We start from the raw sequence: 286795 nt of genomic DNA on the forward strand, positions 1-286795 counted from the left end.
TTCACAGGACTCATCTTGGAATTTCTCTCTCCCTTGCTGTGTACTCTATCCACTTTCCCTTCTGATGTAGCAGTGAACACTGTCTTTGCCCAGCCACTTGTAGCTTAATCAAAGGCGGAAGAAAGGGAAGGACTAAAAAACAAGCTGTTTTTTTGCCTGGGGCCTAGTCCTACATGAGCAACCCCTAAGACTTATGCAGAGGATGCCTGAAATATCCATATTCTATAAAAAGTGACAGATTTCCAGCCATGAGAAGGAAAGGAAGCAATCCAAGGAAGCAATGAGGCAAGGGTGCCAGCATAGGCAGCTATATCCAGATTGAAGGAAAGGGGATAAAGCCTCCCAAAGAGCCAGTCTTGTTTTCCCAGAAGATACTAATAGTAGGGGTCCAGGTTGGAGAACAGTAGTTTCCAACTTGAGGTTGAGGCAGCCCAGCATTTGAGGATGCCCACCAAGAAAAAGGGTGGAACCAAGAAACGAGTGACGAGAATTTTTTTTTAAAGGTTGAAATACCAGTGATGTCAAGAGAAAAATCCTTAATAAAAGTTCAGAGCACAAGTAGATAAATCATCAGAGACCAAAAGACTGAGTTTTAAATTCTCAAAGAGAATACAAAGCTTGTCAATAATTAGCATAAAAGAAATAAAAGTGAACCAATGCTTAATGAATTACAGAATACTGTAGATTCCCAAGAAAGCAGAGAATAACAAGAAACCAAGAATGATTATTTTAAAAAAGGAAATAAATCCAAAAAGAAAAATTAAGAATTTAGGTAATACCTTTGAACTTAAAATGTATAAGTTTTGAGTTACGTGGAAGTTTAGAAAAATTTGCATCTATGATAGAGTATTTCTAAAGAAATAAAGATTAACAGATTTAGAACACAAAAATATGGAAGTGGAGAAAAAACTAGCAAAATAGAAGCAGAAGTCAACAGTGTTAAACATGTAAATTTCATTCAGGCAAAAATTATTAATCTTCAAAACAGGATGCAAAGAACAGCTTATGATCATAGGCCTCTCAGAAGAATATGAAAAAACAAAACCCCTGAATATCATAGTGCAGGAACTGCCCAGAATTCTAAATATAGACACCAAAGCTCTAGTTGAAAGAATTTACAGATTGCCCTGAGGGAAAACAACACTATACCTTGTGCTTCAGGAGCCTCATAACATCTCCAGCTAATGAAATATTCCATAATTGTATTCCATGTGTATTTGATGATCTTTTGGTAAGAAGCTACTTTAATTTCCATGAAACCTTTTATAAACGTCAACTTTCTTCTTATGTGTGCCTTTTAGAAAAAAATCTGTATTATCACTCTTACAAATACCACTTGGTGTTAACTCATCAAGTAAACATAGTTATATTTATAGAATTCTGATGTTGGGAGAAAATAGATTTAAATGTTAGTGGCTTGGAAGAGAATTGTGGTACATTTGGTTTGAAGTAGTTGATAAGAAAGTGGTGACAAGTTCATTTCATTGATGTTATGAAAAACATCTAATTAATGTTTGAGAACTTCTAAATGTTTAATTAATTTTTTTTTTAACCCTTACCTTCCGTCTTGGAATCAATACTGTGTATTGGTTCCAAGGCAGAAGAGTGGTAAGGGCTAGGCAATGGGGGTCAAATGACTTGTCCAGGGTCACACAACTGGGAAGTATCTGAGGCCAGATTTGAACCTAGGACCTCCTGTCTCTAGGCCTGGCTCTCAATCCACTGAGCTACCCAGCTGCCCCTCTAAGTATTGTGATGATTAAAAATTCTGAGAATCAGGTTCTAGGTAAGAAAATCGGTTTATTGATCAGGCTAGCACTAACCAATAAATTAATTGGTAATAATAAATTAAACCAATAAATTAAATCAATAATTTAACTGATCTAAGACAAAAACATTTGGCTTCTTAAGTCATTAAATATAATTTTGGAAGCTTTCCCCTAGATGCCTCTAATTGGTAAATACCTAATGAGGAATAATTTTTTACTGTCTCTCCCCAAATCCTTCATGGTGGAGTAGGGAGTTATGGCTGGTCATAAGATTCTACTAGCTTTTGGTTATCTAGATGGGAAGATTGAGTTGGGTCTTAGTTTTGACCTCCATACCTCATTTCAGTGGGGAACCCAATGATGCTATCCTGCTGCCCACAGATATACTTGGCTTATAACTGTTTACCAAAGATGGAGTTTATAATCTCACTTTTCAATCACCCTAATTCAGAAGTTGTTTTGGGGGTGGGGGGCATTCCTTAGATTGTTAGGAACAAAGGATGGAGAAGAGATTTGAAAAACAGCCTGAACTACAAAATTATATCAAGATTTAGAAATTGAAATAATATAATATAGAACTAAACTTTCTCAGTATTCTCAATGAAAATGAATATAAACTTTTTTTCCTATATTGTTGATAAGGAGGAATATTTTATAGGCTTTGATTATATGCTTGTTAGCCTTTATCTTTACATGCAAAGTGTCCTATTGTTGTCTGTTTTTACATTGAAGATCTTCTTTTGGACATTTTAGTTGCCCTTCTCTGCCCTGGTTCATATTCTGGCTCTGTTACTTTCTACATTGCCTTATGCCTTTGTTTTCCTCATGTGCCAGATGATAGCATTTCTTCTACCTACCTCACAGAATTACAGGTATAAAATGAAAATATTTTGAAAACATTATTACACAAGGTATTAGCATTGTATAGCTTCAAGCAATTATCTATCTTAGAAATTAAACTTACCAATTATCCTGTGAGATCTTTAAGAATGGAAGTGACAGTGGAAGTCTAGGGTTGTTTTGGTATATAGTGCAGTGACTGTATGTAATAACAGGTTACAGATTTCAGCCAGACACTTCATGGATACTCTTTGGCATGCTGAGTTATATATAACTAGTCTGTCAAATTCTGATATTTTGCTCATTTTTCTTCTTGCAACTATTGTATTTTTGACTTATAGGCTTGTCATGAAAATGCTTTAACTTTTAAAATTTTCTGATAGCAGTTTATCTGTTCTTTATCTATTCTTCTCCATTTTGAATTTCCTTCTTGGTCATCCAAAAGCCTGTTATATCTTTAACTGTAATAACATTTTCCATTCTACCCAGAAAAGAAGGAAATGGTTCATCAGTTACTACTTATTGAGGATTCTGTAGAATTGTTATATGTTAATGTGAAGTTAATTCTTTAGGTATTAAACACAACATAGGTATTTTTAGAACCATATTTATACATGTAATACCTTATACAATTTTAAATTTATTTTGCCTTTTGTTTAGAGATTAAAAAATCTGAAAATGAACAGGATAAAATTCTTTCTACTTCATTATTTTCCTTGAGTCACTTATATGTAGAAGGATGTTTTACAAACAAATGAGATCAAAAAAAACATTTTGAAGCTCTTTTGAAGAATGTAAATCCAAGAAATGGCTTAAAGACATATCCAGTCTCATTTCTTTTATTATATTTGTTTTCTTTATTGATTTTGAATAGCTTATCTTTAAGAGGCAATTGCTTCTTACAAATTTCCATAGGGGTGGTATGAGAAACAAAGATCTGTCATTCGGGTAAGAAGACAATTAATTACCTTCATAACCTGGCCTATTCATTTAAAGTATCTTTAACCTTGTCCAAATAGTTTTGTTACATGAATGACTTTTAGCTCTAATTTAAAATGCACATTTTTCCGAAACAAAAATTTCCCCTACATACAAATTCTATTTTCAGAGAGTGTGCTGAAAATTTGGAAAGTCAATGACTCTGCCCCTATCAAGAGCAGTGTTCAGATAATGATTCTGAAACATTCCAGTCAGTCTAAGATGACTTGTAAATGTGCCATTCTTTGGAAAATAGCCACAGGGAAGAAATGGTGCTGCAGGTGTCATTTCACCATAGTTCTCTGAAGTTGTTTTATACATGATCATATGAGGTTTTGACAATGTATTAGATGTCTGGAGGGAAGATGGATCCAACATACAGGAAAATACAGGATTGCCTGGATTTACACAGGGAGGATGGTCTATAGGTTTTGGTTGTTTCATTGGAGGCAATTTCTTCTTAATGGAAGTAATTTTCTTTTCCTAAAAGAGAAATACGTTATTCTCAGAAAGTTTGATAAATAGGGTTACTCTGTTTAACAAAGTCCAACTTACCAAGTTTAAGTGTCTACCATGTATGAGGCATTTTGGTAGATTCTGGGGCTAAAAAAATGCAGTAGTTCCTGCCTTCAAAGAGCTTACATCTTACTTAATGTAACATGAATATATATATATATATACATAAGGTAGGACAGGGAAAGAAGGGGGAAAAGGTGATTTTTGGAATATTTAAGGGGTAGAGATAGAGAAGATGTGTGTGTGTGTGTGTGTGTGTGTGTGTGTGTGTGTGTGTGTGTGTGTATAGGGAACATTAAGGAAAACTACATAATGCAGGGATCACCTAAGCTGAAACTAAAAGGAAGATAAGGATTCAGAAGGTGAAGGTGAGAGAAAAGTGCATTTTTAAGCTTGGAATGGTTTGTATATATAAACAAACTAAATTCAGATGAGGTAGTAATCTGTTTGGAATATAATGAAAATGCATGATGGGAAGTAATATGAAATTGGTTTGCCTGAAACCTGATTGAAAGGAGATTTAAATATCAGTCTTGAAAATTATTTTTCTCAGAAGTAGTAGGGATCCACTGATGGTTTTATAGCAAGACAGTAAATAGCTTTTTTAGACTTGTGAATTAGGAAGACTGATTTGACACCTGTGTGTGAAGTGGGGTTAGCTAAGATGGAAGAGACTGAGGGCAGGTGGCACAATTTTAAGACCTGTAGTAGTCCAGGTGAGAGCTAATGAGGTTCAGAACTATGTGTGATAGGCATGTGAATGAAGAGAAAGAGGTTATTCTAGAGATATCACAGGAATAAAATTGACAGGATGTGGCAACTGACTGAATGCATTTTAAAATTTTTATTTTTGTCCATTAACAAAACTATTTCCTCTATCTTCCATACCCCACACTGGAAAACTATAACCTTGTGACAAATATAATAAACCTTGTGACAAAAATAATCAAGCAAAAGGACTTCCTGCATTGGATATTTATTTCTATGTATTGGAGTGTGTGTGTATACATAAATATGTGTGTATCTTCATAATCATCCTGCACTCTGAATCTGTTTTCTTTGTTAGAGTGGGATGAATGTTTCATCACAGTCCTCTGGTCACTGCTTGATTAGAATTCTTGAGGCTTTCAAAATTATTTGTTTTTATAGAACTGTTGTTATTATACAAGTTATTCTCCTAATGTTGTAGTCACATGAATGCAGAAAAGAGAATGGTTGCAAGTAAGGTTGATAAGGCTGAAATAGGAAAATTTGGTAATAGACTGAATGCATAAGTGAGTGACAGCGAGTACTCCAGGCTAGTTACTACAATGAATTGAACCTATGACTGAGATCAGGAAGATCTGAATTCAAATCCAGCCTTAGACACAAGTTGTGTGATACTGGGCAAGTCACTTAACCCATTTGCCCTAGTTCCTCACTTGTAAAATGGGGACACCCTGGAGAAGGAAATGGCAAACTACTCTAGTATCTTTGCTAAGAAAACCACATAGATTTTATCCATGGTTCAAGTGGAGTAGGACACAGCTAACAACAAATGAACCTTGTTAACTAGTGGTACTCTTGACAGAAATAAGAGAAGTTCACAAAAGATTGATTTTGGGGAAAAGAGAATGATTTCTATTTTAGACAGGTTAAGTTTGAGCTGTCTATGGAATACTCAGCATGAAATATCCAATAGGCAGTGGAGTTGGAGCTCAGGAAAGAGACTAGGGGAGTATACATACAGCTGGGAGTCACCGGTTACAAAGAGATAAGTGAATCCATGGGAGTTGATGAAGTCACAGAGTGAGAAAATGTAGAGAAGAGAAGAATCCAGGACAAAGTCTCACTGTACACTATAGGTATCAAACATATAGTCTGTAGGTACTCCAAGGAGGACCTGTATCAGATAAAAATATAATTAGGAAATATTTAGCAAAATAAATGAAAATACAATTAAACAAAAATGTTAGTTTGTGGTTTTCTAAGTCAATATGCAGCTCACAGGAATCTTGACTTAAGGATGATGATCTTGCAAAGGAGACCAAGAAGAGTTCAAAATGGTAAAAAGAACCAAGAAAGAAGTTCAATAAAAACTCAGAAAAGAGAATATATACAAGATAATGGTAGTTAATAATGCTGAATTTAGCAGAGAGGTAAAGAAAGATGAGAATGGGTACATAAGGTTGGTAACTTTAGAGAGCAACTTCATTTGAATTGTTAAATGGTTGCAAAAGTTTGAGTGACAGTGAAGTAAAGGAAGGGTTGAAGGCAGTGGTTTTCTAGGAATTTGGCTAGAGAAGAGAAAGGAAATATGAGAAGATAGCTTGAGATTTACTGAGGATTTTAAAGACTAGGGAGATATGGGTGTGTGGGCTGGGAGGAGAGAGAGGTAGGAAGAGGGAGGGAAAGAGATATGACTCTCATTCTTTTCATTCTATCTAAAAAGATAGAATGACTATTGGTCATTATGAAGGCAATTGGCTGGGACAAAGAGTTCATACAAAGGGGTTGACCTTGGTGAGAAGGGCCACTACTTCATTAGAGACTGAAGTAAAAGAGGGGAGAATGGGATAATATAGAGGAGTTCTGAGCAGTAGAAGAAGAAATTTATGTCAGTAAGAATACTGTAGGGCCTCAATGGCTGAAGAACAAAAGGTCAAAGATGTCAAACTAGGTCAAGGGTGATGGTCTGGTGGGGAAAAGCAAAAGACATAAGAACATAAGTTTTTGATGAGGATATTTCTCAGTATCTTCTCAAGTATAAGACAAGACTCAAACATTTTGCTGTGTATATATGTGTATAAAAATATATATAAAATTTCCCTGATCTACTTGCCTAAGAAAGCATTAAAAAAAAAAAAAGATTAGAATGACCTATTCTTGGAAACATACTGACTTTGCAATAATTTTTTTCCTCTTTTGACAGTCACTCATGATCCTTTTAAATATATCATAAAATTTTGCTAGGAATTCAGGGCAAATTTATTGATCTATAATGTAGATTCTGTTCTTTACTTCTTAAAAAGAAACAAGACATTTGTCATTCCCCAAACCTGTTCTCCATGATTTTGTTAAAAACAACTGGCAATGGTTCAGTTCATATTCACTAGTTCTTTCAAAACTGTGGAATGGGGTAGTTAGGTGGTGAAGTGGATTGAGAGCCAGGCCTAGAGATGGGAGATTTGGGTTCAAATATGACCCTGAGTAAGTCACTTAACCCCACTGTCTAGCCCTTACTGCTCTTATGCCTTGGAGCCAATGCACAGAATTGATTCTAAGACGGAAGGTAAGGGTTTAAAAAACAAACAAAAAACAACTGTGGAATAGATTAGAATAGATTAGAGAGAATAGAAGAGTTGAGAGCTCTTTCTTTTGTTATTATTATTCTATGCCTTTTGACCAGTGGTCTTATTTGATTTTCCCCCTTTCTCCTATTTTTGTCATCTTTAGGATGTCAGCCTTAGTTCATTGAGCACTAACATTCTTAACACTCTTCTTAAAGAATAGTACTTTGCTTTGTATTCATATTCTACTATGTGCTCATTTCTTCTCTTTTGTGCATGTCATGAATTCTTTAGAAAACTCCTCTTTAATTTGAAATTTCTTTCCTCATTTTTGGAAGTTTATTCTTTATACTTTCCTATCTTTTCTAGGCCGATTTATACTTCAGAATCTTCTAAAATATATTTGTTTCTTCCCTAAATCTTTTGAAATTTATCATAAACTCTAAGTTGGAAGGTTGTATCCTCCCAAGGTTGCTATCATTTTTGCTTGAAGAACCAACCAGTTATTCCTTGGTGGTAAAAATCAGGTGCAGAATTGCAGTTCCACTTTGCTGGTATATATACCTTTTGAAAAGATGTAATTATTAAGATGAGTGAAGAATTATTAACTACACTGCTTTAGACAGAGAAACCTCAAGTTGGTATTTGGATAACTACAGTTCATTACTACTATGTATATCATGTCTTCATGACAGGTTTGTGATCTTTTTTAAAGTAAATTTATTTCTTGCTTCTATGAAGGTGTGTTGTAGTATACACCTAAGACAGTGATGGCGAATCTTTTGGAGACCAAGTGCCCAAACTAAAACCCTCATGGCTGTATGTGAGCCCTACCCCAGACAGGGAAGGGAGTAAACAGTCCCATTGGGTGGGTTATGGGAGAAATGTCCTCAGGTGCATGTGGAGAGGGGGAAGGGAACACATGTGCCATAACTTTGCCAACATGGACCTAGGATGTTAATGCAATTTCTCCCTTTATTATCCCTTTTTTCTATTATACTTCCTTACTCATATGCTTGATCTTCCTCATATAAATATATTTTCTAAATTTACATTGCTACCATACACTCTTTGATCCGTCCCACTAAGTTTCAGGTTAAATGAAGTTCAATCTGTCATCTTGAGTTAGCCTCCAAAGAGTCAAACTCATTTTGCTTGTAAAGATTCGCTGTGGTACCTACTTTGGTAGATAGACTATTTTCTTCTTCTTTCTCCTTTTTTCCATTTAAATCTTTTTAAAATTAAATTTGCAGGCTTCTAGGCAAATTCATTTTTTACCAGTCCTCATTAGATATGTCATTTCCATCTTTTAAGTTTTTAAAAAGCATTTATTGTCTGCTATGCACTACGCGCTGTGCTAAACCCTTTACAAATACCTCATTTGATCCTCAATCTCCAAAGTCTTGTTTCAAACAGTGAAAATCTGCAACAAGGATGTGCAGCTAGATCATAGGGTTGAGAGTATAATAATAATATAATATATATATAATATATTAATATAATATAATAATACAGCTACATATAATAATACAGCTACATCAACTGTCTGGCTGATAGAACTAAATCATATTCCATTCCAATGAATACTGAAACTATTAAACAGATGAAATAAGTAGTGTTAGCAGATCCTTAGTACAATCCAATAAGCATGGAGGTTATAGTCCCATATTTACTCTGAAGGAAGTAAACAAACCACAACCTAAAATAGCTGGAGGCATGACCCATCTCGGAAATGCTTCACTATATTCTAACATGACAAAAGCTTATACTTACAGATGTTTAACTTTTACAAAGCATTTTCATTTCGACTACTTGAAAACCATGTGATACAGAAGTATAATTATATTCATTTTACAATGGGAGGGAATTGATTTATGGAACAATTATATTATTTGCCTAAAGTCACACAGCTGGCTAGCAGTTGAATCCAACGAAGATTGGGAAAGTCCAGGTCTCTCAGGTCTGAGACTTCTGATTTTTCTCTAGACCATTTTGAGTTATCTTCCTATTTAATCTTCCTGAATAGCTGGTTCCACTAGAGAGGACAATTTATTTTTTTAAACCCTTACTTTTTGTCTTAGAATCTATACTAATATTGGTCCCAAGGCTGAAGAGTGGTAATGCTAGGCAATTGGAGTTAAGTGGCTTGCCCAGGGTCACACAGCTAGGAAGTGTCTAATGAGGTCACATTTGAACCCAGGACTTCCCCTTTCCAAGCCTAGCTCTCTATCCACTGAGCCATCTGGCTGCCCCAACAATAACAATTTAAATCACATTTTAACTATAACTTTTGGAACTGCCTTGAAAGTGAATATGTTTTGAAATTTGCCTAGTAAATTTAAGGTGTGTTTACATTTTAAGCTAACAACTTATTTTCCATCATATTTCATCTTTTCTTTGCCTTGACTCTAAAAAAGGGGGCCATCCAAGCACTTTGTTAACCTTCTACTCCATTGTCACTTAGTTCAGATAAGCGACAAAATTTATTTTTCTGTGTGCACTGTTTTCACACTGTTCTTGGGGTGGGTTAAAGATTGGTGGCTCTCCAACAACACAAGTTGGTCTTTTAGGGCAAATTACTTCCTCCCCCCGCAGTCTTCCCCCCTTTATCACCAAGGTAGCAAGAGAATTTAAACTTGATTGTCCCCCTTCCCAATAATTCTTAAGTATCATCAACCTTTAAAAATAGTTCCCCACCAACTCTCCATCACTTATTCCCTTCCACCTGTCCTGTCCAGTAAGTACTCTTCAGTCCTTTCTGGAGGAATATCTCACCATTTTCTTCAGCCTTTTCAGCAAAGGCTGTTTCCGCTACATTAAACCAAAACAGCTGTGGGCGGGTGAGGAGGCGGCCAGGAGAGTCCCACCCGTTATAGTGTTAGATGCCCAGCCACTCCCTCAGGAAGCGGAATAGAGCGGAAGAGTTAAGACAAACTGGGTCCCGCCCTCGAGATCAATCAGAGTAAAGTGATCAACGCGGGGGAAGTCCCGGAACCCGTTTCCATAACAACGAGCTCGTGCACCCCTTTTAGCGCTAAGGCCCGGATGTTGTGATCGCACAGCTGACACCCTGGGCGAGCCGCTGCTTCCTGATGTTGCCAACGGCGGAGCCGCATTGCTCTATGGGAATTGTAGTTCCTAGACCACCTTTCTTCAAAGACAGGTCGAAGGAAGGACTGCGTGTCCCAGCATGCCTTTCGGCGCCTCCGCCGGTCTCATCCGTCGTCTCACCCGCAGGAGCCTGTGAAGCAGGTTGTTGTTTTTATGAGAGGCGTCACTGGGGACCTGAGCCTCGGATCGCCGCCAGGACGAGTGCTAGCGCTGGCTTCAGGAGGTGGCTCTGGCCACTTTCAGGTATGACTCGCGTTACGTTTGGGTTCTCGCAGAGACTCCTGGTACTGCCTTTGCCTGGGCCGGGCACTCTCTCTGACTCCCGGGGTCGGCTCCGATTAGGGGTGCAGCCTCAGTCCACTCAGCAGCTCCGGGGAGAAGCTCCAAGGCTTCTCCGGGCTGCGCGCACCAACTCTTCGGGTGTCTGTAGACCCCACTTGGGGCGTGTGACTTGAATTTATGGAAAGAGGGAAGGGGTTTTAGATATGAGATTCCTTTCCCCAGACTTGGATGAAGCCTACAGGGTCCATATGGCGTGGAGTCTAACGCTCTACCAACACCACGGATCCTGCTTAGTGGAATTTGCTTTGTGAAGCTTATTTTTTCCTTTTCTCTGCACCGTCTGATAACGACCGAATCCAGTTTGGAATGGGAGCTGCCACTTCCATCCTGACGTTGGAACTAGGGTGGGGAGATGTAGGGGATCGCCAGTTTCCCTAGTTTCGAGTCAATCCAGACAATATTTATTTATTACCCAAGAGAAGAGCTGGAGGATGTTCAGGTCCCCAGGGATAGGGAACTCTCCTTGGGCAGCACTCCCATCCCCTTTGACTATTCACCTCTTTGCCCTTGTACCAGCCTGCACATCCCCCCGGGTTGGATTTCTTCCAAGAGGCAATCAAAATTCACAAGCATTTAAGCCCCTACTACGTGCCCTTCACTGTGCTAGGCTCTGGGGATACAAATACGATAGTGAAAGACAATCTTTGTCCTCAAAGAGCATATTTTCTCCTGGGAGAATACCAGGACTGTGATAAGTAATAACAGTATTTTCAACATAAATACAAAGCGAGTGGGGGAGGGGGAGTAACGACTTGGAGAAGCCAAGAAAGGCCTCTTGAGGGAGACAGCCCTTGAGCTGTGCTGAGTCTGGGGAGGGAGCTAGGGTGTCTACAGTCGGAGATGAGGAGGGAGAGCGTTCTAGGTATGGGAGTGGGGGTAGAATTTAGCCTGTACCAAACCGCAAAGGCCGGAAATGTGGTATACAGCAAATTGCAAGTGAACTGGTTGGGCTGAAAGAGCATAAATGTGTTATCAGCCCAGAAAAATAGGCTGGATCCAGATTGTGAAGGGGTATTTCACAGGTATTTCACAGTCTGGCCCCAGTCTTACTTTCCAGGCAGTCAAATCAACAAGCATTTATTGGAGATTATTATGTGCCCGGCACTATGCATAGGAGATAAAAAGAAAAATGAAGTGATAAAAAGAAAGGTGAAAACAGACCCTGCTCTCAAGAATCTAATGGGATACAAACAGATGACTTTGTATCCTAAAGGTAATGAGTAGTCACAGATACTTCTTGAACTGTGGAAAGGACATGAAATAATCAGGCCTGTACTTTAGGATTATAAATTTGGCAGCTCTGTGATTGATGGGTTGAAGGGGATAGAGCCATGAGACAAGGATACCACCAATTAGGAGGCTATTGCAATAGTTCAGGGAGATGGCCTTTTAATTAAGGTGGTGTGGTATGTAAGTAGATAGGGAGAGAAATGTGAAGGATGTTGTAAAGTAAAAATGACAAGATTTAACAACTGATTGGATATTGGGATGTGAGAATGAGAAATTTTGAATGCTACTGAAATTGTATACCTGGGTAGTGGGAAGAAGGGTGGGTCATTCAACAGAAATAAGGAAGTTGGAAGCCCTAATAAGTGGAGAAAATACCAAGTTATGTTTTGTACAAGTCTAGTTTGAAAAGTCAGTGGGACATCTGGGTATGTTACTACGTTTGTCAAAACCATTAAATTTAGTAATTTAGGGATCATTGTTGAACTTGGAGAGCCATATCCTTGTCTATCTAGTGGGGAGGTAAACCAGATTGTAAGGGAAAAGGGAAAAAGTGGAGGCACTGAGTATAGGCAATTTTTTCTTGAAGTTTAGTTATGAAAGGAAAGAAGATAGTGGAGGATGCTTACTACCTATGTGACCTTGGGCAAGTCATTTTAACCTTAGGCCTCCAGATCTACATCTATTATAATTTTATGTCCATAAGCCTTTTCTGAGTTCCCCTAACCAGAACTAATTGCTTTTCTGCATCCTGGCTTCAAATCTTTCCCAACCCTTGTCATTCTGGTGTTTTTTGTTAATTATTTCCTGTTAATTATATACTGTATATAGCTTGTTTGTACATATTAGTTTGCTTGTTGTCTCCTCCTTTAGATTATGACCTCTTTAAGGACTGTTTTTCTATCTTTTTCTATCTAGCACAGTGCCTAACTCATATAGTAGGTGCTTAATAAATGTTTTTTGACCGACTGACTTTATTTTAGATCTAGAGCTGGGAAGGGTTTTCAGAGGCCATCTAGGAACATCCCTCTCTTTTTACACACGAGGAAACTTAATAGCCCAAAGAGTCTAAGTGACTTGTGCTAAGAAAGTAGACTGGAATTTAAACTCTGGTTTGAATGTGGCCATCTGTCACTTTAATTTGTATAACTCCCCTCTTGCACTTAAAAAACCTCAAAACCTTACCTTCTATCTTAGAATCAACATTGAGTATCAGTTCCAAGGCAGAAGAGTAGTAAGTTAGAGTTAAGTGACTTGTCCTAGAGTCACACAGCTAGGACTCTGTCACTTTTACAAAATATCTTTTTATCAGAGATAATGTCCTCATCATATTTTCTCCACTAAACTTTAGAGTTCTTTGAGATAGGGGACTATCTTTTTTTTATTTTCTATTCACCTTTTCTACTGGAAGCACTGAATATTTGTTGGATGAAAAGATATGTTTTATTAAATAGGGGAAACTTATGATGGACAGACTAGTAGGAACCAGACAAAATAGTATTTTAGCCAGAGTAGGCAACTATCTAGATATAGTACAAATTTCAGGGCTCTGGGTAAACCTCACCTGGCCTTCAAAAGCTTCTTGCATGTTTGTAAGGAAAACTTTTAATGTAAATGTTATCTTTTATGAGAGTTTAATTCAAGTTTCCTACAAAAGACCCTGAGAGTGACAAATGTTACTTTAAGCTTCAAATCTTTCATACTTTCTTACTTTTGGCCTTGCATCCACAGCACCTCTCTGTCTCTGTCTCTGTCTGTCTGTCTCTTTTCCCACATTCAGTCTGTTGCTTTGTCCTGTCAATTCTACCTTCACAACATCTCTCACAAATGTCCCCTTTCCTTATACAGTGCCACCAATTGAATACAAGTTCTCAACTTATTTCCAGTCTATTTCAATAGCCTTCTCTTTGACCAACCTATCAGTCCTACTCTAGCATATCAAAATGATCTTTCTAAATTTCAGATCTGATCATGTCACTGATGTATTCAATAAATTCCTTTGGTTCCCTGTTGTGTCTAGGATCAAATGTAAAACCCATTGTATGGCCTTCAAAGCTCTTTCTTTCTTGTTTTCTTGTACTTTATTTTTCTCCTTACACTGTGTAAGCCAATGATACTGGCTAGTGAAATTCCTCCAAACTTCATTCATTTTCATTGGCTGTCTCATGTTGGGAATTCTCTCTCTTCTCCTTATCTTCTGGCTTCCTCAGCTCCTAATTTCAGTGAAAATTTTACCTTTTGCCTGAAACCTTTCCTGATTCCCTCCGAGTTCACCCCTAATTTTTCCTGGCCATACCTTATTTGTACATAATTGTTTGCATATTGTCTCTCTTTTTAGAAAATGAAAATTGAGTACAGAGACTTTTTTACCTTTTTTTATTTTAATGTATCCTAGAACCTAGCACACAAATGTTTATTGGATGATTGATTTTTCTTGTCTATTGGGGTAGGATAGAAGACTAGATGGATTGAAGACTGGGTCATCACCTAGATGTTTTTCTTCAAAATTTACTTAAGGCTAATCTCATCTTTAGCTACAAATTGTTAGAACCTCCTAAACAATTATAAATACTTCTGTCTCCTCTCCTCCTGGCACTTTGCCTATATCACTTGGAGATACAAAGACAAGACAAAGTCCCTGCTCTCTAGGACTTTACTTTCTTTTGTAGCTACAAAGTAAATTTAAGGTACTTTTGGTAGGTGGTAGGATGGGAGGTACTAGCAGCTGAGATTGGGGGAGGGAGGCATCTCTGTAGAATTAAAAAAAAATTTCTAGTAAGTGATATTTAACTGAGCTCTGAAGTTAGGTAAGGATTGTAAAAGGCTGAAGTTAGGTAAAAATGCATTTCTGTCCTTTGGGATGATCTGTGCAAAAGCATGGTAATGGAGTTTGGAATGGCATGTATGACAAATAATAGCAAGCAGTCCATTTTGGGTGGACTATGGTGTGCAGAAAGGGGAGTGTACACACCATAAATATGAGTCTTCAAAGTCTGGATAGCATATATCTGAACCTAAGGGTACTGGGGAACCACTGGAATGACATGAGCAGAGCTTTACTTTGTGAATGTTGCTTTGACAGCTGATGGTTGTCCTCTCCCCTTCCATTTGTCCGTTGATCCCCTCCCCTCTTTGATCTCTTTCCATTGAGCATTCTTCCATATCTCTCCTCTCTCGTTCTCAGCCTTATCCAGCCTCTCTCCCCCAAAAAGCCTTCATATTTTGATTTTTTTCCCCCACAAAAGCCTAACATCTCCATCCTGGCCTTTGGTAGTTAACGATTGTGTGCCTAATACTCTGACCAAACATAAATGATAAAGCTTTGGCTTATGGGATGGGTTGATTATGAAAACTGAAGAGCGAAAGGAGGGGATCCTAATTGCCTAGTCCAACTTCATTTCACAAATGAGGAAACTAGGACTCAGAGAAGTTGTATAGGGTCACAATTGGCAATTGGCAAAGCTGGGGATTTGAACCCAGGTTGTTTACTGTTCTTTCCACTAGTGATAGTCTAGGAAAGAGGCAATGAGGGTAAATTCTGTGTTAGTGGAGAGAAGGGAATGAATTAGGAGATTTGAGTAAATAGAGAGGGATAGGCTTCCTGGAATGGTGAAAAGAACGACTAAAGCCAGAAGATCTTTGTTCAGATCCTGCTCCTAATATAGCTTCCTCTCATTCTCCAGATATGTGTGTACCCTAAGGCTTTGTTCTGGGTCCTTTTCTCTCATCTTTCTATATAATCTCTTGGCAATCATATATTATATATATCCTTAATTTTCCCCTTGGGCTCCAATTTTCCATTTTCAGCTACTTGTTCAACATCTCCATATAGACCAGTGGTTCTCAACCTTTCTAATGCCGTGACCCTGTAATACAGTTCCTAATGTTGCGGTGACCCCAAACCAAAAAATTATTTTGGTGGCTACTTCAAAACTGTAATTTTGCTACAGTTATGATTCAGAATGTAAATACCTGATATGCATTATGTATTCTCATTGCTACAAATTGAGAGGTTGAGAACCGCTGATATAGACGATCCACTAGTAGTACCTCAAACTCAGCTTGTTCAAATTAAACTAATCATTTTACTAACCCCTCTCCCCAACTTCCTTAGTATTATGGATAATACTCCTATCCTGCCAGGGATTTGAGTACAAATCCTCTTCTTCATCCTTACTTTAGTTCTATTTAGTAATAATTGTCAATACTTTTTAAATCTACCTGTACATCTCTTCCTATGTCATCTTCTTTTTCTCCTAATTTAGATTTAGAAATAACTTTAGAAATCATCTAGTCAAACCCCTCCTATCTTTATATATTTATTTATTTTAGGGCCCTTATCTTCTGTTTTAGAATCAATACTGTCAGGCCTAGAGACAAGAGGTCCTGGGTTCAAATGTGGCCTCAGGCACTTTCTAGCTATGTGACCCTGGGCAAGACCACTCTTCTGCCTTAGAACCAATAAGACAGAAGGTAAGGGTTAAAAAACAAACAAAAACCCTAAACCAACCAATACTGTGTATTAATTCCAAGGCAGAAGAGTAGTGAGTAATAGGCATTGGTGATATAAGTAACTTGCCCAAGCTCACACAATTAGGAAGTGGTTGAGGTCAGATTTGAACTTGAGTACCTCCTATTACACTAAGCCACCTAACTGCCCTCCCACTTTATATTGAGGAAATATAACCTCGTGGAGGTGAAATGTTTTATAAGTATACCTAGCTAATAAGGAATGAGATATCCTGTTTCCAAATCTGGAATCAAATCTCATTCAGAACTAACTTCTTAATTTAGGATCCCATTGATTCTTCTTTCTAGTGCATCTCATCTATTTACTTGATAGTTGTCAAAGTAATCTTCCTTAGCATATTGGGTTATTCCTTGTTCTGAACTCCTTAGTGGCACCCCATTTATAGAGTAGAACACCTTACCCTGGCATTTAATATGGCCTTTACTTTTCCAGACTTGTTTTATTATATCCCCATATACACACTATAGCAGGGGTTCTTAACATTTTTTTTTAATGTCATGTACCTCTCTGGCAGTCTAGTAAAGCTTGAAGAGCTCTTCTCGGAGCAAATTTTTCAAAAAATTCATAAAACAAAATACCTAGGATTACAAAGGTAACCACTTATATTGAAATGCAGTTATCCTAGCATCATCTGGACTCATTAAGGGAGTGGCTCTGTTATGTCTCAATAATCTTAAAAGAAGGATGGGGGGAGGGGAGAATGAAGAGGGAGCAGGAAAAGGAAGGTATGGGGAAATTATCTCATACAAGGATACAGACAGAGGTAGTTGACACTTGAACCTCACTCTCAAATGAAGTGGTCAAAATACACACAGTTGGGTACAGAAATATGTTTCACTCAATAGGGAAATGAGAGAAATGGGAGACAGGAGAAGGGAAATAGAAAGAGGGTAGATTAAAGGAAGGTTTATTCCCAAGCAAAACAAACTCTTTAAAAAAAAAAAGTTATGAGTGGCCTCATTCGAATTAGTTGGCAGTATTTATTGTTACTGTCAGAAATATTTTACTATATCTATGGAATGCCTTTTGGGGCGTCATTAATCATGGATACCCCTGGAGCACCCAAAAATAAAGTCCAGGAGGCTAAGAGAAATATTCAAGGAAAACTAGTGGCTTTATTAGCTGCTGTGCAGTAGTGGAGCAAGCCTCAGGCTAGAAAAGTTTTAGGCTATGCTCAAGTACCAAGGCCATATTTGAACCCAGGACCTCAGGTCTCTAAGCCTGGCTCTCAATCCACTGTGCTATCCAGCTGCCCCCTTAGACTACAATTTTATTTTATTTTATTAAAAAAACCCCCAACAACAACCTTCTGTTGTAGAATCAATATTGTATATATAACCAACACTAACCCTAACCAATACTGTGTGGTTCTAAGGCAGAAGAAATTGTAATGGCTAGGCAATGGGGTCAAGTGACTTGTCCAGGGTCACACAGCTAGGAAGTGTCTGAGGTCAAATTTGAACTCGGGACCTTCTCTGTCTCTGGGCCTGGCTCTCAATCCATGGAGCCACCCAACTGCCCCCTAAACAACAATTTTAAAGGAAAAGCACTTAAAAAAACATGCCCTAAAACACTTCTTATGAGGGAAATATAGGTTTTTTTGTTTTTTTTTCTCCCTCTTCTTGCTCAAGCCTAAGGGGCCAAAAGGCTTTTGTGTTGGAGATAGGGGTAGGGCAGTTCTGTCCTGCCAGGAAATACTGGCTTGTAGTGTAGCCTTGAAAATTTAGGGTTACTAGCCAAATATCACTGAGAATTGCACATTTAATCTCATCCCATGCACTATAGTAAAAAGATCAATCATAATAATTTATCTTTAGTATTAAAAAATAATTTAACTTTATACAGCACTTTGGTTTTCTTTTGAAAATTTTATTTTTCCCCCCTCAATTATATGCAAATACTTTTTTACATTCATTTTTCAATATTTTTGAGTTCCAAATTCTCTCCCTCCCATTTTTTCTTCTTCCCTTCCTTAGATGGTAGGTAATCTGATATAGGTTATCATATTTACATAGTAGTCATTTTTGGGAAGAAACCTCAGACCAAAAAGATGAAGAAAGTGAAAGATACATATATTAGCTTACATTCACACTCCATAAGATTTTTTCCTCTGGAGGCAGATGACATTTTTCATCATGAGTTCTTTGGATTGCTGAGAATAGGTAAGTCATTCACAGTTGTTTGTTGTACAATATTGCTGTTACCATGTACAATGTTCTCTTGCGTTCACTTCACTCTGTGTCAGTTCATGTGAATCTTTCCAGGTTAGCAAACAAACTCTCAAAGCTGTTAAAAAATACAGCCTTTATTTATTTATTTTTTTGGGGGGGGCAAGGTAAAGAATTGGAATCTGAGGGGTGCCTATCAGTTGATCAATGAATGGTCCAACAAGTTATGATGTATACATGTGATAGAATGCTGTTGTGTTATTTGAAATGATGGTTTCAGAGAAATCTAGAAGGCTTGAATGAACTGATGCATAGTAAAGTGAATAGAACCAAGAGAATCATTTATAAAATGACAAAAATATTGTAAAGACAAACATTTTTGAGAGACATAGAAAATCTGATAAGCATAAGGACTAGCTACTAATGATGAAACATCCTTTCCCCATCCTGATGGAGTCAGTTCAGAATGAAACATATAGTAATACATATGCATATCATATATATTATATACATGCATGTGCATGTATTAAAATGGCCAGTTGTAAAAATTCATTTTGCTTGACTACTATACATATCTGGTTGGGAGGGAAATAAGGCAGTTTTTCAATGATTAAAAAAGTAAAATTTGATTTAGAAAAATGCAGCAATAAAAATATTCTTAAAACAAGTTCATGGTCCTCAGGTTAAGAATCAATGCTTTATGATACAACTACTATCCCAGTCTATGCCCTCTGCCTTCACATTTTAAGACAGGCTTTTCCCTTTGCCTGTAATCCAGCCATTATTCCTTTTGAATTCTTGGTACTTAAAATCCTAACCCAAATACCACTTCCTCCAGAAGCTTCTACCTTGTCTACCTCAGCCAGATGTATTCTCTCACTCACATTTTCTTTTTAAAAATAGTTTTATTATTCTCATTTTTCAAATAAAGAAGAATGTTTTTAATCACTCTCCCTTTACATACCACAATGAGCAGCCTTAAAAACAATCATTCAATACATATGGTGGAATAAATTCCCTTATTAGCCTTCTCTAAAAATGTAGGCTGCCTTCTGTATTTTAAATTCATTGCCTCTCTGTCAGTTTTTGGGTGGCGAGTTTCTTCTTGATTCTTTTAGATTCATGGTTTGTCATTTCATTCCCTCACATTTTCTTTGAATGTTTTGTCTTGCCTTTGTTTTTATCACAATCTACTTCATTCATATTCTGCTCATTTGTGTATATGTCTTGTGGGAAGTGATGGTTCTTTTTCACTTTTGTATCCTTGTACATAGCAGCATATAGTTTTATTAATAATTTAATGATTATAATAATAATAATTGATATATACAGAGATCGTTTATAACATTGTAAGGTAGGCACTTTGTAACCTTAAAAGAACTCTTGAGTTTGCTCTATAGTAGTTCTCCTTCTGGCTTGTCTGGCAGATCTCATTCCATCCCCTCTTCAAGCTCATTATACTTGTTTCCACTTTGAGGATGAAGGAGTAAGTTTAGAGACTTGTCCAACATTACATATCTAGTAAATGTTAGAATGGGAACCTGAACCTGTCTTCTGTCTTTTAGTTCAGTGTTATCTCTTCAATTAAATTCAACAAAGAGATCCTGAGAAACCCAGACTGGAAGCAGTCATACTATATTAGTATACACTCTTCATCCTGTTTTGCCTTGTGTTCATTATCTTAGCAAATAGAAACTGTTCAAATGAACTCAATTGGCTGCTAAATTTTACCAGTGTTTTGGGAATAAGGAATGAGTTTTTGACCTTGAGACATAAAACAAGAGGTAAATATAATATCTAATAACCTGTAGAAATTGATCTTATTTTGATTGTCTCCTCTCATTTTAACTGGTATATTGAGATAAACCTTATGTGTTTGGCTTTTCTTACTTAAAAGATACCTCATTCTCAATTGGTCAGTTTATGAATTGATTGTCAAAAGGTAAACCTTCTAATCTTTCAGAAGAGATTATCTGGATTTGGTGAGGCATTGGATTTGTAGATGTTGAGATTTAGTGCATTTTGTTAGTATTTGTAGTTAGCTTATAAGTAGGGATAAGGTTTAATGGACTAGTGAGTCCAGCATAGACTGACTTTTGGCTAATGAAAGGAAATATTATCCTCTCATTTCTGTTTTGTTGCTTTAAGCCATTATTTATAATTTAAAACCATTTCTGTTATGAGTTTTGTTTCTAAGAATTACATGGTTTAAGTGTGCTATACTTCTAAGTTTTGATTTTTGTAATTTGAAAGGAAAATAAGCAGTAATAGATGGATCCACTGGATATTACAGAAGATGTACTTGATAAATTATAGCATATAATTTATATTTGAAAGAAGAGGTTCCTGCAATGTTAGATAAATTTCAGTTTAAGCTAGCATTTGGTGTATTCAAGTAGATTGATGCTTGTAACCTTGGACAATGGACTTCTTCATCATCTGCCCAAAAAAATCTCATCACCAGGAAATTTATCATTCTGCAAGATTGCATCAATTTTGATACCCACATTTTATCAGCCTACCCAGTGTGCTGGAGGTATTCTTTGGTTCTTTGCCATAGGAACACTAATTGTCCATCTATTTTTTATCTCTTGTTCTTGTCATGTGACCCCTTCATACTTTCCATGTTATATGATTCTGTGAAGAGTGAATGAAACTTTGTCTATCAATCAGCAGTTTTAAAATTAATCACTCAAAAACTTAAGCACCCCTACTTAATACTAAGTAAGAGAGTTCACAAGTCACTTGCTAAAGTGGGTGACAATTCCAGAGGCTGCTGCCCGCCCCTCAGCAGTGTTAAATAAATTGAAAGACTTCAATTGGTTCCCATAAAGTGGAGGAAGGGACAGGAAGTGATGTGGAAAAAGGACTATAAAAAGTCCTGACCTTCCTGTCTGGGGATCTTTTCCTTCGGGACTTTGTCTTGGGACTTTGGTCTTTGACTTCACTTCGAATGGGGACTTTGGCTCTTGAACTACTTCTTGGAGGACGGTTCCTGGATCTTCTCCTTTGAACTTTGGTATTGGAGGGCTTCACCTTGGTGAATAGCTGTCCTTCCTTTCCTGGCTTCTGGAAAAATTGGTTCCAGAGAGACTTTCCTTTCCAGCAGGAGGCTGCGTTGGTAGAACCCTTGCTGTGGACACCACCAGATTTCTGGCTGAGAATTACTGAAAATCCACATGGGGGCAAGGGGTAGGGACAAGGGGAAATAGTGAAGCCTTACTGGAGCTGAGCCCCATACTGGAACAGCACTTAGGGTGATAGGCTAGATTATTATCTACCTTCTTCTTATATTTTCTCACTTTCACTCTTTCCACCTCTTTGTAAATAAAGATTCTAAAGGTCATTTTGACTTTAATTATAATATCTTTAAATTGGCAACCATATTACTATAGAATTCTCATATTAACATAAAATCTAAATTTTAAATTCTTATATTTTCTTGAGAAAATTCTCTACTCTTCTTTTGCTTAAGAGTTCCTAGTTGGTTATATTGGAGAAGGAAATAGCAAACCACTCCAAGTATCTTTGCCAAAAAAATCCCAAATGGGGTTTTGAAGAATTGGACATGACTGAAATGACTGAACAACAACAACAACAGGTTGGTTATATGTTGCAGTTTGTTTATTCTCACTAAGTGCATTTCCATTGTGTGAAGCTCATATTTAGTTCTTTGGAGATAGTGTAATTCCCTGTGGTGCTACCATATAGCAATACTTAAAATGTAAGTTTTAAATAGAAGGGCTATCAAAATGCTTTTCAGCTGCCCCAAAGCAATCCAGGGTGCTCTTCTTTTTCACTCTGAGACCTGATACTTGTCTATTTTTTCCAGTTTCAGTTAAGCATACTGTTGGACAAACTCTATAGGATATCCTTTCAAATGAATCTGGATAATAGGCATTTTTTCATCTGCTGCTTGTTCTTTCTAGTATGGTTGTGCGAAATTATGCAGATATTCTTTGTGGATATGGGTGTTTTAAGGCCTGCTAGTCTTGGTTCACTTAAAACAAAGTGCAGACTCATTTCCTATGAACTGTTAGGAGGAGGTTCTATTGTGGAAAAAGTGTTTGTTGCATTATAAAGTAGAAATTGTTACTTTTTTGAGTTGTCTTCCTGGGAACTTTCCATCAATTGTAATTAAATTGAAAAGGTGGCACAATTGTTATTTTAAATATAGATTTCAATTTGATAAACTCTTTTCTCACTTGAAAGGAAAGCAACAATGAACCTTTTAAATATCTTTTAAAATTAATTGTATTAATTACCTTATTAACTAATTAATTTTATTCATTGTAATTCTCATTTAAATTTTGAATGTAGTTTTCTAGAAGAGTTAGAGATGCAGTAGTATAATGACTTTAGTTTAAATCAGAGCATTTGACTGGAGGTGGGGGTGGGGGTGGGGCAGGGCTGTGCAATTATCCTAAAATGCAAGATTTAAAATTTTTGGAGAAATTTCAGGGAAAAAAAATTGCCAACACCCTGAATCAAGAAAGTGGATCCTTTTGAAGAAGGTGCTGAAAAGATGCCTGAAGAAGCTACACATTGCATTAAAAGATCCAGAATGTTCTGAATGTAAACTCTTATGCCAAAGGGGACTGCACCCTAATTGGCATTTTGTCAATGCATCTATCAATCAGTTTTTGTATTTTTCCTCTCATATTTCCCTCTCATCTCTTAACTATTGTAACCGCCTCTTAGAAAAATACAATATTGTATGTATTTTTAGCTAGAAGGTATTTAGAGTTCTAAGATGGTTATGTTTAAATGATCCATTGCGGATACTGATCTCCCAAAGGATCACATGGGGATTGTGTCAAGGAAGTTCATTCCCTCCCCCTCCTGAGTAGCCTGACCTGTCCGCCAACATTCCTCACATAACACAGTTACACCAGGTTTGCCATTATGTACGTCAATAATAGGGAGGGGGCAGGCCTTTTCAGGGCTTTTTTGCCTTTTTGAACAAATGCGGGGAGAGCAGGCAAGTAAGGAGGGAGAGGAAGAACTTAATGAAGGATAGGCACATATGGTTTGAGATCTTAGAGAAAGGCAGTGAGATTTTACTTTAGTCTTATCTACCCTTTCTATTAATAAACTTTATATAATTAATAACTGGGTAGGGATATTAATTTAATTCTAACAGGGTACAATCCTCCTTAAGTCACAAAACTTTCTGAAACTTAGATTCTGATTTTTTTTACATAGGACCTGAGATCATAGATTTAAAAGTAATTTAGTCCAATCATCTCATAATATTAACTAAAACTTTTAGTATTTTAAGGTTTACAAAACTCTTTGCACATATTTTCTCATTCCTTACTACAACCTTTACAGGTGATTGAATTAAAAAGAGGCTAACTGACTAACCTAGTCAAACAGATAACAAGAGGTAGAGCCTAGTTTGGAATCCAGATTCTCTAATCCAGTACCTTTGCCATTTCTCTCATCATGTAAAAGCTTTTGGCCAGGAAGTTTATTTGATTTCTTGAAACAGCTTAGGCTTGTGTTTCCTCCTCTTAAATAGAAAGAAATATAGCCTTATCTTGACTAGCTCACTTGATTTTCATCTTACTAAATAGAAAGGTCCTGAAACTGTTCATGGGTTTATTTTTCTCTCTCAAGTCTGAAGAGCTCAGACAATGTAGTTGGTAAGAATAGGGTATTATTTTTTAAAAAATATTTTTGAAATGAGATTTTTGTGTTAATTACATGAACAATTGACATTTGGATATGCTTCCACTATATCTGAAAAATCAATAATGTGGATAAGCATAAGATTTTGAACCAAAGAATAGGCAGGTTTTAGACTTTGGCCCTCTTGGAAGACATTTTAGCCTTTGGCTAATCTTAGTGACTCTTATTTCAGAATTTGACCCTTTACTAAAATAATTGCAAAATAGATATAAAACAAAAATTAGGAAGATTAAATTTTATTAAAATATAGTAAATTTGGTTTTTTTGTAGTTCTGTAGTGATCAGGTTTACATGATTAGATGCTAAAGAGGTTTTTATATGAAAGATCATCTCATTCCTTTTGCAAAGTGAAGTTAATTCTAGTAAGAATGGCTAAAACTTTTTATTTTATTTTATGTGAGGACATAAGCTTACAAAACTTTTCTTTCACAGTTCTTTGACTCCTTCATACTTGGCATTGGGGGATATGCAAAAATTAAATAAAACACTGAACCTATCCTCCAGATTTTAAGTTTGGTATATTGGGTTCATTTTGTCAGTGTGAGTAAACATTTCCTGTAAATTGTTGCCTTTTTTAGAACAAGAAAACCAGAAAAGGATTACTTTATCTTCAAATACAGCAATAACTGCTTTCGTTTCTCAATGAAGGATATTACACCATAGAAGAAAACAAACTCACAGTGCCCTTCTTCACTGCCTCAAACCTCTATGGAGCAATTCTGTATTGACTCAGCTCTCTTTTGAAGAAAAAAAAATCTGAATCCAAAATAGTTAATCTACTGAATGTTATTGTTGCCATCTCTTTTTCTCTACATCACTAAAATTTGTCCTTGGATTCTAGTTTACTTGAGGGCACATATTAATATTTTAAGTATAATTCTAGTTAATGTTATAACTGGTATCCCTTCCCATTCCATTTCTGATAGCAATAAGCTTTCTGTGAAACCATTTTCATGACATGTATTTGTAAGGAAAAGGGCAGGGTAATATCATGATCCTGTATAGCATCTATAAAACAAAATTCCTTAAATCTCTGTTATTCCATCATTATTTCCTTCATTTAAACTTTACTTCTCTTGAGGGAATTACCATTTTAAAAATTTAATTCCTTATTACCAGGATGAACTATTATTGTTTTATAAAAATATAGTCATTATAAAATGCCTAAGTTGCTTATCCATTCTTTGTGCAAGATGATTTCATTGTTTCTGTTACAAGTACAGCTGTTTTTCCTTTTGGGATTTCTTTTTAGAAACTAGGCTGTCTTGTTAAAAGTCATATATTTGGGTTTAAGAAAACTTTAACATTAAGAGAATGTTCAAATGGAATAGGGGACACTACTTGATGCTGAACTTCAGACCACTCTATGAAATGTTCTCTTATGGGCTCACATCCTTCTCAGAAGGCAAAGTAATTTTCTTTTCTCCTTTTTTAAAATTTGTTTTTGGTAGCCCTCTAGCACCTTTAAAAAATTAAAAGCTTAGTTATGCATTTTGATTTTTAGCACATTTATTTCTGGATATACTGTTCCCCTAACCTAACTAGCTTTCTCTTGTAACTAGGAATTAAAAAAAAGTTCAGCAAAACCTATCAACAAATTGTTCTGAACTGAAGGAAAATGTTACATTGCCTGCCATTAGTCTTCCACTTTGTAAAGGCTGGAGGTTCAGTTGCTAACTCTTTGAACCCAGCTGTCATAATTACAGAAGTCCCTGTTTATTTCCATGTTCTTTCTAGTTACAATACATTGTTGAAGTCTTTGTGTAGACTCTCCATTTTACTGCTATCATTGACTTTTCAGTCTCTCAGCTCTTAATCTCAGACTCAAAATGGAGATATAGTAGGATGAAAAAAACAAGCATAGGAACAGTAACCTTCTATTCCTGGTTACAGAAAAGAAGGTTAAAAAGTTCAAGATGTAATAGGCTATTCTACTTATTAGTTGTGTGAGTTTGGGACAAGTCATCCAACTTCAAGGCCTTGGTTTCTTCAACTGCAAAATGAATGAGTTGGATTCATTGATTTCTAAGACCTCTTGCAGCTTTAACATTTGATGAGATTTTGCATATTCTTTTGGAGTGAAGTTTAGATGGGGATGAGTGAGTCACTAGGTAAGTAGAATTACTAAACATTAAATGACTACTATGTTCCTGGTACTGAATTGAAACTCTCCATTCTCAATAGGTCAAGTTAAGAAACATGTATTAAAACTCTACTGTGTGCCAGGTACTATGTGCTGATAGACCTATAGCTCAATCACTTCAGGTGGTGGGGAAGGCAGTGTGATTTTAACCAGACTTGAGTAGGATGGGAAACACTGTCTCAAGTCTCTAAGGCTTTTAGACTAGAGAAATATTTATTGTTAAGATTTCTAAGAACTAAAAACAAAAATATGCTTTTATAATCTGTTGGGGAGATCTTTAAACATAAGTAATCTGCTATTTATAACAAAAATGTTGCTTTTGATGTATACTGTGAAGATTGGATTTAGCTATCTCCTGATTATAACAATGAAGATACTTAGTCTAACAAAATCAGAAATGTCTTGCAAACTTTAAATTACTCCACCCTACTTAGATCTTATTTATGGTGAAGATGAAATTGTAATCTGATTGAACAATGAAGGTACTTAATTCTTACTTTATAGTGAAGTTAGAATTTTAAGTTAAATCTAGTTTTAGATCTTAATACAAAAAGGTGTTAAGTAACTATAAAGGTTAAATTAATCGCAAAAAGGTTAAGTAACTCACAAAAGGTGAATTTAACAAAGAAGTGTTAAGTAACTTTAAAGATATAATCTAGTCAAAAAAGATGAGAACTAAAGAATGGGCATTTAAAGGAGGGGTCACAAGGGTAAAAGATCTATATATTTGACTCACTTCCTCTCTCTGGGACCTTTTGGCAGTGAAGATTTGGCTGGTGGCAGCTTGCTGGGCCTTTTGGCATTTTAATTTGGCTACAAGCTATTGTCCGGTTCGGTGGTGAGTTTCTGGCTGAGTTTTTCTCCTTTACTTACCAAACTTATCCTCTTAGAAGCCTCTAATCTCCTTCAGAGACCTACTGGTGGAAATCTTGAACTCCCCCTGGCACAGGCCAGGCAAGAGAAAACCTATACCCTCTTCCCTCTTTCTCCTTAAATCCTTCCCTCTATATTAATTAAAATTACCATAAATTTCCAGAATGACTTGGGTATTTTATTTGGGATTTTTTCCTTGATGACCAATTAATTTAGATTTTAAGTCACAATTCTAAAATTATCTTTACAATACCACTGTTCTTTATTAGAATAGGCAGAATTATTAATTCATTTAAAATTATATGATATTACTTATAGGTGTGAGAGCCAGTATTTTCAATTCAATTAATTCAATAAATTAATTCAATGAATTAACATTGAATCTGTTAACTATGTTATGTTGGTGTCTTTTAAGCAGTTTTGAAATTCTATCCCAGTTACTGACTAGTCTTTAAAAAAATAAATTAATATTATACTTTATTTTTACATTACTTACATTTCCCAATGTATCTCCTCTCTCCCCTTTCTAAAGATCCACTTCTTATAACAGTCTAAGGTAGGGTGGGGAAATAGTTCATCAAAACTATCAAACATACTGAAAATGTTTGGCATTATGTATAGTGTTGCATACCTAGTAGCTTGCCCTATCATCCTCCCACACTTTTACAAAGAAGCAGGGTAATTCTTAGACCTCCTTGTGGTGGCCGAGTTCAGTAATTATGACTTTGTAATATTCGATTTCAAATCAACAAGCATTTATTAAGTTTCTGCTATGCACCAGATACTGCTAAACTCTAGGGATACAAAGAAAGGCAAAAGACAGTCCCTCTTTTCAAGGAGCCTACAATCTAATGGAGAATATAGCATGTGACCAGTTATGTACAAACAATATCCATACAGGATAAATTGGAGTTAATTTCAGGAAAGGCATTAAGATTAAGGAGGATCAGGAAAGGTGTCTTGCAGAAAGTAATAGTATTTTAGCTGGGACTCAGAGAAAGCCAGGGATTACAAGAAGCAGAGATGAGGAGGGAAAGATTTCCAGGAATGGGAAGAGTCATTGAAAATATTTTGTTGAGTTGAGAGATGGAATGTGAACAGTAAGGAGGCCAGAGTCACTGTATTAGAATATGTGGAAGATTTTATATTTGATCCTGGAAATAAAACAAAGAATTTATTGAATAAGAAAATGAAATACAAACAGACCTGCATTTAAGAAGATCACTTTGCTAGCTGAATGAAGGATGGTCTGGAGTGGAGAGAGGAGCCTAACCAGAAGGCTATTTGAATAGTCCAGGCATGAGATGAGAGATATACCAAGGTGGTGGTTAGAGGAGAAAGGCGGATGTATGAGAGATTGTGAAGGAAGACTCAATAGGACTTGGCAACTGACTGAATATAGAGGGAGTGAGAGTGATGAGTCAAAGATGTATCTTTGACAGTATTAAGGAAGTTAAGAAGAGGAGAGTTTAGGGGAAAGAATGAGTTCAGTTATCACATGTTGAATTTAAGTCATCTATGAGGCCTCCCATTTGTGATATCTAATCAGCATTTGAAGATGTGAAACAGGGTCAGGAAAAAAGTTAGGGCTGGATGAATAGATATGAGAATCGTCACATACAGATGATAATTGAATCCATGGGAGCTGATGACATCATTAAGTAAAATAGCACAGAGAGAAAAGAAAAGAAGCCCAGGTCTGAGTCTTAGGTGAAACCTATTCTAAGTGGGCATGACTTGAATGAAGATCCATTAAAGGGGGCTGAGAAGTGGTTAGATAGGAAGGGAAGAAAAGGAAGAGAGAGCATTATCAAGAAAACCTAAAGAGAAGAGAGTATTAGTGAGAAGAAGATACCAAGAAATGCCAATTTATGAGGAATACTGTACTGTAAAAATGTCAGCTTTTTAAGATATATCTCTTTAAGGATGGATTGTTCTTAAGACTAGACTTCTGCTTGTTTAGTTAACTTCAATGTAGATATTTCAAATAATTTTTTTATTCAAAGATATTTTCTCAATTACATGTAATAAAAATTTTCAACATATGTTTACCAAATTTACAAGATGCAAATTGTCTCCCTTCCTCCCTTCTCTCCTCCTATTTTGCTATTTGACTGCTTAGTATATTGATGCTAAGCAGTCAAATAACATTTATATAACAATTTATGGTTTAAATTTATGCTGTAAATTTCTTATTCTCCTTATAAAGCTGGATTTTAAACTGTTTTCTGATAATAAAAGTTCTTTCCTTTTCATACTATCAATACTAAGTATTGGTTCCAAGGCAGAAGAGCAGTAAGGGCTAGGCAATTGGGGTTGAGTGATTTGCCTAGGGTCACTGGGCTATGAAGCATCCCCCTAGTTAGTTGCCTCTTAGTTTCTCACTTATATAGTCTGTTCTTTTCATTATAAATCCCTTTCTATTTCAGCTTTCTAACTACTTAGCAGAGATAGAGCCCCTTCATATCTCATGATTCACTCCATAGATAATGTTTTTATTCCAAAACCAGAATACATAGGCCAATTTAGATAATTTATAATAGACTATACTTATTTATGTGTAATGTATTACTATTTTGCAAGACTGAGAAATCCTCTTCTCTTTCTCACAGGAAGTTTTCCCCCTCTCCCCCAAGGAAACATTTTAATTCTATTTTTAAATAATCTCTGAAAGTCATTTTTAAAAAAATGAAGTTTAGATAAAATGCTATGAGTAGGGAAGTTTAAAGATTGAAAAATATCAAATAGTAATGTTCATTGCATCACATGATGGAATGTTATGTATCCATTTTCCTTCTGAGTACTTCTCTGGGGCCTCTGCTGACAACCCATTGTTTACTTTAGAACAGAATTTTAGCCATGTAGGAGAATAATGCTCCTATTCTTCTCCATCATGCCTGTGATTCTAGAAGATGAGGTTATGGAAATCTGTTCTTTTTCATAGTAAAATGTAGTTATTCAGGAATGATGAAGGTACCAGCATATCAGGTAACAATCTATCTCTAATTTATTGAGATTAGAATAATTACTTTGTATAGGGAAAAGCAAGGAAGAAAACAGGTATATTTGTGTTTGTTTTTAGTGATAGTAATTTTTAGACTCTTTAATTCACTCATTTGCTAGACATTGGTTTCTGAATTCTTCTGTCCTTTTTTTTTTACATTAAAATAAGGTTTAGTTCAGGGAGAAACATTTCTAGAAACATTGAATATCATGGATTTTCCTGTGTATTAGGGGATAATCTAGAAGTCTTGATTATGAGGGTACAGAGAAAAATAATAAAAAAAAACTCCTTTTATATACAGTTAATTTAGAAGAATTTGTGTTCTTATTCTTGAAAAAAATTGCATTAAATATAACAGGCATATAAAATTTGACTCAGTGGTTGAAAGGGACCTCTGAGCAAAAATTTAGTATATTTCATCTGTTGCAGGAGTACATTTTTAAGGTATACAGTAGAGGAGTAGCCATTTAGTCTATCTTTAACACTTCTAATGACTTCTGGATTTCTTACTAATTCACCAGACAACTTGATTCATTTTGAAAAGCTTTAATTGTTAGAGAAATAAACTGAAATTTCTTTCTCTGTAACTTCTACCCTTGGTGGAATGAGATTTTATCCTTCTTCCATTCATTTCCTTATTTTTCCTTTTCTTAAACTCCTTAAGTCCCAAGACCCACTTCTTCACTATTATTCTACTTTAACCACCTATATAGGAATGGTTATGTGTGAGATGCAATCAGGGTTACATTTGGCTGGTAACCAGGACCCCAACCAAGAGTTAGTCCCTTCAAAATAGAGATCACCCTATCCCTGTCCCTAACACAAAAGCCTTTTTTGGACTCTTTGGCCCAAGTGGAACAGAAAAAGCAGTATTGACACCTTTCTCCTTTTCCCTTAACAAACAGTTTTACCAGCCTCTTGTCCCTTTTCTTGCCTAATTTAAATGCTTGCTTTGAATTTCAAAATTTCAAAAGGATTCTGGAGGGAGTTTCTCTCCCAAGGGAAAGTTTACAACTTAAAATCCCCTTATCTGCCTTGGTACTAAAAGTGACAAAGGATGTTCCTGTAAATAGATACATTTTAACACTTTCTGACCCAACTGAATGTTCTTTAAACTATCAGCTTGGAAGTCAGGGTTCCAAATAACTGGAATCTGATAGGATGAATGTGGTGGGGGGGAGGGGTTTGCATTTGGAAACTATAAATTCAGGGTCTCAAGTGATGCTTGGTCATTGCCTTGAGGTCTTCCAGCTTGAAGTGTCCTGCTCTCTTGTGCCATAGCTTATAAAGCTGTCCTTTTGTATCTTATCTCTGCCACCTGGTTTTGTATTTTGGGGTGCTCTGGGGAGTCCATTATTAGTGGTACCTCTATTCCACACAGTTATATAGTAAATCTTGACATTACCCATAAGGGTTCCCCTTTCCTTAATTAGAAACTGATGTTCTCTTATATGACCACAACTCCTCATTTTTCCACTTCTCTCTATTCCTTATCTTTCATGTTAATTTTTTTTTATCCTCATGAAGACCTCCTGCCTTGGTACTTTCTCAGGTCATTATTACTCTGACTGACTTTACTTTTTCTCCCTCTCCAATTTCAGCAAGAGTTGACCATTTCAGTTCTACATTGCCTTGACCTCCTCTTGTATCTATGCTCACCTCTTGCCAGACCTCAGCCCTGCGTTATTTTTGCCATCTTTATCCTCCATTTCAACTAACATGCTACTTAACATAGCCAAGGTAACAACTAGGTTGCCTGAACACATTACAATTCATGTTATGATCAATAAACATTTAAGAAGTCAGTAAACATTTGCTAAGCACCTGCTGTATTCCAGGAACTGTGTGCTAAGTATTGGGCATACAAGAAGAGGCAATAGACAGTCCTGGCCCCCAGGGACTTCAAAATCTCATGGGAGAGACAACAAGCAAATATGCACAAATAAGCTATATATGTAATAAATAGAAAATAATGAAAAGACAGAAGGTACCATAATATTAAGAAAGTTTGGGAAAGGCTTCCTGTAGAAGATGGATTTTAGTTGGGCTTTAAAGGAAGACAGGGAAAGCAATTGGTGGAAATGAGGAGAGAAAGTTTTCCAGGCAGGGCTAATAGATGACAGAGAAGATGACTAGAGCTGTGTTGGCAAAAGCCTGACACTTCTGCCCCTGAGAAAGTGCCTGAGGACATATTTTTGCATGTCCAGCTCAGCTGCCTAATTCGAGCACTTCCTCCTTCTGCTGTTTAAGGTAATGGGGGGAGGGGGGGTTGCCTCACAGGTGGCTTAAAAGTACAGTTTGGTTATATGATCTCTAAACCTTTGCCAATGCTGAACTAGAGCATAGAGATGGAGTGGCTTGTTTGTGGAACTGCAGGGAAGCCAATTGTTTATTTGTTTCATCTGTGTTGCACTCTTTGCAATTCCATTTGAGATTTATTTTTGGCAAAGTTGCTGAAGTGGTTTGCCATTTCCTTCTCTAGCTAACATTATAGATAAGGAGATTGAGGCAAACAGTTAAGTGACTTGCCCAGGGTCACAGAGCTAGTGTTTGAGGCCACCTTTGAACTCAGGAAGATGTCTTCCTGACTCTAGGATTGGCACTCTCCACTTTGATGCTTAGCTCTGCCAAGGAAGTCAGAAACACTGGTTTAAACAGTATGTTCAGTGTAAAGTGTAAGATGACTTGAGAAGGTAGGAGGAGATTATATTTTGAAGGGCTTTGAATACCAAAATGATTTTGATCCTAAAGGTATTAGGGAACTGCTGGATTTTATTGAGTAGGGGATTGGCATGGTTGTGCCTTTATTTTAGGAAAATTACTTTGGTAGCTTAATGGAGGATGTTTGGAAATGGGAAGAGATATAAAGCTGGCAGTCCCACTAGCAGGGTATTGCAGTAGTTCAAGTTGAGGTGATATGAGAGCCTATACTATAGTAGTAATAGTGTCAGAGGACAGAATAGGGGTCAAGATGAAATGGACAAGCCTTGGTAATAGTTTGGATAATAGGGGGTGTGAGATAGTGAGGAAAATGGGGTGTCAACCTAAGAAACTTAAAGGATGATATTGCCCTTTATAGTAATAGTAATAGGGAAAGTAAGAGGTAGCAAGGGAGAGTTTAGTGGGAAAGATATTTAGTTCAGTTATGAACATATTGATTTTAAAATTAAGATGCCTAAAAGGCAATTGGAGATGTGAGATTGGAGTTCATCATAGAGGTTAGGGCAGGATAGATAGATTTGAATGTTAGCACAGATTTGTTAATTAAATCTATGAGAGCTGATGAAATCACCAAGTGAAGTTCATAGGAAAAGAAGGCTCAAGACCGGGATGTGTTGGACAATTAAGTATTAAAGTTCAGTTTAATAAATTCAGCAAACATTTAAGTGCCTACTAGGTGCCAGGTACTGTGCTAACTTCTGGGGGTGCAATTGATAAAAAGAAAATATCTGCCCCTAAGGAGCCTATAATTAAATGGGGGAAGATATCACATAAAGGGAAGCTGGAAAGCAGGTTAGGGAGGAAAGATCAGGGGGTACTTGACATATATGAGGTGGTGATAGGGCATCATGTTCCTTGGAGTACAAACCAAGCAGAACTATGGATGGAAAGTGGAGAGGTAGCTAGTTAGAAGGTGTGATCTAGATAAAGATTCAGTAAAAGAGACTAAGAAAGAGTAGTTAGATAGGAAGAGAATCAGGAGAAAGTTGTATCCTAAAGACCTTGAGAGAAGAGAGTATTAAGAAAGAGAGGGTGATGGACAGTGCCAAAGGCCACAAAGAGGTTGAGGACAATGAGGATTGAGAAAAGGCCATTGGATTTAGCAATTAAGAGATCTGTAGTAATTTTGGAGTAAGCCATTTTGGTTATTAAGGTTGGAAACTGGATTGTAAGGAGTTAAAAAGAGAATAAGAGAGGAGACACTAAGGAATTACTTAGGGTGGATGACTTCTTCAAGGAGATTCCCTACAAAGGGCAGAAGTGTTATAGACCTATAGTTAGCATAGAAGGATCAAGTGAGAGGTGTTTTTTTTTTTTAAGGATAAAGAAGACTTGGGCATTTATTTTTTTAGGAATTAAGGAATGATCCAGTAGATGGGAGAAATTGAAAATAAGTGATCAAGTTCAAACATCAGAGGGGGCAGCCTGATGGAGAAGACCAGGTGAAATGAGATGTATTGAGCAGGTAGAAGGAATAGTCTTGTTAATGAGTAAGGTCACTTTCTCATGTGAAACTGTGGTAAAGGAGGAGATAAGTGGCAAAAGGTCCATGAGTGATGTGACTTGAGGAAGAGGGAAGAATAGGGAGCTCACCATGAATAGCCTCAATTTTTCTACTGTAAAATGAGACAAGGTTCCCTGTTGAGAACTTCAACTGAGCCCCATACTACAGCTCTGCAGTTCTCTTATTAAGGGAGGGAAGCCCTCCTCTTCCCAGCTGAGGATCTTACCTGTCACTTTACTAAGAAACTTGAGACCATTCAGTAGGCAGTTCCAACACTCCCATTCAAAACTGACATTTTCTCTTCTGTTCTTTCCCATTTTCCTCAAGGACAAATCCCTTAGATGCATCTTTGATCTACTTCTCGCTGACTTAAGTAGAATGCATCTTCCCTCATTTTCCACTCTCTCTAATCTTCAACCTCTTCTTATGAACAGGTTCCTTCACTACTGCCTCCAAAATGTGCCCATGTCTCCCAAACCCTTAAAAAAAAATCCTACCATGCCCCAAGTTATCATTCTCTCTCTCTCTCTCTCTCTCTCTCTCTCTCTCTCTCTCTCTCTCTCTCTCTCTCTCTCTCTCTCTCTCTCTCATGAAAAAGTTGTCTAATCTCTTTGCATTCATTCTCTTATTACTAAACCCTTTATAATCTGACTATCTACCAACTCACCCAACTAGAAAACTGCTCTTTCCAAATTTTCCCATGACATTTTAATTGCCAGGTCTGATAGTCATTCCATAGTCTTAATTTTGGACATGTTGACTACCTTCTTTTCTTTCTGGGTTTTCATGCTCATCAGATTCTAATAGCTTCCTTTTGCTTCTAGAATAAAATATAAACCTTTATGTGTATTTCTATCTTTCTTGGCTCATTGGCTCTCAATACCTTTTCTGCAGCTCTTTAATCCACTGGCCACCTCTCTGTGCATCATTCATGACATTTCATCTTGTACATTTTTGCCTTTGCACAGGATATTTTCCATGCCTGGAATCAACTCCTTCCTTACTTTCACCTCATAGAAACCCTTTAAGATTCAGCTCAGGTATCATCTTTTTGCATAAATCCTTTATCGAGCCCCCCAAATGCTAGTGTCCTCCTTAAACTGCCTTAACTATTTAACTGCATTAATGGATGCTCTACCATTGTGTCCTATGTGTTTCCTGTTTGATCTCCAGTGTCCAACGGAAGAGGAGAAGCAACATTCCACCGTACCAGTCTCCTGCCACTAAGATGAGAAGAGGTGCCATTTCATCAGATTTCTAACCTGGTTTCCTGCTTTAAAGAATGGAGAGTATCAATCACCACTCTTCTACTCCAAGTTCTTCCTCCCTTGTTTGAACTGCCCAAGATTTTGAATGGATTCTTCCTCATGCTGTCCCTACCCCCCAGATCATAATACTATTGATTTTGAAAAATCTCTCTCAATTTTTTACTTATTGATGAACAAACTCCCCTCCCTAGTTATACCTTCCCCATCCCAGGATCCTGAAACCCCACCAGGTAATCATCCAGACCTCATTCCTCATCCCCTCACTGCCTGATGTCTTATTCCCAATTGCCTCAGCCCCCACCCAATTCCTAAGAACTACCCACCCCTTTCACTGTGCCTTTGGGAATGCTTGCTCTATGGGCAACAAATTTCCTTTCATCTTAAATCTTTTCCTTTTCCTCTCCATTCATTTTCTGACTCTCAAGACCTTTCTGATGACATAGCTTCTTCCCAGGCTATCCTTTCCAACATAGACTGCACTTTCACTCCTTCCCACATATTTACTGGTTAAAGTAGGAAAGTTGGAATTATAATTTCTCTCCAACAGAAGTCTCTTACTTTGCCCCCACTTCATTTTAGGCACATTGGTTAGGATATGAGAAATGTTTCCAATTATTTATGATGTTCAAGTTTTTTTGACTTGTCATATTCTTTTGGGAGAGTTATAAACCTTAAATAATCTTTATGCTTTCCTGTTTTTGATATTTTACTTTAGATGCAGATAATGTTTTCTTTTCATTTTATTGCTTTTTTTCTTTCCTTCCAAAATTCCCTTCACTTTTGTGTATTGTCTTTACTAAGCTGCTCTTTTCTCTTTTGTTTGTTTTGTGAGGTTTACCTTCATGGATTTTTCTATCACTATTTCTGTTGTGCAAGCTTTCACTTCTAGCTTTACAATTCTTATTTCTGACTTAAGTCATTGAAGAACACCCTGCTGTGATTCATATTCTCTTGAGAATTCTCAGAATCTTCTGCTTCATTATTTGTCAATTTTATTTTCCTTTGCCTTAATTATTCATTGATATTTGGACTAATTTATATGATCTAGAAACTATTTTCACATCTGTTAATAATGTTACCTGTTGACTTATGAGTTTGTAACCAAAATCTTTAACTGAATTTTTTTCCTTCTGAGATCTTTGGTAATTTCATCCTTTCTCCCCTTATGTTCTATTGTTTACTTCCTGACTACTTCCCTTTTGATGACAGTTCTCTGAGACTTAGATGACAAAACTTTCTCAGTCTTGTAAAGGGTGAAATTATGGCTTAGACTGAATGTATCATTATTTTTGGTCAGCAAGGATTTTATTTATAAAATCCTAATGAAAAGCCCAAGTCAGCTTGAAATTTTATGTTGATTTTAATTGATAGTGGAAGAGATTAAGGAGGAGGAAGAAGAAAAGGAGTAGATTTCCCCCCTCCCCCCCATGCTAGGGAGGAGATTAGGAGATAACGGTTTGGAGTATGAAGGAGGAAGGAGTCAGGCTTGAACTACAAAAAGGGAAAAGGCTAAGCCAAGATGCCAGAACCTGAAATCAGCTCCAGGGAAAAATTCGCCACCAACCCAGATACAGACAATAGCTGCCACTACGCCAAGATGTTGCACACTGCCAGCTAGAGTCGTCTCTCCGGGGAAAGAGGAAGAGACAGGAAGTGACGTGCCTTATATAGACGTTTTTACATCACTTTTCTGTGTCTCATCTGTACCAGTGATAGCTTAGCTTGACTTAGGACAGCCCACGAGTCTGTCAGCTGTTTTCTGCACATGTCTGTTGCCTTTTTCCCCAGATACTTAATCTTGAGTATGGTGCAGGCATCCTGACCTTGTTAAACTGAGTAGGGTAGAGAAATGTGGACTTCCCAAGATCTGATTCTGTTATTCCAAGTATTTCTATTGTTACTGATCAGGAAATAGCTAAATCAAATCTTCTAAAGAATGGTCTGATTAGAGTGGAATAGTTTTAAAATTCAGTCTTCTCTTAGGCTAGGGACTTCATATCTCACCTAACTTGTTCTTTGTTCACAAGTGCCTTCTGGAGGGGCAGAATTGGCCCCAACTGTATGCCTTTTTAATTTGTTTCAGGCTTAGTAGATTGATATAAATGGTGGAATCCTGCTCCATTTTGTTCTGTTCTTCAGTTCTCTGAGTATTGTAGCAACACAGAGCATTGCCATAAAGCAGTCCCATTCAGAGCAAGCTTCAGTCTTTTGGTTTTCCTATTGGCAGTTGGTGGGGAGTGGGGGTTCATGCTGATTGAGAGTGTTAAGGATTAGGGATTAACTTCTGCTATTAGTCCTCAGTTCCTGGTGTATTGGACCATAGAGAACAGTTGAAATTTCATTATCTCGTGTGCATAATTTTTATTTTGGAGAGGTTCAAAAGGTCCTGAATATTTAGGGAAAATGTCTAGTCCAACGTATTACTTTAGCAGAGACCCTATGATAGTGACACTTCAGCTGTTTTATTTCAGCTCTGATTAGTTCAAATCCCTGCCTAGAATGTCCATTTCAAGATAAAATAAAGTTTCATTTAAAGGCTTTTCTGATTTTCCTTTAGTTGTTAGTGCTTTTATTTATTATTCTTAAACTATCTTTCCTTAGCCTGTTTTTTAGGTCACTTGTTTTTCCAGTGAGATATTTCACATTTTCTTCTATTTTTTCATTCTTTTGATTTTGTTCTGTTGTTTCTTAATGTCTTATGGAATCATTAGCTTCCATTTGACAAATTCTGATTTTTAAGTAATTATTTTCTTCATTGAGCTTTTGTACCTTCTTTTCTATTTGGCCAGTTCTACTTTTTATGAAGATTTTTTTCTTTAGTAAATTTTTGTATAGCTTTTCCCATGTGGCTTATTCTCTGCTTTTTAAAATCTCTCTCACTCGCTCTCTTTTTTGGTTCTTTCTTGATTTTTTTTTCATGATTTTCTTGCATCAGACATTTCTTTTCATTTTCTCTACCTCTCTTATTTGATTTTTAAAATCATTCTTGAGTTCTTCCAGGAATTCATCTTGGCCCTGAGATCAATTCACCTTTTGATTTGAGGCTTTGAATGTAGCTGTTTGACTTTGTTGTCTTCTAACTTGGTGTTTTGACCTTCTCTGTCACCATAATAACCGTTTATATTTGGGTTCTTTTTTATTATTGTTATCATTTGCCCATTTTTTTTAGCTTCTTTTTTACTTCTAGCTTAATATTCAAGTTGGGTTCTGTTCTTGGGATGAAGGGAGCACTGTCTTAAGCTTCAGATTTTCATGTTTCTGTTTTGAGAGGTTGTTCTGAGAGTTTGTTAGTTTCAGTACTTCCAAAAATGATATAATCCAAGGAGAGATATGGTCATTGTACTCAGTCTTGCACTGTGTTCTGGTCTGTGAATGACCACAAACATCATCATCTTTTCTTCTCCAGAACTGTGACCAGGGTCTCTGCTCCCCTGTATCTGTATGCTCTAGTGCTTCTTATCACCCTTAGATGGGAACCAAGTATAGGCAATGCAGCAGAGATCCCTGCACCCAGTACCAACAAAGAGACCCTTGTAATCTCCTTCTGACCAGTTGTCATCCTTCCTTAAAAATTTGTGGGCTGAGAGCTCCAGAAGCTACTGATGCCTATTAAGTTCATCCCTAGGCCTACTACTGGCTTGCCCAGAGCTCAGTCTGCATTGGATTTCATTCTGTTCTCACCTCAGTGAGATATCTTTATTGCTGACCTTTTAAATTGTCTTCAGTTGGAAGATTGTTTCATTTCATCCTTTGGTTGATTCAGCTGCTCCAAGATTTGTTTTGAGGCATTATTTTAAAGTTCCTTGGAGGGGAATTTGGGAGAGCTTAGGCAAGTCCCTGCTTTTACCCTGCCATTTTGGCTCTGCTTTTAATGCTTTTATTAATTGTTTACTATGTGCCAAGTTCTCTAAGGCTTGGGTGAAAGAATGAAAAAATGGCTGACAATTGCTCCCAAAACATTACTTAACCCATTAGGTTCTTAGTTTTTTTGTCCTTTAAATAAGCAAGACAAGATGGGTGTGGGCTCAATGTTATTTATAAGGTTCTTTCCATCTCTAAACCTATGTTCTTTTAAATTGCCTTTTAAATGTTCTCATTGAAACAGTGACTATAAGGAATGTCTTGAGATTAATATTTAAAGTACATATTTTAAAGGGCTAAATAAATGTTGGTTCTTATTAGTAATTTTTTTGGTAATACTAGGTATATTTTATATTCATTTCATTTTATTTCACATCATATTCAGAACAGCCTGTAAAGTATACTACTTCTAGCACTTGACTTTCCTCTCTTACATGGTTTGAAATTTATTTTTTATATTCCATTTTTTTTTCATATTGTTTGGTCTGAGGTAAAGTTCATTAAGATAGCTGTTTTATAAATATGTATGTCCTGATTGTAGTGGTCAGAAGAATAGTGAAGAAGACTTCAGTTTAAGTTATATCTTAGACATTTCTCACCCTTCTCTGAACTCTTAGGTTTCTTCATCATGATCCCCCAAACCTCATCCTTGTGAAACCTTATCCTGTGATCTTATCCTGTGATCCTAAGATCCACTTAGCTTTGGCACTCATACCTCATCAATACACTCTGTCCCTCTTATTGGAGAGTAGGGCCATGAACTCGAAGCCTCCATTTAAAGAGGGGACTCAAGATAGATATCTTCTAATTTCCCATTCAACTTTCTTTTGGACTCAACTCATTGCTCTTCTCTATCATGCATATTCTCCTACACTTTCCCCTCCATTTTAGCTTCTTTTTGTGGGTTGTTCTCACATTAGATTGTAAGTTCCTTAAAAGCAGGGACTCTCTTTTTTCTGTATTTGTATTCCCAGTGCTTAGCATAGTGCCTGGCACACAGTAGGCACATAATAAATGTTTATTGACTTATTATTGGCTTACTGTGTTTTAGATACTTTGCTAAGCATTGGAGATACAAATAAAGAAAAAAAGGTATTTTTGCCTTCAAGGAGTTTACAATCTCATGAAGAAAGATAACCCAAGAAAGCTGAAATGGGGAAAAGGGGAAGAACTACCTGTGCTGGAGAAGTTAGAGAAATACCAAAATAGTGCAATCAGGTAGAAAATAAGATATCTGTTTTCACGAATGGAGGATTGGAATTCATGATTCCACTCTCCAAAGGACAGGGAATAATAATGAGTTATGAGTACCAAATGGGATTAGATCTTTCAGGATGGTGAGGTTTTTCCTGTGATGAGCTTTTTGAGGCATGGTAGAGAAGTCCCAAAGTAGTGCAGGCAGGTGAGAAATAAGGAGCATTTAATAAATGCTTATTGACTGACTGATATACTGGCTATGTTATTATAGGTAAATCTTTTTACCCTCAGAACCCCAAGTTCTCTTAGACTATAAATAGCCTGTGGAAGAACTACAGGTTCAATCTCAATTCACTCTCCCCTCCATCTCCCCCAAAATTGATTATAAAGGAAAGGAGACGACTACTGGCTCAAATACTTTGTCCAGCAAATTTTCTCCTTGAATACTTCAGCAGCCTTGCCCTTTCTATGGGCTAGGGAAAACTTAGTATCTGCAAATTCTTGGGTTTTAGGACATGTCAAATAAGAAAGCATTTGACCTTTTGTGACTTAAGGACAAATTTGACTTGCTTTTTAGTTTTTTACTTATTGTACTTTGTACTTTATTTTTAAAAATTGATTTATTTAGTCAATTTAGAACATTATTCCTTGGCTATAAGAATCACATTATTTTTCTCCCTCCCCTCCCCCCATCCTTCCTGCAGCCTACACTCAATTTCACTGGGTATTACATGTGTCCTTGATCAGAACCTATTTCTATGTTGTTGGTATTTGCATTAGGATGCTCATTTATATTCTACATCCCTAGCTGTATCCCTTCAACCCATGTATTCCAGCAGTTGTTTTTCTTCTGTGATCCTACTCCCACAGTTTTTCCTCTGCATGTGGACAGTGTTCTTTCTCGTAGATCCCTCCAAGTTGTTCAGGATCACTGCATTGTCACTAATGGAGAAGTCCAATACATTCAATTGTACCACAGTGTATTGGTCTCTGTGTACAATGTTTTTCTGGTTCTGTTCCTCTCACTCTGCATCAATTCCTGGAGGTTGTTCCAGTTCACATGGAATTCTTCCACTTTATTATTCCTTTGAGCACAATAGTATTCTATCACCAACATATACCACAATTTGTTCAGCCATTCCCCAATCGATTTTGCCACCACAAAGAACACAGCTATGAACATTTTTGTACATGTCTTTTTTCCTTTTCTCTTTGGGGTACAAACCCAACATGTACTTTGTACTTTAAATAAATAAAGATGCTCATTTTTAAAAGATCTATTTAGACCTGTTGAAATACAAGGTACATTGTTTCTAAAGTATGTTGTTCAGTTATTTCAGTTGTGTCCAACTCTAATTGGGGTTTTCTTACCTTTTTACTTTCTGTTGTAGAATCAATACTGTGTATTGGTTCTAAGGCAGAAAAGTGATTAGGGATAGGGAGTTGGGATTAAGTGACTTGGCTCAGCTCACCCATTTAGAACGTGTCTGAGACCAATTTGAACCCAGAACGTCCCATCTTTAGACCTGGATTTTTATCCACTGAGACATTTAGCTGCTCCATCTTATTAACTTTTAATTAAGCACCCATATGATGACTTGATGGCAAAAGTCATGTACGACTCTTTGTGACTCTTTTTCTTGGTAAAGATATTGAAGGGTTTGACATTTCTTTCTCTAGCTCATTTTACAGTTGAGGAAACTGTGGTCAAGAGGGTTAAATAACTTGCAAAGGGTCACATAGCTTGTGTGTGAGGCCAGAGGAAGATGAATTTTCCTATCTTCAGGACTTGCATTCTATCATACCACCTACCTGCTCTTTCAAAGTGTATCTACCAATAGTTAAAATAATTGATTCATTTTGCCATTTCCATAATTTTCTGTTAATATATAAAACCAAGAAGAATCAATTAGATTATAGCTAATTATTCATTCTGGCTTTTCCATGCTATTCTATGTTATTGTTTGTTTTTTTAAAAGGGCAGAACTGATGTTATTTATGGGCTTAATTCTATTTGCTTTTTATAACTCAAAATGTTGGTACAAAAAGTACATGTTTTATAGGAAACCTTAGATAAAAAACAATGAATAGCTAGATGATGCAATAGATAAAGCATCTAGAGTTAGGAAGACCTGAATTCAAATGTGACTTCAGATATTCACTAGCTGTGTAACTCTGGTAAGTCATTTAACTTCTGTTTGCTTCAGTATCCTCATCTATAAAATGGGGATTCTCTCAGATTTGTTGTGAGGATCAAATGAGATAAAATTTGTAAAGCCTTTTTTAGCATAGAGTCTGGTGTAAAGTAAGTGCTGTATAAATTTTAGCTATTATGATTATGATGACTGTTAATTAAGAAGTTTAAATACAGAATACTTCATACAGGTCACGGAGTTAATAATTCAGGTTGAAAAACCAAGATTATTGAAGTGAAAATATTTTCTCCAATAATCTTTTGAAAATGCTCTCATAAAATTAGGGTTTTGGTGAGTTAGAAGGTTACATTCAGACGGAGATCTCCAGGGATCTCCTTACTGTTTTTGTGTTCTCTTTTTTTCTTAATTTCCTACCTTTTGACATTGATGGAATTCATTCAATCTGTGATTTTCAGTGTAGTATACTTCACTCTTTTTTGGTCTTTTCTCTATCAGTTTATTTATGCATCTTCTTTGTTTGCTAGGTTCTCATTTTTTTCTTCCTAAACATAAGAATTACTCAAGGAATATCTTCAGGGTTCTCCATATTTTTACTGTACTTCTCCTCTTGGAGAACTGGATTGTTCTTATTTATGATTTCCTAATCTATATGACAATCCCAAGATTTTACTTTATTATATGACCATAGCTATATGGGCCCTCAAAAGTTATATAATCCATTCTCTGTGTTTTATAAGGCTGAGGTAGCTAATCAATCAATAAATATTTGTTAAATGTTAACTATGTGCCAGGCCTTGGATATACAAAGTCAAAATATGAAATGGTCTTTGTTCTCAAGAAGTTTATATTCTAGCTGGAGGAACTACATGTACATTTATTACTACATATGAAATAAATGTTTTCATAATCAACAAAGCATTAAGCCAGGCATTGTGCAAGCACAGGATATACAAGAATGGTAAAATAATTGTCCTGGACCTCAAGAAGTTCACATTTTAATGGGAGAGACATATATAAACTATTATGTATGTATTTCAGACAGATTAAATGGGAGATAATCACAGAGGTGAGATATCAGCAATAGAGGTGGCTGGGAAAGCCCTTGTGCAGAATCTGAGATTTGACCTGAATTTTGAAGGGAAGTGAAGGAGGTAGAAATGAAAAGGGAGAGCATTCTAGGCATGTTGACTAGCCATCTAAAAAGCATAAAGTCAGGAGATAGGGAGTTATTTGGGGGAATGGGGGGGGTAGCAGGAAGGCCAGTTTGGCTGGTTTATAAAATATGTAGAGGGGAATAAAGTGTAAGAAGATTAGTTGCCACGACCCTTAATAGCCAGACAAAAGATTTTGTGTTTGATTCTGGAGATAATATGGAACCATTGGAATTTATTAAGTAGGAGGTCAGTTGCTTGAGGAAAATCACTTTGACAGCCAAGTGGAGTGAGAAAAGGTAAGGCAGGAGATTGACAAGAATGGATGAGGCAATCAGATCCTGCACCAGGATGATGACTTTATGAGTGGATAGATGTTAATCAAAGATGTGAAGGTAGAAATAATGACTTGACAATAATTTGGATATGTGTGGTTCAGATGAGGAGTCAAGGATGACACTGTGATTTGTGAGCCTGGGTTCTCTGAACATTAATGAGGAAGTGGAGAAGAGGAGAGGGTTTTGGGGGAAGATAATGAATTCTGTCCTGGATATAGTATATTTGAGATGTTGGTGGCTTGTTTCATCCATTATGAGATGCCAATTTAGCAACTAGTGATGTCATTTGAGTAGAGAGTATGGGGATGATTAGGAGTGGCTTTATGTAGCAGTTGATAACTGAGCTGAATTTTAAAGGAAACAAATTGTAAGGGTACAGAGATGGAGTACATTAGAAATATGGGGAATGGTCAGTTCAAAGGCATGGCTAGTTTTGCTAGACCACAGATTGGGTGCCTGAGAGTAATGAATAATGAGGTTGGTTTTACAGCAAAATAGAAGGGTTTATATTTGTTCCTAATTGTAATAGGGACCCATTTGAATTCATTTAAGAGAGTGAATTGGACTGTTTCAGCGGTCTAGAGAGAAGTGATGAAGATGTGAGAAACTATTAGATTTGAGAGGGAATAGATGCAAGAAATGTGGTGAGAGAAATAAGATTTGACAGTTAACTGGATTATATTGCATGAGTGAGAAAGGATTTAAGGAGGACAACAAAGTTGTTAACCTGGATGACTATAAGGTTTCTAGAAGAATGGTGGTATGCTTCATAGTAATAAGGAAATTTAGAATAGAAGATCAATATTGGGGAGAATATAAATTCTGGTTTTTTACATATAGTATTTGTAATATTTATAGGATGACAATTTGAAATGTTTAATAAGCAACTATCAGCAGGACTGGAACTGAAGAGAGACTAAGACTGGCCTTATAGATATATTGACCATCTCCATGGACATGATAATAAAATATCTGGGAGCTGATAAGGTTACTAAATGAATGAGAGAATATAGAGAAAGAAGAGAGACCAGCATAGAACCTTGGAGGATGACCACATTTAAGGGGCATAATATGGTTGATTATCCAAGAAAGACTGACAAGTAATTTTCAGACAGATAGAAGGATCAAGAGAGAAGAGCTTCACCAAAACCCAGAGAGGAGAGAAGATTGTCAACAAGTGGTATTAAATGCTGAAGAGAGCATCTAAGAGAGCATCTGTAGCATGAAAATTGAGAAAAGGGCACAAGACCACATAAGAGTGTTGGAAGGGGTGAGAGGAAGGGAGAAAATTTGGAACTCAAATTTTAAAAAGAATATTCAAAGTAATAAAAACTTTAAAAAGCATTAAAAAACTTTAAACTTATTTGACAGTTATGAGTTACTATTTTATTTTTATTATATCCATCACGCTATAGAAATGTGATTTGGTGGCAGGAAAACAAGTTGTAAAGGGATATAACTATTATTAGAGCTTGGTTTATCCTCTGTCATATTTCTCTTGCCACTTGACTTTTAAGAGATATGATTATCCAACCGTTCCAGATTTCCTGAAGCTCTACTTTAAGGCATCTGACAACTTCTCCATTTCTATCCCTATCTTTCTTGGTAGACTGGTCCCAGAGGTTAAGTTACTTGCTCAAGGTCACAGGTAATAAGTTTCAGAGTTCCTCTGACCATAAGTCCAATATACTCTTTCCTTCTTTACCCTGTCAATCTTCTATATTACCTTCAATTGAAACTTATCCCTAACCTACCCTACTTTTTTCCAATCTGAATTGATTATGTACCTCCTGGCTTCCTTATATTAAACACCCATTCTCTCAGTTACACATATTTAAGATCTCAGGAATCCTTTTGGATTCATTACCCTCCATTTATAGTCACCAGTTTTGGTACTTACAAAATTTGTTTAAAAAATGCTAGGATCTTGAGATTCTTTTTTGTTCCTCTCCCCTCCATTTCCTGGCTTGAGTTTGAGATGAGGGAAGATTAGCTACTACTCCTGACCAGGAAGCAGAAGAGCAATGGACAGAGTAGGGTTGGGGAGAAAGGGAGAAGGAAGAAGGTTGAGGGTGTTGGGACTGGCTAATGGTGAGATTCTCAACTTGTTAAGACTGGGGGAAAAAAATTAATTCCTGACAGTCAGGATTTGTGGCAGTTTTCCATCCACTTAAGCTTTTTTTTTTAACACAATGCGTTTCCAGTCAGAGACTATGTGTCTGGCAAGTCAGTTGTGGAATCAGTAATTGCTAGAAGTTCTTACCCAACGCATAGTTATCTTTGCACACAAGACATTAAAATGCTAAATTTACCTGTTCCTTTGGATGGCTTATATGATGATGGTATCCAGACCATTAGCACTTTTTTTGTGTAGGTTATTTGATTTGACTATAAAACACTCCTTCCCATCCCCAGCCCCAGGTTTGATATTGTTAGAGGTGCATCAGTTCCATTGACCAACTGCTAAATAAATCTATCTAAAGTTGGGTTGTCTTCATGCTTGCCTGCTGTACTTGGGTCTTGTCCAGACGAGACTTGTAATCTCTCATCTGCCTGTTCTCTTAGGCCTTACTGTCCTAAGCTTGCACCTCAACAACACAAGTGATAATTCAAATTTGTCAAAAATCTCAAAGGCAAGCTGACCCAAAGCCCTGAAGCAAGGTGAATTAATGCTGATCCACATTCTTAAATAGTTATTTTTTCTGACTCATAGGACCTATAGAAGAATTGAAAAGATTTTCATTATTTTTGGTCACTTATGGAAGCTCTTCAATAAAATCAGACTCACACCTTGGATAGAATCTGGCAGCCTCTGGGAGAACTCTTACTCTTCTCATTCCCATTCTGTAGCCTTAAAGAGTTTATATACAAAACGGAGGAATGTGTATTTTATCCTATAAGCAAGAGGGAATCATTTAGTTTCTTGAGCTGGTGGGGGTTGGTGTGGTGTTCATATTTGTACTTTATGATTATCACTGTGTCATTTATGTGTAGGAAAAATTAGGGTGGGGAGTGACTGAAAGTAGGAAGTTGCAATTTATATTCAGGTGAGAATTGATGAAGACCTGAAATCAGGTAGTGACCATTTAGTAGTAGAGAAAAGGAAAAGAATTGGAGAGATGTCGTAAGTAGTATAATGAACCAACTGATTGGAATAGAGAATGTAAAGGAGGCTGAGAATCCAGGATGACCCCTAGATTTTGAATCTGAGTAACTGGAAATTTAGTGATACCTGCAACAAAAATAGGAATGTTTAGAGGAGGGGCAAGTTTTTTTAAAGTAGGGAAAAGGGATTAGGAAGGGTTGGAAGATACTGAATTTGATTTTGGATTGTTGAGTTTGTGATGCCTACAAATATTCAGGTAAAGATGTTCACAGGCAGTTATTGATACTCTGCTAAAGCATGGGAGAGAATTTTGGATTGGATTTCTAAATTTGGGAATCTTATCTGTATAATTGATACACATTGAACATTGATTTTGATGAGTTGATGACTTGATATATACAAGAGATGGTATATAGAGAGATCAGAAGAAAAGTCAGGACAGAGTCTTATATTCCTAGGGACTAGCATTATGCCTCATATATAGCCTTTAATATTTGTTAGAATTGATTGCCCAAAATGTCAAGTACAATTTTTTTTTGAGTAACATCTGAATAACATTGGAGTCTGAATCTGTTATGCCTGATGTCCCCAAAATCTTAGTGCAATTTTAAGCTTTAACAGCTGCCCAAACTTTCTGCCACTATTCTCCCAAAAGAAATTTCCACATTAGCTTGATTTTTCATTTCATAATCTATTCATTTCATAATCTATTCTAATCTATTTCATTTCATAATCTGCTAGGGTAATAACTGTCAGTATTATTAAATACATTTTACAAAGGACTTTACTCAGAGTTGTGTAAAGGAAAAAGTGTTGAATTTGTAGCCAGAGAAACTGAGTTAAAATTCTGATTTTATTATTTACCATATGTGTTGCACTTAACTAAGTTTTGGGGACTTAGCTCTTCTGTTAAATAATGAGAGTGGTCTGTATTATTAATTCTGTTTTCCTATGATTTTATGAGTGAGGTAATGTATTATAATCCCCATTTTGCAGATGTAGAAACTGAAGTTGAGAAGTCAAGTGGGTTTATGTGTGTTATAAGTATTCTTAGAAGTGTCAAGAGTGGAGTCTTAAAACTGGGGCCTAGACAAATGACTTTTATGATGATAAGTTGCTTAATTTATCCTTTGGGGCTCAATACATGACCAACCTCTCTTAGGAAAACTTCCTAAGGTATTACAGTTCACTATGACTGTCCCATCTTCTGCATTTATTTTGTACTTCTTGCCTAAAACACTCAATATTTGCTTAACTATTTAGTTACAACAGTAAATTTATTCAAAGACAATAATTAGGTGTTAGCACATAGTAGGCACTTGAATGATCATCAATTTTTTTTTCTGTTTCTTACGAGTAAATGTACTCTATTTCTAGATACCTGAAAAATGTCTGAAAACTCCAGTGACAGTGATTCATCTTGTGGTTGGACTGTCATCAATCATGAGGTAGGTTCTTAAATCTTAAATATTATAGTTAAATTACATTGATGACAGTTATAGATTCAGTTTGTTTTATTAAAACTTCAGAATTATCCAGAACTATCCAGAATTAAGGTTATATGGCCTAATAAGGGAGGTTTCCCCCTTCATCTGATTTGGCTACCACATGGAACAGCATTGAGACTTTCCCAGGGAGCCTCATCTGTCACTACTCATACATCTTTTAGACACTTGGGCCTATGGACTTAACCAAGGATGATTTTGATTTACTAAGTCCAAAGCCCGATATCTTATTTCCAACTTTAAACATTCCTTTCTCCTTGATTCACTGTTAACTTTAACCATTTTTTCTACTTTACTTCATTACTATATGTTATGCCAACAGATGAATGAATAAAAATAGGGCATAGCAAATGTTCTCTATGAGCTACTTCAGGTATTTAAGAGTAACAATTCAAGCATTAAATGTATAATAAAGTAAAAATTTATTATCCATGAGTCAGTGATGAATTGTTATTAAGAACTAGTAGAATAAGATCATACAGTTCATATAGTTTGTTAAGGAACCTTAGAGATCCAACAGTTCTCAAAATATGATCCTTTCAAGGAGTCTTTGAACTGAAAACAATTTTCATAATTCTAAAGGATTTTCATTTTTAACATGGCAAATGTCAGTAGATAATCTACATACACATAAACTCTTTAGAGGGGGTCAATTTTTAAGAATACAAAGGATTACTGAGGTCAGAAAGCTTGAGGACTGCTGATGCAGCCCAGCCCTTCTCCTTTCTTCACTTTTATTTTTATAGATGAAAAAGTTCAGGCCCTTTGAGGTAGAGTAATTTGTCTGATGCTACATGTCAATTATTGGCAGAACCTGGCCTGGCGTCCAGGTGTTTGAAGTTCTAGATACCCATAACCCAATCTTGTATTAATTTAATCCTATGGTGTTAATCAAGGGTCCCCAAACTACTGTTCTTGGGCCACATGCGGCCCCCTGAGGCCATGTATCCAGTCCCCACTACACTTCCAGAAGGGGCATCTCATCTCTTTCATTGATGGTCAGTGAGAGGAGCACTGTATGTAGCAGCACCACAAAGTGCGACATTGCCCACGTACAGTACTACTTCCGGTGACATCCTTTGCATGGCACTTTAGAACGAGGCACCATGCAAAGGATTATGTGGCTACACAATGGAAGACATCAGCATGGTGAGTGGTGATCTGGGGGAGGGGATTCCGCACTGTGTATATTGCTGCCCGGTTAGGGTTAGGTTTTTATAGTCTGGCCCTCCAACAGTCTGAGGGACAGTGGCCTGGCTCCCTGTGTAAAAAGTTTGAGGACCCCTGGTGTTAATATATAGTGAATCTCTTTGAAGAGAGATAAGTAAAGGGCAGAAACTGTACAAATTGGCCTTTTTATGGGTCTGTATGTCCCTAGTGCATAGTGCCAAAACCCTAGTACTGTGATGGTGAACCTATGGAATGGGTGCCAAAGATGGGGCACAGAGACCTTTCTGTGGACATGTGCATTCATCTTGTGGTTGGACTATCATCCCACCAGAGTTAGTTACTAGAAAGGCAGAGGGACTTGGGCAGAGCTGCTCCCTTCCCTCTCCACATGTACTACCTTTTTCACCTGCCTCTGTCCAGTAGCCCAATGGGAGTGCTTGAGCCACTCCCCTCCCTTTCTTCCTCCTCTGTCTGGAGTAAGGTGTGGGACATGGCACATGGTCTCTAAAAGGTTTGCCATCACTGCCTTAGTAGTTATTTATTTGGTGCTTGTTTCTTATTCTAAGATGGTTGAAGACTAGCATATGCAGAAACAGTCATGTTTATAGAGTTGCTAAGCTGATCTTTATACTTATATCTAGTCAAGGCATTCTTTTCTACTCAAAAATCTTTGGGGTTCTTTATCTACAGTGGCATTCAAGGTCTCCATAATCTGATATCAACCTAACCTTTCCAGCTTTATGTTCTCCTATTCCTCTTTAAGTCATATTTGAACATTCCATGTTCTTTGTGCTCCAAAACTTTATACTACTTCTGTCTGTTGAGTTTTTCTCTATCTTTAAAGCCTAAATCCAACACCATCTCTTTCATAAACTTTTCCTGAATATCCCATTTAGCTCTTTTTTGCTTGGTTTCTAACAGGCTTAGGCATTTAAAATTTTATTTTTTCTAATTACATGTAAGAAACAGTTCCCAACATTTAAAAAATAATCTTGTGTCTTGAATTCCCCCTCTGCAGATAATAATCAATCTGATACAGATTTTATATGTGTTATAATGTAGAACATTTTTCCATATTAATCATCTTGTGGAAGTAAATTCAAGCAAAAAAAAACTTAAAGTGAAAAAAATTTGCTTTGGTCTCGATTCAGACTCCATCGGTTCATTCTCTGGAAGTATAAGGCTTTTTTTTTTTTATCATGAGTCCTTTGGAATTGTTTTGGATCATTGTATTGCTGAGAATAGCTAAGTTATTTAGGGTTGTTCATCATATATTATTGCTGTGACTGTATAATGTTCTCCTGGTTCTGCTTACTTCACTCTTTTTTAGTTCACGTAAGCCTTTCCAAGTTTTTCTAAGCTCCTACTGCTCATAATTTCTTTCTTTTTTTAAATTAAATTTAAATTTTTTAAAACATTATTTCATTTGGTTATTTTCAATGCTCATAATTTCTTGCAGCACAATAGTATTCAATTACCATCATATACTAGAAACTTACTCATCCATTCCTCAAATGATGGGTATTTCTTCACTTTCCAATTCTTTGTACCCACAAAAAATGCTGCTTTAAGTATTTTCAATATATAGGTCTTTTCCCTTTTTGTTTTTTTATCTTTTTGGGATACAAACCTAGTTAATAGTATTGCTAAGTCAAAGGGTATGTACTGTTTTTTAGCCCTTTGGGCATAGGTCCAGATTGCTCTCCTTAATGGTTGAAGTGTCTCAATTTTCCTACATCCCCTTCAAGTTTTGTCATTAGGTGTGGGGTGGTATGTCAGTTGCTTAAATTTTCATTTCTCTAATGGATAGTGATTTAAAGCATTATTTCATATGACTATAGAGAACTTTAATTACTTTTGTCTGAGAATTTCCTGTTCATGTCCTTTGACCATTTTATCAATTGGGCAATGACTTGTATTCTTATACATTTGACTCATTTGTTTTTGTATTTGAGAAATGATCTTTATTAGACGTGTTAATTTTTTTTCATTATTTTGATTACTCCTATTTTTCCCTTCCCCCAATTATCCTTTTCTTTCTCCTTTTATTCTGTCTATCCTCAGTAGTGTTCAGCTTCTGACACTACCCCCCAATTTGCCTTCCTTTCTACTGGCCTCCCCCCTTCTGTTATTTTTTCCCCTCCTATTTTCTGTAGGATAAGATAGATTTCTATATCCAATTGATTGTATATATTATTTTCTCTTTGAGCCAATTCTGAGAGTAAGGTTTAAGTGCTCCCTCTTTACCTCCCTTCATCTTCCCCTCCATTTAAAAGCTCTTTCATGCCTTTTTTCATTTGAGATCATTTGCCCTATTCTATTTCTTCTCTCTTCTCCCAATGCATTCACACTTAGGTATTTTATGCTATTGGTCTATGCCATTGGGATCAAAATCAAATAGAAATAGTGGCCACTAAACCGTACCTAAAGACTACATTTTGATTGAGTTTTAATAAGTAATATCTATATTTTATTATATTTTTATTTTGATTATTTTATTTTGTTAATTATTTCCCAATTATATTTTAATCTAGTTCAGACTGCCCTCAGCATGTGACCCAAATGTATTTGATACTTTGGTCTATGTCATATGAGTACTGTGAACTCTGTAGGAAGGAAGGAATTAATTTTATCTAAATCTCTTTGGATAGGTGTTTAAAAATGATTACTCAATTGAAATATCTAAGAAGGAATTGGGCAGTCTTGCCACTGAGAAAAGAACCTCAATCTGTGTATGCTACCCCTCTCAGGAATATATGAGAATAAAAGGAATTGATTGGTGGGAGAATATATTAGTTGATATTATATTATACACACACACACACACACACACACACATACTTGACCCCCATTGCCTAGTCCATACCACTCTTCTGCCTTTGAACCAAAACACAGTATTGATTTTAAGATGGAAGGTAAGGGTTTAAAAATGTCTAAATATGATTTAATTAACACATTTTCACTTTTATCAAGAATGAGTCTGATTATATACCCATCTGCTTTTGTGGGTTTTATAATTATCTCCACCAAGATGACTCACAGATCTAGATATTTATCTCTTACTGTGGATCTCAAACTCAACAAATCCAAATCAGAACTCTTCTTTTTAAGTAATTTTTGGCTATTCTGTATTTAACAAACTAACAATGACATTTCTGTTTGAAAAGAACAGAAAGAGCCTCTCTCTCTCTCTCTCTCTCTCTCTCTCTCTCTCTCTCTCTCTCTCTCTCTCTCTCTCTCTCTCTCTCTCTCTCTCTCTCTATATATATATATATATATATATATATATATATATATATACACACACACATAACATTCATACATTAAAATATATACACATATATGATACTATGAATTTTTTATTATAGCTTGCTGTATATATGACATGTTGAATTTTAGTTAAATGTTAGCTTTAATGCTGTTCTGCTTGTCTGTTTCTCTCTGAACTTCCTATTCTGTCTTTTTTTTTTTTTTAGCCCTTGCCTTCTGTCTTGGAATCAATACTATGTATTCATTCCAGGGCAGAAGAGTAGTAAGGTAGGCAATGGGGGTGACTTGCCTAGGGTTACACAGCTGGGAAGTGCCTGAGGCCAGATTTGAACTTAGGACCTCCCATCTCTAGACCTGGCTCTACATCCACTGAACTTCCAGCTGCCCTCCCCCCCAATTCTGACTGAAAAGAGGCTTCATTGTTACTCTTTTTTTTTCATTTCTATTATTTTACTCCTCTCCTCCCCTCAACCACCAATTAAAACAAAATTAAACAAGTCCATCTCCCTTGAGATAAAAATATATTCAAACAAAACAAATCTACACATTGACTGCTGGAAAACATATTAATGTCCATAACCTTTCTGTCAGGAGGTGAGTAGCATGCTTTATTCGTCATTCTTCTGGAGTTATTATTGGACTGATCTAAAGAACTTTATTTCCCTAATAAACTCTCTTGCCTTTATATAACTTTCCTATTTTTTGTTGAATGAACTATCATTCTTCTAGGCTTTCAGGTTCATATCCTTGGCTTTATCCTCAAATCATCATTATCCTTCACCCCACATTATCCAATTACCAAATCCTGCTATTTCTATCTCTGCAGCTTTTGCATTGAATCTCTTTTTTCTACTCACACTGTTGCCACTACCTTAGTTCAGGTTCTCATCATGTTCTACCTAGATTATTGCAGTAACCTCCTTCTTGGCCTCCCTTACTTAAATCTCTCTTCACTCTAGTCTATTCTACCCATTCCTACCAAAGAGCTGACCTTTTCATTTTCTATACTCTTTCAATTTCAGTGGCTCTCAGTTGCCTCTAGGTTAGAGAGTCTTTAACCCAAGGACTAAAAACTTAATTTTTAGAATTTTGATAACTATTTCAACATAATTAGTTTCCTTTGTAATCATATGTTTAAACTTATGCCTAAAATTTATATACTTAAAAACATTATTCTGAGAGGGAGCTCACAGGGCTAAAGGAGTCTATATAATGCACAGAAAAAACTCTTAAGAACTCAAGCCCTAGGATTAAATACAAATTCTTCCAGTTATCTTTTAAAACCCTCAACAATTTATCCTTTGAAGCCCCAAACTGTATTCTTACCTTCACTGAACATTACTCTTCCTCCTGTTCTCTCTTCTTCAGATATGACCCTCTACCTCCCATCTCTGCTTTTGCAATGTCCTTGGAATGCTGTTTTCTGTCATCTCATCCTGATAGAATTTTTCTCTTTTCAATACTCATCTCACACACCACTGTCTAATAGAAGACTTTTCTGAAAGTACTGCTCCCTCCATACTCCCCAACTGCTAGTGACTTTTCTCCTAAACTTTTTCATGTTAGACTACTTTTTTATTTGTATTTATTTTCTTTATATTTATTTTGGATATACTTTTATATATCTACTTGCCTTCTTCAATTAGATTATATAATATTTGAGAAAGGGAGGTTGGATTGCAAAGCAGTTAGATTCAGTTTTAAAGTAATAAGCAACTATTAACATTTCATTGTCATTTTTTTCTTAGGGGTCTGATATAGAGACAGTGAATTCTGAAAATGGTGTAGCAAATGAAAGTCCTGAGTTTGCAGCAGAAGGGTACACAGCTTTAGTGCAAGAGGAACATCAGCATCAGCTTTTAGATCAAGAAGGTAACGTGTAAGAAAAAAATTTCAAAGAAAACTAAAGTGAGTAGGCTTAAGCCTTGTCCTGTGATAATTGGTATCTAGTATCTTTGAAATACACTCAGAAACTAACCCTATGCTCTCAGAACTTGGATCACTGGGGATAATATCACAGGTTAAGTATTTCAGATGCAGAATCTACAAGCAAGGGGTAAGAGGTGTGATGGATCTGATACTATATCATTAGAACTTTCTGGCACCTTTGCATGTCCCCAAATGTCCCATGTACAACAAACAAATTTGTTTTAGCTATTGAATCTATTTCCTATGAATGATTTAGAAGCTAGGGATATATAACATTACTCTTTTCTAACTACCATTTGCTATTCTCTAGACTGATAGGAAGTAGGAAAATATGACTCACTTATTTAAAAATAACTTTTATTAAAATTTTTTGGTTTTATGTCACTTAAATTTTCTCCTGTATCCCTTCTCTTACTTGCTCCTAGAGAATCATCCCATATATCAATTTCATTTATTTATTTATTTATTCATTTGTTTGTTTGTTTATTTATTTATTTATTCATTCATTCATTTATTTATTTATTTATTCACTCATTTATTTACCTATTTATTTATTCATTCATTCATTCATTCATTCATTCGTTTATTTTTTAAAACCTTTACCTTCCGTCTTGGAGTCAATACTGTGTATTGGCTCCAAGTCAGAAGAGTGGTGAAGGGCTAGGCAATGGGGGTCAAGTGACTTGCCCAGGGTCACACAGCTGGGAAGTGTCTGAGGCCAGATTTGAACCTAGGACGTCCCATCTCTAGGGCTGGTTCTCAATCCACTGAGCTACCCAGCTGCCCCTAACAATTTTTTTATAAGAAAAAAGAGGAAGATAAAAATAATAGGCAAAGCAGTGGTAATTTAAAAGAAAATTTAAACCATATTTTTCCTACCTGAAAAAATAGATATATTAACAGCTTGTTTCCAAATATTAATTTAGTTGTAAATTGTGTTATATATTTTTTTATCTTTAAATATAAGGGCTTATTCAGGTTAAGACTATTATCTTAATAGAGGATTGTTAGGGAGGGAAAGATTGTTCCAAAACGGAACAATGGGATTTTGAGATAAAAACCAGAAACAGCACAATTCAGCCCTTTGTCTAACTATGCCAGAATCAAATAGAAAAATATGAAATTGAAATATTTTTACAGAAGGCCTTTATGATGAACTCCACATCTACCGTTGAAGAAATTGAGATCTTTAAATCCCTTAGTCTTGTTACTCTAACACTTTATTTTATTTGAAATTAATGTTTTAAAAATTCATAGTAACATTTTAAAGTATGTAATTTGGAGTAATTACACTGTTTATACACACATTTTTCCTTTTAAAGATAATTCATTTTGTGTTACATGGTCTATATTTATGGTTGGCTTAAATTAAAACCTGCCATTATTGAAAACATTTGTGTGGTACTTATTGGAAACTGAACAATGTGCTTAAAAATAAAGGAATAATGTAATTTTTCTTTGTTCCATATCAGGAAATAGTAAAGATGGCACAGTGTTAGTGGGAGAAACTACTTATTTAGCTTTGGAAGAAACCAACTCAGTTCTCGAGGTAAATTTTAATGACTCTATCTTTGTGGTTATATGCTGAAAAAGATTTCTGAGATATAGAATTGAAAAGTCAGGTTTTTTTTTTGTTTCACTTTGAAGTTTATTCAAGAAGTTTTATTATATATTTTGAAGATTTATTATGCATTTTGTTTTAGGAGATCAATTATAGCTTCTATTTTGACTATACATTAAAATATTGAAGATGTTTTAGTTTAGAACAAACAGATGTATTAAAGAAAACCTAATTTAGTAATTCTTCCCTTACCTGTAATGTAATTTTGCCAGAAATAGTCAGGTTTTTAAAAATTAGATTTAAATGACTTAATAGTAATTTAACTTTTTAGCTTTTATGATCTACATACATAAATGAGAGGTACTTTATCTATTGGATGAAAGAGCTGGCCACGGAGTCAGAAAGCCTTGGTTTAAGTTCCATGTCTAACATCTACCAGCAGTGTGACCCTAGGCATTTAATTGAATATTGTTCCAGTTCTCCAAGCAAACTCTAACCATGATGTGTCACAGGTTTTGTTAAAAAAAAATCAGAAAAGAATTTAAAACTAAAATGTAAGACAAAATGAAATTCAGTCTTTTAAGGGTATCCTAACTTCATAAGTAAAATGAAAGGAATTTTCTACCAAAGATTATTATGAATAAGAAGCTTTATTTGGACACATTTTATTGTAGGTCTTCTAAATTATGGGCTCGGTACATTTAATAAACCTAGAAGGAAAAAACATACTCCCCCCATCTATTACTTTTATTTATCATAAAATAAATATCTCTCCTGCTGCTGCTAAGTCCTGAAATATATATATATGTATATATATATATATACATATATATATATATGTTATATGAATACAGGGTGCTGTATGAAGTGTTATATTAATTTACAATACTTGTGATCCTTCCTCAGACAGAGAAAGAAAAGTCACCTGATGACAATGTCTATTTTGGGGCTATCAGTGATGATTCTGACATCGTTACCCTTGAACCACCTAAGCTGGAAGAAATTGGAGCACAAGAAGAAGTTATAATTGTTAAAGACATCCAGGGTTCTGAAGATTTTAACTTAGGGTCTTCCTCTAGTAGCCAGTATACATTCTGTCAGCCAGATACTGGTAAGAACTTTACAAAGCTATTGAATCTGAAAAGATGTACTTTTAGGTCTCTTCTGTACAAACTTCACTTAACTTTCTGTTCCAAATTCTCAGGTACTAGAATGTCAAAGGAACACTGTTAACTCAATAAAAAAGTATATTCCTTAAAGTCTTGTCTTTGACACATCCTGGCTGTGATTCTAATCAAGTCACTTAACCTCTCAGTGTCCTGAGCAACTCTTAAGACCATATGAACTAGGTGCCAATCTGCATTAGAGAGGGAGCTTCTTCACTGAGAGTTCCATATGCCAATGTAGTATATGGTGTATTCTAAAAAAAAAAAAGTAGAACCCCATGGAGTTCTATTTTACTATAAGATGTTAGGAAGTATGAACACTTCACATAAAAAGAATGTGCCATTTTTCAGATTTAATTCTGGAAGGTTAGAAGACCTAGTTATTCACTTATACTATTGGCTCTGGGAAAAGATAGGTAATTTGTTAAGATTATTTTTGTCATCAGGGATCCATGATTATACTGTAATATCCCATGGTTTATAAGCCACAGCTCTCAGACTTGCTAATTCATAATGCTCTGAACATAGTAGGATGACATCATGTGAGGGTTTATTTATATGGTTAACACAAAACAGCCAAGCATAATTAGAAACAAGAAAAATGAATATATATGAAATGGTAAGCTTAATTTGCAGATCTGAAAATATCTGTTATCTTTAACAAGATAATAACAATATTATCCTCTGTTTTGAAAAAAATTTTATACTTCTTTTATTCCTTTTGTTATTGATTATATAATTTATCAACCTGTGAATTGTTTGGTGCTTTTTTTTTTAACTTTGCACCTCTTCCTTAGTTTTTCATATTTAAAATTATATATACTTAACATTTCCTGTAACATACTATTCATATATATGTTTCATGTTATTTGATTTTTATAACAAAGAAGAACAATATAAGTCTTTCCCTCATTTTACATTTGAGAAAATTGAGGCCTTCAGAATTTAAGGGAATTTTACTTGTGGTCAAAAATGGCTAAGAGATACTAGATGCTGGATTTGAACCCTAGTCTTTTCCTGATTCCAAATCTAGTGTTCTTTCTACTACTTAATGTAGATATGATAGTGATCAGCTTTTCCCAATTGCTGGATACATGGATTTTCTATTTTTTGGTCATAATGAATTGTGCTGCTGTAATTTTGTAGAGAGAAGCCTTTTTTCTGGCAGTAATATCCCATTGGCATCAGGAATAATAAACATCTTTTTCAGTTACACATTGACAGAATGTCATAATTTCTATATAGAAAATGCCATGGTGCCAATCAATAACATTTTCTCCACTCTCCAATTTTTGGATAAATTTTTGTAGAAGTTGGTAAAGGCTAACCCAAAACACAGTAGAATAAGGTAAAAAAATAGTGATGTTAAAAAAAGAAATAGTGATGTTTTAGCATCTGTGAAAGAGTTATAGAAAACAGTTATCTTGTGTCTGCAGTGGTGATGATTTATTTTTTGATCTCCATTAGTATTTTCCCTACCCTTTATATTATTTTTTTTAATTTCAGTATTCCCTATTGTTATACACTATCATATCACAGAGCTTTATTTTTCTTACTTGTCAAACATCATTTCTTCAAGATTTAGTTTTTTATGTCTTTGTCACTTTTTCTTGGTTAGATATAGGGAAGTTTAATATTCATATTTATAATAAAGAAGCAAAAGAATGAATAATGACCTACTTGAATGTTATGGTACAAATTGATTAAATTTTAATTGGTGACACTTTTCTAAAGTAAGTTAAAAATCTTTCCTTTTTATTTTTTATAACAAAGGTTTAAAAGTATCTTTTTCCTGTTTATTCACAAAAGAAAGGTGGTGGGAGAAGCTGTGGAAGATTCCAGAGTGCATAAGGGGATGGGATGACCAACTGAAACACCATGTTCCCAGCCAACTCTTTCAAGGTGGTGTGACTAAATCTGATCAGCTTCCTTAGAGCTGAATGTAACCAGTCACATTTGTTTAGTGCTTTAAAGATCCAGTTGTGCTATGTGATACTAAAATAAATGTTCAAAATTATATTTTTTTTAAAAATGGACTTCACAGTATTGCTGAGCTTCTTGCATGCCATTGAGCTGTTTTAAATTTTAAGAATTGGACCAAATTAAAATTCAGAATTCATTTTATCAGCTGATTGCTTTAGCTTTCAATTTGCTTGCACTGTAAAGCAAAGCAATATGAGATGAAATAGATTTTGAATGAGGAAGTGTGTGACCTGTGCTGTTTGATATAGTTTAGACTGGCCTTTTAGCTATTTGTACAAACACTGATGTACAACAGAAAATTATTTTTAAAATTATTATGATCTGTTCAATCATAATTAGAAAATGATTCTTTAATATTGTTTTGAGTACTCTATCAACTCTAAGTACAGAGGTCTGATTTTACATAATCCTGTCAAGCTATGACCATGAGAGCTTTAAAGGAAGAATTTGTTTTAAAAATTTATCTTTTCTGAAGAAAATGGGAACTCATGCCTGAGGAACATTTTCATGGAGAGTATATATTTAAAAGTTGCCATTGAAAAACTGACGACCTTATTTATGTCTTTATTTCATTCTTAATTTTCCTTGGTCATGGAAAGTTAGGAATGTTTATTATCTGTGCCTTTTATTTCTGCATTTTGTTTTCATAGTTTTGAGAGTTAACTGAATTCATCCAATTTTCCTTGGAAAAGCATTGCCTAAAAATCTTACCATCTTGGCTGTGGCATGACCATTACTCTTACTTGCATAGACATCTTAAATATGTAATGCATGAATATTTTTTTTGGAGCTCATGATCTCAAATTTAAGTTCATGATTTCTTCTTCCTCCAAGAGATCTTTCTCTTTATTAGATTGTGGAAATTATTTTTCATGTAGTTTAACTTTTTGTTTATATCTTTCTGCTGCTACTGATCACAATAAAGTGTTGATTCAATAAATTGGAATTTGACAAGAAAAAGGGAGTGTAGCAATCTACTGGGGAAATGTCAGGAAAAGAAAAGCAAAACTCACTTGGGTAGAGATCATTTAGTTCAGGTGGCTTTCCTTTGGAAATCTAGATCAGTTTATAAGCAGAAGAGCTATTTCTAACATTAAAATACTGCTTTCCCCCTCTTTTTTGTTGATATCTGCTAATTGGTAAAATTATATCTGTCCTATAAGAGTAGGAAATTAAGGGAAGGACTTTACTAGTTTTTGTCAAATTTAAATATTCTGGCCTTGATGATGTATTGATGGAAATGAAGTATGCATTCTCTGTATGTTGTAAATTAGTTGGGTAGGTATCTGGTTGTACATTTTTTCCTGCATTTTATTGTCTCTAAAGTTTGTCCCTTCTTGAGAGCACATTGACAAGCTGGTTTCATTTTCTTTTGAATTAACACAATTTATAAACCTTTTTCCTATTTGAGTGCTAAGAGTAGACTAGAATGGAATAATAACTTTTCCACAGGTGAAAAATGGAATGAAGAATGTACCTGGGTTTAATGAACTTATCTATAGAAATGCCTTTTCCTCCCAATCCCGAACACCTCCCTCCTAGCGATACATGTGGAATAAAAGTCCAGCATCATATAGCACTTTTCAGCAATACATGTTGCTGGAAAATTTTTGAACTGTTTTTCACATCTTTTACATTTTTTTTTAATTTTAATAGTATTTCCATCCCGGCCTAGTGATGATGAGTCAAGTAGTGATGAAACAAGTCATCAGCCCAGCCCCACACTGAGAAGACGACGTGCTCGAAAGAAGACAATTTCTTGTTCAGAATCTGAGGATAGACCACCTATTGAACATGAATCTGATTCTCCCAAGGAAAAGGTGCACCAGCGCCACTTCAATAGTAGCCTCAACAAGTGTATTATACTAGCTTTGGTGATTGCAGTCAGCATGGGATTTGGACATTTCTATGGTAAGAATTAAGAATTAGATTGTTGTTATGATTAGACTGATGAATAGAGAGGTCAGTATACTAAGGTCAGGCCCATGTCCTGCATAGTAGAGATTCTGTGATTAATTAGATCAGTTAATGTCAAAATACTTAAGGTCCTTGGGTTTTTTTTCTCCCATAAAATGGGATAATTCCTGCCTCTTTTGCACACACATGCACACACACACACACTCAAATATACACGCAAAATATATAAATAAATAAAATCCCTGCCTTTCAGAGTTAATATGATAGAATGGTTCAAATAAAAGTATAGATTTTTACTGTAATGTTGACTATAATATGGGCAAAATAGTAATTATTTGTAATTACATTAGTCATTATCATCAGGATCTTAGAACTGGTGGGAAGATCATGAACTTTTTATGTAATGTTTTTGAGATATTTAAGAGAAATTTACATTTTGAAATCTCTATTACTAATTTCCTCCTGTTTATGTGTGTTATATTTTGATTCTTACTGTTGCTATAAGTTAGTAAAATTTAAAATGTTTCCTCATGACTTCCCCACATTTTATATATTTCATCAGTGTTTCCATGCCTTGAATTGTTCATTGTGCATAGCATCTAAAGCTTAAGTGAAAAGTTGTGGGAAACTTCTTGATCACTTACCCTTTCACTTAGGATATCATTGTTGGTATAATTCGTTCTGCTTATCATTCTCTGTATGTTGTAACAATAGTTTGTATGACATTTTAAAATATACAAGTGCTTCCCTCACTTGTCTTATGAGATACAGATAGTACACATATTAACCTCATTTTACAGCCAAAGGATATTGAGTTTTTAGAGAAGGTAAGTGACTGTTCCCAAGGTTATATATTCAATAGCTGAGAGATAAGATTAAAACAGTTATTTTAATATTATAGCATTGTGTTGCCTCTCCCAAATAAGGAACAGAAAGATGCAAACTTTATACCGTCTAATCTAGCATTTGGAGTCTTTAGCAAAAAATTAAGAAAGGTGGGGAAATTTCAGGAAAGGATAGTATTGGTAGAAGGGGGTTGAAATGCCAAGAAGAGCTCTTTTGGAAAGGATACAGCCATTAACTTTACTGATGTTTATATCCAATCTGTACTTAATTCTGAATATTTTCAGTTTACCAGGTAATCTTAAATTTTTGCTTCTGTATCAGATCTTAAGTGCCTTTTCTTTGGGGGCTGTGGTTGGTTTCCTGCCTTTGTGATTGGTTTAACTTTATTTGTATTCTTATCCTGCCAGCACAACAAAAATATATGACTGCTAACAAGATATAAAAAAGACATTTTTGGCATGTCCAGTTGCAATGATCTGAAATCTTTGCATTTCATTTTATCTCCTGATTTCTAAGAACTGTAGCTTGAAGATGCCATAATCTTCACAATAAGAGATGATCAGATAGGGTAGCAGTTTAATTCTATTTCTATACAAAGAATGAACAAATTCCAGAGTGATGTCTCTTATTAAAACATGCCTATTAGATAAAATTAAGATAATACTTCCTGCCTTCTCCAATGGCAGCTAAAGTAATTTGCAGTTCTATTAAGTTAGGAAATCACTTGATAGTATTTGGATTGACAGAAAAACTTTGTGTAGTGCTAATAGGAGAAATGATGTACTCCTAATTCCTCACTGTATTGACAGATTGCTACACATCTTCAAGGTTTAATTTCTTATAGATGCCTCTCAGTACATTGATGTCATCACGTCTAACTATTGTGAATTTCAAAGGGACATATAGAAATAGGCTTCCAGATGGTTACTCATATAGCACTCTTCTGCAGGGAGGGGAAAGGTATGTAGTCCAATCATTTATTTCTGGATATTTTATATACTGTATACTCAACACAGTACTAGCACTACTTATATAACCAAATATTTGTATACATCTTGCTATAAAATTGCAGTCAATATTCTCATCCTTTACTTCCAATAGTTTAAAAATCAATCCTCCTGTTAAAAATTATTGTATAACAAATATTTCCAAACCCAACAGACGGCTCATTTGAGCAGTCATGCTATTAAAACTTAGAACAATGATATTATAATGTGGATACTCAATTGTAACATTTTATAATGGGTCAGATTAATAATAGCTAATATTTTCATAGTGCTTTGAAGTTTGCAAAGCACTTTATATTAATATTTTATATGTATATATATATATATGATGGCCTGGAATAGTGTATGTTGGAAGACTTGGGTTCACTTCTTACACAAGATTTATGCCTCATCTCTATTCCACTCCATCCCATAATTTAACCTTTATGTGCCTCAGGTGGCTCCCTAGGAATTACAAATCACATAGCTTGATTGGGATCTGTGTTGAGGAAGGAGTTTTCACACTGGAAGTCTTCCCATTAGGATTCTTGTTCCTTTGATCTCATGCCTGATATGCCTCTTTCCCTTCTTTAATTCCTATATGTCCTTTAAAGTCCAGAACACATAATTCTTCTTCCAGATAACCTTCCTTAGATTCTCCTTTCTCCTCCCTCCTCAAATCATTACTGACAGTGCCCATATCTGAAGGGTATCCCTTCTTCAGATAGTTCGCATATTTTCATGTGCATGCATATTTGTGTATCTAAAATTGTTTTAATATATAACCAATGGATTTACTGATTTTTATTTGAATATACTGTTATCTTTCCACAGGTAAACCTTCAGGTAATAAAAAATATCTTCTATTCTCTTAATGAAAAATTTAATACCAGAAAATGTTGAATTTTTACTGATAAACCCAAGTGGCACAAACACCTACATATTTATTGCATGGCCTTTGAGCATTTGGTAAAAAAAAAAATTAAAAATACTTAGAAACAAAAGGTACTTATTCATTGACAACTATTTTCCTATTAAAATATTATAAAAAGTATTTCAGTGATTAGAAGCAATAAAGCATTCACATTTATCTGTGTATTTGCTACACTAATTTATTTAGAATAACTATAATTACATGTGGCAGCTTATTTTTCTGTAATTGTGTCCTATTTTTTTTTGGTGATGAGATTATGAAGACAATTATAATGTAATTTAATGTAATATAATAATTGTAATGTAAGGTAACAAGTGCCTTTAAAAAAATAAGCCGAAACTTATATAGCTAAATAAGTATTGCTCTTTAAAGTAATTACTCCTGGGAGACTATACATGTATTCCAGTGCTGTTGCCATTGTTCTTTGAAGTTCTCTTTAGAGACAATTTAAGCATTCAGAAAATAAGTAGATAAATACATTCAATGATTTTGGGCCCAAATAGTGTATGGCTTAGATATATTATCCATGAGACTTGACTTTTTAAAAAATCAAGTTCACTCTTAAAAGAGCAAACATTTGAATATCTGCTGAAAATGTTCTAAATAACATTTCTATAGTCTCTGCAGTCAGTTCCAAAAATATTTTAGGCCAGTGGCAATATCATTGGAACAAATAATGTACCCTCTCAAGAATTACTTTGAAGGAAACTCATATTTGGATATACAAAGTTCTGATGTATTTAGGTACACATAAGCACAAACCAACCCACCTAAACTCCCTAATATGATCTTACTGGTTTGAATGTAGGATACATCCCCAAAATAAAGTCTTTGAAATGAAAAGGTGCAGATGTATACGAAAAACTAATGCCATGTATAGGCCACATTTGAATTGTACACAAGCCATATTGGTGGGAAGAATGTTCCTAGCCTGTATTTTACTCATATATTTTATATTTAACATGATCATGGCTGCAATTAGTTTTTCAGTATTTAAATCTTTCCCCTCAGTTCTCATAGCCCCCACAAGGCTACTAATTTACCCTCTAATTCAGTGGCTTCAGCCTTATCTGCCTTGACCATGTATTTTTAGAAGTATTTGATATTACCTTCTACTTTTTGATCATCTATCTTCCCATGGTTTGTCTTCAGTGTCCTTACTATTCCATCCTTTGCCCTCATCTTTTTCTGACACTCTCACCCTTGTTGATGATACCTACTCTGACCTAATGTTAGTCATTACCTTTCAAATCTCTGTAGCTCTTTCCAACCTATTACCAGAGCCAAGTTCCATATTTCTAACTCTTTACTGGATAGCTCCATCTGGATGCCTAATCATCCCAAATTCAGCATGTCCCACCAGAGCAAAACTTCACAAATTCCATAAATGGTATTGTATATAGAACATTGTTCTGTGTTCAAGCAAAGATAATTATAGATAGGAAGTAGTCTCTGTTGTCTTAGAACCTATAGTCTCATGCATAAAGACAAGGTTACATGATTGTATCAGTTTGGATGGTCTTTCCTACGATGCACTTTTATACCCCCATTCTTGCCTGTCCATATTGTATGACTTTTGTTTGTTTTGTCCCATAAATGTAGTTTACCCAGTGAACCCAGTGAGGCTTTTCTCCCTTTTTCCTCAAAAATATTAGTGAATATTTTCACTATCCATTTACCATCTCTCATCCTCTCCACATGAGTGCCCAATTCTTTTTTCTATCATATATACTTTTTCTGATAACATCTTGTACCCAATTTCAAAGTTCTTTATTTGTGATATGTTGCATCATGCTTATACTCACCAGGCACCTTCTCCAACCCTCTAAGTAATAGTGATTTTTGATACTTTGGATACTGTCTTCATACCACAGTTATAAAATAAAGACATAAATAGATAAGTAATATATAAATGTATTAGAGAGGTCTGAGGAGTACTGGTATCATCATTACTGATTAGCGTGTGGGAGAAGAGCCACCAGGAAAGGCTTTAGAGAACTTTGTGATCAAATACAAGAAACTGAAAAATTATAGGACACATTTAGGGAATGAAATAATAGTTGCATGGCAACATAGAACATATAGGGAAGTGTGATCATAAGATCGTAGATTTAGGATTGTGAGGGATTGTTGAAGTCATCTAATATAAGGTAAAACTAGGAGAATAGAGAGGTGCCATATTGTGCATGGATTTGAATGCCAAAGGAGTTAGAACTTTTGGTAAGCCGCAAGGAGCCATGAAAGCTTTTTGTGCAGAGGACTATTAAAATCAGACCCATGCATTAGGGAGCTAATTTGTCAGTGTTATGAAGAATAGATAAGAATTGGAAGCTCTTAGGATACTAAAATAGCCCAGATTGGTGGTAATTTATGTTAAAGTATTGGCAGTGGATTAGGGGTGGAAAGGCAGAGGCAGAAGATGTTTCAGAGATATAATTGAAAGAACTTGGTGTAACTAATTTTATACAAAAGATGAGAGAAAGAACCTGGGCCACTCCTTTATTCTTAAAAATAACTATGACATGTCAGGGATTGAGAGATACTGTGGCTTAGTGGAATTGGAGATTGCCTTGTGTGCAAAAAAACTTGCAAGTCTTGCTTCTCATGCAAATTTCTGTGAGACCATTGACAAGTTACTTAACTTCCTAGTACTCTGGACACTGATACTGTTAAGTTTCAGAGAAGGTTCTGGCCTGCATTTGTACAGGGGTTTCCTTATCTGAGAGTACCCAATACAGATGAAATCACATGTTCAGTCTCTGTCCCTATTCTTATGTCAGATATAAAATCAGAGTTTCTTATAGGGAATAATGAATTATTGACATTGATAAATCTAGTGAATAAGGAAGGAATAAATGTAGGGCAAAGATCTATATTGGGAATGTTCTATTTAATGTACTAGTGGTACTTTTTTCCAAGAGGAGATGCTCTATAGCTAGTTGGGAGATGTGAATCTAGCTCAAAACTAAACATGCTAAAAAATAAATGAAGATCATACATAGTACTTCCTATTTCCCTAATGAATGGTACAACTACTAGTTACTTAGGTACTTTGGATTCACCTTTGGCTCTTCTCACCTTTAGTGTCTAGTCAGTTGCTACATCCTTTTGATTCTACTCTAAAATCGATCTTGAATCTCTTCTTTTGTGTTGCCTCTAAAACCACCCTACTTTAGTTCTTCATCTCTTCACACACTTTTTAACTGGTCTTCCTGCCTCCATTATTCCCTTTCCAGTCCATCTTTCTCATCTTCCTGGTTTGGTCATGTTATAGCTCTTCTAACAATTTTTGTACTGCCTGTGGAATAGACCTGAAGAATAATCTATTCCAGCATAATTTCTGACCTTGGCATTTAAAGCTCTTCAAAAGTTTCCTTCATTCTACTTTCAAAACTCATGTATTTTTCTCCTTGATGTTTGATGGTCCAACCACCTAAACTTTTGGCATATTCACCATTACCATTCTGCCTTCTTTTTTCAAAACATTTGACTCTTTTATATCCAGTTCTTAGAATGGATTCTCTTTTATTTACATTTGTTAGAATCTTGCTCCCTTTTTAAGGTCTAGGTGAAGTGCAACCTCACTATCAAGCCTTCCTTTCCCCCTGCTCTTTCCTATTCTGCTTCCACTTGAAAGCATTTGTCTTTTGCACCTATTACACTTTGCCCTGTATCAGTTATTGGTGTATTTTGTTATAATTAGTTTGAAAGATTTCTTTGAGATCTAGGCCTGTTTCAGATCTCTTCAGCTTTAGTGCCTTATATAGTATTCCATACATAGTGATTAATGAATATTTGTTTTAGTTAAAGTATGTATGGTTACTAGTATATTTTAAATATCAGTCTGAAAATGCACTTAAGTCTAAGGTTATATTTGACAGTTTGCTCTTTGGGATTTCAAAAGGTTCTTCAAAGCCCTATAGTACCTCAAGGGTCATAATAACAAAGATCATTATACCCAAAAAGCAAGGAATTGATTTGTTCATGTAAAACTTGAAAGAGCACTGATTAAGCAAGCTTTTTATTATACAAGAGGCTAGTATTGAAAACTTAACCAAGGGAATTTTTAGTAATCATATTGTCTTACCACAGACATTTCTTTTTCAAAAGTAGTTTTTATTGTCTACTACATATTCAGTCCTATCCTAGGTACCACTTAAGTAAAAAATAACTATAAAACACAGTCCTTCTTCTTAAAGAGTTTAAGCTATTTGGAGAGAGATTTCCCTTTCTTGAAGTAGTGAATATATGAGACAGTATGATTGTTTTGAAATGTTTTACAACCAATATGTATCCACTATAGAAGTTCTGAAAAGAGTCTAGGAAAGGTTCTGGGAGGGGTAGGAATGAACATAACTCTTGAAGGATAAGTACATTTTAGATAAATGAGTGGACATCATTCTAGGAAAGGTGAGCAAAAGCATGAAGGTGACCCTTGTTTGTGAGGATTGGGAAGAAAACTAGAACAGAAAGTTTTTGTTTAAAAGTAGGAAGAAGTAAGGTTGAATCAGTAAGACTGAGCCACATTATGAGCAATTTTGAGAGAGAGAGAAGAGTTTAAACTTGATTTGAAATAGATCTTAAAATTTTTTGATGTGGGGGTAATAATATTGTTTTAGAACCATTAGTCTGTAGAGAGCTGGGCCTGGGGGTAGAAGGGCCTAGGTTCAAATGTGACCTCAGATATGGCCTAGCTCTCTGACCTTGGGCAAGTCACTTACCTTTCTTCCGCCTTGGAACCAATATTTAGAATTGATTCTAAGACAGAAAGTGAGAGTTTAAGAACTATTAGTCACTGCACAGGATTGGAAATGGGTTGAGGATAACCTGGATCAGTGATCCAGGCCAGCGTCCTTCCTCAAAGAGTCTTCCAGCCAGAGATTGTTTCAAAGGGCCTCTCTCAAGAGCCTCCAGAGCTCCTAGCCCAGAGGGACAGAGCCCCTCAGAGTTGCTCCTCAAGGAGCTCTCCTTCAGAATGAGAGTCAGAAATGGAGATCTCCTTTGCTCTTCTCTGAGCTCTTATTTTTAAGGGCAAAATTTCCTCTGTCACCTCCCCTAAGTCCTTACATCTACCAATCACTGTAGATGTTTCTAAAGGACCGCCCATTCTTAGTCCACACCTAAGAAGGTGTGGATTTTTGAGTAATTCACACCAGGAAAGCTCTGAGTAAGTTTTCCAGTTATTTGTTCCTTGTAAATTCACAAGTTGCTTGACCTTTATAGGTACTTAGCTTAAGAAAAGTATGGGTTTAAGTACTTTTCATTGTTCAGAAAAGAGCTTACAACTTCATCTTCCCCTAGGGCAGACCCAAGTAAGGTAAAGTAGAATTCTCACATTCCTGCTTTAAGTAGAGTTCACTGCCCAAATGGGGAATGGTCTTAATCCAATCTTATAAAGTAGGGTCTGGGAAATTTTAAGGTTTACACATGTTCATATGTCTATCTTTAGGCATTTTTATTTAGGGTCCATTACTGAGATGTATGAGAATCTTTTGCTTTTCTTTTTATTATTATTTTCCTCTATCCCTCAGGAAAAAAAAATTAGGAAAAATCTTAATGAAAATAGGAATCAGTTACAGATGCAACATTTTGCTGCTTCCTGCAAAAGCACCTTTTTGGTGATAATCTCATCTAGGAAATTCAGAAGATTAAAAATCATTTGTTTACCAAATGCACTTTTGCTCTATTAAATTGTGATTTTATCATATGCATGAAGCATGTAGCAGCATGTGTATAGTATGCATGTCTGAGCAGTTTGCATAATATATTTTAAAGTAGATAAATATGCCAGCTTTTATTTAGTCTAAGCTCTTTCTTGCTTCTGAGAGGATGGTAGAATTGTGGCTTTCCTAAGAGTCCCTACAGCTCTGCTTTCATGAGGCACTGCCAAAATTATCTTTTGGAGCAGATTTGTTGATTTTTCTCCCTTCCCTATTTTTCATCTGCATCTATAACATACAGTGTGGGAAAATAGAACTGAAAATTAATTAATTTCTATTTCTTTGCATGACTTACATTGTAAATAGATACAAGTGTACCTTATACATACATACACATATTTTTTAGGTTTGGTTCTAGACCTTTACCATAAAGTGAGTGAATTTTGCAATAAAGCAAAATCACATGAATTTTTTGGTTTTTCAGTGCATATAAAAGTCACATTTATACTATATTATAGTCTGTTAAATGCACAGTAGCAGTCCTTACTCCTTTAAAAATGTACATAACCTTTGTTAAAAAATACTTTATTGCTAAAAAATGCTAACCATCATCTGAGCCTTCAGTCTTTTTGCTGTGAAGGGTCTTGCCTTAATGTTGATGGCTGTGGAGTTATCTAGGGTGGTGGCTGCTGAAGGTTGGGGGCTTGGCTGTGGCAGTTCCCCAAAATAAGATGAAGTTTGCTTTATCAATTGACTCTTTCCTTTCATTAGAACACTTAAAAGACCATTGTAGAATTACTGATTGGCCTAATTTCAATATTGTGGTATCTCAGGAAGTTGGGAGGTCTGAAAAGGGAGAGAGATATGGGGAAACAACCAGTCAGTGGAGCAGTGAGGAGTAACATTTATCAATTAAGTTTGCCATCTTAGATGGGCGTGGTTTGTGGTGCCCCAAAACAATTACAGTGGTAACATCAAAGTTTACTGATCACAGATTGTTATAATAGGTATAATACTAATGAAAAAGTACGAAATATTTTAAGAATTACCAAATTTTAGAGAGCCACAAAATGGCACTGATAAGACTTGGTCAATACAGGGTTGCCACAAATATTCAATTTGTAAAAAAATGTATCTTCAAAGCAAAGTGCAATAAAACAAGGTATGCCTGTATAAGATTGCACTTTCAGGGCCTCAGTTTCCGCCTATGGAAAAGGAAAGCAAAATTATTTCCAACTTCACAGGTTTTAAAAAACAAAACATTCCAAAATGAAATCCTGTTAAGTATTATAGTTTTTCTTCAGTTTTGTTATCATTAAAAAAAAAAATTAAACCTCACTCTTCTATGTTGGTGCTTATGAAAAGTTAATGACATTTAACTTATTATCTTTTGTAATTAACTTTAATCATCATATAATCATTCAGTAACCTCATTTATCAAGATCCTAAGCTGCCTAAAGCTTAAATAACTAGAATTTTTCAAGTAGTGAATTCTGACATATACATTAGAAAAATTATTTATGATGAAATTAAATGAACATTTCAACACATACAGAACAGGAAAGTATTGTGAATAAAACAGACTTTGTTGACAGTTTAAGTTTATTTTAAATTTAACATGATAATAACAGAATCTGTGTTCCTATTTAATACACAAAGAACAGAAGGTAGTTTTACTTTGCTGATGACACCTCCCATTTTTTTCAGTCAGTAGTCACAGACTGTATATACTTCCTGCTACAAATAGCTCTCTTGAAGCAATAAGAACAATTAAGCAAAATCAGTAAGAAAAAATACAAGACATGGTTTCTGTCTGTGCATATCTGGTTATAGTAGAATTTATAATGGCAACTGATATACAATTGATTTCTTAATTAAATGTTAAATTGTGTTTGGCATAGCTTTAGTAATTGTTGTATTAAAATTTTTTTTTAAATTATGAATTATGGGATATATTAACATTTCATTTTGTTAGGACACTAAACAGTCTGGATAAATGGGATTTTACTGTCTTCAGAAAAAAGTTAAAAATGAAAATATAGTTATAAATGGCAAAGTTTTTTTCCAACTTATAAAAGACGAATTTAATAAATATTGTTTTAGGTACCATTCAGATTCAAAAACGCCAGGAACTAGTCAGAAAGATACATGTTGATGAATTGAATGGTATGAAGGATTATCTTTACCAATGTCAGCAAGAACAAGGGGCTTCTGGTGATAAGGTAGGTATTGATATTTTCTCCACATTAAAAAAAAATGTTGTGAGCAGAGCATTGTACCAAACAAAAAAAATTTGGATAAAGCATTTACAAGTAATAGATGACATAAGATAATTTACAGGAACAAAATTCAATTGTCATCATTATATTTGGTATAGCTTAGTAATTAGATAAGTACTTTGTTGTCTAATATATTAGGCATTCTCATGGCATGCCTCTGTTGTCTACAACTACTACTCCTTTATTTGGTCCTAGGTCATTAATAACTTCTCTAGGACTAATAATCTTTTCAGTTTCTTAATACCACTGAATACCTGATAATTTGAAATATTTCCTTCCCTTTCAAATAATTCATTGACTAAAAATATAGATATTTAATTGAGCCATGATATAACTAAATTGCCTCCCTAAATCTTACTTATAATGCTTCTTTATAGTAGAAAAGCCCTAGATTCCTTAAGGCTGTGCCTATAGAGGACCTTGAAGGTACTAAAGGGTTTCAGAGAGGCACTGGAGAAAAGGGGAGAGCATTTCAGGCATAAAGATTATCCCATACTAACTTCGTTCATATAGAATGAATTAGGTAGGGAGATCTTTGAAGGTATTTCTGAAGTTCTGTGGACATAATAGCTGGGTAAATTAGATATGTAGATAAGAATACTGCTGCATTTCCTCAAGTTTATGAATCCAAGTCTTCATCAAAGTGTACTTTGTCTAAAGGAAATTTTCTAGTCTTTTATTGATAGTTTTTATCCCATTTGACTTCTATTTAGTAGTTCTTTAGATACAGACTTTGAAAGTCCTGCAGGTTATATGTATAACTGTCTCCTCAAGTTCTCCTTCAGTTAGGCCTTCTTGTGCACCAAGATAAGGGCTTGGTTCTTCCAAGTTCTCACAACAGATGTTAGATGTCTGTCCATAGCATCTGCCATCCTTGGGAGGCTTTTCTTGGATATGTGTCCAACTTGTTGATGTTTTCCTCAAGCAGGAATACTCTCAAAGGGGAGTTAACTGTCAGCAAGAATTTTGCTTCTAGACTTAGCAATAGTTGCTAATTAGGCAGATAAAATGTTATGCTGTGCCAGTGCTGCTCTGTCAGCATTTGGGAATTTCTTCCTTTTATCATTCAATGTTACAGGAAGCTGGTAGTGGTAGACCAGATCTAGCAGAGGTGACAGCAAGCAAAAAAAGTGTGTGAAACAGACTTTGTTAACATACAGTTAGTTTACATGTTACAACAACAAATAAGCAGGGCTCATTCTGGGCATTTGACCTACCTTTTTTTTTCCCCCATCTGCACTGCTCCCCAACCACAAAATTATAATCAAGTGATGACAATTATTAATTATAAGGTTTTTGTTTTAATATAATACATTAAAAAATTAGGAGTTGAAATATACCTTGCCCTGAGATTTTGTTTAGGTAGGTACTTATGCTAGTTTTGGAACACCTTCTTTAATAATAAATCAATAAATTACTTGTTGATAGTAGTCACTAAAAAAATTATTCATTAGATGTCTCAATTTGTCTTAAAATTTTATGCTTTTTATTGTGTGGCAAATAGAAAATATTTTCTCATATATTAAATGTTTGTGCATACATAGATAATAATGGTTATGAAATTTTTATATTATCATTAAACAGTATTGAAGTCTCTCTTTAAAGACTTTTTTTTTTCTTTTTAAAAATACTAGTCACTGAGAGAAAATCTTGCAACATGTTTGAGGCTTACGGAGGTGGAGAAGATAGCCTTTGAAACGCAGAAAAAAACCCTAGCTACAGAAAACCATCATTTAAGAATGTCTCTGGAGAAGGAAGAAAAAGCGTTGTCCTCCTTACAGGAAGAGTTAAGGAAATTAAGAGAACAGATTCGAAATTTGGAAGATAAAGAAACAAGTACTGAATCGATAGTTTCTGAAAATCAAAAACTTAAACAGCATTTAGAAGAAGAAAAGCAAAAATCTCATAGCTTTCTCAGTCAGAAGGAGACCCTCTTGGCAGAAGCACAGATGCTAAGGAAAGAACTAGAAAAAGAACGACAAACAACCATTGCCTTAAGGGAGGAACTGGATCTTTTAAGCAGTAAGCAGTCATCTGGTGATATAGACTCTCCCAATATACTGACTGAAAATAAGGAAATAGAAACTTTACGAGCAAGACTAACAGAACTGGAATGGAAGCTAAACTTTGAACAACAACGATCTGATTTGTGGGAAAGATTATATGTTGAAGCAAAAGATCAAAGTGGAAGACAAGAAAACAATGAAAAAAATAAAGGTAGCAAGGGAACTAATAAGGCTAGGAAGTCTAAAGATACCTTGTTTGGTTCAGTTAAGGAAACTTTTGATGCCATGAAGAATTCAACAAAAGAATTTGTAAGGCACCATAAAGAAAAAATTAAACAGGCTAAAGAAGCTGTTAAGGAAAACTTGAAAAAATTTTCAGATTCTGTTAAGTCTACCTTCAGCCATTTCAAAGATACCACCAAGACTGTCTTTGATGAAAAGGGGAATAAAAAATTTGGAGATAAAAGAGATGAAGCAACTAAAAAAGCAAAAACTGTTTATCGTGAATATTTGCATCCCCAACCTAGACCACCTTCTAAAAATACACATCATAAAAGTCCCAGCATGGCAAGATCAGGAAGAAAACAAAAGTCAGTTCAGTTTGAAACATTTGAGAACACAAATTCACAGAAATGCAGCACGATTCAAGACTCAGTAAGAAATTACCACTTTTTAAAAAACCCTTCTGATTTTATTGAATGTGGTCATGAGGAAAAGCAACCAGTTCAGTTTGAAACATTTGGTAAAAACACAAACTCCCAGAAATGCTCAACTGACAAAGACTGTGTGAAAAGTTCTCACCGACTAACAAAAGGCTGTTCTGGTGTTTTTGAATGTGCTCATCAGGAATCTGTTAGCCTTTTCAACAGAGTATTAGACCCCGTAAGAATAGATGAATTTAATCAATTAATGCAAAGATATGTGCAGGAAGAAGTAAATGACTTCCATCATTGGGGAGAACTTCAGCAATTCATCAATAAGTTTTTCCATAACAGTGTCTTTATTCATGATCAGATGTTGTTCACTGACTTTGTTAATGATGTTAAAGATTATCTTGAAGACATGAAGGAATATCAAGTAGATAATCATGGAGTGTTTGAGGATTTGGATGACTATATATATAGACATTTCTTTGGTGACACATTTTCCCCTCAGTATGGACCCAGGTTGGTTTCTATAGTACGGTGTGATTGGAATAGTTTTTAAATATTCTGGATAGCTACAGATTATAGGGAAAAATTTTTTTTTTAAAATATTACTGAAAAATTGAAACTAGCAACTATTTTTCTCTACTAGATAGGAAAATTTTCTAGGTATCTCCAGGTTGAATTATGGACACAAAAAATTGTCTTAAATTTTTTTTTCAGAAATGTAGAATCCTAAAATTTTTTTTTCTCCCTTAAAATATAAATGAAATCTTATTAGCATATTTCTTAGTCTTAAAGCCATCCAGAAATTTTTATTTATTTATAAGTGGTGTTTTGACTATAAAAATGTGAATTTTAAAATATAGTTTATGGAAATCTGCCCCTGGTTTTTTAGTCACAGTATATATACACTATAATGCCTCCCATGTCTTTTGTCAACATAGCAACATCTTTCTGTTTTTCTTTTTCACTGATGAAAAAATACATTCTTTACTGAAAACCCTTGATTTTTGATGCATATATTAGAATGACAGCTGAATAAGAGGTTATAGATGTTCAAATTTCTCAATCCAAAAGAAGCTGTCAGACTGATTTTCAGCAGTATCCTGTTTCCATTGTTGTATATTTATAAGTGTTTAATGAGATTTTTTTTTGCCCTATGTGTATTTCATGCAGTATAGCTTCTTTTTGGTAATAATTTTCCCTAAGTAGCCTAATATTTTTTATTTGACTTTGTAATTGATTGAGGGTATTCATGTTTTAGTTATCTTCCCACTAATATTTAAAATGAATTTCAAGGCATGCCTGCTATTCCAACAAAATTACTACTCTCAATTTTCATGTTTCTAATCATTTTCAGTTCAGTGACTACTGTTAAAGGTTATACACATAAAATAAAGCATTGAGACTTGTGTATAAATAAATACAGTAGGCTGGTCATGTCACTATCCCCCAACTCAGGATTAGTTATGTTAATGATGTAAAGGAGTTTTCAGTGAATTTTTAATGGAGAGCTTAAACTTTTAAAGCTGCTTTGAATACTTTAAAAGCATACTTTGCCTTCTTCTAGTCATTATATTAACAGCAAATAGTTATAAACTATGCCTAACACCTTAGGTTACATAAAAACATATAACATATCATAAAGCTTTTAAGGGGAAGAAAACAATGTGCCAGACACTGTGCTGTGTGCTAAAATAAAGTAAGCTCTTTATAATTATTATCTCACTTGATCCTCATAACAGCCTTGCGAAAGCAGGTGCTATTTGTTATCCCCATTTTACAGTTGAGGAAACTGAGACAGGGGTTAAGTGACTCACACAATTAAGTGTGTGAGGCTGGATTTGACTCTGAGCCCAGTAATCTATCTGCTGCACCATCTAGCTCTTAATGCAGTTGGATTGAAAGTAAGTGCTATTATCTTCATTTTATAGTAGAAGAAACTGAGGCAGACAAAGGGTTCAGTTATATTCCTATTAAGTATCTTGAGGCCAGATCTTGCTGACTCCAGGCCCAGTGCTCTATCCACTGTGTCATCCAGCTTTTAATCTAATAGAATAAATTTGACAAATGTATACACAGTTAAAAATTTTTTTAATCAGATTTTTAGTATATGTACTATAGAAATACTCAGATAAGGGAGAAGTTGGTGTGGATCAGATTTTAAGAAAGGCTTTACCGAGGAAGAACTTGAATTTAAAGATAAGTAGGAATTAATGAGTATGAGAGAAAAGACAAATTTGGGGATAGGGGAGCAAGATAAAAATAGTGAGTGAATGTGGTTCATGAAGGTGGGTTAACTTGACTGTTAGATGAAGGTTTGTGATGGGGGTAGTGGGAAAAAAGATGGGTTAGGTATCAGTCAGTGGGGAACACTGGCAAATGACAGCCTTGGACATTTGGATCTTTGTCCATTAAGGAACAGATTCTTAAAGCAGAAACATGTTGAGAGGGTTGTTTTGTGAAAAGATTAATCTAACTGTTGTGAAGGATAGATCACAGTGGGTAGAGGCTCAAAGCAGATAGAGGAGTTTTTAGGCTACTGTGGGAGTAATCCAGGCACAAAATATTCTTCTTGTTAATAAAATTGCATTAAAAAAAAAAAAGAATTAGTAAGGTTTTACTGACTTTTAATGTATCCTTCTTAGATGTTAGTGTTTTAAAAAACTAGTTTGATTTTTTAAAAATATAACCCTTACCTTACATCTTAGAATCAATACTGTGTATTGGTTCTAAGGCAGAAGAGTAGTAAAGGATAGGCAATGGGGGTTAAGTGACTTGCCAAGGGTCATACAGCTAGGAAATGTCTATGGCCATATTTGAATCTAGGACCTCCTGTCTCTAAATCTACTGAGCCACCTAGCTGCCCCCGTTTTTATTTTTTTTTTACATCACTTTAACATTTCAATAAATCCTTTCCCCTTGCTACCCAGTGAGATAGCTCCTTGTAACAAAATATAAAGTGGGGAGGAAGAAACATTTGGACAAAATTTAGACATTGACCTCTAATTTGTCTATAGATGCAATGTCTTGCTCCTATGATTCCTTGCCTCTTTAAGAGGGAGCTACGTTTCTTATCTCTTTTTCTGGACCAACTGTCATTTGTTGAAGACTTTTAAGATTTTCTCCTTTTTTTTTTCATGACATTATTTAACCCAAGAAGACAAAAAAGAATTGGATGGATTTTCTGTTTATTAATTGTTCATATATGCAAAGTTCATGCTGTAGAGATTTTGATGATCTTAGGTAGGGAAGGGACAGGAGTTAAATAATGGTATTAGAAAAACATTCATAAAGAAACTTTTTTGGGGGGTAGTTTTTTTTTTTAAGTTAAAAAAACTTTTAGGAGAAAATTCTTAAGCCACTAATTGACTTTAAATTATCTTTTTTTTCAGAGTTGTTTAAAATTTATTGGAAAAAAAATCTTTATTTTCTTTCCCTAATTTTAAAGGAATTTTTTTCTAACATAGAAAAAAATGTGTTTACTGCTTTCAGTCGCCCTGATAAAAAGCATCGTATGGTTAATATTGAAAACTCCAGGCATCGAAAACAAGAGCAGAAGTACCCTCAGCCACAGCATTATAAGAGGGAAGGTAAATGGCATAAACATGGTCGAAGTAATGGAAGACACACGGCAAATCTTGAAATAGAATTGGGGCAGTTACCTTTTGACCCAAAATATTGAACATGATTAAGTAAATTAGATAACTTTAAGGGAATTGTGGATGTTCTCTACTCTGTTCAGTATTGAAAACTAAGAAACTGAAGTTACTAAGAAGTCAATGTCTTTCATCTCTAAATATCAGTTTGGTGAATTTTACACTGTTATTCAAAAGCATCCGTCAAAGCTTACTAACTTGCATTTTCTTTGTAGTTTAGCTCTGCTGAATTCTTTTTGGCAATGGAAATAAGTTTGGTTGTAGTTTTACTGCTAGGGAAGCCAGGCATGCAATAGGTTTTGTGCATGAAATGGTTTTTTTTTTTTTTCATTTTTAAGGTGAGACAAGCTCTTGTCATATATGACAAAGTAAAATTAACACTGATATTTGTTAACTTTGGTGTTGAGCTGCCTTGGAAAAAATATATTGTGATGGAATTTCATCTCTGTTAATGTTTTATAAACTTTCTTTTTTGTCTTTTCTTTGGGTTCAAGAGCCCACTGACTTGTGAAGAATTTGATGACTCCTTAATGAGCTTGCTTGACTTGTTCATTGGTGAAATTTCTTGCACATCTGAATATTGTGGAAGGAAAAATAAAACTACACCATGGGGAAAAAGGTCTTTATTGACAATGTAGCATTGTTAAGTATGTGATTTTACTATTGTTCTAAGAAAATGTCTGTCACTTGGTAAGTGGTTTATAGAAGTTGTTATTCGCTATTCCATAAAACGTGTCCATTTTGAAAAAAAATCCAGAAGTTTTGATGTCTTCACAAGTAAATACAGTTTCTCCAAGAAAGACATAATGCAGTTTGAAATCTCATCTTTAGATGACTTAATTTTTACTTCCTTTCATAAAGATATATATGGCTTCCAATTCGGCCTTCAGGCAAGTGAGTGTGGAAGATAACAGCAATTCTCTTGTAACCATTTGTGATTAGAAAGGTCTTTATTTCCTATAAATGTAAAATAGGTAGTTTTAAGGAAAAATCACATTTCAACTGAAGATTTTTAAAGAAACTTATTTTAGTTGCTTAAGGACATTGTACATTAAGTACATTTTTTTTCAACAACTTCTAAATTATGACAACCAATTTATTTAATCAGTTTACTTGATTAAAAATGAAACCAGAGGATTTGGATTAAGCCAAGTTAAAGTGACTTGGCTAAGGTATGACAGTACCATTAAATACCATCTGTATGAGGAGGAATTTGAAGTGAACATACCATGGCAGTTTCCCAAAGTTCTCTCATCTTTACTCACCTCTTCTAAAACGCTGAAGATGACTAGGTGGGTGGGCAACAATATATCACTGGAAAACTCTTGATTTAGCCAGCTTAATGGACTGAAGTAAAATTTATCTGCTTCATCAAGATAATTCTCATTTCCATTCAAGTCTGGGGGACACTGAAGAAATCTTATTGGAAGTGGACAGTGTACATGGCTGAGGGGGAAAAAATTACAATTTTTAAAATGTTGAAAAATGTGGAAAATATTGAAATTGCCCCCAAACTAAGCTTGCTTCTTAGCACACATGGCTGATCAAATTGCGGCTCTGTTTAAGGTCCGGGGTGAAAGCCCAGAATGAGTCTTTAGTAGATAGTTTTATTTGTTAATGTAAGCCTAAGTTAGTGGTTTCAAATGACAAGGGTTTTTTAACCCCCACCCCCATTTTCCCATTTCAAGCAAATGTTAGGTTGTATTTAATACAAATTTGATAGCAGAACAACTGTGAATTCTTGAGCATATAAGAAAATTCTCTCAATCATGCAATTTAAAGTGGATTTAACCAGTCTGCATTTCTTAAACGAAAAAAACAAAGTAAAAACTAAATCTCAGTTTCTCATTGAGTTAAGATGCCATAACTAGTGATATAATGCAGAACTAAAATTATACTATTATTTCGCAAGCCATGAAATTTTTTAAACATTGCTTGTAAAGTTCTGTAATACTAAATCACTACTCCTATTAACTTATAATTTAAGAAAATACGCTCATCTCTCCTATAATTGGGCAACAATTCATCTAGCATTTGCAAAGCAACTACTGTTGTATATAAGGAACTGGGAATAAATAATTTTACTACAGATTACTCTTGAAGCTGTGGGAGAGAATTAGATCGCTAAGAGAGCTAAGACAAAGCCTTGGAGGATGCCCATATCTAGAAGGTGGGGGGAAGAGGTTGAATTAGAGAAGACCAAAAGATTAAGAAAGGACAAAAGCAGGCTAAGAAGGAATTAGACTGGGTAAAGAACAGAGTTGGCAATTAAGAAAGTCATCAATAGAGCTGTAAGCAAAGCAAACAGTTTCTATAGAGTGGTGGGGACATAAATGGAGGCAGGATTTGCTCCTTAAACTTTTATGGTGAGAGAAATGTAGTTCAAAGGCAAAGTCAAGGAGAAGTTTTTTTCTTCTGGTTAAAAGGAAACCTGAGCAAGTATGTCAGGAAGGACCCTGTAGAGAGAGAGACTGAAGATGAGAGAGGGAAGGGGCACCAGTAGAGAGGTCTTGACAAGAAGTCACTTCGTTTTCAACCTAAGGAGAAAAGAGAATGAAATGAGAAATTTTGAGGTATTATGGGGAGGACTCATCATGAATGGTCTTGTCTGTTGAGAACTGGGGTAGTGGTGGTAGAGGAGGTAGGTCGAGAAGGTTTGAAATTACTGTTGTGAGAAATATATAACATGGAGAAATTAAAAGATGCTTTGGGATTGCTGTCCAACAATAATGACCAAGTGGGCTTAGACTGCATTAAGTTTAGTGGAGCCAGACACCAAATCATTTAGCCTGTGGGGATGATAATAGTACTCAAGGTTGTTGTGAGGATCATATGAGGTAGTAAATGTATAGATAGTACTTTGGAAATTTAAATACATAAATCTTACTGATAATAATTATTATTTGTGCTTAATAGTGGCCCAATGTTAAGATTAACACAGTAGAAATAGAAAGATGGAAGTTTTGACAAGGGAGCAAACTTTTTGAACATGAAAAACATGACCCTGTTGAAATGGTTGAATCATGGACAGAAATTTGAAGTGGAAAGAAGAAAAATCAGAATAGGGCTGATGAACTGGGAAAAGAGAAACCAAAGAAATGAAAGTCAACATGAGGACAAAGGGCAGGCTCTATAGAGAACTGAGGTCGTTTTGGAGAGATAGAAGGAACAAGAGATTGCAAACTGAGAATTTTGAAGGGAGGCATTTTTTTAAAAGATGAGATCTAAGGTATACTCCAAGGGGTCCTTAAGACTGCAAGGAATGGGAGTTAAGTTAACCAGTTTGTCTAGCTTGAATTTCAGGGATGCTATTATCCTTCACTTTCTGTGGAAACAGAGACACCAAAACCACAGACACTGACCACTATACTGCTCTAAATTTGGGTTACTGAATGATGAGTTCTGGTAGGTCAGGTGGATCGCATCAGTATACCTTACGTGGTTAACTTCTCATACTTCAAAATATCCATACTCCAGTACATCTAATTGGAAAATACCTTCTTAACAGGAAATCTAGCTACAAGGAAAAATAACTTCTCACCAGTAACTTGTAACTGTCTTACCCTCTTAGGAACAGGTACAAAGCTATGTGGACCTATTTTAAAACTTCTTGAATGGATGAACTACTTTAGGTTGGTATTTCATATTTCACATCCCATTGTAGAGCTGTTTATTATCTTTGATTAAATTATATTAAATTTTAGGAAAAAAATTTAAAACAGTTTTAAATTTAAGATCTTAAATGTTATTAAATTTAATTAGAAATGTCTTATTCATCTTAGTGGTCAGTACTAATACATTTGAAGAAATGTTTTAAGTAGATTTTTAAAAAAAATCATCTGATTATCTGTTAATTTGTATCTAGGGATTAAAAAAAAAAAGAAAACATTTTAAAATAGTGCCATTACTGAACGAATTTAGTTACCTGTAATGAGGAGTAGAGTGGCAAGGCATCATTACAAAGATGGAGGCTGAAGAATTATTGTCACAGAGTCCTTGAATATGAGTCATAACATCAAGAGAACCACGTTGATGAATCAAACCAGTGTAGAGTGCTAGAGTCACATTTGATAAAAACAGGAAACTTAGTGCTGGTTTCTTCCAGGTTTTCAAGTGGTTTAAAGAGTGTCCTATAAAGATATACAAAATGAGTCCAAATTACTTGGCAATATTTAAGGTTTTTTTTTTTTATATTGTGACAATAATAATGCTAATTTACTGAGGGTTTCATGGTTGAATATTTTCTAAAGATTTTCTAGGATTCTTGATTATGTCTTTTATCATTTCCTAATACTTTATCCATCTGTTACCATTTAGCTCTAACCTACCTCTTCATTTACCCATTTTTTCACTTCTGCATCAAGCTATGCAGTTGTTTACCTATCTCTGTGTATATTTGTGTGTGTGAACATTATTGTATCCCATAGGCTCAGAAGGGGTGGGAAAAGGTCCTTAGAAATTCTAGTCCAGTCTCCTATGAGTATTGTAACTACTGAATATGTCCCTTGTGGGCACTGAAAACTTTATCGATGTTCAATAAAGATCAATGATCTCTACAATTTGTGTCTGGGATGCATACTATATCCAGATTCTCTATTCAATAGGTAAAGGAGGTCCACTACAGATTCTGGCATGAAGTCCCAATGCTATTCCAGGCAGGAGACTGTAAAACAGCCATTTTTCCATAGCAAAACTACAGATTGCCTCTATTCTGTCTTTTGACACAGTCATCCAGCCTTTAGTGATGGATATCCAGTGCCTCACAAAACAGTCCATTTCCAATTCTGATGGCTTGAATTGTTAAGAAGCTCTTCCTTATATTAAAATGAACCATATTTTAGCGCTTAGTTTACAAGGTTCCTCTCAAATAGAAAAGGAAAGACTTTGCTCCATAGCAGTGGCAACCATTAGTTTTAATTCTGTCAGAGGAAATGAAATCCAAGTTTTGAGATGCTTATGTAATGATCTCTAAATTACTAATATTATTAATAGCCAGATTTGGTGGTGGTGATGGAGGTGGTGGTGGTTTCCACTTGGATTTAAAGTCAGAAATTTGTAATAAAATTAATACCTCAGTGTACCCCAGATGAAGGGACAGCTAGGTGGTACAGTGGATAGAGTGCCCGGCCTTGAGTCAGGAAGGTCTAAGTTCAAATCTAGCCGTAGATACTTACTAGTTGTGTGATCCTGGGCAAATCACTTAATTCTGTTCACCCCTTTTTCTAGAAAATGAGCTGAAGAAGGAAATGGCAAACCACTCCCAAATGGGATCACAAAGAAGTCCCCCCCACCCCCGAAATAAAATTCTTAGTTCTAATTCAATAAACATTTTATAAATACTATGATGATCAAAACACTGTACTAGGTGCTGTGTACAAAGATAAAGTAAGATATAGGCTTTGCCTTCAAGTAGTTTACCCTCGTATCTCATTTTCCAGGCAAGGTTCTTAGAAAGGACATGTCTTTAAGGGATATTAAAGGATTCCCTAATTTTAGCCATCAAACTAGGCTTATCTTGTGCATTGAGATTAGTAGTACAAGGGTTCTTCTTACAAAGTTGAAATTTTGAATATTTAAAAGGAGAGGGAAATAAATATCTCTGGTACTTATCTAATAAACCTTAAATTGTAGAATTAATTATATGCCAGTACTATAATTCTAAGCTGTAATACATACATCATGAACAAGTTATTTTCAGAAGTGGAAAGTCAACTGTATTCCTGCATAGCATTATCTAATCCAATAAAGTATAAGATAACAATCTAGATGACTTTGCAGGAACATTTGCAAAGGAAGTAGGAGAAAGAGAGGGGACATGCTACTAGATGCATTTTACATCCTAGCTGATCAGCTGGGAGAAGTGCAAGTGGAAGGTAAGACAGGTCTGTATCATAAGATCCTCCACTTCAATTCTTACACAAATAATACCTATACAAATAATTACAGATGTATTGGGGATACAAATATAGTTCAATCTATAGGTCACACACTGACCTTGTACAGGGATTTTTAACCTTTTTTGTGTCATGGATCCATCTGGCAGTCTGGTGAAGCTTATGGATTCTTTCTCAATGTTTTTAATTGTATAAAATAAAATGCATAGAATTAGAAAACTATTAAAAGTGTAATTTTTTTATCATCCATTTTCACAGGGACCCCCCCCCCCAAACTAAAATTTGATCCATAGATTCTAGGTTAAGAACCTTTATTAAGATTCTCTTCCATGAAACAGATGTGTGGAGGAGAGAATTTGAAAAGCTTGCAACAAGGTTGAATAAAAAAGGAGTTGGAATTGGCTATTAAATGTAATGACAGCATGAGGATTCTGGATATGTGTGCTAAGGAGACAAGGAATGAAAGCTGGGAAGAACTCTGCCAGTCTTTGTAATTTTGTCCTGGTAGCAACTGATATGCCACTGAAAATCACTTGTTTTTGGCAGAGTTGGGATGTCGGGATTCACTTAGAAAGCAGTAAACCTCAGCTAATTTTGATTTCAGCTTAAATCATCTCTGGCAAGCAAGGCTCTCTAGTCTTCATTCCAGCCTCTCAAATTGCTTAAATAAAACTAATGCTAATAAAACTAGTGCTAATTTTTTGCAAGGCACAACAAAGTTCTACCACCACTTTTGAAAAGCAAGAATGTTAAGAATATATATGTACCAACTGCTAGCTTCTGACTGTCACAGAAGTAGGAGGATACTCTTAGGTGATCTTCATATACTTTAGACTCCCTGCATCTCTTCCCTTTCCTCCATTATTTGAGAAGACTAACATATTAAATACCAAGGGTTTCCTATATTTATATAGGTATATTGGTATGGACCTGTGACTTCATTGGCATAGGGAATTTCTTGGTACAATTTTATCAGCAAATATCAAGTCATCTGTCACTAAATCCTAGTTGCCTGCAAGTCTAAAAAGGCAGGGCTTGAAGCTGGATCATTAGGCCCCAAGGCTGGTCCTTGATTCATTAAATGAAACTACTTTCTTTCTTTGTATGTTTGGTCCTAATTAATATCCTGGCATTGGTTTTGAAGGATTAGCATTGGTTCAAACTTGGTGGCATTAGTATTTATTTGTGACTCATTTCTGCTCTGGAGTTCCCAGTAAAAAACCACCAAAATCAAAGTAGAGATCTCAAGTTCCTTAATAGGTGATTTCCAAGTAGTACAATAGGGTCTTTCTTAGTCCCATTTCTATTTGATCTCAATTTAAAAAAATAGGATTATATGGCCCAGAATCTTTTCCTTCTGATTAGATTTTACAAAATGTTTTATGCACACACACACACCCAAAATGGTCTTACTATTTTAATCCATGTAAGTCTTGAAAGCTCCTGTCAAAGTTTCTAAGAAGAAATTTAAGAGATTTCATGGAAGAAAACTGGCAAAATTTGAAACCTTGAAGCTAAACAAAAGCATCAGGCACAAATTAGGAGTTGTGTTTAAATGTTAAGCAAAAAGTTGAATCTCATTTCTAAATGGATTGTGTCTTACTAAGGACAGTGACTTTGGAGAACATGATAGTAGCCTAGGCAGAGGAGAAGTCATCACAGATCACTATGCAGAATACAGATTTAGCCATTAGATGCAGAATTTGAGGGCTGGAAGGACCTAGTCTAATTTTACAAATGAAAAACTGACCCAGAGAAGTGGCTTGCCTAAAATTACAAGGCTATTGTCAGTTCAGTAAAAGATGGAATAGAAAGGAGAAGCAGATCATCAGGGCTATTACAGAGAACCATACAATAAGGGTCTGAGAGGGAAATCTAATGAACAAAGAGGAAGGGGCAGGTGTCATAATGTAGAAGTAAAACAAGTCTTTGGCAGTTACCAGATATGGGAAGAATCAGGGAGGAATGATTCCAAAGTTTTGAATCCAGATGACTGAAAAGAAAGTAATATCTGAAGCAAAAAATTGAAGTAGGAGAAAGTTTGAGTAGAAATATAATGAATAAAGTTTTAGACATGATGAATGAGATGTCAGCAGTATACTCCAGCCAGAGATACATTAAACTGTAAGTTTGGGGTGAGTTCTGAAGAGAAACTGGAACTAGATTTGGGAATTATCTGCATATGGGGGATAAACGGAAGTACTGAGTGGGAGTAGATATGATTGCCATGACTGCAGCAGAATAAGAGTAATAGTAATGCAGAAGGGGGAAATACTCTAAAAGATTTAGGAGCTAAATGAATTTGTGGGGCAAAGGGGGAGGAGTCAAAGATGTCACAAAGTTTTCAAGCCTAAGTGACAAGGAAGATATGATGGTACTATTCTAAAAATTAAGAAAATCAAGGAGAAATGGGTCAGGAGTTAAGATGATTTTAGGTAAAGACATTGAGAAGTCTAGGAAATGTGCTTTTGGACTTCAGGAAGACCTAGAGAGAAATGATGGAAGAGATAGGTACATAGAGAAGACAGTTTAGTCCCTGGAGTTGAATGAGATTACCAAGGAACAGATACAGAGAAAAGAACTGAAGAAAAAAATGCCTCAAAATTGGAAAGGACCTCAAGAATATATGTTTGGTGTGAGGGGAAAAAAAAAGGCAGTGCTAGGAGACAGAAGGAATGGCTAGAGATAGAATCAGGAGAGTGAAATCTTAAGAAAGCTGGAAGAGGTCACAATTTCTAGATGAGGACAGGGAAATCGCCAGTTTCAAATGCTGCTGGAAGGTCCAGGCGACTAAGGGTTTGGTAAATGGATCAATGGGTTCCTTTGAGAGCAGTTTTAATGCTGTGGTGAGGTCAGGTGCCACAGTGCAAGGCACTTACAGATGAGTGGGTATTGAGTTGGAAGTGGCAAGTGTAGACTACTTTTCAAAAGATATGGACAGCTTTGAGGCAAAAGAGCCTAGGAAAGATGGTTTTGTTTTAAAGGAGAGGAGATGGGACAGCTGGGTGCTTCAGTGAATTGAGAGCTAGGCCCAGAGATGGGAGGTCCTGGGTTCAAATGTGGCCTCAGAAACTTACCCTGGGCAAGGCAGTTAACCCCAATTGCCTAGCCCTTACCCTTACCACTCTTCTGCCTTAGAACCAATGCACAGTATTCATTCTAAGATGGAAAGTAAGGGTTTAAAAAAAAAAAGAGAGGAGAAATGAATCTATTTGTTATTGATAGAACAGGTATAAGGCAGAATGAAGGTGAAGGCAAAGATGGATGATGTAAGAGATGAATGATTATTCATGAAGCAAGATCCTGAAAGGTGATATGATTAAAGAATGAAGAGAGTAGCTTTAGAAAACTCTAGAGAAAGATGAGTGAAGAAATGTTCAAAATCTAATAGCTCACACTTGTATAATGCTTTATGCTTTACAGAATACTTTGCTTCCAACTGTTCTGAGAAATAAGCAATACAAAATTATCCCTGTTTTGCAAATGAAGAAACTGGCTCAGAAAGAATAAGTTACTCTTGCTCATGTTCAGAACTGTGATTCAAATCTCTTCCAAGCGCTAACATTCTATGATTTTGCTTCTCTTAAGTGTGAGCCATGTCCTCTAGAGAGATATCGTCCTAAAGGGATGTATGTTTCTCAGGAACCCCTTTGGGCTGTATTACAGGGTTTGGATGGCGGTGAGGGTTCCGTCTCATAGGAGCAAAGTTTTACCTCTTCACCATCAGTCACCATCCCAAGTGACTGAAGTGTCTGGCAATAACAAATATTATGGTAGTAGGGTAGTGATAATTGTTACCTGTTCAGACCTTATTGAAAATTCTTGCAAAGCAGAGCCCAAAATCTTTGGGACACAGCGGTATGAGCCTATAGCATACTGATTGAAAAAAAAAAAGACATCCTAAAAAATACATTTCATAAAAAAAAAAATTACATACCTATATATATTTATAAAACACTTTAATTTTTTATTTTTCTGTCAACTATACTGTGGACAGAATTTAGAACTCCCATCAGCTAGATCTAGTCTTTATGCATCTACAATGGAATTAAATCCAAACAGTTCCACAAATAGTTACTAGGACCATAAATGCAAGGCACTGAGCTGCTGTGCAAGTTGCTAGTTTTACAAAGATAGACACAACGTAATCCTTTCTCTTAAACTTACAGTCTAGTGAGGGCAGTCATGTGCACAGATAGGTGTATACAAAGGGCACTATGATAAATGAAAAAGGAAGATCTAAAGTCTTATGAAGAATTTGAAGAAGCAATCAAATGTTCAGCTGATGATGTGAGAATCACCTTTCAAAATCGTGCTGTTGCCAACTTCAGAACTAAAGACTGGACTTAAATCTGCTAAAGTTGATTCCATTATTAAGAAGTAATTTCAAAATGAGGCACTCCTGATTAGAAACAATGTAGATACAAAGTTCTGTAGGTGCTTCTGGATAATTAGAACTTTTACTACATAGTTAATCTTACCTTTTTTTTTTAAACTTAGGTAAACCTTTATAACCATCTGTTTACAGAACATGACTACTACCATTATCAAAAGGAAGATATCATTGGTCTCCTCTCCCTGTCTCCTCTAAACCTATATTTTGCCAAAGTTCCTGACATGCAGGATCTTTCCATATTATTTCTTATTCTTGTATATTTAGCTAAACCAGAAGTTTCTTGGAATTTTGACATAATTAACATAGGAAAAGGTAAGATATGCAACTAAACTTTCAAAACCTCCTGTTTTGTCCTGGCTGCTTCAGACTCTAAGCCAAATTACTTTATGTAATACACTTAAATCAACATGATTTATTGGGTAAATGGATCTTTTCATGAAATTACCTCTGAAATGTCATATATTTTCATGCTTAGAAACTTGTTCTAATGCTATAACTTATTCTGAAGATCATGCATGCTGTAAGCCTTAGAATGGATTTTGGCTGAAAACAATAAAATTTTCACCAGATATAGATGTGAGTTTGTGTTTATATTAAATATACCTAAGCCAAAATAGCCTTGACTAAATTTGAAGAACCTAAGAAACTGAAGCATGAACACACACTCTGAACTAATTCTCTCTTTTTATCTCTAGCATGAGCTAAGCTTTATATGATCCTAAGGCCTAAGAGTTTTAAGTGATCCCCAAGTCATTATCTACATTCTGATAGTGCCATCCCAGGCATTTGCAAAATAGACTACTTATCTCAAAACAGGCACTTTTCCATAGAAGGGCCTAGCATATGGGTATCCTTTCTTCCTGCACCCATTCCTCTTCCTATATACACCTTTCTGCCACACTTGTTAGCAAGCAGCTCTGAAAAAAAAAAATACCTGGTTGGGGAATATTCCACACCTATCTAAATTGCACTTGAATATTCCAAAATTACTACACGTCCTCATGGACAGACTATATTTTTTTCTTGAGCAAAACAGATGTTAGGGAATAACTGAACAGGTGTCTTAAAAGCATGGGTGACTTAAGGAAAGAATGGAAAAGCTATAATTCTTAGATAAAGGTTGGATCTGTTTTTCCATCTGTCTTCTCATTCCTGACTAGTCAAAGTTCAGACTCTATGCCAGTGAGCTTTGCTGCCTGGTAGGTTTCAACAAAATAGCTCTGTGCACTTATTGCACTCTCATGTCTGACTTTCATTTATTGACACATATCCTAATGGTTCATTCAAACTTGACAAGTGAAGGAATGGAATTCACAAGGAGGAAGCCGTGAGAGCAAAAGAACTTTGTAAAAGGCCAAAGGTCTTTAGAATCCTGAGGGGGGTGCAGTTGGGGGAAGCCCAATGGACAATCAAGGAGTCTGTTCTTGGTTTCTATTGGAACAGGAGTCACCAGAGAGGATTTTCTGGAAGAACAGACATTCCCTAGCCATTTTCCCAATACCTCAGTGAACCCAGCAGCCTGCCCATCTTGCTTTTAACTTAAGGGGGATCTGTGTGAAGTAATCAGCAGCCAGCTTCTCAAGGGGTTTTACTTGGAGAGGAGCTGGGACCACTTCAGACTGGTCTCTCTTGTGTGCCTGCTTACCTAGAGACTATCACCATATAGCTTAGAAGAGCAGAAGCAGTTCTATCTTTAGGCAGAGACAAACCCTGGCTTTAGTCAGGCCTTGAAAGGGTAGAACTGATTGATTTTCATTCTAGTTAGGGACCCCTCATCCCTCTTTCCCAATCTTTCCTTGTTATTCACTATTAAACCATATTTCAACTAAAGAACAAATGCAGTCAGATCAGTTATCAAGAGGGTGAAGGAGGACTAGTAGGAGAAGGGTTATTTGGAGGGAGATCTCTATTAGATCTCAGGTTAAGCCAAATCTTGGGTTGAAGGCCATTGAGCTTCCACCGAGGAGGGTTAGTTTCGCAAAATCCCTAACCAACATTTCTCTACTCCTGTGGTGTTCTCTAACCTGGTACAGACCTCTGCATTCCCCCCATCAGGGACAGAGGGCAGCCATCGGCTCTCTATCTGGATGGGGGGGATATCCTTGAGGGTCAGCTCACCAATTCATTCTGACTAACCATTATATCAGCCTTCCAGGGGTTTCCCACTTTCCCCTTTAACAGAAGTTAGGTTTAGAGTTATCTACAGTAGGATAAGGTCAGTCTGACTATTTACAAAAAGACCACCACGTCAACAAATTTCTATATGGGTCCTAAGCAGGTATCTGTTTAGGAGTAGAAGCTTCTGAGAACTTTGTATGTGAGGTATGATTAATAAGTTAGATTGTTGATGACTTGTGGACACAATGTACATACAAAGATTAATAGTTGTATGTCTGTCCAGAAAAATGTCAAAATGAGCTCTGAAAATCTCTTAACTGTTGCACAGATGAGGCAGTTTAATTCCAGCCTAGAATTTTTAGAAACAGTTTTGAGCAAAATAGCTGCCTGATCTGAAGTCTCCCCAACTCCCAATGCAAATGCTTTTCTTCTTTCACAATATATGACAAGGACCAACAATTATTCTGAAGAAAACCTTGCATCAGTAAAAACAAACAAAAAAAACCAATAGTTCAGAACTATTTCTAGATAAGTTTTACAAAAGAGTTTGGACAGGCTTCAATTAAAATGATCCTTCAAAAACAGTAAACACTGGAAGTCACAAGCAAAACAAGTACTAAATTTCTAGCAGAAAACTGGAGTGAAAAGCAGTTTTATACATAAATGATGGTTTCTATAAGAAGTTAAATATTCAGTAGTTTAGGTACTTGTTTAAAGGTAAAAGAGTGAATCACTTTAAAAACTTGCAAGTGTATATTAGATTCAGTCTTTAAAGAATAACTTTTATGTATTAGAAAATCATAATAAATAGGTTTTCAAAACCTATAAAGGGATTTTTTTCTTTATGAAAATATATTTTAGTTCAGCCTTTTTTTTTTAAATCCAGTATGTACAATTCTGTTATTACCTGGTTATAGAGAGCCTTTTCATTTCATAAACTTTTTAAAAGTTGCATGTTAAGCAGGGCAGCTGGGTGGCTGAGGGAATTGAGAGCCAGGCCCAGAGATGGGAGGTCCTGGGTTCAAATCTGGATTCAAACATTTCTTAGCTGTGTGACCCTGGGCAAGTCACTTAACCCCTATTGCCTAACTCTTACTGCTCTTCTGCCTTAGAACCAATGCACAGTATTGATTCTAAGATGGAAGTTAAGGTGCTTTTTTTGTTGTTGCATGTTAAGAGATACTAGTTAGATTACGTGTAGATATCATGTTTGTTACAAACTAATTTGAACAGTTACCTGTTAAAATCAAAATAGCTTGTATAAGATGATAATGGTTCTATAAAAATGAAACGAGGAAACTGGTCAATATATATAGTTTATGTATCATATATGTATAAACATGTATACATATATGCAGGTGTATAGTCATATAATATTGAAAGGTAAAGGCACAAAATGATAATGCAAATCCATTCTGATTTAATAATATCAAAGTAACAGGAAAGTGATTCAAATAAATTGTGGTAAGCAAGAGAATTAGGGCTGCTAGGTGGCACAGTGGATACAGTGCCCAACTTGGAGTCAGGAAGACTCTATCTGAGTTCAAATCTGGACTCAGACACTTTATTAGCTGTGTGACCCATAGTAAGTCACTTAACCCTGTTTACCTCAGTTTCCACATCTATAAAATAAGCTGGAAAAGAAAATGACACACTACTCCAGTATCTTTGTCAAGAAAACTCCAAATGTGGTCACAAAGAGTCAGATAGCTCTGAACAACAAAAACAAAGTAATATCTAGTCATTGCTAAGAGGAAAGGAATGATAAAGTTTGATAGGCTTTGCCAAGCATAACTTCTTAACAGTTTTTTAGATAAAAATGATGGTTTTCCATAATAAGTTAAAGTACTTACCACAGAATACCATACAAAATGGTAAAATTGGATAGATAAACCTGAATTCTTTGTGGCTCAACATGCTGTAACAAAACAAATATTACAGAAGACTTTAAATATTCTATCTTACAGTAAATAATAATCTAAGGAATAAATATACTAAATGTTACAGAAAACAAATAACTCTTCAGTTAAACTAATTACAAATAATCAAAAGCACTTTGCATTGAAGTTTTTTTGCAGGGGGAGAGGCCTTAGGAGCACAGATTTAAAGTTGGAAGAGGTCCTAAAACTTATCAAACCCAACTACCTCATTTCCTAAGAGGTTATGCAATTTAGCTGGATCACACATTTAGTTAAATGTCTTAAATTGTCATCTGAACCCAGGTTTTTCCAACTCCAGGGCTACTATCACCTAATGTGTTGTCCATATAAGTAGAATCATATAAATTAACATGCACTGGGTATTTCCCAAATTTTCTATATTAAAATAGCAATTATTCTTCTATAAAGAAAATAGTAACCTTATTACTAGCAGAGAGCACTAGCTCTACCCAACCCATTTTGTCACTGTTACCCCCAGTGTGGGATTTGCATCAACCACAATTGGTATTATGAAAACGGAAATAAGCACGAGTTGAGACAGAAGCAGAAGGTGTTCAAAGGGCAGGTTTAAATGTCTTGCAGCTGGCTGGTGCCCACATTTCATATAGAAGAGCTGAAACAGCTGTTGGGGGTTGGGACATTTGACCTGAAAGAGCTTACAGGCTACTCTGCCTGTCATCAGATGGGCAGCCCCAAACAACAGCAGCAAAGACACCCATCACAGACCATCTCAGCAGGGATGCTATCGGAAGATAGCAGTGGTTCTATGTCCACAGAACATCATACAAAATGGAGTAGTATTAGAGATATGAGCTGCCCTAGTTGTGTGTTCCCTAGCCACACATGTTTCTTATGTGTACATCCATTTAATACATGAGAGTATGGTGGGAAAAAATGCTGTATTTCAACAACAAATTTGTTATTTACTACATATATAACCCTGGAAAAGTAATCTGGACCTCAGTCTCCTAGTCATTAAAATAGAAGAGTTAAACTAAATGAAACCCAAGGTCTCTTCTAGCCAAAAAATATGATCCTGTAATCTCTGGTCACACTTGTTCCCTCTCACTGGTGACATTATGCCATGGAAGGAGGGAAGGAAACAAGCACTTACGAATAGTGTCCTTTGTATCAGGCACTGTGCTAAGTACTTTACAAATATTATCTTCTTTGAAACAATTATGAGAGAGAGGTGCTGTGATATTATCCCCATTTTATAATTGAAGAGAGTGAGGCAGACAGAGCTTAAAGTGACTTACTCAGGATCACAAATCTTGTAAATGTCTGAAATGACAATTTAATTCAGATCTTCCTGATTCCTGGCCCAGTGCTCTAACCATTGTACTACCTAAAAAAGGGCCACCCATGTGTACTGAGGTGGGGAAAATAATCATTGTTACTTATTTGCTTTGTTGTTTAAGAAAATGGTTTTATTGGTGATTGGTAAAGAAATAATTTGGTGGGGACTTGTTTATGTAGGATCTGAGGTCGTTTTCAGGGGACTCAATGCGTAAGAGATGGGCTCCATGTGCTACAACTGAATACAATAAAGCTCACTGGTTCATGTACTTCTTTCAATGATAAAAATTATAAGCTTGGGATAACTTTGTAGATTTTCAGAAACTGCTCTGAACAAAAAATTCATCCTCCTGGAAAATCTGATGAGCCTTTTTTTTTGTTATATGCTGATTCTAATATCTAATAATTCATGAGTTTCCATATTACAAAGTGCTAATTGTGATTTTAGACTAATAGAGAAATTTCATTTAAATTAATGAGTTATCTCTGGTTAGAAACTTCTGATTTCTGGGGTCCTTTATATATGTTATAAATAATAATTTTTATTTTATAATAGTAGTAGGAATAGTAGGAATTGATTTAATAATTCATTTTTCCTGGTACCAAACAATTCCTGATAAATCTGAGCATGCATGAGTGAACTGTTAAAACAGGATCCATTTAATCACTACACAATTCATCCCTTGTTTGTATTTTTAATAATTAGTACCAAAAAAAAAAAGAAAAAGTCTTACCTATAAACCAGAACTGTCCATATTATAGCCACTAAAAGTATCCGATATCTCCTTGGAGTTAGGAAGCATCCATGAATAAAGAAGGGTAGATGAGGGCCTAAAATAACTGGGAATCCTTGACAGATATACCAGTGCCATGGATGAGATCCATAAAATGTGCCCAAGTTCTTTAGTACATTAAACTTCAAAAAATTAAGTTGAACAAAGGTCCACTGAAATATTTGAAGGGAAAAAAATAGTAGTTAGAAATACATCAGAACTAAGCATGAATTCTGATAATTTCAGGATCTGACTCAATCTTGATTAATTTGAAGCATTGATTACATCTTTAAAATATGAAGGAATAGTTTCTAAAATGCTAGTATCAAAATACTAGTGCTGTGTTTACATCTAATTACTATGTAAGTCATTCTTAACTATTACTGATGTTTTCACACTCAATGTGCCATTTGGAAAACAGTGCTTTAAAGATTCAGAGAAGAGGCATAGTTCATATTTAATTGACATTAATTAGTCTCCAGTAAAACTGTGTTTAGGTTTGCAATATTTGGTGGATTCCTAAATATGGAATTGAGGCATCTACACCATAAACATTACTATTTAGTAATGTTCTAGTGCTATTATATGACATTTCTGTGGATCTGTGCTCTCATTGATGTGGGTACTCTCTCTCCTATGGTGAAGACTGTGACCTGTCCACTCCTTATCTTGTACCCCTGACCATATTCTCCTATAAATCCTCCAAAGGTGGGGTTTGCCTAATGATTTGTAGAGCAATCTTCTAGGGGTTTTGACTTTATGTGTCTGGGCTGTCTGCCTGTCAGTTATCCCTGGCTATATGAACCTCTTATGAAATGACTTGAACCACTCATTCACAATTCTCCATTGGTAACATGCTACAATATATTCATGCTCATTAGGCTCTGTTGTTTTTTGGTTGATCCACAATTTCATGATTTGCAGGAATAGATATAATCACTGAAGAATATTGATGTTAAAAAAGCTAAGTTTTTGTTTCAGAGAGAAGCTTGGGGTCATTAAAAGCATTACCCAACTTTCCAAATGAAATGCAATTCACCATCTTCCTTCTATTCAATTTGGAGCTTGGTTCTTTGTCATCTGCTATAGTGCTGAAAATATATATACTGAAGTATATAAGTCTGGAAAGTAAGCATTTTTCAACTCCTGGGTTTTTCCCATGTTGGGCTGAACCTTTACAAGTCCATTAATAGCAGTGTTGATGAACAAAATTAGCTCTATTTTGCACCTTTCAGAAAAATTTGTATAATTTTAACATCTGCATAGTAGTCACTAGATTACAGGAGAGCCATCAAGGAAATGTGCTTCATTGAATGAAATACTTTTTAATAGTCAACAGATAATAAGCATAGCAGGATCTTATATTCTCTTCATCCTTCAGTCAGTTGTTTGACTATAAAGACATCAACTGTAAAAGAACATTACAAAAGTCTACTTGTTCCTCCTGATGTCTTATGAGGGATGTCCTTAATACATGTGCAGTTTATTCTCATGAAATTTTACAGAAATAGAAAGTAGTCATAGGACTCCATAGTCCTGATAAAGCCTCAGGCATATTTTTTTCCAGTAATGATGACTATGATTTTTTTGGGTCCCTTTTTCAGATATCTTGAACATCAATCTCTCAACACCCTCAATACTGTGTTGCCTCCAGCACAAACCTCTCTGCATATTTAGTTTGTTGGAAATTTTCTTTCCATTTGTTTTCTTTAGTGCCATTTCTACCCTCTAATGTAGCACTACATGGACTCCAATGTTCTGAATCCAAATGTAGCAGCTTCACTGTCAGTGATGGAGAAATAAGCTTCTTACTAAAACTTTGACAGAACATTTCCACTTTTCATCTGTTTTTCTCCTGTCATTTTCATTCTTAAATGCTCTCATGATGATCTGGCTTCCTTAGGTCTCTTCCCAAGGTTTCTGTAGATTTGTTTTTCCCTCTACTTCTCAGTATTTGAAATGATATTGGCTATGATTTTCTAAACCATCAGCCTTTGTAAGATTTTACAAATAAGTTTATATTTCAAATCCCACTTTACCACTGGCTGCTGGGTCTCTCTGCTCACATTTTTCCTGACTCAGGTGGTTTCTAAAATTGTTTGGTCACCTTATTGTGGTGAATATTTAACACTAGGTTAAACTCCCTCAGGCAAGTGTAAAATAGCCATTGCTGATGTCCTTTTTCCATTTCCCATTTTTCACTATTAGTAAACTTGTTTTAGTAGGTCAGGTAGGAGGTGTCTTTGTTGGGTGCTATTCTAATTTTTGTCTTCTGATTTAATATTGGTTTTAATCTTTGCTTTACTAAACAAGTCAGTCAGATTACTAGCTGATGTTGAAATGACTCCCACCCCAATCACTAACTAGTTGTTCTCTGTATGCTTAAAAAAAAATTAAAAAAAAAATATTTTTTTAACCACATCTACTATGTTCTGATTCTTTTCTTAAATCCACTTTATGTGGGCAAAAATGTTCTATGGTTTATAAGCCTCTGATCTCATCATTTCTTAATCTTCAATCATATTTTTTTCAATATATTTTTTGCTGTCTTCTCGTAGGTCTACTTTCACATCGAAGAAAACGAGTAATTAAAGTATATGTTAGTTTAATTTGAAGGGTCTTACCAACTTCTTTATAGAATTTCTCTACTCTTCAACATCTGCACCATAAGTTGATATATAAACTATAGTTATTTTCATGGCAGTCTTTTTGCAAATGTTTATAATAAGCACAGCAGTATGAGATTATTAGCTATTCCATGAAGTTTTCTTGTTGTGGTTAGCTCCATGAAAATGAAGATTAAGATGCATAAAAAGATCTATTTAGAGTACCAACAGTCAAATTATGTCTAAAAAGAAATTTCAGCATCTTCTAACCTCTTTTCTCTTATGCTGCTATAGTTACTGTGGATTGAGATTACAGAGGATTGAGGATCATTCTGCTTGGAGATATGCCATATACTTTAACAGACTCACTGTGCTTTCTTAGAGCATGTATACCTGATGTCAGGTATAAGAAAGTGAAAATAAATGGCTAATCATCATGTCATCATTTATATCCAATAGCTTTGAAGGTTCAGAACGGATGTAAGGTGATCTGATTGATTTCCCAAATGACTTAAAGTTACTACTAGTTCTTTTAGTTTTGACTTTTTTTTTTGCTAAAAATAGAAAACTTTTATAGTATATATTTCTTGGCCCATTTTATGTTCCTCAAACTGCTAGATATACTAAGTAGGAATTGTGTTAAATTATAAGTGATTAGGTTGAATTATATTGGCCCCTAGGGCATACTTTGGAAGGTTCTTTTTCTTTTTTAAAGTAAGCTCATATGAGCTATCTTTCTTATTCCCTACTTTTTAGTCTTTCAAGTTGAGGGCAGAAAAAAAAATTATGATTGAGTATTCTGGTTAATCCAGGTTTGATTGTACTAAATTTCAAATAGCTACTAATAAATTTAGACTTACCTGACCAAAAAAGATACGATCAATTATCAAAGAAAAACCCAAAGTGACTAGCCTGGAAGAAAAAAAATGATTAAAAAAGTAATCATTCACTTTAGTCTGAATCTACTAAAAAGAAAATATTTGCAACTGTAAGTTTTCCCAAACATTTACATTAAATCCTTTCCCACTGCTTTACTATAATTTCAAATAAGTTTTTTCAAATTCTAAATGAGCTTTTACTGATGAGAAATTGTCTTTAATGTAACATTTTGAGATTCATTTTTTTGTATTTTTCTTTTACACTATGTTCTAAATTGGTTGTAATTAAGTGTAGAATTATTGTCTCATGTCATAAAAGTTCTTATCTCAGAACATTATCAATATTCAGTATCAAGTGAGAATGGCATAAAATAAAAGGGTGTATTTGGGGCCTGGAAATATTTAATTCCTGTATAAATAATATGCTCAAAAGACTTAAGGCTATGTGCATTATGCTGCTGGGCAATCCTAAATTGGTTTGGTGTAGCAGTATATTGGATAATAGGAAGAGAATTCAAAATAACTTTGATGAATCCAAGTTACCCACATGATATTTTTTTTCAGTTGAAAGGAAAGGTAGAAGTGTGATAAAGGATGGAAAGGTTTGGTACTAACCGTATTTAAAAAAAAAAAAGGTTAGTTATAAAAGCCTTTCCAACTTGCTACCAATATTATTAATGATTCAGAATGTTACTGAGATATTTTAATGATCATTTAAGAGTCAATACAGGAATAGCTAGATAGCTCAGTGGATTGAGAGTCAAGCATAGAAATGGGAGGTCCTGGGTTCAAATCTGGTCTTAGATAATTCCTAACTGTGTAACCCTGGGCAAGTCATTTAATTCCCATGGCCAGCCCTGACTACTCTTCTACCTTGGAACCAATACATAGTATTGATTCTAAGATGGAAAGTAGGAATTAAAAAAAAAAGGAGTTGCTACAGAAATTCCAAGTTTAGATAGGATGATATAAAAAATCATTTTTAAAAATATAAAATAGTATTTACAGAATCATGATAAGGTAGCATGAGTTGACTTTTTTTTTTTTGCTTTCTTGAACTTGAATATTTCTCAATGCTTTCAAAAAGTATTGAACAAACCTGGAAGATATGAAAAACTTATTCAAAATGCATATACCAAGGGGAAAAAAAGAATTTTAAAGGATACTTACCCCACAGGTAAAAAGTGCTGTAGAACAAGATCAAGTTTTTTCTGCTCTTGCCAGAAATGTCTAAAGAGCAAAGGTATCCATGGAATGACAGCCGTTGGTCGAATGATGAAGGCAAGTGCTACCAGGGATGAGTACATAAAACTATAAACGAGTAAAAGTGGGTCAAAGCTCAAATATATTTCTCTATTTTGAAATTTAATCATTTTTCAAATTGTGATACACAAAGGAGACTGAAAATGAATACAATTTCTTGTTAAAGTTATTCTCATATTTTAATGCCAATATCTAATTTATAAAATATGCAAATATGTCTGAAGAGCACACTATCATACACCTGTCACTAACCTTTTTTCTTTTTTATGGTTAGTACCTAATTATTAAATTTATTTATTCCCTAAGGCAACCATAGCTTTCATTCTGGTTTGTCAATGAAACAAGCATTTAATTTTTGTCTTCCTTCTACCTTTCCTCTCAACTGAAAAAAAGAAAAACCAAGCCCTTGTAACAAATAGAAGAAAGACAGATTTTTGCATTGGCTTTGTCCAAAAAAGGTAGGTCTCATTTTGTCACTAGTCTTCTAAAAAAACATTCCTGATTACAGGATGAAGGTCTCATAAAGCAGACAAAGTACACTTAGACCCCTTTTCTCAATCCTGAAAACAACTTTAAAATTAGAACTAAATTAAAGAAATGTTATGGTTACAATACTTAGGTAATACAATGTAAGCAATGACACTTTCAGAATATATGAGATTGTGATTTGGAAGTAAATTGCTAAAGTTTCCAATCCAACAGAATTTATTAAGACAGTATAGTGAATGGCTAAAGAATAAATCATTTAGTAAACACCAAATAATTAAATTCGATATAACTCAACAAATATTTATTAAGTACTCTACTAAGCACAGAAACAAAAAATGACAGTGCTTTAAAAAAATTTTCTTTCTACTCAAGGAATATGACATATATGCAGATTACAAAATATAAAAATTCCAGGAGAAGGCACTTGATGAGAATCTTTCAATGTCTATTATAAAGAGAGCAAAGAGAACACATGCATTTTTCAGGACTGCAACAGGAAAGAGGAATTTAATAATAAATTACTATGTTTTGTATTTCCAGTTTCCTATAGCACAAATCAATAATTACATCTGAAGGCCTAATTAAAAATAGGATTCCTCACCTGTTCACAAACTTAGAACCTTCCAGTGGGTAGTAGAAAAGAGCAAAGATGGTGAGAACAGTTTCCATGGTGTTTGTGAGAGTTCTGGTACAGCAATACCAAGTAAACCAAGAGCACAACTGGCAAAAGAACTAAGAACAATTATATGCAATGGTGTGTGGAAGAAGCAATGAAAAGGTGCTGCTAACCCTTTCCTATGGGAATAAGTACACAATTCTCCAATATGAGAGAAAATGTCATCATTTAACAGACATTATCCCCATTAAATATTCATGAATCACAGTATTTAAAATGAAGAGACCTCTAGTCCAGCTCTCAATTTTACAAATGAGGAAACTGAGGCACTGTGGAGGGAAATGGCTTGCCCAGCCAGGGTCACATGGAAGGTAAAGTACAGAATTAGGACTTAGTATAATGCACATAATTTAATAAGCTCTACTTGAATTGTTTTTGTAATGTCTATTATTCCAGAAGTCTGCTTATATCATGTAAATAACTTCAATAAAGATAATTCCTTAATGAATTTAAATCTCTGAAACTGTGAATTTCTCCTCAGAAATACTGGTATTACTAGTACTTGAGGACAAGGCCTATTAGTGCCTGGCACACTTAATATATATACTTGCTGAGTGATTTCTGATCTATAGTAAACTTAGCTCTGTTTTTAATAAGTGTACAAGATACTGGAATGCTAAATACTTTTATGAAATATTTAAAGCTGGATAGTACTTCTGAATACCCTGAAATGCACTTATTTAATGATAAATTCTGTTACACAGTTAAAGTTAACTAGATTCAATATATGAACATTCTAAAATAATGAAGTTCATAAAAATTAAAGATATTTATAATTATCAAAAATATTATTAGAGAATAAACTATATACCTCCAGGTGCTAGTGATCATATAGAAATCACAAAGGAAAATGTTGAGTTCTTCCTCACCAAGGGAAAGCGCAAAAGAAAAAGTTTTCTTTGGTATGTACAATACTGTTTACAAATTATTTAGGTGTATCATTTCCCAGATAAAGTATTTTTTAATGGGTCCACTGACTTATTTTTTAAAGTATTCTTGACAGTTCAAATGAATTCAACTTTTATAAGAATTATGCATGAGACTTCCTTAAAAAAAGCTATAAATTGGCATACAATTTGCCTGAGAAGTAGAAATGTTTTGGGCTAAAATCCAACTGCTGAGGTTACAAGATTTAACAAAAACTCTACAATGATTCGAGTTCTAATGCCACAAATTTATCCAATCTACAATAAAACAACCGAGGCAGAGCAACAAGTCAATTAACTATTTATTAAAGGGACCTGGCCTCCAACAAATAGGATCCCCAACAACCTTCTTCATGGTTTGAGACTCCTTGTTCTAGGAGACAACAGTTAAAACCCTTCAGTCCCAGACAATCAACCTATTAAGTATAAGGCCATCTGGACTGGTACAGTAGAAAAATATACATTCCCATTAGTGGATCACAGTCAGGCAGGTCTAGGCAGAATTGCTACTGGCTTATTGTCATAAAACAATAGGGTGAATTTATGACAATGAGTCGAGGTCTGAAGAGTGGAGACAGCTCGATACATACAGCAAAGGAACGACCTTTATCCAAAATAATGAGGTGGCCAAGATCTGCCCAGTGTTGTCCAATCAGGGAAGTGACCCAGGGACTTTCCAGTGAACCTTATGACCTCTCGGTCCCACAGAACAGAAATGATAAAACTTAAGAGTGGAAATGGATAGGTCGAAGGATAGCTCCATCTTGGAGCTGTGGTCAGGCAAGGTCATGTCCTACGAAACTCTTTAGTCTAACATGAAGTGAATCTATTCAGCTATTTAATGTAATCTAATTATGCCTAATTATATTATTAATTACAATTAGTTGCTTATCCTTAACTGACAATGTATATTAATATCTGTAAATACAAAAGAAATAATCATTATCCTTATGGAAATTACATTAAACTAAATAATACCGATTGAAACAACACAGGGATAAAATCAATGATTTAGGAAGGGCTGGGGTCTACTCAAATTGGGTAAGGGTCAAATTATTTCTCATATAATAATTGTTTTCACAGGTATGTTCTGTTAATATTCATATGAGTAACTCATTCAGAATGAATAATTTCTCCTTTGGCTTTTTGGGTGAAAAATAAAAAGTTTAAAATCATCACCGTTTTGGAAATTTTATCTTTTGGTGGGTAGGGATACATGGGGAAGACAGATGGAAAAACAGACTTTTTTTTAAATTAGGAAAAAATTATGCTATACAGTTCTATGCTAAACAGATAATTTTAAAGGCATAATAATGAACACCTTTTATATCTATATTAATTCAATTGACTTGTACCTTTCTCTTCCCCACAAATGAAATTTACAAAGTACAATGGGTAGTTTCTGGTCTTAGCAATATATAATATTTGGTAAGGAAGTGAAACTGTCCATTAGGCATCCTTAAGTCAAAAATCAGATTGTAGGCATTTTTGGGCTCTTTCTGCCAATCTTCTGGTTCTCAGTAGACCTCTATGTTCCAGGTTTGAGACCTAGACCCATTTTTAATAGCCAACTAAGAAGAAATAAAGAAGAGGGAAAAAAATCAAGAAAGAGTCTTGTGGGTTTTAATATTGAAACTTTAATTTTAAAATGGTCTAAAGCCATAGTCTTGAGAGGTACACAAAAATTGAATATAAGTATATAAATGGACCTCGATTGTTTCCTAAACCTGTATTTAACTTTGGGGGAAAATCTTAAGACTTTCCTTGCTGTGGAAAGGACTAATACCTAAATAAATGCTGGAGTATTATTAAATTACTCAAATCCTTTACTGAGTGATTTTTTAGATGGAACAAGAGTGAAATAAGGCAACTTGTGTATAATGAAAGAACAATGGATGTAGGTCCTGTGTTCAAATTTGAATTTGCTACTTATCAATGTGATATTAGGCAAGTCTCTTAACCTCTCTAGGCTTCAGTTTCTTTAGCTTTAAAATGATAGGTTTGGACTGTCTGATCTTTAACATCCCTTTTAGCTCTAAATCTCAAGATCCTAGGAACTTAGATTAGAGTAAAAGTGTTTTATTAAAATACTGCATTATCAGCATTGGCAAAGTGTCCCTTAAAAAAGGATGGGTGGGGGTGGGGGTGGGGGGGTGCGGTGCACGCAGCAATCCACTGGTGGTTCAGTGGATAGAAAGCCAGGCCTGGTGACAGCAGGTCTTGGACCTAAATATGGTCTCAGATACTTCCTATCTGTGTGACCCTGGACAAGTCACTTAAGCCCATTATCTAGCTCTTTCTGCTCTTCTGCCTTGAAACCAATATATAGTATTGATTCTAAGATGGAAGGTAAAGATTTTTTTAAAAGGGGTGGGGGTGGGGGGGTACAGCACTGTGTGTAATGACAACTTTCAAGAAAACCATCTACATAATTACATAAATTGTTTTTTGGAAATAAAAAATACACTTATCTATATACAGGTATACATTGCACTTGGAGTTAGGAAGAGAGCTGAGTTTGAATTCTGCCCCAGATACTTAATAGGTGTGTGATTCTGGGTGTCACTTTACCTCTATTTGCCTCTGTTTTCTTATCTGTAAAATGAAGATAATAATAGCACCCACCTCTCAGAGCTATTGAAGAGATCAAATGACATATTTTAAAGCATTATGTACATGTTAGCTATTATTAAATTATAGGTACTTTAAACAACTGACTTTTAAGTCTTTTCCCACATATTTTATGCCCATATGAATCAATGAACTAACATGCAGTTTTAAAGAGTTTAGGGGGAAGACCTACCACCCATTTTGCCATTTCTTTGTTTTCTAGTTGCTTCACCAATGAGTAAAGCTTCACATCTGCTACAGCAGACAAAAGTGCTTGGGCAAGTCTAGGAACCCAAATCTAAAAAAAAGCAAAAAGAAAAATAAGTCCGTTTATTGGTACAAACAGGAAAAAAAAAGCAGCTATACTGATTCAATTGGCATCCTAAGTCATATTTAACCTATCACTAACAGATTTTACAGAATTCACTGGAAAAAGGGAATAAAAAATGGAGAATTATATAAGGAATACTATCACATAAATAGAAAGTTTGGCTAGTTAATAAAGTTAGCACTTCAATGAACCTGTGACCTCATTGATATGAGTACTCTACAATATTGTAGACTGTATTTCATACATTCTTGGCCACCACAATAATATTAGTGACTAATAAAGAGGTAACTGAAAATTATAAGCAATATTAGGCACTTGAATAATTTATTTGTCATTTTAAAAGTATTTTAGTGGGGCAGCTGGGTAGCTCAGTGGATTGAGAGCTAGCCCAAGAGACGGGAGGTCCTAGGTTCAAATCTGGCCTCAGACACTTCCCAGCTGTGTGACTCTGGGCAAGTCACTTGACCCCCATTGCCTAGCCCTTACCACTCTTCTGCCTTGGAGCCAATACCAATACACAGTATTGACTCCAAGACAGGTAAGGGTTTAAAAAAAAAAGTATTTTAGTTTTCAATAATGCAATTATTTGAAATAAAGGCCAAAATAAAGGCTTCTGATAAACTTTTTTTAAAATCATATTTTTGGTCAAAATAACAATTCCCTCCAAAGGGATTCAGTATTCATTTAGAAATTGGTAGTATAGTTCTTTAATAAACCTGAACTAGCCAGCTATAAGGTTTTACACATAGTAATCACTCAAATAAAAATGTCAGTTTTTTGGTTCCCTTTTCTATAACATATTTTTGAAAAGCTATCTGAGTTTAACTTTTAAGAATCAAATCATGTTTTTCCATTAAAATTCCAAAGATGTTTTTATTTTTCATTGTTGATAGCTACTACCTAAAATTTCTCCCCCAAGGTAAAAAAATATTATAGGGAAAATGTTGTCTATGGTGACATTTGTAAGTATTACCTTATATTTTTGTCTACTACTCTGCAAAACATTTGTGTATACTTTATGAGAAACAATGGAAAGAGCAGTGAACATCAGCATTGAAAGAGCTGTTTTTGAGTCCCTACTGTGGGTACTTAATGGTATAGTGATGAAACAAGTACTACCTCTTTGAGCTTCAGTTAACTTATTTATATAATGGTGATAATACCTCCAGTTCCTATCTATCAGGATAGTAGGATTGTTGTAAGGAAAATAATATGAAGTTCAATGTTTGGGTTTTTTAAAAATCAGGTTTTCTTTAAGCAGGACTAACCTATATACAAAATCTTTTATTAGATTCTGCACCTATTGAGTGATGAATATGCCATAGGTCTTTGGGACCAAGGACCTCACAGCTATGATATGACCTATGATATTTAGAACCTCAGCTCAGAATCTTAATGAAACAAAATTACATTGTGCCAATATAAACTTTTTTAGTTGCTATATGAAATATTGCAGAAAAATAGCAGTAACAAATAGCCTGGTTACTTTTATTTAAACTTACCAGTAACTGGACACTATCCTTTGCGAAGACATACAGAACCTTATACATGCTTGCAAAGATTAAGGGGTAAGAGTACCCCCTCAAACCTTCGGCCCATTCCCAGGTCAAATAACCATAATTAGTAATATTAAGGACAAAATGACAAATAATACTGAATGCAAAATAGTTTTCCTATTGCATTCTCATTTCCAAATTTCAAAAAACAAATACTTCTTAAAAAAAAAGATTCAAAAAGCACTTGGGCAAGCTAAAATACATCTCCTTTTGAAATAAGAATTCTAGGAAAAGCCCCTTTCATTATCTGGCTCCAAGTTACCAAAGATTCATAGCAGATTTTCTTCAAATTTTCTTCTCAACTGTCTCCCTACAACATGCAGCATATTAGTGCTTAATAGATTCCTATTGAATGCTTACTAAAGCAACACTGCCCCTAAAGAAAAGTACAAGAGATGCATTAAAGAAAAATATGAGAAAATTTAAAATATGTACTAGGAGTTAAACATTATCCTTAAAACAATTCTTAATTTGGAAAAGAAACACTAAAGGATATTTGAAAACCATGTGATGTGCAACTTCAAGGGATTGCCAATATTCGTCAGGAACAAAACTTGTCTGGACTAAAAAGCAGTTAAGTATTCTTAGAGATATTGTAAACAAAACCAGATAAATGTTTTCACCAAGAAGATCTGAGAAAGCAAAACCAACAATTGTGGTAACAAAGTTAAATGTTAATTTCCTCAATTTTAACTTATTTTGTTAGACATACAAATGAACCACTTTTACTAAGTAGCCTCTTGCCTAGATCTTAGAGGCTGCCCTATTAGGAAAGAGATCTTGGCCCAATAAGTCAAGCTTATTTTGCAGGGATAGGCTCCTATTCCCACCAGCTCTAATGGCCATGACCAGATATATGATTTTAGCACATTATGTGTCATTGGCCTTTGTAAGACTATGTTCTCTAACATGTCTGTACACAAAATAAAATTTTATGAGAGGCAAGATGGGACAGTGGACAGTCAGGAAGAATTGGGTTCAAGTTCAAGTCTTACCTTTTGGTATACAGTGACTGAGTGACCCTGGCACAGTAACTTAACAGCTTACTAAAGCCCTAGGTCATTGGTTTCCAATGTGAGAGCTAGGGTCCCATGAGAAGGGTATGGAATAACCTTAAGGGGCCTGCACTGAGATGATCCAAAATGGATATGTGGCCAACCAATGGAAGGATAGTATATATGGGACCCACACAAAACTACCCCACTGAATCCCTCTTCCAACACCCAAAAAGTATGGGTCATAATCTACCCAGACCAAAATATCAACATTCTTCCAGTCACATAAATTTGTAAGGATGGCTTTATTCTTATCTTATCTCCCTCACCTCTCACATCCAACCCCTTGTCAAATTTTATCCTTGCCTCCACATCAGGTTTTCTCCACGTATATAACTATTACCCAAGTTCAGACTTCCAGTAGCCCTTCCTCTATTAACTATAGGCCCAAATATTACTTTATTTTTGCCTCATCCTTTTTTATTACATATTAGTAGAGTAATTGACATATACTTTGTAAATCATTATACCCAATTTGAGGGATTGTACTCAAAAACTTTTAACTGATGGGAAGCAGCCATAAAAATTTGTACACTATTGCTCTAGACAATTTTCTACGTCTGTAAGTTGAATAGCGAGGCAATTACATTGGTAGAGGGAGGATCCTCCCTGGTATGAAAACACACTGTGGGAGAAGATATAATTTCATACAAGTTATTTGCATAAAGAACTTTGGTTTGATAGGTGATAGCTTAACCAAACAATTCCTACATGTAGCTGTCTAAGGAAAAATCCTATCAATAAGTTATAACCTAGTTTAGGACTACAGCTCTAGTATGTAGAGCACACTGGCACACAAAACTCTTCCTAGTAATACATCAGTTGTAGGAATCTACTTGGTTGGTCAGTTTGCTCATGGAGCTTACTCTTCTGCATCTGCCTCTTGTCACCTGGATTCCTGGCCCCTCCACTTTTCCTTATTCTTCCCTCTGACACTGGGTCAGGTTGCTTGTGCTGGTGCCAGAATGTATGTCATACCATTCTCTCTTTGTCTGGCACACAAAAAGAAATTTTGCCAGTCTCTTTCATTTCTAGCTGAAGATATTCTTTATTTTTGTGAATTCAGGCATATAGTACTTCCTAGTAAAGTATAAAGGTTCAACATTTGCTCTTGGTTTCCTTAAGGTTCCTATGTATGGCTGAGAAGGCCAATGATCTGTTATAACTGCCCCCCCCCCCCCTTTTGGCTTAACTTTTTCATCTAGATCTCTGCATTTGGAGAGGAAGGAAAGAAGTTCTATCCTGCTGTCTCTCCTTTCTCTCAACCCAAAAAAGTGATTTTTCCTTTCTGGATGGTAGACACTAGAATTCTATTTCTGACTCTTCCTTAAAACTGTAACCCTGGGCAAGACAACCTGCTCTTCTCCAAAATTCTTGACTGTAAAGTAGGGAGGTTGAATTCATTAGACCTGGGTCTCTTAACCTTTTTTGTGTCACCTTTAGTAGTTTGGTGGTTGCCTTCTCCAAATGCTTTTAAATGCATAAAATAAAACCCAGCGTTACAAAGGAAACTATACTAAAGATGTATTTTTTTCTCATCCAAGTTTATGAACCCCTTACGTTTCTCCAATTTTCTGAACCTATGAACTGTCTATTCAGGTTAATCCTGTGTTTTCCTCAGTACTTAAGCTATGATAGATGCTACTATAGTGGAAAGGCTTTAGGGCTAGGAGGGTGGGAATAAGGGAAGAGTTTGAAGCAGGGGAAGGTTCTTTCCCAGTTCGTATCCTGGGCCTTCAGGATCAGAGTAATCGGGAGGTAGGAGTTGGAGGGCTCCAGTGGAATTACAGCTTCCCATTCCAATATTCAAAGGCTTTCAGGCACCCTACTATCAAATGTCCGGTAGCTTCCAGTCAATAGTACATTTACAAAACAGATACAACAATAAACAAGCGGAGTGTAGAGGGAATGTGAGGGAGCTGTGGGGGGAGAAACAAGAGAGACTTTCTGCAGGAGGGGGCAAGGAAGCCGAGAGGCGGAGGTGGGTAGGAAGAATGTTCCAGGCATCCTGAAAGTGTACGATAAGCCGCAGTTATTATATATAATTAATAATAATTTAAAAAGCGGGAAAGGGGACTGGCAGAGGGGTAGGAGGGATTGCAGGGACTTTAAAAGGAGCGAGCGCGGGAGCAGCGGGTCAGGCCCTCTGGGTCCTATTGCCCTACTCCCGCCAACCTGGATTCGCTTATCGCCTTGCTCCTTCCCTCACCAGAGCGGTTCCCAGCGCGTCCTTCCGGGGGATTGCTGTAAAGTACAGATTTTCTCTTCCTCAGCTTTACAGTCTTGGGGGAGCCGCTGCGGCGCCTCTTGAAGAAGAGGCTTCCCCCAGTCTGCTCCATTTTCGAGCGGACCCGAGGCCAGCGTTCCGCGCTCTTCTAGCCTTCCGCGATTACAGTGCGTAAGGAAGCATGTGGCTTCGCCCTTCCGTTCTGTTTGGCCTCTGTGAGCCGCCGTCGCTGGCGGGCGCAGGGATGCTTGGGATTGGAGGATTTTTTTTTTTTAATCTCGTCTTCCTAAATCCGGGCCGGGGTGCAATTCTCCAACCTAAGAGGTTCTCTGCGCTTTGCCCGAGGAGCGGTTAGTCTCAGTGCCAGACCTCGTGCCCAGAGGTGAGGGGCCATGGGCCATCCCTGTTGTGTTTTCCTCTTTGTCCTTCAGTTGAGACGGAGGGGAAGTCGCGGCCTCGATGTCAGGTCTTGGAAGCAAGTGACAATCACTTGGCCACGAGTTGGCTGGGAGGCTTTTTTCGAGGTGTAAGACGGCTAGAGAAGTTTCCTAAAATATTTTAAACTTCATCTGTACCCCAGGGTCAGGGCGGGGCTGGAGCCTTGGGAAGGGCCCGACTTCTGGTTTCGAGCAAGTGGAGGCTGAGGACCCGAAAACTAACGACTGCCCTGCAATTTACAAGCTTTGTGACTCTGGGCAGATCACTTACCCTCGCTGGGTCTTAGTATATACAACGGTGATACTAGTACAGACTATCTTTAAGGTACCTTCCAGTTCTGGAGTTTATAAATCCTGTAAGTCATCATATGTGGAATTGTACACAAAAGCCTCTTGCTTCCCCGGACTTTTAGTGTTCTTACTAAGCCTTAAGACCCCAACCATATCCAAGTTGAGTCATTTGTTCTCCCATTTAGTAAGCACTGATTGTAGAGCACTGCTAGACGCTGGGGGAGATACAGGATTTAGAGAATTCATTGCAACCAAGATGATTTGCTCTATAAAGGTCATTAGAGTTAGGTGTCAGGAATTCAAGGCTAAAATTTTTTTTTGAAGTCTGACTTTGAGAAGCTTATTAAAAAAAGAAGAGGTTACCAAATCTATGTAAATAAGTATCCATCGTACAAAGAGATTAGAAGCCAAATAGATCTTAACAACGGGAATTAACAAGATTTCTAAGAGGCAGAACTGACAACCTGAGTTGAATGGGGAATGGAGATTGGAGATAAAAATCTCAAATTTGGGAAATGTCTAGTAGTCCAGTTTGGCAGAAACAGTTTATTGAGAGGAGTAGTATGAAATCAAGCGAAACCTGATAATAACTGACATTTATATATATTATTTTGGTTATGTGCTTTACCTCATTTGAACCTCATATTTTGAAGTAAACATTACAAGTATTATTCTCATTTTACAAATGAGGCCTAGAGAGGTAAAATAACTTGATCAGTCTCTGGTCATACAGGAAGTAAGTGCTAGAGGTTGTATTTGAACACAGATTTTTCTTATTCCATATCAGTTACTTTCATCGTAAAAGATCTTAAATTCCAGGCCAATGAGTTTCTATTTTATACTACAGGCAATGGGTAGCCACTGAAGGTTTTTACAGAGGAGAAGTGAACATAGGTAGACTTCTACCTTGGAAAGATTATTTTGATATGTGTGGAGAATGGATTGTAAAGAAATGCTGGTCCACATCCTCACAGTTCAGCACAGTTATTTTAGAGGGGAGGAAATGTATGTGGGGAAAAAAAACCAAACAGATAAACATGTTAAATACATGAGAGGAATACAAATCAAAATGCTATATGAAGTTCAAAAGGAGACTTTCTGAGAAGGTTAAAAATCTGATCTGAGGAGGTGCGCTGGGTAACTGCCTTGATACAGAATGCTATATGAGGAAGAAAAGTTACTAAGAGTGGGAATCAGGGTTCACAGGTTTTATGGAACAGTTGATAATTTAGTTAGGCTTTAAAGAATGAATAGGAATTTAACATTCCAAGCACTGGAAACAATGAACAGAGGCACAGCAGTAGGAAAGTGGAGAACTGTAGGGCATATTCGAGGAACCACAAGTTAATTCTGTTTAGCCAGAGTATGGAGTACAAATCAGTAAAGGTACAGTAGCACCATATTGTGAAGGGCTTTGAAAGCTAGGGAGAAGAATTTTAATTTCATTGGTGGGTAATAAAGAGCCAGAAAAAAATTGAAAAATGAAATTCCTTGATTGGAAATATTGAAGATGTAAGTACAGGGAAATCAATGAGGTCTCCCCCCCCCCCCCATTTGATGACAAAGTGAAATCATGTAATCTGCTTTATGAGAGAAATTTATTTATCAAACTTGTTTTGAATCATATACCATGTTAAGTACTAATAGAGGGATATGGCACCATTCTCTCTCAGGACTACATTAAGTATTAAAGGCTGATGAATCAAATTAATATTTTCCATTTTCTTTCCTTGTAAACAGACCAGAAGATATTTCTGTGGATATGCATGTATAACTTTTGAAAACATCTATTGTGTGCTGCTGCATTTGTTAATAAGATGTTTGGGAGACTGAGTTTTCCTCAAATAATTCTTGCAAGTGTCCTTGGTGTTGCTGGAGGAATATATATTTATCAACCAATCTTTGAACAGTATTCCCGAGATCAGAAATTATTAAAGGAAAAGCCACAAATTGTTCAAGAATCAGAAGAGAAGAAAAGTTAATGATGGACTTGAATTGTGCTAGGTACTGAAAGCCCAAGTCATTGAGAAGTTGCACCTGTTATTATTTTGAACATGATTAAATCAAGGATAATGATTTAAGTGCTTCTGAACAATGTTTGAATTTTTCTTATGCTTTTTTCTTATTTGTCATATTATCATGACTGTCCTTGAACTTTCCTTTTGCTCAAATCAATAACATAATGTTGTATTTTCATTTTTGGCACCAATTTCCCTGAACTTGTAGCATGGGTACTTGCTGATGGTGGCAATTTTGGGGAATTTGACAAAAATGAGTATTATTGGTGTTTATAGTAGTGAATTAGGACAAGAATTCTTAACCTGAGTATGGACTCCCAAGGGGTCTACAAATTTCAGGGGCAGAAGATCTCTGAATCTTGATGAGAAAAAGATTACATCTTCATTTCAATAGACTTGGTTTCCTTATAAATCATATATATCTTATGTGTTCAAAAATATTTTTTTTTGAGAAGAGGTCCATGAGAAAAGATTGGGAACCCCTGATTTGGGAGGAGATGAACTGGGAAACTGCCTGATGCAGAAGCCTCCACACTTACCTTCAAAAGATTCAAATGCATACCAACTGACCAGAAACTTCTCAGTCTAGTCTCCTTATTTTCCACCTTTTCCATCTTCAGTCTAATAAAATGGAGGAGTACTGAGAATTTGACTGGCAGATATATAGTTGGACACCTGCTAGTTTCAAAACATGGCTTTGTATATAGGAAAGGTGATACAGCTGGCATTATAAGGAAAAGAAGAAAGCTATAATTCTAAAAAAATTTTTTAAAGGTTATTTAAATGGTTACTGTTATTATCTAACCAGTACCAATTTTCAAGGCTTAGCATTTAAAAAAATTTTGTATACTCATTAGCTTATATTAACAAGGGTACAGATAGTATTTTTAAAGACTAATTGTTTCCCCTGCTGAATGAATTTAGTAAATTAGCAATATTTAATTTCAATTACCCATGATTAGCATATATAGTAAGATGTATAATAATTACCAAAAAAGAGATGCTAGGATGTGGCTGGTCAACAAACATTGTAATTTCAAATTCTGACACTACAAGTACAATGTAGCAAAATGACATATTTGAATAGTTGCTGGTGTTATCTATAATGTAAACAATAATACCATTTCATTGTAAAGTAGAAAAAATTGCTTTAATATAATATAACTCCAGATTGTATTAGCAGAGTTCTATATATAGAGATTTCACAAATGATTGTTTCATCAATATGTTATTGGTTTTACATAACATACCACACTAGGGAAGAAGCAATTTTGAAGTTCTTTTCTGTAAATATAGCAGTGACATTGACTTTAATTTCATAATCAGAATATATCTGCAGGAAACTCATAGCATTGTATTCCTAAGTAATTGTACTATGCCAACAGAATATTAGTATATTCTTTTAGTCTAGCTTATTGCAAATTCTAGATTGTTGCCTAGAGTGACTATCAGAAAAAAATCACTGTTTCCTGCTAAAGCCAAAATGGATGTTAGCATCAAGTTGTATAAAAACACTTCACAATTTTCATGAAAGTAAAATAGTCATCAATGCTTTGGTGCAAAGAACATTGGATATCAAAAAGGCTGGGATCAAATTGAGATGATAAATGGGAATATGATATTGAGACAAAGAAAGTACTAGACAAATTTGGGTTGTGTCCCAGTAGTTGATTGACAATGGTTTTTTCTCATTTAGACTATTATAATAATTGTTAATAGAGTTCCAGGCTAGCTTACAAAATTCTATTTAAGAACCTGTTTTAAAAATTGACTAAAAGAGCTAAGACTTAGGTTCCTGAGCTTTACCTTTTCTATTTACATGGGATTTTAAATCTCACTTGCCTTTCCCATTGAGGGAAGACCATCAAGGCCAATTATTTACAATCTTTTTGATAGGACTCCATTTAGAGGCTTGGGCAGCTAGATAGTTCAGAAGATAGAGTATTGGGCCTGGAGTCTGGAAGACCTGAGTTCAAATCTGTCCTGAGAAACTAGCTATGTGACTTTGGGCAAGTCAATTAAACTGAGGTTTCTTCGTCTGTAAAATTAGCTAGAAAAGGAAATAGAGAACCACTCCTATATCTGTCAAGAAAACTTCAAATGGGGTCATGAAGAATCAGACATGACTGAAACAACAGAACAACAAAAGTTTAGAGGTTAGGCCAGAACCTCTCCTTTTCTGGAATAATAAGACTAGGGCAGAGCAATCTACTGGCTCACCATGGAGGGGAGGTCCCCTCTGATCATCAGCGATTGTACCCCTGCCCATCCCCTACTATCCTAGACAGCAGTGGCAAGTCTATCCTTAAAAACATGTAACTATCCACTTGCTACCTGGTGCCTGGAATGGATATTCTATTTCATAGAGCAGTCTATGGTTGTTCATATGAAAGAGACATTGCAAACCAGGGATCTGTAACTCAGGTACTACTTGTACTTAAATACCAAGTGTCTAGGGGACAGAGGATATGGAATTGATCAGAAATGAGTGGGGGGAGAATTGGGCAGCAGATAGGGTTTCATGAGGTTGAATATTAGATGTATCCACACTACATGTACTAGATATAGCTAAACATTTTCATTTTATTTCAGAATTTTCAGGTTGTTTCTCAGAGAAGAAAGTGTAAGATCAGAATGGGCATTTATACAAGAGACTTGTTTCAGGCATATGGGAGGTACCTACATTTTTAGGACACTTGCTAACAGTTGTCTGAAAACTATGCTGCTCTGTGAGAAAGTGAGTCCTTTGCTGTTTGTTGAATTCAAATTAGGACTGCATGTTAACTTTGCCTTTTTTAGGTATATGGTTAAGCAGAGGTGTCAACAAATGCCTGTGCAATGCACTCTCGAACTTCAGAGTGCGGCTTGAAGTAGATTAAAATGTAACTTGAAATATTTAACAAAATAAAGAAAACTACAGTAGAGTAACCCCATTTCATTTAAGTTTGATGCCACTGATGTAGAAGGTATTCAAAGCTGAACTAAATGACTGCTAAGATTCCTTTTGATTCTAGAAAACTGATTAGAGGAGTGATGGGAGGATAGATGGAGGTCCCTAATTCATAGCTCCAGCATTTGCTTGGAATTGGATGCACAAGACACCTCATTCCTTACAATACTTCCGAACTTCTGGAAACTACCAGAGTCCTGCCTGCCTGCTGGAGCCTATAGTGTAGTTGGGGTATCCAGATATACAAATACTCATGAACCTAGACAGTAATTAACAATGTAGAGTAGTATATTGATACTAAATGAGTGATGACAGTTTTAGAGATTACTTCCTGCTCTTCTATTTTCAATAGGCTAATGGTATTTACTTTTCCACTTATAGTGGTAATAAGTATAGCTTGCCAAATCCTAAAGATTCAGTTCAGTTAAACAATTTACTGTATGTATAAGTTACCTGGAGGAGAGGCACATGGTTCTTGTTCTCAAACTCTTTTCTCTTTTATTTTTTACAAATATGTATATGTAGATTATGTCTTTCATGTTTCCATGTTTCAGTTTATTCTCTGGAGGTGAACGTTTACAAATTATCTTTCAGATTTTAAATCTAGCTGTATATAATGTTTTCTTGGTTCTACTCTTTCACTCTTCATTATCTCATGTTGTTTTGTTCAAATTAAAAAAAAAATTAATTTGCCCACTGTTTCTTATGGTGCAATAGTATTCCATCACAATCATATACCAAGATTTGTTTAGCCATCCTCGACTTTGACATCCTCTCAATTTTTTAGTTCTTTGCTACCACAAAGAGAGCTACTATAGATATTTTGGAACATATGGGTTCTTTTCCTTTTTCCCTAATCTCCTTAGGAAATAGACCCAGCTGGGTCTAAGGGTATACACATTTTTTTTTCTCTGGATCCTTCAAAATGGTACGATCAGTTCACAGTTCCAATAACAAAATATCAGTGTCTCTTTCACATTCCCTCCAACATTTGTCATTTTGCCCTCTTGTAATTTTAGCCAATTTGGGTGTGTGATAATGTTTCAGAATGATTTGGGTTTGTATTTCCCTGATTAGTAATGATTTAGAGCATTTTTTCCATATACCTATCTATGGCTTTGATTTCTTCATCTAAAATTGTGGCATCTTTTGCCCATTTGGGGGATGGCTCTTATTCCCATAAATCTGACAAAGTTCTTTATACATTTTAGTTATGAGACCTCTATCTGAGAGATTTAAAAATTTCCAAAATTTCTGCTTTCTTTCTAATCTTGACAGCATTTGTTATAGTTCTACAAAAACGTTTCAATTTGATGTACTCAACATTATCCACTTTACATCTCACAATACTTTCCATCCCATTTATTCATAAGTTTCTCTCCTGTCCATACATCTGACAGGTAATTTTTCCCTATTCTGATTTGCTTATGATATTTATCTCCTTTTAGGCCTAGTCTTTGTATCCATTTTGATTTTATCTTTGTACATGGTGTAAGATATCTGTCTATTCCTATTTTCTGCCAGACTACTTTCCAGTTGTCCCAGCAATTTTTACCAAATAATGATTTCTTTTTCCAGTAGCCTGGATCTATACTTTTGTGGAATACAAGGTCACTATAATCTGTTGCCATTGTTCTGTTCCACTGATCTACCTTTCTATTTCTTAGTCTAGACCATATAGTTTTGATAATTACTGCTTTATAATGTAGTTTAAAATCTAGTACTGTTAGGCCTTCTTACTTTACATATCTTTGTTCATTCTTTTGATATTCTTGATCTTTTGTTCTTAAGTGTTTAGATTCAGTCTTCTACCAAGTTTAAGCACTTAAAAAAAACTTATCCTCTCTTGTATCAGTTCCAGTGCTTTTGGTGGCAAGGGCTAGGATTTCAGGGATAAGTGACTTGCTCAAGGTAACTGTAGTAAACATATTTGATTATTGATAGATAACTAAAGATCAGGCAATTATCTTAATTCTTCTGTCTTTCCCTCCTCTACACCACCCTCCAGTTTCCTCCCTCGTCAGCCTCTTCAGCTTCCCTCCCCCTTTCTTCTTCTAAATCACTCAGGGTAAGTTAATGATGTTTCAAATGAAATATTCTTTATCTTCTTTTATCTTTAGTAAGGGTTTATTTGGGGAAGACAGGAAAATATAGAGAATGGAGGTAAGAGGATTGAGGATTTCCCTGATACTACAATGAGTCTTTGGAGGATGGTGAATATACAGTTCAAATTAAGAGAAATGTCTTTCATCAACAGAGCAATTCAGAGAGATATCTGGACTATTGTCCTTTCTTCTGCCTTCAAAGTCACCAGGCCACCACTCTTTTCTGTCTCCAAGGTTAAAAGACAAAAAACTCCTTCCTTCCCTGATACAAGGCAACAACAATAACTAGGGTCCAGCCAGCAGTTGACTTTTCCTCCAACTGTTTTCCCAGTAACATTCCAAATGGAACCTCTCCTTTGACTATCAGGTCACCACTCAGCTACTGTTTCTGCTTTTTCATGCTTCCCAATTTTTGCTCCAGGTTACACAGCTAGGAAATGTCTGAGTGCAGATTTTAACCCAACTCTTACTGATTCCAGGTCTTGCACTCTTACTACTATACTACTTAGTTACCCCTTTGTTTCCATTTTGTCTAGGGAAATCCCAGAGTTGGTGAATGGAGTCATCAAGCAACTGATTAACATAACCTTTCCAGGAATGATAGTCTCAAATTGGTTCTCAGTGCTATCAGTGGAAAGATAGTCACAAGGGGATATGGTATGAAAGTGGCTAGGGAGCAACATCATACTGGGTCCAGGTTGAATTGTTCTCTCATCAGAAGCCCAGGGCCCCATGATGGGAATTAGAGTGCCTGGTCAGAGGGGAAAGATAAAGATAAAAATCATGAACGGTCAAGAGTAGGGAGAGTCTCTAACCAGAACCCACACAATCCTAGGAGGCTGAGTAAGTTCCCTGAGAGCTTTCTGGATTCTGGATTTGCACTTGTAGATGGTCTACTACTTGGTCACTACCTTAGGATTGGCTTCCTGCCCAACTTCTCAGCCTGTTTACTTAATTTGCCTCCCAAACATCAAATAGAACTCTTCCCTCCTTCCATACACACCTTGTCCCTTGGAGGTTTCTGTGAGAGAAAACCAGCTTGGGCAGAAAAGAGGTTCTCACAAAAATAGTCCTCTGGGATATTCTTTAGTCTTCCCAGATGTTTTTAAGTACATGTGAAGGGCTTTCTCAGTAATGGCTTGTTTTACAAGCTGCAATACAGCACTTATTGGTTTGACCTCCGTACCAGGAGAGAACAACACACAGGATGTGTTTGGATGGGAACCTTAAAATCTAGCTGTTTCCATAATCATAGGCCTTAGGCTTAGAGAAACAAAACTGACAAGAATGAGTCGCTGGGTGGCAGCAAAGGCTCAGCAGTCTAGAATTTGGTTTTATCTCAGTTAGGCCATGCATCCTGTTTCATAGTTTTAAGTTTCTTTTCAATAGAATTAGTCCATACCAGAAAGAACTGCATGTATAATCTCTGGTTTGCACTCTTCTTTCTCTTCCTGACTTTTGTATTTCCTTCTCTAATTTTGATTCCTTTTCCTGGCAGAGTGATTGTCATTGCTCTCCTGCAGGGAAAAAAAGATGAGCAATTTTTACAGTCAGAAGTTAGAGACCAATGAAGCCTTCGAGGGGGCGCATAGCTATAGCTATCTACTTTGGTGGATGCATGTTTTCAGAACAGAAACCATGGCGTAGCACCCAATGGAAGGTGAAATGCCAAAAGGGCTGGTATCTCAAAAGAGCCAAGGCTAAGGCTATATATGCCCCCGGAATCTGTTTTTTTCCCTCCAGAAAGTGCCTCTTGGGAAGGCACATGCAAGTTTAATAAGGAATGACTAAACAAAATGCCACTGTGAGACTGAAGTGGATTATTACATATTCATTCCCTTCCCTCCTCTTACCCATCTAAACATTACCCTCATTTGTCTTCCCCTTCTTTCTCCTCAACTAAACGTTAACCCTTTCCTTCAATCCAGCTAAATCTTCAGTTCCTTCGGGAAGAAGCTTCAAATCATTTACTCCGTGCTGCCAAGGCCAGGAAGGACCTCCTTTGTGGGTGAAATCAGCAGCAGAGCCCAGGAGCCCTAGCTCGGGGTTCCCTTCTTTCTTAAGTCGCACCCCCCCCCCCCCCCACGCTCCCGCCCCCGAGTTCCAGGTGGCCTTTACTCAGCGACGGAGGCGGGGTCCTCTCCAGCCTCTCCCACTTTCCCACTGGGGCATCTGGCAGCAGGTGCAGGGGCCGCCCCTGCCGGACTGGGGGCTCCATCCGTCCCTCTTTCCCTGGGAGAGAGAGATCGGAGGACTCCGAAGCCACCTAACTTCTCACACGGCCACAAGGGCAGAAGACCTCCTAGGGAGGTACCCTGCGGGTGAGGAGGAAGAGGGAGGTGTAGGAAAGAAAGGAGGACCCGCCCCCACCTCTCAGCTCCTTTACGGGAAGTGATGTGGGGCTGGACGGAACATACCCGCCGGGGACCCAAAAAAGGGCAGGCAGCAGAGTGGGCGCTGAGCGCACTGAACGAGGACCTACAGCTGCTTTGGGGACAGCGGGACGCTGTAGAGGGGTAAGAAAGAGCAAGGCAGAGCTCTCTGCAGCGGGTCCGCTCTGGATGAGATCCGCCCAGGGGTGGGGGCTGGGGTATCGTGCGCTAGATGGGAGAAGCGGTGATGGGCATTTTGTCCGTTTCTAAGCACATTTTTTTTTCCCTGAGGGTTTGCGAATTATGGTGGTTAGTGGGTCAGGACCACCCCGGGAGGTCTGACCGGTGTGGGGAATGGGAGTGGGCAGAGGTGGTCCGCTTCACCCTTAAAGCTACAACCTTGGGGCTTTCCTGGGCTGACTCTCGAGGAAAACTTGATTTGGCGAGCTCTGCATTCCCCAGGGCAGCTTCTGAGAGATGACATCCGTTTAGGGAAGGAGGTCTGTGACTGAACAGAAGGCAGAAGTCTAAGGGATGGACACCAGATTGAGAGGACTCGGATTGAGTGGGAGACTTGACCAATAAGGGGAGACCAGAGGATAGAACTCAAGATCTATCCTAGGCTATGAATGCAGATGCTGGGGAGAGGCCATGCCCTCGAGAGAACTTAAGAAATATATAGAGGAGGACAGCTAGATGGATCAGTGGATGGAGAGCCAGGCCTGAAGACAGGAGGTCCTGGGTTCAAATTTGACCTCAGACTCTTCCTAACTTTGTGACTCTAGGCAGGTCACTTAACCCCAGTTTGCTTAGATCTTACCACCCTTCTGCCTTGGAACCATTATATTTTAAGATAGAAGGTAAGGGTTTAAAATTATAGTGAGGGGGGCAGCTGAGTGGTTCAGTGGTTTGAGAGCCAGGCCTAGAGACAGGGCAGCCTGAGTTCAAATCTAGCTTCAGACACTACCTACCTATGTGATCCTGGGCAAGTCACTTAACCCCCATTGCCTAGTCCTTACCACTCTTCTGTCTTGGAACCAATACATAGTACTGATTCCAAGCTGGAAGGTAAGAGTTTATAAAGAAAAAAATTATATTATATAGATATACATATATATCATATATAGAGAGAGACAGAGACAGAGAGGAAGAACAAAAGCCCTGAGACTTCTTTCTTCTGACTTTTTATTTTGTTTTTCATTTTATTCCTTTATAGTACCTACAGCCCAGTTGTTAAGAGTTTGGCCTTAGGCGGCTCAGGGATCTGCCCTTCTTTCGCCCATATTCTTTACCCAGGTTTACCCAGACTTTGGCTTTGAAGTTGTGCAGACATCTTTCAAGCCAAAGCCATTCTTTGAGCTTCCTAATAAGTTTCATTCATATGTGTTCCAGAGTGTCACATCTCTCCTTTCCCTGTTTGACATGGGGGGGGGGGGGTGATGGGGGTGGTTGGAGGGTGGAGATAGTGTTTAAATGGAGGTCCAAGCTCATTGATGGTTCATGGCCTGCTTAGTGGTCTTCCCATTATTTTTTTCTTCACATGCTGTGCTGTTCTGAGCATCTGGACTCTCAGATCCTTTTCATGGTGAATAAAATGGTCTCTACAAAGAAGAAATAGATAATAAATATTAGAGTAAATTACTGTTGGGGCAGATAGCCAGGTACATGGGGGAAATCATATTTGGAATTAGGAGACTTGGTCTCTAATTCCATCTCCCAAAACCTTTTTATGTATTTGGTTTTCAGTTTCCTTCTCTTAAAACAGGGATAATAGTTTTCCCTATTCCGCTTACTAAATTATTTTGAGAAAAATTCCTTTTAAACACTGAAGGAAAAATTGCTTTGTTCTTACACTACTCCCCCTTTCCTTCTCTATATGACATGTTCCTTTATTAAACTTTAGTTTCATGAGGCCAATGACTCTTCTATCTAAATTTATTTTATCTTTTCCAGATATATAATAGTGATTTGACCAATAGGAGTTTAATAAAGGTTTATTGAACTGACTATTGGTTCCTCACTCTTCTTGCTCTTTAGCATACTAGGCAACTCTGTGTTCTAAAACTTGTACCTTCTAAAACAAAATTCATCTGTAAAAATATAGCACTGGAACCAAGAGGAATTCTGCTTTTGGTTAGAAATTCAGAGCCAGAGTCAATGTTTAGGAGCCAGAAACCTCAGTTTATAAACAGTGAAATGACCTGAATACAGAGACTAGGCTGTTACATGTATTGTATTTTATTATTTGCTTAGAAAGCATTTCTTGGTTTAACGAGAACAAACATCAGAGTTTTGTGATCCAGAAAACTTATAATGTATACAGAAGAGGATTATAAGGCCAGAAAATATGGAGATAACTGTGTTGTTACTTTTTATTAAAATAAAGACTTTTTTTGTGAACTGATCAATCATTGGCAAACAATGATTTGATCCTCTACCAAGAGCTCTGCCAAAAGAGGGAGGAGGGAAAAGGGAAGGTGGTAAGTTTTTTGGAGGGGTGGAGTTTCTTTATGAGTGAATGGCAAACATGGGCACCTAGAGTTCCCTGGTTGGGCAGGGCAGGACTGAGAAGAGGAGATCTGGACAGCTCTGTTTACTACTGTTTATGAATCTTTCTGTGTGTTCATTGAAAACAGAGGAGGGAAAAACTAAAACTGCTCTTTACTGTCCATGTTCTCCATTTCTTACTCAGCTCCAGTGAATCTTCTTGAAACTTCAGTGTTTTTGCTCAGGATTCTGAAGTTAAGTTTCTCTAATGGTGACATTTAAGATACATTTATCTCCTCTGAACTCCTATAGCACTTTATTATTTGTATCTTACCTTTTTTTTTGCAAGTTGTGTTTTTTATGTAATCCCTTTTTGTGATTTTAGCTTATCAAGGAAGACAATCATGTATAACCTCATTGCAGGAATGAGAGAACCCTCCCCATACACATGCACCCCATTGTAATATGTTGTCTTTATAATTAAAGAGATTATTATAAATTTGGCATAGTACAGTAAAGTTGAAAGATTAGAACTTAAGGTAATGTTTTAAGACTGAGGCTCTAAGCAAAAATCTTTGTTATTTTTTTAGAGCAGTTTTCTTATAGAGGAAGACTCTCTTTTTTCATGTTTTTTACCCTATTGCTCCAGGGCTACCTGGACAGAATTGATACCTTTGTCTTCAGGTCAAAGAGATTTAGGATTTGTCTATAGTCTGGTATCCTTTAAGCTTTCCAATGCCTTAATTCAGTATCTGTCTCATCCATGTGATTCATGCCTATGTTCTATTGATTTTCTGATCTTCCCAATGTCAAATAAGGAATATTGTCGTTTCTCTGGGACCTCATTTATTGGTATGTTTCTCTGTGTAATGGTCCTAAGAAGGTCTCTTATTTTGTTTATCTGATTGTGTTAATAATACTAATTAATAATTCACATTTCTGTACAACTTGGAGGTTAATAGAATGCTTCTCTTCACAATCACCCTGAGAGGTGGATAGTATAAATATTATTATATCTATTTTAAAGATAAGGAAACTGAAGTTAAGAGAGGTTAAATAACTTAGTCTGGGTCATATACCAGGTAAGTGTTATTCTGATCTCTCCTAACTTTGTCATTTTGTTGTCTTAAAACAACAGGCCATTGAAATTAATTGGCTCCAATTCCATGAAATCAGAGATTGTGGAGATGGTCCAAGACTGACCATGCCACAGTCCAGTTTGTTGGCTGAGTATACCCTTCTTTCTACATTTCAGCTAAAGCAGCCTAGATATTCTTCCTTGTTCCTAATATTTGATCTCATTTATGCCTTTGCATTAGCTATTTCTTATGCCTGCAAGGCTTCTCTTTTCTCACCTCTTAGAAGGCCTAGCTGCCTTCTAGACTTAGCTCAGTGACTGCTTACTGCTTGAGTATTTGCTGAAATTCCTCCCTCTTCCCTCTCCAGGTTGTTAGTGCTTTTTCCACACCTCCAAAATTAATTTATATTTAGATGTCTAGCCTTAGAGACAGCAAGACCTGGGTTCAAATCTTGTCTCTGAATACATACTGGCTATGTAATTCTGGACAAAATAACCTTGTAGTACTCCAAGCGACATTTTTCACCCTGCTGTGCAACTTTCTAAGACCATAAATTATAGAGAAGGTTCTGGTCTGCATTAGTAGAGTTTCTTAATCCCTATATCAAAGAAATTACAGGTTCAGTCCCAATCCCCATTTTAAAAAAATTGATTTATCTGTGTATATATTTTTTCTCTTCTACATTTTACTATCAATGAGATGTAATCTTTTTGAGGGCAAAGGCTATTCTGTTTTTGTTCTTGTTTCCCTAGCACCTGACATACCACCCATCCCAGAGTAGATGCATAAAAATGTGTATTGAACAGATTGCATGTATTCTAATATATAATTTATGATCTTTTACGATTATATAATAGATTATATTCTACTTTTATATCTATGCTTCTAATATTATATAATCTATATTCAAGGGTTCTAATGGAGTTCTTAGCCTTTTATGTGTTATGGACCCCTTTGGGAGCCTAATGAATTCTGTGGATTTCTTCTCAGAATAATGTTTTGTTTCTATGTGCAGAAAATAAAATGCATCAGATTACTAGGAAAGCTTTAGGTTTATGATGATAAAAAACATAAATTTTTTTCCATCCAAATTCATAGACCTATCCCCTTCCGTGGACCCTAGGTTAATAAGTTAATAACCCCTTCTCCAGAATATCCTTCTATCTGGTAGCAGTCAAATGATTACTCAAAAACCACATATGACTCTTCTGAGAATTTTGTGTCTCAGGATCCAGTTGTGTGGTGATGCACCCTTTTGTGATGGATAAATTTGTTAGCCTGTATATGGAGAAAACGTGGCAGTCGCCTCTGCAGGTAGATGTAGGGGATGGGGAAGTGCTGCCCTTCAGAGCTCATCAGAGGCTCATTCAAATTTTGACTAGCTGTATTTGTTGAGAAAGAGCATCTTGAAAACCAATGACATGAATTCTTACTTCTCAGTTAGCCACACTACGGTATTTCAGAGACTGTGATCTTGTTTTTCGTAGCTTTGTTGATGAATTCATATATAGACTAACCAGCTGCTAGGTCAAAGCCTTATAATAAAAAGTGGTTGCTTAGAAACCAAAATATCTTATTGGTCTGATTTGCTGTAGCCTGTCTACTAGGCCCTGGAAACAACAGTTATGCCAGTCAGATGGATGTCTCACTAGTTATGACTGATTAGGCATAGCGATATAGTTTCTCTCTGTTTTTAAGAAAAAGAAATGAAAATAGTTGAATTAAAATTATCAAAGGTTGTACTTTTCTCTTTTGGTCTGATTTGACCAGATTTATCTGGAGGGTGATAAATCAGATATATGGCAATAAATTATTAATTAAAATTTCAATATGACTTGTCAAATAATTTCCTATGTTGAATTTATGGCAATGGTTGTTTCTTGAGGGTGGGGGAGATTGGAGAGAGGGAGAGAGAGAGACAGAGAGAGAGACAGAGAGATAGACAGAGAGACAGAGAGAGACAGAGAGACAGAGATAGAGACAGAGACAGAGAGACAGAGAGAGATAGAGAGTTAACAGCTGATTTGCATGATGAGCCCCAGTGTCTCTTAGAAATGAAATTGAAGAGTAATTGAAAAGATCTGGTAGCCCCCAAAGAACTAGAGAATGATTCTTTGGGGAAGAGCTGGGTTAGAGGGTTGGAGCGAGGCAAAAATTTAAGGTAAATCAGGGGTTTTTACCCTTTTTGTGTCATGGTTCCTTTTGACAGTTTAGTGATGCCAGTGGACCTCTTCTCAGAATGTTTTTAAATGCATAAAATTAAATACATAGAATTACAAAAGAAATAATCATATTGAAGTAGTTGTCAAAATATTTTACCCCTCCCCCACCTCCAATAACAACCAAGTTCATAGATCTTCTTATTCTCTTTTATATATTTTAAGATTGGGTAACACTGGTCTTGGCTGTTCCTCACACAATATACTCCATCTGTCTACTCTAGGTATTTTCTCTGATTGTTCCCCATGCCTGGAATTCTCTCCCTCTTCATCTCTGCCTCTTAGCTTCATTGACTTCCTTCAAGTCCCAGATAAAAATTTCACCTCCTGAAAGAAATTTTTCCTGAGCCTCCTTAGGACTAGTGCTTTTCTTCTGTTGATTTTCTCCAATTTATCTTATATATAATCTTGCTTGTATATAGTGTGTGTATATATATACATATATATATATATATATATATTTATGTCTATTTCCCCATTAGAATGTGAGCTCTTTAAGGGCAGGAATTCTCTTTTTTTTTAATTCCTGCAATTAGCACAGTATCTGGCACATAAATGTTTATTGACTGATTGAAACTTGGTTAAGAACTTCTGCCCTAAACAGATAATTCCAAATGGAAGAACTCCAGGAGCGTATCAAGGTAAGAGATTTCTGACGACGAAGAGTATGACACCTCTTGAGAAGATACACCACTTCGTTTTTTGTTGTTGTTGTTGTTGTTGTCCTGGATGCTATAACCTTCATTTTTAACAAGAGGAACCAAAGTTTAGATTATTCAAATGCTACCCAATCCTTTAACAAATCTATATGAGAGTAGTTCCTGATGCCAAGGCATATAATACCTTGGAGGAAATATTCACAATTATAGGATTACAGGCTTACAGATCTAGTAATGAAAAAGATGGGGGAGGGAATAGACATTAATAATAAGCTTTAGCCTTCTATATGTCAGATACCATGTTAAGCACTTTACAGATATTATCTATGAGAGAGGTGCTATTATTATTTCTGTTTTATAGATGAGGAAACTGAGACAAAAAGAAGTTAAATGACTTGCCCATGATCACATAATAAGTATCTGAGGCTATTTTTGAACTCAGATCTTCTTGACTCTCTCTTTGACACCTGCTTACCATGTAGTTCAACTACCATATTTTACAGATGAGGAAATTGAGGTTGAGTGACTTGCCCAAGGCCACTTAAGTAATAGTGACCATTAGAGGCAAGATTTGAACTTATTTCCTCTGGCTCTACTTCTCTAATTTCAGAGCCAGCTCTATTTCCATTCTACTAAATTTCTTCTAGGCCAGAAGGGAATGGAAATGGGGTTCTTAAGAAATAATTGGTTCAGGTTGTCACTGACTTTGGGGATTCCCTTAAGATAGGATATGGGCAAGTGGATTATTGTCAGCAGGGGCACAGAATTTTTATATTTGTATGTAATAAGGGTAGAGGTTGCCTTTACCCTTAATAGAGACTCTAGCATGGATTCAAATATTAGGCAAAGGTGCTCACTAGAGAAAGCTTCAGGATATAAGAATACCATTAGACATGCTGGGATGAGGAATTTTGTCAGAAAGCCCAGAATTAGACAACAAAGATGAGAGGGGAAAACAACCCCAAAACAATGTGAAAGGGATAGGGCTATAGTTATTCATGAATAGCCTTGCACAGAAAGATAAACAGGATCAGTATAACTTGGGGAATATAGCCTAACTGAAACAGAAGATGCTTGTGCTTTAGCTGTATTCAGTTTGGAAATCCAGGAAATAGATTCTTGGGAGTTTGTATCCTGGAGCCTATACAAACCCAGTTCCAAGGTACTATGATAGATTTGCTTGTTGGCCCCTGAAAGCATGTTGAGAAGAGATGAGAAATTGCCTTACTCTATCTGACCATGTTGAAAGCTAGGTTGTACAGTAGACAGAACACCAGGCCTGGGTTGAAATCTGGTCTCAGACACTTCTTAGTTGTGTGACTCTGACCAAGTCACTTAACCCTAGTTGCTTATCCTTTGCCACTCTTCTATCTTAGAATTCATATTAAGACAGGAGGTAAGGGAAAGAAAGAGAGAAAGGAAGGAAGGAAGGAAGGAAGGAAGGAAGGAAGGAAGGAAGGAAGGAAGGAAGGAAGGAAGGAAGGAAGGAAGGAAGAAAGAAAACTAATTCTTTACCCTCACATAAATTTTCCTTTGGAGTTTTCTATCTCCTATATTACTTAGGGGATGATACTTCTTTTGGAATGGTTATTCTACTACTTGATTTCCTCCTATTTATATTATGTCTTGATTAAATCCTTTTGCTATTAGGTTTTTTGGTTGTTTTTTTTTTCTAGTGTAGTCTATAAATACGGTTTTATTTATCTTTAGTGCTTTAGTGCATGATTTGTGAAATCAGTTTGCCCACAGTGAACCAGGAAATAACTATAGCCATTGTTCCCAGCTTTTTGGTTCTAGTGTTACCTATGGTATTAAACATTATATAGCAATTTGAGCAATAAGATCTTATCAGTGAGGAGTGCTAAGTTGTGCAACTGGGAGAATCTCTCATTGTTTCTTGGAGGGGTTTGCAACCAAGATAAGGGTTGACTCAGGGGTTACTTAAGGAAATGAAAATAAATTTGTTCATTACTTCTACAGCTTCCTGTTAAATTGAAGACTCTGAGATGGAAAAAAAAAAGACTGCTTCTGAATAATGAACCCATTTTGACTTCCAGATAAGGAAATTGTATTTGGTATACATATTCTGAAATTTGATGATCTATACTGTAACTGATGGCTAGTGGATTTGCTAAGGAGGGTCCTCCACCAAGATCACTTGCAGTTACCATTTCATTAAGAAACAGCCTTTCGGAAATATTACAGAAAGTGAAACTAATGTAGTATGAGTTGCAATGAATCAAAGTAACAGCTCTGGGAGAAAGGAAATATTTCATCCAAATCTTTTATTCTCAGAAAAGCAAACTACAAATATAATTTGTTCCAAAAGCCAGAGGTTGTTCATTCATAAGCAAAATTGTCCATTCTTAGGATCATAGTATTTAAAGTTGTATGGGAGGTTAGAGGCCATCTAATCCAATTTCATTTTTATAACAATAGTTATAACAATTGTTACAAATAGTAACAATAGTGTTTTAAGGTTTGTAAGCACTTGACATAGGTTATCTCATCTGAACTTCACAACAAACCCTGTGTGTGAGGTTCTTATTATCTCCATTTTACAGATGAGGAAAGTGAAGCAAAAAGAATTAATTGATTTGTCCAGCGTTGCAGGGTATATTTGAACTGAAGACATCCTAATTCCCAGTCCGCTACTCTGTTAGACAGTCAGCAAGCCTTTATTAATGTTTGCTAGCCACTGTATTCACTGGGCCACCTAGTTGATAACTTTAGAATTTAAGTGACTTGGCCAAGGACACACAGAACAATTACAATGTTAGCAGTTCCCTGATCTCAAAGGAGATATTTTTTGTAGTTTCAAAGAATAATAAATCAATGAATAATAGTCAGCTAACCTTTACCTTGAGGCTTTTCCTATTCTCCTAGGCTTTGGGTTTACCTCTTGCCCTTTAGAGGGTTTTAGGGCAGTAATCCTCTTCCTTTAAGCTTTTGGACAGTTAGGAGGGTAGGCTCTCTGATGGGGATCAGAAGTAAAAGGACCGACTATCATTTTCCTATGTTGCCTTGGAAGAAGATCTTAAGGTAACTTCTTTTTTCATCTCTTGGGCTCAGTCAGCTCTAAGGCTTCTAATTGCTCTCTAGACCTGATATTCTTCATTTGGGATACAGGAATTTAAAACAATAAAGAAAGGAACTTCTATTTCAGTATTATTGGTTTCCTCTGTGATCTTGTATCATGTGCATTTAAAAACTTTTCTGAGAAGAGGTCCATAGACTTCACCAAACTGCCAAAGTAAGACCCTGACACAAAGAACTCCTGTTCTGAATGGTTTTAGATTTTGTCTCTGGGTTAAGGAAAAGCCATTAATGAACAGATTAAAAGGCTTTAAATTAATTAAGGATTCATTTATTTCCCAGAGAACAAATTTAGGATAGAATCAAGTTTAAATACTTTGTGTCAAAAGTAGCAAGTTGAACCAGATAAGACCATTTAACAGAAACTTTCAAACTCCTTTGTCTACTGCAGGTGGCTGCTGTGATTAGATTTCTCATTCTCCTCCTCCCCCTGCCCTTCCCATCCTCACCATCTCCTTCATGGTGTATATAAAAACAAAAAAAGATGCAAAGAAGAAAGAACAAAAGAGAGTGAAATGTCATTTCTCAAAGGGATGAGCCCTTTCCATCAGAAGCAGCCAGCACTGGTTTCTATGAAAAATTAGTGTTTTCTTGCCAGATTATAATGGAAAGGGATATTGGGCCAGAGACTTGGGTTCAAGTCTTTACCTTACCACTAACTAGTTGAGCATGTTCCTTTAATTCTCTGCACTTTGGTTTCATTTGTTGACCCCATAAACTCCCATGGATTCCACGATCATCTCTATACTAATGATTTAAAGTTAATTTTATCCAGCTCTAACTTTTCTCTGACCTAAAGCCTTACATCTCTAAGTGGCTATTGCATATCTTGAACTGGATTTCCCATAATCATTAAAAAAAAAAAACCCAAATAACCCTAATAACCCTAACCCTCTGTCCTAGTATCAGTTCTAAGATAGAAGAGCTTCCAGGGCTAGGCAATTGGGGTTAAGTGACTTACCCTCTCTTGTAGGTTTTTGATTTGCCCCAGAGGAGGAGTGGCCACATCAATAAGGTCATGAGCCCCTTATAGTAACAGTAATTAAGACAATCATTTTCAAAGTCACAGCTAATGGAAATCTTATATTCTCCTCTGGGCAATAGAAACACCTTCCTGTGGAATTAGTATAACCCTCTACAATTTGTCTTCAATCTTATTCCTTATTACACTGCTTCTGACACTCTCAATTTAGATAGTCTCTATTTCTGTATTAATCCTTTGCTGATCTTCCCTCTTCCATGCATTTTAATAGGCTCCTCCACCCTTACCCCATACCTCCCTGAAAGACCTTCACTTCACATTTCTGTTGAAATTATTCTTTTTCTTCAAAGCTTTGCTTAGGTGATTACTTCTCTGTGAAATCTCTGATTTTCCCCAGACTGAAAGGGATTGCTTCCTTACATTTTTAGAGAGTAACTTGTCTGGATCTCTCCTATGCTCTTATTAGAATCTACCTTGTATCATATCTACTTGTGTATAGGTACAATGGCAGGCAGCATGGTGTACTGAATAGAGAGATAGTCTAAGAATCGGAAAGGCTTGGGTTCCATCTTACCTCTGACATGTTTTAGCTGTCTGACACCCAGCTCTACAGGTTGCTTATTGAATTATTTGAAAAATACAATATTATCTATGCTTTATTGTATTTTTATTTCTTTAATTATTTCCCAATTACATTTGGATCTGGTTCCAGTGACCCTCATGTAGCCTGACTGGAATGTATTTGACACCTCTGCTTTAGATAATTCTCCAAAATTAAATTGTAGAGAAGGGGTTGACTTGCCTTGACAAGGTCTCTGTTTCCTCCTATGCCTCATTATACTATAATCTCTGTAAGGATCAGAGCTCTGTTGTCTTTATTTTTTGAATCTCTAGACCATAGTATAGTACTATAGTACAGAATATAGTAGGCATTTGACAAATGTTTGTTGAACTGAATTGGATTGATGAAGATACTGGAAAAAAAATGTTGAACTTGGGGTTATCTATTTGGGTTTTGAATTTTGTTATCTGCCTGGGCCTTTGTTTCTGCTACAAAATGAGGGAACTAGATTATCTTTTAAGCACCTTCTATCTCTGACATTCTGTAACTCTCTCCACCCACCTATATTTATATTTTTCAATCAAAATAAAACGTAAAATTACTGCCCTTGGCCTTTGCAATTTATGTGACTCACATGACTAGAATAAACCCAAGTTAGCCATCTGCTTTCCTTGGAAGCATTTATGTAGAAGTCGAACTGTATTTGACAGAGGTCTTCACACAATGGGGATGTGTCTTTGCAGAAGTATAGTTATCTATTTATTAGGCCCATTCATGCCACCCTATCTCCAGTAGACCTTATGGAGATAAAAACTGACTCTTGGGAGATAAAGGTTAAGTCATGGAAAAGAAGAGCTAAGTGTGAAATGCAGTAGATCGTGATTTGTGGGGTGTGTTGAGAGAAGTCCATCTTGTCTTTTGATACAGCTAATTTAAGGACTCAGGTTCTGAACCCAAACACACTTATCCCTGTTGTTTTCTGCAAGGGCCTGCTGTTGGGTTTTGGCTTTCTAAGTCTATAGTCACAATCACCTTCCATTATCTTGCTCAACTTACACAATTATCTCAAGCAACTTCCTTCCCTTGTAGGACATGAATGTCAGCAACTTCCTTCATGCTGCAATAGTGGTTGTTTTTCATCTAATTAGTAGAAAGATTAGTGAGTTTTTTCTATTTTTGAGATAGGAGAACTACCTAAACCATTTAGAAGATATGAACTTTAATTATTATGCAAAGAAAGAGGTATCATATTTAATGAATCATTTTCCAGTCCTTCATGAACCTGGAATGATTTTTGCTATAATGTGGGGAAAAAAAATTTAATGTTTCTGGCACTGTCGTATTTTCTCTTGCATTCACTCTCCATTTGAGAGTCCATACCGTACTTGTGACTAGCTAATAATTGTAGACTTTTGTACCAAAAGCAGTTCACATAGGGCAACTAGATGTCACAGTGGATAGAGAGCCAGGTCTGGAGTCAGGAGAACCTGCCTTCAAATCTGAATTTATATACTTCCTACCTCTGTGACCCTCAGCATGTCAGTTAACCCTGTTTGCCGAGTCCTTCCCCTTATATCTTAGAGCTGTTATTATGACAGAAAGTAAGAGTTAAAAAAAAAAATTCAAAAGCAGTCCATGCCTAAACCCGAACTTGGCTTAAGCTTGTTATTTTCCCACTACTCCATCTTCAAATTCGGAGTCAAAAAAGGTTGCAATCAAAATCTTCCATTAAATACCTTATCATAAGCTGTGGTACAAATGGAGGAGATGGGCAGAGTTCACAGCAATGAAATTCTGGGTCTCTTGGTCCTGATAACCTGGTGTCCTGGAATAACAAAGGACAGAGAGCCTGTTTTTTTGAATTAGCAAATTGCTTTCTTTCTTTCTCATGCTCATCCTAATATTTTCCCCACTTTGCCTTCTACAAATAACAGAATCTGGTCAGAGACAGTGGAGAGAGAAGTGAAAACATCTTGAAAAATATAGATTATTAATGTTATACATAGGGACTGGACCTGCTATTTCACTTCATCTTCCCTGCCACTGTAATAACTTTCATTATTGTTATTTGCTCAATTCCCCAGCCTATTTCTTGACTTTATGTTAGAAGTTGAGTTCTGCTCCCCTGGGGGAAGGGAGGCACTGTCCCAAGCTTCAGGCTTTTTCAAGTTGCTGTTTTCCAAGCAAGTTCCAGGGCTCTGTAAGTTTTTGGTGCTTCCAAGGTAGTGTGATCTGATGGTATTCCCCGTTATCCGGTCTGAGCTTTAATATACCCAGGAAGGAGTATCACTGTCATTACTAAATATTGTCTTTCTGAGAATGGGGATAAACACACCTTTTCAGTTTTTGTCCTATTTCCTGTGTGACCTATGCTCAACCAGGTAAGTTGTCTTAAAACTAAAGCACAGTGAAAAGAGATCTAGCTCTGGAGTCTGAAGATCTGGGATCAAGTCATGGCTTTGTCATTTAGCAAATTTTATGCACATTAAATACTAAATAAATGGTAGTGGTGGCGATGGTGGGTATTGTGTGACCTGGGGCAAATCACTTACTTTTTCCAGGTACTGGTTACCTCATCCATCATGTATAAATAGACACATTTGGGGGATCTGACCATTTGTAGGGAATATAGATACCTCTTCTATTTGGGCTCTGCCTAGGGCATCAAGGGCAGCTAGGTGGTGCAGTGGATGAAGTACTGGCCCTGGAGTCAAGAAGATTCCTCTTCCTGAGTTCAAATCTGGCCATAGACATTTACTAGCTATGTTCCTGGGGAAAAAAAAAATACTTATTTGACTCAGTTTCCTCATCTGTAAAATGAGCTAGAGAGGGAAAGGGCAAATCACTCCAGTATCTCTGCCAAGAAAACCCCAAATGGGGTCACAAAGAGTCTAACTGAAACAATTCAACAACAACAACACAAGTCGTTGCCTGTGATGGTGATGAACACCTTTGGTAAGCATATGTTCTTAAATTAAGTCCTGATTTGAAGCATTTGCCAATTCTAAGGAATAAAGGCTCACACCAAAGATTAAACAATTAGCCATATAAGCAGCCCACAACACCTCACAACACCGACAAAGAAGCATCTGAGCCATATCTACCAGTTTATGGAAACAAAGGGGTTTATGATAGCAAACATCTAAGTCTTTGCCTCCAGAAATTATAGAAAATCAACCTTAAGGACTGCAGATTTCATGGTCAATTCAAATTGTACAAGGATTCAGTAATAATGGAAGGCTATAAAAAATCTTATACTAACAAGATACAGCCAGTAGCTAGAATTATACATCAGCAACTCTCCAACTAAACTAACAAATGACAAATTGTTATATAGTTCTTGAGATATCCAGCAGAATTTCAACAATTGTATTAGAATAAGACCATCATCATTGCCAGAATTGTTGCCCATAATCCTCCAGACATTGACCACTAATAACTGACCAATAATAACGCTGATCCAGAAATTTTTAAAATAAAAAAAATTATTGTGAATTTAATAGTTAAACATAAAATTCAATATACAAAAAAAAGACATTGGAAAAAAAGATGCATGTAAGAAACTGTGAGCTTTTTTTTTAAATTGAAAAGTAATTTTAGTTACTTCCTGGAGAAAGTCTTCTTCTGAGGAATTGCAGAATTAACTGGACATCTTACTCCCCCTTTTCTTTTTATCACTAAATCAAATTACAGTAAAATTTGGCAGGATGGGAGAAGCACTGTAAAAAAAAACCATATTTATGTATATATAGATAAAACAATCAGTGCTAGAATTTATGACTTGAAAAGAAAGTTATTCCACACTTAGTTCACTGCGATGACTCAAGCATTATCACTTTACCCTTTTTTTCTCTGGTTCTTTTTAATACCTTCTTGTAGCCAGACTCTATTGAACTGGCTATGATTTAAGAAAAAATGTTTAACAAAGTAGTAAGTAATAAGCTGCTCTTTAATCAAGGTAGCAAGTAATAATTATGTCATATTCCTTTCTGTTTAAATATACATTTAAAAAATGTTTTCCTGATGTTCATTTTTTTATGGGTGAATCTATCACTATCTACTAATTGACTGCCTTCCCTAATGAACCTTCCTTTCTAACAAATAAGCCTAGTCCCATAGAAGAAATCAACCCTTCTGCCATGTCTGAAAACACATGTCTCAGTCTGTATCTCTACAGGTAGGAGAGGCAGGTTTCATTCTCTGTCTTTTGCAGTAATTGTTCCTTGCTTTGATCAGAATTCAGAACCAATGCAAAACGAGATGAGTCAAATAAACCATCATCTATTAAGGCTTGGGCCAGGCACACTGGCAAGCAGATACAAGAGAACAGTTTCCACCATGACAACAGTAATATGAGGAAAAACAACTTTGAAAGATTTATAAACATTTAGGGATAATGTCTTTTAATAGAGTTTGCCTTGCCAAATACTCATAATCGAATAAGAGAACTAGCAGAAGAAATCAAAATTATGTGGGAACAGGATGTGGTACTTATTATCCTTATCATTCTGTCTGTCACTGGATTTGTTCTGAGCATAGAAAAGATGAATTTTCATCCTGATCCTCTTCCTCAATTTTGATTGAGGAGATGGCCCAAAAATCTGTTTTATCTGATGGAGCGATACAAGATGTCCTAAAAGACTTAGTGCAGTCTTAAACTTCAATGGTTTCTTAAATTAAAGATTTTTTCCTAAAATTTTTTAATAATAATACTATTTGAACTTTAATCACTTAAGACTGTACTAACACTTTTAGGGCCAAGATGGCAGAGCAGAGGCACAAACTTACCTAAACTCTCTCAAGATTCCCTTCCAAATAACTTTAAAATAATTCCTCAAGGGGGCAGCTAAGTAGTTTAGTGACTAGAGATGTAGGCCTGGAGACAGGAGGTTCTGGGGTCAAGTGTGACCTCAGGTACTTCCTAGGGCAAGTCACTTATCCCCCATTGCCTAGCCCTTACTGCTCTTCTGCCTTAGAACCAAAACAGAGTTCTGAGTGAGTATAAGATAGGAGGTAAGGGTTTAATTTAAAAAAAAAAATGCCTCAAATCATCTTTTAGAGTGGCAGAATCAACAAAAGGTCTGAGTGAGTCATTTTTCCAGTTTAAGACAACCTAGGAAGTTGGCAGGGGAGATCTTTGACACCAGGGCTGGTCCAGAGCCCACACACCACAGTAGCACCAGCAGGCCTTTGAGATAGCTGTGACAGTGGCAGCAATATCTTCAGGTTCTCTCAGCCCAGTGATGGTAAGGAAGTTAAACAATGGTTCGAAAAGAGATTAAGGGGGGCCGTCTGCTGGCACTGGGTGCAGCTGGCACTATCTGGCAATTCTATTGCCCATATGCAGTTCTAGGGTGGAGAAGAGTGCTTGTGATCATTCATAAGAGAGCAGGGTTCCCAGCTGTGTGATCCTGGGCAAGTCACTTAACCCCCATTGCCTAGCCCTTACCACTCTTCTGCCTTAAATCAATACTTGGTATTGATTAAGATGGAAGGTAAGGGTTTAAAAAAAAAAAAAGCAGGGGTCCAGGGCACAGCTCTGGGACTAAGAGGTGCACTAGCACTCATAGGTGTAGGGGAGCAGGGACCCTTCCTTGTCTATACTCTGTAAGATAGGAAAGAAGTGAATGAAATTCAGCTTCACTAACTCACGTAAGAGTAAAAGCTTAGAACCTTTTGTTGAGAAGCCTGGCTTTAGAAACTTACAGCTTCCTAGGCAACTTTTTTGGGTACCACCCAGGAAATCCAGATGACCGATGTTGTGTTCACTAGCTTAGAGTTGTTTTGATTTTCATTTCTTGAATCAATAATGCCTAGATTATTTTTTCACATAGTTATTTATAGCTTTAATTTCTTCATCCAAAAATCATGTTCATATTTTTGACCATTTATCAACTGGGGAATGGCTCCTAGTCTTATAAATTTGATAAAAGCTCTCTACATATTTTAGATATGAGACCTCAGTCCAAGAAACTTGTCTATAAAAATTTTTCCCAGTGGGTGACACTTTCTTTAAGAAGCATCAGTGGAAGCAGGCGTCCAAGAGACCAAAGGACAGTGGCACCAGGTGAACACATGAATGTGAAACAACTATATTCTGTAGAGAATTATTGAGCAGCAGCAGTTTGGGAGGCAAGAGAGTAATTAGCATGGGCAGTTAATTTAATGGATTACATTGGAGAAAGAATGGAACAATGGTGGCAAATGAACCATACTAAGGAACTGTGGGAGGCAGGATCAACAATGGCAGTGATGCATGGTGGGTTGGCAGGAGAAATCGACGGGAAGGTCAGGCTGGAGTGGCCAGGCAGATGGCCCTGAAACCTCTGCTCTCTCTGGATTGCTAGCTTTCTGGTGATTTGTTCCTTCTTATACCAATGTGTGAGAACGTGGGAGAGTGTTCTTATATGGGCTCAGGAGAGAGCACTGGTTCTGGAGCTGGGAAAACCTGAGTACAAACCCAGACTCAAACACTTATTAGCTGTGTGACCCTGGGAAAATTACTTAAACTTCTGTTTGCTTCAGTTTCCTCAACTATAAAATGGGGATGATAAAAGCACCTACTTCCCAGGTTGTTTTTGTTTTTGTTTTGGTGAGGATCAAAGGAGATATATGTAAAAAGTTTTTACCACAGGGGGCAGTTAGGTGTCACAATGGTTAGAGAATCAGGCCCAGAGATGAGAGGTTCTGGGTTCAAGTTTGGCTTTAGACACTTCCTAGCTATATGACACAACCTGCATTGCCTAATCTTTACTACTCTTATGCCTTGGAACCAATATAGAGTATTGATTCTAAGACAGGGTAAGGGTTTAAAAAAAGTATTTAGCATACATAGTGCCTAAGAAATTTTCTTCTTCTCCTTCTCTTCTTTCTCCTTCTCCTCCTCTTCCTCCAACTCCTCTTTTGACTTGCCCAGGGTCACACATCTAGGAAGTCTCTGAGGTTACACAGTAGGTCTTTATGAATTCATAGTTCCTCCACCAGGGTCTGAGAATAATCTTGCATCTTGATTTTTCCTGTTATTTACCTTTTTTCTGTTCTAATTAAATGCATAAGTATTTGAAAATAAAAACAAAAATTCAAAGTCCTGACAATGTGAGAGAATATCTGTGCTTTCCAAGCGAAGAGATTTTGATGTTTTCATTCTTAACTATCCTCATTCTGCTTTTAGACAAGACTAGATTACAGTAAGGGGAGATCAACTTGCACATGAAGGCATTGGTATGCATTTCATTGTGCTGAAGCTGTTACTCTAAAGCCTTATAGAAAATTGGCAGTCATAGGAGCATAGATTTAGAACTCAAAGGGACCTTAGAGGTCACCTAATTCAACCTCTTTATTTTACAGATGAGGAAACTGAGAATTATCAAGGTTAAATAAATTGTCTGACATCACACAGGTATTAGTGGCAGAGGCAGGATTTCAAACTATATCCTTTGATTCCAAATCTAGCATTCTTTCTTTCTTTCTTTCTTTTTTTTGTGCATCAATAATATCACAGAAGCTGAACTCCTTTTCAGATGTTATAAAATTTTCCCAGTGTTCAGGATGACTTTCTCAGATTAGAATAATTTATTTATTTGACTTTGGGATAAAAAAGATATTACAGTCTGCCCTACATCCTCTCCTTTTTTTGTTCTATTTTCATTCTACTTTGAGATAAAGGAATTCCAATATCATTCAAATGCCAACAGGATTAATAATAGATTTATGACTTCAATTCTTTTCTTATAAATGGATATTTAATATAGGATGTTCCAAAAGGATCAGATTAGTTGTAAGCCCAGCGTAAACTGTGAATTTCAGTGACTTTGTGGATTCTTTCCCTTCAGTTTACATATATCTAACCTTGGACTTCAAGGCTATTTGTGTAAGACTTTCTTCACTGATGGAAGTTGATTACTCAATTCTTTGTGCCCCAGTGAGGGCAGAATTGGTGAAAGTTTGGGAGAGATGCCCTTGGTCTTCTAACTTCCAGACTTGAGAGAGGACAAACATTTCTAAGTGCTTTTCAGGGAGAGGTGCTTGAGGTGTAGAGAAAATCTTTTCTTTTTTCTTCTCTTTGGCTTGGAAGTCAAGATTTTTCCAATTCCACCCCCTTACAAGGCCCAGAGCATTGAGCTATAATACATAGCCACCCGTGTGGAGAGTTTCATGCAAATGAATTTGAGCTCATATACATACATATATTTATGCCTCTATCTATATCTAAATCTATATCTATGTATAACCCAATTGGTGCAACTAATGGACAGTGTGTTGTATAAAAGAATACTTATATTAAAGGAAGATTTGGATTCAGTTCTTGCCTCTGATATTACCTAAGCCAAGTTGCTAAATTTTTTGAACCTCAGTTTCTTCATTTGTAAAATGAAGATAATTAAGCCTATAACACCTACTTGACAGAGTTGTTATAAGATTACAAGAAGATGATATATGTGAAATATTTTTAAAAACGCATGATACTTGTAAATTATTGTTTATGCAAATCATTTATATAATTTGTTTAATTTTTATTTAATAAATGCATATGTAAGTTTATAATTTATAAATAAAGTTAATAATTTATATAATTTGTATAATTTAATAAGGGGCAGTTAGGTGAGGCAGTGGGTAGAATATTGACCTAGAAGTCAGGAAGACCTGAGTTCAAATGTGGCCTAAGACACTAGTGTGACTCTGGGAAAGTCACTTAATCCTTTTTGACTCAGTTTCCTCACCTGTAAAATGAGCTGCAGAAGGAAATGTCAAACTACTGTTTTTGCTAAGGGAACCCTAAATGTAGTAAAAAAGAGTTGAATATGATTGAAATAACTGAACAGCAATATTTCATAAACTGTTTAATTTATTATTATATAAATTATCATTACTGTGAGATTGGTATAATATGTAGGGATTGGGGCAGGGAATGTTGACTTATTATCCTTAAAAAAATCAATGTTTATTATTTAATACTTCCATTTATGATTGGGTCTTCCTCAGTGAACTAAATGGAACTTTCAATCATGTGTCATTCTCCTTTCTAACAGCCCCGTCTTTTTGAAATCAGCACTTCTGTGCTACCCTGTAAATGGCACTCTTATTTATCTTGGAAGCTGAGGGTTGAACACCCTACTGGTCTGAAGAAACCCGGTGATCAGAAAGAAATAATAATCATTGCTGAAATATTTTCTTGTCATTTGAAATTTGTATTGATGGATTTTATTTTTTACATCACTTTCATTTCCCAATACAGTATATCCCTCTGTCCCCTACTTAGTAAGCCACCCTTCATAACAAAGAGTAAAAAGAAAGAGAAAAAATCATTTCAGTAAAACTAACCAACAGAGTGCATCCACAGAGTGTGAAGGTATAGTCAGTGTTCTACGTCTGGTGTGATCTTTAGCAAACTTTATCAATCTTTCTCATTGTTTTCAGGCCTTCTTAAGAAATCACAAATGTTGAGTTTATGCTGATTAGGAAAAATGCGATAAATAGGACATTTTTAATGGTTTGTTGCAGTTCTGTATAGCTCCTTCTCAGAGATAAACCAAATAATTGAATCTTGGTAAGCTTTTGAAAGGGGGAGAAATCACTTGACTTGTCAGCCCCAAGACCACATGACAAACAGCTGAGAGTAATTAGGTAGAGTGAGTTTTTACAGAGATGCTCTATTTTCTGTATTCCTGTAGCTAGAGCAAAGCTCTTTGAACAGTCCATCAGCCTCTAGTCCTGACTTTATAAGCTTTTTCTCTCTGGACTAAATGGAAAGTAGCCTTCTCCATGTGGACATGTGATTGAAAGTTATTCACTTGCATCAGAGGTGGGAACTCTGGTCTCCAAAGTGTCTGGGAAAACAACCACCATTTTGCTTTCCCTGTTGAGGTATGTTTAAGGTTTTATTTGCTTAGAGGGGTATTGCTTTCTGTGGTCAATTTTCAGATACTGTAAGCATATTTGATTTAAATAAACTCAGAATTACATGTATTCACTTAAATCTTACCCCAGACTTTTAGAATCATGGCTGAATTTCCTGAGTTTTATTCGAAAGTACAGGTTTAATTGTGGAGAATGTGTATGAAGACTAACTACATTAATTCTTGTGTCTCTTATTTACCAAAAAGTCAAATTGATTTTTAAAAATATGGTAGAGAATCTGTTCAGTGACTCTACCTAACTCTTGATTTAGATTACTGAAAGTGGTCTGATAAGCTTTGGATGACTTATGCCAGTTTTGTCTATAAAGGGAAAATGCTAACATCCTTAATGGTAGGAAACTAGATTTAATCTTTGTATTTTTATGCACTCTGCATTCTTCACTTGAGCTATCTGCTCTAACTAAAATTGACTTAAAGAATTGTGTTGGTTTTTTTTTTTCCTTTTAAAAAAGTTTTAATACTTTGGAGGCAGCATAGACTTACCAGGACTAAGAGCCAGGAGAGTTCTAGGTTTGAATGCCACCTTTGACATTTGATGCTTTGTGACCCTGGGAAATTCACAACTTTGAGCCATAGCTTTCTCTTCGGTAAAACTGGGAAATGAATATTGTTATACCTATCTCACTGGGTCAGAGAAATAATGTATATCTGTAAAGCATTTCCCAAGTCTTCTAATTCTCTTTAAATAGCTGTTGTTATTAATGTCTTTAAAGTTATATTTTCTAAATATTAAGAATTTAAATAAAATAAATAAATATTCTAAATATTAAATAATTCTAAATATTAAAATAATGATTGCCATGTTCTGTTTTGGAAAGGTCCACAACCTTACTTATTTTTCTTAGTTCCATGGACTATTTTTGAAGAGAAAGATCATCGGGATGATTATAACGTAATGCATTTATTGTGGAAGAAAGTATTTATTGTGAAAATCTAAAGCTTCCTGTGCTAGAGACTCCTACTATTTTTTAACCACAGGAAGAGTTCTCAAAAGTGAGAGAAGAAGGGTTTGTGGTAGCATTTTTGCCATGGTATCTAGTTACCAAACAGATAACTGTCCCTTCCTTCTTGCTTGCTGTCACTCAGCTGGCAGTGGTGACAGGGAAGGACCATGCTAGGAGTGAGAGGAAAAGGAGATAGCCAAACCACACCCCCAGCAGGGTGGCCCCTGTTGGCCAATGGTGTTTGCATTCTACAATCAAGGGCAAAGAATTCTCTTCCATCTCTATCTTCTTTTCTCAGACCTTGAGAATACTACCAGAGATTCAGCATGAAGAAGAAATAAAAGCCATGTTTGTGTCACTGTTTTGAATTTCCCTTGTTGCTTTTGCTTTGATTGGGATTAGGATCATTGTTGTTTCTGGTTCTTTCTGACTTGTTACTTCCCCACTTACTTTGTTCTTGGCTGAAAATGTCACTTGTGACTATTAAAATCCTTTAAGAAGAAGAAATAAAGAACTATCTACAAAAGATATTTGCTCATTTAAAATTTTATTTTAAAAATGTTATCTTTGTGGTTCATCTCACTTTAATTTCTTAAAATATCTACCCAGTCAAAAATTATTGAAAATAGCTAACAGTTGTATTGTGCTTTAAGGTTTACACAGTACTTGATGGATATTTTCTTATTTTATCTTCACAGCAATTCTGAGAAGAAAATGTAAAATAGTATTTTACAAGTGAGAGAACTGAGGCAGACAGAACTCAAGTGACTTGTTTGAGGTTGAATGTGAACTTTGATCTTCCTGACTATGTTTAACATTCTGCTCCACCTACCACCTATCTCCTTTTGACAAAGAATGAAAAAGGAAGTGGAAAAAAATAGTTCAGTAAACATTCCAACACATCAACCCCTATGGCAATACATTTAATATACCATTCCCCTAGTTCTCCACTTCTACAAAGAAGAAATTTTTGTTTTGTTTCTTTTTTCTTCTCATTTCCCTTATGGTCCCTGTGAGCATTATGTTTCTGGATTCTGCTTATTTTACTCTGCACCAGTTCATATAGGTCTTCTTATGCTTTTCTAAATTTTCAAACTTGTACAGTAATGTTCTATTATATTTATACTTACAATTTGTTTAGCCATTTCCCAAATTAACCCATTCTTTTGAGCTCCCACATGCAAGAGGAGTTCTGCTTTTCCCCAGTCAAAAATCACTGGAGTAGACAGGGTTATCTTTCATTTCAGAGACCCAAAGCTCTAGAGTATTCTGAGAAAGGAGTAATAAATAGCCTGAGGACAGCCTGATAGCCTATGGGTATGTAAATCAACTTTCCATCCACTCCACTGGGGAGTCTAGGACTGTCTCAAATTGAAGGTCTGTAGTCATCATTCTGGAAAGCGAATAGCATCTCTCCCATTAACCTCATACTCTGGCAGGTCCTTCCTGCACTGTGTGAGTGGTGATCTAGCCAGGAAGGCCTGCTCTCACTGCCGCCATCACTGTGAAAGACAAGACAAAGGGCTCATGGAAAACTGGCTTGTTCTTTCAGAAAAGGGAGAGATGGGAGCCCATGCTAAGCTCCTGCTTCTATGCTTAGGTGAATCCCCCAAAGCCTATGGATTATTCCAGCTTTGAAGAATCTATTGTATTCTGTTTACATACAGTTTTTTCTCTCTCCCTCAAGGCTTTTCAGTTAGAGGGCCTCTAAGCTGTTTGGAACTTAGTTGGAAACCATCCCAGCAGATTTGCTCCATCCTGGCCACCTTTAAGCCTACTTGGAGTATCTTTGTGAGATCTTTGGTATTTATTGGTTCATTTCTGTCACATTAATTAATCAATATAGATTTCACCTGTTGAGCAAAAATGGCCAATCTCTGCCTTTTTAGATGGATGTCAACATTTAATTTAGGTTTTAAGGCTTAAAAAAAAACCCTTTAGTTCTCTATAGCAAACATTTTATGGTATTAGTGTTTCCTGGATTTCATGTACAGACATCTTTTTTCATATTGACCTTGGAGACAAAAAGTCTCATGGGGGTGTGTTGGGAGGGCAGGTAAGAATACTTATTTATGCTCAAGTATTTAAAGAACTATCCTAGGTAAGAGGGATCAGACTTGTTCTGAGGGACCCTTGAGAGCCATCCTAGAAATAATGGGTGGAAGTTGAAATAAGTCACATTTTGTCTAGAAATAAGGGGAAAACTTCTGTACAACTTACATTGCCCCAAAGTGGAATGAACCATTTTGGGAAGTAGTGAGTTGTTGAGGAAGGCAAAATTGACCAGCCTTGAAAATACAGGAAGGCCTGAACAGGGAGCTGGTTAGCTTTGGGAATTTTGTCAGAACCATAAATATGCCAAACTCCAGCTGCACTGGGTACCAGATAAAGGCCAGGAAGACCCTAATAACATAAAATTGTCAAAGTCCCAAGAATAGTAGGAAGCAGATAAGAACTATACATGCTGGCAAAATTCCAAGGATGGTATGTAGCAGATAAGGGGCTGGAAGGGGGCCATACATGCTGAAAAGTATTTAAAGCCCAGCCTTTCAGAAGCAGCTTGGAACTCTGATGGCAGAGGTTCCCACTGATACGCGTATCAGTTCCATAATAAACGGCCTCTTTCCTTGCCTGATTGCATTGCCTGCAGTCTTCCTTGGTGGTGGGTGAAATTCTGGACCTTAACATTGTGAAGATAGAATTTACTCTCCCTTTGTCTATTTTAGTTAATTAAATCAAGAACTTGAAGTGGCCTTTTGGTGCTAAGTAGGGGCACTTCAAGTTCTTGATTTGATTAACTAAAATTAGATAAAGGGAGAGTTAATTCTATCTTCACAGAGTTCCTCATCCTCCAAGGTCTTCCAACAAAGACCATTTGAGGTATATTGTAAAAGGGCTTTTTCTGGTACTAGATGGTTTGACTAATGGTTTCTTCTAACTCTGATATTTTATAATTCTATTTATCTTTTTTTTTTAAACCTGAACCTCCATCTTAGAATCAACAATGTATATTGGTTCAAAGGCAAAAGAGTAGTAAGGGCTAGGCAGTAAGGGTTAAGTGTCTTGCCCAGAGTCACATAGCTAGGGAGTGTCTGAAGTCAAATTCAAACCCAGAACCTCTTCTGTCTGGGCCTGGCTTTCTATCTACTGAGCTACCTAACTGCCCCAGTTGTATTTATCTTTAAAATCAAATGACCCTAGATCTGATCTGTTAACATGAGATGGAGAAGGGGGAATGGTCAGAGCCAAGAGGAAGACTCAGGAGAAGAGGAGTCAGGTTTTTTTTTTCTTTCTCAGTCTTTGTTTTGTGCCATATTTTGTATCTTCCTAGGAAATCCCAGTAAAGGATTAACTGCTAAGTACCCTGGAGTTATCCTATGGATTTCCATATTTTTATATGTAGGTCACTCATGGACACCTATCTGCTTGAAAAATTTCTTGTCAAAAAAATCAAATTTAGTCACCAAAATTTAAGGAAAAAGGAAATAACTAGCCTTTTAAATAGTTCCTACATTATTAAAAACAAAACTATAATGTGTCTATAAATGATTTCAGCTTCAGGCCATAGTAAAATAATTCACTGTACTCCATGTGGATTTTTGTTATTGTTCAGACATTTCTGACTTTTTTCATGACCCTATTTGGGGTTTTCTTTGTAAAATACTGGAGTGAATTACTATCTTCCTTAGTTCAAATCTGGCCTGAGACACTTATTAGCTGTGTGACCCTGGGTGATTCATTTAACCCTGTTTGTCTCAATTTTCTTATCTGTTAAATGAGATGAGAAAGAAATGACAAACTATTCTAGTATCTTTGCCAAGAAAACTCTAAGTGGGATCACAAAGAGTTGGGCATAACTGAAACAACTGAACAACAACAGAGAATAGATAATGAAATGGACTTCTCTACTCTTGGCAGAGAGGTGGAGAATTAAAAAAAGCAGAATATTGTGTATATATATATATATACATATATATATATATATATTTGTCAGTTTTAGTCCCTATATTGAGTGTTTTGGGTTAGCTATTACATTCAGGCCCAGGGCAGGGGTGGGAAAGAGAGCAGGGGCATAATTTTAGAAATTTTTAGGATAAAAAATAAAAATACATCACTTAAAAAAGTGGTCTAGGGGTCATGATGTCAAGAAATAAAAACAGCAACTGTAATTCCTTGAATTTATATAGGCCTTAAGGTTTACAAAGCACTTTACAGAAGTTAATTCATTTGATTATCAAAAATACTCTGGAAGGTAGATATTATTATTATTTCCATTTATAAATATGAGGGAAACAGCAATGAAATGACTTGTCTAAGATCACACAGCTAGAAAGTATCAGAGACCAGATATGAATTCAGTTTTTCCTGATCTAGGTCCATCTTTCTATCTACATTGTGTCCCCTACCTGAGAATTTCAGAGTAGGGCTCTTAACTTGGAGTATGTAGAGAGATACGGATACATTTTAAGCATTCCAATAACTTGGCTGGGAAAAAAAAATTATACCTTTATTTTCATTAAATTCTAACTGAAATTTGGCATTTTTGCAATTATTTAAAAATATTATTCTGAGGAGTCCCTAGGCTTTAGCAGACTGGCAGAAGGATCCATGATGCACAAAAATGTTGAGAACTGCTTTAGATGGTAATGTAATACTAATAGATTTTTTTTTTTCCCTTTTCAAACCCTTACCTTCTGTCTTAGAATCAATACTAAGTATAGTTTTCAAGGCAAAAGAGAGGTAAGGGCTAGGCCATTGGAGTTTAGTGACATGTCCAGGGTGACACAGGTAGGAATTATCTGAAGCCAGATTGAACCCAGGACTTTCCATCTCTAGACATGATTCTCTCTCCACTAAGCCACCAAGCTGTCCCATACTAATTGATTCTTACTTTGACAGTTGGGTTGAGAAATAGTGGCAACTGGCAGCTACCTGGCATAATAGATAGAATGCTGGGCCTGAAGCAGGAAGATTTGAATTCAAGGATGACCTCCAATATTTCCTAGCTGTGTGATCCTGAGAGGGTCACTTAACTTCTGTCTGCCTTAGTTTCCTCACTTGTAAATTGGGGATTGTAATTGCATCTATTCCTCAGGGTTGTTGAGAGGATCAAAGGAGATACTATTTGTAAACCACTTAGCACAGTGACTGGCGCATCATAAGTAGGTGCTTAATAAATGTTTTCTTCCTTCCTTCCTTGAACAGAAAGAACAGGATGAGATAGAAACCCAACTTAAGGAAGTTTTGTGAAAAGAACAAACTGACTTAATAATTGTCAAGACTTGAGAGTTTGATAACCTTCTCTTCCTCCCTCCAACTCACAGCTTTAAGTAATTGGAGTATGGTGGTGGCATGTGACTCAATACAGTTTCCCTTTTACCAATTAATATTAAGTTAAATGAAGGTGCAAAGGAAGAGGCTTGAGAAAAATTAAATTAGAGTTACTTGTGTCTTTTTCTCTCTCTCATGAGATTGTAATGATGAGCTAGAATAAATGCTGAAGTCCTGATTATAGGAGAATTCATAGGATATATACATAGGGTTTAATAGGATTAATAGAAATGATTAAGAGATGACAGAATGTTTTTGTGGCAATTAGTTCAAGACTATATAGACTTAAAAAAAAAGCCCTTTTCCAATTTTGTTAACTTAGCTGCATCTTAATTTCATTTACTTTAAAAGCTATTAGGGGGCTCTTTGCTGTGCATGCCAACTATGGCGATCTCTTGGGACAACCAGCATAAGCACAAGACCAGGGTCAGGCGCAAACCCTACCCCAAGAAGCCCAAGTTCGAACTGGGCCAGTCACCTGCCAGCAACAAGATCAGCCCCCACCAATCCACACAATGGGAGTCTGAGGAGGCAACAAAAAGTCTCTGGCCCAGAGGCCTAATGAGGGTAATTTCTGGGGCTCGAGGTACTGTACTTGAAAAGCAAGGATTGTTGATGTAGCCTACAACCAATGATGTTGTAAGAATGGCATACTTTGTGCTCATGGACAGCATCCCATCCCACTAGTACTGCCCTTGGTCTTGAAGGAGGAAGAAAGCTGCATCTCCAGCCATGGGAAGGACAGCTCCCAACTAACCAGTCCTTCTGCTCCATTTGCCGGACTCCTGAGGAAGAAGAAATTTTAAATAAGAAGCATTCAAAGAAGATCCAGAAGAAATATGAGGAGTGGAAAAAGAAGGCCAAGATCAGCCTGCTATTGAGAGAACACTTCTGCCAGGCAAGTTCTTTGCCCACGTGGCATCATGGCGAGGACAAAGATTTGAGTTCTATCTAAGATGATCCAAGATCTGAAGGGCAAATAAACCCTAACTTGGACATTCACCAATGGAATAAATCCCATGATAGTTTTTTTTTTAAGATAGTAGGAGCACATCTTTAATTGTTATATATGTAAAGAACGTAACATCAGATATTATTTATGCAAATAAAATTTTGTCAGTGAATGGATTATCAGTTTCCTTGACCTCTTTCAGGGCTCAGTTCAAAACCCACTTCCTGCAAGAGGCCTTCCCCAGGCTCTCACTGCTAGTGCCTTCTTCTTTCAGATTTCTTTTAATTTCTATAATGAGACAAACTTTCAGATTTCTCATTCTATCTCTGAAGCTACTTTTCTTTACATTGTCAAGCCGTGAACCTTGAATTCATCACTGACTCCTCCCCAAGAAGGCAGCATGATCTAGTGAAAAAGAACAATGGATTTGGAAATTTAAGATTAGATTTAAAATTCTGCTTCTGCCAACTGGTCACTCTGTGATCTAGGACAAGCCATTTAAATCTCTTTGAGTCTCAGTGACCTCATCTGGAAAATGAAGAACTTGAAATAGAAGATACCCAAGATCCAAATTGAGTATCCTATGGTCTATGATTATATGAAATGTCTCAAATTCCTCCCTTCTTTATTCTCACTGCTACCTCCCTAGTAAGTCTCTTATCACCTCATATCTGGATTGTTACAAGTCTCTAAACTGGTTTTCTATTGGTCTCCTCATTAACTATTGAACACTGTGTTCAACTGACATCAATACTTCAAAGATTTTTAATTCCATTGGCATAAATACCCTTCTCTGCTGAAATCTGGACCACAATTCTTATGACATAGCCAGTAGGTTTTGCAGAATTGTGGCTTAAGAATGGTTAAAATGTCAACGAGCTTCCCAGACTTAACCAGTGTCATCCTTAGATAATAGACACAGTTCATTGCTAGGCTTGTGCTTGGAGTTTTTCCAGCCTGATAGGACCCACAATAATTGGCAAACCTTTGAGAATTCAAGGTCGCTTCCCTGCAGTGATGGAGCAGGACTTTAACCAAGGCAGGGCTGCTTGACTAACCTTCCTCAAACACTACTTTCATTCTGTTACTTCCCACTCAGAGAACCCTCATTGAAACTGAGTCCAAATTCTTTATCCTAGCATTCAATGGACCCACTTTATCTGACAACTCTATTTTTCAATACTTGACTATTCTATAAACTTCATTGAGTCAAGCTGGGATTCTTATGGTGCTTCTCTGTCAGGCGCTGTTTTCTTTCCTCTGATTCTCCGACTCTATCCCAGCGTGCCTTCTTGCTTACATCTGTGGTTTGAGGACTTCCTAGACTCAGACTAGTTCTGGTCCAGGTCTGAGAGTTTATAGTTAGCTCACTTTCACCTCCGGACCAAATGTCAATTTTTGTGGCTTGTTCCTGTGTCCATTACTTCGATTCTTTGCTACATGCTAATCACTCACTGCTCAGACTACAACTTGGCTTGCCAGTTCCATGTCACTCAGAACTTGTATAAATGGGGCAGGGGAGATGGGAGGAAAGGAGAGTGAAGGGTTAAGAATGACTTCTAGATGTGAACATAGAGGGCTAGAAGGATTGTGGTACCCCTTATAGAAATAAAGTTCAGAAGAGCTGGAAGAATGATAATGAATTTTGCTTTGGACATATTGAGTTTGAGATGTCTATGGGACATTCAGTTTGAAATGTCCAATAGACAGTAATGCATGATGGGGTCAAGAGAGAAAGAATGGATGTATAGATCTAGGAAGCATTTACAAAGGAATGAAAATTGAACCTAAAAGGAGCTGATAAGGCTACCTTGACATTGTAGAAAGAGAAGATAAGACCCTGAGGGAGATCCTTGAAATGTACCACAGTTAGGGAGGGTGGGGTCTGGACAATGAGCCAACATTGGAGATTGGGAAAGATCTGTTAGGCCTTTGGTAAGGAGCCAAAAGAATGACATCATGAAAATCAAGGGAAGAGAATGTTTGGCAGGAGAGGTATAGGCTGTGCTCTTCCTGCTGCCTGATTCTCTGGACCTCTTGCCAGCCTAGATATATGTTTCCTCCTGCCTGAGCTTTTCTCTCTAGACTTGCCTAGACCCCTTCTTTCCCCCCTCATTTGATGTCTTTGAATTTGGCACTGCCTTTCTAGATAGAGAGTACCTTCCCACTTCTCCCTACTTTGTTGCGTTCTCTGGATGTTACCACTGTCCTACCAGATACACTCCTGTCCAGATGTGTTGTTTCTAGAATGCTGGGGTGATATTCTTAAGATGAACATAATTTTTCCTTCCTTTACTCATTTTCCCCCCTTCTCACTTCATACACACCTGCAATGGCCTCCTTCTTCCTCTCTGACTAATCACGTCTTGCCCTGCCCTTCCTAATGGGGTAGGTATATTGTAGGAGGTGCTTTTTAATGTGAATTGAATCTGAAATTTTGCCCTGTCAAAAAGGAATAGATGTTACAGTGCCACCAGGACCCCTTCTGAATCACTCCTCAACAAAACCAGTGATTAAGTAAAGAATGAAGAGAGCCAAGGAAGAGGGAGGCTGGTAGAGAAAGCAGCTAAAGTTTTTGGCCCCCCCCCCTTCACTTTTTGAATCTTTCTTGTAAGGCATTATTTAGTGTTGAGCAAGGAATGGGAAAGGATCTATTTGGAAATAAAGGTGATGGAAAGCAAAATACATTAATATTTTATTATTTATATAATAATAAATTAATACAAAGGTTTTAAAAGTAATTTTACAGGTCATAAGGCAATAATACTTTGCTCTACTGGGAACCTTATGATGGATGTTCAAGGGACATTGAATGAGTAAATGAATAGAAAAGGGTTATTAAGTACTTTCTATATCACAAGCAATGTGGTAATTGTTGGGAACATAAATGCAAAAGTGGAACAGTTCATGCTCTCACAGGGCTTGTATTCTAATATAAAAGATATCAGTTATAGATGAAGAGGGGATAGACGAGGGTGTTTTGGTCTGGGAAGTCATAGATGTGGTGAATGGAATGCTAGGGCAGTTTGTTGACATGTGCTTTTTGGAAATGATAGTATTGATTTTACTACAGTCCTCATACTACCAGGTAGAAATGGGGAGCTTGCACTGAGGCATGCATGCATGGGCTCAGGGAATTGAGAGATGAATGGTTGAGTGTCTTAACTTCTCTCAGGATGATGTCTGGAGATTTGATTTGGAGAGTAGTACAGCAATTGAATCAGAGTGGAAAATGGCCCTGGAGCAGATGAGGCTTCCTGGTCCCAGGGAGTTCAGAGCTAGAAAACAGTAGAAATTGAATATTGAAAAATAATAGATGCTGTCTCTACCCTTGAGGAACTGTTATTTTGGTTTGGAAAATAATTGAGCTACAGAGTGAGGCAAAGTTCATAAGGAAAGACTTCTTGGGGGTGAGTTTTATATATCTTAGTGGAGGGTTTAGCAATAGAATAAATAGGGAATAAAAGCCTCTAACAACTTTGGCTCAGTTTATGATTAATGTGTTAACTATTATGGTTGCAGAACTCACTTAAGTGAGGCTGATAAAATATTTGTGCCTTGTCATAAAGGAACCTTAAGGAAATAAAGAATAAATGGGAATGGACATGGGGAAAATGTAGCTGATGAAAAAAATCAATAAAACTGTTTTTTTTTTTTTAATTTTAAACCCTTACCTTCTGTCTTAGTATAAATTCCAAGACAAAAGAGCAGCAAGGGCTAGGCAATTGGGTTTAAGTGACTTGCCCAGGTCATATAGCTAGGAAGTATCTGGGGGCTAAAATATGTTGTGTTTTTTTTTTCCCCCAAATTGATACTAAGTTTTGGTTCCAAGTCAGAAAAGTGGTAAGGGCTAGACAGTGGGGGTTAAGTGACTTGCCCAGGGTCACACAAATAGGATGTGTCTGAGGTCATTTTTGAATCCAGGACTTCCCATCTCCAGGCCTAGCTCTCTATCCACTGAGCCACCTAACTGCCTCCCCCCCCCCAAATATTTTTAAAAACAAAAAGTAGAATAACCCAGTTGGATCCTCTCCCTTTCCATGGACTGATGGTTCCATAAGCTCAGGAATGGAGAATAAAGGCCTTTATAATCTGAGATTGAGCTTGTGAGTTCTAAATGTAATCTTCATGGGATTTTCTTTGTTAATAGAAATTTTAAACATGAATAAGATACAGCCTTTTCTGTGTTACTCTTACTTATTGAATGGTTTTTGCCAGCTCTCCTCCTTCATGACTTCTGTGCAGCATTTGATTCCACTAATCAATCACCTTCTCCTCTTGGATACTCTCTTCTCTCTCGGTTTTTGTGACACTTGATTCTCCTCTTACCTGTATGATGACTCCACAGCCTCTTGTTAGCTCTTTATCCAGATCACTCTTAACTGTGGGTTTCCCCCAAGGATCTCTTTTAGGCCTTCTTCCCTTCTCTTATGCCATCTCACTGGGTGATCTCATCAGCTTTCATGGATTCAGTGGAGCATCTCTATATAGATGATTTTCAGGTCTTTATATCCAGCCTTAGTCTTTCTCCTGAACTTCATCCCCATACTGACAATTTCCATTTGAACACTTCAAACAGGATGTTCCAGAGCCACCTCAAATGCAATATACTTAAAATAGAACTTGTTCTCTTTCCCCATAAACCTGTCCTACTTCTCAGCTTCTCTATGATAATCAAGGGTACCCGCTTTCCTCCCAGTGGTCCAGACTCAAAACCTCTGTATTATTTATCCTCAACTCCTGACTTGCACTTACTCCATATAATCAATATGGTGACAAATCTTGTCTTCATAATATCTCCTGTACCTACCTCCTTGCCATCCACACAGCCTCTCATCTCTTCTTGCCAGGATTATTGCAGTAGCCTTCTAATTGGTCTCTGTGCCTCTTGCCTCTCCTTACTCCAATGTATCCTATTCCTGCTGCCCAAGAGATTTTCCTTAAAGTACATGTAGTCCACTCCAGGGCTCCCTGTTGACCCCAGGACCAAAGATAGGCTCCCCAGTTTCACATTGTAACATTTAAAGTAGTGTTTGCCATAAACTGTTACAGATAAAAGAGTGGTTGCCTTAAACTGTGACCGCGGAAATATGGTTTCAAGATATTGTCTTGAGTTAAATCAAATATAAAGTGGTCGCCAGGGAAAAATTCCCAAATGTGAAATATACCCAAATCAGCTGGGTTTTTATGGAGATTTTAATTAATACAAATTAAGGAATTAATGAAAGGGAAAGAGAGAGTAAGAGGAAATAATGAGAAAAGGGGTAGGCCAGCCCAGGCCAGCCTCGGCCCAAGCTCTAAGAGAGATCAGTCAGTCTTTAATCTCACCACTCACCGCAAGATTTGCCCCAAGCAAGATTCTAGTGTTCAGAGAGACCCAGCTACTCCAACTAGTCTCAGCTCCAATTCAGCTTTGGCAAACTGAATTTTCAGCCAGCCACCAAGTCCTTCAAGGCAGCTCTGGCAAGCTGCCTCTCTCCAATTCAGCTTTGGCAAACTGAATCTCCCAAAGACCTCTTTTGAGCTCCTTCAAAAGAGAATTTTCTCCTATGTCACTTCCCCTAAGTTCTCACATCTACCAATCACAGTAGACATTTTCCCAAAGGACTGACCATTCTTAATTCACACCTTCTTTAGTTCTCAACTTCTCTGGGTAGACAAAAACTTCCGAGTGAGTTCACACCTCTTTGCCCCTTGCAAGTTTGCAAGTTGCCTGACCTTCATAGGTACTTAGCACCTTTTTGTATTAGATCTAAAAAATAGACTTAGCTTAAAGTTTTTTACCTTACTATAAGTATGGGTTAAGTACTTTTCATTGTTCAGTAAAGAGTTTACAACTTTATCTTCCCCTAAAGTATGCTTAAGTATGGGTGGACTAGAGTTCTCACATCCCTGATCACGTACCTCATTATTTAAAATGGGGAATGGTCTTGACCAAATCTTATGAAGTAGGGTCTGAGAATTTTTAAGATTCACAACATTTGAAGTCCTGCACAATGCAGCACCTTCTTACCTTCGACTCTTCTACTTTGCATCCCTCCCTGGACTCCGATCCAGCTCCACTGGTCTGTTTGGTACTCCTTGTGCAAAACTCTTCCCCTTCATCTCCATGTCTTAACACTGGCAATCCTCCCATAGACGGAACGCTCTGCCTTCTCACCTTTAGTCCTCATTTCCCTTTTTATGTTCAAGTCCTGCCTTCCACAGAAGGCCTTTCTGGAACCTTGTAGGCGCCTCTTCTCTTCTGTGTATTCTGTCTAAATCTTGGATGTACCTTGTTTACACATTGCTTCTTGCAGAAAGGAATGGCCCCTAGTAAATGCATATTAATTCTTTTTACAATCGCCAGATTTTTACTGAGAAAATAAGAACAAGATCTTTAGTAGAAATTTAAAATTCATGGCTTCATGAATCGTCTTTCTCATCCAATTGTGAAGACATTTTCCTTTCTTCGATATTTTTTTCTTCTCTTTTCTTCTATAAAGAAACCTTTAGAGAAGCCAGTCACTATCTCTTGAGGTAGACATCATTCTGCTATTGGGTAGCTCTGTTGGGAAATTTCTCCTCCCTTCCATCCTTTTTTAAAAAAATCCTTACCTCCTGCCTTAGAACTGACACAAGTATTGGTTCCAAGGCCAAGGAGCTTTAAGGACTAGGCAACTGAGGTTAAATGACTTTCCCAGGGTCATAAGAAGTGTCTGAGATCAAATTTGAACCGAGGACCTCCTGACTTTTCCTGGCTCTCTAACCTCCTAAGCCACTCAGTTGCTCCAACAATATTAACATTTTAAATCATATTTTAAATATTATGACTTTTGGAACTACTTTGAAAGTGGGTATGTTTCAAAATGTAAAAGTCAGTTCAAGGTACAATTATTTCTTAAGTTAACAACTTATTTTCCTTCCTGTTCCTTGTCCAAGGTCAAACAAGTAGTGTCAGTGGTAGGATTTGTTTCAAGAACTTTCAGTTCTGATCTGTGCACCTTTTCTTTATACATTCTTAAAGATATAGGATCAGAAAGACCTGAGTTCAAGTCCCATATCTGGCTTTTCCTTGTTTTGAGACCATGAACAAGTTCCTGACTTTTTAAGCCTCAGTTTAGTTATTTGTAAATAGGGATGATAATACATCACAGTATTGCTGATCTATTGTAATGGGGTTACTACGTAATATAAGTGCTTTGTTATCCTTAAAACATTATTTAAATAATAGGGTTGGGATCTATGAAGATTGTGTGATTTGATTGATGTGAGGACCTTCTAGATTAAGAAGTTTATCAACCAGCCAGCCCCTTCTCTTCAGTTTACATTCTTAGTGAGTTAGCACTAGAGCAATAAGAAATTCAGTGATTCTTACCCTTAATTTGTTATTTTAATCCTTAGAACTGATACTAAATATCATTTCCAAGGCAGAAGAGTGGCAAGGACTAGGTAAGTGGGGTTAGACTTGCCAGGGTCACACAAGTAAGGAAGTGTCTGAGGCCAGACTTGAATGCAGAACCTCCCAATTCCAGACTGGCACTCCATTCACTGAACCACCCAGCTGTCCCAACTTAATCATGGTCACACAAACTGTATATGTCAGAAGCAGAACTTCAATTCATGTCTTTCTTGTTCTCTTAGGTCACTATCACAAAATATGTCCCTTTTTTGTCATTTTAATCTACAATAAAATTTAATAAATTGAGTAAAATAAGCAATGCAACTTACAACAATAAAACATGCTTTCCATAGGCTAGATAAATAATACATTTTATAGTATTATCTTTTTAAAATATTTGTGGATGCTGTTGTGATGAATAAAATTCATTTTCATTTAGAAGTATTACTGAATTCATATGTCATTTTGCCATGTCTTTTTGTTGCCATTTATTTTTAAAATTTTTATACATGACATAACAACTTGCAATATAATATATATTAAAAATATGTAACAAATTACAATAAATATTCTTATCCAAGAGAAACAAATTATCGTATTAGGTCTGTTAAAAAATCTATGTCTCATTCTTTTTCCTTCCTTCCTCTCACCTTTCCTCCCTGTTCACGAAGGCAGGTAATATGATATATGTTGTACACATATTATCATATAATACTTATTTCCCTGTTCATCATATTGTGAAGCAAGACACATATTACTTACACTAGAGAAAAATTCATGGAGGAAAGAAAGTGAAGAATGGCATGTTTCAGTCTGCATTAGGACTGTGTGTTTCTATACTTTTTGTTGTGTGTGTACCTTTTTTTCTTTTTAGAGGGTATATTCCATGTTGTCAGAATATGTATTAAAATAAATGTCTCCGATCTTATATTCCTAAAGATGAATTTTAAATATTTGGCTTCCTGGTGACTTCTGCCCTGATCTTCTTTTCCTGAAATGTAGTTGATCCCTTCCTGACACCACCTTTTTTATTAGATGTGGGAAAGGTGCCATATCTTTAAATAATCTTTCCCTCCCTTCTTTCATTTGTATGTGCTAAAGGGTGGACATTGGCCTTTCTCCCAGTTCTTGTTCAAGAGCATCCATCTTCCAAACCAGATTTAATATGGCATCTCTTTCAAATCCCACCTCTGATATGTTTAATATTAGTGTGTCATTGGGTGAACTGCTTAATCTCTTTGGACCTCATTTTCCTTAAGATGAACCAGTTAGACAAGATGGACAGTGAGCCAGCCTTAGATTTATGATTTTATGACCTTAATTCACTTTCATTAATTCAGCTTCTTTATTCAAACAAAATCTATCATTTTCTATTGTTTTCTTGCTTCTACTCTTGTTCATCTGTAATTACTTAGCATTTTATCTTTCTTTCTTCCTGTAATCCACCTGATATCCACAATCTTACCTTTTCTGTGTTGGTCATTCATATGAGTAATTATCTCTATTAAATGCTATTATTAACAAGTGCCATGGACCTTTGGTTTAGATCACAATGTAAGAATATATTTTTGCCTTTCCCATTTTTAATCCATGCCTCATTATTATGAGGACTCACTTGAACTCTGTAGACTTTCATTGTGTGTGTGTGTGTGTGTGTGTGTATGAAAACTGAGTGACACATTTCAGAATGCAAGAGAATTAGGTTAGGTTCCTTTACGATGGTTATCTGGTACCTGGTGTTGGTCAATAATTCTTGTGTATAACCCAATATCCAGGACACACCTACTTCTATAAACCCCAGCTGATGGAAATGCAAACAGGTGACTCATGGCCTGATAGTCTATGTACTAAGCAGGTGGAACAAGGAAAGGCTTCTTAGAGCAATAAGAAGGATGTCTCTTTAGCCTATGGCAGAATATTTCTTATCCATAAAAATGTGAATTTCTTTTCTTTCTTTATGCTTAAATTATTCAGAGATTATTTAGGAAGCTGTTTAAAATGACCCTGTGAATATATATATCTATATATATATATGTATATATGTGTGTACATACACACATATATACACACATATACACAGACTATCTAGATATATATAGTTGTGTGTAGACTTATAGTCACAGCACATATACTGTATTACATAGGTCATGGTGAATTAGACGAGGACCCTAAAATTTCAACTTGCCCTTCTTTACTCATTTAACTGCCTCTCACCAAGTTGCAAACATATCGAACCCAGAAATCCAGGTGCCACCCACAGCTTAGGTGCTATTAAAATGACTTCAGATGACCTAATTCTGTGGCTCTTTTTCATGATTTTTCTGTGAAGTGATATACTATTTATATTCTAATATACAATTTCCTGTGGAAAATTTCCTACTTTGCAACATTTATAACCACTCTTTCAAACCTGTGGCTAGATCCGCTGGCTCATGTTTTTCTTTTTTTATGACTGTATTAGCTTAATTTGCATGCAGATCAGATGTCAAGCCTGCAATAGATTCTGTGATAATAAAAGTTGCCTTCTGGGTCCCTAGATTGTAGAAAGAGGCCTTTTTGTTATTTACACACATATATTTGAAAACATTTTCCTCCTACCTTCAGTTTCTGTAGATTTTACCTGAGCATTCTATTTGAATTTTATATTTTTATTAACATAGTCATCACCATCATTAAAACTCTCAAGGCCTTTTTTAACTTTAATGTTTCCTGATTCTATGCCTGGGGATTTATTAAGGGCAAAGTAGTACCTATGTGCTGTGTAGGTATAGATGGAAATCTTTGAATTTTGAAACCATGGTGGGAAATTCCCTTCATAACCTATTTGTATATAGGAAAAAAATTATTCTTTTGGAGGGGAGGTTGAATGTTAGCAATGCTTATCTTTTAAAATTGTACTTTTAACTGGAAAGTTATTAGTTTAGGAAAATAAGTGTGTATAAGTCAATTTGCTTATAAAATATATCAAATTTAAAAGTTTTTTCATCATTTTATTAATCTTAGTAATTTATAAAAATTAGACTGTTTTAAATTTTTTTTCTAACAGTGCAATTTCCAGGAACTTTAAGGAATCTAGCCTTACGAATTTTTGCCAGGTTATGAAGGCAAAGACTTGAAAAAAGAAATGATTTGATTACAGTAGAAAAAAGAAAGTGTGGAGAAATGTGGTTGCTCATAAACTACTCTTCAAGTTTCTTGAATGACTCTTGATCTGTAGATAAACAAATCCTTCAACAATCTTAACCCTTCTTTCCTGGGAAGAAGCAGTCTTTGATTGAATACAAATATACAAAATATGTACAATACAAATATGCAGAATATACAAAAACTAAAAGATCAAGTCTTCTTTTGTGCTGCGATTGATCAGTTCACAGAAGGAATATGCAATGACTGAGAGCCTTAGTAAAAGGCTCCTGTTTAGTACCAAAGCTACCAAATGAGTATGAGAGAAGTTGCAAGACATATCTGAGACAAAGAAGTAAAACATAGAGGGTAAGAGAAGAGGAGAGTGGTGGAGATTGACAGTGACAGTCATGTTGAGAAACTGGATGAGGTGAGAATAGCAGAGAGTAGGAAAGTGTGGATGATGACAGTGATGGAGAGAAGGAGGATGGAATAACTTTGGAAACCAGAGCTTCAGTTTTGGGATTTTGAAGGTGTATGTTTGGAAGGAGACAAATACTAGTTTTGCACCTGGATAGTCCTCAAAGGCATCTGGGCAACACATAAAGGATGCCAACCGGAATATAGTTTTATCAATCTGGAGGCAGTGTACATGGCAGAGAATTTTCTATTTTCAGCATGTCATTTATTGTTTAGTCATTTCAGTTGAATTTGACTCTTCATGACCCCATTTGGAATTTTCTTGGTATTGAAATGGTTTGCCATTTCCTACTCTAGGTCATTTTATAGATGAGGAAACTGAGGCAAATAGGGATAAATGATTTACCCAGAGTCATACAACTAGTGTCTGAGGCCAGATTTGAACACAGGAAGAAGAGTCATCCTCACTCCTACCCTGGTACATTATCACACTGAGTCACGCATGTCATGGGATCATCAGTTTAGATCTGGAAGGGATTTTAGAAGCCATCTAATCCATTTCCTCCTTTTCCTGCTAACAATTTATGGAGAGGACCAGAGAAGTAAAATGATTTACCCCAAATTACATAGATCATAAGATTATAGATTTAGTGCAAAATAGGAAATAGTATAGTTAAGATTCAACCCAGGTTCTCTGACACTAAACACAGCCCTCTTTCCACCATACCAAGCCACTTCCATAATAAATAATGTTCATGATGATAATTGAATCTTCAAGAAAAGATTTATGTTTTTTCCCCACTCATATCAAGACATATTTAGCAGGCAGTTATTAAGTGTTTGACAATGTGCAAGTGCTGGAAAATATTCATTCTTCTCTCTATCTTCTGCCCTGCCTGGTTTCAGTTCTATGGCAAGAGGTTCCTCCCTGCCCCTGCCCTTTGGTGTCTTGGTCCAGCCTCTTTCCTGCTTCTTTTTGTTTTTCTCCTACTTTAGACTGTAAGCTTGTTGGGGGCAGGGACTCTTTCTTTTTATTAATTGTATCCTTAATATATAGCAGAGTGCCTGGCATTAGTAGCATAATAAACGTTTATTGGATTGTATATTAATATATACAGAAAGAGAATCCCTGCCCAGACTTAAGAAGCTTATATCCTAATGGGGGAGACAACATATAAAAAGAAGCTGAAAGGGGGATGAGGTGGGCCAGAGAAGGGATAAAGGTATAAAGTTATAAAGCACGTTTATTATAGAGAAATTCCAAGAGGCTGAGGAATGTAATCTGGATGGGAAGGAAGACACGGTTGGGTTAGACACTCTCCTTAAAATGAAGGTTTTTTTTTGTTTTAATTTATTTATTTAGAATATTTTCCCATGATTACATGATTCACGTTCTCTCCCTCCTCTCTTTCCTCTCCCTTCCTGGAACTAACAAGGAATTCCACTGGGTTATATATGTGTCATTGTTCAAAACCTATTTCCATGTTATTCATGTTTGCAATAGAGTGATCTTTTAAAACCAAAACCCCAATCATATCCCCATTAAACCACGTGATCAAGTATATCTTTTTCTTCTGCATTTTGACTCCCACAGTTCTTTCGTTGGATGTGGATATGGTTCTTTCTCATAAGTCCCTCAGAATTGTTCTGGATCATTGCATTGCTGCTAGTAGAGAAGTCCATTACATTCTATTGTACCACAGTGTATCAGTCTCTGTGTATAATGTTCTCCTGGTTCTGCTTCTTTTGCTCTGCATCAATAACTGGAGGTTGTTCCAGTTCATATAGAATTCCTCCAGTTCCTTATTCCTTTCAGCACAATATTATTCCATCACCATCAGATACCACAATTTGTTGAGTCATTCCCCAATTGAAGGGCATCCCCTCATTTTCCAATTTTTTTGCCACCACAAAGAGTGCAGCTATAAATATTTTTGTACAATTATTTTTCCTTATTATCTCTTTGGGGTACAAACCCAGCAGTGCTATGGCTGGATCAAAGGGCAGACAGTCTTTTAGAGCTCTTTGGGCATAATTCCAGATTGCTCATCAGAATGGTTGGATCAATTCACAACTCCACCAGCAATGCATTAATGTCCCAATTTTGCCATATCCACTCCAACATTTATCACTTTCCTTTGCTGCCATATTGGCCAATCTGTTGGGTGTAAGGTGGTACCTCAGAGTTGTTTTTATTTGTATTTCTCTAATCAGGAGGGATTTAGAACACTTTTTCATGTGATTATTGTAGTTTTGATTTCTTCATCTGAAAACTGCCTATTCATATCCCTTGAAAAATGGAGGTTTTGAGAAGGACCAACTAATCAATTTATGAATACCAGGGCTGGCTTGAGGCTTCCACATGAGGAAGTTTTTGGGTCATGGAAGAGGAATTCTGGAAGAGTCAAATGTATAGTTTGGGCAGGAGTTAAGACAAGAACCTGAGCAGTATATATTAACTTTTTCTCAGGAGTTTAAAAAAAGACCTATAACTTATATAGTGCTTTAAGTTTTGTAAACTGCTTTATATATATTTCATTTGTCCCTTTCATTTGCACAATAAGCCTGTGTAATAGGTGCAATTTTATCCCCATTTTACAGATGAGAAAGCAAAAACAGAGAGATGTCAAATGACTTGCCTAGGATCAAGCAAGTAGAAAGTGTTTGGATTTGAACAAGCCCACCTGGCCCCAAATTCTGTGTTCTCTGTCTCTCTCTCTGTCTCTCTCTCTCTGTCTCTCTGTCTCTGTCTCTGTCTGTGTCTCTGTCTCTCTCTCTCTGTCTCTCTCTCTCTCTCTCTGTCTCTCTCTCTCTCTCTCTCTCTCTCTCTCTGTCTCTCTCTCTCTCTCTCTCACTCCCTTCTTCCTCTCTATGTTTATCTGTCTGTCTGTCTATCTATCTACCTATCTATCTATCTATCTATCTATCTATCTATCTATCTATATCTCTATATCTCTCAAGAAAGTAGAGCAAGCGAGGTTGGGCCAGGGAAGGTTGGTACATGGAGAAATTAGGATAAAACAGTATATACTGTTTATTGCTGAAAATAATTGCTCATTAATAAAGAATTCTTCCTATTTCATGTGATTAGATAGATGACTCATCTGTATGGTAGTCAGTAAATGCCAGCACTAGAAAATCAATGGCTTTAATTGCATTTCAGCAACATTAGTCTTATGTGTGTGGAGGAGGTAGTAGGGGTTGGGGAGCACCTATCCTGTGAAAGGTAAGGCAAGGGATAGAGATACTTCAATGGGAGGCTTCACTGCTCTATCTGACTCATTCCCCCTTGTGGTTCCTAGATAGCTAGTTTTCCTGTATCATGTTTTCTGGAAATAATATCATATAAAATATTAAATAGACTAATCATGTTGAAAAAGAAACTAAGAAGAGGAAGAAAGAAAAAAAATCTCAAACTCATTGGCTATGTTTGCCATGTGGAACTTTGCTTAATCAGTCTCATTTTCTGAGTTGGTGCAGGCAGCACCTTGTCCTCCTCGTAGGTCCTGAAAACTAAATAGACTATCAGGATGGGGGAAATGGGACCCTGAGCTGGGACCAGGGGTGGAGAGGGCACAGAAATAGAAAAGGGAAATGATGGTGCCTTTCCCAGCTTGCAGAACATTACTCTGGGACATTCTCATTGTTCTAGAGCCATAAGGAATAACTAAATGAAGTGGATGCTGATGGTAATTGTACTGAGTGATGCCAGGGTATGGAAGAGAACCATCTAGTGAGGATGGGGCTGGCTTATCTTGGTTCAAATCAGCCTTCATGGGATATGGTGTTGAACAGGGTCCCTTGTGAATGTAGATGGAGAGAGAAATCTGGGTGGCTATTGTCCACAATATCAGAGGCCAGGATCTTTCTCCCCTTGGGTCTCTCTTGTTTGTACTTTGGTCTGGTGTTTGAGTTCTCAACTTCAGAGCCCATAACAAGCTTTGATCAAGAATGGGAGGGCCTAAATCAGTCAGTCAACAAACATTTATTTAGAATTACCATCCATAACCAATTTGTTTTCAAGTCCTGTTGGTTCTTTTGCATAAGCCTTTTTCTCTTTAGCACTGCTACCATCTTGGTGTAGACCCTTAGCACCTAACACCTAGATTACTGTAGTAGCCTGATAGTTGATTTCTTGCTGTAAGTTTCCCTCCCTCCCTCCCTTCCAGCCAGCCTGCACTCAGCTGTCCAATCAGTCTTCCTAAAGTGCATGGCTGATTTTGCCAACCCCCTATAGAATCAGCTCTAGAATCACAATTTGGTATATATAAAATCCTGTTTGGCTTTTAGAGTCCTTTATAACTTGGCTCATTCCTGCCCTTCCAGTTTGTTTGTTTATTTATCATATTCTCTTCCATATAACTTACAATCTGGTGACCCTGACCTCCTTGCTGTTCCTTGCATAAGACTTTTATTCCATTTCCCAACTCTAGGCATTTTCACTAGCTGTCCCCCTTGCCTGGAATTCTCTGGCTCCTAATCTTTCTACCTTCTGACTTCCCTGGATTCTTTCAAACCTCTATGAAAATCCCACCTTCAGGAAAGTGCCTTTCCTGATTCTTCACACTTTCTTTCCCCCTTGCTAGTGTCTTCACTCTGAGATTATCTACAGTTTATCCTATATTCTATCCAGGAGATAAGAAGGAACATGTTGAGTTGGGTGGTGACATGGTCAGATCTGTGCTTAAGAAACATTCCTTTGGCAGCTGAGGATAGGATGGATTGAGGAGTGGAGAGGCTTAGAGCAGAGGGACCCTAAATAATGAAACTGTATTTCAGATCCTGCTTAGAGTTATTGTTTAAGTTATACTGAATTTCCTCATAGCACCCCATCCTGGACAAGGAGATGCCTTACACCAGTCACCTTAATTGGGCATAACGTAGGCTTGCCTGTATGAAAGCAACCTTCTCTGCCCACTCATGTCTGTTTTTTGGTGGGCAAAGGCACAGGGCAATGCCTTTCACATGGAGTCTGTCACAGGGTTTGGGGACAGATCTTTGTCTGAATAGAGAAGAATTCTGTACCACACATCCCATAAGACTATGAGGGTAGGGGTCTATACTTGTTAGGAGAAAGGAGTGACATAGGCAGACCCGGGCTTTAAGAATGGCAATCTTGTGGAAATGGAAGATAGTTTGTGAGGGGAGAAGCTAGATATGGAAAGAGCAATCAGGAGACTTTGTCCCAGAGGGAGGTGGTTCTGCCAAGGAGATCCTTCCTACACCAGAGGGTATTGCTATGTCTTTGTGTTATAAATGCTTTGATTTTTCGTTTCTTGGTTACCTCCAATTCTGTCATCTCCTGTGTCTCCTACAAGGCTTTGGGACATAGAACATCAAATGCCTTCTTTTATGCATATTGAAAAGTAATGGGGACAGCAAGGTGGCTCAGTGGATTGAGAGCCAGGTCTAGAGATGGAAGATCCTGTGTTTGAATCTGGCCTCAGACATTTCCAGGCTGTGTGACACCATTGCCTAGCCCTTACCCTTCTTCTGCCTTGGACCCAATACATAGTATTGATTCTAAGATGGAAGGTAAATTAAAAAAAAAAAGAAAAGCAGTGATAAAATTGTGAACCCTTAATCAGAGAGGTGTCCTTATGCAAGCTTCTTCCTAGAAAAGCCCTTTTCTGACTTCCCCCAGGGGGTAGTGCCACTGAATTCCCAGAAGTTACCTTGTGTTATTATTATTTTTAAAAAATTCTTACCTCCTACCTTAGTATCAATTCTATTGAATTCAGTTGAACCCAGGTCCTTCCTATTCTTGCGCTACCTAGCTGATCTGACTTTGTATTAATTTTTAAAGTCTATTGTACAAGTTGTATCCTAGTAGATCATTAGTCCCTTGAGGTCATGGACCGATTCTTTTGTCTCTGTATTTCTAGCACCTGGCACAGTGCTTGGCATACAGTGAGGGCTGTTGAATTGAACTGAAGGCTTGATCTTTGCCTTTTTCTACAGCTATCCAATGTTTGACTCTTTTCTGGAGACAAAGACAGGATGTTTGTTTATGTTTTGTTTTGATGCCAGAGAGTATCAAGTAGCTATCACTCCTAGAAATGAGATGTACCAAACAATTGAAGAGAGTAGGAATTCTTAATCTGGAGTCTGTGAATCTATTTTTAAAAATTTGGCAACTGTTTTTTTTAATATAATTGGTTTCCTTTGTAAGGTTATGTATTTTTATTTTATGCATTTAATAACATTATTCTGAGAAGGGGTCCATAGTCGTCACTAGACTGCCAAATGGGTTCCTGACATAAAAGAACCCCTGGCTGAAAATTGCTACCTAAGGGTACATTGAGGTGTCTGACATTTCTAAGCTTCCTTGCTGAGACACAGAGAGGCTTTCTTCCTATCCTAAAAGTGGGCCAGGCATCCTACCGGTCTGTGCCCAGACAGCTGAATAAGGTCACTCATTACCCCTGCTCCACCTGAGACGGTCATTTTGAAGAAACGGTGGGATTCACGACAACACTTTTGCCATTCTCCATCAGCAGGCAGCTCTTGCTCAGAGATTTCAATTTCACAAACAGTCTGTAGCCTGGGCCATCAGTGTCCCTACGGCAATGCTGAGAGTTTCTTAGCTAGGAGGAGAGGGGAGGGGAGGAGGACTGCCTTGTCTGTAGGGTTCTTGATATACCCTCCAATAGCATCTCTAGACTGAACTGATTTGGTCATGGTGGCCCAAGACAAGTCCCTTGCTAAGGGAACAGCATTCTCCCATGCCAGTGCAATTAAATGAGCAGCTTTTAATAGCATAATCATCAATTTAGAGCTAGAAGGGATCTTAGAGACGTTTTAGCCCAACTGCCTCATTTTATAGATGAAAATAAAGAGACTTAGAAAAGTTAAAGTGATTCTTTGTGACTAGAGTGTTGGACTCGGAGACAGGAAGACTTTAGTTCTAATGTGACCTTGGATTATTATTAGCTGTGTGATCCTGGGAAAGTCAATTAACCCTTCTCTGCCTCTGTTTCCACATCTATAAAATGGAGATGATAATAATACATGCTTCCCAAGATTGTTGTGAGGACCAAATTAGATAATACCTGTAAAATGTTTCATAAACTTTATAGCCTTATATAAATATTAGTTATTCATAATAATAAATACTAGTTGTAGTACTACTATTACTATTGGACCTAGGTAGCCAACTGGAGAGAGGCCTAGACCTTGAGTCAATAAAATATGAATTCAAATCTGGTCTCAGATATATTATTGGTATAACCCTGGGCAAGTTACTATAAACCTTAAAATTTCTTAGACTTATAAATGTTGGAAATTTCCCATAATTTCCAACATTTATAAGTCAAAGAAATTTTAAGGTTTACATTACCTTCCATATTCCTAAGTCTCCTCTTCTGAAAATGGGGATAATAATAAAAAAACAACTCTCAGGGTTGTTGAGAAGGCCAAAAGAGGTAATATTTGGAAAGAGCTTTGTAGACCTTAAGGTGCTGGGGAGAAGCTGGGTACCTCAGTGGATTGAGAGCGAGACCTAGAGATGGGAGATCCTGGTAACAAATGTGACCTCAGACACTTCCCAACTGTGTGACCCTGGGCAAGTCACTTGACCCCCATTGCCTAGCCTTTACCACTCTTCTGCCTTGGAACCAATATACAGTATTGATTCTAAGATAGAAGGTAAAGGTTAAAAAACAACAATCTAAAGTGCTCTATAAGTGTCAGCTATATTTGTGTACAAGGTGCTTTAGTTAGTAAGTGGTCTGGCTGGGATTTGAACCTTGATCTGCCTTCTCTAAGCCCAGCCACATTTTCACTTCAGAACACTGTCTATAAAACAAGATCAATACATGCCAGCATGTGTGTAGATCATTTCAGGCACACTTACCACTGCTATGGGATACTAGGAAGCTCAAGAGCTTGGTTAACCGCTGGGATTGCCTCTAGAAGTGAGAGAAGCAATCTGCCCCCATCTACCACCACCATCACCACCACCTAAAAGGGAGGAGAATGGAGACAGCAAAGTATAGACCAGTGAACTTGACTTCAATCCTGGCAGAATTCTAGTTACAACCTTCAATGGCTAGAGAACATTTAGGAAAGAAAATCTTAATGACTTCATCAAGGATAGGTCACATCAGACTAACCTTATTTGTTTTTTCTTGACAGGTTTTTACTTAACAGTTAGACGGACCCATATCAAGTATTTTTTTTTTTTTGCACCTGGGGTAAGTTTTACAACCTCTCCCTGTCTCCTGGGTTTTCAAAAAATGAAACCTGAACCAGATTTACATAACCAATCAAAATTGGGGAAAGAGGAGGAAGACCTCTAAGAGATCCTAGAATGTAGAGATGCCACTGGTGGTGATGGTGGTAGTGGAGGGGTGGGGTTTGCTTTCATTTCTGGTATGGATGGAGTAGAGAGGAAGGGGAGATTTAATTATTTTTAAGTTCTGAAGTTGTTTAAGTGCTGACAGCATCTTCTCAATTTCAGTGCCCTTAGGGCAAGGTCTCAATCACAGTATCCTAGATAGGAATCTCCTGGTTGATCAGGGGAATGCAATAGATATAATTCATCTAGAACTTGGCAAAGCATTTAAAAATGCTTTTCTTGTGGAAAACATCATCAAGCTGATAATGCAATTACATAGATTTGGAACTAGTTGAATAGCAAGAACCAAAGAATCGTAATTAATAGTTGGATGCTGTTTTAGAAGAGGGTTTCTTGTAGAGTGTTCCAGGATCTTTTGTGGTTTTAACATTTTAATCATTAATCATCCAAATAGGATAAAGGCAGAAATGACATGCTTGCAAATTTTTCAAATTAATCAAACTTGGGTGGGAAAGTTAATACCCTAAAAGGGAGTATTATAATAAATATAACACATTTATATATGAATATATAAATATAAACATTAAAATATCTTTATAGGCAAGACATGAGGCCAAACCTAATATGAATATTAATTTTAATGGGGAAAATATAAAGTTATATAGCTGGATTTTAAAAAAATCACCTTTGGGAGCATCTAGGTGGCTCAATGGATAGAGAGGTAGACCTGTAGATAGATGGGAGATCCTGAGTTCCAATTTGACCTCAGATACTTCCTGGTTGTGTGACCCAGGGCAACTACTTCACCCCAATTAGCTAACTCTTATCACACTTCTGTCTTGGAACCAGTATGTCTAAGACAAAAGGTAAGGGTTTAAAAGAGAATATCACCTTCACAAAATAAAAGATAAGGAAGGCATGACTAGAAGAATTTTATCTTTAAAAAGATCTGGATTTTAGGATACTGTGGCTCATTGGACCTGGAGTCAGGAAGACCTGAGTTGAAATCCAACTTCAGATAATTACTAGCTATGTGACCTTGGGCAAGTCACTTTTTACTTTTCACTTATCCTCTTTACTTCAATTTCTTCAACTGTTAGATAGTGATACTAATAGCATTTACTTTCCAGAGTTGTTGTGAGGAACAAACGACATAAGAATTATAAAGTGCTTAGCATAATGCCTGGTATAGAATAGGCACTATATGAATGCTGCTGCTGTTGCTGCTGTTGCTGCTGCTGCTGTTGCTGCTGCTGCTGTTGCTGCTGTTGCTGCTGCTGCTACTGCTACTGCTACTGCTGCTACTGTTGCTACTGCTACTACTACTACTACTACTATTATTACTACTACCACTTCTCCTCCTCCTCCTATAACCACCACCACCACTACTATTACTGTTATCATCTAACATATCAAAAGTATATTGCAAATCTTAAAGCACTAAATAAGTATTATTGTATTATTTTAAATGGAATATGAGTTAACAATGTGATATAGCCATATGGGATCTTTTTTGAAACCCTTCCCTTTCATCTTAGAATCAGTACTGTGTATTGATTCTAAGGCAGAAGAGTGGTAAAGGCTAGGCAATGGGGGTTAAGTGACTTGCCCTGGGTCACACAGCTGAGAAGTGTCTGAGGCCAGATTTGAAGGCTTATGGGATCTTAGAATGCATTGAGAAAGACATATATATATATATATATATATAATATATATATATATATTAAATATATAGTAAGGATAATTTTAGTGTTGTGACAAATCTAAATTAATTTTGGTCGCCAGAGGCAATCCCAAATAAAATACCCAAGTCAGCTGGAAATTTATGGTGATTTTAATTAATATAGAGGAAAGGAATTAAAGAGAAGAGAGAGAAGGAGGGTATAGGATTTCTTCTGCCTGGCCTGTGCCAGGGGAAGTTCAAAGACCTCCACAACGAGGTCTCTGAAGAAGATTAGAGGCTTTCTAAGAGGATAATGTTTGGAAGGTAAAGGAGAAAAGAATCAGCCTAAACTCCAAGAGAGCTCAGTTAAGATGTCTCACCTGAATTAGGCTACTCAGCTTCTCCCAATATAGTATCAAGGAAAACTCACCACCAAACCAGACAATAGCTGCTGCCAAGCCAAGATGCCAGAACGCCTAGCATGCTGCCAGCCAGAGCCAGCTCTCCACAGAAAGAGACCGGAGAGAGGAAGTGACGCGAAATATATAGACATTTTAATATCACTTTCCTGTGTCTCATATATACCAATGGTAGCTTAAGCTTGACTTAGGACAGCCCAGGGGTCTGTCAGTTATTTCTGATTTGTCATTTGCTAGCACATGTCTGTCACAGGCCATCCTCCTAAATACTTAATCCTTAATCCTTAAGTAGGGGTGTAGACATTCCTGTTTTTGTTAGACTAAGTAGGGTGGAGTAATCTAAAGTTCAATATATATATATATATATATATATATATATATGTATGTATGTATGTATGTATGTATGTATATAGACTAGATGGCCTTGGAAGGCAAGGATTCTTCCTCACTGGCCAGCTTTGAGTACAGGCTGGTTTTGACTACTAGTCTAATATATTGTTGAGAGGATACTAATTTGAGGATTGGTTAGACTAAGTTAACTCTCAAATTCCTCCTAATTCTAAGGTTCTGAGGTTCTGTAAATCAATGTGATTCCCATAAAAATCTAGTACCAGTAAATAATGTAGATATTATTAATTTTATAGATGAGAAAACTAAGGCTTAGGGAGATGATCCCATAGATAATCAGTGCCCATACTGGGTATTTATATATGCCAGGGGACATTAGGGTGGAATGGTAGTTTTTGGCCTTCTTCTGTACCTTTCTTTTGTGTGCCTTACTTCATGGAAAAGAGATAATTCCAAATCATTTTGTAACAAGAAAGGGTAGACTTGTTGTTCCCTACCAGGTTATTACTGTTATTCAATACATCACTGACCTCATTCTTTCTATTTCTTTATCAAGTATTCATTTTACTTTTCCTTATAATTATAGGTGGAGATACACTTACTTTTTCTAAAATAGTTGATTTTATCTGGACCAGTGGGAAAGGATGTCTGACAAAAATTCATAGATTAAGAAACAGTGATTGCTGGGAAAATGGATTTAGAATCTTCAGGGAGTTTTGTAAAAGAAGACATCCTTTTCCAATCTAGGAAGATCTTTGTTTTTCTTGAAACTCTCAAAGGACATTGTTCTTTCCTTCATTCCACTTAGTTTTCTGGTAGAGTTGTTTTTTTTATTGAATTCTTTATATTTTCTTCTCAGAAGACAGTAGTAACAGCAGTCAGTTTTTACATGTCTTACTTTTTAGCACTTTTATTTTTGATGTTTAAAAAACAATATCATGTTCACTTCTTAATACTCCCTTAAGAGATGGTTCCTGTGTAATAAAGTTCAGTTAGGGAAAACATATGGAAAAGTGCTTTGTAAACTTTATATTTAATTTATGATTTATTCTCTACCTTTGTAGACTTTATATTTTTTGTAAACTTTCTAATTAATTTATGATTTATTCTCTACCAATAGAATATCACCTCTCCCTCCTGAAAGGAGGGGCATAGGTTTGATTATCGAATCTCTAGAATCAAGAAGGGTCATTGCACTGATCTAAAATCTGAGGCCTTTAAATATTTTTAATACTTAATAATATTTATATTATTGGGACTATTGGGTATTTCACTGTTTTAATTCTGCTTATTTTATTCTACATCAGTTCATATAAGGCAATAAATTTTCTGAATTTTTCCTGTTCTTTTCTTTAAGAACAAAACAAAACAAAACAACAACAAAAAACCCAAACCCTTACCTTCTGTCTTAGAGTTGATATTAAGTATTGGTTCCAATACTCGGAACCAATTGGTTACCAATAATTGGTAAGGGCTAGGCAATTAAGGTTTGTCTAGAGTCAAACTGCTAGAAAGTATCTAAGATCACATTTGAAACCAGATTCTTCCTAACACAGGCCTGGCACTCTATCTAAAGTGCTATTTGCCTGCCCTTTCATGTGTGTTTCTTAAGAAGAAATAATATTTAATTACATTAATATGCCACAGTTTTTTAAATCTTTCCTCCAGGTAATGGACTTCCACTTTGTTTCCAGTTTTTTTTTTTTGAGGTATTATTTTCACATTGTTTGGGGGGAATTTGGGACAGAATTGGGCTTACCTGTCTTTGTTCTACCATCTTGGCTCCAGTTTTTTACTACCAGGAAAAGTGCTGTTATAAATATTTTGGCCTAGGAGGGACTTTTCTTTTTGTCTCTGATTGCTTTGGTGTGTATGCCCAGTATTCTCTAGCCTTATATTTTTAAGAGTCCAATGTTTTGTTATAAAAAATCTACTTGAGGTCATAAGCTGCTCATCTAATTAGAGTAATATGTAGCTCCTTATTGACTCTGATTTATCACCTGTTTTCATGTTGCTAATATTGTCAATCAGTTAACAAGGCACAGTAACTTTGGTGGCAGCCTCCTCTGCTTCTCTAGGATTTTAACATATTTTTCAGTGGATAAACTCCTGGAATACCAGAGTGTTCTTTCTTGTTTCAGTGCTCTGGCAAAATACTAGCTGAATTTCTGTCATGGAGTGTGATTCCTCTCCTACATTTGTGCTAGGGCCAAGACTGTTAATAGTGCTTTGAGGATTCTTCCTTGCAAATATTCGTACTTCAAAAAGAGACTTGCTAAGGGACCATCTGGGTAAAATGGTGTTATAGTTTTAGTAGGGAAAAAAATCCCTTTTCACTATTATGTATTTTCTAGTATTGAGCTTTCAGAACTTGGCTGTTTCTCCCCTGATCTTCAAGGGGACTGTTTTGTCTACAAAGTAATTAAGAGATTCCTGTCTGTTTGTCTCTCTCTCTTATATGTATATGTATATATATATATACATATATATATGTATATATATATGCACACACACACACCTTTCTTCTATATATACATCTTTTGTTTGCACATCAGATGAAATTTCCAAATCTATTTCTTTCCCCTTCCTTACCCAGTTATCCCCTAGAACAAAGACTTTAAAAGGAAAAAAAGAAATTCAGCCAAAACAACCAACACATCATCCGTGTCTGAAAGTATAATATGCTGAATATTTCATATCCATAGTTTCACATCTCTTCTGCTCTTGTCTAGGGCTGATTTCTGTCATTATATTTATTAAATAAGTAGCCAGGTGGTACAAAGGGTAGAGTGTCAGATCTTAGGTCAGGAAGATCTGAATTCAAATTTTGTTTCCTATACTTTGTAACCATGAGATCCTGGGCAAGTCATTTAACTTTTGTCTCTTTTATTTTCCTCATTTGTAATAGTCTCACTTACCTTCTCATTTACCTTACTCACTACTCACTTACCTTCCAGGGTAGTTGTGAGGATAAAATGAAATAATATTTGGAAGTGTTTTGCAAACCTTAAAAGACTAATTAAAACTAGCTGCTCTTATTAACATTCAATTTTTATCTTATATATTTATTCATAAATATGTTTATATAGCATAAAAATAAATGGCGATGGCAAGGCACATAAAAATATAGATGGAAAACTATGCCAATACTGGTTCAAAATTATTTTGATACTTTTGATAGATGTAATCAAAAGTATCTTCAGTGGTGAAGTGAAGCTCAAATGTGAACTTCCCTTCAGGGCCAGGTGCAAGGATGCTAAAGAGACTCTTATTATAAAAATAAAATATTTATTGAAATATATAAGAATAATAAAGGATTTCTAATTCTAAGGGATTCTAAATCCACCCAAATAAACTCCCTGATTCTTCAAGGAACCACTTCTGTGTTTCATAGGCTACTCTACTCCTCCCTGATCTGATTAACTCAAATTTAAACTAGCTAAATAAAACTACCACTATTATCCTTATAATTCTTAACTTTGCCTTAAAATTATAAAATAGTAAAGGCTAGCTGGTTGAGTCTCAACAAGAATCAAGTTAGGATTCTGAGCCTTACCAGACTCAGAGTCCAAACTAAAGACCAGGTTTTTCTTTGTTTTTCTCAGAGTTAAATCAATCTATAAATTCCTCAATAGAGAGTCAATAGTGTTTCCCAAGTTGGGAAAGGAAAACACTGAGCAAAGATGTTGCCTCTGTCAGCCCTGAGAGAAAGTCTCGGAGTGTGTGTCTCTGTCAATTACCAGAGCCCAACTCCCAACTGCCAGAGGACACAGAAAAATGGTTATAACTGTCAACACCTGAAATCAATATGCTCTCTTCTCCTATGCTTCAAACTCCAATCCTTTCTCTAGCCAGCACTCTACTTTTTATCCCCAAACTATTAAAATAATACTTATTTTCTAATATCATCCTTACAATACAAAATAAATATTTTATTTTATATATTTTTATTCATATGTGCATATGTACACATATATTTTAAACCTTTACTTTCTGTGTTAGTATTAGTTCTAAGACAGAAGAGGATAAAGGTTAGGCAATTGGGGCTAAGTGACTTATCCAGGGTCATGCAGATAGGAAGTGTCTGAGGCCAGATTTGAATCCATTTCCTCCCAACTCCAGGCCTATACTATATTCACTCTACTGCCTAGCTGCCCCTTCCATTTACATTTTTGTATTGTATAAATTGTTTTCCTGGATTAAGAGTTTCTCTTAAATATTTTATTCCTCTGTCTTAAAAAATACAAATTAAATAAATATAGGCCCCAAATAAAAAATAAACCATATATTTCTGTGGGAAAAACTATGAGACAGCACATCTTCCTTTTAAAATTGTAGAGCATGTAAAACATATTAAAAAGTTTGTGTGTTTGCTTAAAAAATCTGTTCTATAAAATACACATTAAGTGTTGAATTATTCACAAGAGGCTTGACTTCATTAAAATACTTTGATGGGGCAGGTAGATAACTCAGTGCATAGAGAGTCAGGCCTGAAGATGAGAAGACCTGATTTCAAATCAGGTTTTAGACACTCCCTAGTTGTGTGACCCTGAGCAAGTGACTTAACCCCAATTGCCTAGTACTTACTGCTCTTCTGCCTTGGAACCAATACTTAGTATTGATTCTAAGACATAAGGTAAGGGTTTTAAAAAATAAAATAAAACAAAATAAAATAAAATACTTTGACAGATCATGATCCTTTTGATATGAGATATTCTATCTACATCCTTATCTCCCTACTCAACTTTTATGAATTTTTTAAATTATAAATCCTCTATCTGGCTCCATGTAACATCTTGGGAGGCTTCCCAATTGTCTTGAAATTAGATGGCTATCAATCAAGCATTTGAACTGTCTGTGAATTATCCTTCACTCTTGCAGTAGACTGACCCACTTTGTTTTCAAGTCCTGTAACTTTCTGATAACATTTGTGATACTACTTAACTTTCCCAATTCTTGGTTTCCAATAGGTTGTGGCCTGCTCACACTTATCATATGCTACTTCATAGCCCTTTGGGTGACTTTTAACTCTTTTTAGATTGCAGTATTCTATGACTTCCAATCTTCTTGCATTAGCAGAAGAATATCAAAAGATTATCGGTGTTAAGATCTGAGTATTTGTCAAAAAGGGAAATGTGGCATTTTCCCAAAAATGAATCAGATTGTTTTCTTCCTCTTCAATTATGAATTTAGTTCATTATATTTGTGCAATGTCTTTTTAATCAAAATACATGCACCCCATCTTTTTTTCACCTGAATCTACTTCTTTGGGACTTCTTTGGATTCTCTGCATGTCCTTAGAAATTCATCATTGGGAAAACCTCATCATCCCACAAGTTTCCATCAGCTTGGTACTATACTTCAGTACCACACTGTGTTCCCTTGATTAGAACATAGAGCCATCACCTCTAAACCTCCATTTAAGGAAGGAGTTTAGTTCAAAATATCTCCATTTCCGCTCACTTGGCTGCACTGCTTTGATACTTTGCTTTTCTAATATCTCCCTCCCAAACTCTGGTACCTTCTCTGCACCCCCCCCTTCCTAACCACCCCCCCCTGCCTTAGCTTTAATTTCCTTTTATGTATTGTCTTCCCTCTTTACACTGTACACTCCTTGAAAGCAGAGAATGTTCGTTCTTTCTCTTCCTTCCTTCCTTCCTAGTCCATTGTAGATATCTAATAAATGTTAATTGATTGACCAATATACTAATAGACTAGTTCTATGGGTTGTCCATCCAGCTGCATGCTATATTCAGCTCAATAGGCATTCCTTATCAACTTGGTTTGTCCTAAGTGGATAATTTAGTCAAACTGTTGAGGGATTATAGACCTCACTTAGGAGACTCAGCGATATTATGAGACTTAATGGAATCAGAATACTATCATCTGAAAAGAGGCATCTGATAGACCAAATCATTTTCTGATTTGGACTCTGATGAACATCCTTCATGACGGTGGCAAGAACATTTTAGCAAGCTGTTTTATGCCTCACTTAATAATTTAAAGGTCTATACACTTACCTTTGTGGTTACATTTTCTAAGGAGTCTTTTTTTTTTTTTTGCTTTTGACACCTGAATGGGAGATACCTTGTTGGAGGAGAGCTTTTAAGGTGACATTTTGCTCCACCCAAAGCCATTGCTTTACTACACACAAGAAACCCAGTAGGATTTTGTCTTCTTTTCAATCATGGGAGTGTAAATATATGTTTTGATGGAGAATACCCCCTAATCCTAGTCCCTACCTTCATCAAGGATGCCCTTAATCCCCATGATGATTATTTTAATGGATTGTTTGGTAGAAATATGGAATGGTAGTTATTAATACTATCTGTCAGTTTTTATAAGTAATGATATTATCAGAGATTTTTTTTTCCCCCTTGAACCTTGGGTATACTTTATACTTCCTTTCAGATACTCTTAGAATTAATACCTTAATACCCTTAAAGTTGTACCTATTCTGTATGTAGTGTATGAGTATGTTATCCATGTAGGCTATGTCTATGTCTATATGACTTGCTTATATGTGGCTTATGGGGTGGACTGGGATAGATATTTCTAAAAGCTTACCAACATTTGTCCGATGAAAACTTTGATTCTTACCTAGAGGGGTACAAGAGAATGCTACTTCCAGTTTGACTGCTTTGCTTTCCTCAGAGACAGGGTACAGGACTATAATTATATTTATCAATTCCCTTTAATATTATCAATCTAGGGAAATGATTTTATTTTTAGGTTCAAGCTGCTAATCCTTAAAAAGGAAGGGGTATTCCTTATATGTTAAATATATACATATATATACACATATATATTCTCACCAAATACTTGTTATACAAAAGACAAGTACTCAATAATAAATAAACACATTTATCTACGCAGATAACAAACAGAAAGCAGAGAAGGATACAAATTTGAATACAACAGACAGAACATAGAGTGAACAAGGCCTCCCACTGGGAGTCCCCTGTGAGAAATGATTGATTTGTTGATCTATCCCCTAGTTTATTTCCAATCAGTATTATTCAGATTAGGATGGTTCTATAGGGGAAATAATTATATCTGTTATGCTTATCCATTAAAACTTACAGAGTCTTATATCAAGTCAGTTTAGACAACTGAAATTAATATATATTACATTTGGAGATAATTAGATTATATTAAGCAGATTCTGATTCTTTTTTTATATTGTACTTATAAACCAATGTGCATATACCTAACCCAAAGATGCTGACAAATACTGACGAGGGGACCTCCACCCTATATAGTGTGCTGGAGTCGAGGCCAGTCTCCACCCTGATTCTGACCATCCAGGCTCAACATGATACTTAAAAAGTCACCCAATTATTTCAGATACCCCTCCTCCACCCTTGTTGCCCAACACTGGGAGGTGCTCATCCTGTTGGCCAGCCTGCAGGCCTGTTGGCCTTCCCGTGACCACTGTGTCAGCAGAGATAGCCCTTGCCTTAACCCCACTGTGTCAACATCTGCTCCAAGCCTTCTTGGTAGGCGCTTTTGGAGTATCAGGGTATAGATTTGTAAACCAATGAGTTTTGTATTTTACTCTGCTTCTTCTGTATTTTCTGTATCATTTGGGTTTCAAGCACTTACTAAACTTGTACTGTGGAACAGGGGGAGATCCTCGATTATGAGGAAGATTTGAGATCCCTTTCATCAAAGGGAGTTAGTTCCCTTTAATAAATGGCTAGTGGCTTGGAGCTCTGCCTTAGTTGTTTTAGGGAAGATAGAACAAATTTCTCTCAGATACACCTAAGGGAAATTCTCTGAAGTCTCTAAGGAGGGAAGTTGGAAATCAAGGATATGATATGGTAGAGGCCTTTTCCTTTATGCCTACCTTCTAATGTATGATCTTATTCTCTCTACTTCTTTAGATTCATTTTAATTCCTCTTCACCCTTACCCTTTCCCTCTTACAAGTAGTTTCAGCTTATAAAAGAACCCAGTCCAAGATTTTAATATGATTTTTTGACAGGTAACAAGCATTTATTAAAAATTTACTATGTGCCAGACACTGTGCTAGGCACTGAGTGTGTCTATTGTAAGATATATACAGTGTAAATGGAAGATCATCTAAGAGAAGGAGGAAAAGAATCTATAAAAAGTAAGTGTCCTATTGAAAATAGGAGAGGGATGGGATTGATTTTGCTGCAAGTACAAGTTGTCCCTAATGTTTTCTTTAGGGAGATCAACTCTTATCTAGACTTGGAGAACGATGTTTACCCTGGAGTTGGATCAGATCAGAGGGAAAGAAACCAGTGTTTGATTTTTCTTTGGGAGAAATGGAGTGATGGAATTAACAAATAATTTACTTCTCCCTTGGCTTTGCCAGGGACTGATTAGCCAAAGGAAGTTTCCAAAAAATGGTATGAGCATGCAATGAAAGACTACTTACCTTTAGGGACTTGTTCCCCTTTAGGGAAGTCATATAGGTAGGAAATTCTGGATCTAGGATTTTAACCAATGTTGCCTGACTCCAAATCAGTGCTCTTCCCATGATACTGTATAGAGTACATCTCTCTCATTACAGACAATTACTATACTTCCTTAATGTTGCCTGAGATTGTATTTGTCTTTTGTGGCCATCAGGTCACTTGATACATATTGGACTTTGGATTCACTCAAACCCCCATATATTTAAATTAATTGTTGTCTAGATACACCTCCCAATTTTGCATTTGTGAAGTTGACTTTTTTTTAACCCAAGCTTGAGACTTCACATTGATCTCTATAAAATTTCATCTTGTTCTAGCCGGTTTGATTTTTTTTTTTTTGATCCTGACTTTCAGAAACTATTTCCCTCCTAGCTCTGAAAGTTAGCGGACAGTTGAATAATTGAAGTTCAATTATAAAACCACTTTGATTTTCTAATAAATTGAGATCTTTTTTAGGTAAAAATAGTCTACCTCTGCCTCTGCCCCTCCTACATCCTCTGCCTTTTGAGCTTTTCTCACAACTTCTCTAAAGGACTATGGGCTACTAAACCATTTTGTTGAGTCTGCCATCTAGTGGCAAACTGCAGATTCTTGGACCTTTAAAACCCATGGATATGGATATTTAATTTCTAAGGATGCAGATGTTACCATATTCTCCTGTATATAGATTTTTAGCACTTCTACCAGTGAGTCAGTGGGTAAGATAGCAATTCTGTCCCCCAAATCTTGCCACAAAACAGCTGGAGGACCCTTTGCCCTAGGACATGGGTCAAAAAACAGAACAGGATATATGTGACAGTAATTCATCACAGATCATATTCTTTATTTTCAGAGGATATCCCGTCTGTTAGATCATCATCTGAAACTTCACAAATATTTTTTCCCATAGTTGAAACATCATGGGCCTAGACTACTGGATTTTGAAGAAAACAAGCCTGGATATCTGAATCCTGGGAAAACAAGTAGCAATTTGGTAAACTGGACCCAGCTTTCCAATGACATCAGAAAGCCAGTCATTTCCCTGAATTCTACACCTTTTCTAATTGTTATGAAAGGGGTATGGGATGTAGAGCTTCCCTTCATTTGAGGTTTATAGGGCTAGGAATGGGATCAGGGGTAGGACCTGTAATTTCATTGACATAGGAAATTTCTGTAAGATAAAATCTTCTACTATTGCAGGTGGGTACTTTTTTCTGTAATTTACAGTCCCAAAGAATTTCCTCAATCACTGAGATGTGAAATGATTTGCCCAGGATTAGAGAGCTGGTATGTATCTACAGCTATATTGGAACCCAGGCCTTCTTGATTCCATTTCCCGTGCTCTATCCACTTATGTATCAATAGATGAGAGTCAAAATAAGATTCATCTGTCATCCATTGGAATTACATCTATCTTTAGCAGCAGTCCTTATCCCTTCTTTGATCTTCTTTATTTTTTTTTCAAATGTAATAAAAACAAGAAGTACCACCACCAAATATTTTTTTCATTTAAACTTGTCCTTAGTCTTTATCATCCCTTTCAGCTAATTTTCTGATATTTAGCACTGTTATTTTTATGAGACCATATCCCACTTTTATTTGTCTTCCATGACATGCCCTTGATCCTTCACTTTTTTAATGTCTTTTTAAGGTAAAGTAAAAGACTTTAGAAAGTCCAAGTTAGTTCACAAATTCCTTGTGAATCCATGTCAGTGTCAAAACAGCTCTCCTTTCACCTCCATTTCCACTGTAGTTGATTTTCTTTATCTCTTCAGAATTTCCTTTTGAATAACTATATATCTTTCCTGAGCTCATTTTCCCTATAAAACTATAGTCCATTGGATATCAAATAAATTTTTCACTCCCTAGATATGGGATATATATTAGACTTGTGTTAGATTCTCCTATCTTATGGATTCCAAGATGGTCATTTCCCATTTAAGATTGCTATAATTTCTGTCTCAGTAACCAGTTCCTTTTTTTAGTCAAAATCAGGTCCCAAATAGCAGTTTCCCTTTTGTCCTTCTCTACCTTTTGAAGTATGAAATTATCTCAAGGGCAAAACAAAGATATTATTAGTTGCTCTGCTTTTGACAGAGAGAGCTTTAGTAGCTATCTGGATACCTGCAGACCTTTATCACTCCATACCATGCTGCTATGTCAGCCTTGTAATCTGTTTTCTAAACCTTTCATCTATTTCCTCTTTCAATCTAGGTTATAATGCCTCTGTGTGTGTGTGTGTGTGTGTGTTTGTGTCTCCTAGATCTCCTCATATATTTAGATTATATGATGGTATTCTTTTCCCTCCCCATTTACTTGATTCTTCTTTCTTTTGATAAAGGTTGAATTATAGCTCACACATTCATTCCATTAAATTTCAGGAATAAGTATTTATGGAAAAATTTGCCTCCTTGCAGTTGAATCTCTGGTTCATAATTTTGCTACTCATTCTTCAAAAATTTTTTTTCCAAATTACATGTCAATATAATTTTTAATATTCATTTTCTGACATTTTGCAATCCAAGTTTTCTCCCTCCCTTCTATATGTCTTCCCTCCCCAAGAAGGCAGGTATGATGACCTAGGTTATACATATATTCTCACATAATACATATTTTCATGTTCATTATGTTATGAAACAAGATACATTGCTTACACTAGAGAAAAATTCATATAGAGTAAATAAAGTGAAGAATGGTATGCTTTAATCTGCTTTCAGACTGTCTCTTCTCTGGCAGTGGTTAACCATTTTTGTCATGAGTCCCTTGGATTTGGCCTGGATACTTCACTTGTTGATAATAATTAAGCCATTCACAGTTGATTATGACACATTGTTGTGTTACTATGTTCAGTGTTCTGGTTCTGCACTTTGCATCACTTCATAGAAGTTTTTCCAGATTTCTTTGAGATCATCTTGTTTGTCATTTTGAATGGCATAATAATATTCCATTACAATCATATACCAAACATTTTATTACTTTTTTTGTGCTTTTTTTTGGGGAGGTGGGGAGAACCAAGACTTTAAAATACTTAGCAACACTTTATAGGATCCTTCAGGTACTACAATACTACTCAGGTAGTATTGCTTGTACCTTTGCAATTTCTTAGAAGAGCTTACTTAGTAGGCATTTGTTTCAATAATGCTTGGGAGGTTCTCAAGACATGTCCCAGACACATTCCCTAGAATGACAACTTTTTCTATCATTAATGCTAAATTGACAAATAGTTGTCTCCGAAGCTGTCAGAATGTATTCATCAGGTTCACTACTTGTCTCTTCTTGCTCTGCATCTGTAGAACCATAGCATTGTTTGGAGGACAAGCTGCTGCTTCCGTCTCCACAGGGCTGACTCCTTTCTTTATCATGAAGAACTTCATATGTCTTACTTAATTTAATGTATGTGGTCATTCTTTCTTTTCCCTTCCTGGTCAGTCTTCTAATTTTCAACCTTGTGATTGAGGTCAGCATTCCTTTCTCTCTCCTAAGATTCATTTTCTTCTTTGCGTTGATACCGAAGACCTTCTCTATTGTTATGGTTGTTTTGTTTTTTAAAGAGCACTTCCTTTTCTCTGATAATCTAGAAAATGTATAGGCATTTCTATAGCCCTTTTACTTTCTCTTCTAAACAAAAGACCAACTCACACTTTGAGCTTTGAGACTACTTTGAGCTTTGAGTTCCTTGGAGATGGAAGAAAGATGAATATCATATACTTAATGTAAATCACTGCAGATTTCACCCCACTATCCATATTTGCTAGAAGTAAGATCCTTGGGCTTTTTATATTTCTTGCTAGTAGCTCTTGTGGCCAATTCCTCTAGAGAACTGTTGTGGCAATCTGTTAAAATTTAGCTATGTGACAGTTCTTCTCTCTGGAAAGTATGTGTGGGTAGCAGTAAAATAAAGATATGGCTCAGATTGCATGTACCATAGATATATATCTGATCAGGATCTGACCTAAACTTTTACAAAGAAGAATGTGATTTCTGTCTTTGAGAGGAGCAGTAAGGCTATGACTGGGTGCTCTTTTTCTACTCTGTCTCTAAGCAGGGATTGAGCTAAAATTTTATTATATACCATAACACAGATATTTATAATCTAGGGTAGGGGTCCCCAACATTTTTTGTTTCACAAACTCCTTTCAACAAAAGTACTATGAATCCCAAGGGTAGTTTAATATGCTATTCATAATTTTTCTAGATTTATTAAATGCTTACAATAACTACAGTAACTTTTGTCCAGAGAAACTCTGAATTAAAATTTGTATTTCATGATAAAATCTCATTATTATAATTAATTAAAAATTAAATATTACATTAACAAATAAGTATGAATTTTTTGGGTGGGATATTTGACAAGAATAGAAGAAAGGAATCCCTTAAGACCTCATATACTTATTATTATATGCATGACTTTATATTAAACTTCTTTAATTCTATAAATTTCATTGAATACTAATATTTTAATGAAATATGCTATACATTAGAAAATATTTAATATAATTATATAAACAGGCATGAAAGATATTATAGCAATTTCTTTTTCATAACATATCAAACCTACTTTAATAGATTATAAAGATTTAAAATAACAATTCTCTAGATTGACAGCAATTAAGGGTCACCCAATTCTACTATCTGAAGAATTTTATGTACAAGTATAGTAAAGTATTTGAATAACATTTAAACTAACATTTTTAATAACTTTTTAAATCAACTTAGTGGTAGTATATATTAAATGAAGTTGAAGTCACTATAGTCCACTAATTAAAATGGTTAATGGTTAATTTAATACCTCCATTCACTCAGATCATTCTGTAATCATGCTGCACTAATGTACATGTGATGCATGTGTAATGATATACATTATTTACATGTAATGTACATATAATGGTCATGGTAACACTGAGTTATGACACTAGGTTCCTTTCTGAAAAGAAAAGAATTTTCTTTCTAGAACAATTGCTACCACTTGTGTTTAGGCCCTGATTATTTCTAAATATCTCCTAAGTTGTCTCTGCCTCCAGTCTCTTTCTCCTTAAGGCTGTCCTGCACTCTGTCAGATTAATCTTCCTAACTATATCATTAATCATTTTAGTTTTAAAGCCTTCATGTTTCTTACTGATTAAAGTCCAAATTCCTTAGCCTGGCATTCTTTAATGCCATCACATGACTTTGGCCTTATCTTTTACTTGTCCAATTCCCCTACTCTGTTCCTCAACCATACCCCATACATTTCTGCCTCAAAGCTTTTGTTCCTGCATTCTGGAATGTACTTTCCCTGTCTTTCTCCTGTTAAACTCCCACTCCTTCTTAAGGCTGAGCTCAAGCTCTATCTCCTCCATTAAGTTCTCCCTGGTGCCCCTAATTGAATGATCTCTGTCTTCTAAACTTCCCTTGAACTTGATTTTTTTCTCTTTTAGTACATATCCATGAAGCCTTTATCCTACCTTGTATTATAATTTTTGTCATATGTCTCCACCACTCTGTCATAAGATGTTTGCATTGTAGAGTAGAAGAAAGAACTCAGGAGAGCTGGGTATAAATCCTAGGTCTGAAACTTTACTACTAGTTATCTGCCTATGCCATTAGACCTCTTTGAACCTCAGTTTCCACATGTATAAAATAGGACTCAAAAGATTTTTACTATCTACCTTGCAGGTTTGTGGTGAGGAAAGTGCTCTGTAAGTCATAAAGCATTATATAAATCCAAGCTGTTGGGTCAAGGACAATGTCTTATTCATTTTTGCATCCACGTTACTCGCTTTTGATCCCCTGTATCACCACTTTGAGCCTCTGTTTTCCCATCTATTTGTCCTACAGGTGAATTGTATAGAGTATTATTTGTAAATTGAAAAGCACTATATAAATTTGAGCTACTAATATTTGGGGCAGGGACAGTGTCTTATTTGGCTTTGGTGTCTAGCATAGTATGTTATGGAATATTTGTTGAATTAAACTTGTTTTCTGTAACATGATCCTGTGACTTTGGTGATGTGGAAATATTTTTAAGGTTGTCTTTTCCCTAAATGTGTAAAATGAGTTAAGGACAGAGGTGAGTTGAAGAAAAACATCATTTGCTGTATTACCCATTTCTTTTCACATTTTCTCAGAAAATTGGTTGTGTTCTCTGCTTCTTCATTGAAAAAGAAAGGGAACTTTAAAAAGGATGGCACATTGAGTTAAGTTTTAAGAACCTAATTTTAAGATCTCAATTTCTTATTTTAGACCTTAAACTTAGGGTCAAATGTATAGTTACATTTGCAGGATGTTAGAATATTTCTGCAAAAGTGTTCTTTCTCCTATTCCATAATGTAAAGATCTTATAATATAATGGTGGAAATATAAGATCTTTTGGGGGAAAGATCCAGTGGCTCCTTCATGCATTACTACTGCTTTGCCACACCTGTGCATACAGAAGCCCTACCTGTTAAACAGAAAAACCATTACAATCAGAGTGTCATAATTCATATTGTGTAAATAGAATTACAAATGTTTGCAAAGGCTCTGCCCTTGTAGACAATCCAGTGGTATGAGAAACAGGATGCAAAATAGCTGAACAGCCAGGAGCTACTGAATAACGCTAGGAGCACATTGGAATAGAGCAAAAGTTCAGTGTTCAGACAGGTGGAGGAACTTTGGGGTAAGTGTCTGCACCTGGAACCTGGGGACAGGTAGTGGAAAAGGTGGAGAAATTGGTAGTTCTTTTGTATATTGGAAGGACTAGCTGGAGCTGAGATAGGAGGGAAAAGATAACAATCTTAATACCTAAATTTTAATGAGAAGGATAGAGGAAGACTGAAGTACACACAGGAAATAGATTATGAAGATAAATTTTCTGGTAGAAAGGGGTAAATAACAACAAAGGGAAAAGTTTAACAACCTAATTTTTTTGCATGAATATATATATACATATATAGATAGATAGATAGAAAGGTAGAAGTGTTAGACATGTTATAGTGTTTAAGTTGTTACCTGAGCTTCATGTGGGTTTTCTTTGTAGGAGACATGGGGGTAAGATAAAGTAAGCTATCCTGAAGGGGGTTTCAGCTGAATTTCTAAATGGATTGACCTTTGGAATTTCAAAGTACTTTGGAGAACAAAACTGTTTCATACAAATGAATGATTACAATATGGTTGAATGAAACAGCTATTCTACTATTAAAAAAAAAAACCCTTCCAAATAAGGAAAAGGGATTCAATTCTGCATGAAATTTAGGAATATTTGGTACAAAGGTCAACAACATCCTTGACAGAGAATCAAGAAAAGTATAAGGGAGACCAATCATTTTTTTCCCTTAGTCATTCAGTTTCTTTCTTACTTTCTCTTTCCCTCTTCCATCATGAATCAATCATAGAACTTGAGTGTCAGGTCTAATTTTCAGTGGTGATCTTCCAGGAAGGTGAACTTTTCGCATCTTCAGGAACATGTTCAAAGGCTTGTTGACTCCTGATTTTATAATTTACAGTGGAGCAGAAAACAAAAGTTTTGTGTACAAAATTTAGCTTGAAATATCTAAATATATGTCTCATGAGACTTTGATCATCTTCATTGTTATGGTTGGTTGTTTAACTTCCTATTTGAAGAGGACCAAAACATTGGTGATGTTTTTTGACTTGCACATAAATTGGATTTAAGTGAGGTAGAGTTGCACAAAACCTTCAGCCTCTCTTTCTTAGTTATCGAAGTCTAGTGTCAAGACAAAAGTTAAGACTACTGGTGATGGCTCAGGATGCAGTGGATGACCTTGGCTTTGTTGATATCTAGTTGTTTAGTTGTGAAACTAAATCACAGTGAAATAGAGTAATAGTAATAATACTTATGTAGAGCTTTACAGTTTGCAAATTGCTTTGGTGTCATCCTAACTCATTCATCTAGGCATTACAATTGACTCTGAGCACTTTGTAATCTCATTTGATCTTTTCACAAAAAGTCACAAAAAAAGCCAAGAAGTTGGTTATGAAAACATTATCCACACTTTACAGATAGGGAAACTAAGGATAAATGTCTTCCTTAGATTGCCAGTTGTGGATACTGAATATATACCCATGACTTCTGACTCAATATCCAAGGCACCTTCCACCATACATTATTTTTGATTTAGATGAAATTTCTCAGAATTCAAAAGAAGTATAAAAGATCCAAGAATATATAACATTGGGAGACTGTCACTGATGGGAAGTGGGAAGGGGAAAAGTTGGAATTACTTGTAGACGATAATGTCCAGGGTTTTATTTTTTAAGTTTCTTTCATTGCACCCATCCCACCTCTGGCCTTTTTCATTTTCCATTATTTCTGTTCCTGTTCAGTAGGCTTTATACTAATAATACTTTAGGGCTACTATCCTCTTGTGGGCAAGTCACTTAACCTCTTTGACCTTCTGTTTTCTCATCTGTACAAAATGAAGATAATGATAATCATACTAACTATTATCTTATGGGGTTGTTGTGAGGAAAATATTTTGTAAACCTTATATATCCATGTCACCACAAGTTATTATTATTATATCTTTCGACTTATAATTTTGACTAAATAATAGAATATTTGTTAAATAAAAAAAAACTCTTTGTTCTCTTGCACTGCAATTTACTTATTTCCCATATATGTGCCCTAGATTAGATTAGGTCTTAAAGGTCAGGGAATTGTCTCTTTTATATTCCTTTAACATCTGGCTTTTAAAACACTTTTTTATTTTGAGTTCCAAAGTTTCTCCCTCTCCCTCTCCTACCACTCTGCACAGTAAGTAATCTGTAAATAAATAAAGTAAATAAATAATAATAAAAATATTAAAATATTAAATATAATTTTATTTTATATATTATATTATATATTTTATATATATTATAAATAAAAATAATAAAATAAAAAAATAATAAAAAATAAATAAAATAAATAAAATAAATAAAGTAAAATAGATTTTACATACACAATTTTGTAAAATATTTTTCCACATTAGTCATTTTGTGGAAGAACCTTCAACAACAACAACAAAAAAAGAAAGTGAAATATATGTTCTGGTCTGCATTCAGACTCTATCAGTTCTTTCTCTGGGGGAAGATAGCATTTTTCATCATGAGTCTTTGGGATTGTCTTGGGTCAATATTGCTAAGAATAGCTAAGTCATTCACACTTGTTCATCATACAAAGTTCTTCTGGTTCTATTCACTTCATTCTGCATCACTTCATGTAGGTCTTTCTGAAATAATCCTGCTCATCATTTTTATAGCACAATAGTATTCCAATATAATCATATACCACAGCTTGTTCAACCATTCTTCAATTGGTAGAATTCCCTAATTTCCAATTTTTCACTATCACAAAAAGAGCTGCTATAAATGTTATTGTATAAATAGGTTCTTTTCCCATTAAAAAAAATCTCTTTGGAATCCAGAGTTAGTAAGTGCTGGATTAAGCAGTTTTATAGGGATTTGGGCATAGTTCCAACTTGCTCTCCAGAATGCTTAGATCAGATCACAATTCCACTAGCAGTGCACCATGGTATCCCAATTTTCCCACATCCTTTCCAACATTTATCATCTTCCTTTTCTGTCATATTGGCCACTCTGATAGCTATGAGGTGGTACCTTAGAGTTGTTTTAATTTGCATTTCTCTAATCGAGAATGACTAAAAGGGGGCAGCTAGGTGGTCCAGTAGATTGAAAACCAGGCTTAGAGATAGGAAATCCTAGTTTCACATTTGGCCTCAGACACTTCCTAGCTGTGTGACCCTGGGCAAGTCACTTAACCGCCATTGTGCAGCCCTTAGTGCTCTTCTGCCTTGGAACCATTATACAATATTAATTCTAAGACAGAAGTTGAAGGTTAAAGTAAAAAAGAATGGCAGAATTTTTTCCATATGATTTCTTCATCTGAAAACTGCCTGTTCATATCCTTTGACCATTTATGAGTTGGAGAATGACTTATATTCTTATAAATTTGGCTCAGTTCTTTATATATTTGAGAAATTAGACCTTTATCTGTGATACTTGCTGTAAAAATTTCCCCCAGCTTTCTACATTTTTTTATATTCCTTTAGAACCTTAGCATAATGGAGCACAAAGTGAGCACTGTTGAGTCCACTGTTGGGCTTAGTTTTTTGGAATACTTTAGAACACTAACATTCTTCTTCTGTTTTTTATTTTGAAGATAAACTGCTGAATTTTCCATTATGTCTGATGGAGACTATGATTATCTCATCAAGTTTTTAGCCTTGGGTGACTCTGGAGTGGGGAAGACCAGCTTGCTTTACCAGTACACAGATGGCAAATTTAACTCCAAATTTATCACAACAGTGGGCATTGATTTCAGGGAAAAGAGAGTGGTAAGTTCCCAGGCCTTGTCTGTGGTGTTTAAAAATACAATCGCTGAACAAACATTTTGGATTTGATTATATTATTTTGTTGACTTTAGAGACATGGGGAGATGGCAGAGGTTGACTCTAAAACTAAAAATAAATTAATCTCATTTGATCTGAGCAAAACTTTTAAGAAATCACTAAAGAGATTTTTTTAAAAAATCCATGAATATAGCCAAATAGCCAAAAATTAATAGTGTTTAATTGAAGGAATATTTGAATAGGAAACAAGAAACTAAGATCCCACCTCTTATTTATTATGTGACTTTTTGCAAATCACTTTCTATGAGTCTTATTTTCTTCATATTTAAAATGGGGTGAGACTGATTTGACCAGATGTTCTTTAACTTACATGCCAATGCCAACATTCTCTGAATCATTTGCTTTTATATAGCATGTTTTTGTCTTATGTATTTGAACTTATGGTTTAGAATTCATTAGCATTTATGTACTATTGGTTATTATTTATAAGAAATCATCACCAGAACAAAGTTTGATGATGTTGATACTACCATTCACAATAATGATATGCATAAATAACTTTCAAGTAGTATTTTTTTGAACTAGCCAGTGGCAGTCCCATTCTTAGACAGTTCTCATACTGTGAGGATGGGGAATTCCCTCATTATACTTGTATTAACAATAGCAATGTGAGCTGTGTGCTGTTGGGACAAGACACCTTTAGCCCTAGTTATTGTTGTGATGCCTTTTTAAGAGGTTCTCAGAGCCTCAGAAACCATAGCAGCTCAAGTTGCTTGCTCCTTGATTTCTTTCTTGCCCCTAGGGTGAATAAAAATATTCTTAAAAAAAAACTCAAACCCTATACTTTTTCCATTTTTTTTTGTAAAAAAGAGAAACCCCATACCCACAAAAAATAAGACCCCACAGAAAATGGAATAAAGTGGAGAAGAAAGCCCTCTCTTATCTGAGCTGAGGGACTTAGCTGCCTCCTTCCTTCGGGCATAGCAGGCTCATTAGCTTTAAGCTAATCTTCACAGATGAAGCTTTTGATGAGGTAGCAGGTAGTGTCTGCTTGGGAGCACTGCACTCCACTGTGCTCCATCAATAAAAAGGAAGACTGTCTCCCTTCCTTGTCCCTCATCTGAGGGATGAGGTTTTAGAGGAGTCATGGGCTCCTAAGTCAGCTCTTATCACCATGGTCAGACTAGTTAGAAAGCTGATCTTTCAGTAGAGTCTTCAGATGTGTCCAAATAAGATTTTAAGCTGGGAAGGCATCTTAATGGTCATTGAGTCCAACCCTTTTATTCATAATGAATAATGGGGCTTTGAGGTTGTCTTGCTCCTAATCTAACAAATATCAGAGCTAGAAGAGGATCTCTGACTCTAAAATCAGCAAACCCTAACATTCAATATTTTAAAAACTTTGTATAAAGCAACTTCTTCTATATTTAGAATTCTTCCCATTCCCAATTTCTGGGGAATATTTTTTCTTTAGTTCTTTATGTATTTTCCTTTCAATTTCAAATAATCAACCCAAGTGAGAGTTTAATTTTACTTTAAAAGTCTCATTATTTGGTATTAAAATATTAATGTCACTGATTCAAAGGTAGTCTTTTTCTCTGTAATTTTTAATCGTTTAGACTCGCAGTGGGGAAATGGATCATCTGCAGATTTGTTCTTGTTGCTGGTAATTGTTTACCGTTCACTAAAGACATTTTTTTTCCTGTTTTACTTTGTGAAACTTATCTTTTCTAGGTGTACAGAGCCAATGGGCCAGATGGAGCAACTGGCAGAGGCCAGAGAATCCATCTGCAGTTATGGGACACAGCAGGGCAAGAGAGGTGAGAACCAGAATCATGTACTAGTTACAGGAGAAACAGAAAGCAAGCAGTGATCTCTTCCTAATCACATGATCAAAAAAGAAGTGACTAGTTACCTGACAAGCACCTGGGCAAGTAATGTGTTGCTAAATGAATGGGAAATTGATCAAACTGACATAAGAATGGTGGTTTTGTCTTCTACAAGTCAAAAGGGAATATAATCTTTTCAGAATGTATTCCTTTTATATTAATTTTTATTTTAATATAAAATGCAGATTTTACATTAATACGTATTTTATATCAATATGTTTCCCTATCACCATTTCCTTAATTTCTTTTTACTAATGAGGACTTGTGTGTATGTGTATGTATTTGTTTATTTGAATAAATGTGGTGCATTATTAAAAGCTGCTTAAACTTTATGGAAGTTCTAGGTAAATCAGAGTTTGAACTATCAGAATCTAGAGACCCAACGGGAATAGTACACGTAACCTTGGCATGATGTTGCTTTCAATTTAGAGCCAACTTCTGTTATCTCTCTGAGCCTGCTTGCCTAAGATTTTATTGGGTCAGAGAAACAGCTGTTTTTAATGTTTGAATGATAGTTATTTGAAATCAATATTTGAGGAAAACCTAGCACACCTGTTGGGATGACTGAAATCCACTTTCCATTTGTTCCTTGAAGCCTGATTGTTGAGGTGAGGAACAAGAAGAGGGGTATAGTATAGTAGAGAGTTATGTGCTGCTGAAGGTCTGGGCAGAGAGGAAACAAACAGGAGATGGGAAGAGGTGAGTGCCTAAACTGTTATAACACTACAATCTCAGTGACAAGAGCCTTTGGGAGAAGCTTGAGTTTAGAGATCAGAAGACACATTGTGGCAGTGAGGAACAGTGGAAAGAATGTTGTAGTCAGGATCTGGCTTAGAATTCTGCCTCAATGCTTGCTAGCTATCTGACTGTGAAGAAACCACTTAACCTCTTTCTCTCTGAACCTGAATTTTCTTATCTAAAATAAAATTGGGATCATGGTGTTGTTCAGTAATTTTTTCAGTGTGATCTGACTCTTTGTGACCCCATTTGGGGTTTTCGTGGAGGAGACACTGGAATGGTTTGCCATTTCCTTATCCAGCTCATTTTATAGATGAAGAAACCGAGGCAAAAGGGTTAAGTGACTTGCACAGGGTCACACAGCTTGTATCTGAGACCAGATTTGAATTCTGGTCTTTCTGATTAAGTCTGGCACTCTGTCCATCTGGCTGCCCCAAAATGGGATAATACCTGTAATACCTACCTCCCAAAGCTGTTGGGAGACTCAAATGAGATTAAAATATATAAGGGGCTTTATAAAATTTAAAACAGTCATGTATACATACAGATATTACATGTGTATAAGTATTTTGTTATAATGTTACTCATAAGTTTTCACAATAACAGCTAGCTAGCATTTGTATACTTTATAACTTTAAAATTTTTCAAAACATTTTGTTTTTATTTATTTATTTAAAAAACTCTTATCTTCCATCTTGGAGTTAATACTGTGTATTGGCTCCAAGGCAGAAGAGTGGTAAGGGCTAGGCAATGGGGGTCAAGTGACTTGCCCAGGGTCACACAGCTGGGAAGTGTCTGAGGTCAAATTTGAATCCAGGACCCCCGTCTCTAGGCCTGGCTCTCAAGCCACTGAACCACCCAGGTGCCCCCATTTTTATTTTTTTAAACCCTTCCCTTCCCTCTTAGAATTGATACTAAGTATTAATCATTTCCAAGGCAGAAAATTGGTAACAGCTAGGCAATTTACTTGCCCAGGATAGCACTGCTAGGAGGCTAGATTTGAACTCACGTTCCTCCCCCTTTCCCTGCCCTTCCCAGACTTGGCTCTCTATCCACAGAGCCACCCAGCTGCCCCTGCAAAAGCATTTAAAATGTTTTCTCATATGATTGTCTCAACCACTCTGGGAGGAAAGTGCCATTATTGATTTTACAGAGGAAACTGAGAGGGAGAGAGGCCAAGTGGCTAGCCCAGAGTGATATAGCTAAGTGTCTGAGGCAGGATCTGAATGCAGGTCTTCCTGACTCCATGTCCAGCTCTCCATCTTCTTCTTTTTTTTTTTTAAACCCTTACCTTCCATCTTGGAATCAATACTGTGTATTGGCTCCAAGGCAGAAGAGTGGTAAGGGCTAGGCAATGGGGGTCAAGTGACTTGCTCAGGGTCACACAGCTGGGAAGTGTCTGAGGCCATATTTGAACCCAGGACCTCCCGTCTCTAGGCCTGGCTCTCAATCCACTGAGCTACCCAGCTGCCCCCCAGCTCTCCATCTTCTTGATGTATATTTATATTTTATACACAAATGCCTCAGAGTCAGAAACATTTGTGTGATCTTGAGCAAGTCACTTAGGCAACTATCAAAGAAAACTTTAGAAGTGTGTTCAAAGAGGAAGTTCTTCTCTAGGATCTTCTTATATTCCTGAAATCTAGAAAGGTCCAGTAAAAACATTTAAAATTTACACAAGTGCAGACATCAGAGCTTGTTGCCCAATTATCCATAAACTATTAGGTAAGTTATAGGCTCAGAAATTGACTTTTGTTATCTTTACTAAGCAGACTTGGTTGTCTGGCCTTTGTGTCCAGAGAAGTTTTGTGACCAAATAAATAGCTAAAGTGTATATGAATGTAGATAACAAATGAATGCAATAGCACTGTAATGCTTTTGTATAAGATATCTGAATTTTATGTTTACAAGTGTTACAGAATGCAAATGGCCTTCATGACAACGCTGCAACTCCTATAAGGTTAGAGTTTAAAATATAAGTGGCTGGTGCCCCATGAAGAAGCCACTAACAAATCTTTGCTTTTGTGTGCCTAGATTTCGTAGTCTGACAACTGCATTCTTCAGAGATGCTATGGGTTTTCTTCTCCTATTTGACTTGACCAATGAGCAAAGTTTTCTCAATGTCCGAAACTGGATAAGTAAGTAGTTTTTTCCCTCTTCCATTATACTTGCCTTGTTTCTCTGACTTCATTTTGAGAAAGGTGCTTATCTATGTTAACTCAATAAATAATGCAGTTTGTAATTTATTAAAGCATTTATTTTTTTCTTCCTCCATCTGACTTTTGGTCTTTTCAATATTCTTTCCTCCCCTAGTTAGAAAATCATAAAAACCTAAGACTAGAAAGACTTTGAGAAATCATCAAATCTATGTTACGACTAAATCTAGACCATAATAGAAAATTAGACTACAATTAATTAAAAAATTATCAAAAGATTCTATATATTTCATTATGTAGGCTTCTTAGCAATGATGACTACTAAATTAAATTGCTTATGCAGGGTGTACTTAAAACACCTGTCAGTTTAGTTATTTGTTTGCTGAGAGATCATTTTCTGGAGGAAAGTAATTGATGATATAGATTAAGATGAGGTTTGGGGGCAACTTGCAAATTCTGTTTTTCTATTCTATTTTTTTTTTATCATGGCCAATTGAAAGTTATTTTTTCTGTCATTCTTAATGCATTTTAAATAAAAAATAAATTTAAACAGTTACTGAAGACTGTAGAATATGCTGTAACAAAATAAAGTCTCTATTACTATGTTTTCTAATTCTTCTTTCAAAGAGATTTAAATTATGTTACTTTCTTTAATGGAATTCAGGCGTGGGAAGTTTGTTATCACAGTTCTTAAAAGTCTTAATGACCTCTTCATACTTGCAACATATGTTGCAAGTACCTACATGGCATTATGGAACATTAAATGCCAAAATATTAGAAAATTTGCATCCTGTATCCATGAATAAGGATTTGAACTCCTAGTACCGGGCTAGGCTCTAAGGGATTCCAAAGAAGGATTAGATAAGGTTCTTGACTAGAAAGCCCTGCCAATTTAGAATTTAACTAAGACATGGATGGTTTGCAATATTTCTCGGTAGAGGAAGTTTCCACACTGAGTCTTGGTAGTCTTCTATGTTTAAAGTTACATTAAGGAAATGAGAACAGGCAACAGTAGAATGATACAAAAGAAGGAAGGGAATTTGAAAAGAGTTAGTTGGAAGCATATAACAAAAGAATATAAAGATAGAGGAAAAGAGCAGTAAAGATAGAGAAGAAGAAAGGAATGAAGAAAGAGCATTTTGAAACTGTGGCAATGAATGGATTAGGAAATTGTGTCTTAAGACTAACATTCTAAGGTTGGTAATTTTGAAAAAAATCTTTCTCTTTGGGATATTGTGGTGCTTGGCTAGCTGACATTATTATTATGTGGTTTAGATGTGTTTTCTCTTGTGTCTAGATATAGGCCAGGACAACAATTAAAAAAAATCTCTAAACCTAAGAGATAAGAATTTGAATTATTTTAGCCTTCTAGAATTCCCAAGGGTTCTCTTTGACCCCAGGATTTATTTCATTGCTGTGCCTGCTAATCCTCTTCCTCCCAAAGAAATCCTGTTGTCTGTCCTAGATTTACTCTTGAGGGGAAAGATAGATAATGGGAAACAAGAAATCAGGGTAAAAATTTCAGACAGGGTTTAGAAAGAAAGTAATTGTTATTTGAGTGCTGTAGTAAAAACTTTGAGAATGAATATGAAAAACATTTTTAAGTTTGGAAGTGAACTATATAGGAACAGAAATTATTCTAGTTAATATATATTGTTTTAAAAATTATTTGTCTAGTAAAAGAGTATGAAGGGGCATAAACCCTTCTTTATGCAATAATTGTAAGTTATAGAATATGCCTACATAGAATTATTTCATTCCTAATCCCCACCTTAGAATTGTTCAATTTACATGAACTATTTTAAGCATTATGCTATTTGCATGATTGTGTACCTATAACTACTTCTCATATTTATTTTTGTATCGTTAGGCCAACTTCAAATGCATGCATACTGTGAAAACCCAGATATAGTGCTCTGTGGTAATAAAAGTGACCTGGAAGACCAAAGAGTAATAAAGGAAGAGGAAGCCAGAGAACTTGCTGAAAAATATGGGTGAGTTTTTTATGACAATATGAAAAGGAAATAGTTAGGTTTTTTTTAAAGGTGACAATATTACCATTTGAATGTGGAGACCCAGTAAAAATCTGTTATAATGCTGACCTCTGGAGAGACCAAAGACAACATGTTTTAAGATCTGATTATGGTGGATGTCATAAAAAGAAGAAGTAGGCTTAGGTGGTGGTTTTGCTCCATTTTATTTTCTTAGGTTGATGGATCCCTGCAGTTAGAAGAATATTGAGCTGGGCTAGAACTGAGACTAAGCAATTTTTACTTTCAAAAACCTCTGTTCCATATTTTTAGACTGTCCAATGTCCAAAGCAGGGGCTTTAATTGCTTTTACTTTTCTCCTGGGCATAAACAGGTAAGTATTAGGAACTAGGGTACTTTCTGTTCCTCTGGATCAAAAGAATCCCATTCTTTAGTAAAATGAGTCAAAATTGGGAGCACAAGGGCAAAGGAGGTGTAATTAAGCCTCTCAATTATGGTCTTAGTTTTAAAGCCTCCACACTTTAAGTCCACAGTGTCTTCCTTCTTAGATTACCTCCCATTTGCATCATATATATCTTGTTTGCATGTTGTCTCCCTAGTTAGAATGTGAGCTTCTGGAGTATAGGGACCTTTTTTGTCCATCTTTGTGTCACTAGTACTTACCCTGATGTCCTACATATAGTACATACTTAAATGCAAGTCAAATGATTTACTAGACCGGCTGGGGAGAGTCATTTGGGAAAAGTGCACAGGATGAATGGAAGTGAGAAAGTATTGGAGAAGAGGAGACATGTAAGGAAGAATCCTTTTATTGCCTAGGATGTTGCTGATGTGGTTAATAAGCCAGAAAAATATTTTCTGAGATTTTGGTCTATCTTACTAGGTGACCTGGGGTTTATGGACTAGATTTTAGAGTTGTCCTGTTACTATTTGTGAAAAGACCAACAAAAAATTAGTTGACTTTTTACAGATGAAGGTCTTAAATTTCTTTCCTTTAATTTAATGGCAAGATGAGAGGGGGGGGAGGGAAAGGGAGAGGGAAAGGAAAGTATATTGTTAGGGGAAAATATTTAAAAATTTTAGACATGAATTAGCGAACTAGTATGGGAATTATATTCTGTCATTACTTCATTTACTGTTCAATTTATTGTTGGAAACAGTTAAAACTTCTTGGGGAGAGTGGGCCAAGAAACTGTAGGAGATAAGGTTGGGCAAGCAGCATATGTTTAGACAGGTGGGATTGACTTTTTTTGATCAGTCCTGCCATTTCATTGGTATAGAGACTTCCCTTTGCTAATACAGATTAACACCTGCCCTATAACTAGAGTTGTCTGGAGGATACTGACAGATTAAGTGATTTGTCCAGTGTCATACATCTAGTAGGTGTCAGAGATAGGACTTGATGTCTTTTTTTTTTTTGTTCTGACTTTGAGGCTGGCTTTCAATCCACCATGCCAGATTGCCTCCTGAATGTTAGCTTATGTAAAGTGGACTTTGTTCTGTAGGTCATAGACATTGAAGGTTTTTGAGCAGAGAGTGATATGAAATCAGTAATGTTTTATTTTTTTAAAGGAAAATTAATTCAGGGGCAGTGTTCAACATAGGGAGATAGGATGGGATACTGGAGACAGGAATACCAGTATATATAAGTAACTGTAGAAATACAGGCATGGATTGGTGAAGATTTAGTTTAAAGGTAATGAGATATAAGAAAAGGCCTTTGGATTTTGTAATTATGAAGTCATTAGTGTTGTTTGCATGATTTAGTAGACTGGTGAAGATGGTAGCCAAATTGCAACGGATTAAGGAGAAAATCAACAGTAAAAAATAGAGACAGTGAAAGGAAGGAACAAAATAAGACTATATGATCTATAAGATTTCTTCTAGATCAAAAAGTCTATAATCCCATGAAGATAGTTGAGTCAAAGGTTTTTTGTTTATTTTTTTTCTCTAAGAAGAGAGAGCTGAGAAAGATCTGTGTGTGTTTAAAGGGAAAAAGGGAAGTATCCAGGGGAGAATTCAAGTTTGAAAAGACTGGGGGGAATGGTACAGGAGGATGGAGCTAAGTGTGGATGAGAGGATCCTCAGAAATTTGGAAGGAATCAGATCTAAGGCATAGGTTGAGGATTAGGACTTGGGAGACCAATAAGGGCCCAGTCTTGGAAGCAGGTTCCTCAAACATTCTTTTGGGTCCTTGAACATATTTGAGAGGATTGATGTAAAAAAAGGAATTTCTTGTGTAATACTGAGTCTGGTCAAAAAATAATTAGGGTTAATTTCTGAGGTTTAGGGTGGTATAGAATTAGAAGATTGGATTGGATCTAGAGATTTAGAAGAGCCAGTGTAGGTGGTGCTCTAGGGAAATAAGCTATAAAGAAATGTCAACATGGAAAGACCAAGAAAAGTTTGTTATTGTTATCTTTTCTAAATCATATTCTCTTTTCCCAGAAACTTTGTCTTTTTTCTTTTTTAACATTCTGAAAGTAGGCATCAATGTAACTTCTTTCAAAAATTCATTTTCAGACAAGTATATTAACCAAAGAGCAGCTCTACATTACCACCATCATGTGGAGAGAAGTGAATAATACAAAATTCTAGTACATAACTTGCAAACAACTAATTCTATATAGATACAAAATGTATAGTGAATTGAAGACTTACATACTTTTTTATTTTATTTTTTTTAATTTTATAATATTTTATTTGATCATTTCCAAGTATTATTCATTAAGGACAAAGATCATTTTCTTTTCCTCCCCCAACACCCCCCCGTAGCTGACGTGTGATTCCACTGGGTATTACATGTGTTCTTGATTCGAACCCATTGCTATGTTGTTAATATTTGCATTAGGGTTTCCTTTAGAGTCTCTCCTCTGTTATGTCCCCTCAACCGCTGTAGTCAGGCAGTTGCTTTTCCTCAGTGTTTCTACTCCCATAGTTTATCCTTTGCTTATGAATGGTGTTTTTTCTGCTGGATCCCTGCAGATTGTTCAGGGACATTACACCATCACTAATGGAGAAGTCCATTATGTTCGATTATACCACAGTGTATTAGTCTCTGTGTACAATGTTCTCCTGGTTCTGCTCCTCTTGCTCTGCATCACCTCCTGGAGGTCGTTCCAGTCTCCATGGAATTCCTCCACTTTATTATTCCTTTTTGCACATTTCATTTTCTGATATGGGATTATTTAAGAATTCTATTTCTTCTTCTGTTAGTCTAGGCAGTTTGTATTTTTGTATATATTCATCCATATCACCTAAATTGGTGTATTTATTGCCATATAATTGGGCAAAGTAATTTCTAATGATTGCCTTAATTTCCTCTTCATTGGAGGTGATGTCCCCCTTTTCATCTTTGATGCTGTTAATTTGCTTTTCTTCCTTCCTTTTTTAAATTAGATTGACCAGTACTTTGTCTATTTTGTTTGTTTTTTCAAAGTACCAGCTTCTTGTCTTATTTATTAAATCAATAGTTCTATCACTTTCAATTTTATTAATTTCTCCCTTAATTTTTATGATTTCTAGTTTGGTTTTCTGCTGGGGGTTTTTAATTTGATAATTTGAGTTTTTTTATTTGCATTTCCAATTGATTTATCTTTGCTCTCCCTAGTTTGTTGATATATGCACTCAGGGATATGAATTTACCTCTGATTACCGCTTTGGCTGCATCTCAAAAGGTTTGAAAGGATGTCTCGCCATTGTCATTTTCCTCGATGAAATTGTTAATTGTTTCTATGATTTCTTCTCTAACTAAATGATTTTGGAGTATCATATTGTTTAATTTCCAATTAGTTTTTGATTTGGTTTTCCATGTACCATTACTGAACATTATTTTTATTGCCTTGTGATCTGAAAAGGCTGCATTTATTATTTCTGCTTTTCTGCATTTGTGTGCCATATTTCTGTGACCTAATGTATGGTCAATCTTTGTGAATGTGCAATGTGGTGCTGAGAAGAAGGTGTATTCCTTTTTATCCCTATTTATTTTTCTCCATATGTCTACTAATTCTAATTTTTCTAAAATTTCATTCACTTCTTTTACCTCTTTCTTATTTATTTTTTTATTTGATTTATCTAAATTTGATAATGGTTGGTTTAAGTCTCCCACTAATATGGTTTTACTGTCTTATTTCTTCCTTCAATTCTTCTAGTTTCTCCATTAGAAATTTGGGTGCTATATTATTTGGTACATACATGTTTAGTGATATTTTCTCATTATCTAAAGTCCCTTTTAACAAAATATAATTACCTTCCCTATCCCTTTTGATCAGGTCTATTTTTGCTTTGGCTTTATCGGTTATCATGATTGCCACTCCTGCCTTCTTTCTGTCAGTTGAGGCCCAGAAGGTCTTACTCCATCCTTTAATTCTGACCTTGTGGGTATCAACTCGCCTCATGTGTGTTTCTTGAAGACAACATATGGTAGGGTTTTGGATTCTAATCCATTCTGCTATTCGTCTACGTTTTATGGGTGAGTTCATCCCATTCACGTTCAAAGTTATGACTGTCATTTGTGGATTCCCTGGCATTATGATATCCTTCCCTAATTCTAACCTTTTCTTCTTCAGCTTTACCTTTTAGTCCAGTGATTTACTTTAAATCAGTCCCCCTTGTCCCCTCCCTTGATATGTTTCCTTTTTTAGTCCCTCCCCCCTTCCCCCCTTGGTTTTCCCTTCTCCCTACCCTTGTTGGGTAAGATAGAATTCAAGATCCCAATGGATCTGGGTATTTTTCCCTCTCAGTTGATTTCCCTGAGATTAAGGTTTAAGTAAAAATTCCCTTCCTCTCCTTCTTATAGGAGTTTCCTTCCTCTCCCCTTTCCATGTGAATCTTTGTGTGAGAAAGATTATTCTATTTGGTCTTTCTTTTCCCCCTATTTACACATTACATTTTCCCCACATGTTAGTGTACATAGATTGATATAAATGTAGTCCTTATAGAAGAGAGTTTGAGTAAAAGAAGAAAATAACATTTTTCTCCTTTTCCCTTTCCTTCATATTTATCTTTTCAGGTATTCTGTGGTCTTTGTTTTTCGGTGTCGAACTTTCCACAGAGCTCTGGTCTTTTCTTTGCAAAAACTTGGAAATCTTCTATTTTGTTGCATGCCCATACTTTCCCTTGGAAGTATATAGTCTGTTTTGCTGGATAGCTGATTCTTGGTTGAAGACCCACCTCTCTTGCCTTTCTGAAGATCATGTTCCATGCCTTACGATCATTCAGAGTAGAAATGGCAAGGTCTTGTGTGACCCTGATTGGCATTCCTTTATATCTAAATTGTCTTTTTCTGGCTTCTTGTAGGATTTTTTCTTTTGTTTGAGAGCTTTGGAATCTGGCAATTACATTCCTGGGAGTTGTCTTTTGGGGGTTTAGTGTAGAGGGTGTTCTGTGAGCTCTGTCAGTGGCTGTATTGCCCCCTTGTTCTAGAATCTCTGGGCAATTTTCTTTGATTATATCTTGTATTACAATGTCAAGTTTGCTGTTTATTTCTGGCTTTTCTGGAAGTCCAATTATTCTTAAATTATCTCTTCTCCCACTATTTTCCAAATCTGTCACCTTGTCAGTGAGATATTTTATGTTCTCTTCTAATTTCTTGGTGTTTTGGCTTTGCTTTATTAGTTCTTGCTTTAAAGCCTGGTTTTCCTTTTCAGTTTGGTCAAACTGGTTTTGTAGATGCGTGAATTTCTTTTGCATTATTTCCCATTTTTCCTCCCAGAAGGCTTCCATCTTTTTTATCATTTCTGATTCATATTCTTCATGGGTTTGTGAAGAGTTTCCATTTCCTTTAGAAGGTTTCAGAGCATTTGCTTGTTTCCTCTTCTATGTCCTCTGTGTTTTGTATTTTTGCTCCATAAAATGTGTCCAAAGTCGCCCCCTTCTTCTTGTTTTTTTTTTTTTTTGAATTTTGGGTTTTTTGTGCTTCTGTGGAGTTTGCCATCTCTATATGAGTGGGGAGGATTAGCTTTTCTTATCTCTGTCTGGTGTTCAGAGGTTTTAGTCCTAGGCAGATTGTCCGTTCTATGGCTTGGCCCTTGTTTCTGTGCCTCAGCCAGCACTCTGAGGGGTGGGGGGGCCGTGGCTTCCTGGAGCTCTGAGGCCTGGTGATAGGATTAACCTCAGACTGAGTATGCCCTCAGGCAAGGACCTTCAGTGAGACTCAGATGGAAGGATCTGGTCAGAGGGCTACAGGCTCCTCCTGTCTCTCTCTGTTTTCCTGCTGTCTGGGTGCCCCCTTGACTGGCTCATGGCGTTTTCAGGGGGTGGCCCTCAGAACAGCCGACTCCCAAGGCCCCCCTGCCTACCCTGAGGTTCCTGCTGCTGCCTCGGACTCAGCACTCTGGGTTGGGGGGGATGGGTCCTGGGACCTTCCCTTTGCCTTCCCCTTAGATCCGAGTGATCTCGCGCTCCGACTCTTGGGGGGCCATACCTTTTGATCCAGGTCCAGGAGGAGTGTTTCCAGGGTCTATTCTGCTGTTTGTTTTGAATTTCTATGCCCTAGGAGCATTCCGTTTGAGATCGGTAAGGAAGGGTTTCTGGAGCTCCGAACTTTAGCTTTTTCTAAGCTGCCATCTTGACCTTACATACTTTTTAAAAGTAATTTTTCCAGTTTATATGTCAATATAATTTTAAATATTTGTTTTCTTACATTTTCTAATCATGTTCTCTCTTTCCCTTCCCTCCTCTCCAAGTAGGCAAGTAGTATGATATAGGTTGTCTGTATATTATCATATAACACATATGGTTCCATGGTCATCATGTTGTGAAGCAAGACACATATTGCTTACACTAGAGAAAAAAATTCTTGGAGGAAATAAAGTTCAATTTGCAGTTGGACTCCTTCTGTTCCTTCTATGGTGGCAGATATCCTTTTTTGTCCTGAGTCTCTTGGAGCTGTCCTGGTTTCTCACCTTGCTTATGGCATTCACAGTTGATCATCATACATTATGAAGACTTCAATTCTTAAGCTAAGGAATTCACTAAATTTTTGATAAAACTAACCCCATGAGACATTCAAGAAAAAAAAAGACATTTTCTCTGAGGTAGTTTTGTGTGTTTCCTAAGTAATTTTTACTTAACAGAATTATAAATAAAATGCCAATGTCTCCAAAATGATTTCAAGAAATTATGCAGTAATAAGATTGCATATTCATAAAATCAGCGGTCATTGAAGTTTTTATATAAGGTGATCAAAAAAATCTTACTGCAGATTTGTTTTAATAGTTAACACTGCATTAAGACTTTAGGAATACCCTGTATATTTGAGGACAAGTAATACAACTCTTTATAGCAAGAAAAAGATTAATTTACATAAAGGGTTGATAGAGGGAGAATGTTGCCATCTAGAACAGATCTTAATTTTTTTTTTGTATGTCATGACTCCCTTTGGCAGGCTGTTGAAATCTATGGACCCTATTTCAGATGAATGGTTTCTAACACTTAAAAGGGAATATTAAATTTCATATAGAGATGAGTGGAAATAAAGATGTAATTCTTTTCCTATTGAAGTTCATGGACCCCTGAAATCTATCTATAGACTCCTTGGGATCCTTAGACCCCAGATTAAGAACCTCTGATCTACAGGTTGGTGAGCATATTTCCATCCACTCCATTTTGTCAGTGGAATCTATTTATGAATAAATTAGAAGGAACTTTAAAATTCAGTTTTTGAACACTGTCAGATGAAATATGAATCTCAAAATATCACGAATATAGCCTTTTTTTGGTAAAAGTATTTGAAGACATAACTTAAATTCCCTCTTTGATATAAATGAAGTCGGAGACCCAGGATAAAGACGATTCAAGACTTTCTTTGTAGTGTTCTAGAGCCATTTGTTTTCTTTTAAAATATAGTCACAAAGAACTGTCTCGTGAATATCATCAAATAATCAAATATGGCAAACAGTTGTATACACTGATGTGTATGCATTTTAATGTGAATTCTCAGTGGTTTCACTTACTTGATAGGAAGATCAAACAATAAACTCTTGGCCAGGGGGCAGCTGGGTAGCTCAATGGATTAAGAACCAGGCCTAGAGATGGGAGGTCCTAGGTTCAAATCTGGCCTCAGATACTTCCCAGATGTGTGACCCTGGGCAAGTCACTTGACCCCCATTGCCTAGCCCTTACCACTCTTCTGCCTTGGAGCCAATATACAGTATTGACTCCAAGATGGAAGGTAAGGGTTTAAAAAAAAACAAAAACTCTTGGCCCATTTTTGTTTGATTTTATATATATATGTGTGTGTGTGTGTATGTGTGTGTATATATATATATATAAAATTTGTGACTACAAACCATGGACTGTGTAGTCTTAAAGTTGGAAATGGCCTCAGAGGCCATTTAATCTATCCAGCAAGGATCCCCTCTTTCTCATTCCTGACAAATAGTCATCCAGCCTTTGCTTTTTTAAGCAGAATTCCAGTGAGAAGGAAACAAGGCTGTCCTGAGGCAGCTTATTCTTTTGGACTGGCTCTCATTGTTGGGATCAGTGAAGTCAATGTTAGCTTTTTTATATCTCATAATGCTCTCTATATCATGTTGTAACCTCAGTTCTTCCCTTATCCATAGACCTGACAGGTAAACTATTTTGTGCTCCCCTAATTTGTTTATATTACCCTTTATTTCTAAATCATATATGTATTTTGACTTTTGTTTATCTATGCCTAATTTCTGCCATACTATTTTCCAGTTATCCCATCAGTTTTTTGTCCAGTAGTTAATTCTTCTTCCAAAAGCTTGGATCTTTGGGTTTGTCTAGATTACTATTCCTAGGTTACTATGGTCATTTATCATTGTGTTTTGAGTGTGTCTAGGTTACTAAACACTAGTTTACTGTGGTCATTTACCATTGTGTGTTGAATGCCTAATCTATTCCTTTAATGCGCACTCTATTTCTTAGCCATTGCCATATGGTTTTGATGGTTGCCAATTCATAGTATAGTTGGAGATCTGCTACAGCTAAACCACCTTCCTTCATTCCTGCCACTCCCAATCCCTCCCCCCTCCAATTAATTGGCTTGATATTCTAGGTTTTTTATTCTTCCAGAAGAATTTTTGTTATTATTTTTTCTAGTTCTATGAAATAATTTTTGGTGTAGGTTAATTAGTATAGTACTGAATAAGTAAATTAATTTAGGTAGAATTGTAATTTTTGTTATATTGGCTTGGCCTACCCACAAGCAATGAAAGTTTTTCCAGTTGTTTAGATCTGACTTTATTTGGGTGAAAACTGTTTTGTGATTATCATCCTGTGTTTGTTAGACTTCCAGGTATTTTATATTGTCTACAGTTATCTTAAATGGGATTTCTCTTTCTAATGCTTGCTGTTGAAATTTATTGGTACTATAGAGAAATGGTGGTGATATATATGAGTTAATTTTATATACTGAAACTTAGCTAAAGTAGTTAATTGTTTAGATTAGTTTTTTTGGTTGATTTTCTAGGTATACCATCCTATCATCTGCAAAGAGTGATAGCTTTATTCTTCATTGCCTATTCTAATCCTTCAATTTCTTCTCATTACTATAGCTAACCTTTCTAGTACAATATTAAATAGTAATTGTGGTAATGGACATCCTTGTTTCACTCCTGATCTTATTAGGAAAATTTCTAGCTTATGTTTGCTGATGGTTTTATATAGATGCTATATATCATTTTGAGGAATGTTCCATTTATTCTAATGTTCTCTAATGTTGGTTTTTTAAAAATTTATTTAGTCAATTTAGAACATTATTCCTTGGTTATAAGAATCATATTCTTTCCCTCCCTCCCCTCACCACACCCCTTCCCGTAGCCAACTTGCAATTCCACTGGGTTTTACAAGTGTCCTTTATCAGAACCTATTTCCGTGTTGTTGATGTTTGCACTAGGATGATTTAGAGTCTACATCCCCAGTCATATCCCCCTTGACTCATGTAATCAAGCAATTGTTTTTCTTCAGTGTTTCTGCTCCCACAATTTTTCCTCTGGATGTACATAGTGTTCTTTCTCATAAATCCCTCCGAGTTGTTCAGGATCATTGCATTGCCACTAATGGAGAAGTCCATTACATTTGATTGTACCATAGTGCATCAATCTCTGTGTATAATGTTCTCCTGGTTCTGCTCCTCTCACTTTGCATCAATTCCTGCAGGTCATTCCAGTTCCCATGGAATTCCTCCAGTTTATTATTCCTCTGAGAACAGTAGTATTCCATCACTAACATATACCACAATTTGTTCAGCCATTCTCCAATTGGAGGGCATCCCCTCATTTTCTAATTTTTGGCCACCACAAAGAGCGTAGCTATGAATATTCTTGTACAGGTCTTTTTCCTTATTATCTCTGTGGGGTATAAACCCAGCAGTGCTATGGCTGGATCAAAAGGCAGACAGTCTTTAGCGCCCTTTGGACATAGTTCCAAATTCCCCTCCAGAATGGTTGGATCAATTCACAACTCTACCAGCAATGCATTAATGTCCCAACTTTGCCACATCCCCTCCAGCATCCATTACTTTCCTTTGCTGTCATGTGTAAAAATTAAATTTAGTTTCTGATAATAAAAGTATTATATTTTATGAGGTTTATTAAGGATTATTAGAATTAAGAATACAAAGTAGAAAACCATGTGCTCATGGCTGATTAGCCAATTCAGAATCCCCGCGCTTAGCATACTTACTGCATCTTGCAATCTTCCAGTATAGGAAGAGACTCTTGGGAGGCATAGAGTCCATTAAATACTCAATTGTGATATTGCCCAGGTGGAGACTCAGGTAAGATTATAGGGAATTCTGGGAAGTACCAAGGACTTCTGGAGATTGAAGTCCTAGATTCAAATCTCCATTTTTACATATCACCCCCTGTGATCGTATTGGGAAACCAATTTCCCCAACAGGATCATGGGAACATAACTTAAAGGTTACAATAATTTGATGATAAGAGGAAAAACAAAACAAAATGATTACTAGGCACATTGACAAAAAGCCAGTTAGGGGGCAGTCCCCTTTGGCATAAGAATATACATACAAAACAAATGCATTCAAACCCCACACCCAAAGTTCATTCTTGATCTTTCTCACGTAGCTTGTGGTCTATGGAGGCATCTTCATGGTGTCTTCTCCTGTTTGTTCAGTTTCTGGATTTGGAGAGGTATCATGTTTCTTAACCTAAAATTTCTCTCTCAAGGAATTTAAACTTTGCAATTTAAAATAATAAATTTTACATTTTTACATACCCCACCCCCCAAAAGAGGGTGATTGAAAAACACAGGGATCTCTTAGGGATGCATGACTGAGTTATGAGGTATATGAATCAATTGGCAAGAGAAATAAAAAACATCACAAAAAATCCAAATGAAAAAAGATAATTTCTGGATGAAATATAGACTATCAAAGTCTTTTGTGTAAAAATTCCAAGTAAAGGAAAAATAAATCTATAATAGGTCCTTAAATCAGGGCCCAATTAAAATGATATTAGCAAGTAAGCATTTTCCCAGTCAGTAGCCAGGACTACAGAAAGTTGCCACATTATGAAAGACAGAAAAGGGACTAGATTATAGGAGCCAGGTAAGAGCCAGATTTGAGATACTCGTCTGGAAGTATTTTCAGAGTGTGGATACAAGGAAGGCCTGTGTCTTAACTAACGTATGTTAAGCGTCACAACCTTGAGTCTTCACACTAGGTTCAAGTCTTTTGTATTGGCTCAGAATTTTCATCAACCCCATTGGGATTGGTTGGTCCTTGACCTTGTGCTTGATTGGCACTGTGCAGGTTAACTTTGTGCTTCTTTGGCCCTGTGCAATGGCTCTTTTTGTATTATCTTGTCCTGGAATCAGACAGAATCATTAGGCAAAGTCCCATAATTATTTTTGAATGATTAGTGGCATCATTTTTACAGTCTCAAGCTTTAGGGCATGCATTGACATTATAGCAAATGTATTTTAAACTTATATTACTGCAAATCAAAAAAGTTAAAAAAAATCTTAATACTGTGCTTCAAATACAAAAAGGAGAGAAAAACTGCAATAGTATATATTGCACATGCAAGAAAAATATATAAATATAAAAGTTTTGAAATTCAATAAAGATATAGCTTTTAATCATTGACACACTGTGTCAGCTAAGGAAATATAGAATACAAGGTTTCTCACCAAAAATGAGATCTATTTCCTCTTCATACCTGGCCATGATCCACTCTGAGTAAAAGCAAATGAATTTCACAAGGTAACAGTATTTTTTATAAAGGACAGTAGTACAAATATGTAGGTATCAATATTCCCAAAATTCTCAATAGTTCAATTAATTACAATAGCAAACAAGCACACTATCATTTTTACATAAGTTGCTGTATGGCATTTTAAAAAGCCTATGAACTGATGGATATTTGTCACAATTTTGAAAAATGTAGCAAATATTCCAACCTTGACAAATATATTTTTAAACAAAGTAAAACTTATTTGGGTCTAGAACATCCTCAAGAAATCTGGATATCATTAAAAATGTGGCAGAGGAGTCTATGAAAAACTCAAACCTCTATACTGTTGATTTTGGGTAAAGTGAGCTGAAGAGTTTTAAATGAGAGATGCTTCTCTTTGGGGAGTCATCCAGAGGGGTACAATGCCTTGGGATTAACTTCCCAGCTCCTCTGGTATGAGACTGTGATGTCCCATCTGTTCACATCTTTATAAATGTGGGAGGTGGGGATTATAATTGTATTTCATTTCAGCTACTAAAATGGACATTACCTCCTGTTAGGGGCAGGCAAAATGACCAGAGATTGTTGGGAAAAAAAATCTAAAAATCATGTCTAAAGACCCCTTAAAATCAACTTGAGATATTTAGCTCATTAAATTTTCCAAAGGTTGTTATACAATTTTAACCAGTTTTTATGAAGTCTATTCATCCTTTAGGTGACAATTTACAAATTCAAAAATAGAAAAAGCTGTTTTTATATGGGTTTATTCAATAATATTATTTCAGTGTAGTTATAGGGGAAAAGCAACAGAATATAACAGTAGTTAAAACACAATACATTACAACGATTCAGTGTAATAGAATAGTATTGAATGCATTAATATATGAACTTAAAAACAACAAAATTAAATCTTAAAACAATCAGCAGAATGCAATAAAATACAGAGGTTTTTATAAAACATTGGAGTCTGAAATGCCTTAAAAATATAAACTCTAATCTCTTTAGAGTTCATTGATTTTTTTTAGTTAATTATCCATTTAGATGCCTATTGTCAGAAGGCAGAAGATTGGTAAGGGGTAAGCAATGGAGTTCAAATGGCTTGCCCAGGGTCACACAACTAGAGGCCAGATTTTAAACCAGGACCTCCCATAGCTAGGCCTGGCTCTCAATCCACTGAGCCACTGAGCTTCTCCCCCATAGTGAGGGTGGGCTTTTGGAATCTCAAATTGGGCCAGAGAGTTACAGGGAACTGAATTTTTCCCCTGAATCTCGGGTGAGATAAATCAAAGAATCAGTGCAGTCAAAAGATGTTCTTTGAAATAAGCCATGCTTGTAATCAACTTCCTGTTTGGAAAAGTCTCTTCCTTCTCTTTCTCCCCACCTGTGGTCCCCTGCCCCCACAAGGAGGCTAATTATAGACTAAGGAAAGATCACCCACGGTTTTTACCAGCTGGTGTTTGATTACAAAGACACAAAGGGCAGCTACCAGGAGCCTGGGTCCTTGGGCTGGCCTGGGGTGATCTGGTTCAGAGGCCAGAGTGGCCAGGGCTGGGGCTGGGGCCGGGGCTGGGACCAGGTGATGATCTGAATCAAGAAGGTCCAGTGTGGATGGCTGGAATGAGCTAAATTAAAAATAGCTTTGAGAGGGTAGCCTTGGCCAGAGAAATGTGGCTTAAAAATAATGATCTAGGCCATTTTTGTTTAAAAAAAATTGAGAGTTTTTCTCTCATCCCTTTTGGTTGCCAACTCTAAAAATTAAATTTAGTTTCTAATAATAAAAGTATTATATTTTATGAGGTTTATTAAGGATTATTAGAATTAAGAATACAAAGTAGAAAACCAAGTGCCCATGACTGATAAGCCAATTCAGAATCCCTGTGCTTAGCATACTCACTACATCTTACAATCTCTGAGTACAGGAAGAGACTCTTGGAAGCAGAGAGCCGTTAAATACTCAATTGTGATCTTGCCCAGGTGGAGACTCTGGTGAGATTATAGGGAATTCTGGGAAGTATCAAAGACTCCTGGGGATTGGAGTCCTAGGTTCAAATCTCCATTTTTACACATGCTAGCTAATCTACCAGGTGTGAGGTGATACTTCAGAGTTGTTTTAATTTGCATTTCTCTGATCATAAGAGATTTAGAACACTTTTTCATGTGCTTATTAATAGTTTTGACTTCTTTATCTGAAAATTGCCTATTCATGTCCCTTGCCCATTTATCAATTGGAGAATGATTTGATTTTTTTGTACAATTGATTTAGCTCTTTATAAATTTGAGCAATTGGACCTTTGTCAGACGTTTTTGTAATGGAGATATCTTCTTTTCTTGTAGGGATACATATCATTTTAACTTATTGGGTCCATTAAAAAAAGTTTTTTTTGTTTTTGTTTTTGTTTTATTTCCCCACCCCCCTTTCTTAATTACCTTTTGATTATTCTCTTGAGTTCTGTGTTTGGGCATCAAATTTTCTGTTCATGTCTGATCTTTTCTTTACAAATGCTTGGAATTCTTCTATTTTATTGAATGACCATACTTTCTCCTGTAAGAATATAGTCAGTTTTGCTGGGTAGTTGATTCTTGGTTGTAGACCTAATTCCCTTGCTTTCTGGAATATCATATTCCATGCCTTTCAGTCCATCAGTGTAGATGCAGCCAGATCCTATGTTATCCTCACTATAGTTCCATGGTATCTGAATGATTTCTTCTTAGCAGCTTATAATATTTTTTCCTTGGACTGGTAGTTCTTGAATTTGGCTATAACATTCCTGGGTGTTGTCAGGTGGGGATTAAGTACAGAAGGTGATTCTTTCAATCTCCACTTTTCCCTCTTATTCTAAAATGTTGGGGACAATTTTCTTGGATAATTTCCTGTAGAATGATGTCCAGGATTTTTATTTTGTCATGGTCTTCTGTTAGACCAATGATTCTATAGTTGTATCTCCTGGATCGATTTTCTAAATCTTCTGTTATGTGGATGAGGAGTTTAATATTTTCCTCAATTTTTTTCATTCTTTTGATTTTGTTTTATAGTTTCCTGCTGCCTTGTGAAGTTGCTTGCTTCTAATTGTTGTATTCTGGTTTTTAAAAACCGAATTTCATCCCTGGCTTTTTTGGTAATCCTTCTCCTTCTGGTGTGATTTTCTTTGGAGGTCATCTTTCATCTTATTTGCCTCATCTTTCATCTCCTTTGCATCATTTTAAAGCTGATTAATTTTGGTTTTCAGGACACTATTTTCTTGTTTTACTTCAAGTGCCTCTGTTTCTAGATGACTCATCTTGCTTTTTAAGTTCTTTTCCCAATTGTCTTCAGACTTTCTTAATTCAGTTTTGAATTGTATTTTGAATTCTTCCAAAGCCTGTGTCCAATTCACTGGTGTTTCTGTGTTTTTGCTTGGTGTTCTTTGATCCTCCTCTGTTACATTTGCTCTTTGTTCATTGCCTGGATAGAAGCTGTCAATTATAATTTCTTTTTTCTTTTTCTGTTGTTTGCTCACGTTTTCCCTTTCTTTCCCCCCTGTAGTTCCCTGTAGTCTTTCTCCTCTCATTATGTGCTTGATCTGTAGGTTTGGGTTTTTCTGTCAACCTTCCCCCTTGGAGCTTACTTAGCAAGGCTCTCAGAGAAGTCTGTGTTGGAGAAGGGGTGCTGGAGTTTGAGCTCTCCTGCCCTCTGAAGACTTGATAAGATTAAGTTCAGGGGAGTTGAACTTGCAGAGTTGGATGTGCCCTGAGGTCAAAACCTCGGGAAGGGGGGGGTCAATATGGAGTATCTCAGCTGTGATTGGGCTGCCTTCTTTGAGGTTCTCTCCCAGATGCTTCCTTTGCTGCCTGTGTTCAAAGCCCTGAGCCTGGCACAGCTTTTCCTGGAAGATATTTCCCCCAGACTAGCTCCCTTGCCAGCCCAGATATTCCAGCCATTGCTGGAGGCTCAGTACTGTGGGTGGGGGAGGGGTCCTGGGACCTTCCTTCTTCCTTCCCCTTAAACCTGAGTGTTCTCGAATTCAGGCTTTTTTTGGGGTGTACCTTTTATTTTGAGTCCAGCAGGAGGGTTGCTTTGCTCTGTCCTGTTGTTAGATTTGGTTTTCAGTCCCCTTGGTGCATTTTGTTTTTAATTGGTGAGGAAGGGTTTTCAGAGGTCTGAACTTTTGCTGCCTCTATGCCACCATCTTGACTCTGCCTCCTCTGTATTGTTTTTAATAGGAATAGATATTATATTTTGTCAAAATCTTTTTCTGTATCGATTGAAATAACAATTTGGTTTCTGTTGTTTTATTATCAATATGATCAATTATGCTGATCATCTTCCTAATATTGAACCAATCTTACATACCTGGCATAAAATTCACCTGGTCATAGTGTATGATTCTTGTGATATATTGCTGTAATTTTCTTGCTAGTATTTTGTTTAAGATTTTTTTTTGCATCAGAATTTGTTAGGAATATTGGTCTATAGTTCTTATTCTTTTTTTGTTTTTCCTGCTTTAGGTTCTAATACTATATTTATGTCCTAAAAGGAATTTGGTATAGTTCCACAACTATTTTTCCAAATAGTTCATATAGTATTAGAATGAATTGTTCTTTAAATATTTGGTAGAATTAATTTGTAAATCCAACTAGTCCTGGAGATTTTTTTTCTTAGAGAATTCATTGATTTGTTCAGTTTTGTTTTCTGAGATGATCAGATTGTTTAAGTATTCTATTTCTTCTTCTGGGCAACTTATATTTCTTTAAATACTCACCTGTTTCATTCAGACGATCAGATTTATTGGCTTGTAATTAGGCAAAATAGCTCCTAATAATTTCTTTAATTTTCTCTTCATTTTGTTGTAATTTTTCCCTTTTCATTTTTAATACTGATAATTTGGTTTTCTTTCTTTTTTATCAAATTAATCAATTATATATTTTATTTTTTATAAAACTAACTCCTTGTCTTATTTATTAGTTCAATTTTTACTTTCAATTTTATGAATCTTTCCTTTGATTTTTCAAGATTTCTAATTTGATGTTTGAGGGGTTTAAATTTGTTCTTTGTCTAGGTTTTTTTTTAACATGCTTAGTTCATTTATCTGCTTTTCCTCAGTTTTATTGATGTATGAATTTAGAGATACAAAATTTCCCCTAAGTATTGCTTTGGCTGCATTCCCAAAATTTTGGTATGTTGTCTCTTTGTTTAAATTCTCTTTGATGAAATTATTGAATATTTCTGTGGTTTGTTCTTTGACCCACTCATACCTTAAAATAAAGTTGTTTAGTTTCCAATTAATTCTTAGTCCTGTTTTTTTCCTGGAGTCTTTTTGTTCAGTAACATTTTTATAGTATTATGGTCTAAAAAAAGATTCATTTAATATTTTTGCTTTTCTGTATTTGACTGTGAGGTTTTTATGTCCTTTTATATGATTAACTTTTTGTGAAGGCACCATGTACTATTGAGAAAAAATATTCCTTTCTATTCCTATTCAATTTTTTCCAGATGTCTATTAAGTCTAACTTTTCTAAAATTTAATTCACCTGCTTAATTTCTTTCTTGTTTATTTTTTTTTGTTTAATTAGTCCATTTCTGAGAGGGGAAGATTAACATCCCCTACTAATATAATTTTATTGTTTATTACTTCTTGTAATATGTAATTTCTCCTTTAGGAATTTGGTGCTATGCCATTTGGTACATATATGCTTAATATCGGTTACTTTACTGTTTTTGGTTCTATTTGTCAATAAACAATTTCCTTTTGTGTCTCTTTTTAATTAGTTCAATTTTTACTTTTGCATTGTCTGAAATCATAATTGCTATCCATGTTTTTTTAACTTTAGCTGAAACACAGTATATTTTGCTCTAGTCCTTTACCTTTACTCTGTGTGTGTGCCTCCCTGTTTTAAATGAGTTTCTTATAGACAGCCTTTTGTGGGATTCTGGCTTTTAATTCATTCTGATATCCTCTTCTATTTTATGGGTGAGGCTGTCCCCTTCACATTTACAGTTATTACTGTGTATTTTCCTCTATCTTATTCTCCTCTTGTTTATCCTTCTTTTTTTGCTTCTATTTACCCGTCTCTGAGTTTCCTTTCACTTTTGTCTATCTCCTTCCTTTTTGGGTTCCCAGTCCCCCTTTAAATTCCCTATTGGGTAAGATAGGTTTCTGTTCTTAACTGAATGTGGATGTTACTTCCACCCCCCCCTCCCCCATCTTCCCTTTCAGTGCATTTATTTTTACATAACTCCTCCTGTGAAATAATTTACCCTTAACTTTCTCTCCTTTTCTCTTCTCTCAGGATATTCCTTTTTTTTATCCCTTGGAATTTTTTATATCATCCCTTTATATTCAACTTAATTCCTGCTATCTGTCTAAATATACTCCTATTCATTGACTTAATAGTGATTAAGTTCTTAAGTATCTTCAGTACCTTAAGTATCCTAAATATCACAAATATCTTAAGCATCTTACTTATCACTTTTTAAATTATTAATGCAATCAAAGTTTAACCCCACTGTTTCCCTTAATTCTTTAAGTATGTTAAGTATCTCTTGTTCTATAAGTATCTTATGTAAATATCTGTAAGTATGTAGTTATCACTTTCTCATGCTGGAATGTGATTAGTTTAACCCTATTGATTCTCTTGAGTTTTTTCTGTCTATCTTTTTTTATGCTTTTCTTGAGTGTTGAATTTGATCATTGAATTTTCTTCTTACCTGTGGTTATTTTGTCAGGAATTCCTGGAAATTCTTTATTTCATGAAATATTCATTTCCCACTTGGAGTAATATGCTCAGTTGTGCTAGATAAATGTTTTTTGTTTGTATGCCTAGATCCTTTGCCTTGAGAAAATATCATGTTTCATGCCTTCTGATCCTTTCATGTAGAAGCTGTTAGGTTCTGTGTAATTCCATGGTTCCACAACATTTGCATCTTTTTTTTCTGGCTGCTTATATTTTCTCCTTGACTTGCGAGTTCTGAAATTTGACTATTATAGTCCAGGGATTTTTTGAAAAAATTTTCAGGTAGTGATTGGTAGATTCTTTTTTTGGTAGATTTCTATTCCCCCTCTTATTGAAAAACATCAGGACAATATTCCCTGATAATTTCTTACAGTATGGTATGCAGGTTCTTTTTCTTTTTCTTTTTTTTATCATGGCTTTCTAGGCAATCCAGTGATTGTTAGGGTATCTCTCCTAGATCAATTTTATGAGCCAATTGTTTTTCCAGTGAGAGATTTCAGAATTTCTTCTATTTTTTCCATTCTTTTGAATTTATTTTATAGTTTCTTGCTGTCTTATGGAACCATTAGCTTCCATTTGTCCCATGCTAATTTTTAAGGAAATTTTTATTCTTTCTTATTCCTTTCTTAAGGAATTATTTTACTGAGCATTGTATTTCCTTTTTTAGGAAACTGTTTTCTTCAATAAACCTTTTTTTCTAAGCTACTCAGTTTTTATTATGATTTTCTTTTCCATTTTTTCTCTTAAGTTTCTTATTTGTTTTTTTTTTTAATGCTTTTTGGGAGCCCTTCTAGGATTTCACTTTGGACTTGACATTCTTTCACATTTTCCTTTGAGGCTTCATAAGTTTCATTTTTGTATTGCTGTCCTCTTCTGAGCTTGCATTTTGGTAGTCTTGGTTGCTGAAATATTTTTCTAGTATTGGGATTTATCTCTTTTATGTTTATTTTGAGGTTATTTTTTCCCTTTGATTTTGTCTATATGCTGAAGCTTAGCTCTGTTCTTAGGTGGAGGGAGAACTGTCCCATACTTGTACCATACCTAGGGTAAGCTATATCAGTCCCAGATTTAATACTCTACAGAGGCAGTTTTGTTGGCCTGCTGTATGGAGGTCTGTAGTTGTTCACTTCAGATGCTTTTCTCACTAGGTCAAATTGGGTTCTGCCCAATCCCATCAAGGCTGGATGTTGTTGACCTGACTTCCTCCCACCAATGCCCTCAGTGGGTCATGCCCAGCTTATGTTACTGCTGGGCAATGTGGCCACTTTCCTCCCACTGTTACCAATTCTGTATTTCATTGATTTCTCCTTGTTTCCTTCTGAGGCTAGACTGAGCCAATTGTACTCTTTCGACATCACTTGTGCTGTCTTGTGCTTGAGTTTCACTAAAGCTTGCTTAGTACTCTCTCCTCATATTCCAGTGAGATCAGTCTTCCTTGTTGTCTCTACAATTTTTTGAATTGGAGCACTGCTTCACCTCTTTCTTCCGATGGTTCTGCTACTCCAGGATTGATTTTGAGGCTTTTTTTTGTTCATCCATGGTTGTTTAGAGGGTAATTTGGTAGGTCCTAAATGATTCATATTCCATTATCTTGGCAACTGAAAGTCCAAACTGTAGAGTTTTATTTTTTTTTCTTTTTGCAGTATTATGAGGTGATACTTCTATTACTACCCTCCCTTAAGTTTTAATAAATGAGTTAACATTTTGCAAATGAGTTTATCTTTTATATTGATAAGGGCTACCATTCCTTTCTCCCCATGTAGTATTTGTTAGGGTAATTTCTCGGCTCTTTTATCTACTTTTTACCTTATTAAATTCCTTTTATAAATAGTCTTATACTCAGAAATTAGTGCTGTAATTCATACTAGTATAAATTCTTTACTTGTTTTCCATTTTTTGGCATCAATATTTGATTTGACTATTTCAGTAAGGAGGGTTATCATAATTGTTTGATGTTTTTGTAATTTTTGTTCTTTTATTTGGTATTGATTTTGACCTTTACACTGGTCACTCTATTGTCTAACTGTACACACTCATTGAAAAAGGATTCCTTCATTGATAGGCAGTTATTTTTAAGATCAATTTAATCTTTTAAAGTGTTGTTATTCAGAGATTGCCACTGTCTTCTGATTCTTTTTTATCCTAATCTCAGGCTGTAATATTTTTTCATCATCCTAACCTGAACGTTCACTTTCCCAGTGTCAGTGATGATTTGGTTTGGAGGATCTTGTTAAGTTCTTTAGAGCTTCTTTTCTACTTCATCTATCCTATTACAACAGATATTGGCTCAATAGCTGCAGTTATCCTTCATGAAGGCAAAGAGATGGCAAAACCAGTTTCTTCTATAGCCACTGCATCTACGTCAGATCATATATTTTTCTCAGGCAGTCTTTACCTAACAGCTCAGATAGCAATTAACTCTTATTTACTTATTTGTTTGTTTACTTATTTTTTGAGGTATGGGGGGACTTGAGGGAAATCCGGGAGTATTTCAATTTACAAATACAGAGGAAAAGTAATACATTAAGAAATGGGAAGAATTTTGCTATCATTAAGTTTTGCCAACTGCAAAAATTCTTGAAGTCTTTTGTGAAATATGGGATAAAAAATTTAAATCTCATTTTCATGCTCTTTTTTTGAGAATAGTGTTTGCATTTCTCAATCTATAATTGATTTTTCTGCTTAAACCTCCCCCATTACTCTCACAAACCCTTCAAAATGGGATATATAAGGTTATTCAACCTTTCCTCCACTTGCTTCTTATCCCTTCATCTCCTGCAATATGTGAAAGACTTTGGCTTATGTTTGGGAATGCACCAAATAAAGAAAACATGGTTGGTTAAAATTTCTGTTTTCAGAAATATGTGAAGAGGATAAAAATGAAACTTATGGAGAATCAGAAATTGTTGCTGATAGCTTAGAAAATGAGAATAATTAAACATATGGACATAGTTATGTCTGATGTGGTTCCTTCCTCTGACCTCTTCCTATCTGCCACTTTCTTTTATCCATGTTTTTCTGAAAGTGAATGTTTTCTGTATTGGTTATGTGTGACATGGTAGAAAATACCAGTTGAGAAAATATAATGACTTTCTTGATTTTACAAAAGGCAATAAGGAGGCAGACAACTGGGGTAATTTTCATTCTTTTCTGCATTTTACTAGCAGTGTGACTCTGAATAATGTCTATTATCTAAACCTCAATACTCTCCTCTGTAAAATAGAAATAATACAATTTCATGCTAATGGTGCTAGGATGAATCTCTTGGGTTACTTCCATCTCCAAGTTCTGTGATTCCATAATATTAAAGTTTCTTGTGTCCTTAAGATTTTGCCCAACGTTTCATATTCCATAAACCTCCTTTTTCAATATAACAAAACAATCTAAATTCCTGGAAGTTCAAAAATTGAAAGAAATATTTGTAACAGAACCTAAAAATACTTAAATAAATGTTATTGAATCAGATTTATTTGAATATACCCTGCTATGTGGTATTGTAGGAAGAATATGGGATTTGAAGTTAGTAGCTAAGCTATAGCTAATGAAACAAATTCTTTTTAGGGATGGTAGACAATCTTGTTTTATCATTAACAACACTCCCCTCTTAAAAAAAAAAGGTTGGGGAAAGAGAATTTTTCAAAAAAGTTTTACCTCCCTATTCATGTATGCAGTGTGGTTTACCTAATTAAAAAAATAATGAAATTTATTTTCATTTATATTATTCTCTCTTTTGCTTCTTTGAGAGAAACCATCTAAATAAAATTTATAGGTAACTAGACATTATAGTGAACAAAATTCTGGGCTCTGGACTCAGGAAGATGTTAGTTCAAATCTAGCCTCAGAGAGTAACTAGCCATGTGACCCTGGACAAGTCACTTAAGCACTATTTGCTTCATTTTCCTAAATAAGTTGGAGATAATAATAGGTTCTATCTTGCAGAGATATTATGAGTATCGAATGAGATAATTATAATGTGCTCAGCACTGTGCCTGACACTTACTAATCAATCACTAAGTAAATGTCAGCTATTGTTGTTGTGGTGGTTGTTTTTATGCTTCTACTGTATTTATATGCAAAGTTGAGTAATAAAAGGGAAATGGAGATAGTCTGAGAATCACATGACAATAACCCAAGTGTGTTCTGTCTTCCAGAATCCCATACTTTGAAACCAGTGCTGCCAATGGCACCAACATAAGCAAGGCAATTGAAACGCTCCTGGACCTGATTATGAAACGAATGGAAAGATGTGTGGACAAGTCTTGGATCCCAGAGGGAGTAGTGAGATCTAATGGCCACAACTCTCCTGAGCATTTAAATGAAAACAAAGAAAAGGGTGGATGTGGCTGCTAAAAGGTCAAGTGAACTGCAGAGTCAAGTAACCAACGTATTTTTACATAGTTAAAAGAATAGTTTATATGTGGTACAGTTGCAACTAAATGGATCTCCATGAGGAATTATGAAAGTAATATTTCCTAACTGATTTAACTGACTGTTGCTGGGTAGATATTTTTATATTTTTAAAATATTCAGCCTGGGATTGAATTGAAAGGTGTATTTATAATACTTAGTCCATGATAGTTATTTATTCAGGGATCCAACATTTTTCGGCAGAAAAAGTCAACAAAATTGTATATGTTACTGGAAGATCCAATAATACAATTATGGAATTTATAACTAGAAGAGACTCTCAGAGTTAGATCTTCCAGTTCTGAAATCTTTTCATAGCTACTTTTAATACTTGGTTTAGGAGCACTCTGTATCTCCTATATGGTGGCATTATACGCAACAGAAAAATTGCTTAGGAAATTCTTGAAACTGTATTTATAGACAACAAGTTTACTGCTGTATGTGAGCTGCAATTATGAAGCTGATTTTTAAAAAGTCCAGCTGTACCATATATGAAATTATAAAATACTGTCTTTGCCACCTGAATATTAAATTAGAAGGCACATACACATATAGACATATCCAGTTTGTTTTAGGTGTTGAGAGGACAGTGATCTGGAGATAGTGATAGAAATTCAGGATAAAATTAGCTGCACCTTTGACCTCTCCAGTATTGTTCCATGATGTTCCAGGGTAATTTGTGATGAGAGCTAGAAGGAATTTGTTTACCCTCATATTATACAAACAGCAAGTGAGTCTGGGTTAGTTCTGCTAAGGGGGGAAGCAAAGGAGAGATGGGCATTATGGTCAGAATTCTGGCAGTGTCATCCAGGTTGCTCTCCACCTTACATATGATTTCCCAATGTTTTAGCAGGAACATGTGCCAGACTATAGTTATGTCTATGTGGCAGTAGGTTAAATGGACCAAGATTTCAAACCCATCGACTTTAATTTTGTGGGTATTATCATATGAGCAGTAAAATTGGTGCTTCTGGCTTATTATTGTGTCTCCACTATAGAAAATAGTCAACATGATTGTATTTTATAGGCCCAATTCACTTTGGTTGACAGTTATGTCTGGTCAGCAGTTTTTAAAAAAAATCAGAGCTAGTGCTTTGCACTGAAATTATTTGTTAATAGGAAAACATTTTGAACATTTTTTTTAAATTTAGGCTAAATTCCCAACATTGGTCCTCTTACCAGCTGATTATATTTTAATTGAGTTAATTTCAAGCCTATATACCAAGTAATCTTCCTTCTGACCCCTGGGCAGTATATACTTGATGTTTTTCAAATTTCTTTTTTATTTCTTTACTAGAAGAATTAAAAAAATGAATGTTTAGTTTGCTATTTTAGTGGAAGGCATTTTTTTTTGCTACTTTTAAATTCTCATTTAATTTCTGAATTCAGTTTAAGAAAAGTAATTAGTGATTACTTGTTTGGGGGCTTTTTTGTCAATGTCACCATGCACTGTGCACTGAACATTCTAGGCATGTAACTCCAATACCTTGCCAAAGTGTCTACATACCAAATTTAAAGTGGTTCGCAGGTTCGTTTTAGGCATATTTTCATAGCCATTTGTTTACAGAAATCAAAATTGTTGCTTTCGGAGGAATATTTATTAAAAGTTTCAATAAAGAAATGTAAACTCCCTAGAAAATCCAGTAAATCTGTGATAACATTTAATGTATTTTAAATTAAAAATAAAAATGTATTACATAGATCATACAATGTTTGGTTAAAATGAATTATGAAGAAAAATAATTACTTTTACAGAACAACGTTGTGGTGAATTTTTAAATGCAGTGAAGGGTAGGGCTTCCCTCCTACGTTTTGCTTTCTAATATTTGATGTACTTTTCTTCCTTGCTACAAATAATAATGTATAGATACTAAATTTTTATTCTGAACTGCACCTGAAATATTTAAGAGAAAAGTGGACAGGAGGCTTATGCATATACTTTATTTGGTATTATTATTATGTGCAATCCCAAGGAATGGACTTTGAAATCACTGGATGAAGTTCAGTTTACTCAGTGGTGCCTTCTGAAGGTGCTTTGATAGAGTAAATGATGTTAGTATGAATTGGATGCATATTGTAAGATAATTTGTATACTTTAAAATAGATATACACATATGCTATGCTTGTATGTTTTATAGGTAACCTGCTGGCATGTGTCTGGGACTGATTGATCTCTCAAGGCGGGTTACATGTGGTCATTTATTAATATTTAATTTTAAAGAATGACATCCATAATTAGTTGCCTACTCCATTAGCCTTAAAGGAAAGTTAAAGTTGAACTCTCATGCATTTCTTTTAAAAGTGTTATGTGTCTGCACAAGAGCCAAGTTTAGCTACTGAAATAAATGATGTCCATTTTCTTGGGGAATCATTTGTTTAGATTTGATATTAAAGTGCCATATTTTTGTCCAACAACATATTTTTCTATTTACAGTCTTATATAAAAGTAAAATGTATCTTTAATGAAACAGCTTTAATCTTGTGTCACTTATACATATTATGCATAATTAAAAAGATCTATCAAGTTTGTATGTGAATTTGACTTTATTTCTAATGTTCCTACCTTAATGAAGAGGTCAGAGTATTGCTTGGAAAAGAACTGTCTCTTTTAGTTTTATTCTCGGTCATCGGGAGACTACCACTACATTCTCAAGGTGGTATCTCATATGCACTGAATACTAGATAAACAATCTGGTAAGTATGTAGTAACATTTAGGGCAGTATAATTTAACTTTTTTTTTTGTAAGTCTAAATTTAACACCCCCCACTGGGGAAAACCACTGTAGTCTGCTCTCCTAAAATCGTGACCAAAAAATGTTAACAAAATTCTAGGCATAATTGTGAGAAGGTATTGGAAAAAGCAAAGAAAACAGTGCTCTTGCCTTTTGTTACAAAACTTGTTTTTTCACATGTACCTGGATTAATGTGTTTAGTTTTGCTTGGTGCCCTTCAAGAAAACTGTAATAGAAATTAAAAGGGATGAGAAAGGGATTGTAAAAATTATTCAATATTTATAGAAACATGGGGTACTGAGTATTGTGATAGTGGTAAGAATACAAAGCAGAAGAAAACAGAGTCCTTCCCCTCAGGGAGCTTATATTCAAATAGGGAGTATTATAAAATTTACACAAGAAGACATACCATAGTGTAGAATCTGAGAACCACAAAAGAGAATTCCAGGCAGAGTGATCTAGGAAAATTGGGAGAGTGATTATTTTCAGTTAGTATGAGCAGGAAATGCTTCATGGAAGAGTCTAGCCTTGAGAGACAACTATGTCAATTGACAACCTTGTTTTATGAAACCCCAAATTTACCTCTGTCCCAAGGGAATTTGCCTTCAAGAAACCACCAGGCTGACCCTAATCCCATACTGAATAGGCCATCAATACCCATTGAGCAACCTTAGATTGGAGTAGCATCAGATCTCAAGTACTTTGTCTTCTTAGTTTATTTTATTGCCTTTGGCAATAGCCTCTTTCCTGTGCCCCTATGTAACAAGGCAGTTATTTCCCATTGATTGTATTCTCTCAGGTATAAATAGAACTCCATGTTCTTTAGTTCAATGGAAATTCCCATTAGTGCTGTATTTTCCCCCAAACTTTGTTCCTAGAATCTCAGAGCTTGGTTCTGTGTGGTGCTTTGTGTGTGTGTGTGTGTGTGTGTGTGTGTGTGTGTGTGCATAAGAGCATTGTTTCCCTTGTCCTGATTAAAAAACATGTTCTTTGTGTAATATTTATTGGGAAAGGAAATGGGATTGGAAAAATGGGTGATAATGGGAGGTTTGTATAAGGGTAAGGAGGAGTTAAGGGGAGAGAGGGAACACTGCTTGGTGTGAGGCAAGGGAGGGAGATGTCCCCTGCTGAGAGGAAACAGCAGGGGTCCGATAAGGTCTTTTATTGCCTTGATGACTGAACTGATTTTGAGCTCCCTCTATGAACAGAAAAGATAGTCCACTTATCTGACTGCGAATTCAAATAATATAAAGTTTAATAATCCAGTTGGAATTGGAGTTTTTCCTTAGCTTCAGAGTATAGGGCCAGGCCCTAGAGGCTGGCGGAGGGTTTTCCCACTTCTGTCTCCTCTATATCAGTCCAGTTTTGTATACTTCAGAATCTTAGCAGTAGATAGAAAGCAAACAAAATCTGACCTTCAGAGATGAATGGGCCTGAATCTTCGGCTGAACCAAGAAGAGCATGCTACTCCAGACTGGGCTGAACAAGCTCCTCTCTCCTCCAACACCCGGAAGCAAGTCCACTCGGCAGGAAGGAAGTGCTAGTCACAAGACCCAACTGCCACACCCGGCAGGAAGGAAGTGCTAGTCACAAGACCCAACTGCCACACCCGGCAGGAAGGAAGTGCTAGTCACAAGACCCAACTGCCACTCCCAGTTGGGCCCTTCCCCCACAAACTGTCAGTCTTGTTTCCTTTCCACATTTGTAAGTGCTTTGCTAATGTCAACTGGGTTTTTGGAACCCCCAAATTTACCTCTGACCCATGGGAACTTGCCTTAAGGGAAGCCTCAGATTAACTTTGTTTCTGACTGAACAATAAACCTTAAAGTACTTAATGATCCCAGTTTTATTTAATAAAAAATTTTAACCCTTACCTTCCACCTTAGAATCAATACTGTGTATTGGTTCTAAGACAGAAGAGTGGTAAATGACTTGCCCAGGGTTATGCAGCCAGGAAGTGTCTGAGGTATTACAGTTAAAAGAGTGGTTGCCATAAACTGTTACAGTTAAAAGAATGGTTGCCATAAACTGTGACCGTGAAAATATGGTTTCAAGACTTTGAATTGCCAAAATGGTAAAGATAATTTTTTTGTGTCTTGATTTTATATTAAAAATAAAGTGGTCACCGTGGGAAAAATTCCCAAATATGAAATACTCAAGTCAGCTGGGTTTTATGGAGATTTTAATTAATACAAATGAAGGAATTAAGATAAAAGGAGAGAGAATAAGAGAAATATAGTATGAAGGACCTAGGCCAACATGGACTAGGCCTGAGCCTTAAGAGAGAGATTAGTCAGTCTTTTATCAACTCACCACAAGATCCTTCCAAGCAAAATTCTAGTGTTGAGAGAGACCCAGCTACTCCAACTAGTCCGAGCTCCAACTCAGCTACCAAAGCTGGACTCCCTTCAGAGCCCCAGCAGCCTCCTCTGACCTCCAATTCAGTTCCAAAGCTCAATTACTTTTTCAGAGGCCTTCTGACCTCTTTTTAAAGAGAATTTTTTCCTATGTCACCTCCCCTAAGTTTTCACATTTACCAATCACAGTAGACGTTTTCCAAAGGACTGACCATTCTTAATTCACACCTGAGTAGACTAAAACTTTTGAGTAATTCATACCTGGGTAGACTAATCTTGTCCTTTGTAAGTTGCCTGATTAATTTGATCTTCATAGGTACTTACCACCCCTTTGAATTAGATCTAAAAATAGACCTAGCTTAAGGGTTTTAGCTTTAAGTATCGGCTGGGTACCTTTCCATTGTTCAGTAAGGAGTTTTACAACTTTATCTTCCCCTAAAGTATGCTTAAGTATGGGTGGAGTAATGTTAGAGTTCCCATATTCCTGACCAAAGTCCCTTCATTGTTTTAAAATGGGGAATGGTCCTAACCAAATGTTCTAGGTAGAGTCTGAGAATTTTTAAGATTCACAAGTCTGAGAAATGTTAAGATTCACAGAGGTCAGATTTGAACCTGTCTCTAGGTCTGGCTCTCAATCCATAGAGCCACCCAAATGCCCCTGTAATAAACTCTTAATTATCCTTTTTGTCTTAGAAGTTTCTCCCATTGTATCAGAAACCTCTTCCAGGGTAGCCCATCCCATGGCTGGAATCGTCCTTTTTGTATCCATTGTAGAGCAATACCCTCTCCCTGATAATCCAGCCCTGGACTCCTCATATTTCTTTGTGACCATTGTAAAGCTAATCATACTTCCCTGTCCTTTATTCCCCCAAAGTTATATAAATTCTGTTACTCTTTGGAAAATCATCTTTGGTGGTGTGTTTTCCCAGAGATACTGTTCCCAGAGACCCAGAGCTTTGGCTCTATGTGATATTAAGTGATTGACTGTGTGGCAGCTGAATCTTGAGCACTGTCTCTTGTCCTCATTAAAGACTTATACTTTCTAACTACTTTAGTGGTTCTGTGTCTTTCAAAGTTGACAGTGGTTCTGTGTTTTTCCAGGTTGACACAATAAGTATTTATTGTCAGGAGAGGCGGTGAGGGATATTGGATAGAGAGGTGGTTTCAGAGAACTACTTAGACCTAGCCAGATTCAAGTGCTTCTGACACAATGCAAAACTTAGTTGTCAGGAAGATGCTTGACCTGCATCAGTAGAGGAAGTTCCTCATTGGGAATTACATAGTAGACATTGTGTTCAGGACTGGGGGTATAAAGACAAAAATTAAATAGTTCCTGCCCTCAAGGAGGATACATTCTATCAGGAGAGACAACACAAATATTTATATATAAAATAAATACATGATAATTGTATTTTTTTAGGTGAGGATCTGCAAAAGTCTCAAGGAGGTAGTGGCAATTCAGCTGAGATTTGAGGGAAGCTAAGAATTCTAAAAGATACAGGTGAGGAAGGAGTTAGGAGATGCAGTGTCATGTGGGGAAAATCAAGGTCGGTTTGGTTGGACTGTATATGAAGAAGAGTAATACTTCTGGAAAGGTAAACTGGGGCTAGGTTGTGAAGAGCTCTAAATGTCAGACAGAAGAAATATATTTGGTCCTTGGAGCTTGTAGCAGTCCACCCTTAGCTATGGGCAAGGGGAACAGTTGGTATGTACAGATTGCCTTAGAAGAGAGCATGCTCAGTCTTGAGCATGCTCAGTATTGCACATGGCTGGGAAAGCCTCTGACCCTTGACCCCAGCTTCCCCCAGGTTAGGTGGGAACACAGGTTTCTTTGTGCTCACCTGGTTAAGAGAAACCACACCTATACCTTGTCATTAACCAATGAGAATCATCCCTATGTACTGTGTATATTTGCATATCAAAGACTATATTTAGCCCAGCAAGCTCCGCCTCTCTCTCTCTCTCTTTCAGGAGCTGATGGCTGTCCTGGCAGGAGCTTGGCCACTGGCCAAGCTCCATCTTTAAATCTTCTCTATCTCTCTTTCATCTCTCTGACCTGTGTGGTAAGAAATGTGGATCTCTGGACTGGTAAAAGCCTTTGAAAGGGTCCTTTGATCAAAGCTTGGCTGTGGCTTATGGATAATTAATAAAGACTCATTCCTGCCACCTCATATCTCTAATTTGACTCCGTCATCCCCCTCATGGTATTTAAAACTTCTATCCTCTCTATCTTCCTACCTTAAAGCTTCTCTCCCCTCTGAGGAAGCTTTAGAGCTTCATGAGCAGACTGACAAGGTCCAGCCTATTCCTTATGAACAGCATTTTGGCAGCATTGTGGAGGGCAGAATGCAGAGGGGAAAAGTCTAGAAACCTATTAGAGGTGGTTGCAATGATCTAGGTCAGCATTGGCAAAATATTGGCATGTGTGCAGAGCTGGTACTCGTTCCCCCTCTTCCCAGCACTGGGAACATTTTTTTGTATACTCCATCCCTCTGCCCAGTTGCCCAAAGCAAGAACTTCCTCCCTTTGCTTTTTGGGGGTAATGCGGGAGGCTCACAGGCAACTTGAAATTGCAGTTTGGGCACTTGAACTTGAAAACCTTCCCGAGTGCTGATCTAGGTGAATGATGATGAGGATTTGAACTAGAGTGGCATTTGTGTGAGCAGAAAGAAAGGGGTAAGATATGGGAATAGAATCATTAAGACTTGGAAACCAAATTAATATTCAGGATGAAGGAAGAGTTGATGATGATCCTAAGGTAAAGATTTTATCTAAAGGTAAAATCCTAAAAGGACGACAAAGGAAGATTTTGCCTTTGACAGAAACAGGGAAGTTATGAAGGGAAATGGGTTGGATGGGGAAATACAATGAGTTCTATTTTAAACATGTTGAGTTGAAGATACCTACAGGATATCCAGTTTGAAACTAATAGGCAGTTTGATAATGTGAGGTTGGAACTTGGGGGAGAGATTATGGCTCCATTTATATATATCTTGACATCATCCACATAAAGATGATAAACTCATGATGGCTGATAAGATCACCAAATGAGAACATATGGAAGGAAAAGAGAAGACCCAGCACAGAGACTTGGGTTTTGCCCACAATTAAGAGACAAGAGGATATGGATGATGCAGCAGCAAAGGAGAAAGAATCCTATTGATATAAAGAGAAGTAAGAGAGAGTAGTGTTGTGAAAAATTAGGAAGAGAATATCCAAGAGGAGAAGTCAACAGTAACTTGACTGCTTCATAGAGGTCAAGCACATTCTCTGGGCCATCATTCTGAGTTGAAGATCTAGACTTTAGTGTGAGAAGTTAAAGCTGGAGGTCTCACCATGCCCAGGCTTTGCAAAGACCCCACCTGTGGATGTTCAATAGTGTGTTTTATAGGTTTTGGACAGTAAATTAGCCTAAGTCATTAACATGGCAGACAGTACATAGTATGTTAAGAAACATGCTATAGCATTTAGTAATGAGGGTTTGGAACATTTAATATGAAGCCACAAGTCCCATTATAAGAAAATTTAATCCTCCAGAACTATTTTATATAACCTTTCTTAGCCACAATACTCTGAGGAACCTGTAATTGGTATAGATCTTCACAGGATGTGCCAAGGTTGTTTTCATATGATCTCATCAGGTCAGCTGTGCACTTACCATTCCAAATGAACACAATTCCTTCTATATGGGTTTCAGTTTCTTTAGATAAATACAACTATAACAGACCTGAAGTTTTTATTCCTCCAACAGAAGCTCTTAATCTAATTAGTTGCTATAATATTCTAATATAACAAAGTATATTCTTTCTAGTATTATGGTTAATATTCTATTATTATAATTGACATATAATACACAGTTTACTAACTGGCTCTAACTTTAGCTAAAAATCATAGTTGTAGTTATCTACATAAAGGATTATATATTATCACTTGATTTATGATCAATATTATAAAAGCAATAAAAAATAATTTCCCTTTTAGGGGATCTAAAGATAAAACATAAGCTGATATTCCATCAGAAGACACAACATGGAGAGAAATAAATATATAGAAAGTATATATGAGATCATTTTGGGGGTGCTAGTATATGAGGGAAAAGGGATCAAGGAAGATTTAAAGAAGAAGGTGGTACTTGAAATGAACTTCAAAGGAAGTTTGGGAGTCTAAGAGAAAAGTTGATTAAAGAATATTTTCCAGGAATAGGGATATATAAAACTAGAGAAGAAGATGAGGTATCATGTGCAATGATCAGCAAGGGTATTTTGGTTGGATGTGGAGTATGTGAAAAGGAGTAACATATAATAGGGCTGGAAGGGGAAACTGGAGCCAAGTTATTAAAGATTGGCTTTAAATGTGAGACAGAGGAATTTGTATTTGATTCTCCAGGAAATAGGGAGCTGGTAGCATTTATTGAACAGAGGAGTGACACTGTTAGTCTTGTCCTTTAGGAATATCACTTTGGAAGAAGTATAGAACTTGAAGTGGGCAAATCATTTTGAAGGCTATTGCCAACTAGCCAAGGTTAGATTTGATGAGGGCCTGAAAAAGGGTGTCAACAAATTAGGAAACTGGGGGATCAAGGATGACTCTGACTTTGCATATTCTGAGTCACGTAATTTACAACTATTGCTGGGACTTCACTAGGACAAAATTCCTGCTTCAGGATATGACTTGAAAAGCAGATTTTTCCTATCCCAATCCCCCTTCTATTCTTTATTTTCTGTATTGCCTTCCAGGGACTAAGAATCACTCTTCATATATTTTTTATTAATATTTTTTGACTGCTCCCCACAGTCCATTGAACCAGACCAAGGCTCTTCCATATGGATGTACTATAGTATTGCAGAGTAGGGAGCTTCCATTAAGCTTACAAGTTAGGGAGATGATGCTAGAGCTTTGAACATTTAAACTCCTGATGTCTATGTCCTTTCTTTCTTTTTGATTTTTATTTCCCCAAAGCATAATGAGGCACCTTGCCTATAGTGAGTATTGAATAAATGTTTGTTAGCTCTTGTCTTCACTGAGCTGGTGGTCCTAGGTTAGGTTTCATTGGAATGGAGTAATTAACCTTTTCAATCAAAGGCTGAAATAATACAAACAGCTGTATAGTATTTGGAATATAACTTAGGTTGTTGGTACCCTAGGTTTGCTGCTTGCTGCTTGTGACTTTATAGTACATTGGAAATGATGCTGGATTTGGAATTTCTTTTGTATCAAATTGGCATCAGTAATTAATACATGTTTATATATACAAACGTGTTATATACACATATATGACCAAAAGCGATCCTTTGGCCATAAATGGATAAAGGATATGAACAAGCAGTTCCTAAAATAAATGCAATCTACTATCTATATGAAAAATGCTCTAAATCACTAATAATAAGATAAAAGCAAATCAAAACAGATTGGAGGTTTCACTTCATACAGGAAAAATTGGCAAAGATGAATAAAGATGGAAATAGTTAACTGTTGGAGGGGTTATAGAAAGATAGGCACAGTAATGCATTGTTGTTGGAACTATGGAGTACAACTATTTTAGAAAGCAATTTGAAATTATGCAAATAAAGTATCTAAAATGTCCATAGTTTGAACAGAGATTCCTCTACTGTGCTTATTTCCCATTTAATAAGAAGAAAGTCCCCATATAGACCAAATTAATTATAGCAGTAGAGTGAGTGAGTGAGTGTGTGTGTGTGTTGGCAAAGAAATAAGATGAGTAGATGCTTATAAACTGGGGAATGGCTCAACAAATTGAGGTTCATGAATGTGGTGGTATGTTATTGTGCTGTAAGAAATAATTCATGTGACAGATATGAGTAGGGAAAGATTCATATAAACTGATGCAGAGTGAAGTAGATCCAAGAAAATAACATACATAATGATCACAGCAGTGTAAACAGAAAGACTATACTCCAAATCAAATGTAGATTGTGCAAAATTACAAAGAATGAGCATGGCTCCAAAGAGATACAAGAAGACACTTTCCTTTTAAGGTGTGACATCCATGTGCTATTTTTTTATATATCCATCAATTTTGCTGAGATTTGTCCTCTTTTTTGTCACAAAAATGTTATTTATCAGATGGGATGGATAGATCCTGGGATGCCTGGGAAAGGTAAGGAGAAGAAAGTGAATATCCTATCATCTTTTCCAACTCTAAATCAATAATCTCTGGGTGCAATTTTCTCATTTCTAAAAGGCTGGGGTTGGACTGGATGAGCTTTGAGGTCTCTATCTACTTTAGATCTATGATCTCTAAGATTCCTGAGAGCCAGGCAGGTAGGTGGTGCAGTGGGCCTGAGGTCAGGAACTCCTCTTCCTGAGTTCAAATTCAGCCTCAGACACTTACTAGCTATGAGCCTGGGCAAGTCACTTTATCCTATTTGCCTCAGTTTCTGCATCAGAACAATGGGTTATACAAGTAAATGGCAAACCATTCCAGTATTTTTCCAAGAAAACCCCACCTGGGGTCACGAAGAGTCCGACAGGACAGAACAAGAACCATCATTCATACTTTCCAGGTTCCAGGTCCGTTGAACTTTCGGTGGTTCTCACCAGGGGGCACAGCGCAGATTTCCATCAATTGTTATCCTCAGCAATGCCCACAAGATGGTGCCAGAGGGCGCGCCTTGCTCCTGTCGCGCTGTCCTAGAAATCACGGGAGAAGAAACGTACTTCCGGAAATGTCCTTAACGTCACTTCCTCTCAAGCACAGATCCCTAGGAAAGGTGGCTGCTCCACTTCAAGATGCGTATCGAGAAGTGTTATTTCTGTTCCGGGCCGGTGTACCCGGGGCACGGCATGATGTTTGTCCGCAACGACTGTAAGGTGAGGCCGCAGACGATGGGTCAGGGGTTAGAGGCGGTCTTAAGCGTGGTCTCGTCAGAATGATCTCGTGTCGGGTCTGGCGCGCGCCCCTGGCCCTTGAGAACTACCCTGCGGCACCTCTGACACGTGACTGAGGACTTTCAAGGGCTCGGCTTACTTTACGTAGTGTTTTGGATTGTTTCCGATCTGTTGGGACGCCTGTTTTGTGTAGGGCGTGGGGGTGGGGGGCTAGTCTGCTACGTGTAGGTCATCAGTGGATTGCTTTCGGGTATGTTGAACCTCTGTGGTCAGGTCCTGGGAGTCCCTACCCTGGCTGTGTTCAGGTTCTGGAGGAGTCTTTCTGACGTACCCGTAAACATGTTTATATTAATATGAGGTCCATGTATAGATTTCAGAGGTTCCTTAGTCTCAAATGGGGGGAAAAACAAAACACCAAACATCTTTATTTTCACTAGCTCCCAACTGAAACTTAGCATTTCCTTCAACTATTTGGCAACATTATTATAAGAATGGTTCTATGAAAAAAAGATTAAGAATCTCTGATATAAAATCATCCCTCCATCCATTTAGCCACTGAAGTGATTTTCCTAAAGTTCAGGTCAGATCTCATGACCTCAGGAAACTCCACTGGCTCCCTGTTGCCTCAGGTACAATAAATTTAAAAAAAATGTTCTTTTTAGCATTCAAAGATCTTCATAACCTAGCCCCCTCCTACCTTTCCTGTCTTCTTATGCCTTACTCTCTGGATCCAAGAACAAGACACTCATTTTTCAACTTAGGGCATGTCTAGAATACTTTCCCAAGTATTTTTCCCCAGTCCAAAAAGTCCATCGGAGCTTGTAGAGTTAGGGAGTTGGTGAGGGAAAGAAGAGGAGGTGGGAAGAGAACACATATGGACTGTTTCCCCAGTGATTCACAGTCACAGTTGGGTAAAAAGGGCTTCCTGAATCCCTCTTGGGTCATCCTTGGCCAAGTCTCTTCTGGATGGAACAGGAGGGAGAAAGGAGACTCCCATACTGACTTTGGCTTCTTTTAAGTTTCTTCTAAAAGCCCATTTTTTACTGGAATCCTTCCACAACTCTTTCTGTAGAATGAAAATCTGATATACCTATTGTTTTCATAGAACTCTCAAAGATTAGGGAATATTTACTATAAGTTCACATTTAGAAGGTTCTGTATTAATGCTATAAAGGTATGATTGTTGATGTCATTTATTAATGTATCTTCTAGTTACTTTTGAATTCAGCAGTTCAAACTATTCCTTGACTTCTTGTTTGCCCACTAATCTCTTATGAGTCATCCTCAGTAATGTACAATAAAAAAACTCATTTTATTTTATTTGCAAAACTACACAAAAATTAAGAACACTTAAAAATGTCTGGGACAGCTAGGTGACAGACCTGGAGACAGTAGGTCCAAGATTCAGATTTAGCCCCAGACACTTCTAGCTATGTGAATTTGGGCAAATCACTTAACCCTAATTGCCCAACCCTTAATGTTCTGCTGGGAACCAAAAATATTTAAGGCAGAAGATAAAGGTTAAAAAGTTTTTTTTTCTGCCATTGTTCCTCCAGAATGTAATACAAATTACATTTGAGACATAATAAGACTGAAGAAATGATTTTAATAGCTCATTGAAGCATCACAAAGTTGTAGGAGGTATTGGGCTATGTTCAAATATTGAAATATTAATAAGATTATTAAGAGACCAATATTATTTATTTCTAGTCATATTTGTGAATAGGTAATTTTAAATGTAAATAATTTTTTGCAGCAAGACTTGTGATTTCATCTTTATAGGGAGTAGGTACTTCCTACAATTTAGCTTTTGTTCTCCAATTTAGTCTGGAACAATTAACTCTCTGGGGCATGAAGAGATTACATGATTTACCAGTAGTCACATAGATAATATGTGCCAGGGTGCCAGGGATGGGAATTGAATCCAGAACATCCTGAGTCTGATTCTCATTCACTTTCACTCATTACTTCATGATGCCTCTCTTTTATCAAAAGAGCAATACTAAAGTGAGCTAGTTTTAAAATTTAATCAACTTTTTTGCTAAGATTAAACATACTCAAGTGAGTTTTTACTTTAAACATGAATCTGTGTAAAAAATTTTTTCCAGAAAAATAGTCAGCTAGCTTAGCATTTAATTGTCCTTTTTTTCTTCCTCTTAAAGACACTTGAAGTACATAAAGGCTCTTGAGAATAAAGGTTGATTAGAGAGATAGACCTTGCCAACTTTATTTAAAATCTTTCTCATTTCAGGTACCTAATTTGGGGAATTTAGTATTCTTTAAATTTGTAAAAATGAGTTAGTTCATCTTATGATCATATTTCTATTTTTTCAGTGGGTTATATCCTGTTTTTTTTTTTTGAGAGTCAAGTGTTATATGTAGTCCCTGATTGATTTTAAAATGAAGTGGGTGACAGGTAATACATAGTGCATAGCAGTTGTTTCAAAGCTTATGTTTTTGACTTGGCATAGTAACATTTTGTTTCAGGAGAACCCTTAATGCTAACTTATTTGGTTTTGTTTTTATTTTTCCTTCAGGTTTTCAGATTTTGCAAGTCTAAATGCCATAAAAACTTTAAAAAGAAGCGCAATCCTCGAAAGGTCAGATGGACGAAAGCCTTTAGAAAGGCAGCTGGTAAAGAACTTACAGTGGTGAGTACAATGAACTTGAAGTAGTCTGGATGTTTTTCAAAACTTTGATTTTTATTTTAGCAATATGTGATGAAGTTGAAAACTGTAAAGTTAGAGTATAGGAGTACTCTGCTATATTTAGGCATAAAAAAAATTCATATCTCTTACCATTACAAAAATAGAGGGGGACTGTGGCATGGATAATTCAGTTTGGTGTAGATAATTTTTGCAATTCAAGATTTGGTAGTAGATAAATTGCATTTTAGGAAGTGGTTGATAAGAAGGAATCATACTGAGCTAAATGATTTTTTAGGAGTTTTGGGTCCACCCATGGCAACTTGTATTCTAATTAGAGCTGGTAAATACTGGAAGGATACAGAGAGCTCAGTATATTAAGACCTAGGGCTAGGGCTAAATTTTTCTAGGCCAGTAAGTGGCATATTGGATAGTCCCCTGTTGAACAAATTAAACAAACAAACAAACAAAAAAAAACAAGCTGATTTTGCTAGGTGGGGGTTCCAGAATTGCTATAATGCCTTTCCTGCAAATTACTTGAGATACTAATAGTGAATCTCAATTCATAACTTTCTTTTTTTTTTTAATTTTATGATATTTTATTTGATCATTTCCAAGCATTATTCATTAAAGACAAAGATCATTTTCTTTTCCTCCCCCCCAATCCCCATAGCCGATGCGTGATTCCACTGGGTATTACATGTGTTCTTGATTCGAACCCATTGCCACGTTGTTAGTATTTGCATTAGAGTGTTCATTTAGAGTCTCTCCTCTGTCATGTCCCCTCAACCGCTGTAGTCAGGCAGTTGCTTTTCCTCGGTGTTTCTACTCCCACAGTTTGTCCTCTGCTTATGGATAATGTTTTTTCTCTTAGATCCCTGCAGATTGTTCAGGGACATTACACCGCCACTAATGGAGAAGTCCATTCCGTTCGATTATACCACAGTGTATTAGTCTCTGTGTACAATGTTCTCCTGGTTCTGCTCCTCTCGCTCTGCATCACTTCCTGGAGGTTGTTCCAGACTCCATGGAATTCCTCCACTTTATTATTCCTTTTTGCACAATAGTATTCCATCACCAACATATACCACAATTTGTTCAGCCATTCCCCAATTGAAGGGCATCCCCTCGTTTTCCAATTTTTGGCCACCACAAAGAGCACAGCTATGAATATTTTTGTACAAGTCTTTTTGTCCATTATCTCTTTGGGGTACAGACCCAGCAGTGCTATGGCTGGATCAAAGGGTAGACATTCTTTTATCGCCCTTTGGGCATAGTTCCAAATTGCCCTCCAGAATGGTTGGATCAGTTCACAACTCCACCAGCAATGAATTAATGTCCCTACTTTGCCACATCCCCTCCAGCATTCACTGCTTTCCTCTGCTGTCATGTTAGCCAATCTGCTAGGTCACCTCAGAGTTGTTTTGATTTGCATCTCTCTGATTATAAGAGATTTAGAACACTTCTTCATGTGCTTATTAATAGTTTTGATCATAACTTTCTAAAGTGAATGAAGAGCTAGTGAGAATACCCAGGAAAAACATAACATTGTGACAGCAGAATTGAACCCTAGACAGAAAATTAAATTCGCTTTATACATGGTATACAGAACTGTGTGCAATTAGCCCTGTCAAGTCACAGAAAATAGGTATATGATAGCAAAGTGTCAGATCATAGTTCTTAAGTTGTTGAGGCAACTTTTCCATAGAAACCTTGATATAAATTCTGATCTGTTTACCTTTTTTATTAAAAACACACACACACACACACACACACACACACACAAAACTTTACCTATTGTCTTAGAATCAATACTAAGTATTGGTTCTAAAGCAAAAGAAAGGTAAGGGCTAAACAATTGAATTTAAGTGACTTGCTGGGGGTCACATAGCTAGAAGTGTCTTCAGGTTAGATTTGAACCCAGTTCTTCCCAAATCTAGGTCTGGCCAGCTATCCACTGAACCACCTAGTTGTCCTGTGATCTATTGTTTTTGTTTTTGTTTTTTTTAAACCCTTACCTTCCATCTTAGAATCAATTCTGTGTTTTGGTTCCAAGGCAGAAGAGTGTTAAGGGCTAGGCAATGGGGGTAAGTGACATGCCCAGGGTCAAATAGCTGGGAAGTGTCTGAGGCCAGATTTGAACCTAGGATCTCCCCTCCCTAGGCCTGGCTCTCAATCCATTTAGCCACCCAGCTGCCTCCCCTCCCTCCATCTATTCTTAAATTGAGTTTGTGTCCCCAAATTATTACTTGAATTAAGTCATTAAGGTAGCTTACATAGCTGCCTGTTTCACACCTTAGAACTTCCTTAAGAGGGTGATTTTTATGTGATTGAAGTAAGAACCTGTTAGAACAGAACCCTGCTTTAGTTGTTCATTTTACTTTCCTTATTCTATAAAGTGTTACTTATACTATTATCTACCCACAAATTAGATAATGTATGTAAAATATTTTGCAGACCTCAAAATGCTTATTTTAACTGGACAAATTAATTGTTATAAAGTTTCACTTAATGAACAGGTTCTCATTTTAAAACAAAGCTTAAAAATATCTTAAGGACATAATTAGGTAGTAAAACATGATATAATATCTAGAGATTTAAGAATAAAATATTTAGGAAAAAAAGTTGTTTGACCACTTAAAGAAACAAGAACATAGAAACAGAGCCAGGACTAAAAACTAAATTCTGTCAATTCGTAACCTTAACCATGCTAAGTGACCTCTTTGTTCTTTTCCTCTGGGGCACAATTTGCTTATCATATGTAAAGATTAAAATTTAGGGGAGACTGAGGCAGATAGAAATTAGTTTCTACAAGGAGTATTATATTTTATGAGGTTTATTAAAGATTAAGGATTAAAGAAAAGACAGGATAAGAAACACGTGCCTAGGTCAGAGTGGCCTAGACAAGATAATCTCACATCATGGAAGAGATGCCTTTGCTCCAAAACGGAAGTCCAAAAAGAGACCCAAAAGCTTTTGCAATCAGGTTAAATACCTTCTCGATCTTGGCCCAGGTGAGATTACAAAGCATTCTGGGGAAGTGGAGCAAGGAATTGTGGGGATTGTAGTCCTGTATTCGAGTCTATTTTTTACACATATGGGCAGCTCTTTATTGCCATCACCATACATATGATGGGGAATCCTCTGTAAATTGATTTTTTCCCCCTCTCTGGTAGCTGGCTAATTAAAGGAGGAATGTTCATGTCTGTTCAGCTTGGCCTCTAGAATTGGAACAACTGTAGTATTTTATAGTTTGTTTTTTCAAGAAAAACCAAGTATTTTAATTGTTTTAACATTAACCATTCCAGTTGAGGCTGTTCCTCATCAAGAATGTCATAATTTTTAGAATCAAAGAAATTGAAAATAGTTGGAAACAATCTATAGGGCTTTTCTGGGAAAAGCACCTTAATGTAGCAATAATTAAAAATTTTAGTTTTATTATTTTTCCAATTAATAGGCACTTATTTTCTCTCCCACTTATCCACTTCCTCCTTTTCCTCAAATTGAACAATTTTTTAAAAAGACAAAAGAAAACTCATAATTTGAGGTAGTCTCAGAAAGCACAAGCATCGAAAAAGCTTGGGAAAAGACTCGGGAAGCACAAGCTTCTGGAAAAAAACTTCTTGTAGAAGATCAGATTTGGAAAATATGCCTGCTGCTTCTTTTCCTGTTTTCATGCCTCGACTCATGATTACTCTCTTTACTGTTACCTTCCCTCTATCTTTCTAGAATGAATCCTCCAAGTTCATTTTTCTTTTCCTACAAATATTCTTCAACTCCCATTCTCTGTTATCTTTGTTCTTCCAATTCTATTTTGTATTCTTTTCAGTTATGTATGTCTTATTGCTCCTATTCCATAAGTGCTTTGGGCAGAGAGTATGGCTTATTTTTTTTCATAATGGCTAATGTGTTATCTCATGTATAGTTGAATTAATGAATAAAAATGTTTCTGTTGGGGTTATTATTTAATAAGAAATGAATGTTTGGTTTGATGTACTTTGAATTGTTTGTGAAATGGAGCTATTTTAACTTTGTTAAAGATAAACTTTGTATGTGTCTTATAAATGAAGTCTTTCTTTTATTTTCTTTATATAGGACAATTCATTTGAATTCGAAAAACGTAGAAATGAACCTGTCAAATACCAGAGAGAGCTATGGAATAAAACAGGTAACGTATTAAAAAAATATTGATGTAGAGTAGGAGTTCCCTGTTCATAAGTCCTAGGTCTCAGTCTGTCAGGTCATTAAATTAAACAGCTTCCAATTGTGACCCTTCATTGTATGGGCATTTTTTGGTGGGGATTGTGAATGTTTGAACATTTCCACATCCATAGTGCTAGGAGGACTTCCATATTAAGGCCCCTTCCAAGATTTCAAGGTTTTCATTTGAAGATCCAGATAGGTATCCATAAAAACATTGCATAATGAAGGAAATTATTTTGGACTTCTTGCTTTCACAGGGGTAAGTGGTTACTTGAAAAAGTCATTTATATAAGATGAGATAGTGGGGGGTAAAAAAGGCAGAGAAAAATTCTGGATTCACTGACTGTAACTTTAGCCACAGGGAACTTGGTCTGATTGATCTTATATTTTGAACTGTCTTTGTCAGCAGTTTTCTGTGCTTCATTTTTATCATCTTCACATACTTCAAGATAGCTAGTTGGCCCAGTAGATAAGAGTGCTGGTCTTAGTCAGGAAGGCTTGAGTTCTAATACAGCCTCAGATACTTGTTAATTTGTGACCCTGGGCAAATCACTTATCTTGTTTACCTTATTTTCCTCATCCAAAAAAATGGGGATGATAAAAGCACCTATGTCCCAGGGTTATTATGAAGATCAAATAAAATGAATTCTTAAAAGTTCTTAGCGAACATAAACACTCTGTATAAATGTTAATCATTATTATTACTTCAGAATATTGAAAAGTTTGTCTATGTTGACATAAGCTTCTATAACCTTTTATATTTTAATTTACTTTTTGGTTTATTTCCAAACCAAAGCCAGTTTCTTTCACAACTTGCAAATTATGGAGGAATCTGAAGCAAATAAAAATAAGAGAAGTTATAGGATATCCTTTGCAAATATCTTGCTGGATGTCATGTTTCAGGAGGATGTGCTTTTCACAATTTCAGATAGTGTTCTTTGACCAGTCATGCAGCAATATTTGAAAGTACTTTTTTTCAGCATCAAGTCTGAAATGGGTTTCAAGTAGTTTGAAGTCTGATTCATTGCTCTAGCAGGACTTTTTCCTTTTTCCTTTGGATCTTGGATTCAGGAATGTTGTAGCTGCATGAATTCTTCCCATTTGTTAATTCTTTTACTTTGACCAATACTTCTAAGTGGTGATACACATATATTCTATATCCTTAAAGCTAACTTTTCCACTCATTCCATTTTTATTGTTTGGTCCTCACGTTAACTTTTGAAGATAGTTAGGGAAGGTAGTATCATTTTGCAGAAGATATCATTGTGGCTGACTGAGGTTTAGTGACTTGCCTGCAATCATGTGAAGAGTTGGCCCAAGAATCTGGAGCTTCTGAAGTTAACTGGATCATCACACTTATTGAAACCCATAAAATTTGATTGCAAGGTTTCAGTATCAGAGTGTTTATCCTTGCAATGTTTTTTCTTACTGCTTCTTGGGGTCAAGAAGCTCTAGTTTTGTTTTTTTAAGTCCTTTATAACTTAGATTTTTTTGAATAGTGCCAAAAGCATTCATGGTGCCACTGAGAAGCAAGTTTAAGCTAAGCAGTGCACATTTTATTGCAGAGATAAATATCTAATATCTTTTATTCATTAGTATTGCATTTTATCTATTCCCTTTCACATTTTGTTTTCCTGACATCATTAGTTGGTAAAGCAAGTTCTTTACCACCCCTCCTTAAGTCTTCACATATTTTGCAGCTATAGTGTATTCATCTTGTTACAGTACTATTTTAAGATCAAATCTGAAGAGCCTTTGAGGTTCTTAAAAATTATAGAGGATTGGTATTCATGAAAAGATGAGATAATGAAGAATAATCAAGAATATGTAATGTGTCACCACATGTCCATACTATCCTCAGTTTTTTTGTAGTAGTGATATTTGAATTCATTATTTCAGTTTCAATGCTTTCTAAATTAGGGATTTAGGATTATGAAGGAATAATCAAAAAGCTCATATTAAGAATTATAAGGGTTGAAAGCATATCCTTATGGTAGAGTTTTGTAAATATCTTTTTGTTTCTTGCAGTTGATGCCATGAAGAGAGTAGAGGAGATCAAACAAAAACGTCAAGCTAAATTTATAATGAACAGGTGGGAATATTTGAATAAAGTAACAAGTGTACCTTATATAACATTGTCCTCATGAACATTGTTAATACTTTATATGCTATTTTTGTTTTAATTCCTTGAAATCCTTTTGTAACAACATTTGACCAACTACCCATGTTTAATATTGCTCTTATGGTATTAACAGCAACTTATGATGTTTTGTGTAAATGGTGTATTTTCAAGTGATCATTTGAAGTTTATTAAACTGTTACTGTGAAATAATAGCTGCAGAAATTCCCTGAATTATGTTGTTTAGAAAGTCTAGTCTCATCACAGGAAAAAAAAAAAGGCCTACTTCACTTTTCTTGCCTTTATTTGTAATAATTAACAGAAAGGTTATCTGATATTTGGGTGTCATTCATTCCATGAAGTGAGGATTTATGGAATGTTTATGTTGTACTTAGATCCTCTGGCAGGTTCACAAGAAATGGGGAAACAGTCCCTGTTTATACGTTTCTTGCAAGCCTATCATATGCAGCATACAATTAGAAAAGAAGACAATAATTGATAAAGTACTAATTGTGTGACAAAATGATTTCTAAAGTCCTGAGATATATAAGCGTGAGAGCAATTAAAGAATGTCGAAATCCTTTAATGTTGTTCTTGTCAGGAAGAGTAATTTTTTACAGCTCACCCATTCGTTCAACATAGATTATTTACCAAATTTTTATTGAGCATCTAGTTTACAGAGTATCCCAAAAATCTTATAGTGGTTCTAAGCTTTTAAAGCTAAATGTAAAGGGGTATATTTCATAACAAGGATGATATCGTTACTGCTAGTTTTACAGCTTGGTTTGGGAGTCAAAGGCTAGCCATGTGGATCAGTTAAATAACATTCTGTGCCAGAACAAATGTTTAAGCAATGTGGACTGGAATGATTGAGGAATATTGCGGAGTAAGCCCTGAGCATAGTAGCATTGCTGTTTCTCCATATTAGGAATGTCCAAATTAGTATTTAACAGTAGTTTTAAGTACCTGCTTCCAGTTGGGGTTGGTTGTCTTAATTATAAAATTTGGCTACTGTATAATGAGGACTTCATCTTAAAGAGATTATTATTCCAAGTTGTGATCCTATCTTGTATTTCCTACCTTAGGTTAAAGAAGAGCAAAGAACTACAGAAAGTTCAGGCCATCAACGAAGTCAAACAAAACATCCACCTTATTCGGGCACCTCTTGCAGGTAAGCACTGTACATATGTCCTCTTTTTAAAGCAAAAACTGGATTTATTGGAATGATAAACTGGGGGGGGTTGTTGTTATATCCCACGTTCTTGTTGCATTTATAAAGGGATTTGATGTGCAAGAATTTGATGTCCTTATAATACTTGAAGACTGTTTATTGTACAAAGACTTTTATCAAAGATGGCTTAAAATAATGATTATATTCATGCAAATATAATTTATTCCTATTATTTGCTTTTGGTCAAAGAGTAATAATTTGAACTATAGTCTTTCTTTTGAGTTCATGCAAGTCCTTTTAGTTACATAAGCCACCTAGATTGGGCATAGTAAGTTGTACCCAAAATAATTTGTAGAGAACAGAGACAGGTAGAATTTATTTTAAAACTAGAATCTAGAGTGCTTAAGTCCTATTATAGATCAGCTTGTGTAACAACAAATATTGAGTGGTAAAAATTTGCATAATAAAAAATTTCTAATGTCTAATCAATGATCTACTTATTTCACATTTTATAAAAATGTCTAGTATAATGAAATTTGAAGTCTCCTGAATTCACAGTAACAACTTCTAGTAGAGATTTTAAAATGGTAGATGATATCTGACTGGTAGTAGGTGACTACATAGAGATGGAACTTTTTACATGTACTTAAAACATCTTAAAAGTAATACAAATCCTGTAGAGAATGTGATTATTCTGAGGTCACAAGCTGATTTTTCCTCCTGCTTTTTTATTTTTTTTAGGCAAAGGAAAACAATTGGAAGAAAAAATGGTGCTCAAATTGCAACAGGATGTGGACATGGAAGATGATTCTTAGAAATTTCACAATGTTCTGAAACCTTCACTTATTGCTCCAGAAAGTATCTTGCAGAACCTTGGAACTCTTGTGCATTTTTGTGTTATTTTTTGTATTAGTTCAGTAAAAGCAAAAAAAAAAATCTCTTTTCACATAGTAATCTGTAAAATGTTAAGATGTTAAGAGTGTATTTTAAGGTAAAGCTACATTGAATTTGGCATTTTTTGTAAGTTATGAAAGTACTATTTGTAATTATAGAAGCAAATAGAAACAAAAGGGCTATGTCATTTGGATAGTGACTTCCAACATTTATTAACTCCTATAATTACATTATGCTTCAAGGTCATTAATGCATGAAATAAAACATTTCTTTTTAATATCCTCCCTTTATTGTAATGGGAGTGGAATACAGCTGTAATGTTTATTGAATTAACATTTTGTATAGTAATTGATTATAAATTATCTTCTCTACTTACTCTCATTTAAAGTTTTAGAATTTTGTTTTGCTATTCTCTTGTTAGCAGGGTTGAATACGGGATATTTTATCAGTCTTTTACTGTGTTGCAGCAACTGCCCTCAAAGACCTTTTTATTGGAGGAGACCAATTAGTTAACATGCCTTTGTTTTAAGTGCCTACTACATGCCAGGCATTTATAACACAAATACATAAATGAAAGAATTCCCTTTTCAAGGAGCTGACAGTCCAGTAGAGGAAACAAGTAAATATAATATATGGCATCAGAATAAGTACAAGCATAAAGAGAATAAGCAAATATGTACAAAGTAATTAGATTCAAGGTAGTTTTGGAGGGAGGACAGTAGCCATTAGGGGAAATTAGGAAAGTCTTTCATGTAGAAGGTGGTGTTTAATGGAGACAGCATGAAAATAATTATGTACAAATACAAGATATTCAGGAGAAATTGAAATAATCAACAGAGGGAACGAACTAGCATTAATGGGATTCAGGAAAGTCTTGTTTTAGAAGGTTGTACTCTGTCCTGAAAGGTCCCTTTCCATCTCCAAATCTTATCTTCCCATGAGTTAGGCTTCAGAGATGGACTCCAAGATGGTAGGATCTCTAAGGTTTATAAGCATAAAGTATGTTACTGATACATTAATGCCTTTTGGATCTTGGCCTTTATAAGGCACTGCATAGTGTAAGTCAACTCACTATTTAAATTTAATTTAATATTGTCTTTTATGGATCTGAAGATTTAGTCCGAAGCAGAAAAAGTTTTTCTTTGCACAAAGCTTAGCACATGGTTTGCATTCCATATTTAACGATGACTTTGGTTAATAATATGATGATGCCTCAATGAACAAATCCCCTGGGAACAAGGCTTCTTTATGAAGAACACAACCATATTAGAAAACAAAATGAGCTCTTATGAAGCATCAGTAGCATGTTTTGCAGGGTTCACTGGCAAAAGTTCTCACTACGTCAGGCTTAGTTCCATGTGACATGAATGCCTCCCTAGTCAATCTTAAGACCTAGATGTAAAAGGGGCAAGTCCTTAACAAAGTAATAAAGGCTGGTCTGTTTAACACGCATTTCCTCCTTGGTAGCATTCCTTTTCCTAACTTAATAGCCCACTAGGATCTGACACTATTCACTTGTCTCAAGTCTTTCCAAATTCTCCTTTGTTTTCCTCTGTGTTCTATGCTCTTTCCACTTCAAGTGCTCAATACATAACCTCATCTTTATTCTCAAAATAGAAAGTTATCCAATATTAATCATTTACTATTGAAGATCGTTAGTCATTTCATTATACTTCAGTGTTACTGAACTTCAATCAATGTTCCCTATTGTGAATTTAATGTTATTTTCTATTATAATCTCTTCTGATCTAGGATGTATCTTTAGACTTTTTGAAAAAAGTATCTGCCTTTTTCTGGCAACGAAATGTGTTGTTAATTATATAATAGCTTACATCTAATAGATTTCTATAAATTACCTGATTTGATCCTCAGAAGTCCTATAAGGATAGCTGGGAGAGGTTAAGCTACAATGTGTCATTATAGGGGAGGGGAGTGGGACAGAGATCACCAAGCTTTACAATCTTTTCTTACCAGCAAAGCTATTGCTGTTTTTATGGAAGAGGAATATGGAGAAAGGTTAAAAACAATTTCCTAACCACAGTCACTTTTCTGTTTTTCCATTTGAAAGAGTGGAGCTTTGAAAACATTTGCATAGACACAGTAATAGAAGACCCAAGAAAAGAATCACATAGAAGAATTCCAAGAGTAAATATGATTCCCTCCCCCTTACTTTACTATGGCCTTTGTTATCTTGCTATTGGACCTAGCTGAGTAGAAAAGCATCGTAGCAATTAGCAGAGATGGCCAAATTATGAGAAATATGATTTTCTCTGCAGGGAGAGACTTATTGATCATAGCACTTCTAGATAGAGCACAGAGTTAAGTATTTCTGCTGAGAATTATAACAGACACAGTAGGATGCCAGAAAGACTAAACTGTAGCCAGTTTATTAAATATACCTCTTTGCACTGGATGGTGGAGATGGTTCAAAAATATAATCAACAGAACAGTAACTTTCCATTTGTATCAGGGAGAGGCTTATTAACCCTGGCATCCTTAGATATTGAATAAGGAAGTATAGAGACCTGAAGACAAGAGCAGTGTAGTGCCCATTGGGAAACCATGAAAACCTCTAATGGAGAACAACCAAAATAGAAGATATTATCTGCTTTGCAAGACTGGATGTGAAAGTTGTCTGTCCATCCATATGTCCATTCACTGGGTCCATAAATGTTCCCCATCTGTGGGTAACACTCATGTGATTCCCATGTAGGTCCATAAAGTCTGACCATGTGTTGCTCTATTTGCATGGCCCTCAGCCAGGCTCTTGTGCCACCGTCCAAGGGAATAGAGAGACTGCATGACCTGCATCACTCCATTTATCCTCTTTTCCTGAGTTATCTCTGTGTGTTCATGTCCTTTCACAAAGCATAGGCACACAAATGGGATGAATGTGGTTGGAGGAGCTGGATAGGATGAGGGAGGTGAAACCCACCTGTGATTCTATTGGGAGATGAGCATGTTTAAAATCTCCCCAATTGAGGGTTTGGGGAGATTAATATGCCTAGTCTCAGTGAATCATTTTGCATAACTAGTTTATACCTCTATAAAGATTCTCTTACCAGAGGTGTATAAAATATTGCACTTTACAAAAGGGAAATTACAACAATTTGGGGATAAAAGGGAAATTTAAAAAATTGATTAGTAGATACTAACAAAACACCAATTAGGGGGTATTTCCCTTTGGCCTGGTGCTTACTAGGGAAAGCAGGGAGCCACCAAGCTGCCCCTACACCTGTGTATGCTGGGTACTGTGCACCTTTAGCCACAGCTGGGAATACAGAGCCTCAACCCTTAGGTGGGGTCAGGGTCGATGGGCTGCACCAGAGATTCCTGTGTGGGTTAACACTTCAGTCCCTACCTCATGTCCCCCTGGGTTAGATTAGGATTGACTTGGAAGCCAGGAAGGGGTGGGGGAGGATAGTGTAGATGGGGCCCAGGGTCTCCTGCTTTCAGCATGTTGGCCATCTGTGCTAAGTTGTGCAGGGGGAGTGCAGGGCCAGGGTCTGGACTGGACCTGCAGGTTCAGGAGCCTCCTCAGCTCTAAGCTGGAAGTCTAGCTCCCCACAGGGGGAAGAGGTGGTGGAGGGTGCAGCGGGCCTGGGGTTTGGAAAAATGGCCTGGGTGCTTCAGGGCTTGGAAGCAGCCAGAACAGGTGGGGATCAGAAGAAGGGGATCAGCTTGAGAAGTTCTGTAGGGAGCTATCCTCACAAAGGGCTGAATTAAAGCTGGAGAGCTGCTTGAGACCCACATGAATTATTAAGAGCGACTGAAGCCTAAGTGTGCCCATCGCAACCCACATGGCAGGGGAGGCCTAGTCTGCTCCTTGGCTGGGGCAACATGGGTGCTGAGCCTTATGAAAATTCATCAGAGCAGCGGCAAGGAAGGTCACCTGGCAGTTTGCGCAAGTGAAGAAGCAAGATGGATGGGTACAATTCTGGAGGGCAATTTGGAACTATGCCCAAAGGGTGCTAAAAGACTGTCTGCCCTTTTATCCAGCCATAGCATTGCTAGGATTATATCCCAAAGAGATAATAAGGAAAAAGACTTGTACAAGAATATTCATAGCTGCAGTCTTTATGGTGGCAAAAAATTGGAAAACAGGGGATATCCTCCAACTGGGGAATGGCTGAACAAATTGTGGTATATGTTGGTTATGGAATACTATTGTGCTGAAAGGAATAATGAACTGGAGGATGTAAGTGATGCAGAGTGAGAGGAGCAGAACCAAGAGAACAATGTACACAGAGACTGATACACTGTGGTACAATAGAATGGAATGGACTTCTCCATTAGTGGCAATGCAGTGATCCTGAACAACTCGGAGGGATTTATGAGAAAGAACACTATCCACATTCAGAGGAAGAACTATGGGAGCAGAGATATCATAGAAAAACAAATGTTTGATGATATGGGTCGAGGGGGATATGGTTGGGGATATAGACTCTAAACGAGTTCTGATCAAAGACACATATAATACCTAGTGGATTACATGTCGGCTATGGAAAGGGTGGGTGGAAGGGAGGGAGGGAAAGAATATGATTCTTGTAGCCAAGGAATAATGTTCTAAATTTACTAAATAAAATTAAAATAAATAAAATAAAAAAACAAAATGGTTTTCATTCAATTAAAAAAAATAGTTCTCATAAAAAAATAAGCTGGATGGGTATGGATGGGTGACAAGCTACCACAGCTTAGCTCATCAGTAGAAACAAGGGGCCATGGTGAAGAAACAAAAACAAAAACAAATCAAGATGGAGCCAAACTGAACTATTCCTTATTCTATACTGAGAGTTTCTTAAAAATTTTTTTTGAATTCTTTTTCTATAGTGGTTCCCCTCTGTTACAATTAAATTGCAAACTCCAGGTTCTTAGTTTTCTATAGAGTTTATTAATATTATTTGAATAAAGAAAGCAGATAGAGATTAAAGCCTAATCTACTCTAAGTCTGACCACATGTTGCTCCATCCACATGGCCCTCAGCCAGGTTCTCAGGTCTTTGTTCAAAGAAATAGAGAGCCCAGGTACAACCTGCATCACTCCTTTTATTTTCTGTGTCTGCATGTATCCCTGTGCTTTCACATCTGTTCATGCAGTGCACACACACAAATGGGATGAGCTGGGTTGGATGAGTTGCATCCAACAAGCCTGGGATGGGGAGCAGATTCTATTTACACAGCAAACACACCTGGATCAGCAGCTAAAGATATTCTTGCCTGGGTTGAGCAGCTAAAAGAGAAGCTGGGGACTGAGCCAATATGGGTGGAAGGGTTTAAGATTAAGGTTATAGTGGTAGTCTCTCCTTGACCTGTAGGGAAGACATAAATAGAGAAAAGAGACAGTCACAGGATTCATTAGCATAACATCCAGCCTGTTGGATTCTGCCCTGATGGTAAGAGAGAATGCAACTGGAGTCAAACAGGTGAACTGGATTTTATTGAGGTTTCAAGGAATGGGGGATGTGAGATAGTTAATCAAACAGGAGACATGGTAGAACAATTAGCATTATATCAGTAATCAAGAGTAAAATAAAAGAGCCAAGCTGGATCCCAAGACAATGGAGTAGCCAAAGTCCAGACCAGAAATTCATTTGAAAGTACTTCTTCCTTCAGCACACTGACCCTATCTCATACAAATGCTAAATGAGTGCCTTTGCTATAAGGAGCTAAAGAAATTGCTAGCCAGCCTTCTGAAGTATAGAAATGGGGAAGGGTTTGAATACCACAAGATTTGAGCCCCAAATTAGTTCCAGGATCCATAAATCAATCGTGTGAAATGTTAGAAATATATCCATAAGTCTAGTACATGAGTACTTTGCTCATTTGAGTCAGCTTTTGAATACATCTTTAATACTTTCATGATTTGTTCATATCTGCAACCCTTCAAAAGAAAAATAAAAAATGGGCCCCTTTGGCTTCTCAGTACTAGTAAGTAGAATCATGAGAAAGATGGTGCTGAGGATCACATCATTCTTATACATCTATAGACTAATTTTTGGTATTAGAAATAGTTTAATAGTCAACAAGTGACCCGAAGGAACTGAATTATATCAATCAACATACATGAATTTACAAAGTTGTAGGTAAAAGGAATGATGTCTTCTAGTTTCATATTCAAGAAGCAAATAAGATAGTTGGTTCTTATCATACATCTAGACATAAACAAGAAATAATTTCATGAGATATTTTGCCATTTTGTATTAGTGCTTGTGATAAGTATCTGCGAAAATACTTCCATGAAAGCAATTCTAGTTTTAACTTCACATGCAGAGGTTTTAAGGAAGGGAAAATTATACAATGAATTTGATAGAATATTCCAAATTAAATCAACATAAACTTTGATAGTTATTGATGGTGGCAAATATGATGAGTTAATTGGAGAGAAGTAAAAGGATTGGTGTGTAGTAGTAAGGGCTTTGCTGATAATGCAAAACATAAATTTACTGTGGAATAATTTAACATGGTTGTGTAACTTCCTCTGTTGGTGTTTAGTGGTTGGTAAACTAGCATTTTATTCATTCATTTATTTATTTATTTAAATGAATTAATTTAGAATCTTTTTGTATGGTTATATGATTCATATTCTTTCCCTCTCCTCTCCCCCCACCCCCCAAGCTGACAAGCAGTTCCACTGGGTTATACATGTATCATTGTTCAAAACTTATTTCCATATTGTTAGTATTTGCAATAAAATGATCATTTAAAGTCAACATCCCTGATCACATATGCATAGAACCACAGGATTGATCATATATTTTTCTTCTGTGTTTCTACTCCCACAGTTATTTCTCTGGATACGAATAGAATTCTTTCTCCCAAGTTCCTCTACTAGAAAAGTCTGTCCTTAGATTGTGCCATAATGTATCTGTCTCTTTGTACCATGTTCTCCTGGTTCTGATGCTTTTACTTTGCATCAGTTCCTGGAGGTCTTTCCAGTTCACATGGAATTCCTCCAGTTCATTATTTTTTTAGCACAGTACTATTCCTTCACCATCAGATACCATAATTTGTTCATTCATTCCCCAATGGAAGGATACCCCCCCCCATTTTCCAATTTTTTGCCACTACAAAGAGAACAGCTGTAAATATTTTTGTACAAATATTTTTCACTATTATCTCTTTGGGGTACAAACTCAGCAGTGGTATGGCCGGATGAAAGGGTAGGCAGTCTTAAAGTGCTTTGGGCATAGTTCCAAATTGCCCTCCATAGTGTTTGGACCAATTCACAACTCCACCAGCAGTGTCCAATTAGTGTTCCAATTTTTCCACGACCCTTCCAACATTTATTATTTTCCTTTACTGTCATATTTGCAAATCTGCTATGTGTGAGGTCATATATCATAGTTGTTTTGATTTGCATTTCTCTAATTGTGAGAGATTTAGAACATTTTTTCATGTGTTTATTGATGGTTTTGATTTCTTTATCTGGAAACTGCCTATTCATGTCCCTTGACCATTTATCAATTGGGGGATGACTAGTTTTTTTTGTACAATTGACTTAGCTCCTTATAAATTTGAGAAATTAGACCTTTGTTAGAGATTTTTATTATAAACACCCCCCCCCGCATTTGTTGCTTCCCTTCTAATTTTGTTTGCATTAGTTTTATTTGTACAACCCCTTTTTATTTTCATGTAATCAAAGTCACTCATTTTACATTTTATAATGTTCTCTATCTCTTGCTTGGTCTTAAGTTCCTTCCTTTCCCATAGACCTGACAGGTATATTATTCTATGTTCACCTAATTTATTTAGTATTTCACTCTATATTTAAATCATTTACCCATTTTGAATTAATCTTAGTATAGGATGTAAGATATTGATCTAAACCTAATTTTTCCCATACTGCTTTTAAATTTTCCCAGCAGTTTTTGTCAAGTAGCAAGTTCTTGTCCTAAAAGCTGGGATCTTTGGGTTTATCAAACACTAGCTTGCTGAGGTCATTTACCCCTAGTTTAATCCATGGATCCACCTTTCTGTCACTTAGCCAGTACCATATTGTTTTAATGACCACTACTTTATAGTACAGTTTAAGATCTGATACTGCTAGGCCTCCATCCTTCATATTTTTTTCCTCATTTCCCTTGATATTCTTAATTACTTGTTCTTCCAGATGAACTTTGGTTTAATTTTTTCTAATTCTCTAAAAGAGTTTTTTGGTAGTTTGATAGATATGGCACTGAATAAGTAGATTAGTTTGGGTAGAATCATCATTTTTAAGTTAGCTCATCCTACCCATGAGCAATTAATGTCTTTCTAATTATTTAGATCTAGTTTCAATTGTGTGAAAAGTGTTTTGTCATTGTGTTCATATAATGCCTCTGTCTTGGCAGATAGATTTCTCAATATTTTATATTTTCTAGAGTGATTTTAAATGCAGTTTCTCTTTCTAACTCCTGCTGCTGAATTTTGTTGGAAATCTACAGAAATGCTAATGATTTGTGTGGATTTATCTTGTACCCTGCAACTTTGCTAATGTTGTTAATTATTTCCCCTAGTTTTTTAGTTGATTTTCTAGAATTCTTTAAGTATACTATCATATCATCAGCAAAGAGTAATAGTTTAGTTTCCTCATTGCCTACTTTAATCCCTTTAATTTCTTTTTCTTCTCTAATTGCTACTGCTAGCATTTCTAGTACATTATTAAATAGTAGTGATCATAATAGGCATCCTTGCTTCACTCCTGATCTTATTGGGAAGGCTTCTAACTTGTCCCCATTGTAGATGATACTTACTGATTGTTTTAAATATATACTGTTTAGTATTTTGAGAAAGGGCCCTTCTATTCCTATATGTTCTAGTGTTTTCAATACTAATGGGTGTTATATTTTGTCAGAGACTTTTTCTGCATCTATTGAGATAATCATGTGATTTCTGTTGTTTGATTGTTGATATGGTCAATTATATGGCTGATTTTCCTAATACTAAACCATCCTTGCTTCCCTGTTATAAATCCCACCTGGTCATAGTGAATAATACTCATGATAATCTGCTGTACTCTTTTTGCTAGTATTTTATTTAAGATTTTTGCATCTATGTTCATTAAGGAGATTAGTCTGTAGTTTTTTTCTTCTGTTTTCAGTCTGGCTGGCTTTGGAATCAATACCATATTTGTGTCATAAAAAGAATTTGGTAAGACTCCTTTTTTACTTAATTTGCCAAATAATTTGTATAATATGGGGATTAGTTGTTCTTTAAATGTTAGATCGAATTCACTTGTCAATCCATTTGGCCCTGGGGATTTTTTCTTAGGAATTTCCTTCATGGCTTATTCGATTTCTTTTTTGGAGATGGGATTATTTAAATATTCTATTTCCTCTTTTTTAATGTAGGCAATTTATATTTTTTGTAAATATTCACCCATTTCACCTAGATTGTCATATTTATGGCCATGCAATTGGGCAAAATAGTCCTTAATAAGGACTTTAATTTCCTTTTCATTAGAGGTGAGATTGCCCCTTTCATCTTTGATACTGTTAATTTGTTTTTCTTCCTTTTTTATTAGATTGACTAGTACTTATTTTATTTGTTTTGTTTTCAAAGTAACAGTTCCTAGTCTTATTTATTAGTTCAATAGTTCTTTTACTTTCAATTTGATAAATTTCTCCTTTAATTTTTAGGATTTCCAATTTAGTTTTTATCTGAGGATTTTTAATTTGTTCTTTTTCTTATTTTTTTATATTGCAAGCCCAATTCATTGATCTCTGCCCTCTCAATTTCTTGCACTCAGCATTTATAAAATTTCGCCTGAGTATTGCTTTTGCTGTATACCAGAGACTTTGATATAATGTCTCCTCATTGTCATTCTCTTTAATCAAGTTTGTAATTGTTTCTATGATTTCTTCTTTGACCCAACTGTTTTGAGGAATTAGATTATTTAGTTTACAACTAATTTTACACTTGTCTTTTAATGGACCCTTATTAATTATAATTTTTACCACATTATGACCTGACAAAGTGACATTTTTTATTTTTGCTTTTCTGCATTTGTTTGCAATATTTCTGTGCCCTGGTACATGGTTGATCTTTGTATATGTACCATGTATTTCTGAAAAGAAGGTATATTCCTTTTTTTCCCTGTTCAGTTTTCTCCAGACATATATTAATTCTAATTTTTTAGCATTTCATTCATTTCCCTTACTTCTTTTTATTTATTTTTGGTTCAATTTATCTAGTTCTAAAAGGGGAAAGTTGAGATCCCCCACTAGTATGGTTTTACTGTCTATTTCCTCCTTGAGCTCCTTCAATTTTTCCTTTAGAAATCTAGATGCTATGCCATTTGGAACATAAATGTTTAGTATTGATATTACTTCATTGTTTATAGTACCCTTTAGCAAAATATAATTTCATTCCCTATCTCTTTTAATCAGATCAATTTCTAATTTGACTTTGTCTGGTATCATGATTTGCCACTTTTGCATTATTTTTTTTACTTTAGATGACTCATAATAAATTTTGCTCTAGCCTTTTACCTTGAATCTGTGTGTCACACTACCTGAAATGTGTTTCTTGTAAATAACATAATGTAGGATTTTGGTTTTTAATCTACTCTGCTATCCACTTCAGTTTAATGGGTGAGTTCATCTCATTCACATTCAGCATTATGTTTACTAACTGTGTATTGTCCTCCATCATATTATCCCCTTTAGATTCTGCTCTATTCCTTTCACTCTTATTCCTCATCATCACTATTTTTCTTTTTGTCGCTCCCACAAAATACCTCTCCCTTCTGATACACTCCTTCCCTTGTCTTACTCCCCTTCTACTTATCTGTAGGGTACGATAGAATTCTATACCCCACTTGTTTTTCCCTCTCTGAGCCAGTTAACATGAGAGTAAAGATTAAGTGTTGCCTGTGACCACCCTTATCCTTCCCTTTCTGTGATGATTTTTCACATCTGTTATATAATTTACCCCATTCTGTCTTCCTTTCCCTTTTCTCTCAAGACATCCCTCTCTTTCACCCCTTGATTTTTTTTTTACATATCATTCATATAAGTAGATATCATGCATGTACTTTGTTGGGTTGGGGGGTGGGGCCCAGCACTCCATATTTAAAGGTTCATCATCACTAAGCTAGAGACTCCACTCTCCTGTGGGTGACCAAAGCCAGCAGAGCCCCAGTCCTCAACAACTGTACTCATTACTGTGTGCTCCTTTTTTGCTCATTGGTGTCTAGATAGCATACCTGGGCCCCTGAAGTCCTTCACTTTCCAGTGTTTAACCCAGCCACTGAAGGTGAATAGGAACCTCTGGAGCCAAGGCTTCTCTTATGCATCTGCTTCCAGGGCTTACTGTCCATTGACTCTATTGGTATTTGTCACAGAGATATAGACTCCTAGGTAAGGTGAGGCCAACCAACCTGCCTCCAGGGCTTGTGGCTTGTTGATTCTTCCATGTTTCATTCAGTGGTTGCACCACCAGGGAGAGTCTAGACATGTCAGAGACCCCTCTTCCAAGTGATCAGTCTGTTCTGCTTCACTCCTGATTCACTTCCATTTTTGTTGCTTTTTACATTATTTCTGTGAAATTATTTTGGATTGTTGTGGGGGACTTTGGAGAGTGAGGCAGTCTCATGCTTTCCATCATCTTTCTGAAATTCCCTTCTATCACTCCTTATTGTGATTCTTTTCATCATTTAAGTCTGGAAGTCAAGACTAGTGACTAATTATTTACTCAGAAGCACTTGTATTTGGCATTTTGATAGATGTTACCATGTTAAAAGAGGTGATTGTTAGGAGATAGGCTCAATGGAGAGGCTCACCTACCATAAAGACAATGAGGAGAAACAGATAGAACATATGATTGTTTTATATATAAAATTTTTGCTAAACTAAAATCCTACAATATATAAATACTATTGAATTGTTCTGAAGAAAAGATATAGTTTAGAACCTCTTTAAAAGGAATATAAATACTTTTTACCTCCACTTTTTTCCATCTCTGCTTTTCAGTCATTCCAAACTAAAGTAATAGAAATAACACTAGTCATACAGGTATAAGAGCTGAGTTTGAGTCTTAGCTTGAATCTTTACTAGCTATACTATGCTAGGCAAGCCACTTAATTTCCCTGCATTTTAGTTTTCTTATCTGGAAAAGAGAGGTAATAATTTCATTAATTATTTCTCAGTGTTACCATAAATAAAGCACTTGATATACCTGAAAATGGAATTTTAATGTGAATTATCATTTTGACTTATTTTTACATCAAAAATAGTCCTCTACTCCCAACTCAATCCAATGAAACCTAATTCATAGAAGTGATTTTTTTTCCCTCCACCATTTTGTCCCTTTCTCTTCCCATGGGGTGAAAAATGTGCTTGAGAGACACAATTCCCAAAGCAATCCAATCAAAGTCTGGCTATTCCCAAATTACAACAGTATTACTTGGTCACTAACATTCACGGCTGCTAATTAGGTACTGTTTATACTTGGGAAAATGGCATGTAGTTATTTATGAAAAAATGTGGAGATTGTTGAACAATTCAGACTGTGAAGAAATCAGAACTTCTTTGACATTTGGAAGATGATGCTACTTCAGGCCAGAGTTCAGAGAAGGTAGCTTTTTTGAAATCAATATTTTTGAATTATCAGGAAAACACAATCTAAACTTGTCATCTACAACTTTTTTCCCCTCCCTCCTTTCCCTCAGTCTACTTCCTCTCTTTTTCATTGATTTATTTGAGCAAGATCTAGTTCAAATGGATGAAAGTTACAGGAAGAGATTTTGACCCAATTCAATATCACAAACATCCTTTAAATACTTACTATGTGTGAGGCATTTGAAACAGGATTGAAAAAATTCCTTTCCTTTTTCTTATGGAATTTGTAATCTAAAATGGAATAAGGCATGTACCTGAAGAAATGTGGTTCAAGGATTGTAGACATGTTGCAAAGGACAGATTCGGATGAAATCATAAAAGAAATTGAGAACGATAAGATCATTCTTCTGAAAATAGTGGAGAGGGCAAGTCAAAGAAGATTTAAAGGGCGAGGCAGAATATAAGTTGATGGTGGTATCTAAGTGCCAATGGAAGTTAATGGCACCAAAAGGCAGAGATGTGGAAGGCCTTGAACTCCAGGTAGGTTGGAACTCAATATTAAAAAAGAAATTAATTTTAAATGGAACTGTCAGAAAGTGGAATGGATAACATTGTAAGGAATTGTATTCCTGAACAGATGATGTGTTCAAGGAGAAGAGAAATTGCACTATTTTGAGGATGTAATAGAAGGGCTGGTTTTTTAAAAAGTTGAGTTCCAATTTATCTGGGGACCAGATCCTCTATATCTCTGCCTATTGAAATACATTTCTAGGGGCAATAGATAAAAGTAAAGGACTAAGATTTGGGAAGTTTTCATAGAGGAAGTCTATTTGAATTGGGCCTTGAAAAATGAGGGTGGATATGGCAGATGGAAGTGGTGGAGAAGGCTATTCCAAGGTGCAGGGAATGGCATGTCATTTTTATCTTCTTTCTTGTTTTCTGTTTCTGTATTTTCCCACTCTTTTTCTCTCATATCCCTCACTAGTTGTCATGGATCATAAGATTATAGATTTAGAGTTTTAAAAGTGGGAAAGTCTTTGCAGGTTATTTAGACCATTCTCTTCATTTTACAAAGGAGGACTATGAAGGCCAGAAAGGGTAATTCACTTGTTCAAGGTCACACAGAAAGTGAGTGACAGAGGCAGGATTTTAGCCCAGGTCATCTGATTCCAAAGTCATTTCAAAAGTGGCTTTCCCAAAATCACTCTTCCTACTGTTCCACATTGACACAAAAAATGGTATAATAAAATTTTAATTTACAGATTTATCTTCCATCTTTCCTGAACTCTTAAGTCTTCTACATCAGATTTCACTACTATATCAATTATCATGATGATGCCACCTAAAATTGTGATACACTCTATCACCTTAGCTTCCTCTTTTTTCTCCTTTTGGGACTGCATTTCTTATGCTCCTTGGTCAGGTAAATCAGTTTCTCACAAGCAACCAAGTAAATTGGTTCACCAGGTAAAGGGGAAATGCATGTTCAGGTCATTTCAAAGGTGAGTATGACATCTCCTTGAAAGCCATTGCTTTACATATTTGATGGCTCCCATTCAGGGCTTGGGTAGAGCCATCTCCAGAGCTTAGAGAAGACTGATCAGAATTATAAGTGACTTGGTAATATTAGGTAGAACGTGGTCATTGATTCTATTAGGGAAACTTGACTACATGTGATTTGGAGACAATGCAGCATAGTAGAAAGTATACTGGCTTTGTTGTAGGAGAAACACACCGAAGTTTGTAGCAGGGTCTCACCCCAAGTTCAATTCAATCTAGAAGAAAATAATTTTATTTGAAGAAGAAGTTCATGGTGGTATATAGCCTAATAGCTGGGTGGAATAGTCTGGAGGCTAATGAGGTAGCCTTAGAGATGATGGACAAGCCTAGGCGCTAGTAGAATAGCCTCTCTGGAGTTGTTGGAATAGTGGCTCCCCAGGAAAGGAGTGTCAGTTCTGCTGTCTGTGGGTTCAGGGTTGGCTTATTTATTAGGCACTGGGAGCTTGTCATTTCCAGTTTCAGAGAAATCTTCAGCTTTCCTGAAAACCCTGGAAAATGGGCATGACCAAATTCAGGTGTGTTTTGGGGTTTGACATGTACATTGTAGGGAATAAGGAGCATGAGCAGGTCTGGGAGATTCTTCTGGAATTTCAGAGTCCCCAGTGCACAGGATCTTTGTTCACTCATTGTCCACCTTGTCATCATTTGTCAACGTGGGATAGGTCTTGCTTTTCTGAAATGAGAATACTTGGGGGGGGGGAACAGGGGAGATGCAGTACATTGGTGGACCAGTATATGTAGTTAATTATATCTTACAGTTCTGTACTAGAGTAAATATAGAATAATATGAGTAATTAATGAAACAGCTTAGGCACCTAGCTGATGATCCAGTACAGTGTACTACTGAATCAGTACTAATGATTAATGCTTAAAATTTATGCTTGAATAATGCTGCAGTTTAACTAGTCCTAACAATGCAAGATTGCAGAGTATGAGGATCTTGTTCCTATACTGTCCGCTGCCTGTCTCCATCAGTTTTGGAGTTAAAAAACCTGTGTTCTAATTCTAGCTCTATCACATAGTAGTTGTATGACCTTGAGCAGATCATTTTGCTTTTAAGCTTCTTGGTTTCATCATTTAAGAAATGAGGAGGAAATTGACTAGATGATCTCTAGATCTCCCTCTAATTCTAAATCCTAAAGTTGGAATTAATAACCAATCATAATTGGGGAATCAAGAAGGGATCCCTATTCTCCTGGTATGCAATGATAACTCAGTGCTAAGGGATAGTGGCATTGGTCTAGAGAAGGCAAAAACTCTAAGAATTTCCTGCTACTCTATAAGACTTCCTATGAGGATTAAGCAAGTAGTGCCTACAAATATAGTCAAGATAGTACAATACTATGTGACACTGGGTAATGTGTGTGTTTGCTCATCAGTAAAATGAGGGGGATTAAACTAGATTGAGGTTCTGTCTAGCTCTGGCTCTCTGCATCTATGAACATTAAATGCTAGGTAGTCACACATTTGCATAGATTATTTTAATTGTTTTCCTTCTACATTGATCTGTCTTACAGAGAATATAGGCATTTTGAATGGCTAAGACAGAGGGATGATTTGAAGGCGTTTAGGGCTAGATGGGATGTAGGAACTTAGGTAGGACAATATATGAGATCATTGGGTACTTGAAGAACAGGGAAGATAGATGGCAGGAAGAAGAGGAGGATATTAGGAGACTGGAGAACCTGAAAAGCAAATATTACCTATTTTGTAATTTTCTGAGAGTCCCAGTGGTAAAAACTGCCTGCTTTGCTATGGGAAACTATCTCCATGGAGTCTAGTATCATTTTTATAAACTGCTGAAGGAAAAGGCAACGGAAAGGGAGAACCTATATTATATTAGTCACTGTGCTAAGAACTCTCTGAATATTACCGTAGTTGATAATTTACTGCATCATTTCAACTCTGAGCATGGAAAGATAGGAGGTAGCATGTTGCAGTAGAATGAGTGATGGTTCTGTTGTCAAAGGACCTAGTTTTGAATTCCAGAATCTGCCTTTTTCCACCTGTGTGATCATGGGAAAATTTCTTATTCTCTCCACACCCGTTTCCATTCATCTGTTAAATGAAGGTTTGGACAAGTTGGCCTTTAAAGTCTCTTCCAGCTCTAAATCTATCAGGAATCATTTTAAAATAATACTTTGAATGACTTTAACTATATGTGTAGAACATAAATTATCAGCTCATATCCAGGTTACAGGTAATGAGCCTTTCCAAATTTACCCATGTTGTTCCTCAGGCAGTAGTCAGTCTATTGTCTGAATTGTCCTCTAAAATGATATCTAGGGCTCTTCCAACTTCTAAAATGATAGCTTTCATAATCCTTTAGTTGTGAACAACTTCAACAGGAACCTAGAGCAGAGTATGCTAACTCTCTTAGATACAGAATGTCTTCACTGTACTACCAGGATTACATGAGTAGATGATCACACAATTATGAAATGGATAAATAGGAACGTGAAGTGCAAATACAAGGCAATAATTCTTTTAGACTGTCATTTGTCAGATCCATTTTAGAATCATGTTGTATGTCATTTTGCTTGATATATTTAACAAATAATTGGTAAGGTTGAGGAAGATCCAGAGAACAACCAAAATAATGGAGAACAATAGAAAACAGAGTTCATAAGGAGAGATGAATAAGCTAAGCATTCTGGAAATAGGAAGTTTTTATTTCAGCATAGTGAAGAACTTAGAGCTTTGAAAATTATCCAAAATTGTAATGGTTGTAGAGAGTTCCTTTTAACTGACATTACTCAATTAGACCTGAATGACCATTTGAGGGAGTTTTTTTTTTTTCATCACAAAGAATTTCTTTTCTTTTTCTAACCCTAACTTTCTGTGTTAGTAACAACTCTAAGACTGTATGGCAACGACTAGTCAAATGGTATAAGTAACTTGTCTAGGATCACACAGATAAGAAGTATCTGAGGCCAAATTTGAACCCAGGTTCTCCTAACTCCATTCCTGGCACTTTATCCGTTATGTCACCCATCTGTCCTGCTAAAGAGTTTTATTAGCATACAATGTTTTGGGAATACACAAGCAACATCTTTATAGCATCAGAGTAGTGTAACAGTGTTGTGGAATAGATGATACTTAGCATTCTGCATATGAAAATTAAATGACACTAGCAGTTTGGGGATGATTCTATAAATGAATTAGAAACTTTTATTTGTGTGTGTGTGTGTGTGTGTGTGTGTGTGTGTGTGTGTGTGTGTGTACAGAAAATCAGTAGAAGTCCACATTGTAGTGTCCTTCCCTCCTCAAGATTTCCTGTGCTACCTTTGGTTGGTTCTCCTAATATTGACGAATGCATTATGCATTTCCCATTCTCCTGAATACCTATTTTTTTCCTTAATTATGCACCCTCTTTTTTTTTTTTTGCTTTCTTCATCTCATTCCTTTTTCACTCATGAGTTTCTCTTCTATGAAGCATTTTATGGAGACATATATGACTTGGGTCAAAATAAAAAACTTGAATTTCACAGACACATTCTGGATTGCTAAATAGTTCTGGCAATTAGTGAAATTTCAAACAGCCACAAACTGCTCTTTACAATACACTCCTATGTTGTATTTTGTTACTGCTAAATTTCTCAGTTTCTCACATTGTATCTAGTATCTGCTGGAATGTTCATAGAGACCCAACCTTAACTTGAAATTGTACACTGAAGTCCTACAAGAATTTGTCCTATTATAAATGCTACCAGGAAGCATCAAGAAATTAGATATAGTGCTAAATCTAAAAATAAGTTAAGAGCATATTATGTACAATAATCTGGGGGTAAAAATACAAAACAAAAACTTTAGAGAATTTATATTTTATTAGTGGGATCCAGTATGTATGCAAATAGGCAAGTAATGATGATGAAGAATCTGGCATTGCATACATAATATTTTAAGATTTATTAAGTCCTTTACAAAGCTTTTCTCACTTTATTCAGGATAAAAGAAGGAGAGAGATAATAAAGTCCTCTGAGAGCACTTACTGGAGATGGGGGAGGGAAAAATGGGTCAGGAAAAGTTTCACAGAGTTTAAGGCAGAGGAGAGCTTTGAAGGAAGATAAAGAGTTTTGAGAGGTGGAGATGAAGAGGAAGTACATTCCAGGCAAAGATATGGCTTCTGTTGGAATATTTTAAGTTTAGTATCAGTAATAAAGCTAGACAATGCGGTAAATAAAATGTTGGACTTGGAATGAAAAAGACGTGAGTTTGAATCAAGTTAAGTTATTCAACATTTCTCAGCCTTAGTTTCTCATCTGTTAAATGAGGGAAATAGACTCTGGATTCTAAGGTTTCTTCCAGTTCTAAATCTATGATCCTGTTTTGGGCATAATTATCCACCCATATAAAATAATAAAGCAATATGGTATCTTAAAAATTTGAGTCCCTATCCACTCAAGCTGTCTACATTTTATCCCAATATTTTTTTCTTCTTACTATTTTCTTCAGGTAAATTCCAGAATCTACTCTGCTAACTGAGTTAATGGATGGATCAAATGAGTCTGTGGTGTATGAGTTTGTTTTGTTGGGACTCGCAAGTTCTCAGGAGATTCAAGTTCTTCTGTTTCTGTTCTTTTCAGTATTTTATGTGGCAAGCATGCTGGGAAACCTCCTCATTGTACTGACAGTCGTCTCAGATGCTCGATTACACTCACCCATGTACTTTCTGTTGGCTAACCTTTCTTTCATTGACACCTGTGTTTGCAGTATTGCAACCCCTAAGATGATTTCTGATCTTTTCAGGAAGCGCAAAGTCATCTCTTGGAATGGCTGCATTACTCAGATGTTCTTTATTCATACTGTTGGGGGTACTGAGATGGTGCTTCTCATAGTTATGGCCTTTGATCGATTCATTGCAATATGTAAACCTCTTCACTACCTGACCATTATGAGACTGAGAAGGTGCATTTTGCTTTTGATGGCATCTTGGATTATTGGCTTTATACATTCTATGCTGCAGTTGGCTTTCGTTGTAAATTTACCTTTTTGTGGTCCTAACAAAGTGGATAGTTTTTATTGTGATTTTCCTAGGTTCATCAAACTTGCCTGCATGGATACTTACAGACTGGAGTTCTTGGTCACTGCTAACAGTGGCTTCATCTCCATAGGCACTTTCTTCATTTTGATTATCTCCTACATCTTCATCTTGGTCACTGTTCGTAAACATTCTTCAGGTGGTTCATCCAAGGCCCTTTCTACCCTGTCAGCTCACATCACGGTTGTGATCTTTTTCTTTGGTCCATGCATCATTGTCTATGTATGGCCATTCCCCACATTACCAATAGATAAGTTTCTTGCCATCTTTGATGCACTTATAACCCCTTTTATGAATCCTGTCATCTATACATTCAGGAATAAAGAAATGAAAGTGGCAATGAAGAAGCTGTTCAGTAATATCATAAGTTTCAAGAAAAAAATTTAAACACATAATTTGAAGCTATCAAACAGATTGGATGTACAAATGTACTTGCTGAGATTTTAGAAATCCCTTTAGATAGTGTTTCATCACTGTGGTGGGATAATGACTCAAATGCACAATTAGCTAAGTGCTCCCTAGGAAACCATACTCCAAAGACAATTGAGACAGCAAGATAGTGCAGTTGACAGAAAACTTGGTTTGGAGTCAGCAAGACCTGAGTCTGAGGTTACAATATCCTTCCTGGTTATTATTCAACTGTCTTGATGGCTCTTATCTATCACAAGTGGTGTACCACTTTGGCTCATTGGCCATTAAGATCACAGAACAAATGAAAAACAAGGTATGTTACCTGAAAATTATGCCAAACCATGGAATAATTGTTTATAGTGGTTTTTGGCCTTTTAAAAAAATAATAAAAATTCTATCAAGACTTTTTCATCCACTAGGAGCAGGTAGCACAGGAACAGATGAGATATGTATGATCAGAGTATGAGACATGCCCAATTGTTAGAGAACTTTCTCCTGGCAAAGAATTTAATCCAATTTTAGATACTCAATGGCTAAGTGACCAAGGTCATGTTTCCTCATCTCCAAAATGGATATATATTTGATGTGCTATAAGTTTCATTTTAACTCTAAAGATTTAGAGATTAAATGCAGAACGAGACTGTAACATCATTTTAGGTTATTATTCAAGACAATCCTGATGGTTGTTATCATACATGATGAGCACCTTAGGTTTATCAGATCATTAAGACCATAGAATGTAGAACCAGAATGGACCTTAGGTACCTTCTAACCAAGCATCCTCACTTTTACACATGAGGAAACTGAGGCCAGGGAAGATTAATTTATTTGCCTAGGTTTACATTGGTACTAAGTGGGTTATGAACTTAGGTCTTTTGTCTCCGGACTTAGTGTTCTTTCCACTGTAACTTCTTGCCTTTAACCCCCTTTAAAAAGTTGGGATAGATTAGGGAGAGGGACTTAATCTCAATTCATTGGTATAAGGAACTATTTCAGGGAACTTCTCCTACCAATATAATATGGCACTTTCTCTGGCACTCACAGAGTAGCCTAGAGCATTGAGAAGTTAAGTGACTTTTCCTGGGCCACAGAACTAGTAGGTATTAGTGACGGGACTTGAAAGTAAGACTCTCTGACTTTAAGGCTGAATCCTTCCACACTATACCATGTTGCCTTACCCTTCTTTCCTTTATAACGATTATTTGGAAGCGACTCTCAGGGACATGTGCAATTTTTCAAAACTGTACCTGAATTTTAAATTTAATTCATTCTCTGAATAACTTCACACAGGTTTTGTGAACACATATTATACCTAATTTTAATGTCTACATTCATAGTTGGTTTATTGCCCTTTCTTGGTTCATTCTTTATTTAAATCAATACTTCTCAACCCGTGGGACAGTGGTCATTGTGGGACCTAGTAACTTTTGCAAAGGTATCTGAAAAATCTATATGCTAAACATTGTTATTTTTGTTTTTATTTAGCTTTAATAATATGCAGCCTGACAGTATAATATATTGAGAACTGTATTTTCTGTAGACTGAATGAAGACTTGTATATGTATGTATTAATATTTTCAAACATACAAAAATGCTTTAATGATGAATAAAAATACATTCATTTAAACATGAATTGAATTCTTGGTAACTTTTTTATTGATCAGTTTTATTTTAACCCAGCAGAGAAAAACAAACAAAAACCTGAAATATATTACCTGTAATTATAAAACTGTATAACATAATGAAATAGTTGCTCAGTGATTTTCATCATCATATTTTTTAACCAATGAAAGATATTATAAGTACTATCCAGTCTTCTTCATTTGTTGGGAGAAGATGGGACAGAAGCAGATGGCATATTTGTGACCAGCATGGGAGACATTTTTAATTATTAGTAAATTTCTGTTGACCTAGAATTCAGGTGGCTATTGAAATACCTCTTTCACTTTTACTCTTTCCCCCCTCCCTTTCTATCTAAAAGGAGAGATGCCAAGATTTTTGTTCTTTTAAATTATTTATTTGCCAATTGTGATGTATTTAATTGCATATAGTGATGCCAGTGGTTAGCTGGAAATACTCAGGATTTAAATAGATCAAAGAACTGAATATCTGTCCGAATGTTAAAGATTTCCTTCACTGGAGCTACTCCAAAAAAATTAGAAAAAGAACATATTAAAATCCACAAATGAAAAATAATTGGAAATCTTAAAAATTACAGGAGAAATTAATCAAATTGAAAGTAAAAGAACAATTGAACTAAAAAATAAGACTAGGTGCTGTTACTTTGAAAAAAAAACAAATAAAGTTTTAGTCAATCTAATACTATTGAAAACACTAGAAAGTATAGGAATATAAGGGCCCTTCCTCAATATAATAAACAGTATATATTTAAAACCATTAGCAAATATCATCTACAATGGGGACAAGTTAGAAGCCTTCCCAATAAGATCAGGAGTGAAGCAAGGATGCCCATTATTACCTCTTTTATTCAATATTGTACTAGAAACACTAGCAGTAGCAATTACAGAAGAAAAAGAAATTGAAGGGATTAAAGTAGGTAATGAAGAGACTAAAGTATCAGTCAAAAATCAAGCCACTCCCCAATCGACAAATGGTCAAGTGACATGAATAGGCAGTTTTCACAAGATGTAATCAAAACTATCAACAAGCATGTGAAAAAAGTGTTCTAGATCCCTCCTGATTAAAGAAATGTAAATTAAAATGACTCAAAGGTACCACCTCACCTCTAAAAGATTGGCAGTAAAGGAAAATAATAAATGTTGGAGGGGATGTGGCCAAATTGGGATATTAATGCACTATTGGTATAGTTGTGAATTGATCCAATTATTCTGGAGGGCAATTTGTAATTATGTGCAAAGGGCCTTAAAAGAATGCTTGCCCTTTGACCCGGACATACCACTGCTGCGTTTGTACTCCAAAGAGATAATATGAAAAAGTAATTGTACAAAAATATTTATAGCAGCACTCTTTGTGGTTACCAAAATTTGATAAATGAGGGGATGCCCTTCAATTGGGGAATGACTGAACAAATTGTGGTATATGTTGGTGATGGAATACTATTGTGCTCAAAGGAATAATAAACTGAAGGAATTCCATGTGAAACTGAACAACCTCCAGGAATTGAGGCAGAGTGAAAGGAGCAGAACCAGAAGAACATTGTATACAGAAACTGATACATTATGGCACAATTGAATGTAATGGACTTTTCTACCAGCAACAATGCAATGACCCAGAACAGTACAGAGGAACTTGGGAGGAAGAACAGTATCCACATCCATAGAAAGAACTGTGGAACCAGAAATGCATTAGAAAAATATATGCTCGATCCCATAATGCTATAGTGATGTGATTAGGGTGTTGATGTTAAAGGATCACTCTACTGCAAATATGAATAACATGGAATTGGGTTTTGAACAATACATATGTAACCCAGTGGAACTGCTTGTTGGCTTTGGGATGGGGGGAGAGAATGAGGGGGGATTATGAATCATGTAACCATGGAAAAATATTCTAAATAAAAATTTAAAAATAAAAAATTATATATTTAGGATTCAACCTTAGTAGTGGTATTACTGGATCAAAGGGTGTGTACAATTTTAAAGTCTTTTAGGCACAGTTCCAATTTGGTCTTCAGAATGGTTGGATGAGTTCACAATTCTACTAGCAGTGCATTAGTTTCCCAATTTGCCACATCTCCTCTGGCATCTATTATTTTCCTTTTCTGTCATATTATAGATATGAAGTAATGCCTCAGTTGCTTTAATTTGCATTTCTCCAATCAATAGCTGAGTAGAACTTTTTCATGTTATTATGTAAAACCTTGATTTCTTCATCTGAAAACTACCTATTCATATTCTTTGACCATTTATCAAATTGGGAATGATTTATATTCTTATAAATTTGACTCAGGTCTCTATATATTTGAGAAATAAGGTCCTTGTCAGAGATAATTGCTCTAAATCCCTACCTGCTACCACCTCTTTCCCCCAGGTTTCTCCTTTTCTTCTAATCTTGGTTGCATTGGTTTTGTGTAAAACCTTTTTAGTTTAATATAATCAAAGTTAACCATTTTACATCCTATAATGCTTTCTTTTTTGTGTTTGGTCATAAATTCTTCCCTTATCCATAGGTTTGATAAATAGACTATTTTATTCTCCTCTAATTTGCTAATGGTAGTACCTTTTATGTTTAAATCTTCTATTCATTTTGACTTTATCTTGCTATACTGTGTAAGATGCTGGTCTATAACCAGTCACTGCCATATCTTTTCCCTGTTTTCCCAGAAGTTTTTGTAAAACAGTTATTTCTTGTTCCCAAACCTTGGATTTTTGAGTTTATGAAACACCAAGCAACTGGATATTTCCTACTATGTATTTTGTACCTAATCTACTCCACTGATCTGCCACTTTAGTTCTTAGCCAGTACCAGATCATTTTGATTACAGCTTTGTAATATAGTTTGAGATCGTTTACTCCGAGACTAGTTTCTTTTACCTTTTTTAAATTAATTATTGTGATATTCTTGATCTTTTGTTTTTCAAGATGAATTTTCTTATGATGTTTTCTAGTTCCGTAAAATATCTTTTGAACAATTTGATTGGTATAACACTCAGTAAATAGATTAACTTTGGTAGGATTATAATTTTGATTAGAATGGCTTGACCAACCCATGAGCAATTAATATTTTTTCAGTTGTTTAGATCTTCCTTTATTTTTGTGAAAATAAAAGTCATTGTGTTCATATAATTCCAACGAATATATTTATTAAATAAGAAAACAGAATGCATTAACTACTGAATTAATTATGTAAATACACAAAGAAACATGAGAATAATTTTAAAGGTTGTTTAATTGCATTGATTTCTTTTTGGGGAGATATTAAACATTATTTTTTGTTTTCTAGATTACATAGAGAAATATTTTTTAATAATTTCTGATAGTTTACGATCCATGTTTTCTCCTTTCCTCCCTCTGTTTCCCCTTTCCAAAATGTCTGAAAGAATTCATATGTGTTTATACAAGAAAAAATAAAGCTCCTGAAGGAAGGAAAGTGAAAAATGGTGTGCTTACTTCTGCATTCAGGCTTCATCATTTTCTTTTTGGGTGGAGGATAACTTTTTTTTGCTGTTTGTCTCTTATAGTTATCTTAGATCCTTGCATTGCTTGTAAAAGTTGCCCTTAACAATTGATCATGATACATTATTGCCCTTACTGTGTACAATGTTCTCCTGGTTCTATTCACTTCACTTTGCATCATTTCATATAATGTTTTTCAGGGTTTTTTTTTTAAAAAAATGATCATCCTGTTTGTTATTTCTTATGGCACAATAATATTCTGTTACAATCATATACCACAACTTGTTCAGCTCTTCCCCAGTTAGTGGACATCCCCTCAATTTCCAGAAGAGCTGCTCTAAATATATTTCTATGAGTAGGTCCTTTCCCCCTATCTTTGATCTTTCTGAGTTATCGATCTAGTAGTAATATTGCTGATTCAAAGAGTAACCACAGTTTTATTACCCTTTGGGTATAGTTCCAATCTGCTCTCCAGAATGATTGGATCAGTTCACAATGCCACTAGTAGTACATTAATAACCCAATTTTCCTACAACCCCTCCAATATTTATCATTTCTATTTTTTGTCATTTTAGTCAATCTGATTGGTGTTAGGTGGTATCTTAGAGTTGTTTTAATATGAATTTCTCTAATTAATAGTAATTTGCAGCATTTTTTAATATGACTAAAGATAGTTTTAATTTCTCAATCTGAAAACTGCCTATTTGTATCTTTTGACCATTTTTTTGATTGGAAAATGACTTCATTTCTTTTTTTTTTTTAAACCCTTACCTCCTGTCTTAGAGTCAATACTGTGTATTGGCTCCAAGGCAGAAGAGTGGTAAGGGCTAGGCAATGGGGGTCAAGTGACTTGCCCAGGGTCACACAGCTGGGAAGTGTCTGAGGCCAGATTTGAACCTAGGACCTCCCGTCTAGATTTGAACCTAGGACCTCCCGTCTCTAGGGCTAGCTCTCAATCCACTGAGATTCCCAGCTGCCCCTGACTTGTTTTCTTATACATATGATTAAGTTCTCTATCTATTTGTGAATTGAGGACATTGTCAGAGATACTTACTATAAAACTTTTCCCCCAGTTTTTTCCCCCTTATAATATTGGTTGCATTGGTTTCATTTGTGCAAAATCTTTTAAATTTAATGTAATTAAGTTTTCTGTTTTATATCTCAGATTCTTATTAACTTGTTTGGTCATAAGTTCTTCCCTTATCCATAAATCTAACACTTTCACTATTTTGTACTCCCCTAATTTGTTTATGGTATTACTTTTTATTTCTAAGCCATGTATCCTTTTTAACTTTATTTTGGTATGTGGCTTGAGACTTTGAACTTCTATACCTTGTTTCTGCCATGATATTTCCCAATTTTCCTATTATTTTTGTTGAATAATGAATTTTTCTTCCAGAAGCTTGGATCTTTGGGCTTATCAAACATCAGGTTACTGTGGATATTTACTACAGCAAATTGAGTACCTAATTTATTCCTTTGTTCCACTACTCTATTTCTTAGTCAGTACCAGATTGCTTTTATGGTTGCTCCTTTATAATACAATTTGAGTAATGGTACAGCTAGGCTACCTTTCTTCATATTTTTTAACATTAATTTCATTGTTATCCTTAGCTTTTTGTTCTTCCAGATGAATTGTTTTTTTTTCTTGCTATATGAAATAAATTTTGGATAGTTTGATTAGTATGGCAATGAATTAGGTAAATTAATTAGGTAGAAGTTATTATATTTGTTTGACCTACCAATGAACAATCAATGTTTTTCTATTAGTTTAGATCTGACTTTTTTTGGGTAAAAAAGTGTTTTGTAGTTGTGTTCATATGGTTTATGAGTTTATTCTGACAGGTAGACATCTAGGCAGTTTATATTATCTATAATTATTTTGAATGGGAGTTTTCTCTCTATCTCTTGATATTGGACTTTATTGGTAGCATAAAAATGTTGATTATGTGGGTTTATTTAATATTTTGTAATATTGCTTAAGTTGTTAATTATTTTAATTAGCTTTTTTGTTGATTTTCTAGGATTCTATCAGTATACCATCATACCATCTGTAAAGATTGATAGTTTTATTTCATCATTGTCTGTTGTAATTCCTTCAATTTCTTCTTTTCCTCCTATTTCTATATTTAGTTTTTGTAGTACAATATTGAATAGTAGTGGTGCTTTTTTATTCTACTGGGGAATATAATATACTCTCAGCTTAGTGGAAATAACAGGAGGAGGGGAGAGAACACAACAATTCAGGGAATAAAGAGAGATTTTATGTGGGATTTGAATTAAATCTTGAAGGCAGTAAAACATCCTTACAAATGAAAATGAGTATTTTTTACTATAGACTTCATGGTCTAAACCTATGGAGAATTCAATATCATGAGATTTATTAATTCCAAAAAAATCTTAACTCAGAAGAGCAAAGTGAAATTTAAAAGGTCTTTAATAAGGAGATTTTAGTGAATATGTTGGGATTAAGGATTTGACAGAGGTTAAAGGAGCATTATAACTCCAAATTACCTAGTTGATTAACCCCAGCAAAAGTCAATCACCTTAGCATACAATCTTCGTATGAAATTTCTAAATTTTTTAGATTATTGGTCTGAGTATAATGGATCATTACTCTAGGCTACACAGTAAAAGAACTTTAATGTTTTTTTTACAGGAGAGGTCAATAAGTTTCTCCACTATGACAGATGGTAGTAACCTGGGCACTGTACCCCAAGAAAATCAGGCAAACTATTATCAGGGAAACTCCTTTGCTCCCTTCCACCCTCGTGACTCTGAGCCTAAAAACAACCAGTATCCCCCCTAGTTTTTTAAACAATCTTCATCAAGTCCTCCTCAGCCCCAGTCACTAGGAAATATTTATAAATCAGCATATAAAAATACCAAACATTATTTCCTTGTGTAGTCTCCACTCACAGCTTCCTTCCTCAGGTGACCTATTACCTGCTTCTTCCCTTGACTTTTCTAGTCAAATAATAAATTCAAGTAGACAATTCCCTTGGCCAAATAAGCTCAGGTCAGCCACCCCTGTCTCTGTACTCATCAGGGCTAATTACCTGCTTTTCTTTCTATGGGAGCATTTTTTATGGTACTGGCTGAGTTATTGGAGATCTTTGGACTCTTGAATAGGTCACTGTCTCAGCATAGGTAGGTGGAAAGTATAGATATACAGCTGACCACAGAAAGAATACATTTCTTCAGATTTCAGTGGCAGAGAGACTATTCTGGTGAGAGAATTAACATTTGCACAAATGAGTGTGATTCTGGCTTTTAAATGGTATGTGGAAAGGATCTGAGTACCACAGAAGAATAAATACAAAGTATACTAGAGCATAGACAAAGGCAAATATTCTGTGAAATGGATCCTTGGTTTTTACTTAGGGCCGGGGACTCAAGATGGAGACATATCATATAGAAGTAAGTTAGAAGTTATCAGTATGGATTAGGTCAAGCACATGAGTGGAATATATGATTTAGGGATTTAGTTATTTACTGGTAGTTATTTACCTGTTGCCTATACCCAAGATATATTTAAAAACTTTTCTTGTGAATTTTAGGAGCATCAACAAACATGAACTTTCCATACACAAAAAAGTATGTGAAACTGATTCTTTATTAAACATGACTTTAAAAAGAATATATGAAATTTAGTATGATAGTATCAAGATTCCCATCATTGTTAGAGCTAATGCTATCCTCTTTGTATTTTTTAAATGTTTCATTGGCTCTTTTTATCTTCTATTTTTTTGGTTCCATTTTCACTATCCTCTCAATTTTCCATTCTTTAAAATAAAAGCCCTCCCTTGTAGCAAATGTTTAATAAAGTCAAAAGAATCCACACCCTTGGCCGGTTTGGAAAAATATATCCCTTATTTCTATATCTAGCCCATCACCTCTCTGGGAAGAAGTGGGAAAGATCTATCAGCCTTTTGGAGTTGCTATTGTTCAATCTATTTTAATTAATGTATTTATAGTATAGAGTGGGAATATTAATAACAGGACAGTGGGAAGGCAAGAAGTTTTGTTACATGATTTACTTCTATTTTTATTTAAAAATTACTTTCAAACAGTTGCTCCACTAAAGTGAAAGGCAGAAGGACAAAGTGTTATTAGAAAAACTAATAGCTGTAAACCTTAAAATTTCTCAGACTTATGAATGTTGGAAATTTCCCCATTGGGGAATCTTCTACTTAAAAAAAATTCCCTAGCAGATGGTGAGAACTCTACTTGAGTGTGGGGGCTCCTAGCTATGGGAGTGTCCCTGCTCCACCCTACTTAAGACTGCTTTAGGACAGAAAACTGTTTGCTAAACAATGAAAGTACTTCGATCCATGCTTATGGAAGGGACAGGAAGTTCTTTGAGTCATGACTGTTTTAGAATTGATACAATGGGATATTAAGTACCTATAAAGGTGGGGCAACTTGTAAACTACTTAAACCTAAAAGGGTGATAACTTATTCAGAGGTTTTTTCTAATGAAATTTGTCAACACAGCAGCATTTTTTCCTGACTTACTAAAGAGATTAAAACTCCTCAGCTGTGAATTCAAAATGGGTGGTCCTTTAGTAACATCTACAGTGATTGGTAGATGTAAGGACTTAGAGGAGGTGACAGAGGAAATTTTGCCCTTAAAAATAAGAGCTTGGATCTCATTCAGGGATCTCGATTTCTGACTCTCATTCTGAAGGAGAGCTCCTTGAGGAGCTCCTCTGAGGGGCTCTGTCTCTCTGGGGAAGGATCTCTGGAGGCTCTTGAGAGAGGCCCTTTGAAGCAATCTCTGGCTGGAAGACTCTTTGAGGAAGGATGCTGGCCTGGTGTCACTAGTATCTTTGTTTAGTCAGACCTTGTAGTGAGTGTTAAAAAACTGACTGATTTCTCTTTTAAGACTCAGGTCTAGGCCATATTGGCTTGAGGCCCTTCATACTTATTCCTTTCTTACTCTCTCTCTCTTTCTTTGATTACTCATTGTATTTTTAATTAAAATCTTTATAAAACCCAATTGACTTGGGTATTTGAATAATTGAGAATATTTCCTTGGCGACCACCTTATATTTGATTTTAAAACCCAAGACACTGTAGTGAAACATATTTCTGCAGTCAAATTTACTCACCCTCTCTTATATCTATCACAATTTATATCTTCCACTATTTTAATCACTACAGTTTAAGACCTCAACCATTTTAAATCTCACATAGCACAGGTTGGAGTAGGACTACCTGGGCAAAATTCTAAATTTAAAACATTCATACATCTCCCAGGCTGACAGTGAACAATATAGTTTATTTTTTTAAAGCCTTGCCTTTTGTCTTAGAATTAACACTAAGTATCATTTCCAAGGCTGAAGAGTGATAAAGACTAAGAAGTTGGGGTTAAGTGACTTGCCCAGGGTCACACAGATAGGAAGTGTCTCAGGTCACATTTGAACCCAGGATCTCTCATCTCTAGGCTTGGCTCTCTATTCACTGAGCTACCTAACATCAGTTACAATATAGTTCTGATTACAACAATAACATAGATAAATGTAAACAACAAAGTTATGGTATTGGCATATATTTGTAAAAGAAAATAAATACTTCTGGTATATTTTCTGACCTTTAAATATTATTTGAAATTTGAGTGGTCATAATTTAGAGAGGCAAATTACTAATAAGGATGGATATTTTTAGATACAAAGAAAAGAAATATATGATAGCAAAGTTTGGATCTCTATAATGTACTTGTTTTTTAAGGTATACATTAAAGTTAGCATGTTAGGACCAGGGCTATTCAGCTTGTTTGATATTCTCTCTTCCTAAACTTTCTTCTCATCTCTTCTATAGAGAAGATTTAAAAGTAGGCTGGCAAACTTGATTGGAAGAGTGGAATATGCTCTGAGGGCTGGGAGGAAGTGGAATTGTAGAACAATGAAAAGTAAAGAATATGGGATAATGGTATGTTTGGACTTCATGTATATGGACAATTAAAATCAAAGGCTTACTAATCACTTGTTATTCATTATCATAGAAAAGTCAATAAAAGGAAGTAGACCTAAATTAAAGCAAACTAGACTTAATTTGAACATAAAGAACATTTCCTTTGCTGGAGTAATCAAATGCAGATATTACATTCTAAATGAGGCCATGAATTCTCAGTTCTTGTAGCCTGAAGAAGACAAAAGATGTGCTATGTGGTTCATGCATGATAAAAAGGTAGGATTGGACCAGATAATCTTTTGAGATTCTTTCTATAATGATAATTCTGAGTTCAGAAATATCAGTCACCTATTTTATTCATTTTCACATTGATTGTGAATCAGCTATTGGATGCTGACCATTTCCTTGTAGATCAAGAAAAATGGAAAAGGAGACCCTAGGGAGTGAATCCTGGAGAAGCAGTTTTGCAGTTTTCATCATGACCACATAACCAGGTAAACAATAATGATATAACAAATGGAAAGTCTATGAAGTCCTTTGAGTAGATACAAATGCCATATTTAAAGGTGGAGCTTTTTAAAAAAATTGAGATGTCCCTCAATTTTGTCTACTTTTAGTTTTCTCATCTTTTGTTAAGAAATACTTATTCTGAAGATGGTGGCTTAGAGGCAGCAAAAGTTCAGACCTCGGAAAACCCTTCCTTACCGATCATAAACTGAATGCTCCTAGGGCACCGAAATTCAACCTGAACAACAGGACAGACCCGGGGAACCCTCCTTCTTTGCTTTATTAATTCTTGCTCTTTTGCAAGATCATTATCTTCCAGTTGCCTGATTCTGAACTTTATAGCCTGATTTTCCTTTTCAGTTTGGTCACACTGTTTCTGTAGTTGAGTTTTTTCATGTTTCAGATTGTTGATTTTCTTTTGCCTTATTTCCCACTTTTGGGCATCTACGCCTACTGTGCATATTGTTCAAAAGGCATTTAACATGGTTATGCACAGGTCCAAGAGAGTGGTCTTTGCAGTTGTCGGGGCCGTAGTCTCAGTAAATGCCATGATTACCTCATTAACCACAGCAACAATGGCATTGATTTCATCTATCCAGAATCATGGGTTCATACAGGAAGTGGTATCTAATTCTTCCAAATGCTGGCATCTTACCCTTTCTGGGAGCTTGGACAGAACAATCTGTCCATGGCAAGTCCTTGTACACCGTACTTATCTGGTTTGGACATAAGTACTTGTTAGCAGGGTGTTTAGATTTAAATGCTTTACACGGTGACTCATCTCCCTTTCCTATTATACCCATGCCAATTCCTACATAACTGTTGTCAGTGGCATTTTTGACAATCCACGCTTGATGTCTGCGCGGTACACAGAAAGAATTACCAATAAATGAATTTCTAAAAGATATACAAAATGGAGGATACACAGTAGATCCTGAATAGTTGTACAGTGCCCCTTCAGATTCCAGAGGAATACGTTTGGCTAGAATAGGGTGTGGTAGCCAGTCCGTGTTGTTAACATATACCAGAGGGGGCTTGTCCATCCAAGTTAACATTCTCAAAATAGGAGGCTTGGGACCAGTAGACTTCAGCATGACAAATGTTCAGCAATGTCAAAATAGTGAATGTCATCAGAGTAAATGTAATGTCAGTGTTTGGAGTGTGTGCATTCACCAGTAATGCCTCTGATCTCGGTGCCCTGCGCTTGACCATCAGGTAGCTGACTGGGGACAGCAGCGATGCTTGTCTGCTTCTTGCCCTGGTCTCGGGCAGCCGGTGTGGTGCTGGACTGGTCAGCCTGCTCCTCTGTTCCCCTTGCATCTGGAAGTGGTCCCTTCCACGGTTTGAGATGCTTACTGGGAGTCCAGATGTCTCCATTATCTATGGAAACACAAGCATGGCCTCGACCCATTGTTATTAGTCTGTTCAGACCCTTGTAATCTTTGTCTCCTGGCAATCTCCAAAAAACCCAGGGCTGCTGCACCGTGTCCATTTTATCATGACACTCAAAATGCGTTTGCATAGGTGTAGCCTTCAGCCCTTCTGGGATGGAGAAATGATTGAGAGTTACAAGTACCATCCTTAACAATTTGTTAGGAATAACAGGTTTGGGTTTAGAGATATCACCCTCATAAATTGTCAGGTATTCTCCTTTCTGTTTTTGTATCTGGTTCTTGAGAGTCCTGTTAGCTCTCTCCACTATTGTTTGACCAGTGGAGTTACCTGGAATTCCAGTTTTATGGATTATATTCCACAAATTGAAAAATTCTGCAAATCTTTTGCTGGTGTGTGCAGTACCATTGTCAGTTTTTATCTGATCTGGAATGCCCAAATGAGCAAATATCTCCAGAAAATGTGCAATGACATGAGAAACCTTTTCTCCTGTTTGTGCTGTGGCCCATATTACCCTTGAATATGTGTCAATTACCACATGCACATATTTCCATCTTCCAAAAGGAGCATATTGAGTCACATCCATTTGCCAAAGCTGGTTAGCTTTGAGGCCTCGAGGATTAACTCCTGGGGGAAGAGGTGTAGAGGAGAACGGAGCACACGAGCTGCACTGCTGGATTATCTCCTTTGCCTGTTTTTTAGTAATGTCAAATTGACATTTGAGAGATTTTGCATTTTGGTGCAATAAAGAATGTGAATTAACTGCTTCTTGAAAAGCAGATGCCACTAAGGTATCCACCTTAGAGTTTCCCTCCGAGAGAGGACCAGGGAGGTTAGTATGTAAATGAATATGTGTTATAAAAAATTTGTCCTGCCTTTGTCATATCACCATCTGGGTGGTACGGAACAAGAGATATAACTCTTCATCAGGTACAGGTTTAATCTTTGCTGTTTCCAGCGAGTTAACCAAATTTACCACATACAATGAATCACATATAATGTTGCAAGCTTGGACTACATCCCTAAGTACACTGCGAACTGCTGCTAATTCAGCCTTTTGTGGAGAGCCATAGGTAGTATCCAGTAACATCATGCTATCCTGGACTACAGCTCCTGCTCTCCCATGCTTTGATGCATCTGTAAAAACGTTCACAGCATCTACAATAGGATTCATTGATGTCATTCTTGGAAAAATAATAGGAGTCAATTTCACACACTGTAATATCTTATTAGCAGGAATGTGATTATTAATCTGGCCTATATAATCTGTAAAAGCAATTTGCCATGGCAAAGACTGTGCAAATAAATTGTGAACTTGCTCTCTTGTTATGGGAACATGAATTGTACTAGGATCTATGCCAGTTAATTGTCTTGCTCTTTTTCTGATCTGTTATAAGTAAAATGATAAGTTCTAGATAGCTAGTGAGGGATTTAGTTTGCTGATTGGCTAAATGAATCCATTCTATGATGTGGTCCTCCTTGATGCAAAGCACCTGTGGGAGTGTATCTCATCTGTAGGACTGATGCTATTAACGGTAAGAACGGATCAATTCTATACAATCAAGCCTTTGATACACAGCTTCTTCAGCTACCTTTAATTCCTCCTCTGCTTTGGGAGACAGTGTTCTAGGGGAGGATAAAGCATAATCTCCCTTTAAAGTGGCATAGAGGTTTTCTAACTGTCCTGTGGAGATTTTAAGAAAAGGTCTGAGCCAATTAATATCACCTAACAATTTCTGGAAATCATTCAAAGTGTTCAGGGAATATCTACGAATCTCTATTTTCTGCGGTCTGATCTCCTGATCATACACTAGCTTTCCTAGGTACTTGTAAGGAGGCGTGGTTGGAATCTTCTCCTTAGAGATTACCAGATTCGCCTAGGTTAAAGCTTTGGTAGTGTCTGCTAGCAGTTCCTCAACTTCGCCACTGGATGGCGCCGCTAACAAAAACATCATCCACATACTGGATTATATGATATTTTGTATATTTCCGTCTAATCTTTTCTAGAGCATTAGCTACATATTTCTGGCATAAACAGGAACTTACGTGAAACCCCTGGGGCAGACAGAGCCATTCAAAGCACTTGAAAGGAGTATTAAAATTTATAGAAGGAACAGAAAATGCAAATCTGTGACAGTCTTGGGGTGATAGACGGATATTGAAAAAAACAATCCTTCAAATCTATGACTGTCAGATTCCAGTTTATGGGAATCGGACCCGGGGAAGGTAATCCCGGTTGCCTTGTCCCCATGTCCACTAGCTGCTCATTGATCTTCCTAAGATCATGGACTAGCCTCCATTTCCCTGCCTTTTTAGGAAATAGAAAAATTGGTGTGTTCCAGGGACTGTTTGATTCTCGTATGTGGCCTAGGCTTAATTGTTCTTTTATTATTTCCTCTAGAGGTACTAATTTCTCTTTAGATATAGGCCATTGATTAATCCAGATGGGCTTGGAATCTATCCAAGTAATGGGGTCTGCAAATAAGAGGGTGGTGCTTGCCACACCCACAAATTCTGTGTGCAGTTTGTCTGATGTGGTCAGAGTTATGTTCATCCCAGACATTACTTCCCTGCTCCAAAGAGATTGGGCAATATCTAAAACATAAGGTTTAAATATGCCCCTATGCCCTTCACTATCAGACCAGGATAAAATATTAGCTGATTGCAACACTGTCTCAGGAGTGCCTATGCCTATTAATTTCTGGTGAGGTTCAATGAGTTCCCATGATTCTGGCCAATCCTTAGTAGAGATCACCGAGATGTCTGCTCCAGAATCTAAAATGCCTGAAATAACCTTGTCCTCTACAAACAATATATTACCAATCTGTCCTGAGTCACTTTCTGAGTCCAAAACAGTTCCTGGGCTGTGGAGGCAGAGTGGCTTTTTTGCTGCTTGCTCCTTGGAGAGAACCTAGCCTCAGGAAATAGAGTCAAGTATGCTAAATTAGCATTCTTAGAAATGCAAAATGCAGACCTGGCAGCAGCCAGGATGTGAAGACCATTTGCCTCTTTGTCCTGAAACAATGTGGGAAAGATTTCTAATCCTTTTGCAATGAGTTCAGGGTTGCCTAATATTAACCCTTTAGAGCCTTGAGGTTCGGGAAAAGGAAAGCTAGCTGGAATCCAAGTAGGTTCTGCTTGCTCTTTCAACAGAATGCTTTCAGGTGCTATTATAGGGAATCGTAAAGAAAACCTCATGGTTTCACCCTGATTTATTCCTGGGCTCAAGGCAGGCCCGAAGTTTAGTTTAACTGTTGGGTAGGTCCTGTGTAGGGAACACTTTGCCTATTGCCAGCCCTGCAGTCAGAAGCCCAATGCCTGCCCTTTCCGCATTTGGGGCAGACATCTGGAGCCTTTCCAGTTCTTTTATTTGGACATGCTCTAGGATAGTGGCCCTTCCTGCCGCAAGCATGGCATTTCCCTCTAGGTATCTGCGTCTGCACCGTTAGAATAGATCACGTTTCACATATGCCTATGTCTTGACAAGCCCTTAAAAAATCTGCTAAGGACCCTGTAGCTTTAATCTGAGTGATTGCTCTTCTGGCCTGCTCATTAGCATTTAAATAAGCGAGATTTCTAATTAAAACCTTTGCTGAGTCTTCCTGAGGAATATGTCTGTATACTTCTATGGACAGCCTGTCAACAAAGTCTGCAAACGATTCATTTTGCTTTTGAATGATATCTGTGTACAATTTTTCTGAATCTTTTCCCGGTAGGGCTCTCCATGCCCTAGTAGCAGCGATGGCTATCTGGTTAAAAACTTGCTCTGTTTCTGTAATCTGCCTTGTAATTGGTTCAAATTCTCCTTGTCCCACTAATTGTTCAAAGGGAACATTAATCCCTGCCTGCCTGTTATCAGAGGCTTGTATGGAACATAGATGATGGAATTTTAGTTTCCATGTCAAATAGTCACCTCCGCTGAGGGCAGACTTAGCCGCCAGGTACCAGTCAGCTGGGGTGAGTGTTTGCTGGGTTAGATTACTGAGAAGCGCTAATGTGAATGGAGCAGTGGCCTCATTTTTCAATATGCTGTTTCTGAGCATTTTTAAGACCTTACAATCCAGGGGTCTATGCTGAGCAATGCGTCTGTTGGCATCCTCAGGATCCTCTATATACCTGACTGGAAAAGCAGAAATTTCCTCCTTGCGACATCAGCTCTGTCCTGAGCAAACCATGCTTAGAAGTCTCAGGGGAGCAAGATGGGGGTGGGGTGGCCACAAGAGAGGTTCATGAAACCAACCTTTAGGCTGGAGGAGGGGGGAATTCAGAGGAGCCTGATTGTCTAAAGGAGGATACAGCTTCTGAGTTGCAAATGACTCTTTTGTATCACTGCCTTTAGAATTGTAGCCTGGGGCCTCTGGAGGCTCCTGAGTCAATGGGGAACACTCCTCTTCCCCCTCTGCCAACATCCATCACAGGAGCACTAGGTTTGAAATCCTGCCTCCTTAATTCCTGAGTCTGTGAAGTTTCCTTCTCCCCAGCACTAGTAGTTTGAAAAGCTAAATCATCCAGGATTGTTCTTATGATTGACCAGGTGTTAAATACCGTTTTCCTGACTCTATTACCCTCCTTTTGATAGTCTTTTAATCTTTGTCCAATTAGGTCCCACTGCTTAACCTCTAGAGTTCCCATAGGCGGGAATTCTGGGAAAGCCTTTTGAATCACTTTTAAAAAAGCTTTGATTTTTGCTTCGGAGACCTTTCTACCTCCCTGTTCAATCAAAGACATTAAGAGTCGGATGTAACCGGTATGGGAGGAAATAGTTAAGCCCATCTCTGGAGGGAACGACTCACCTTGTTGGCCAAACAGAGGCGAATGCTCCCTAGCTCCGTCATGACCTGCCTTTTGTGATTCCTTTGTGTTTGAGGCCTGCCATGCCACCAGCTGTGTGAAATAAAGGGTTGAAAGCCACGAGGGCGCCAGAATAAAGCCTCCCGGCCAGCGAGAAGCCTTATGGTAGGAAAATAGAAAAGGGATTGAAATTCTGGATCCCACGAAGGGCGTGAAGGAGCCAGCCTTTGAGATGTCAATAATTAGTCAGAGATCAGTTATTATTAATATTTTGGAGCCGCAGTCATGCTCCGATCAATGGACATCACTGAAAGGCTATTTCCATCCAGAGATCCCAATTTAAAACTTCACTGGTCAGAGGATGATATAACTCAGCTAAGAGAATGAATAGAGACTAATAGAGAGAATTAGAGAATGCTAGGTATTAGCATTGGAAAAGAAAGAGTCAGGTAGAGATAGAGAGGAGAGAGAGAGGTGGAAAGACAGTGTTGAGCAAACCTGTGAGATCCTCCAAGGAGAGAGGAGCTGGCCACGGCTTCCCAATTTAATCTCTTTGATATGCAAATGAACTCAATACATATTGATAAGTTACATAATACCTCAATACATATTGATGAGTTGCATAGTGTATTGCCATTGGATAATTGCAAATTACGAAAAGGTGAAGGTGGAGTTTTTATCCTTAGGTGAGTGAGACAAAGGGAAGCAAGGTTTCGCGCCCTAACTCCAGCCACACTGGGAACAGAGTTCATTGCCATGTGCAGAATGGCCATGTGCCCATTCACAATCCTTGTCTCTCCATAATACCTATGGGCTGGACTGCTACAAAAGTAATACAAATCCTGTAGAGAATGCGATTATTTTGAGGTCACAAGCTGATTTTTCCTCCTGCTTTTTTATTTTTTTTAGGCAAAAGAAAACAATTGGAAGAAAAAATGGTGCCCAAATTGCAACAGGATGTGGACATGGAAGATGATTCTTAGAAATTTCACAATGTTTTGAAACCTTCACTTATTGCTCCAGAAAGTATCTTGCAGAGGCTTGGAACTCTTGTGCATTTTTGTGTTATTTTTCATATTAGTTCAGTAAAAGCAAAAGAAAAAAATCTCTTTTCACGTAGTAATCTGTAAAATAACAGATTATGGGGATGTTAAGAGTGTATTTTAAGGTAAAGCTACATTGAATTTGGCATTTTTTGTAAGTTATGAAAGTACTATTTGTAATTATAGAAGCAAATAGAAACAAAAGGGCTATGTCATTTGGATAGTGACTTCCAACATTTATTAACTCCTATAATTACATTATGCTTCAAGGTCATTAATGCATGAAATAAAACATTTCTTTTTAATATCCTCCCTTTATTGTAATGGGAGTGGAATACAGCTGTAATGTTTATTGAATTAACATTTTGTATAGTAATTGATTATAAATTATCTTCTCTACTTACTCTCATTTAAAGGTTTAGAATTTTGTTTTGCTATTCTCTTGTTAGCAGGGTTGAATACGGGATACTTTATCAGTCTTTTACTGTGTTGCAGCAACTGCCCTCAAAGACCTTTTTATTGGAGGAGACCAATTAGTTAACATGCATTTGTTTTAAGTCCTACTACATGCCAGGCATTTATAACACAAATACATAAATGAAAGAATTCCCTTTTCAAGGAGCTGACAGTCCAGTAGAGGAAACAAGTAAATATAATATATGGCATCAGAATAAGTACAAGCATAAAGAGAATAAGCAAATAAGTACAAAGTAATTAGATTCAAGGTAGTTTTGGAGGGAGGACAGTAGCCATTAGGGGAAATTAGGAAAGTCTTTCATGTAGAAGGTGGTGTTTAATGGAGACAGCATGAAAATAATTATGTACAAATACAAGATATTCAGGAGAAATTGAAATAATCAACAGAGGGAACGAACTAGCATTAATGGGATTCAGGAAAGTCTTGTTTTAGAAGGTTGTACTCTGTCCTGTAAGGTCCCTTTCCATTTCCAAATCTTATCTTCCCATGAGTTAGGCTTCAGAGATGGACTCCAAGATGGCAGGATCTCTAAGGTTTATAAGCATAAAGTATGTTACTGATACATTAATGCCTTTTGGATCTTGGCCTTTATAAGGCACTGCATAGTGTAAGTCAACTCACTATTTAAATTTAATTTAATGTTGTCTTTTGTGGATCTGAAGATTTAGCCCAAAGCAGAACAAGTTTTTCTTTGCACAAAGCTTAGCACATGGTTTGCATTCTATCTTTAACGATGGCTTTGGTTAATAATATGATGATGCCTCAATGAACAAATCCCCTGGGAACAAGGCTTCTTTATGAAGAACACAACCAAATTAGAAAACAAAATGAGCTCTTATGAAGCATCAGTAGCATGTTTTGCAGGGTTCACTGGCAAAAGTTCTCACTTCGTTGGGTTTAGTTCCATGTGACATGAATTCCTCCCTAGACAATCTTAAGACCTAGATGTAAAAGGGGCAAGTCCTTAACAAAGTAATAAAGGCTGGTCTGTTTTACACACATTTCCTCTTTGGTAGCATTCCTTTTCCTAACTTAATAGCCCACTAGGATCTGACACAATTCACTTGTCTCAAGTCTTTCCAAATTCTCCTTTGTTTTCCTCTGTGTTCTATGCTCTTTCCACTTCAAGTGCTTAATACATAACCTCATCTTTATTCTCAAAATAGAAAGTTATCCGATATTAATCATTTACCATTGAAGATTGTTAGTTAATTCATTATACTTCAGTGTTACTGAACTTCAATCAATGTTCCCTATTGTGAATTTAATGTTATTTTTATAATCTCTTCTGATCTAGGATGTATCTTTAGACTTTTTGAAAAAAGTATCTACCTTTCATAATTAATTTTCTGGCAATGAAATGTGTTGTTAATTATATAATAGTTTGCATCTAATAGATTTCTATAAATTACCTGATTTGATCCTCAGAAGTCCTATAAGGATAGCTGGGAGAGGTTAAGCTACAATGTGTCATTATAGGGGAGGGGAGTGGGACAGAGATCACCAAGCTTTACAGTCTTTTCTTACCAGCAAAGCTATTGCTGTTTTTATGGAAGAGAAATATGGAGAAAGGTTAAAAACAATTTCCTAACCACAATCACTTTTCTGTTTTTCCATTTGAAAGAGTGGAACTTTGAGAACATTTGCATAGACACAGTAATAGAAGACCCAAGAAAAGAATCACATAGAAGAATTCCATGAGTAAATATGATTCCCTTCCCCTTACTTTACTATGGCCTTTGTTATCTTGCTATTGGACCTAGCTGAGTAGAAAAGTATCATAGCAATTAGCAGAGATGGCCAAATTATGAGAAATATGATTTTCTCTGCAGGGAGAGACTTATTGATCATAGCACTTCTAGATAGAGCACATTGTTAAGTATTTCTGCTGAGAATTATAACAGACACAGTAGGATGCCAGAAAGACTAAACTGTAGCCAGTTTATTAAATATACCTCTTTGCACTGGATGGTGGAGATGGTTCAAAAATATAACCAACAGAACAATAACTTTCCATTTGTATCAGGGAGAGGCTTATTAACCCTGGCATCCTTAGATATTGAATAGGGAAGTAGAGAGACCTGAAGACAAGAGCAGTGTAGTGCCCATTGGAAAACCATGAAAACCTCTAATGGAGAGCAACCAAAATAGAATGGTTGGCAGAGAGCCGACTTAGCAGGGAGCTCAAGTATAAAAGTTAGAAGATATTATCTGCTTTGCAAGACTGGATGTGAAAGTTGTCTGTCCATCCATATGTCCATTCACTGGGTCCATAAATGTTCCCCATCTGTGGGTAACACTTATGTGATTCCCATGTAGGTTCATATTTTCCCTGAAGACAGTGTTTTATCTGATTCTAACATCTGTCAGCTGAAGCACAGTAAAGATCCGACAGGAAGTGTTTTGGCAAATTCTTTGAGAAATTTGTCCAGTATTTGCCCAGCTGTTTTTGTGGATAGAATTGGTCTCTCATGAGGGCTATAATCCAATCCTTTCTACTATGAGGAAGGAAACATTGGATCAAAGCAATGTTACAATTAAATTACAAATGCTAGGTTCTCAGTTTTCCATAGAGTTTATTAATATTATTTGAATAAAGAGAGCAGATAGATCTCAAAGCCTAATCTACTCTAAGTCTGACCATGTGTTGCTCTATTTGCATGGCCCTCAGCCAGGCTCTTGTGCCACCGTCCAAGGGAATAGAGAGACTGCATGACCCGCAGCACTCCATTTATCCTCTTTCCCTGAGTTATCTCTGTGTGTTCACATCCTTTAACACAGCATAGGCACACAAATGGGATGAATGTGGTTGGAGGAGCTGGATTGGATGAGGGGGATGTGTGGATTCTAGTTACAGAAACCCCCCTGTGATTCTTTTGGGAGATGAGCATGTTGAAAATCTCCCCAATTGAGGATTTGGGGAGATTAATAGGCTTAGTCTCCTCAGTGAATCACTTTGCATAACTAGTTTATACCTCTATAAAGATTCTCTTACTAGAGGTGTATAAAATGTTGCACTTTACAAAAGGGAAATTACAACAATTTTGGGATAAGAGGGAAATAAAAAAAATCTTTTAATACACACTGACAAAACACCAATTGGGGGTATTCCCCTTTGGCCTGGTACTTACTAGGGAAAACAGGGAGCCACCAAGCTGCCCCTACACCTGTGTATGCTGGGTACTGTGCACCTTTAGCCACAGCTGGGAATACAGAGCCTCAACCCTTAGGTGGGGTCAGGGTCGATGGGCTGCACCAGAGATTCCTGTGTGGGTTAACACTTCAGTCCCCACCTCAGGCCCCCCTGGGTTAGATTAGGATTGACTTGGAAGCCAGGAAGGGGTGGGGAGGATAGTGTAGATGGGGCCCAGGGTCTCCTGCTTTCAGCATATTGTCCATCTGTGCTAAGTTGTGCAGGGGGAGTGCAGGGCCAGGGTCTGGACTGGACCTGCAGGTTCAGGAGCCTCCTCAGCTCTAAGCTGGAAGTCTAGCTCCCCACAGGGGGAAGAGGTGGTGGAGGGTGCAGGGGGTATGGGGTTTGGGAAAATGGCCTGGGTGCTTCAGGGCTTGGAAGCAGCCAGCACAGGTAGGGATCAGAAGTTCCTGCTGGTATTTTGCAGCTTGAGAAGCTCTGTAGGGAGCTGTCCTCACAAAGGGCTGAATTAAAGCTGGAGAGCTGCTTGAGACCCACATGAATTATTAAGAGCGACTGAAGCCTAAGTGTGCCCATCGCAACCCACATGGCAGGGGAGGCCTAGTCTGCTCCTTGGCTGGGGCAACATGAGTGCTGAGTCTTACGAAAATTCATCAGAGCAGCAGCAAGGAAGGTCACCTGGCAGTTTGTGCAAGTGAAGCAGGAAGATGGATGGGTACAATTCTGGAGGGCAATTTGGAACTATGCTCAAAGGGTGCTAAAAGACTGTCTACCCTTTGATTCAGCCATAGCACTGCTGGGTTTGTACCCCAAACAGATAATAAGGAAAAAAGACTTGTACAAGAATATTCATAGCTGCGCTCTTTGTGGTTGCAAAAAATTGGAAAATGAGGGGATGCCCTTCAATTGTGGAATGGCTGAACAAATTGTGGCATATGTTGGTTATGGAATACTATTGTGCTCAAAGGATTAATGAACTGGAGGAATTCCATGGGAACTGGAATGACCTCCAGGAAGCGATGCAGAGTGAGAGGAGCAGAACCAGGAGAACAATGTACACAGAGACTGATACACTGTGGTATAATGGAATGTAATGGAATTCTCCATTAGTGGCAATGCAGTTATCCTGAGGAATCTAAGAGAATAACTACCATCCATACTCAGAGGAAAAACTGTGGGAGCAGAAACACTGAAGAAAAACAACTGCTTGATTATATGGGTTGAGGGGGATATGGTTGGGGATGTAGACTAAATGATCATCCTAGTGCAAACATCAACAACATGGAAATCAAGGACACATATAATACCCAGTGGATTACATGTTGGCTATGGGAAGGGTGGGTGGAGGGCAGGAAGGGAAAGAATATGATTCTTGTAACCAAGGAATAATGTTCTAAATTTATTAAATAAAATAAAAATAAGTAAAATAAAAAATAAAAGGGTTTTCATTCAATTAAAAAAAAGTTGTATTAAAAAAAAAAGATGGATGGGTATGGATGGGTGAGAAGCTACCAGAGCTTAGCTCATCAGTAGAAACAAGGGGCCATGGTGAAGAAACAAAAACAAAAACAAATCAAGATGGAGCCAAACTGAACTATTCCTTATTCTATACTGAGTTTATTAAAATTTTTTTTGAATTATTTTTCCATAGTGATTGCCCTCTGTTACAATTAAATTGCAAACTCCAGGTTCTTAGTTTTCTATAGAGTTTATTAATATTATTTGAGTAAAGAAAGCAGATAGAGATTAAAGCCTAATCTACTCTAAGTCTGACCACATGTTGCTCCATCCACATGGCCCTCAGCCAGGTTCTCAGGTCTTCATTCAAGGGAATAGAGAGCCCAGGTACAATCTGCGTCACTTCTTTTATTTTCTGCATCAGCATGTATCCTTGTGCTTTCACGTCTATTCATGCAGTGCACACACACAAATGGGATGAGCTGGGTTGGATGAGTTGCATCCGACAAGCCTGGGGTGGAAAGCAGATTCTATTTACACAGCAGACACAGCTGGATCAGTGGCAACAAGATACTCTTGCGTGGGTTGAGCACCTAAAAGAAAAACTGGGGACTAAGGGAATATGGGTGGAAGTGTTTAGGATTAAGGTAGGGAAGACATAAATAGAGAAAAGAGACAGTCACAGGATTCATTAGCATAACATCCAGCCTGTTGGATTCTGCCCTGATGGTAAGAGAGAGTGCCACTGGAGTCAAACAGGTGAACTGGATTTTATTGTTTCAAGGAATAGGGGATGTGAGATAGTTAATCAAACAGGAGACATGGTAGAACAATTAGCATTATATCAGTAATCAAGAGTAAAATAAAAGAGCCAAGCTGGATCCCAAGACAATGGAGTAGCCAAAATCCAGACCAGAAATTCATTTGAAAGTACTTCTTCCTTCAGCACACTGACCCTATCTCATACAAATGCTAAGTGAGTGCCTTTGCCATAAGGAGCTATAGAAATTGCTAGCCAGCCTTCTGGAGTATAGAAATGGGGAGGGGTTTGAATACCACAAGATTTGAGCCCCAACTCAGTTCCAGGATCCATAAATCAATCATGTGAAATATTAGAAATATATCCATAAGTCTAGTACATGAGTACTTTGCTCAATAGTCAGCTTTTGAATACATCTTTAATACATGATTTGTTCATATCTGCAAGCCTTCAAAAGAAAAATAAAAAATGGGCCCCTTTGGCTTCTCA

At 36.3% G+C, this 286795-nt stretch overlaps 8 protein-coding genes and 1 long non-coding RNA gene across 25 annotated transcripts; 6 read left to right on the forward strand and 3 right to left on the reverse strand.

Moving 5' to 3' along the window:
* Window positions 1-3432: 3432 nt before the first annotated feature.
* Window positions 3433-10390, reverse strand: PIERCE2 (piercer of microtubule wall 2). 2 transcript variants are annotated; one of them, XM_007479714.3, is made up of 2 exons: window positions 10148-10390; window positions 3433-4070 (listed from the first exon to the last, which is right to left on the reverse strand). In XM_007479714.3, the coding sequence occupies exons 1-2, from the start codon at window positions 10148-10150 to the stop codon at window positions 3714-3716; spliced, it is 360 nt and encodes a 119-aa protein (XP_007479776.1). In that variant the 5' UTR covers window positions 10151-10390; the 3' UTR covers window positions 3433-3713. The 2 variants fall into 2 exon arrangements, with proteins under 2 accessions (XP_007479776.1, XP_056665937.1); XM_056809959.1 differs by lacking the exon at window positions 10148-10390 and adding an exon at window positions 5831-5968.
* Window positions 10391-10461: 71 nt separating this feature from the next.
* On the forward strand, window positions 10462-90148 carry CCPG1 (cell cycle progression 1). Of its 13 annotated transcripts, XM_056809861.1 has the most exons (13): window positions 30294-30449; window positions 35864-36188; window positions 49145-49215; window positions 55461-55584; window positions 57114-57190; window positions 58109-58313; window positions 60178-60270; window positions 62008-62262; window positions 64935-64946; window positions 72798-72916; window positions 74608-76145; window positions 79122-79219; window positions 79780-90148. In XM_056809861.1, the coding sequence occupies exons 3-13, from the start codon at window positions 49156-49158 to the stop codon at window positions 79794-79796; spliced, it is 2598 nt and encodes an 865-aa protein (XP_056665839.1). In that variant the 5' UTR covers window positions 30294-30449; window positions 35864-36188; window positions 49145-49155; the 3' UTR covers window positions 79797-90148. The 13 variants fall into 13 exon arrangements, with proteins under 13 accessions (XP_056665865.1, XP_056665871.1, XP_056665845.1 ...); XM_056809851.1 differs by having other exon boundaries at window positions 79122-90148; XM_056809888.1 differs by having other exon boundaries at window positions 30295-30449; window positions 79022-90148.
* PIGB (phosphatidylinositol glycan anchor biosynthesis class B) lies at window positions 79894-110434 on the reverse strand. Its single transcript, XM_056815662.1, has 11 exons — window positions 110261-110434; window positions 106987-107157; window positions 105347-105451; window positions 101543-101673; window positions 100360-100500; window positions 99172-99223; window positions 95667-95878; window positions 93547-93611; window positions 83211-83415; window positions 80551-80731; window positions 79894-80242 (listed from the first exon to the last, which is right to left on the reverse strand). The coding sequence occupies exons 1-11, from the start codon at window positions 110432-110434 to the stop codon at window positions 80129-80131; spliced, it is 1551 nt and encodes a 516-aa protein (XP_056671640.1). The 3' UTR covers window positions 79894-80128.
* Window positions 110298-116719, forward strand: PIGBOS1 (PIGB opposite strand 1). Of its 2 annotated transcripts, none has more exons than XM_056809960.1 (2): window positions 110298-110704; window positions 112791-116719. In XM_056809960.1, exon 2 carries the CDS (start codon window positions 112868-112870, stop codon window positions 113030-113032), a length of 165 nt encoding a protein of 54 aa, XP_056665938.1. In that variant the 5' UTR covers window positions 110298-110704; window positions 112791-112867; the 3' UTR covers window positions 113033-116719. The 2 variants fall into 2 exon arrangements, with proteins under 2 accessions (XP_056665938.1, XP_056665939.1); XM_056809961.1 differs by lacking the exon at window positions 110298-110704 and adding an exon at window positions 110748-111115.
* A 3547-nt stretch (window positions 116720-120266) lies between these two features.
* RAB27A (RAB27A, member RAS oncogene family) lies at window positions 120267-221715 on the forward strand. Of its 3 annotated transcripts, XM_007479716.3 has the most exons (7): window positions 120267-120639; window positions 167784-167842; window positions 188943-189117; window positions 190867-190952; window positions 193794-193897; window positions 195786-195909; window positions 218936-221715. In XM_007479716.3, the coding sequence occupies exons 3-7, from the start codon at window positions 188965-188967 to the stop codon at window positions 219132-219134; spliced, it is 666 nt and encodes a 221-aa protein (XP_007479778.1). In that variant the 5' UTR covers window positions 120267-120639; window positions 167784-167842; window positions 188943-188964; the 3' UTR covers window positions 219135-221715. The 3 variants fall into 3 exon arrangements, with proteins under 3 accessions (XP_007479778.1, XP_007479781.1, XP_007479780.1); XM_007479719.3 differs by lacking the exon at window positions 167784-167842; XM_007479718.3 differs by lacking the exons at window positions 120267-120639; window positions 167784-167842 and adding an exon at window positions 176080-179795.
* LOC130457115 (40S ribosomal protein S8-like) lies at window positions 148156-148726 on the forward strand. Its single transcript, XM_056815672.1, has 2 exons — window positions 148156-148357; window positions 148443-148726. The coding sequence occupies exons 1-2, from the start codon at window positions 148156-148158 to the stop codon at window positions 148724-148726; spliced, it is 486 nt and encodes a 161-aa protein (XP_056671650.1).
* An 8461-nt stretch (window positions 221716-230176) lies between the features above and the next one.
* Window positions 230177-230954, reverse strand: LOC103105115 (uncharacterized). Its single transcript, XR_460698.3, has 2 exons — window positions 230748-230954; window positions 230177-230389 (listed from the first exon to the last, which is right to left on the reverse strand). It is a non-coding gene; the product is annotated as an uncharacterized LOC103105115 (long non-coding RNA).
* RSL24D1 (ribosomal L24 domain containing 1) lies at window positions 230929-243613 on the forward strand. The gene is made up of 6 exons (XM_001378222.5): window positions 230929-231111; window positions 233667-233780; window positions 237870-237942; window positions 240006-240069; window positions 241182-241267; window positions 242009-243613. Exons 1-6 carry the CDS (start codon window positions 231031-231033, stop codon window positions 242080-242082), a joined length of 492 nt encoding a protein of 163 aa, XP_001378259.1. The 5' UTR covers window positions 230929-231030; the 3' UTR covers window positions 242083-243613.
* A 17008-nt stretch (window positions 243614-260621) lies between these two features.
* LOC100028170 (olfactory receptor 4F6-like) lies at window positions 260622-261917 on the forward strand. The gene has a single exon (XM_007480106.3). It carries the CDS (start codon window positions 260749-260751, stop codon window positions 261685-261687), a length of 939 nt encoding a protein of 312 aa, XP_007480168.2. The 5' UTR covers window positions 260622-260748; the 3' UTR covers window positions 261688-261917.
* Window positions 261918-286795: the final 24878 nt, after the last annotated feature.

The sequence above is a fragment of the Monodelphis domestica genome, chromosome 1 (assembly GCF_027887165.1).
Source record: "Monodelphis domestica isolate mMonDom1 chromosome 1, mMonDom1.pri, whole genome shotgun sequence".
Classification (NCBI taxonomy): Eukaryota; Metazoa; Chordata; class Mammalia; order Didelphimorphia; family Didelphidae; genus Monodelphis; species Monodelphis domestica.

What these genes read in the sequence shown, in the direction of transcription:
- PIGB (XM_056815662.1), bottom strand. Translation starts at nt 110,434, where the DNA reads ATGGAGCAGACTGGGGGAAGCCTCTTCTTCAAGAGGCGCCGCAGCGGC. An exon ending in AGGATAGTGTCCAGTTACTG is followed by an intron (nt 105,452 to 106,986) that starts GTAAGTTTAAAT and finishes GCTTTTTTTTAG; the next exon opens with ATTTGGGTTCCTAGACTTGC. An exon ending in TCTTCAGCGTTTTAGAAGAG is followed by an intron (nt 80,243 to 80,550) that starts GTGAGTAAAGAT and finishes TTACATTTATAG; the next exon opens with GAAATAAAGACCTTTCTAAT.
- RAB27A (XM_007479716.3), top strand. Translation starts at nt 188,965, where the DNA reads ATGTCTGATGGAGACTATGATTATCTCATCAAGTTTTTAGCCTTGGGT. An exon ending in ATTTCAGGGAAAAGAGAGTG is followed by an intron (nt 189,118 to 190,866) that starts GTAAGTTCCCAG and finishes TATCTTTTCTAG; the next exon opens with GTGTACAGAGCCAATGGGCC. An exon ending in CAATGTCCGAAACTGGATAA is followed by an intron (nt 193,898 to 195,785) that starts GTAAGTAGTTTT and finishes TTGTATCGTTAG; the next exon opens with GCCAACTTCAAATGCATGCA.
- RSL24D1 (XM_001378222.5), top strand. Translation starts at nt 231,031, where the DNA reads ATGCGTATCGAGAAGTGTTATTTCTGTTCCGGGCCGGTGTACCCGGGG. An exon ending in CTGGTAAAGAACTTACAGTG is followed by an intron (nt 233,781 to 237,869) that starts GTGAGTACAATG and finishes TTCTTTATATAG; the next exon opens with GACAATTCATTTGAATTCGA. An exon ending in AGAGCTATGGAATAAAACAG is followed by an intron (nt 237,943 to 240,005) that starts GTAACGTATTAA and finishes TGTTTCTTGCAG; the next exon opens with TTGATGCCATGAAGAGAGTA.
- LOC130457115 (XM_056815672.1), top strand. Translation starts at nt 148,156, where the DNA reads ATGGCGATCTCTTGGGACAACCAGCATAAGCACAAGACCAGGGTCAGG. An exon ending in GGTAATTTCTGGGGCTCGAG is followed by an intron (nt 148,358 to 148,442) that starts GTACTGTACTTG and finishes GCTCATGGACAG; the next exon opens with CATCCCATCCCACTAGTACT.
- PIGBOS1 (XM_056809960.1), top strand. Translation starts at nt 112,868, where the DNA reads ATGTTTGGGAGACTGAGTTTTCCTCAAATAATTCTTGCAAGTGTCCTT.
- CCPG1 (XM_056809851.1), top strand. Translation starts at nt 49,156, where the DNA reads ATGTCTGAAAACTCCAGTGACAGTGATTCATCTTGTGGTTGGACTGTC. An exon ending in AAACCAACTCAGTTCTCGAG is followed by an intron (nt 57,191 to 58,108) that starts GTAAATTTTAAT and finishes ATCCTTCCTCAG; the next exon opens with ACAGAGAAAGAAAAGTCACC. An exon ending in AAGGGGCTTCTGGTGATAAG is followed by an intron (nt 72,917 to 74,607) that starts GTAGGTATTGAT and finishes TAAAAATACTAG; the next exon opens with TCACTGAGAGAAAATCTTGC.
- LOC100028170 (XM_007480106.3), top strand. Translation starts at nt 260,749, where the DNA reads ATGGATGGATCAAATGAGTCTGTGGTGTATGAGTTTGTTTTGTTGGGA.